General features: G+C 43.5%; 2 protein-coding genes and 1 pseudogene across 16 annotated transcripts; 2 read left to right on the top strand and 1 right to left on the bottom strand.

The window, feature by feature from the left end:
• Positions 1-37,628: 37,628 nt before the first annotated feature.
• Positions 37,629-156,427, top strand: TRIM2 (tripartite motif containing 2). 7 transcript variants are annotated; one of them, XM_047717683.1, is made up of 13 exons: positions 37,642-37,747; positions 101,957-102,141; positions 106,170-106,407; positions 119,478-119,629; positions 120,813-120,993; positions 122,104-122,827; positions 136,429-136,532; positions 136,757-136,924; positions 142,449-142,617; positions 143,707-143,777; positions 148,014-148,154; positions 150,632-150,732; positions 151,916-152,037. In XM_047717683.1, exons 1-12 carry the CDS (start codon positions 37,718-37,720, stop codon positions 150,719-150,721), a joined length of 2,253 nt encoding a protein of 750 aa, XP_047573639.1. In that variant the 5' UTR covers positions 37,642-37,717; the 3' UTR covers positions 150,722-150,732; positions 151,916-152,037. The 7 variants fall into 7 exon arrangements, with proteins under 7 accessions (XP_047573636.1, XP_047573639.1, XP_047573635.1 ...); XM_047717680.1 differs by lacking the exon at positions 150,632-150,732 and having other exon boundaries at positions 37,629-37,747; positions 101,960-102,141; positions 151,916-156,427; XM_047717679.1 differs by lacking the exon at positions 150,632-150,732 and having other exon boundaries at positions 37,644-37,747; positions 151,916-156,427.
• LOC125094586 (uncharacterized) lies at positions 99,469-99,567 on the bottom strand (annotated as a pseudogene).
• A 77,951-nt stretch (positions 156,428-234,378) lies between the features above and the next one.
• On the top strand, positions 234,379-274,456 carry MFAP3L (microfibril associated protein 3 like). Of its 9 annotated transcripts, none has more exons than XM_047717687.1 (3): positions 234,511-234,639; positions 255,783-256,209; positions 268,627-274,456. In XM_047717687.1, exons 2-3 carry the CDS (start codon positions 255,915-255,917, stop codon positions 269,559-269,561), a joined length of 1,230 nt encoding a protein of 409 aa, XP_047573643.1. In that variant the 5' UTR covers positions 234,511-234,639; positions 255,783-255,914; the 3' UTR covers positions 269,562-274,456. The 9 variants fall into 9 exon arrangements, with proteins under 9 accessions (XP_047573651.1, XP_047573643.1, XP_047573644.1 ...); XM_047717688.1 differs by lacking the exon at positions 234,511-234,639 and adding an exon at positions 254,928-255,156 and having other exon boundaries at positions 268,630-274,456; XM_047717686.1 differs by lacking the exon at positions 234,511-234,639 and adding an exon at positions 254,932-255,156.
• The last annotated feature ends 13,902 nt before the right edge of the window (positions 274,457-288,358 follow it).

Below are 288,358 nucleotides of genomic sequence, written 5' to 3' on the forward strand. Positions count from 1 at the left end.
TGACAGCCGATTACTACTATTTACTGCAGACGAACTTTGTGGAACTTTAGTACTCAAAACTTTTATCATATAAGATTACCTAATTTCCATGAGTATATTATTCTTCTCAGTCATGTCTTCACAACTCATTATTTTGAGCTATTTTGAGTAAAAGTTATAACTTTACTGTGCTTTTGGTTTGACAACGAGTAATACGTTTCCACTGTTGTATCTTTATTATACAACTTTCCAGAGCTGTTCAGGGCAATTTTTAGAATATGAGTCAGTTGCAGTCTTCACACTGTGGTTTTGAAACATTTTTTTATGACCCCGCTGACTGCAGTATATCTCTGAAATTGTTCTCTTTGCTCTTCCCCTCCCTCCTTTCCTTAATTCCTTGGGGTTTGTCTTTGTTAAGCATAATCATTGAGCAGAATAAGCTGTGTTATCTGACACTCACTGCCTCATCAAGGTTCTAGGAATAAGCATTTCTCAGTCCAGCAAAAATCACTGATCTCATTAGTTTCCCCAGAGGAACACAAAGTAGTTTTGTAAGTTGGTATTCAGATTTTTAGAAGATGATTGTTTTCCTGGCTTCATTTTGTAAAAAAGTTTGCAGGGGTTGGGAGCTAGCTCTCTGCCTTACAAACAATAACGCTTTGAATTTTCTGGTCTTTCAGTTACCCTGATGTTTCCCCAGGAAGGAGAGGGAGGTATGATCATCTTGCCATGTGAATTAACTCTTCATTGACCACACTTTCCGGACTTCCATTTACCATCCATTCTCTAGGATTCTCTAGTATTCTGAGTAACAAAGATTTTGTTGTACTTTGAACAAAATAAGTCCTTTGTTCTAAAAGTGCGATACAAATTTTTGAAACGGAGACTATAATCCTTCTTTTATTAAAAAAATTTTTTTTTTGCGAGCAATTGTTTATGACCAACCCCTACTGCTCTTAAACACACGGAGGTGGATCAAAGACAAACCCATGCTCTGTGTTAAAAAGTCACCTCTCCTGCTGGTCGCCTGGGTGACTCAGTCAGTTAAGCCTCTGTTCAGGTCAAGATCCCAGGCTCCTGGGATGGAGCCCCACATCCTTAAGCTCCCTGCTCAGTGGGGGGTGTCTGCTTCTCCCCCTCCTCTGCTCCTTCCTGCCACTGGTATTCTCTTTCTAGCTTTCACTCTCTCAAAAAAATGAATAAAATCATTTTAGAAATTTTGAAAAAGTAACCTCTGCTGAAGGAACATATGTACCACAGGGCAGGCATCATTCCTATCACAGTGTGTGCACCACTTCGTTCAGTCCTAACAGGAATCCCATGACAAGGTATTGCTGTCTTCCTTTTAGAGGTGAGAAAACTGAAGCCTGCAGGTTGGATAAACTCTCCAAGGTTCCTGGCTACTAAGAAACATGTGCAGGAGATTGACTCAGACTTGTCTGACTTTAAAGACATTCCTCTTTCCAATATACTCTGCACACCATATGGTGCACAGCAGAATCCCTTGGAATAGCCTGTTGCCCGTGCTGGGTTTTATTTTGAGCTCCCTATCTGGTGAATGGTTCATGCTCAAAGAATTCTCACAGACAAGATCCAGGGTACTTACTAGTTTTCTTAGTATCACCTAGCTCTCACAAGCCAACCACTTCTAAGGGAGGTTGGACAAATGTCCCAGATGACTGAATACTGGGCAGTGTTCCAAGGTGGAAACTATGTCTGAGACCCACACAAAAGCACAAGCAAGGTTACTCCATGGACCACTAGCAAATAAATGCACTGTCCCCTTCTTAGGGGTTGGAAATTTATGGTATTGCACTGGAAACTTTCATCCTTTAGAAAAAAATGGATAATGCAAGACTGGAAAAACCCAAGTGCTTAAGCAAACTTGGTCAAGCTCTCATCATGAATAAGCCCACAAAGAAGCCTAAAGCTCCTAAATGGAATCCATGTGCATGTTGTATCTGTATGGGGCCAACTTTGCCAACTTACTCTTAGGGGAAACTGTTTATTGTTTCTATTATTGCCAAATTCCTAAATCTTCAAGGATAGGGACTATAGTTTTAACTTTTTATCCTGGTACTTAGCTTACTACTTGGCATGTAGTATGTATTAAATAAATACTTGTTTGAATGAATGTATCGGTCAGGGTTCTTCAGAGAAACAGAGCCTACTGGGTGTGTGTTATTATGATTTTTTTAAAGACTACATTTACTTATTTGACAGAGAGAGTGAGAGAGCATAAGCAGGGGTGGGGGCAGGCAGAGGGGGAGTGAGAAGCAGACTCCCTGCTGAGCAGGGAGGGAGCCCGATGTGGGGCTCCATCCCAGGACCGTGGGATCATGACCTGAGCTGAAGGCAGATGCTTAACTGACAGATACCCAGGCATCCCTGCATCATCATCATCATCATCATCATTATTATTATTATTAGGAATTGGCTCACATGATTATGGAGGTTGACAAGTTCAATCTGTAGGGTGGGACATCAGGCTGGAGACCAAGGGAGAGTCGGTTGTCCAGTTCAAAAGCCATTAGGCAGGAAGAGCCAATGTTGTAGATGAAGTCCAAAGGCAGTCTGCTGGTGAATTCTCTCTTAACTCAGCAGAGGGGCCGTCTTTTCATTCTGTTCAGTCCTTCAGCTGATTGGATGACGTCCGTTCACATTATGGAGGGCAATCTGCTTTATTCTACCAATTAAATCATTAATCTCATCCAAAAACAACTTTGCAGAAACATCCAGAATAATATTTGACCAGATATCTGAGCACACTGTGCCTCTGTCAAGTTCACGTATAAAATTAACCATCACAGTAAGTGAATGAGTAAATGAGAACCAGCAGTTGGTGGAGCAAGTGGGATGGCAGGCATTGGTCTCTTATCATTGTAGGCTTCAGTTAAAATGATGTCCTGCTAATAAGAGGACATCCTCTTTCCTATTTGAGTCAGCCCCAACAGACTACAAAGATTGAAACCATGATGCCGTTCTGGGTGGATCTTCTTTTGGTCACTAGTGTCCAAGTGACCAAGTGAATTAAAGAAAGGGGTTGAGACATGTACCATCGTCTCCAGAATCGAGGGATGACAGGGTATCTCTGTAAGGGGTAAGATATTTTTTGGTGGTGGAATCCTAAATACATGAAATTACCTAGTTTTTCCAAGAGCTTATAGTCAAAAGAAACTATGCTACCCAAGTGTATTTAGCCATATTTAAAACTAATTTGTTTCATTCATATAATGCAATTAGGTGGTTCTGGTAAACTTCTGAAACTTGTAGATTATGGACTCTCTAAAATTATAACTCATGTTACATAGTCTGAGATCAGTATTCTAGATTGACACTTTAGAAATGTGCTACAAAATAAAGAAGGCTAGGAAACATGCCCCTGCTTTGTGATTTAAGTTGTATTTTGTTTTTATGTACTTAATACTATACATTTTTAGACAAAAAGTGGGGGGGAAAGTGTTATTACTTCTTTCACCTAACTTAATTTACCTCTCCAATTAAACTTAGCTTCTCCCTGAAGTATTCTCATATTCTGATGTTGCTTTAAACTTTTGTTTATATAAATAAACACATGGACTTAATTTTTAAAATAAAATAGAAATTGTAAAAGCTTACACCTAAATACAGCTCTTACCCCTCTACTCCCCCATCCTCTCGTCCTCCTCCCTGAAGACAACCGCTTTCAACATTTCTTAGCCCTTCTTCTATTTAGCTGTTTCATGTTTCTAAAAATTATCCTCTTTCTGCTATTTCTTTTAATTGTTTTTTAATTAAAAATTGCTAATATATGTACATAGTTCAATATTTGAAAGGAAAAAAGGATAAAAACAAAGAAAAGTCTCCTTCTCACCCTGGTCCCTGGTCTCCCTCCTTCCGTCTCTGGAGACCAATAAACCAGCCTCTCATTTATCTGAGATTGATTGATTGATTGATTGATTGATTTATTATCCTGAGATTTTCTTGCATATACATACACTACTATTTATTGATCAATTTTAGGTGTTAGCTATTGACTCTCAGTCACAGTAGATGATAATTTCTCTTCTCTCCTACACTCTATTTTCTCTTTCCTTCCCCACTACTTATAGTACAAGCTTTGACTAAATCACTACTTAGATTACTATGACTATATAAGTACTGTCACTGCAAAGCCACGTAGGTTACTATAATTATGTTTCCTTCAATATACTGCATTTTGTTTTACCCAGAGCTAATCATCACTTCATTTTTTCGTTAGCTTTTCTTTGGACCTATTGTCAATATTTTTTTCAAATGTTCCAGGAGATAGGTCACATGGTTATTAAACATTTCTTTCATTAAAAAATTTCCAAACATTTTATTGGTTCTACTTTCCTCCCTCTTAGATTTTCCTGTCTTTTGCCTCTGTTCTATCCCAGTTTGGATGGTTTCTTTCTCTCCACTTCCAGTATGCTATTGCTTTGGGACTCGTTTTTATCATTCTTCTGTGTTGGATTCTTTTTTTCTTGGACCCCACTGTTTTTTTTATTTCTCGACTTAATTCTGCTTTTCTAAAATATGTACTCTAGTAGTTTTTCTAAAAGGGCACATGCAAGGTAATTTTTGAGTCCTTGAATATCTGAAAATGTCTTTATTCTACCACACACTTCATAGTTTGTCTGGGTATAGAATGCCCAGATGAAAATCAGTTTTTCTCAGAATGCTGAAGCCTCCTCCACTGCCTTCTAGTCCCTATTATTGCTTCGGCGAAGTCCTTTGCCATTCCCTTTCTGTTTCCTTCAGTCTTTTTTAGACCAACGTATTCTGATATGTCATAGTGATTTGCCATGAATCAAGTGTTTTTTCATTAATTATTTTGGTAACTTAGCCCTTCTTTTAAAAAATTTTTTATTTAAATTCAATTTAGTTAACATATAATGTATTATTAGTTTCAGGGGTAGAATTTGGTGATTAGTGATTCATCAGATGCTTGTAACACCCATAACACCTCATTACATCAAGTGCCCTTCTTAATGCCCATCACCTGTTACCCCATCCCCTACCCAACTCCCCTCCAGCAACCCTCAGTTTGTTTCCTAAAGTTAAGAGTCTCTTATTGTCTTCCTCTCTGATTTCATCTTTTCTTTTTCCTTCCCTTACCATATGCTCATCTGTTTTGTTTCTTAAATTCCACATATGAGTGAAATCATATTACTTAGCCCTTCTTAATATGGAAATTCATGCCTTTCCTTTCTAGGAAAATATATTCTTCTCACTTTGCTAATTTCTTCCCCTTTGTTTATTTCTCTTTTCTGGAACTCTAGTTAGCTAAACATCATACCACTTGAATTGATCTTCTAATTTTCTTGTCCTTTATGCTATTGAGATCTTCTGTTTTCAAACTTATAATTTCTAAGGTGCCATTTCCTTTTTTTTTAAGATTTTATTTATTTATTTGACAGGCAGAGAGAGAGAGATCGGAGGAGGCAGGCTCCCTGCTGAGCAGAGAGCCCCATGTGGGGCTTGATCCCAGGACTCTGGGATCATGACCTGAGCCCAAGGCAGAGACTTAACCCACTGAGGTGCCACCCAGGTGCCCCTCTAAGGTGCCATTTCTGTCTTTTATTTTTCTTAAATATCCTATTGTTTCATAGATGTTATATTTTGGGGGGGGGTTCTGAAGATATTAAATACAGTGGATTTTAAAAAGCATTTCTTCTAGTCCTTGTATTGTTTCTGTGGCCTCTGAGTTTCTTCCTTTCTTTCTTTCTTTCTTTTTTTTGCTTATTTAGACTTTCTCTTTTCTTGAATGTCTGATAATCTTTGACTGCCTACATACTTAATCGTGAAGCTCTAAAATGTTGGATTGCAGTCTCTGTGTGATTGGTGGGTATGGCATTTAGTAGAACTTCTTTGAAGAATGATCTGGCAGTAAGCCAGGTTTTCTTTGGGAGACCCAAAAGGTAGGGTTGGGAGAATTTCTCTTTCTTACCTAACCACAGAGCTCTGTGTGTGTTGTGGAATGAACTATACAGTAATATCAAGAATTTGGACTCTGCAGCCAGAATGCTTGGGTTCAAATCTTGGCTCCACTGGTTACCAGCTGTCTGACCTCTCTCAAGTTCCCTAAACCCTGTAGTTGGTGACATCATACTAAAGGTAAATGGTACAATGCCCAGGGAGGAAAAGAACCCATAATTTGGATTTCATTTTTCTTTAGTCCGGGCTATTTTGTCTTTTTATGTTTTTTGTTTTTGTTTGTTTGTTTGTTTGTTTGAAGTAATCTCTACAACCAACGTGGGACTCGAACTTACAACTCTGAGATCAAGAGTCGCATGCTCCACTGACTGAGCCAGCCAGGCATCCCTGGGCTATTTTGTATTTTTTAAATGCTTTCTTTTATAACACACAAACCAATGAAAGCACAAAGGAATACAATTGCACACATGATTTTTCAGCAAAGATGGCATGGAGTTTTCCACTGAAGTAATTCATTGTTCACAGAATTGGCAATAAGGAGAGGAAAAAGTCTCTAAACAAATATCCCATTGAATACCATACCATTGCATGAGGATGATGCAATGGCAAATGGCAACATGGAAAGAAATCCTGAATGAAAATTTTGTGTTACAAAAGGATCAAAAGCTGTCCAGAAAAATGGCAAAGAAACAATGTTTGTTTTGAAGCCTTATTCAGATTTCATGTTTGACTTTACCCTTGGAGTTTTTAGTGAGTTATTTGTTTTTCCTTCACCACCATTCTTAGAATCAGCATGGCGGATTTCTCAGCTCCTGAATTCCCTCTGCCTCTAGGATAAGAATAAGACTATGGAGTACAGAGAACCCTACACCTCCCATAGTAAGAGCAGGAGAAGGGAAGCAACTGCTGGGAGAAAAGTGCAGGAGAGAAGAGATGTAGACAGACTTCGGTCAAACCTTCACAGATAACACAATTTAGGGAGGACACAGGCCTAGAGCTCTGTCCCCCAGCGAGCCTAGGCTTGCTGAAGTTGTTGAAAGTGGTCCTAAATCCCTTCACCCAGAATTTTTTCTTCTGCAGATTTTCTGGCTCAGAAGCATAGAATATGACATAATATGTAGGTGTTTAAATAATGTGAAATATAAAAATATGTACTTTCTAAGGCTCATTTGCCACTTTCCTTGTCATTTACTTAATTCTTGATTTATCTGTGCTGATTTAAAAAAAAAAGGGAAAATATAGCCAGCTACTTATATGTAAAGAAAACATTTTAAATAGGAAAAATATGCACAAGTGTATATACAAGGATTTTTTTTTTTTTTCATTTGTAACATATTAATTTACCCACAGTAGGGGCCGGGCTAAATAAATTGTGCTACATTCATAAAAATAAAATACCATGCAAACACACCAAGAAATGGGCTTATAGAGCTAAACATTTCCATAAGAAGAGTTATCCACGATATGTTATTGGTAGTAAGATAAGGAAATTTTAAATTACCGTGAGTTATTTTGTTTTAGTAAGCAATTTAGTAAGCACTGTTCTTTTAAGCAGATTTATTTATTTATAGGGATGCCTGGGTGGCACAGTTGGTTAAGCATCTGCCTTCAGCTCAGGTCATGATCCCAGCATCCTGGGATTGAGTCCCACATTGGGCTCCTTGCTCGACAGGGAGCCTGCTTCTTCCTCTGCCTGTGCCTGCCACTCTGTCTGCCTGTGTTCGCTCTCTCTCTGACAAATAAATAAATAAAATCTTTTAAAATAAAAAAAAAAGATTTATATTTATCTTAGAGAGCATGTACAAGGGGAGGGGCAAAAGGAGAGAGAGAATCTCAAGCAGATTCCCCACTGAGCATGGAGTCCTATGCAGCGGGACTTGATCTCACCACCCGGAGATCATGACCTGAGTCAAAATCCAGAGTCAGACTCTTAACTGGCTGAGCCACCCAGGCACCCCTTAGTAAGCACTATTTTAATATGTTTGTTTAGAAAATCACCTGGCATGCTAAACTGTTAAGGAATCATTTCTATATGGTAGGAAAAGAGATATAATTGAATTTTTTCAAAGAACATTTATTGCTTTTGAAACTAGAAAAAAATGTATATAACTATAAAAGTGACAAAGTCAGGCAGCAGGAAGCACAAAGTTAGAAGAAAATGACCTTCATATATTCATGCTGGATGATCATGATTGATTGAGGTTAAAACTATAGACTTTTCTTGAAATAACTCAAAATGTTAATTTTTTGCTTTCTCAAATGAAAACAGTTTAATTGGCTGAAATACATAAAGTAATGTCTTAATTTAGAAAGCATGGTGGTACATATACAGTGGTTGATTTAATTACGCTGTTAGAAGGTCTTTAAAATACATTCTCAAAGTGTTGGTTTTTCCAGCTAGAATCTAGCACTTATTTAAAAGTCTTTAAAAGATTTTCATTTGACATAAATTCTATAGTATTGGAAGCAATTTTTTCCCTTCAAGAAATCAGTCTGTATTGAAGAGCATAGAAGTTGCTATTCATCACAGAGTTGGGACCAAAATTTCAGGCAGATTCTTGAAAGCAATGTATTGTTGTGACTGGAATGCTTCAGAAAATGCAGGCTTTACAGATTAAGGGCTGGTATCCAAGATATACAAAGAACTTCTCAAACTCAGCATCCAAAAAACAAATAATCAAGTCCAAAAAAATGGGCAGAAGACATGAACAGACACTTCTCCAAAGAAGACATACAAATGGCTAACAGACATATGAAAAAATGTTCAACATCATTAGCCATCAGGGAGATTCAAATCAAAACCACATTGAGATACCACCTTACACCAGTTAGAATGGCAAAAATTAACAAGGCAGGAGACAACAAATATTGGAGTGGTTGTGGAGAAAGGGCAACCCTCTTACACTATTGGTGGGAATGCAAGTTGGTACAGCCCCTTTGGAAAACAGTGTGGAGGTTTTTCAAAAAGTTAAAAATAGAGCTACCCTACGACCCAGCAATTGCATTACTAGGTATTTACCCCCCAAATATGAATGTAGTGAAAAGAAGAGGCAGCTGCACCCCAGTGTTCATGGCAGCAATGTCCATACCAGCCAAACTGTGGAAGGAGATGAGATGTCCTTTAACCGATGAATGGATAAAGAAGATGTGGTTCATTTACACAATGGAATATTACTCAGCCATCAGAAAGGATGAATACCCACCATTTGCATCGAAATGGATGGAACTGGAGGGGGTTATACAGAGTGAAATAAGTCAAGCAGAGAAAGTCAATTATCATATGGTTTCACTCATATGTGGAACGTAAGGAATAGCATGGAGGACATTAGGGGAAGGAGGAGAAAAATGAAAGAGGTGGAAATAATAGAGGGAGAAGAACCATGAGAGACTGAGGACTTTGGGAAACAATCTGAGGGTTTCAAGGAAGGGATGGGGGGGGGTGATGGGTTAGCCCAGTGATGGGTATAAAGGAGAACGTGTGTCGTAATGAGCACTGGGGGTTATATGCAAATAATGACTCATGGAGCACTACATCAAAAACTAATGATGTGTTGTCTGGTGGCTAACTTAACATAATGACAAAATTAAATAAACAAATAAATAAATAAAACATAGTCAAAAAAAAAGAAGAAGAAAATGCACTCACACACCATGCTTTACTGTACAGATTGAACATATCTTGTTTGCTTTACTTAATGATCCTCACACTTGTTATCTGGGAGGCAACAGTCTTTGTTTTGTTTGTTATACAAAGGAAAACTGTGTAATATCCCTGCTTTTTGCACTCTGCCTTGATATATGAATTTTGATATAATTCTATGTGACTGAGGTAGTATTTTTTTACCTATCATTTCTCTTGTGTGACTCAAGTTTTATAAACATATACAAATATATATGCATATGTATAGTGCATATACAAGTCTATAAGTATTCGTAGGATGTTTTACTCAGAAAGCTATCCCTAAACCACAGCATTTGTAAAGAACTTTATATTGATGAAGTTTCCCCATCATCCTTCACCATAACATTCAAAAGTGCCAGCTTTGTGAAATGTGTCTCCAGCTTTCCAGACTGTCTGTAATTTGAATGTGTTTGGATTTTTGACTTCTCAATGTCTATGTCTGGCAGCTATCCATGCCTAAATATGGCACATGTAAACCATGTGCATTTCCCTCCACAGCTCAGTCTTTAGTGTGAGTGAGGGGCGTGTCACGCAGTAATGCCATCCACACAGGCAGGCATGTTCTAGACCCATCTGCATGTACAAAACAGTTGTGTGCTTGTGTCACTGCCCGTGGAGGCATTAATGGCTCCTGCAGCTGGGATGTGTGGATGGTACGTTTCAACCCCCTGCATAGCAAAGTACATGCTGAAGTGAATGGCCCAACTGCTGGGTTTAACAGTATTAGCCTTTTAATTAAAGGAGAAGATGGAGGAGAAGAGGGCAGAGGAGGAGGAGGGGAAGAGGAGGAAGGATATAAAAATAAGGAAAGGGAGGCTTAGAAGAGGTGGCATGCCCACGATGTCCTGGTTAGTATGGGTGTAACCAGATTTAGAACAGAGGCTGTCAGACTACAGATCAGCATATCCACTATCTGAGAAGGGACAAGGTTTTTTCCCCATGTTCAAGTGGCCAAATATAAGCCATTATAGATATTTACCCAGTACATATTTGATATTTGATTGTGTCTTGTGTTTTCTGTACCTCTCATAGTTCCTGCCGCAATGCTTTTAACATAGCAGAGTTTCTTTTTTTAAAAGATTTTATTTATTTATTTGAGAGAGAGAGAGAGAGAGGGAGTGAGAGAGAGAGAACACAAGCAGTGGGGAGCTGCAGGCAGAGGGAGAAACAGACTCCCCGATGAGCAGGGAGCCAAATGCGGGGCTTGATTGGGATCATGACCTGAGCCAAGGCAGATGCTTAACCGCCTGAGCCGCCCAGGTGCCCCACATAGCAGAGTTTCAATAAATATGCATTTAATTAACTAACAGAAAAAAGATGGTAATTCCTAGTTCAAGGTTTAGAGATTGTGGATTCAGTGACTTTTAAGATATTTTTTCTTTTGGAAGATGTCAAAATTACACAAAAGTGGGAAGAAGAGTATAATAAGCCTTCACGAATCCAAACCCAGCGTCAACATTTATCAACCTTTTGCCAACCTTGTCCCTCCTTCCCACAACTTTTTGCTGTTTTATTTTTTGCTGATATATTTTAAAATGAATCCCAGATATGCCATTTCACCTAAACTACTTTGGTATGGATAATTTGTCTAATGACTTAATAAATATCAAAATCATAACCACCATTCAATTATCATACCTAACAATGTTAATAGTAATTTTAAAATATCATCTAATATCTCATCCATATTCAAATTGAATGTCTCAAAGCCATCTTTTGATGGTATGTGGAATCAGAATGGAAGTTATGTGCACTTTGCGTTTGGTTTTTAAGTCTCTTGTATTTTTTCCTCTATAGTTCCACTTGCCCCCTTTTTATAGTGACTTTTTCTTTTTCTATCCTTTCTTTTCTTTTTCCCTACCTCCCTCCTTTCTTTCTCTTTCCTTTTCCTTCCTCCCTCTCTTTCTCCCTCCCTCCCTTTTCTCCCTTTCTTTCCTACCATTCCTTCTTCCCTTCTTCCCCTCCCTTCTTCCCTCCTTCCCTTCCTCCCTCCTTCCCTTCTTTCCTCCCTCCCTCCCTCCCTCCCTTCCTTTCTTTCTCTCTCTCCCTTTCTCCTTTCCTTTCCTTTTTCCTTTCTCTTTTCTTTTCTTTTCCTTTCCCCTTTCCTGTCCTGTCCTGTCCTTTCCTTTCCTTTCCTTTCTTGTCCTTTCCTTTCTCCTGTCTTTCTCTTCTTTAGAAGTCAGGGCATTTGCCCATTACAGTGATTTTTAACTGGCTCTTGGGAACACTTCCAGAAGGAGGCTGATGATACCAATTTTCAGATTTTCATTCCCACTGGCCTCTCGAACGGTGTTTGTGCTGATGAGATAGATTCTGGATTCCATCTTAACTTACTTCAGTGCGCAAATTGTACTGAAAGGCCGTGGTATGCCTGCGCTGCGGCGGCGCGGAGATAGGGCGCATCCCAGTGCCGGCTCTGCTGCAGTGATGAGTTGCATAGAAGCAGGTTGAGAGCACAGAGAACCACCAGGCTCAGAAGAGGAAGACTGTGTGTGCCCTTGAGTTGGGGTAGTTTGAGAAGCAATGCTGAGGGGACGTTTGGAGGGTTCAGGAGCAAAGTTGTAGAGTCGAGTGTTTGGGGAAGAAAGGACCTTGGAAAGTGGGTCAGGGCAGGGGAAACAAGCACAATGAGCAAGTGTGGGGAGGGCAGAGGGCTCCTTGGGGCTTCTCCCTGGGGGCTTGGGAGGAGAATGGATTTTAACGTGAGTACAGATGATTCTTGACGTGTTATGAGCCCGGATTAAAGCTGTTTTAAAAATTCCCTGCCTCGTTGAAGGCATGGGGATGTGGCTGGAGTGGAGTGACAGTCTTCAGGTCTGGGTCCAGGGCCTGTAGGGTGGACATGTTCCTTCAGATTAGTGAGATTTAGGGGTTGAGGAGGGAGAGCTAGGTCAAGGAAGACAGAGCACTGATGGCTCCATGTGCAGGTTCAAAGCCTAAGAAAAGAAATGCAGGTGACACATTCTCATGGTGGCCAGAACCAGAGGAGGGACAGAAGCAGGCCTCCCACCAGCTGCCAATTGTGTTCGGACTGATGCTCCCACCTCCTCCTTGCACTCTCCATACCTCTCTATTTTCTGGTCTTCTCTCTATTTTCTGGTCTTCAGAAGCTTGTCTGGAAATCTCTTCCCACTTGGAATCAGTCTGCCACTAGTAACCACAACAAAAAGGTGCCTTAGGTGCTGGGCTGCAGAGGGTGGGACTTTCAAGGATTTTGTGGTTAGGGTGGCCCTGTTCTCCATGGAAATGCCTGTGGTTTTCTTTCTCTTTCTCCTTGCACTTCTGATGATTCTAAGTCAATGGGACTGTCCTTTGAAGACGTGGCAGAAATTACAGAAGACAGTGACCTTCCCTAAAAGTGTAATCAATGCATTTAATTTGACAAAAGAACTTTACCTTCCCACCCGGTCTCTAATTCATCCCAGCAGGCTGTGAGGCCCTGTTAAATGGAGAGTGGAGGGATATAAGTATCTGTCAGGACAGATGGGATTATCCTTAGGCGTGGGGCTTCCCTACCTCCTCGTCAGGCCCACCACAGGTGTCTGAAGGAGGTGGTTCTTGCTAGCCCATGTATCAGGCAGACTTTCCACCCCTCAGCAGCAGACTGATGGCCAGCCCCCAACGCTGTGACTCCTTAGTAACTATTTACTGAGTACAGGCTGATTATTTTGGTAAGAGAGTTCCCTACTCAACTTAATCTCATTAAATAGTTTCTTTTCATTATAAAATGCAGGTAATTGACTAGTGCCTAATGAATAAACTCAGTGAACTTGCAGAGAGTTCTGTTGTATATCAGTAAATAGGCTCTCAGCAAAACTAGTTCTTGCCATAAAGACAGATAAGATGCAAATAAACTCTCAAGAACAAATAAATTGTATCTTCTAAGTCACCTTTATCAAACTCATTGAAAGATACTGATTGCTACTGTATCTGAACAAAACTCAACTACTTAATGGCTGGTTACACTCAGAGGGCCTAAATGATCCGTGTTCCCACCTCTATGTCGAGGGCCTGTGCAATTTTTTCTAGTGTATTGATTCTATCAGGCAGTTATTGGAAATGACGTGCACAGTGGGCTATTTTCCACTCTTCGACTACTGCATAGGTGAGGATTTCTAACACAGCAATAATGATGACCTCACAGTGACTGCAAAGGGCAGAAGTCGTCGAAACAGAATTGGGGAATAATGAGAGAAGAATCTTGTCTCTTAAATCTAGGAAAACACACTGGTGGAAGCCACTGCAATTCAGGGGCCTAGAATTGAGCCTGATAGGAGGAGAATGGCAGGTTCATGAATTATAAAGAGAAAAGAGGTAGAAGAGGCAATAAACTAGAAATGCAAACAATATGATTTCTTTTAAATTTGGATTTCTCCTTTTATTAAGAAAAGAAGAAGAAATACTCCCTTAAAATTTGATATCTGAATCATGACAAAGAAATGTGTGATTCTGATTAAATCCTGGACTGGGAAAGACATTATTGTGATAATTGGTTAAAACTGGATATGAACTATTAAATGAGGTAGTAGTATTGTATCAATGAAGAATTCCTGAATTTGGTAATTATGGTTGTGTGGGACCTTTTGTCCTTGTCCTTGTTCATTTTGAAGTGTTTAAGAGTAAAGGAACATGGGGCACCTGGGTGGTTCCGTGGGTTAAGCCTCTGCCTTTGGCTCAGGTCATGATCTCAGGGTCTTGGGATCGAGCCTCACATTGGGCTCTCTGCTCTGCTACCCTGCTACCCACCCTGTATATCAGTATATCATGTATATCATATAGCCTGTTACACCCCCCTGCCTGCCTCTCTGCCCACTTGTGATCTCTCTCTCTCTCTCTCTCTCTCTCTGTCAAATAAATAAATAAAATCTGTAAAAAAAGAAAAAAGAGTAGGGGCACCTGGGTGGCACAGTGGGTGAAAGCCTCTGCCTTCGGCTCAGGTCTGATCCCAGGGTCTTGGGATCGAGCCCCGCATCAGGCTCTTTGCTCAGCAGGAAACCTGCTTCTCCCTCTCTCTCTGCCTGCCTCTCTGCCTACTTGTAATCTCTGTCTGTCAAATAAATAAATAAAATATTTTAAAAAAATTTTTTTAAAAAAGAGTAAAGGAACGTGATGTATGCAGTTCCCTCTAAAATGGTTAAAATTGTGTGATAAAATTAAAAACAATAAAGCAAATGTGGAAAAATGCTAGTAATTACTAACCCTGGATAAAGGGTATACCAGAGTTCTCTGTACTATTCATGCAACTTTTCTGTAAGTTTAAAATTATTTCCCAATAAGAAAATTGTTGTGCGTTCTCAGTTGTATTGGTTAAGACTTAATTCAGTGGTGACAAGACTCACAATAGCTTGATCAAGAGGGAAATGTATTCCTCTCTCAGGCAGAAGGAATCCAGAGGTGACTAGTCTAATTCATAAAGTTGTCAGTGTCGAGGGCTCCATTGCTTTTGTTATTTGTGTACCCTTGTAACTGGCTTCCACCTCATGGTCGGAGAGGGCTGCTTAAGTTCCAGCCATTGCCCACATTCTAGCCAGCAGGAAGGGGAAAGATTTGAAGAAAATGGCAAGGGGGACCCAAAGGTCCATGTCAGCTGTGATAACACAAGGTTTCCTGTAAGATGTCACTCAGTCTTTCCATATGCATCTCATTGGTCAAAATATAGTCTTATGGCCACAGTTAGCTGCAAGAGAACCCAAGAAATGAAACCTTTATTCTAGTGTTCCTGGCCCACATACATAGCAGGGGTTCCAACGTGTGGAAGAAAGGGAGGATGACAGTGGACCAACCATTAATGGTCTCTATCAAATGAAGTCACCTTAAAGAAGCCAGCTTCTGCCCAAGCAGCCTCCATAAACTTGTGATCCAAGAACCTGCTGGACATTGGGCTGGTCCTACCATGTGAATGCCATCAGTTACCGTAGCAGGCAATGTTTGTAGGCTGTAGTTTGAGTAGTCTGCCACCATTTCGAATAGCCAAACTCTGTGGAGTTGTCATAGACCCATTTGCTAACGACCGACTACTGGACTTGTTGAAGATTAATCCCTCAAATGGCTTTGATCTGAGAGAACAAACTTAAAAAAAAAAAAAAAAAAAGTGCTGGAGAGGATATTGTGAGCCAGAATAAAAGCTGTAGTGGCTTTGGGCTGCTTCCCATGCTTACAGGGAAATAGGAGTAATATTTATTTTGCATTTGATAGAGGATGAAGAGGCCTATTTTGTGGGAGAGTTTGCTATGCTAACAAGCAGTTTTTCTAGTTCCTTGAGATGTTGATTTTGAGGCAAGGGGAAATACGAAATGATTCCTGGTCAAACAAACTTAACAATCATGGATACTGTAATCTCCTCTTGGATATTCACAGCGCATGTTAATATGTTAAGGGCTCTGAGAAGTTCTGCAGTAAGGAAGTCTTTTCATTCAGAATCGTCCAGTCTTTTTTTTTTTTTTTCCTGTTTTTAAGATTGTATTTATTTATTTGAGAGCGAGAATGTGAGCAGGGGGTGGGGAGAAGGAGAAGCAGGCTTCCTGCTGAGCTGGGAGCCCAATGCGGAGCTAGATCCCAGGACACTGGGATCATGACCTGAGCTGAAGGCAGATGCTTAACGATCCGAGCCACCCAGGCGCCCCCAGAATCATCCAACTTAATTACAACTTTGTCTTTTTCCTGGCATCACTTATTTACTTCTCTCCTGAAGAGACTACCTTGGAAAATGCTCTACCAAGGCATCTTTTGAGTCTTGAAGCTCATATTGATCTGCCTTTCGCTTCATTCTGAAACTCATTCCGGACTCTGCTTCTTTGTATTTCACAGAAAAGGGGACTTCAATTCCCATTTAAGCATAGTGATAAGGATTTTTTTCAGACGGCTGAATTTGGAAGCAGTCCTATGGGGATCAGTGGCTTGACACCCAAGAGCTTTTTAAGGGATCTTTAGAAAGTCAACACCTTATCTGTGCAGTATCACAGCAAGACGGGATGGTCCCTGTGCACGTGAGCCTTGGTGCGTCAGCGCCGTCATCCCTCCTCCTTGGCTCCCCTCCCCCCCACCCCTCCCTGCATTCCCAGCAGGGACTTGAGTGCAGACAGGCAGCTGCTCTGTGTTTTGGATGCTAGTTAGGAGGAGGACAACCTTTAACTATAATAGACTTTTGTTGCCAGATCTCTGTGGTTAACTGGACAAGTATCACAGCCCTGGAATTCTCTTCCAAATCATGCCAAATTCTCAGAATACTCAATTGAGTTTTATTTAAGCTGGTGAGATGAGGACAGATATTTTTCCTTGTCATTTGAAACCTGCCGTGAATAAAATGAACTTGTTTTGTCCTCAGAGCGCTAACTGATGAACATAATTTTGCCTCTGTGAACCTAACTAACAAGAGGAATACTTGGCCCTCAGTAAATTAAGAGCCCCATTAACTCAGTGCATTTTTGGTACATTTTAAATAATCTTGCTGTATTGTAACATAAGGTTTTCTTGTGTGAAGTTCATGGCACATTTCACATGCCATCTCATTAATTTTTACCATACCCCTAGGAAGTTTGTATTATTATTCTTACCAGGAAAATGGAGGCTCTAGACAGCCTTAGGTTGTGCAGCTAATTGGAAGATGCCTAGAAGCAGAGGCAAGAGCTCCCTGGTCCCAAGTGTTAGCTGTCTAGCACATGGCCTTTGAAAGGCAAGTTTTCAGTGTTGCAATCTTGCCTAGGGAAAAAAAAAAAAAATCATCCCTTGGGAAAAATACTAATTAACCACTCCTGCTTGCTTCTTGAGGCATTCATGCATTCATTCATTGATTCACTCTGCAAATATATATCAAGTACCCACTTGCATGAGGCCTTGTCCTGACTACTGGATATGCCCTTGTTCTCACAGAGATATGCTTATGTACTTGTCTCAAGTGTCCCATAGAGCCCTCTGGCAGGGGCTGAGGGAGAGGACCTCAGGAGGATGAACAGGTGTAATTGTAATAATAATGATAATAAGAGGGGCACCTGGGTGACTCAGTGGGTTAAAACCTCTGCCTTCAGCTCAGGTCGTGATCCCAGGATCCTGGGATCAAGCCCCACGTCCGGCTCTCTGCTCAGCAGGGAGCCTACTTCCTCTTCTCTCTCTGCCTGTTTTTCTGCTACTTGTGATCTCTGTCTGTCAAATAAAAAAAAAAAATAATAATGATAATAAGAGCTAACTCTTAAATAATGAGCCTTGCGCCGTTCTAAGTACCAACTTACAGGGCACCTAGCTGGCTCAATTGGTAGAGCAAGTGACTCTTGATCTCAGGGTTGTGAGTTCAAGCCTCATGTTTGGTGTAGAGATTACTAAAACAATAAAGAAGCTTAAAAACTGTACTAACTTAGGTATTCTCGTAACAGCTCTTTGAGTTGGCTACCATTACTAATCCATATTACAGATGAGGAAATAGTGGTTCAGCTGCCCAGTTCACCCAGAATAGGTGGGAACTCAGCCAGGCAGTTAGTACTAACCATTAGGCATAGTGCCTCTCTAGAAAACCTCTCAAAGGCAGGGGAAGGAAAAGAAATGGTTCTGGGAGCCCAATGGGCTCTAATGACAAGTGTCAGGCAAAGGCAGTGGCTTGAGCACACAAGGTACCAACTGTGCCATTTGAACAGAACGAGGGGCTCACTGACCCCTTTGCCTTCAGTGGACACATTAGGCAGACTTATCCCAAGCAAAGACCTTACAGAATGTGAGAGGCTCAGGGCCCCATACCCGGGCACCTCCCATTCTGAAGACAGCTATGGCTTTTGACCGTCCCTCATCCGCCAAGGATAACCGTCTGGATTTAGGGCCAGAAGCAGAAGGTGGGGAGTGGCAGTGATGAGTCCCTGGCACACTTATCCTCGTTTGGACTCAGTCCTTCTCAGATAGTGCTTCCCTAACTCAGGGCTGTTCCTTCTCTCTGCCTAGGGTGCTCCCCTCCCCCAATCTCCTCAAGACACCTTTTCTGTTCCCCTGGTAACTTCCATTGCATCACCCTGCTTATTCCTTCAGAGTTATTGTCCCAGCCCATGATCTTACTTATCGTCTGACTTCCCCAGGGAGCTTGTTCCCTGCTCTATCTTCAACACTCAGCATAGCAGCTGGAACATAATAAAGATCTGATGAATGAATGAATGAATGAATGGGTCAATGACAAGGTTGGCTCTTGGTGTGTGGCCCCAAAGCCTGAGCCTCACTGCCTGATGCTGTTACACATGACACTTGCTCCGTAACTTTCCCTGCCCTTGCTGGTGCAGAGCCACCTTGCTCTCCCCTGAACACACACGCACAACCTCTGTGGTCTGTACCATCCCTGGGTAATGTACATGCCGCTTCTCACCCCTCACACTTGCCTTTATGGTTTAGCGATTGCATTATTTCCCATTCCCGTGACAAGGCCCCAGCTGGATGATAACTGTTCCTGGGGAGTGTGTGTTGGGTAAAGTAGAAAAAAGAGACATCTGCTAGGGTGTGTATGGGGGTGGCAGAGAGCTGTAGCAAAGGTGGGAGCAGTGTCTGAGGCCCCAGCTCTGCACGGAGGTTCTGGGAACCTGAGCTACACCCAAGGGGTGGGACAGGATGGTCCAGAGGGCTACAGAGGCAGGGGAAGGAGGCTCTGGCATCAGGGCCAGATTCGTTGAGTTTATGAGAGTGTTAGTGAACTCACTCAAGAGAGAGGCCCTGGAGGAGAAAGATCGAAGGGCAACCCTTCGAAGTAAACCCAACGAAGTAAAAAAGAAAGGTCAGAGATTGGTGATAGCAGGAACATTTAAGCAAAGATTAGGATCCCTTGCTGGTGCATGTCAGACGATCATAAGGAACTTTCAGATCTGTGGCCTGGTTTCATCTCCACCACTTAGATTAGTCTTATTTTGGGCCAGTTTCTTGACTGTTCTGGGTGTCACCTTCCTCATGTGTAAAATGAGGAGAACAGTCACCAAACTTGTGAAGATTAAATGGCAGAGTCGGGGCAGAGCGCAGAGAACTACCCAATGATGTACTATCTGTGGCAAGGGGAAGCCAAGTTGAATGGTAGTGAACTTCCTGAACAGAATGGGTGGACCAAGGGCATTTTTACCTTGGCCACGGATTCCGGCTCATGGAGGGGAGAGAGAGTCTAATTTAGCCTGCTCGAGCTGCCATAACAAAATACCATAGCCTGTGTGGTTTTAACCACAGAAATGTGTTTCCTCACAGCTTTAGAGGCTGGAAGTCTGAGATTAAGGGGCCAGCATGGTCCTGTTGGAGCAGGGCCCCAGCTTTATGACCTCATTTAGCCTTAATTACTTCCTTAGAGGCCCTCACTCCAAATAGAGTCACGCTGGGGTCAGAGTTTCAACATACGAGTTGGGGAGGTGGGGTTGCAGAGGCACAAATATCCAGTGTGTAATGGGAGGATAAGGGAACAAGTGACAAGAAGTCCTCTGGGCATTTCGAGAACAGCCTGTTCTCCCCAGCTGTGGCCAGGGTGGGCTTTTGAGTGCAGGGTAAGGATGGATGAGCCCGGCCTTGCTCAGCTGTGATCGGCCTTGTGGTGACTTCCCACTGTGTGCCCAGCAAAGATCGGCCCTTTGAGAATCGGAACATGACCATCTACATACTGCTTTCCGCCATCCTCAGGAAGTGGAGTGGGGGCTCTCAGATAGGAGAAACCTCATCAGATTCGCAGAGTCGGCTGCCATCCTTCCTGCCTGGTGATGCATCTCCATCCAGAGCTTCCATCGGCCCCTGTCATTTTCACTGTGCTGGGGAAAGCCATTCCTTCTTTTTTGAGTGCTGTAGTGTCCTATTCCACCCCAAAACCATTTCTAGGACAAATTCCCTCGCCAGGAGTTCTTTTTCTTTTTCTTTTTTAATTAATTAAACTTCTCCCCAGTTTTCTTGAGAAATAATTGACATATATCCCAGTGTAAGTTGAAATTATACAACTTGCCGGTTTAATTGACATACATTGTGGGACGATACCACAAGAAGTCAAGCTAATATCCGCTATCTCATACAGATACAATAAAAAGAAAGAATAAAAGGAAAAAACTATTTTCCTTGTGATGAAAACTCTTAGGATCTACTCTCTTCATTTTCCTGTGTGTCATGCAGCAGAGCCAGCAGTAGTCTTCATGTTGTACTTCATGTTGTACATCCCTAGTACTTACTTACTTTAGAACTGGAAGTTTGTACCGTTTGACCACTTTCTTCAAATGGCTCCTCTCCCTACCCAGCCACCCCACCCCCACCTCTGGTAACCACAAATGCAGTTCCTTTTTCCATGAATTTGGTTGTTTGTTTTTTAGATTCCCTATATAAGTGATATCATACAACATTTGTCTTTCTCTCTCTCTCTCTTTTTTTTTTAAAGATTTTATTTATTTATTTGACAGATAGAGACACAAGTAGGCAGAGAGGCAGGCAGAGAGAAAGGAGAAAGCAGGCTCCCTGCTGAGCAGAGAGCCTGATGTGGAGCTCGACCCCAGGACACTGGGATCATGACCCAAGCCTAAGGCAGAGGCTTTAACCCACTGAGCCACCCAGGTGCCCCTTGTCTTTCTCTTTTTGACTTACGTCACTTAGCAGGATGTCCTCTAGTTCCATCCGTGTTGTCACATATGCCGGGATTTCCTTGTCCTTTATGGCTGAATGGTATTCCACTATATATCTGTACCACAATTTCTTTAGCCGTCCAACCACTCATACACGCTTAGGTTGCTTCTGTGTCTTGGCTATTGTCAATGATGCTGCTGTGAACTTGGAGCTGCAGGTATCATTTCGAATTCATGGTTTCCTCCTCTTTGGGTGTATTTCCAGAAGTAGAATGCTGGATCGTATGACAGTTCTATTTTTAAGGATCCTTCATACTGTTTTCCAGAGTGGCTATCCCCTAGCCAGGCATTTTATTTATTAACTTATTATTTATTTATTTATTTGTTTGTGAGGCATTCTTGATGTTCCCTCGGTGGCATTGTTCCATAGTGGTTTGCCTTTGTGCCCATTTTTGATACATACATTCTTCCTATGCATTTATTGCATAAATTACAAAACAAATGAGTGAATGATGGGTCTTTTTATTGAAGTGTAATTGGCATATAACATCATATTGTTTCCAGGTGTACAGTATCATGATTCAATAATGGTATCCACTGTGAAACAATCACCACAGTAAGTCGGCTTATGATCAGAGTCTCTTTCATTTTGACTGTAAGTTACCCGAGAGCAGTTTATTCTCTCTTTCCATAGAAGCGTTTGGGCCAAAAGAGCACCCGACCTGACAGGCTTCTCCTCAAAACAGCTAGTCACTTAAGACATATATGTGGCAACCTCAGGAATATTTTTGTTTTCACTGCATTGGTCTCTTTCACTCCCAAGTTTACCCCATTCCAATCTTGCTTACAGAAAGCAAAAAAAAAAAAAAAAGAAAAGAAAAGAAAAAAAAAAGCGGGGCACCTGGGTGGCTCAGTGGGTTAAGCCTCTGCCTTCAGCTCAGGTCATGATCTCAGGGTTCTGGGTTCAAGCCCCGCATCAGGCTCTTTGCTCAGCGGGGAGCCTGCCCGCCACCGCCCCACCGCCCCGCCTGCCTCTCTGCCTACTTGTGATCTCTCTCTGTCAAATAAATAAATAAAATCTTTTTTAAAGAAAGAAAGAAAGAAAGAAAGCAAAAAAGAACATGAGTCCTAGAGGGTTTAACCTTTCGGGCTCCATAGCACTCGGCCTTCTGGGGGTGACTCTGCCCGTGATCTTGAGCCACAGAGGGGACTGCTGCTCAGTCACTTTCGGGGTACGTTCGCTTTGACGTTTGCACATGGAAACATTGGAGCAGCTGTGCCTTTGTGTCTGCCAAGAGCCAGCCTCACTGAAGAGTTGTTTAGCCTATCGCACTTACTGTGCTTCTGCTTTGTCGATCTGGGATGAATTATGCCAATCAGGGACGACACGCCTCCACTGTCAGGGAGCTCAGAAAGGGGTTGGGAGGCAGGACAGAAACACTGGAAATTACCTAAGGGGAACTGCAAAAGCAGAAAAGGATTTCATGATTCCTGTGGACCTGTTAACCATGAGCACAGCTTCTCTCCCACTGAGGAGGCATTTGATAAGAGATTGGCTTCAATTAGCAGCTGAGAGGGAGAAGCGAAGCAAGCAAGGTGCCCTTTTACAGACAGCTGCTGTAATTAAAAATGACCATCCACTAGCTCACTGCGGTAGGGTGCTGAGGAAATTGGTAGACAAGTGGTTCTCCAGCAGAAGACACCCCCCCCCCCACACACACACACAGGACACACTTGGGCAATGTCTGGAGATATTTTTGGCTGTCACAATGAAGGAGGGCAAAGAGGTCCTTCTGGCACCCAGTGGGTAGAGGCCAGGGATGCTGAGAAACATCCTACAATGCACAGGATGACCCCTCACAACAAAGAATTATCCAGTCCCAAATGTTAATGGTCCTGAGCTCGAGAAACCCAGCGAGAGCCTGAGGAAGAGTCCGGAGTCTGGTCGGAGTGGTGGGAACTGGGTCACTTCACTTCCTTGGGTCATCATTTACTTATCTATGACGTAACAAGCTCTTAAGTTACATGCGGCTCTAACAATTCTGTGATTCAGTGAAGCTAACAAATGGGAGATTAAAGGTGAGATGTGAATATCTTCAGAATTTTGTGCTTTTTGAAGAAGCAAAAGAAATATGGAGAGTTTTAGGAGACTTTCTAGGAAATAGTGCTTAAACCTCAGATGAATCTTTAAAAATTGGAACCATTTTATCCTCAAAAAACCTGTGAAAGAAACTGGAAGAGCCTTGTTCTCCTACTTTGTCGCTATGGGAGGAATTCTTGTTGGGGCTCAAGGGACAGTCCAGAGCAAAATCTTCTAGAATTTCACAGAAATTAAGATGCCAGCCAGGCACACCTGAGGGCTGCTCTTCAAGTATTGTCTCAGCTGCCAAGTTCCTGAAAGGGGAAGCACAGCCTTCCCTGGCCTGGGCCATTCTTCTAAGTCCTCTGACTGAACTAGAGCCATACCCTGTCTGCCACAGGTCTTCTTCGTATCAGTAGACCCCTGTTCTTCTAGAGTGTAAGAATTGACCAGAAGGGCAACTCTGAGAAAACAACATTTGCCTACTCAGGGAAGCTCCCTAAATGTCTTTAGGCCTAAAGAAGCACAAACTGTTAGTGTGGCCCGTAGATTGGTCGTATTACATTTATCAGTACTTTCCAGAAAAAACAATACCTTCTAATAAAATCCCTGTCCACAAAAATAGTAAAGGCTTTTTTTTTCCTACTGTTAAAACTTTTTTCCAACATTAAAAATTCAAATCATGCTTGTAAAACATGCTGTTTATAAAGAAAAAATTCTATATGAAGATAACTCTAGTTAAGGATCTATTACTAGAAATACAAATCAAAGCCACAGTGAGATACCACCTCACACTGGTCAGAATGGATAAAATTAACAACCCAGGAAATAACAGATGTTGGTGACGATGCGGAGAAAGGGGAACCCTCCTGCGCTGTTGGTGGGAATGCAAGCTGGTGCAGTCACTCTGGAAAACAGTATGCAGATTCCTCAGAAAGTTAAAAATAGAACTACCCTATGACCCAGCCATTGTACTACTCAGTAGTTATCCAAAGGACACAACAATAGAGATTGAAGGAACACATGTACCCCAGTGTTCATAGCAGCAATGTCCACAATTGCCAAACTATGGAGAGAGCCCAGATGTCCATCAATGGATGAATGGATAAAGAAGATGTGGTACATATTGCCAGCCAACAAAAAGAATGAAATCTTGCCATTTGTAACGATGTGGATAGAACTAGAGGGTACTATGCTAAGGAAAAATAATTCAGTCAGAGAAAGACAAATACCGTATGATTTCATTCATATGTGGAATTTAAGGAACAAAACAGAGGAACATAGGGGAAAGGAAAGAAAAAGGAAATGAGATAAAAACAGAGAGGAAGGCAAACCGTAGACACTCTTAGCTCTAGAAAATGAACTGAGGGTTGCTGGAGGGGAGGTGGGTGTGGGGATGGGGTAACTGGGTGATGGACATTAAGGAGGGCATGTGATGTAATGATCACTGGGTGTAATATGTAACTGATAAATCACTAAACTCTACCCTGAAACTAATAATATACTGTAAGTTACCTAAGTCGAATTCAAATTAAAAAAGGGATTTTTTACCATGCCATAATATGATAAATTTGAATTTCAGAATGTTTGAGCAACATTTTCATAAAGGATCAGAATTTATTTGTAGGTATTTACCCTCAGAAATCATACATATGTAATTAGAATTCTAAAACAGAATGCTTTTTGTACCAATGTAAACAAGAGGCCCCAGAGGTCAAGAAAAAATGAATAGTAGCCGTCTACACTCAGGAGCCAAAGCAAGGTAAGTCCACTATGAAGGACTTGCTAAGGGGGCAGCCAGGAACTGTTTTGTGATGAGGCTTTCTCAGTATCTTTGGAGAGTTTATCAGTGTGTGAGCCTCCTGTCCCACCCCACCCAGTGGTGGAGGTGAAGGGTGCTTCCTTCCCATCTGAAACCAAGTAATAAAGGGGAATTCAAGAAAAACCAAGAGGCTTAACACTCATCCCAAAGTTTGTGAGAGCATGAGGGCTAGTGTAAGACCTGAGAGAGGAAGACCACATTTCCATCATTGCTCCCCCCTAGTGGTGGGGGCAAGAATGCAGCGTTTTCCACTGTGCCAAGGCCACCTTTCCTGAGGATTCACTGAGGAGTCATTTCAAGAGAGCCTTGTCCCGGAGGGCTGTGTGGAGGAGTGATGGGGCCTCGACAAAGGAATAGTCTGTGTGAGGTACATCCGTGCATGGTAAGGCGCTGAGGCTCAATGTCAGCCATGTCTTGGGAATTTCAGCAAGGGTGCCCAACAGAGCAATCTCCCAGACCACAAAAGCTGTCCAGGAGACTAAGTGCCAGCTTCAGACATCTGCCAAGTCCCAAGTGTACAAATGTCCTGTTATGTCTGTTCCCAAAGGCTGTGACCATCTTTCCCGAATTCTCCATCCTTAGCCCAAATCTGGAAGGTCAGTAACAGAAGATATGGGAGGAAGAAGTAGAGTCTGCAAGAAAGAATGAAATCCAGTCTTCCTTCATAGCACCACTTCAGGTTTCCAGGATGAAAGTGTAGAAGAACTTGTGGAAGGAGAAGCTCTAAATAAAATAAGAGGTTGGAGTTGTTATTATACTGGATGAGGTATTTTTAGAACTACCTTTATTAAGAGGTCCAACTTACATACAATAGGCCACCCATTCTATGGACAGTTCAATGAGTTTGGACACGTGTGTGCCTGTGTAACCACCATACAATATTTCCATCATCTTTGAAAGTTCCCTGTGTCCCTTAATAGCCATTACCATCCTCCTCCAGCCCAGGTGACCACTGATCTACCTTCTGCCTATGTAGACTAATTTTAATTTTATAGAAAAATGAAAATTACAGAATTTCATATAAATGGACTCATGCAGTACTCATTCTGGTATTTGGCTTCTTTTACTCCATATAAAATTTCTGAGATCTATCCATGTTGTGTGTATCAGCAGTTTGTTCCTTTTTATTCCTGAAGAGTACGCTATTAAATGGGTATACTATAGTTTACTTTCCATTCACCTACTGATGGACATTTGTTTTCTTTTTTTTCTGGATTTGAGCTATTATTTATAGCCTATGAATATTCTTTTACAAGTCTCCACACAGACATGTTTTCATTTCTTCTGGGTGATTACCTACAAGTGGAAATTGTTGAACTATATGGTAGATGGGTGTTGACTTTTATAACAAATTGCCACATGTTCATCTTTAATGGTTGTTCATTTGTTTGCTGCTACAAACAGCGTATGGGAATCCCAGTTGTTCCACACCTTTCACAACTTTTGGTCATGTCAGATTTTTAAATTTATCTGTTCTAGTGGTTGTGTGGTGATATCTCATTACAATTTTAATTATCATTTTCCAGATGACTAATGATGTTGAGCATTATGTGCTTATTGGCCATTTGTATATTTCCTTTTGTCAGTGTCTCTTCAATATTTTATCCCGTTTTTAAAAATTGGTTTATTAGTTTTCTATTTTCTATTGAGTTATGTAGCTCAGTAATTAGAGTCTTCGTGTAGTCTGGACACAAATTCTTTGTCAGATACATGTTGCTAATATTTTCTTCCAGTCTGTGATTTGCCTTTTCATTTTCTTAGTGTTGCCTTTTGAAGAACAGATTTTTTAAATTTGAGAAAGCTCTATTTATGCTTTTTTAATGAGACATTCAAATTACTGAAATGAGATTGTTTCTGCTATTGAAAGTGCTCAGAAAACTTTTGATTACCTAAGAATAACTGGAAAATTTCATGGGGACCTGCCTGAGAGTCCATCCAAAGGCAGAGGAGGACCAGTGCCCACCCCCACCCACCAGGAGCCATCCCAGAAAAGGACTGGACAGCTGTTAGGCAGAAAGTCTAGGAAGATGTTAGCTCAATTTCCTGTTTTTTGTAGGTTTTTTTTTTTTTTTTTTTTAAACAACTAATTGCTTCATGAAGATATAGTTTTGGGAACAAGTCAAACTGTCAACAAGGTTAAAAATTACAGGTGGGGGATATTTCTTTCATAGCCCTCTTCCTTTCAATAATTTCAGAGTCTGGGATTCAAACACTCTACACTGTTTAACAAGCCTTTGTATAAGGAAGCTCTGGGTTTTGTTTTTGGTATGTTTTTCACAAACATCTGTAAAGTCATCATGCTGCAAGTTAAGCCTGTTTTCTTTCAGGAAATAGGCGTAGGAAAGGAACATATAAGCATCTCTTCTTCAAACTAAATAATTGCATGCTCAGTTCCTGAAACGTTTCTTCTGGGTTCATTTTCTGATTCTTTTATTATCTTGGTTGCTCTCTGCGAAGGCTCTCAACATTCTCCCAATCCCCTTTTGGATGCTAAGCCCAGAGCTAAGTAGCCAGACTCCTAGCAAAGCCCTTAGGGCAATGAGGGAGGGTGCTCCCTAGGGCCCACTGCTCCCCAAGCATCCCAGCATCATGGTGACTGTCTAAACACAGCAGTGATGAAGCCAACCCATTTCCTTTGGATTCCACCCTAACCAGCATTGTATCTGTATGCTAAAAAGTGTCGAGGCTCTAAATTCACAGCCAAAGTACCCATCTCTGAACATTCTGGGGGAAAAAACATACATCAAGGTCGAGAGAGTCTAACTAAAAGTAGAATGAGTGAAATTAATGAAAGTTCAACATAGTCTGTGTGTCTGCAGTCAACCAATCTACAACAGCTGCTGGACGGCCAGGCTGCAAGGACATTTACACTTGTCTCTACCTCCAAGGATGCTCTTTCCCCTGATGGGCCTATGGCATATTCCCTGAGACCAGTCAGGTCTGCTCTCAGAGGTTGCCTTGTCAGCGACGAGAGCTTTCCAGATCACCCTGACTGCAACTCTCTAACTCAGCTCAGCCCACTCACATCCCCTCCCGGAAATTCCCAATCCTCCTTTTTAGGCTACTTTGTAGGTTCCCATGGCACTTAACAGACATGGTCTATACTTTTAGTTGTCAATTTCTGTACTGTTTGTCTGCCCTAGTAGAATGTAGTTTGTATATGTTATGTTCACTCCTTTTTTTTTTTTTAAGATTTTATTTATTTATTTGACAGAGAGATCACAAGCAGGCAGAGAGGCAGGCAGAGAGAGAGGAGGAAGCAGGCTCCCCGTTGAGCAGAGAGCCCGATGTGGGGCTCGATCCCAGGACTCTGAGATCATGACCTGAGCCGAAGGCAGCGGCCTAACCCACTGAGCCACCCAGGTGCCCCATGTTCACTGCTTTATTCCCTCTTTTTGACTAGAGTTCCCGGTAGAGTGAGTTCTCTGATAAATCATCTTTGACTGAATAAATCTCTGAATATAAGTAGAATTTTTTGTGGTGAGGAAGAGTTCTTGAACGTTTATTTGTATCTGTTTTATGGATTGTGTATATAATGTTTACTTTATCTCATTTAAACTTTATGACAGTCATAGGAGGGAGGACTGTTGTCCTCAATTATGGGTGAAGAAACAGAGGTACATGGCCAAGTCACAGCTGGTACATGGCAGCCTGCTCCAGAGTCTGTGCTCTCAGACACTACCATGCTGCCTCCCTGAATTAAATAACTGGAATATATTTGGCAGAAACCCAGGATCGAACAGATTTGTGCTGGGGCCAACCTACAGTTCTTTCTGGACAAGGTGAATGGAGCACAGACAGTGGAGAAGAGGCAGTGGGTACCATCCAAGCATAGGAGAGTAGAAGGCAGAGACAGGGAAGAGGCAAAAGAATAAGAGGGAGATCAGAAATGTGGAGGGTGGGGGTCACATGGTATGCCTGAAGAGAAGGGCAGGCACTTGGAGAGGCTGACAAGAAGCCTGAAGGAACCAACCAAGACTTCAGCTGGTGTCCCACAGGGATTCATCACTCCAGCTTGGAGTTCAGGAGCAAAGGGTCAACTTTGGGCCAATGGTTTCAGCAACTGAGGGCTGGGGAAAGAAGTATGGGTATGGGGGTGCCTGGGTGGCTCAGTTGGTTAAGCATCTGCCTTTGACTTAGGTCATGACCCAGGGGTCCTGGGATCAAGCCCCACATAGGGCTCCCTGCTCAGCAGGGAGTCTGCTTCTTCCTCTCCCTCTACCTGCCACTCCCCCTGCTTGTGGTCAATCTCTCTCTCTCTGTCAAATAAATAAATAAGATCTTTAAAAAAAAAAAAGGAAGTAGTATGGGTTGGGGCTAAGCATATGAGAGGACTTCGGAGGTGAGGTGGGGAGACCATAAAGGAGGAGAAAAAGAAGAAAACCTCGATTCTGAGAAATTATCATTCATGTTCTCTCACCTTTCCTCTCAGCTTGGAATATCAAATCAATTTATTGATTAAAACTCCTTTAAGAAATGAGTGGGTAGGGGCATCCGGGTGGCACAGTTGGTTGAATGTCCAAATCTTGCTTTTAGCTACAGTCATGGTCTTGGGGTCCTGGGATGGAGCCCTACATACATTGGGCTGTTGCACTGTGCAGAGTTCTGCTTCAGATTCTCTCTCACTCTGCCCTTTTCTCTGCTTGCTTGTGTATACCCTCTCTCTAGAATGAATCAATAAATCTTAAAAAAAAAAAAAAACAGTGAATAGATAAACAAATTGTGGTCTGTTCTTGTAATGGAACACTGCTCAGCCTAAAAAGAATGAACTAGTGATACACCCCAAACATTGGATGACTCTCAAAAAAATGTGGAATAAAAGAAATTGCAATGGTCTGAATGTTTGTGTACCAACCCCCCACCCGCCCCCACCCCCAATACATATGTGCTTTGAATCCTAATTCCTAAGGTGATGGTATTAGGAGGTGGAGCCTTTGGGAGGTGATTAGGTTATGAGGGTAGAGCCCTTGTGAATGAGATTCATGTCCTTATAAAGAGGCCCAAGAGCACTCCCTTGCCCCTTCCATGTGAGGACACTGGGAGAGGTCTACCACCTGGAAAAGGGCCCTTTCCGATGCTGGCACAAGGATCTTGGACTTCCAGAATAGTAGGAAATGAATTTCTGTTGTTTATGTGCTACTCAGTCTTTTGGTATTTTGTTATAACATCATGAACGGGCTAAGACAGAAGCCAAACAAAAAGTTTATTCTGTATGATTTCACCTACATAAAATTCTAGACAAACAAATCAATCCATGTAACAGAAAGCAGATCCATGGTTGCTTGGGGCTAAGAGTATGGCTGCAAAAAGGGCCAGAAGAGAGGGATTATAAAGGAATATAAGGAAGCTTTTGGAGGTGATGGGTATATTCCTGTCTTGATTGTGGTAATGGTTTCTAAGGAATACACTTAGGTCAAAATTCATGAAAATATACACAAAAAATTGGGAAAGATGTTCCCAAGGCTTTTAAGTTGAGAACTTTCATCTTTTCCTAAGATTAATAAATTTTCTTTTCTTTTCCTTTTTTTTTTTCCCTAAGTTGGGGGTGAAGCGTAATAGTTGAAAACACCTTTCTTTGCTCAGCATATCTTCCCTGTACACAGTTGACTATACTTGCTCCTGTCTCCCTTTCCTATATGAGGAAACCTCCCTGGCCCCAGAGGTTTCTTGGGGCTTGCAGTAGGTTCAATTGTGGCCCCCCAAAAATATGTCTACCTAGAACCTCAAAATATGACCTTATTTGGAATAAGGGTCTTCGCAGATGTAATTAAGGTAAGGATCTTAAAATGAGAACATCCTGGATTAGGACCCACCCTAAATCCAATGACAAGTGTCCTTATAAGACAGTAAAAAGAGAAAACACAGACACAGGAACACCTTGTGAAGACAGAGACAGAGATTGGGTTGATGTGGCTGTAAACCAATGAATGCCAAGAATTATTAGCCACCACCAGAAGGTGGGAGGGGTGTGGAACAGATTCCCCAGCAAAACCTCTGGAGGGAACTAACCCTACCAACTCCTTGACTTTGGACTTCCCGCTTCCAGAACTGTGAGAAAAATTTCTGTTTTCTGCTTGTAGTAATAGGTTATGGTAACCCTAGCAAATAAATGCAGCATCCCTAGGTATTTTTACTCCTTACTATCCTCAATTAATTCTACCTCCATATCTTATTTTTGCTGTTTGTTCTTCCTTCTCCAAACTAATCCTGTTAGAATTTTCCCCTCTTGGTATCTGGCCACTTCTCCTTTATGGATGTTCACTAACTGCTCTAAACTTCACTTTTCTCATTTATAAAGTGAATATGCCTATTAGCACCTAGGGTTGGTTGGGAGGATTAAATGGGCTAATACGTGTACATACTCTTAGAACAGTGCCTGGCATGCAGCAGATGCTGGATATATATTATTACCTTTACTATTAAGTTCTTCCCCCAGTTCTGAGGGGGTGGCTCAGCTTGTACGTTTTTCAAAATTATGGGTTCATGGGATTCATGGGATTCATGGGGTTTTATGGGTTCATGGGATCAATTCTGAACTAGGTATTCAGCAAATCCCTTCATGGTCTTCACCAACTAATTGAAAACTTTTGTGGTATTGAAGCCTATCATGGTTTAGCTCAATGGACTGGGTGATGAGCAAATGAGCCCAAGGCCATTGCTTGGTCCAGCGTATAAGTAAGTTTATTGCTCTTTTCCATGTACAGCCTAACTTTAAGCATTATTTTGCAAATGTGGGCCATGGATCATGTAGTGACAGAGCAAAAGACTATAAGAGGCTTGTAAAAATTCATTGGCATGGTCAGAAAAATAAAAGTATGTTTATGTTGGTAGGTGGTTAGCAGAGTCTACTTCATAGCTTAAATTCATGCAACATCTGACTTTAAGCCTTACCTTTCTCAGAGAGGTACAAAGAAATCATATAAAACAAGAAAATGGAACATCCACATAATTAGTTATCAATTTCCTCATCTTAAAAGAATAAATGCATTTGAAGATAACGAAAGTTTAATGGAATGTGTTTAGAACTTTTCATTTCATTTCAGGTTGTGGGCTGACCTAAGAGTAAGTGATTTTTATCCATAGTTTACAATGCATCGAGCAACAGCTAAGCAGAACAAAATCAAAACCCTTGCCAAAGTGAAGAAAGATTGTAGCTTTCATTCCTTCTATCTGCAAAGTCCTTCAATGTCATTGATAGTTAAGTCTGCAGCTTCTCCTCCTTATTAAGCCACGTTGCTAGGCATCCCTTTCATTTCCTTAAAAAAGAAAGTAAAAGATTTTAAAAATATATAATTTAGGTCTTGAAGTTAGTAATTTCTAGATTCATCCAAGAAGCCTCAGGGGTCTGACCATTCATCCATATATTATCCAAACAGCTTCTGATGTGATTTCACCCCGTTCTATTAACTGTATTATTACATGATCTCTTAAGATGAGAATCTAGTATTATGTGTGTATCACTTCTTAAAAAATATCAGCAGACAATTAGATATTTTCCCTTCAGTACAGTGTTTTGTATGCTGGCAAATCAGGGGCTTGATAATGAATGCACTGTGGGATGTTGAACTAAGTCAGTTAATTGGGGCTTCAGCTCTTTCGAAGGGTTGGGTGAAGATCATTGAGTTAGGTGAAGATTATCTTATGGGTAATTGAAGCTTCAGGTTGCCAAGTGGTGGGTGACTAAGAGGTGACTGTTGCAGATCAAGGGCAACATTTTAATTGGATGATGGGCATTCTCAAAGGGCATATAGCAATTTTCTGAATTGCATAATCTAGTATTTGAAATGTAGAAAGTAGTGATGTCATCTCCCCAAGTTTTAAGAGGACATGCATCTCCCTCTGTAATTATTTTGTTTATTATTTTTAATAACAGCAGTAGACCAACACCAAGGGATAGATGATGGTCAGGGATGTGTGCAACAGCTTTGCCAGAGTTTCAGTCCTATGTAGTTGCCTTTTCCTGATGAATTCCTGGTCAAGTCTTCTACGTTTTCAAATCCTCCTGTCCTCCTTTTTCTCAGTTCATTTCCTATTCCAACTTTCCAAAAGATTTACCTCTGTCTAAATGAACTGATAAATATTGTCCTGTCCAAGTCGCAATTTGTGAATCTCTCTCTTCCTTATTAGTTTTTAACAAAAGATGTAATGAAAGAAATAGTAAACTCACTGAGAATGTTGAACATATTCTGCAGGTCATTACATTCAAGAGTTTATGGAGAATAGGAATTTTGTCTACTGATTCTATGGAGAGGTAGGGAATTAGAGATCTGCTCAGTAGAAGATTAATCTGGGATCAATTTCTAAAGTTTTGTGTATGGCATAGTAGAAAGAATCCTGGCCCAGGATCTAAGACACTGGAGTCCTGGCTCTGGTTCTGTAACGATCTTGCCGGGTAACTCCGGGCATGTCATTTAATTGTGCAGGGCATTGGATTTTCCATCTGAAAAATGAGGGTGTCTGGTCAGATTATGTAGAAAATCTCTGAAGTTCCATGGTTGTTTTCTGAAAATGAAACTTTCTGAGGAAAAGTTTGACAAATTGGTTGTTTTTTTTGTTTTGTTTTATTTTTACCCTGGTTTGTGTGTTTATCCCACTAGAAAGAGAGTCACACTGCTCTTTTTGATACCTAAAATGCTTCTTAACAAGTTGTTTTCATTCAGTCACATTGGGAACCATCATTTTCCCCACAGATTCAGTTCCTCACACACCTCTGCTCAGGGAGCAGCATGGTGGAAGAGAAAGGACTTGGCTTCATTGCCTATAGGCTGGGTGACTTTGGGAAGTTAATTAAACTCTCTGATTCTCAGTTTCTGTAACAATAAAATAGGAATAACAATTCCTACCACCACTCCTCCAACTGGTTGGACCAGTCAGTGGAATCAAACATGAGATGAGCTCACATGCAGTAGCCATTTGCCAGCCACGGATTTGCTCTTGCCACCCAGCTTGCCACTGTCCTTCCCCATCAGATGCTCCTGCTCTTTCTCACTTTTGGTAGAGAGGGTGCAAGGGTGTCTCCTGGCCCCCAGCTGCCCTATAGTATCTGGCGCTTAATAGATGCTGAATAATGCATAAATACTAAATAAATTAATGAATGGATGTATGAATCTTAAAAAAAACTACCTTCAGTAAACTTGTTGAATGCCCTCACAAAGAAGGATCCTGTTGAACCCAGAAGATACTGAGGCTTAAAAAACAAACAAACAAACAAACAAAATAACATAAAATTAACCGTTTTAAAGTGAACAATTCAGGGGCACCTGGGTGGCTCAGCCATTGGGCATCTGCCTTCGGCTCAGGTCATGATCCCAGGGTCCTGGATCAAGCCCCACATCGGGCTCCCTGCTCAGGGGGAGGCCTGCTTCTCCCTCTGCCACTCCCCCTGCTTGTGTTTTCCCTCTCGCTGTGTCTTTCTCAGTCAAACAAAGAAATAAAATCTTTTAAAAAAGTAAAGTGAACAATGCTGCCATACATGGTATATTCACAATGTTACACAAACACTCCCTCTATTTAGTTCCAAAATAAAGCCTGCACCCACTGAGCAGTTTCTCCCTATTCCCACCCCCATCCCCAATCCCTGGCAACCACCAATCTGCTTTTGTCCCTATGGATTACCTATTCTGGATATTTCATACAAATGGGGTCGTATAATGTGTGACCTTTTACATCTGGCTTTGTCACTTAGCACAAAGTTCTTGAGGTTCGTCTATGCTGTGGTATGAATCAGTGTGTTCCTTTCCATGGCTGAATACTATTCCACTGCCTGTATGTATCACAATTTGTTTATCCATTGATCTGTGGATGGACATTTAGGTTGTTTCCACCTTTTTATCTTGGATAATGCTGCTATAAATGTGAGTATACAGATAATGGCTTGAGTATTTTCAGTCCTATGCAGTCCTTTTTTTCAATCCTATTTTCAATCCTTTTGGTATATACAGAAGAGTAGACTTGCCGGGTCACATGGTAGTTTTCTGTTTGACCTTTTGAAGAATTGTGGTGTTTCCCACATCAGCTGCTGCATTTTACATCCCCGCTCGCAGAGTTGCAGTTTTGCCTCATCCTTTTTAAAAAAATTATATTTATTTATTTGACAGAGAGAGAGTCAGCGAGAAAGGAAACATAAGCAGGGGGAGTGGGAGAGAGAGAAGCAGGCTTGCCACTGAGCAGGGAGCCCAATGTGGACATGGGACTCGAACCCACGACCCTGGGATCATGACCTGAGCCAAAGGCAGACACCTAACGACTGAGCCACCCAGGCACCCTTGCCTCATCCTTTTTAACACTTTTTCTTTCCTTCTTTCCTTTTTTTTTTTAAATAGCTATCCTTAATGGTTGTAAAGTGGTACCTTATTGTGTTTTGATTTGCATTTCCCTGATGAATAATGATACTGAGTATCTGTCTTTTCATGGGCTTTTGGCCTTCTGTAAATTTTTTTTTAAAGATTTTATTTATTATTTGACAGAGAGAGAGAGAGAGCACGAGTAGGCAGAGAGGCAGGCAGAGGGAGAGGGAGAAGCAGGCTCCCCGCTGAGCAGAGAGCCTGATGTGGGGCTCGATCCCAGGACCCTGGGATCATGACCTGAGCCGAAGACAGACACTCAACTGACTGAGCCACCCAGGCACCCCTTTTGTAGATCATTTTTAGAGAAATGTCTATTCCAGACTTCTGTCCATATTTTAACTGGGTTGTTGTTTCTCTTTTTGTTGTGGAGTCCTAAGAATTCTTTATATATTCTGGATATTAGCCCCCTATCGGATATATGATTTGCAAACATTTACTCCTACTCTGTAGGTTACCTTTTCATTTTCTTGATAATGTCCTTCGATGTATAAAATGTCTTAATTTTGATGAAGTCCAATTTATATATTTTTCCTTCTGGTGTCCTGAAGCTTTTTTTTTTTTTTTTTTTTTTTTTTAATGGCAGGATCATAAGGCTTTAGAGGAAAACTAGACCTTTTCCAAAAGTTAACCTGTTCTTTAAAGTCAAGAGCTATGAGCATCCAAATACAACAGCTCCTTTCGAATCATTAGGAGAAGAGAAGAATCCAGGGCAGCTTCATACCCTATTTGCAAGGGCCATCAGAGGAATCTTACTTTAATACGAATTAAATATCAGTGGCAGAATCATAAATATTTTTAAACTGACAGAGATTATAAAGGACAGTGCCTTTTGATTATTATTTTTATGATCAAAATCAGAAGGGCTTCATACAGAATTTGTGGAAAATGAGTATATTTCAACATTTTTCTGTTTCTTTGCTAGTTAATTTTGACAGGGGCTATGCTTCCCTATGTAAACAATGAGATGGTTCCAAATTGTAATGACTGTACTTTTCTGAAACTTTGTATGGCTGTAATTTATGCAATGCCACAAATCAACCAAATAGCTCTTAACTTTATTTTTACCTCAGTATATTATTTAGAAGTCATACACAGAAAAAAAAAAGGCACAGTTTATTTTCTTGTTCTTGGTTATTATCATAGGGTATTGAAAGGTTAAGTTGGCATAGTAGCTTTAAAAGCAAAATTTAGTTAAGATCAAAAGAGTTAAAAAAAAGCCATGGCTATCCTGTCTTCTTCCAAATGTACTAAGCGAACTTCTGCTTTGTTTGCATATGTATGATTGGATAAAGTAGGTAATTAAGAAATGAATGTGGGAGCTCCTGGGTGGCTCAGATCATGATCCTAGGGTCCTAGGATCAAGCTCCCCCACCCCCACCATGGGGCTCCCTGTTCCGTGGGGAGTCTGCTTCTCTCTCTCTCCGACTTGCCCTGCTTGTGTTCCCTCTCTTGCTGTCTCTCTCTCTGGCTCAGTGGGTTGAGCCTCTGCCTTCAGCTCGGGTCATGAGCTCAGGATCCTGGGATTGAGCCCCGCATCGGGCTCTCTGCTCAGAGGAGAGCCTGCTTCCCCCTCTCTCTCTCTCCCTGCCTCTCTGCCTACTTGTGATCTCTGTCTGTCAAATAAATAAATAAAATCTTTAAAAAAAAAAGTAAATAAAAAAAAACTTTAAAAAAATGAATGTGAACCATTTATATTTGGGGACAAAGATAAGCCTATTTCTCTGGGTTCTGAAGACATACCCATAAAATCAAACATTTTCTCTGTGGAGGTAGTGAAGGCTTCTCATCAGACACTTTATTCCACAGAATAAGTATGTCATAAAGGCTTCCTTGGATTTTGTTCTTTGATTGGAAAGTTCCTACCGGCCGCAATAAATAGACCATTCATTGGCCCCAGAAGAATGAAGATGGCTAATGCAACACCAATGTTTGTGACTTTTAAAATATATATTATTATGTGGGAAACATACAAACTTTTCCTTGAAATTGATCTGCAGGCAGTGATTAAACTTTTCAACTTGGACTCCTTTCATGCTGCTGGCTATAAAGACGAGGACTTGGCTGTTCCTCTTTGGCTCCCTCTCCAGCTCTCTGGTCTCCCCAACTTCAGAATGAAACCTAATATCTTAAGCTAACAGAGCCCGAAGAGGTTGGTCATTGGCTCTCATTGTCCCCTGATACTGCAGCCCTGCCCCTTTGGCTTGTGCTGACGAGCTGTTTATATTTTTGTAAGGGCCACCCTTTAACTCAGCAGCCTGATGACTATAATGGGCCCAATTGTCTGTGGGCTGCAGAGAGCTGAGTCCCCACATCGGAGGAGGCTGGGGCCAGTCTCTGATGTCCAGGAGCGGCCGTTATGGAACACGGGTAAGGAAGGCTCGGAGTGTGTGATGATGCTTTTTATGGGCTAACCGGTTAATCCTGGGCACGGTTTAAGAGAAGCAAGTTGCTATTGAATTGCTAGCTTTTTCTTGGTTTTCATTTGTTGCCTGCTAACCACGGAAGGAGAAAATCATTTCTCTGGGGTTTGCTGACAAGGCTTATAATGATCCTGGTCAACCCAGGCAAGAAATGCGCAGGGAAGGAAAAAAAGCGAGAGGAGAGACACAGGTGGGTTTGACAGCAAAGCAACAGGGGAGAGGCAAAGCTCACGGCTGCGTGGGTAATGTTGTGAGGCTCAGAGGCTGTTTTGTTTCCTAACTTAAGTGTTTCACAGTCAGGAGCTGGGCTCTGCCACTGTGGGGTTTCTGTAAGCCCGCTGTTAGCGGGTAGAACTCAGCTGACCCTGTTGTGAAGGGGTCTCCTATCTGCTGGTATTTTCAAAGCGCAAACCGTAGTTGTCTTGTATGTCATTAATAGTTCTATTCAGAAATGTGGGAACTGTTTGAAATTGGCATGCTATAAAGTTTTATTGCCCATAAAAGTGCTCAAAGGGTACTCTGGCCTGCTGCAGTGGGGCTCAGGAATGGAGGAACAGCCCCAGGCGATTAGAGCATTTGTCCTTGACTACCCAAGAGAGAAGGCGGTGGAGCCCGAGGACACCATGTGAGAGGGGATGAAACGTGAATGGGCATAGCCAGCCCACCTGGGTGTTCTTTCTGGTTTTGTGCTTGTAAATAAATGAGGGAGGGAGGAAAACTGCTCGGATCCAGCCTTTGCTGACTGATGTTATCGTCCTGGCTGTTCCATTTGGTGCTAAGACGCCCTTCATGGTGCAGAGGGGCACGGGGTCAAGGGAGGGGGGTGTACTGTGTCTCAGATCACAAGGGGGAGGACACAGCTAGAGCCCTGGGAATTGCTTTGGGAATAATTGCCTCCTGCTAAATGGAAAATCACCTATGGCAGCTTTGATCAGAGAATTTTGTTCTGTCCTTTCTGAGGAGCCTCAGGGTGTGGGGTCCGTGAACTCACAGTCAGTGTTTGATATGGACACGAGCCGGAAAAACTGAAAAGGTGAAGTTTAACTTTTAGTGAAACTAAAGGTGACTCATGGGACTTGAATACATCTGGTGCTTTCTAAATCTTCCCACTTCTTCTAAGCCCCAGAGTTTATATTTGTTATCTGGATACACCACCTTTAAAGCCAACATATTTGGGTGCTCCTGGGGGAATTAATTCAGATGCAGAGGTGGTTTTTAAATGAATTTGACCCAAAGCAACCTGAACGTTTCAGGTCAGTGTATGAAAATACCAGGAGGTCTCTGAGTGAAGCCAGGGTTTCCTGAAGTGGTCTGAGAGCCCAGGAGAAGGAGGATGAGTTGCCCCATGGGTGGTCTTGGAAAGGGACGGGCAGGCGGGGCAGAGACTCATCCTGCCCTCACCTCCTTCAGACAGACCAGTGCACTCTCCATTCCCACTGGGCAAGCACCCCCAGAGGGCAAGACAGCAGAATGAGGAAGGACAAAGAGGAGGACCAGTGAGAGAGAAGATGAGGAAAATTCCAGGAGACCCCACAAGGCACAAAGACAGCTTTTATCCAGCATCTTTTATGAGAATGGTGGACATGCCAGTTTCTTGGCATTTCAGAGGCAGAATTTACATAAGTTAATGCTCACATAAGAGATTTACAATAACAATATTCTATAGCTCTTACATACCAAGGGCTGTTCTCATGGGTCCACAAAATCAAACAAGAAAGCATGTGTGGATGAAATACTGTGACAATGGCACGTATCAACAGTAATAACAATGATGATTTATTGAGCACTTACTATGTGCCAGGCCTTTATCTCACTGGGTCCTCACCAACTCCTTAAAGTCAGAATGGTTCCTTTCCTTACTTTATAGAGAAGGGATCTGAAGCAGAGAGGTTAAGTAACTTGGACAAAGTCACACAGCCAGTAAGCCACCTGAAGTGTGAGTTACCACGAAGGTGTCCAGGACATAGCCTTATGTTATGGACTGAGGAGTTCCTGTGGAATAGAGCTGGCATTTATATTCATAGCTTTTCAAGAATTCATCTAGTGACTGGTACCAAAATGTGGCCTCCTGTAGAAGCTAATTGGCAATCGGGAAGGAAAGCCAAGAACACCTTCCTTTAAACAACTTCCTTTAAAGAGCTGAAGCCTAATAGTCTTGCCCCACTGAGCTAAAGAGCAGGAAGGGCCAGTTGTGGGGAGGTGTTTGGGGCACCTGGCTGGCTTGGTCCATAGAGCATGTGACTTTTGATCTCAGGGTTGTAAGTTTGAGCTCCATGTTGGATATAGAGATGACTTAAAAATAAAATCTTAAAAAAAAAATAAAATTAAGACTTCCAGTGTTGCAACTGGGAATGCCTTGGGGAGCTATATGATTTGAAGCTATCTTGGAAAAGAACATGGCACTCTTTAGGGTAAATAGTTCTGAAGTCAGGTTACAGCTTCAAAGTTCAATTTCAACACTGTGTTTTACCCTTCCGGGAAGAGCAGAGAGGTTGGTGGAAAGAAAGTTTCCATGCTGTGAGCACTCCATCCTTGGAGGGTCCTCAGTCATTCGGATCTCGGGATATACGTATTTAGCTCTTTAACACTTCAAAAAACACACAGAAACTGCCAGTCCTGAGTTTATTTATGCTGAGCTCACAGATCTAAATGTTTTCCTCCTACACACCCCTTAAGAGATAAATAGCATTTTCCAAGAGAGTTCCAGAGATTGGTGTCCAGGAGCATATCTGCTGTTTGTCAAGTCAGAGGTGGGCCCTTTGGCCCAAATGTTTGAGTAATTTTGCTCAAGTTCTATTTGCAGTTCTCAGCTGCAAAATGTGAAGTGTGCCTGTCAGCTTGTCAGGTACGGTACTAGAAAGCGCAGGCTGAGAGTGGGCAAACACACCTGGTCGTTAAAGACCTACCAGGAGCCGTTCTCCCTGAAGAGCTGATCAGGACTGCAGGTGTGATACAGGTATGATCGGGGTTGAGCTATGTCTCAAGGGCTCCCAGGGGTTCCCTAGAGCATACAGTCCCAGATTTGCCTCCCATCTTTTTTGATGGGTCCATTTAACATCCTGGATAACAAAATAGCCTACCTACTAAGTATGTGTGATGGTGTCGGTGTGTCTTGTTTGAGAATTTATGTGAACAGAAAATACGGGGAATGCAAAGGATTATGAATGCAATCAGTGTTCCATCGCTGCACTTAGGGAGCTCAGCAGGCTCTCTGTTCCTCAGCCATCATCTGCAGGGGCTAACCCCTCAGAACTTACACACGTGAGTCTGTGGTGTGGCTATGTTCCTCACTCCACACCACTGCCCCAGGTCTGCTCCCAGCTCCAGGCTTTGCCTTGCAGGCTAATACTTCTGAAACTTATGGAATATTTAAATGTTCTCTGCTTGGCACCCCTCAGAACATCATCCAAACATCTCAATCAGAATGAATGAGATGATCCCTCTGTGATAGAAAAGGGATAACTTCATGACAAATACTGTGGAGGGCCTTCTCCATGTTCTATCTTTTCAGTCCTCATAAAAGCCCAAGAAGGTAGGCATGATTATTATCCCATGTTCACGTGAGGAAAATGAGAACTGGAGAGGTTAGGTAACTTCCCAGAGTCCTCAGTAGTCACTAGAAACCAGCAGACCTGTGATTCAAGTTCAGATCTGTTTGAGCTATGTTCTGGTCTTGGTGCATTTTGGGGATATTCTACTTTTCCATAAAACTTACTATGAGTATTTGTAATAAACACAGAAGTAGACCTAATGGTACAATGGATCCCTAAACAGTCAGCACTCAAGACCTTGGCCACATTTGCTTCATCCTCGTAAGACAATTTTCTTTGGCTACATTTCCTGTCAGTTCCATCTCATCCAGGATCGCTCACTCACTTACATGCTGGGTGTCAACCTGACCAAACAACTGGTTGTTCCCTGAATATTGTCTTCTGCCTCTGGACCTTTGCACTGGCTAATCCCCTTGACTCAGTGGCTTCCACCCCTGATACACTGTTGTCCACAAGACCCACCACTGACCAACCGAATCAGAAACTTCAGGCACTAATCACCCCCCTCTCCATCTCCATTTGACACACTCCTCCTCAATCTTCCATACTCCCTCACTTCTAGCATCATCTGTTCCTCCACAAAGCCTTCACCAATGTCCCAAGTCTGGCTAAGGGTGCTCCCTCCCATAGCATCTTGCACATACGTCTGTCATAACACCGCCCCATGGAATTCTTCAATAGAATGTGGATTCTTCTAGGGCCAACACCATGGTTTTGAGCTCTATATTCCCAGAGACTAGCACATAGTGACTAGTGATCAGTGAACACTTGAGTGAGGAAGGGAGGAAGAGGAAGAGAGTAACAGGAGAGAAAGGAATGGACGTGACACCACCTGAGTTCCTAACCCTGCAGGTCTCTGAATATGAGGAGCCCCTCACATCTCTTCCGGGAACATTTGGCATAACAAGACCTGTCGCCATTGTACAGATGGGTTTTACACCAGCCAGAAGGTGAGCAAAGAGAAGCAGCAAGAAAATATGAGACTAGCACCTGTGAACACACATAGGATCCCCCACTACTTAGAGCTTTTTGCCTCCAGAAAACCATGTCTGTTTAACTCATTTCCCAATGATCTTCAAACATCCGAAGGATCATCTAAAAAATGGGTGCCTTCCTGTTATATAAAGTAACCAACTTGAATGTGTTACCTCCTGAGAAAATAAGAAACACATTTTTCAGAGGATGCTCTCAAATGAGCAGATTCCAGGAGACTATTTCAGGCCCATCTATTAATTCTCAGATGAGAATTAATCTTTCCATATGGAAAATCCAGGCACCCCTGGATGACTTAATTTTAAATACAAGAACTTGAAGCAAAATGTTGCTGAGGAGCTTCTGTTTTTTATACAAGTCCTGTGAAATCTGCAAGGCTGGCTCCTTCTGGGGCCCGCAAGTGCCTCCCCAGCAACTGGCAATAATTGCATTTTTAGGAACACCCAGGAGAGCCCAATCTATTTGACATACGGGTTCTTCCACTGGGACCCGAGCAACAAGAACTAGGGCTCTCAGGACACGATTCTTGATCTGTACTCCTCACTGGGTCATTTTGTTTCCTTCAGAGCATTTTTTTTTTTAAAGATTTTATTTATTTATTTGTCAGGGACAGAGGGAGAGAGAGCGAGTGAGCACAGGCAGACAGAGAGGCAGGCAGAGGCAGAGGGAGAAGCAGGTTCCCTGCCGAGCAAGGAGCCCGATGTGGGACTCGATCCCAGGACACTGGGATCATGACCTGAGCCGAAGGCAGCCGCTTAACCAACTGAGCCACCCAGGCGTCCCAGAGCATTTTTTTTTTAAAGATTTATTTTATTTATTTGAGAGAGAGAGAGAGGGAGAGAGAGAATGAGAGGGCAGGGCAGAGAGAGAGAGAGAGAGTCTGAAGTAGACTCCTTCACTGAGCACAGAGCCCAACCCAGGGTTTGATCTTACAGCCCTGACATCAGGACCTGAGCCATAACCAAGAGTCAGTTGCTCAGCCAACTGTGCCATCCATGTGCCCCTCCTTAAGAGCATTTTTAACAACAACCACCACCACAACAAAAACATAGCAATGATCAGTGATTTCTTAGAAACATGGCCCTTTTAACCATCTCCTCCTTGAGGATAGCTATTGGGTCTTCCGGATGCTATCTGTGGTCTGGGCACACTGGGGACACAGACTAAATATTAATTAATGCCAGTCTATTAAGAAAGTAGAATGGAGGGCGCCTGGGTGGCTCAGTGGGTTAAACCACTGCCTTCGGCTCAGGTCATGATCTTAGGGTCCTGGGATCGAGTCCCACATCGGGCTCTCTGCTCAGCAAGAAGCCTGCTTCTCTCTCTCTCTCTCTCTCTGCCTGCCTCTCCGTCTACTTGTGATCTCTCTCTGTCAAATAAATTAAAAAAAAAAAAAAGAAAGAAAAAAGAAAAGAAAGTAGAATGGAAAGACCCTATAAGGTAGCAGTGACCCTACAAGCCCCAGAAGCCTGGTTGGAACGGTGGCGAGGAAAGATAGTGACAAGGCCTGAACAAAGCCGCTCTCTTCCCACACTCAGTGCCTGCAGTGAACCAAGCGGTGCCATTGTCCGAACTGTCACTGGAGGGCTGGGAGGGGGCCCTGGCAGCCGCCCAGCCTTCCCCATTGCTGTCCAGGGGTATTCAGGGAATACGGGCTTCCAACGCAAAGCTTCCTTTATCTCACAGGCCATGGTGCTCAGGGCACTACGGCTACCCTCTGCACACACAGCTGGTGGTATCATGGTTTCTGGTGTCCCTTTGGAGGAACAAGGTTCTTGGGGGATGGGAGCTGCTGATAGTGAAGGGAGTAGGACTTGGGGACTGCTCTGGCCTTTGTCCTATTCAGAAATTGGGGTTACTGGGTCAGAGCAATGTCACCATACCTTGTGACTTTCCAAGGCTGCCTAGAAACCTGCTCCTTTAGAACAAAAGCATGTCTGGCTTGTGTCTACATTCACACCAAAGGTTTTAAAAGTGGGACAGGGGTCACCTCAGCTCAGCCCCCCAGATGTTTCTGTGGGAGCTGTTGTATGCATACCTCCTCCCCCAAGTGGATGGAAATCTCCACTCCCAGTCTTGCAGTCTCTGGGAAGCCCACAGCAACAAGGGGAGAAGAGAGGGGGGCAGGGAGAAGAAAAGAGCGGGTGAGGGGTGCTGGAGATTAGGGAAACCAGCCCAGCTTTTTTCTCTGCCCAAGACTTGTTTGTTGCCGTGGCATGGTGGGAGTTTTTGTTTGGGGGATTTTTTTTTTTACCCTTTTAGCCGAAGCAGTGCATTCTGGTGCTGCCAGCAGAACAACTCTTTCCAGTTCCTTCACACGGAAATCGTGCACGTAGCATCCAGGCCCAGGCCTGTGTCTGTAATTCCCTCTATTAATTCTGAAAAGGATTTAGGTTTTGTTCCATTTGTCTTCTCCTCGCAGAGCACGTAGTTTCTCAGCCACCGACCGGAAAGCTTTGTGCGTTTGGTGGATCACCAGGCCATCAATTTAACGATGGAGAGCACCAACACTGCTTAAGCGCTAACTATATATCAGGGACTGTTTTAAGTGTTTTATGTTTATGAGCTAGTGAACACTCCAAGATAGGTCTCTTGATCTCTATTTTCTTTCTTTCTTTTTTTCTTTTTTAAGATTTTATTTATTTATTTGACAGACAGAGATCACAAGTAGGCAGAGAGGCAGGCAGAGAGAGAGGAGGAAGCGGGCTCCCCGCTGTGCAGAGAGCCTGATGTGGGGCTCAATCTCAGGACCCTGGGATCATGACCTGAGCCAAAGGCAGAGACTTTAACCCACTGAGCCACCCAGGCACCCCTCTTTTTTTTTTTCTTTTTAAATATTTATTTATTTATTTATTTATTTATTTATTTGAGAGAGAGAGAGAGAGAGCAATCAAGGGGAGGGGCAGAGGGAGAGAAACTCAAGCAGACTCTGAGCTGAGCGCAGAGCCAGCCACAGAGCTTGACCTCACGACCCTAAAGATCATGACCTGAGCCAAAACCAAGAGTCAGATGTGTAAATGACTGAGCTACCCAGGCACCCCTTTAGTCTCTATTTTCAAATGAGGAAACTGATGCTCAGAGAGTTAAGAAATTTGTCCAAGGTCATACAGCTGGTCAGGGCCAGACTGGCTTTTGGGTTCCAGAGTCTCCATTTTTAACCCCTATGCCATCCCCCAAGGGAGACATTTTGTATGGATGCACAAAAGCGTATGCATTCATTGCCCTATTTCTGGTCACTTAACATCTTTCAAAAATTCTTTTTGTTATGAATAATGTTGTGATGAATGGTTTTGTGATAGTAACTAAGTTCTTAACAAATGTTAAACCACTGTGACAGGCACTCTTTTAAGTTCTTTATGCAACTCTTTGAAACAACCTACTATTATTACCATTTAACAGATGAGGAAACCAAGGCACAGAGCGGTTGGTGAGATATTTTGTCCCAAATTGCACAGTTAGGAAGTGACAGAGCTATCCCAGGGCTACTGTCCTTATGATGCGGTTTGGACAAATATCCATCAGCACACCTCTGATACTGCTTGGAGAAAAATTTTTTAGCTGGAATCACTAGGGCATAACATACGCATATTTTTAAGAATCTGGATACATATCCGTAAACTACTTTCCAGTAACACTGGGTGGTTATGCTAATTTGTGTTCCCAGGAGCCGTGCAATTGACTAAGGAATCTAAGTTAGAATAGGCCCTGGTAAGTGGAGATGTCCCTCTAGCCCTTGGGCAATGTATTCATAAACTTTTTTAGCTTTTGTGGACTGATCTAGGCACTTACTATCATTAATAATATTTTTATGAAAAAATATATCTAGCTTAAAACTATACTTGGAAAGGAACGTCTGTGTTGCTGGTAATGTTTCTTGTTTCTTGATCTGGCTGGCGCTTACCCTGTTGTGGTTCCTTTTTGATAATTCATTGAGCTATTGCTTTAGAACTTGGGTACTTTCCTGTTTGTAATTTATACTTATTAAAAGTTTATTTTATTTTATTTTAAGATTTTATTTATTTATTTGACTGAGAGAGATCAAGAGGGATAGAGCAAGAGCCAGGGGGAGAGGCAGCAGCAGACTCCTCGCTGAGCGGGGAGCCCAATGTGGGGCTCGATCCAGGAACCCTGTGATCATGACCTGAGCAAAAGGCAGATGCTTAACTGACTGAGCCACCCACGCGCCCCTAGAAGTGTATTCGGGGACAACTGGATGGCTCAGTCAGTTAAACCTCTGCCTTTGGCTCAGGTCGTGACCCCAGGGGCCTGGGATCGAGCCCTATGTCGGGCTGCTTGCTCAATGGGAAGCCTGCTTCTCCCTCTGCCTGCTGCTCTCCCTGCTTGTGCTTTCTCTCTCTCTCTGACAAATAAATAAAATCTTTAAAAAAAGTTAAAAAAAAAAAGAATCTATGTATCAGATATACATATTTTGGAGGTTAGGCACAGAATACATTGAAATCTATCATAAAGGATAAGAAAATGACTCAATTGTCCTCATATTTTCTCCTCATGTTGGATAAAAGGAAATTTTGAAAGAAACATTTTCATAGTTTCTTTTGTTTTTAATTGCTAATGCAAGAATTGAAAAGACGTTGAATTATAAGAGTTCCAAGAAGTAGGGTCCTCAAAAAGCTCTTTGCCTGTCTTTACTGTTTTTGTTTCATACGAGTAAGATATTTTTTTGTTTGAAACTTCAAAAGCATGACACGTATTTAACATACGCAGTTTATGGTGAGTGAGTTTTTGGCAGGGACCTGAGAACAAATATTAAGATCCCAGAGAGAATTGTTCTCTTTCTCTCTTGGCTTTCTAATGTGTTCTTACTTAATACTTGGTTTTATTTTTTTTTAATTTTATTTATTTATTTATTTATTTATTTATTTGACAGAGAGAGATCACAAGTAGACGGAGAGGCAGGCAGAGAGAGAGAGGGAAGCAGGCTTCTTGCTGAGCAGAGAGCCCGATGTGGGACTCGATCCCAGGACCCTGAGATCATGACCTGAGCCGAAGGCAGCGGCTTAACCCACTGAGCCACCCAGGCGCCCCAATACTTGGTTTTAAAGTCATGTGTGGTTCTGTGATTTGGCCTGATGCCCAGATCGAGTAATGTCCCTGGAGACTCAGGAACATCTTTCCGTGGTTAATGCATCAGCTCAAGAAAATCAATATATCATCAAGAAAACATTATAAGAGAGTAGGCTCTTACTCTCATGGAAGCCAGTGGCAATTTCCTTGTCAGATTTCCAGTTGTTTTGAAATATTATTTGAGTGCTTATTTCCCTCTCCTGACTTTGTATTTGATCTAAAATTAATCGCTTAGCCCCATTCAGTTTCTCAGTCCCTGGAATCCAGTTGTAATTTCTATCAGTTTTTATTGCTTCGCCACAGGGGATTTAAAAGGATGCCGAATAAGAGAGTATCTTGTGGGGGCACCTGGGTGGCTCAGTGGGTTAAAGCCTCTGACTTCGGCTCAGGTCATGATCCCAGGGTCCCGGGATCGAGCCCCGCATCGGGCTCTCTGCTCAGCGAGGAGCCTGCTTCCCTTCCTCTCTCTCTGCCTGCCTCTCTGCCTACTTGTGATCTCTGTCTGTCAAATAAATAAATAAAATCTCAAAAAAAAAAAAAAGAGTATCTTGTGCCCTTATGACAAGACAAAAGGAAGCATGTTTCCCAGCTCTTCCTTTATTTACCACCACCAAGTGGTCTCATCATGAGATCCTGTGAGTTCTTTGATTAGGTTACTAATATTCCTTTTTTAGACTGACTTTCTCCCATTTCCACCTAACATCTTACCATGACCTCCATATTAGCTCAGGCTGCCATAACAAAACGCCACAGCCTGGTGGTTTAAACAACAGAAACTTATTTTCTTAGAGTTCTGAAGGCTGGAAGTCTCAGAACCAGCCACCTGCATGATCAGGTTCTGATAAGGAATCCAATTCAGATTTGAAGATAGCGGTTGTGTCTTCACGTGGCCTTTTTACTGTGCACACAAATGAAGAGAGAGAAAGAGAGCTCTGTGTCCCTTCCTCTTCTTATAAAGATACTAATCCTACTGGGTTAGGGTTCCATCCTTCTGACTTCATTTAACTTTTATTATTTCCCCAAGGGCCTTATCTCTAAATATTGTCACATGGGACTTAGGGATTCAATTATGAATTTGGCTAGTTGCTCCCCGCCCCCGCCAGGGTGGGGTAAGGGTACACGATTCAGTCTGTAATATTACCACACCCAATACAATTAAAATTAAAGTTTGGTTTCCCTTTCAAAGTAGCTCTCTTTCCCCTAGTGTTTCTGTTAAATGACATTTAATCTTTTAGTTCATAAAACATTTTTTGATTTCTGCTAACTGCATCATGAGAATCCAGACATAAAGAAGACATAGACCCTACACAAGCAGACTCTTCAGAGGTTGATAAAGTAATGATGTAGAAGAATGGCATGCACAAATAATCAGAACATTTGGGATGCTAGAAAACACTGTCGCGAACTACGATGTGCTATAGGATTCAGAGGAAGAGATTACCCTCAGCCAAGGGCCACTCTTAGAGCTTCATAATCAGCAACAGGCAGGATTCAGCCTAGGGAGACTGTAGGAAGGTCCACGCCAGGCTCAGCAGGAACAGACATGATGAAGGCAGGAGGATAAAGTCAGTTGAAACTTGGGAAATCAAGAGAGGAATGCTGTGGAGTTTAATTTGATGTCATAGGGGGAGGTTAGGTTCTAAGATCAGTGTTTAAAAAGAGAGGCTCAATGACTCAATGGCCCTTGACAATCTGAACTTATTGTCCCAAAAGCACCAGTTTCTCCTCCAGTGCTGCAACAGAGCACGGTTTCTTTGAGCACTGGGCGAAGTAGTTGGCTATGTTTAAGGGCTGTCTTGGGGGTGGCTGGGGAAGAAGGAGAGTTGTGGGAGAGGGAGGGAGAGAGAGGAACATGAATGAATGAGATCCCACCGTGGCAAATGCTCACACAGTGATAACCATGGAAGAGCCCAGACTGACTGAGAATTGCAGATTCTCTCCAACTTCCTCTCCCACAAAGAGACGAAGAACATGAACTGGAAACTTAAAGGAAATATGGATGGAAATGATCATATTTAAAATGTCCCACATCACTAGTGATCGAATCAATACAAATTTTTAAAAAGTTCATTTTTAATTGAAGTATAGATGACAATACTATACTAACAAATAAATACAAAATTAAAAAAAACAATGATTTACTACTCTCTCGTCAGATTAGCAAATATTTTAAAGGAACACTGTTGATGAAGGTGCATATCTCAATCTCATACATTGCTAGCGGGAATGTAAATTGGTATAACCTTTCAAGAAAGTAATTGTGCAATGTCTTACTCTCTTGAGAGCCCTAGAAATGTTAAGACACCCAGACCTGATAATTCCACTACCTTGAAAATATAGAGATGTCGACAAAGATTTGTGTTTACCACTTTCATTGAAGTTTTATTTATAATGATTGGACGTTTAGAAAAAATCTAAATGTGAACACTCTGGAAACTGTTCTAGAAATGATATATCAATTAATTATTGATATTTATTTAAACAGTATTTTCTTAGTTATTTAAAAAAAGTATTTTCTAATAATTTTACTATATAAAGTGAATATTATAGGATTTAAAAAATTTTTTTAAGATTTTATTTTTAAGTACTCTTCACACCCAACATGGGGCTCAAACCTACAATCCCAAAGTCAAGACACATGCTCTACTGACTGAGCCAGCTGGGTCCCCTTACAGGATATGTTTTTTAAAAACAGGTTCCATGGGCGCCTGGGTGGCTCTGTGGGTTAAAACCTCTGCCTTCGGCTCAGGTCATGATCCCAGGGTCCTGGGATCGAGCCCGCATGGGGCTCTCTGCTTGGCAGGGAGCCTGCGTCCCTTCCTCTCTCTCTGCCTGCCTCTCTGCCTACTTGTGATCTCTGTCTGTCAAATAAATAAATAAAATCTTTTAATAAATAAATAAATAAATAAATAAAAATAAAAACAGGTTCCAGGGGCTCCTGGGTGGCTCAGTGGGTTGGGTATCTGCCTTCGGCTCTGGTTGGGATCCTGGGGTGCTGGGATCAAGCCCCACATAGGCTTCTTGCTCTGCGGGGAGTCTGCTTCTCCTTTTCCCTCTGTCTGCCTCTCCCCTACTTGTGCTTTCTCTCTCTCTGTCAAATAAATAAATAAAATCTTTTTTAAAAAGTTTCCAAATTATATAGTAAAAATATGCATAAGAAAAAAAGACAGTAAATGGTAATGTCATTTACTAATTCTATTCATATTCAAATATGTACTAAGCATATGTCTTGCAATATATTTATCTGTAGGTAGTAGGTCTATAGATAGATTTCTGCCTTATTCTTTTTTTTTAAAGATTTTAGTTATTTATTTGACAGAGACAGCGCGTGAGAGAGAGCATGAGCAGCGGGAAGGGGCAGAGGGAGAGGGAGAAGCAGACTCTCCCCTGAGCAGGGAGCCTATCAGGGGGCTCGATCCCAGGACCGTGAGATCATGACCTAAGCCGAAGGTAGACACTTAACCAACTGAGCCACCAAGGGACCTCTGTTTTATTATTTATACTTTTCTGGGTTTTCCAAATTATCTAGAGCATCTAATTGGTTTTTATCTGAAATATGCATTTTAATATATCCATTTCCTCTCTTAGGGCCCAAGTCCACCCTGCCATAAAGTTCTGGTTACTGTAGTAGGAAATGATCTCTCACTTTTCGCTGACTTTCAAATCCCTTTTATCACATATGGGCTTGAATTGCAGCTGCTAGTACATGTGATTTTCTTCCCAACTAGTATGGGAGCTCCTGGGGAAGAGGGACCAGGCTCAGAGGTCCTAAGTTTATAAGCAAAGCCTAGCTCTCCTTCCCCACCTTTTCCATAAAGCCTCTCCTCCTACTTGAAAAAGTGGGTGAGTTCTTTCCATGAGTCCTCAAAACAGGTTTTTATGCCTCTTTAATTCAGCTTTGGGTTATGGTTAATGTATTTGTCTTGCCCTCCTATTCATCATCCAACTCCTTATTACAGGAAACGAACCTTGTTCCCTTTTGTGCCCAGAGGGGTGCCTTGCATTAAAGTGTGTTCTCCATAAACATCAGCTGGATTTATGACTGAATGAACCGGGGCCCCTTCCAGCTATTCCAAACAGGTGTCTTTCAGTTAGCCTTGAATCTGAAGTGTTTAAGGCTGCTGTACAGGCGTGGGGACAAGGGGTGGGAGAAGAGAGTTTACAAAAACTAAGCAGACTCAAAGCGCTGAGCAGTGGCAGTTGTGAAGCCTAATCCACCAGAAAAATCTGCCAGGAAATGCATTCACCTCGACTCATGATGCCCCAGAAAATAGTCTTTGCTCCTCTCTGGGTCCTGAGAACTTTTTCTGGAAGCTTTACCTTTTTTCACCGTTTCACAAACTCCTAGAGATTAATTCCCAAAAGAATTCCATTCTTCCAGTCATAAATTGAGCACCATAGATCTGTTCTGCACCCCAGGTTAGGCTCTAGTCCTGCAAATGTGACCATTAAGAGAAGAGTTTAAGGGGCGCCTGGGTGGCTCAGTGGGTTAAGCCTCTGCCTTCGGTTCAGGGCATGATCCCAGGGTCCTGGGATGGAGCCCTGCATCCGGCTCTCTGCTCAGCGGGGAGCCTGCTTCCTCCTCTCTCTCTCTCTGCCTGCCTCTCTGCCTGCTTGTGATCTTTGTCTGTCAAATAAATAAATAAAAGTCTTAAAAAAAAAAGAGAAGATTTAAAATCAGATTTTATAAATGTTTTAGAATATAAAAATGAGGACATAAGTTGCAAGATTCAGTTTAATCTGACACGTTGTGTTCCAGGTTTCTGCAGAGCCTTGTCCTGGGCACTGTGGATGGTGTGACACCGAGCTCATTCATAACATCCCACCTGCTGACGGCAGTGTAACCGGGGGAAGGGAGGGGAGGAGGGAGAGGGGTCTGGGGAGAAGAAGAACACAGCACAGGACTTCCAAGGTTCTGGGTCAGGGCTGGATAGAGGTGGGAATAGTTGGGAGGGCTGCTGGTAGCTATAACTGTGTTGGGGGTGGTCATGGATTCTTTGGGTCTTTTGCCCCGGAAATGTAAGATGTGGGTGGGTGCGATTCAGATAGAATTTAAAAAGCTTAAAAAAAAAAAAGCTCTGGGATGTCTGGGTGGTACGGTCGTTTGAGCATCCAATTCTTGGTTTCAGCTCAGGTGGTGATCTCAAGGTCAAGAGATCGAGCACCACGACATGCTCAGCTCTCAGTGTGAAGTCTGAGTGAGAGTCTCTCTCCCTCTCCCCCTGCCCCTCTGCCCCTCCCCCAAATAACTAAATACATCTTAAAAAAAAAAAAATAGAACGAGAAAAGCTCTAGGGGGGGGGAAAACAAAATTCTAAGACAATATTGGATAGAAGATGTGAAATGAGACAGGTTATCATAGAAAACAAAATAGTAAAGGATTGTCTTTAGTAGAACTCAGTGCATCTGTCAACATTCTTAACTGCTGACAACAGAAACTACTCTAGTTAGTTTGACCATAAAATGAATTTATTAAAAAAATACAAGGACACCACCAAGAAAGTGAAAGGACAACTTACAGAATAAGGGAAAATATTTTCAGATCATATATGTGATAAGGGACTTGTATCCAGAATATAAAAACTCAATAGTAAAAGATAAATTGTAAAAGACAACTAAAAATGGGGGAAGAGGGCCACGTTGGTGGCTCAGTCAGTTAATTGTCTGCCTTGTGCTCAGGTCATGATCCCAGCATTCTGGGTTTGAACCCCACATTGGGCTCCTTGCTGAATGGGAAGTCTGCTTCTCCCTCTCCCTCTGCCTGCCGCTCTGCCTACTTGTGTTCTCTCTCTCTCTCTCTGTCAAATAAATAAAAAAATGTTTTTTTTTTAAATGGGGAAAGAATGATGGTTGCACAACATTGTGAATGTACTTCATGTCACTGAACTGCACACATAAAACTGGTTAAAGTGGTAAATTCTAGGCTATGTACATTTAACTATAATTTTAAAAAATTATTTTTGTAAAATGTGCAAAAGATTTCTGGGGTACCTAGGGGATTCAGTCAGTTGACCATCTGACTTCTGATTTCAACTCAGGTCATGACCTTGGGGCTCTGGAATGGAGCTCCAGTGTCAGGGTCCTGGGATGGAACTCTGGTGTCAGACTCCATGCTCAATAAGGAGTCTGTTCTCTCTCCTGCTCTCTCTCCATCCACCTCCGCCCCTCCCCACTCATGCACACGCTCCCAGGTGCATGTGCCTTCTCTAAAATAAATAAATCTTTAAAATAAAATAGAATGTGCAAAAGATTTCAAAGGACATTTCATCACAAAGAAGATACACAAAAGGCCAATGAGCACATGAAAAGATACTCAATATTATTAGTATTAGATATTAGTATTAGATATTAGATATTAGATACTCAACATCATTAGGGAAATACAAATCCAAACCATAATGAATACCACTTCACCCCCACTAGGAAATCGGAACCCTCATAATGTAAAATGATGTAACTGATTTGGAAAATAGTCTGGCAGTTCCTCAAAATTATAAACACAGGATTATCCTATGACCCAGCAACACTACTCTTAGATAGACCCAAGAGAAATGAAAATACATGTCCAAACAAAAAATTGTATTCACATGTTCATAGCAACTTTATTCATACTAGCCAAAGAGTGGAAGCAATGCACATGTCCATCAACTGATGAACGGATAAACCAAATGTGGTTTATTCATGCAATGGAATATTATTTGCCAATAAAAAATAATGAAATACTGGAACGTGTTGCAGTAGGGATAGTCCTTGGAAAAAATTGGCTAAGCAAAAGAAGGGAAGCATGAAAGGCCACAAATTATATGATTCCATGTATATAAAATGTCCAGAATAAGCAAATCCTTAGAGATAGAAAGTGGATTAGTGATCCCTAGGGGCTGAGAGGACAGGGGAATGGGGAGTGACAACTAGTGTGTATGAGATTTCTTTCTGGGGTGATGAAAATGTTCTGGAATTAGATAGTGATGATAGTTCACAGCTTTGTGAATATACTAAAAACCACTGAACTATATACTTAAATAGATGAATTTCATAGTATATGAATTTTATCTAAATAAAACTATTCAATAAGAAGAATATTGGGGTACCTGGGTGGCTTAGTTGGTCAATCATCTGCCTTTGGCTCAGGTCATGATCCCAGGGTCCTCAGATGGAGCCCCACGTGTCTCCCCCTCAGCAGGGAGCCTGCTTCTCCCTCTCCCTTTGCTCATGCTATCTCTTATCTCTCTTTCTCTCACAAATAAATAAAAACAAATCTTTAAAAAAAAACGAAAAAGAAGAATATTAAGTGGCTCAGAGAATCTCTAAGAAATCTAGAGAATCAGGCTCAGAGGCTACTCAACTGAGAGTAATACCTAAATTATACCACAGATGGTTCCAGAATGAGCCCTAATTCTGTTCCTCTGAACACAGCCACCACAGACACTCTGTTGGACCTTTGGCCCTTTAGGGTCCATATCTCTGCCAAGTTCTGCCACAAGACAGAAAATGGCTTCTCTGCGATCCATCTTCTCCTATTGCCTTCATTCAACGGAAGTCTAATGTTTATCCATCCGACTGCCAGAGTCCACATCACAGTTTCAAGCCCCACCAGCAAGGGAGGCTGAGAAAGTGGGCGGAGGTCTGGGAGGTGAGACTCAAACAAATGTTCACTATCCCACACTTCTCTCAATGGGTTTGGCTGGACAACAGTTTTAAAGTCATAAAATGTTGGAGTTAAGTGGGCCCTTTGAAGTTCAGCTACTAGGCTGGCCATTTGGTCCCATGACTGCAACAATCTAAAGACAATGGGCAATTTCTAGCTTTATCTTTCCTTGCTTGTTAAGCATTTGGCAACGTTAATCACTCTTTTTTCTTTTAATTTCATTTTATTTATTTATTTTTCTTATGTTCAGTTAGCCAACATACAGTGCATCATTAGTTTTTTTTTTTTTTAAAGATTTTTTTATTTATTTATTTGACAGAGAGAGAAATCACAAGTAGGCAGAGAGGCAGGCAGAGAGAGAGGAGGAAGCAGGCTCCCTGCTGAGCAGAAAGCCCGATGTGGGGCTTGAACCCAGGACCTGGGATCATGACCTGAGCCGAAGGCAGCGGCTTAACCCACTGAGCCACCCAGGCGCCCCTTGCATCATTAGTTTTTGATGTAGTGTTCCATGATTCATTATTAACCACTTTTTATTTTATTTATTTATTAATACTTTATTTATTCGTTTGAAGAGAGATCACACGTAGACAGAGAGGCAGGCAATGAGGAGGAAGCAGGTTTCCCGCTGAGCAGAGACCTCAATGCAGGGCTTGTTCCCAGGACCCTGAGATCATGACCTGAGCTGAAGGCAGAGGCTCAGCCCACCGAGCCACCCAGGCGCCCCTAATCACTCTTCTTAAAAACATTTCTCTTCCCTGTGTGTGGGTCCGCCCTCATGTACCTTTCTAATCAGTTTTTTCTCAGTTTCCTTCTGGAGCTGCTCTCTTTGCCCCTTAAAGCTGATGTTTCTCCTCACTGACATGTTCAGTCCTGCTCCGAGTAACTCAATCCAAATTGTGTGGATGTCATGGGTTCAGTTGTGTCCCCCTGAAATTCATAGGTTGACGTCCTAACTGGCACTACTTCAGAGCATTACCTTATATGGAAATAAGGTAATCTCCAGATAAGAAATAAAGATAAGGACAGTTGTACTTAGTTAAAAATGAGATCACACTGGAGTGGGGGGGGCAGCCTAATCCAATACGACCGGTGTCCTGACAGAAGGGGAAATGTGGACACCCTCATGCAGGGAGAGTACCACGTGAAGCCTGCACTTATGATACCACAAGCCAAGGAACTACCGGAAGTGAGGAGAGAGTCCTGGAACAGATCCTTGCCTGGCACTGTCGGAGGGAGCGTGGTCCTCCTGACACAAGTCTTGTCTATCTGGCCTCCAGAAGCGTGAGACCATACATTTCTGTTGTTGAAGCCTCTGTTTGTGGTACTTTGTTATGGCAGCCTAGCAAAGGAAGTGAATTGTTCTCTACTCCTGTATTTTCCTTCTACTTAAAGGTGGATAACTCTCTAATTTGCATTGCTAGTCCACAAGGCCCAAACTGCCTTACAGATCCATGGGACTGTCTTGCCTGCTGGGGTATTTGCATTTGGATATCCTACAAAAGTCATAAACTCAACTTGTCTAAACTTCAACTCACCCTTTCTCTGGTCCCGCTAGCTCCCCCTTCATTTCTCTGTCTTGGCAGATGGTATTCTCCATCCACCCTGGTGCGCATGCATGTCAGGGTGATAGCCTCCAGCTCCGCTCCCCTCCTTGTTCCCAGGCATGTCCTTAAAGGTGTTGTCTGTCTCACATCTTTGGAGACTTTCCCATCCATCCCCACCCACCTACACCCCGTCCTAGGCTATCTTCCTTCCATATGCCTTCCTCAGTAATCTGTGTGAAGCACAAGGGTCCCCACAGCTTCCAAAGGTCCAACCCCAGAGCTTAGCAGATGAGACAGGCATCATCTGACTCCATAACCACGTCTCTCACCTCTGTTCCTCTCACCTGTTTTCTGCAGCCATACAGAAGTTCAGATCTTCCCCTGCCCCTCTCTCTCTCCATCCTGCCTAATGCCTGCTCTGTCTTCAAAACACAAATGCATCCTCCTGTGGGAAGCCTTCCCTAATTTCTAGCATGATCGAAAGCCTGCTTCTATGTTCCCTTAACCCTCTGGCCGTACACTCTATCATAGGAATTTCTCCATGGGCTGAAATTGTTGGCCTCCTCCTCTCAGCCCCCACCTCCCCTTGGCTCCTCAATAGTAAGGGGCTTTAGAGTAGAGACTGAAGGCTTTTTGCAGCTTTCTATTCTCAGCCTAGTGCCTGGCACATGGGAGGCACTCATAAATGTTTCTAGAAGAAGGGCACCTTGGTGGGTCAATGGGTTAAGCCTCTGCCTTCAGCTCAGGTCATGATCTCAGGATCCTGGGATTGAGCCCCACACCTCCTTCCCCCTCTTTTTCTCCCAGCCTCTCTGCCTACTTGTGATCTCGTTTCTCTCTCTTTCTCGTTCTGTGTGTGTCAAGTAAATAAACAAAATCTTTTAAAAAAAAAAAAGTTTCTAGAAAGAAGCAAGGAATTCGGGGATGATGAGTTGGGGGAGACTTCCTACCCAAACCTATTTTACAGAATAAACAATAAGTCCCCAAGAGGCAGTCATTTCTTATCATTTTCAGAGATGATGGTGTCGCAGTTGACTCATTGTCAGAATTTACTAAAGTAAACGCAAGAGATTTTTTTCCTGTCTCCCATTCAGGAGTCGTGATTGCTTTCAGTAGCGTAAAACGGTCCCAGAATGGACGCTGGCCCTTTTGGGTTGTCTCAGCCTCATCCAACTAAAGTCGTTTCCCCCGGAGGGCCAGAGTTTGCATTTGTGTTTACAAGACTGGCAGGGAGGACGCGCTTGCCGGACTAGACCTGCGAACCCAGCCAACACCCCCTTCCCTGCCCCCCCCCCCCTGGGCTGCGATTGGCCCTTCCCCGGAGGCTGGGCACAAGAGCCTTTAGTCATCGCACTGGGAAATCTTTCTGGAACTGGGCACCAACTTGCGTGTTGTTTTCCTGCTCTTTGTGCGGGGATTAGCTGCCCTGCGGGGTCTGGGAATGCTGCGGGGGCTGGGCAACCCGTAATCCAGGATTTGCCCCTGCCTCGCGGCTTATGGAAAACAGATGTCTCGCCGCTCTGCGCCTCGGCACCGAATGGAAATGACCAACCAGAGAGCCTTTTGGAACCGGGGACACCGAGCCCAGGGCCTCCAGAAGCCAGCTGGGAGGCAGCTTTGCTCCCGCTCTCCTGTTTGTGCCCCTTCGGCCCCGCTCTCGGACCCCACGAGGCGGTGAAGCGGCTCCACTTCAGATACGGCTTCGGGAGGAGCGCGCCAGCCGAGGTCGCTGGCCGCCGCCGCAGGGGCCGCGCGCGAGTAAACCCCGGCCCTGGAGGGGGCCGCCGCCCCATCGGAGGCGGAGCCGCGGCCCGCCGCCTCCCGCCAGCGCGCCGGTTCTCCGCCGAGCGAGGCGCCCACGGGCAGTAAGTCAGCGCCGGGGCTGGGGCGGCGCGGCCGGGTCCACCCGGAGCCTTCCGCTCCGGCCCGGGTCCCCGCGGACTGCGGCGAGGGCAGCGGCCGCCGGTCCGCTTCCGGATCCTGCCGGCGGTGCGGCGATGCCAGGCTGGAGCGGGCGCCGGTGGGGACGCGCGGCGGCCGGCGCTGTCGGGCCGCGGAGGGTGCTGAGCCTTGACTCGGCGTCCACTCAGGCCCGGGCCGGCCGAGGTCCCCCGGGGGTACCGGGCCCCTCTGTCCTGCCTGCAGTATCTGTGCACAGCTTCGGAAGTAAAACTGTTAACGTCATTGTGCACCGAGGTGGGGGGAAAATGGATATTCTGCAATCTTAAAAGGGCTTGCTTTAATGATTTTTTTTTTTTTTAAACGACGGCTTTCCTCGCCCTGTTTCTCTTAAATTTTGGTCGTTTTGCAAAACCACTCAAATAGGTTTCCTTCCTATTAGCTTCCATGCAACTCGAGGGCATGCTACAGTTCTAGCTTATTAGAGGAGGGACATGTTGATTTTTGAGGGTTTGCAGGGCTCTTTTTGGTGGATATGTTTTATTTCGAACACGCATGCCCCATGTTGAAAACCGTATGTTGCGACAAATCGGGGTGAGGAGAAACGATTGTCGTATGAAACGTCTGTCAGATCCAAAGCATTCTTGAAACCCCAAATTTGTTCCCACCTTTGATCCAACCCCATAGAGCAACTGGTAGCATTTTTACTCCTCCACTCTCTCAGGAAATCACCAGCCTTAAATTATGAAACAGTGGGGCGCCTGGGTGGCTCAGTGGGTTAAGCCGCTGCCTTCGGCTCAGGTCATGATCTCAGGGTCCTGGGATCGAGTCCCGCATCGGGCTCTCTGCTCAGCAAGAAGCCTGCTTCCCCCTCTCTCTCTGCCTGCCTCTCTGTCTACTTGTTATCTCTCTCTGTCAAATAAATAAATAAAATCTTAAAAAAAAAATTATGAAACAGAGACAGCTTTAGATTCGGTGCTTTTTTATCTAGTTAATTTTAAAGTCCTTAGAGTTCCAGACATCCAAAGATTAGGTTAGCCCCTAGGGAAAGAGGCATGGCTGTTCTTGTGCCCTACGCACCCCAGTGCTTTTTTCACTAGACAATTTTTGGCGTGTAAAAATGGAGATTAATTTTTTCATCAAATTTTTAGAATGCGGTTGTGGGATTGACACCCGATAACTTGTATTTCCAGGTTCCTTTACCAGGGGATGGGAGGACGGACTGTGCCCAGGTCACTACTTCCTGGCCCTACTTGACCTCTAGTTTCAGATTTCCACTTGATTTCATCCTTGGCAGATGTAGTACCTGTCCTTCAACTGAGACAAAAGAGCAGGAATGATTCCGAACACTTTATCACAACCTCCACCAAAGAGGCAAAGAATTTGATTGAATTCTTTATGGCGCATGTTATGTTTCCCTCCTCTGCAAATTTAGGTACAGTTAGCAATCAAGGATCAATTTAAAATAACAAAAAAACCTCTGCCTTCCTCCTCCCTTAAGGTAAGTAGGAATTTGGCTGAGTTGGGCGAGGCCACATACATTAATGAAAAGTCTTCATTCTGTGATAACTCAGTCTCATTCTGGACTAGGTAGAGGGTTAATACCACACCCACCCCCTCACTCGCCTTCATATATGCACTTTTTTTTTCCCCTGTGCACTTGCTTTTCTTTCTACCCTTTTCTACACTAATCCTTTTATACATACATGACTCTATTTTGGATCATGGACTCTAGGATATCATTACCTTTCAGCGTCAAGGTTTGTTTAGATGACAGGGTTCCTTATCAGTATTCTCAAGTTTCCCCATATCTTATCTTTATTTTCCTGGAAAATTCTATGTCTGTTAAATCCTCCATTGAAATTCCACTGTATCTTTCGAAAGCGACATGGCGTCTATATCTTGAATTGTTTTTCTTGCATTATCATTTTGATGTTGTCTTCCCTGTTTTCCTAATTGCCTGGTCAGCTTGTTATTTCTGCTTCGTATTAGAACACAAGTGGAAGGAACTTCTCATAGGACATGGAATATAAATGGGGTAGGGAGTCTTCCTGAGCATTAACAGCATAGACTCTGACCTTTTCTTTGGTCTGCCCTTGGACTGAATTCTGTCCTTTGAATTTCTGTCCACTGACTACACTAGAAAGAGCTACATATTTACCTTGGGGCTCAGGAGTGATCTGTTTATTTGACCTTTTCAGAGTAGCTGTAATTCACTACTCTCCTAGAGCTGCTTGGTGAGAATTTGCCTGTTGAGTGGAAATAAACCAATTGGGTAATACAGTAATGCCCAAGGAACCTTTGAAAATGCTATCCTGAGTGGCGCCTGGGTCGCTCAGGTCGTGGTCCCAGAGTCCTGGGATCAAGCCCCGCATCGGGCTCCCTGCTCAATGGAAAGCCCGCTTCTCCCTCTCCCACTCCCCCTGCTTGTGTTCCTTCTCTCGCTGTGTCTCTCTCTGTCAAATAAATAAATAAAATCAGAAAGAAAGGAAGGAAGGAAGGATGGAAGGAAGGAAAGAAAGAAAGAAAGAAAGAAGGAAGAAAGAAAATGCTATCCTGAAATTCTGGTGAGATAACATTATCAGAACTTTCTCCTCTCATCACTCCACTGCTCACTTCACCCCAAATCTATCTTGGGTTACAAATTCCCTAAAGACAATTTTTAGCTTGATTTATTCAGGCCCTAAAAGTTTATGCTGGCAGGTACAGGCAAGACTCTTTTGATGCTTCTGCTGATGATGTGGGTAGGAACAATGACTGTTTTCTTTTGGGTTTCATGAGAAGATATATTCCTAGACCTCTGTTTGAGAAGCCTCTCTGAGACTGAGATCTTAAAAGACTTGAGGTAGGGGGTGGCGTGGGGAGGGGTGCTCAGTCGGATTCTTGGTTTCAAGTCAGGCCTAGATCTCAGGGTCCTAAAATTGAGTACGTAGAGTCTGCATGAAATTCTCTCTCTCCCTCTGCCTTCACTTACGCTCTCTCTCAGAATAAATAAATAAAATCTTAAAAATAAAAAGCCTGAGTCAAGGCTGACGTATAATCATACTCCCTTATCAACATTATTTTTTTGTGCCCGTATATATATTAGACCTTGAGACTGACCTGCTAATTGGAAAGTCGGAAAAAGCTCCTGCAAGTCTGTTGAGTTTAGTTCATTATTTTCTCTGGAAGAGATTAGTAGGTCTTTGATATGGATAGAATTTGGTCTTGGCTTTAGAAGAATTGACAAGTGCGACCTGTGAGATAAGCAAGTGGAGGGGAAATGAAGGAGAGGAAATCTAGTGATATGGAACCATGGATACTAGCCACTCAGCTTTTATGTGGTTTTTTTTTTTTTTTTTTTTTAGAATTTAGTGGAAATTGAACCTCAGAAACTGAGCTTTCATGGGCAAATATTTTGTCATACAAATGCTGGTTTTTTCTTGTGTAAAACTCTCATTTTTGCATATCCTGCCTGTGAATCTCATCTTAATCCCTGAACAGAAATATCCCCATCTAGAATTTTCACTACATTCTTTTCTTTCTGAACATATTGGATGTCTGGATGCAATTTATGGAGGCAGAAGGGCTGGCCAGGAATATTAGGATGTGTCCTTGAGGCAAACAAAAACACTGTGTCTGTCAGCATCTTTATTAACTTAGGACAGTTTAGAAGTGTTCAAAAAAAAAAAAGAAGTGTTCAAATAGAAGCTGTGGGTACAAGTTTCCTTCTGCTTTAACTGCAGGAAAATGAAGGAACCTAAGAAGTGCAGACTTCAGGAACCAGAGCAGTTTGTAGAATTATGCTGGAGGCAGTTGGAATTCTGGAAGGAGAATAGCCTTTTAAATTGCTGTCTCCTTATTGTAAATGATTTCCAAGTTTCAGAATGTCTGCTGTTTGAGGGACGTCTTGTTTAGTTTAAATCTAGTCACTGATTCCGACCAAAATATTCAGAGAGGCATTAAAGTCTTGCTGACTGACTTATCTCCTGTTAAGGAAAGGACTAGCACTTTAGACTCTCAATACAGACCTTCAGGGATGATGATTTTGAAGACCAGGAAGTAAACCAACTGGAAAAATCTTTCTGATTAAGACTCCTGAAAAGAGAGATCTGACATGAAACCAAAAATGTGCAAGACTAGACCCATTTATGTTTCCGACTATTCTGTCCAATCAGGTAGAAGAAAGGAAAGGTGTTTTTAAGCCCAGTCTGTCAGCGAACAGGTATTGTTTAACACATACTGTGTTTCAAGCCCCCTGGTTTATGATCTGTAACATACAATCGAGTAAAAGGTGAGCATCTGCCATGGAAGCAATTTCAAGCCTCAGTGGTAACTTTAAACATTAGTGTGCATTCTCCCACCTGTGCACTGAGTTCCTCGCCTGGGAAAGCAGGTGCAGGCCTGTGGGAAGAACCCCGCCTGTAGTTCAGCTACATACAACCACATCCTGAAGGAATCACCATGGTGATTCACATGAGATTTGCTTCCGTTGGCAGAGTAAGTTGTGTTCTTGCCTCTTTCAACACAACCTGGGTGAAGTGACACTTGCTTCATAATTCCAAGACCCCTATTCGATGCGTGCCTCTGTTCCTAGAATGTTTCTTCTCTAGTCACCAAGCAGTTCAGCAGGGACCCGACTAGCACCCAGATGACTCACAATGCGGATATTCCTGGAGGGTAAATGATAGAGATCCTTGAACCTCGCCTAAGAACATGCAACCAGGTCTCTTTCATCATGAAAATAACCTCTCAGACTAAACAAAGACAGAACTGTCTCTTTTGCTAACCACCTGTGGTTTATTTAAATTAGTGTTACATGTTCAGCAGTGGTGTCAGAGCCAGATTATAAAACTGCCTAAAAGAATGAGTGTTCTGGGCCTTTGCATAGGGATAGAACAAGACATTGGCCACATTGAATGGGATTTGCATCTTGTTAGCTTGCCTGCGTGTCCTCGACTACTGAACACAATGGGAGTGTGCACGTCCAGCTTTGTAGCTGGGCAGCCTGTCGTACTTAATGATTCTGCTGGGAATTAAAATAGTGAACTAGAAGCATGAGGAGTGGGGTGGCGGGGGAGGAAAGAGATAGGAACTTTTAGGAGACTCAAAAGAACGGGAACTTGGGGGTCAGTCTAATACCACCCCCTTTTTTTCTTTGCTGTACTTTTTATCTCCGTGACTTAATTATTTTAGAACTGGAAGTGCTTTTGTAATTCAAAACCAATGGCACAGTTGGCCTTAGCAACAGCACAGGCCACCTCGGTGCACAGCAGTCTCCGCACTGGTGTTGGCTAGTGAATCATCTCGGTGCACCATTGGACCACTTGGCCCCCCTTTATCCTTCAGCCTGTGTTCGGGGTTTCCTTTGCTTACTCGTGCATTGGATTCTGTTAGGAAAGGCAAAATAATGGCCACTGTAGTCAAAGAAGGAGATGAAAAAAGTGAACCTTTCATGAAATGTTAGTGTTTCTTAGATACCCCCGTATTTAGCGTGGTCAGTCAGAGGTCCCCCCAAGGAAAGTGGATAAAAGGGTACTCGAATGGGCTGGATGTTTGTGCCTTGATTGCTGCAGAAAACGGATGGCAAAAAATAGGCGCCTTTCGCTTCTAAATCTCAGCCAATAATGAAGCCGCTGATGAAAACCAAATTTAGTAGTTCCAGAACGTGGTCTCCAGATTTCCAGTACCATTAAAATCTTTACAAAGTTCTTTGCATTTTAGAGAAGCAATGAATGCTTCCTGGGTCTGATGGGCCATACACTCTACCACAAATGAGCCTTAAATAGGAAATCCTGTGTTTTGCCCGAGGTCACACAGAAGCCACACAATCACGTTGCTTGATAAGGTTCTGTGATGGGTGCCATTTGCTTAGAGGAAGGATGAGCGGAGGCTAATTGCGCCCCTGTTGCTATTTTTCCCTATTTTGGGCTATTAAGGAGCAATTACCCTTGGAGTGTCCTTCATCCCTTTCCTCCACAAACCTCTCAATCCAGAAACCTAAAGTACAAAGTAATGGAAGCCTGAAGTCTAAAGCCCACAAAAGCTGCTCGAACCACCCACCAAAACAACATGAAAAAATTGAGAAGCCTGGGAAGGGAAGAGGTGGGAGTGAAGGGTGTGGGGGTTCTGACATTTACTCTAATATCTCCACCTCAGCTACAGATCCCACAGAAGAACGTATGTTCTTCATTTTTAACATAACTTCACTGAGAGAAAAAAACCCAGATTTCTCAGGGATTTCCTTGACAAGGATTTTACTTGGGGTCCACGTACATTGTTTTGCTTAAACAAAGATTCTGAATTTTTAATAAGCATCTATCACAGACCAAATTCAGCCGACTTTCTAAAAAGCCTTTACACATCAAGAGTGGGAAATCTGTAAGAATTTGTTTGGAATAGTTAAACCAGTTTCCGTCCTGGGAGGCAGGCAGATTTATTGGGTTATGAAATTCTTTATTCCATCTGGATGGGAGCTGGTTTTCATTTGTAATGCAGTACAAAATATTCTTGGCATGTTTGGGACTTATTTCGTAGAGGATGCTCCCCGCTAGGACTAAATCTAGATAGAACTACATTTCTTTTCCTAGATTTTTTTTCCCCCTAAGCCATTTTCCCTTCACCAAGTCCCTTGGATAAATCCACTCACCAAAGTATTGCCAGATCTGTCTATAACTAGGCTGATCTTCAGTCTTCATTATTCAGCCATTCTGCTAGAATCTGTTGATGGGTAGTCTGGGGGGCACAGGAGTTCACCAGCAGACCAAGAGGGAGGGAGTCATTCCAGGTGGAGACACTCAGACCTCCAGCTCTTGTCCTAGATCTATTTTCTTTCTTTCTCTTTCTCTTCCTTTCTTATTTATTTATTTGAGAGAGAGACACACAGTGAGAGAGGGAACACAAGCAGGGGGAGTGGGAAAGGAAGAAGCAGGCTTCTCGCTGAGCAGGAAGCCCAATGTGGGGTTCGATCCCAGGACCCTGGGATCATGACCTGAGCCAAGGGCAGACGCTTAACTGGCTGAACCACCCAGGCACTCCATAGATCTATTTTCTTTCCTTTTTTAAAACATACTTTATTTATTTATTTGAGAGAGAGTGAGCACATGAGCAGAGGGAGAGGCAGAGGGCAGAAGTTGAAGTAGACTTCCCCCTGAGCAGGGATATGGACACAGGACTTGATCCCAGGACCCTGGGATCATGACCTGAGCCAAAGGCAGATACCCAACTGACTGAGTCACCCAGGTGCCCCCCCAGAGACCCAGGGCTCAGCTTTTTGGATTTTACAAATAATCTCTGCTGTAATACTTATATGTTTTTACCACACGTACTGTATTTGGTGTCTGCAATTTAAGAATGACCACTTGATTCACCTGAAATCATTGGCCAGTGTATACAGTTCATGGGACAAATACAAAAGATGAAGTAAAAGAGAAAGTTACTGGAATCCCTTTAAAATAAAAACATTTAAATTTAAAAACAACAACAACAAGAAGTCTAAATTCATATGGCTGGTTTTGAAGGGCAGGTTTGGGGGGTTTAGCATGTGAATACTAACCAAACACTTGGGAGTCTGTATACTACTAAATCTCATCCTCATTGGAAATTGGAATAACGGTTTGGCTCTTCCCTGTTTCAATATGCTCATGGGATGAGCCATAGTGGAATAATTCTAAATTGACAGAGATTGACTTGCTTTTTGTATTGCAGGCAGATATAGCAATTCTTGGTTATCTTTCAGTCTTAAAACCAGTAGAATACAATTACCAAAGCAAAAAACAAAACAAAACAAAACAACCCATTAAACTCTTGAATTAGGCATAATATATTATCTTGTGAATTTAATGCACCAGAGTTGTTGATGACAGGGCTTGTCTGTTATTTCTGCCAAAATCCTGGGATCCTGCATGCCTTAAGTAGATTGAGGGCACTGTACGCTATCTATCTTTTATTTAAGAAGACAACCCTGCTGATGAACCAGGATGTACTTTGCAGCTTTCTCCATCCCTCTGCTCACTCTGTATTAGTAATGAAAATTATTGGTCCCTGTGAACCAGCTCACTTGGCTCACATGCATGATTTCATCAGCACGGCAGCTAACTAGCTGAGCTAAATTGGCACTGAGATGATAATAATGATTTAATCTCATGTTTGAGCCCATCTTTACCTTTTAACAATCACTTTCACATAAATTATTCCATCCTACCTTTACAATGGCTCTGAGAGATAACATTTTAGAGACGAGGAAACCAAGACTCTAAGACATCCAGTGACTTTTCCAGGAAAGGAAGAGTTGGGACTCACACCTACAATGTTGATCCCACCGAACCAAAATGTGCAGTAGAACTTGATTGGATGACATATGATAAAATAATACAAAAATTGTGAGAATGTCTAGATGAAAGGATGTTTTCTCAAGGAAGCAATTCTAGGAAGGTGTCTGGAAAAGTGGTTTCCAGTAGAGAATAGTCACTTAAAATTTAATCCCAGATCTGAGAATACCACACAAAAAAGCCAGGAGGGAGCTATGTAAACAAGACATAATCAAGAGTCAACTTAAATGATACAGATGAGAAGTCCAATGGTGATTTAGAGAAGAGAGAGGAAAACATAGGCCAAGAAAGCTGTGACAGTATAATTGAGGAAGAGGGATGAAAGTTTGAGCTTAAAGAATGTCAAGATTTAGATGGAAGAGAGAGGTGGGTAGGGCATGATAGGTTGGGAACATCCCAAGCAAGGGTAGAGAGCTATAGCCCAGGTGGAGAGTAGCAGGGAGACACCTTTGACTGGAGGAGGACTGACCAGTAGGTCTAGGTAGGGAAGTCTTGAGAACTAAGGTTGAAGAAAGAGGACAGGGCCACACCAAAGAGGATCTGTTGTGCCAGACAGAGAAATGTGAACTGGTACTTGGGTGCTGTAGTGTGTGGGCATGGTTGGTTCCTTCTAAGGGCTGTGAGGGAAAATCTCTTGTGCCTCTCTCCTGACTTCTGGTGGCCTTAGGCATTCCTCAGCTTGGAGGGGGTGTTCTCCTTGTGTCTTCACACTGTCTTCCTTGGATGTCTCTGTGTCCAGTGCCCCTCTTTTATAAGGACATCAGTCATACCTCATTAGGACCTACCCAAGTGACCTCATTTTAACTTGATTACCTTTGTGAAGACCTATTTCCAAATAAGACCACATTCTCAGATATTGGGGGCTTCAACATATCTTTTTCAGGGGGACAAATTCAGCCTGTAACTGGAGCCTTTAAAGAGTATTGAGTTGCAGAGTAAGAGGGAAAAGGTTGTTTCATAAAGATGCACTATTGACAGAATGTGGAACACGTTTTGGGGAAGGAAGGGAGCCATGGGCTGGGAGTGGTTGGAGAAAAAATGGGTAAAATTGGCAGACTTTTTTTTTTTTTTTAAATATTGTATTTATTTATTTGACAGAGAGACACAGCGAGAGAGGGAACACAAGCAGGGGGAGTGAGAAAGGGAGAAGCAGGCCTCCCACCAAGCCAGGAGCCTGATGCAGGGCTCGATCCCAGAACCCTGGGATCATGACCCGAGCCAAAGGCAGACGCTCAACGACTGAGCCACCCAGGTGCCCCTTGGCAGACATTTTAAAGGAAGAGTTTAAAAGATTTAAATAGTTGCAATGCTAATACATTATAAGTCAAGAACAGGACAGTTTACAGAGCACTCTACCTCCTTTGGTCTTGATGATACAAAAGGCTGAGTGGAGTCTCTGGGGTTTCAGGTCTTGGGGAAGGACCCTTGGGGAGGTCATTGGCATTGTTAAGGGCAGCTGGCAAAGGGAGCATGTGAGGTGGAGAGAGAGCTGAGTGCAGATGTCCACAGCAGTCACTGGTGATCTGAACCATGTGTCTCTTCTCAGAGTTGTTGATCTGGGGAGTCAAATGTGTTCAAGTGGTCCTTGGGCCTTGGGAGTGGGGTGATCTCTGCAGGATACAATTTAGAGAAAGCGGTGGTCTTGGTATTTGGGCACATTCCCAGAGTTAGAGGATTACTAGTGAGTCAAAGCAGCATTTAAAGAGGCAGAGGGGGCATGCCTGTGTCGCTCAGTTTGTTAAGCAGCTGCCTTCGGCTCAGGTCATGATCCCAGCATCCTGCGATTGGAGTCCCACATCGGGCTCCTTGCTCCATGGGGAGCCTGCTTCTCCCTCTGCCTCTGCCTGCCACTATGCCTGCCTGTACTGACAAATAAATAAATAAAATCTTTAAAAAATAATAATAAAGAGGCAGAGGAGAAACTGGCAAGTTCTCTACCTCCAAAGATGAAGAGGAAGACGGTTTCGTGCGGAAGTTTCAGTGCTGGGAGCCACAGGAAGGTGGGAAGAGAACAGGAAGAGAACTGGCTGGGGACCAGCTGTGGGGAAGACTTGGGGGTTTATCTACTATGGGCATTGGAAGGAGAAAGTCAGGGAGAGGAAGGGAGGGAGAAGACGGCCTTCACGGGGTGGCAGGATTAAGAAAAAGGGTCAGGAGGCTTTCATTTTGCAGTTGCGTTTCTGAGATACAGTGTATGGAGAGTAAGTAACATCACCCCTCCTGGTGTTTAATTCTGGGAGCTTCGACACTGCCCGTGGCTGGGGAACCAGCGCTGCTCTCAAGACAGAGAACAGTACGTCGCCCCCATCATGCCTTCGTGCCGAGGGGCTTTTCTAGAGGGTACTCATGTGTGTTTGAAGCCAGAGGGGAGGGGAGCCCTGCCAAAGGAGAAAGTGATGGTGCTAAAGAGGGAAGAAAGGCTTAACCAGGGGAGTGAGGCTCTGTAGGTGTCGAGGAGGTAGATAGGTCACTCAGAAGGCGTTAATTCTAGTGAAAAGGAACATTTCCCCCCTTCCTCTGAAGTGGAAGGAAAGACACATGTGTACATTCAGGATCTATGATACATTTGGGGGGGTGAATTCCTTGAGTCCTGCCAACAAAGCTGTTTCCTGCTGAGCGAGATGGTAAATGTCATATTCCATAACTTCCGCCGTGGCGGTATTATTTCCTATTGCAATTACTGTCCACAGGAATTACATCAAAGCGGAGGGCAGACCCACGGCTGCTTTTCTCTGGGCTGTGTGCCCAAATCCTGCCGCCGTGTAGTACTGGAGCAATTGTAGGACCAACATTTCAACATTCCCCAGAGTTAAGGGCATCTGCATCTTTTCCTGTTCCTCACAGTGGAAAACCCTGGCAGCAGAAATGGCTTCAGTCCCCATAAATGCGTGTGACAGCCGTAAATGACTCAGTGCTAAAGAGTGAGCTTTCACAGACGTGTTCTCCGGGCGTGATTTGGTGGAAGAGATTTGCTTCTCATCTTGTTCTGCTTTTAACTTAAAAATCACCCTGAAGTCAGTTTCCCGCCCAATATCTGTGATGTCATCTCAGCTGTCCCACTGCCATCACCGGAGCCAGGGGTGGGAGTCTCCCAAATGTGGGTTTCAGGAGTGCCGGGGAATCAAACCGTGGGCTGTAACCAGCCTCCTTCAAAAGTGAAACAGAGGGCACCTGGGTGGCTCAGTGGGTTAAGCCGCTGTCTTCAGCTCAGGTCATGATCTCAGGGTCCTGGGATCGAGTCCCGCATCGGGCTCTCTGCTCAGCAGGGAGCCTGCTTCCTTTCCTCTCTCTCTGCCTGCCTCTCTGTCTACTTGTGATCTCTCTGTCAAATAAATAAATAAAATCTTAAAAAAAAAAAGTGAAACAGAATAAGAAACAGCAGAAGACTCAGTGTGATTACATGCAACTTAGGTTTCAGGGAAGAATATATTTGTACTGAATGACACATCAGAGATGTCTCTACGTGGATCACAGGCACAAACATTTGGCAAGTTAAGGCGTAGAAGCATATGGATCCTCCAAGAATAGTGTGGCCCTAGGCAGGTTACTGAACGTCCTTGTGGCTTAGTTAGGTCCATAGTCTGTAAAATGGGGATAACAACTGTATCTAATATGGTGGTTGAAAGGATTAAAGAGAAAATACATGAAAAGCATTATGAGGGGTTCCGGGGTGGCTCAGTTGGTTAAACGTCTGTCTTTGGCTCAGGTCATGATCCCAGGGTCCTGAGATCAAGCTCCCCATCGGGCTCCCTGCTCAGTGAGGAGTCTACTTGTCCCTCTCTTTCTGTACCTGCCCTCTGCTCATGCTGTCTCTCATTCTCTGTCACTTTCTTTCAAATAAATAAATAAAATATTTTTTAAAAAAGCTTTATGAACTGCATCTGGTTAGTGGTCAGTGCTAATTATTACTATCTCTTTTCCTGCCCAAATTTCCAATTCAAATCTTTGTTTCCTACCTAGACCTTTCTTCTGAGCCTAGAACTGTGAACCTAGCAGCCTGTTTGACATCTGCATGTAGTGGTCCCACAGTCATTTCCATCTCTATATCCAAACTTGAACTTAACTCGACTCCACCTTCTCTCTCCAGTCCTCACCAGCCCCTTCCCTGTCCTGCCTCCAAGCATGCAGACTCCTCTGCTGCTCCTCCTGAATTCACTTTTCTGTGTGTGTGTGTGGCGGGAGGGGGGGGTCGCCATTCATCCCCAACCTAGGTTGCCTGAGCATCATCTTCCTAATGCTTCTCATCAGAGAATTCTAAGCCTGGGTCACCATCATCGCTCACTAGACTTCTGAAATTCTGCCCCCAGCCTTGCCCCATTCACCACACCTCTACTGGAGTGTGTCTGTCCCTTCTAATCTGTCATGTTTCTAAGTCTTCAGGGGCTCTCATAGCTTTCAGGTCAAAGTTCATACTTTCAACCTACAAAGCAAGACCCATTGTGGCCTGGCCTCTGCCAGCCCCTCCACCCTCATCTCCTGCCCCCAGCCTTGTACTGCACACGCTCGTGATCCCCAACAGCCTGTTGTCAATCTTCCCCTGCTGACACACATACCTTCAGACTTCCTCTGCCTGGAATGCTTGTTCCACCTTTCCTTGTATGGCTAACTCTTACTTGGCCTTCACGGCTCAAGACTGATGTTCAAGTCAGAGACACTTAGGTCTGAATCCCCCCAATCAATAGTTAATAGCCATGTGATTCTGAGAAGTGAATTTCTGAAGCAGCTGAAGTCAGTGGTAGATCTGTAAAATGGGAATCACAATGCCTGGCTCAGAGAGTTGTGAGACTTAAATGAACGATCATGTATAGAGACCAGTGTTGGGCATATGCTTAATAAGTACTTAATAAATAAATGGTTGACTGTTATTTTCTTTATAGTAATTATTTTTAATTAAAAAAAAAAGTCTCAGCTCACTTCCTTCTGGGCCAGAGCTTCTGATAGACCTGAATGTGTCAGGTTGTTCAAGAGTGAGTTGTCTCTCCCGATTGACTCTCCTTCCCTCTCTTCTTCCCTTGACCAACCCTTGCCTGTCTCTCAAGATTTAACCCAAGGCTTACCTCCTTGGGGATTCTTCGCAACCCCCTGGGCTCTCAGGGTTGTCTTACCTCCATCAGAGTTCTTGGCTGCCTGAACAGTGATATACTCTTTCCCCCCAGATTCCAAGCCTCCTGAGGGCTCCATGCCTGGTTCCTCGCTTCCTCAGTGCACGCACGTGCCTGCCCTATAGTACTTGATAAGTAAATTTTTCTTTGATGAATGAATGAGCAAACTCTTGTAATTACTTCCTTACTGGTGCCCCTGCTTTCTCTCTTTGAAGAAACTCATCCTGTTCCTTGCGACCAAATTTGTTCTCTTAAGTTAGAGTTCTGTCACTCACCTGTACTTCTCAAATTTTGCTCTGTCAGTGCACTCTACTAACATTGGCGGTTAGGGCCCTCTACAAGATGGCTTCCATCTAGTGTTCCAGCCTTTTCTTCTATTTTCCCCATATCTTGTATCTTATACAAAACTCGGCTGTTTTCACTCCCTTTGTGCCTATCCGTGTTGGCTCGTTCTTTGGTGGAAACACTGATGTCCTAATGGCCTACTGTTCAGCTCGCTCATCTTCACCTGTCCCAGCCCCACAGCCTTGGAAACCCCCTCAAATGCTACCACACACAATTCCAGAACCTTTTTTGATCCTTTCTCTCTTTTTGAAAGATTTAATTTTTAAGTAATCACACCCAAAATGGGGCTCAAACTTATAACCCCAAGATCAAGAGTCGCGTGTTCCACCAACTGAGCCAGCCAGCCCTTGATCCATTTTTGAAACAAACGAAAGTAGGTTCCTCAATCCTCCTTTGCACCCTATACAATCTGCCATGGAATTCTATCCTAAAGAAAGATCGCCTTATCTACCAACTTATTTACATACTTGTTTTTGACGGCAAGTTCTTTGACTCTGAGGATTGTGTCTTAAATGTCTTTGTAAGCCTAATGGCATCTAAAATACTACGTTACTTATTGCTTTTCATAAGTGAGGAAATGAGCAGACCTGGAAATCAGTTAAATTGGTTCTCCTTTTGCTCGCCGATTTAACTTTCAGGGACTAAGGTAGGGAGGAATTAGGGTTTAACTCTTGCTTTTTGACTTAAAAAAAAAAAGATTTTATTTACTTATTTGCCAGAGAGGAAACAGCAAGGGAAGTGGGAGAGGAGAAGCAGACTCCCCACCGAGCAGGAGCCTGACATGCGTTCGATTCCAGGACCCTGGGATCATGATCAGATGCTTAATGACTGAGCTGCTGAGGTGCCCCTTGCTTTTTGACTCTTAAATATATTTAACTTTACATTGGGATGATGTTATAACTGCATTGGACTATGCATTCAATAAGCATGTTTAAAAGATTGCAGATTAATTAGTAGGTTTTTTTTTTTTAAAGATTTTATTCATTTATTTGAGAGAGAGCACAAGAGAGGGCATGAGGTGGGGGAGTGACAGAGGGAGAGAGAGAAGCAGACTTCCTGCTGAGTGCAGAGCCTGACTTGGGACTCCATCCCAGGTCCCTGGGATCATGACCCGAGCCAAAGGCAGATGCTCAATGGACTGAGCCACCCAGGTGCCCCAGTAGAATTTGTTTTCTTTTGGAATTAATATGCCTTCAAGTCTGGTGTTTGTAGTTCTTACTTAGTGTGCATACTACTAAAACAAGATGAGTTAAGAGTCAAAGTATATGAGGTATGAAAATGTAAATACACAAACGCATCACTGGGTGGAGGGTGTGTGTGTGTATACAATTATACATATATACATATACACATATATATATATTCTTACATTATAAAGCAAAAAACCTGGAGGATGAGGACAGTCTATGTTTGGTCTCATAAATATTGAAACTTCATTTTATCTCTTTTTCAAAGAATAGAAGGCCCATTGGTAGTCTGCTCTCCAGCTCTGTTTCTTTGTGACCCACAAGTTCCCCAGCTATGCAAAGCTTGTGGTGTGTGGCAGGTGATCTGCCATGGTGGCAAGTGGCAGTGGGAATGACCTTGAGAGCTGGTCCTGTGTCCAGGTGGACCAAAGCTCAGTTTCTTTTGTCCACATGAAATTGATCCACCTTCCTGCAAGCAAAAGGACCCAGAGTGGGTCATTCTTATGTTTTTGTCCTTCCACTCTTCTCCCCATGTAACCCTGAGTAAAGGCGAGCCTTCAGGCAGTGGCAGTCATAGCTTTTATGTGTCTGAGTCCCCTCTCCAAGCAACTCTTGGAAACAAGTCAACAAACCAAATGAACACACACTTTTTAAGGAAAAACTGCCAATTTTCAGTTGTTTACAAGCTTTGATGGGGATTAACTTTCAAAATTAATAAAGTATGACGTGTGGCATACACATTTCACAATCCATACCCAAGCAGATTTCATGGAGGTAAAGGTAATGAATTGGCCCTTTTGAAATGTCATGTCTGCCTTTACTGGAGGCAGGAATGATACGTGGAATGTATGGGTGGCAACCAAAAAATAATTTCATCTCTTTTGCCCTTGATCCTGAGAAACCACAAAATCAGAATAATAAAAGATCATTTATTTGGGCATCTAAACACCAGAAGCATCCAGGGGCGCCTGGGTGTCTCAGTCAGTTAAGCTTCCAACTCAGTTTCAGCTCAGGTCATGGATTGAGCCCCATGTAGGGCTCCCACTCAGCAGGGAGTCTCTTTGTCTCCTTCTCTCTCTGCCCCTCTCCCCTCAAATAAATAAATATTTAAAATATATATATATATATACACCAGAAGCATTCAAATAGTGGAATTGTTTTTGAAGGATTTTTCACCCAATTTTTAAAAATCATGCCAGTGTAATAATGGCAGAGCATTTACTCTAAGAAACAGTATGAGTGGTAACGCTGCGGTCTACAGCTGCAAGTGACTGGAAACAACGGCAGGATCCATTGGATATACGGTAAACCGGATCTCAGACGACTGCGCCACCAGCATCATGGGAGGCTCACTGTTAATGCTGAGTTGGATTGTTCTTGGTCACTTACACATTTTGGTAGGTCTAAGCTATGCTAAGACATTGAGTTTCTATTACACATAGAACATGTCACTTGCTAAGCACAATTTTCAATCACTGTACTGGTTTGTTGTTTTTTTAAAAGATTTTATTTATTTATTTGAGAGAGAGAGAGAGAGAGATAGTAAGAGAGAGCACAAGCAGGGAGGAAAGGGAGAAGCAGGCTCCCAGCTGAGCAGGATCCCAGGACCCTGAGATTGTGACCTGAGCTGAGGCAAAGGCCTAACTGACCTAAGCCACCCAGGCACCCCCAGCTGTGCTGTTTAGAGTTAGACAACTAAGCTCCAGGGACACCTGGGTGGTCAGTTGTTAAGCGTCTGCCTTCAGCTCAGGTCATGGTCTCAGGGTCCTGGGATTGAGCCCTGCATTGAGCTCCCTGCTCACGGGAAACCTGCTTCTCCTCTCCACTCCCCCTGCTTGTGTTCCCTCTCTCGCTGTCTCTCTCTGTCAAATAAATAACAAAAATATTTAAAATAAATAAATAAATAAAAGACAACGAAGCTCCAGAAACGTTATTAACCCAAAATAGATTTTTGAATAAATACCCTTCTCTTGTTTCTAATAAGGCTGTTCTTCAATCTCTGGTTTATTCAACCAGTAACTCCTATCTTGCAAAATGTCTTGAAAACAAAATGGGCTATTGAACGACGGAACCTGCTTTATGGTAGGTACGAATAAATGTGAGTTCCTTTCCTCTTTCTATACTTTGAACCAGAATGTGTATAGGGAAAAAAGTACTGTTCAAGACTAAATGGGTGATATTTACTGAGCACTACTTACACGTAGGCCCCGCTATTTCCAGAGATAAAAAGTCAGGTAAGGGTAGGCCAAGAGCTCCTTCTGTCATAGGAGAGGCAGACATTTAAACTAGTAATTTACTGCGGCGAGAGTGGTAGTACAATAGAAGTCTGTATGAGCATGACGAGAACTCAAAGGAGGGGTGAATACCTTGCCTGAGTTAAAGGATATCAGGAGAGTTTTTAAAATAGTGGTGAGGTATCAAATGAATCTCTAGCAAGAGGAGAAAGGTTTGGCTTCCAGGCAGAGGGATAACATGCATAAAGGCACAAGGGGAAGGAGAGTAACTCAGGACTCTCTGGAGGCCTAGAATGAGTGCATTTCAAGTTCTTAAGGAAGACTTGTTGAGGGACAAGCCTGGGTCCAGCAAGTGTAGCAGTTCTAGCTGCAACTGGATGTGCTGAGCTGCTGGGCTTAATGTCCATGTTCCCATGGTTTTGGTCGTGGAGTCTCAGTGTACCAGGACCAAAAGTGGTTTGGATGCTCTCGTCATAGCATGAGGCCCAGAAGATGGGCCCACAGAGGCAGAAAAGGGCCAGACCCTCTTGCACAAAATCTTAAAGGCTCCTTGTAACGGAATGAATGTTTGATCCCCCTCCCTAATTCCTATGTTGAAACCCTAAGCCCAATGTGATGATACTTAGGGATGAGGCTTTGGGGGAGAAAATTAGGGTTTGATGAAGCCATGAAGGGTGGGGTCTCCTGATGGGTTTAGTGCTCAGTCTCTAGTTAGACAATAACTTTGGCTTTGATAGAATGGTTTTAGAGATTTTATCATAAAGATAGCTCTCTTTTTCTTTTTGCTTTTCTGTTACTCTCTTTCTGTTCCTTTCTGATGAAGGGAAAAAAGTTATCTCCTTATTTGTAATTATCAAAGAATGCAATTGCTGTAAAACCTCTTTGAATTCCCTTGAGTGCAAAACCACTTTGGGCCAAGTGCGCATTCCCATTATTGTTGCATGAAAGTGGAAGGAAGGGATGTCATAAAAAAGTGGCCTGCACCTCATCTTTTCTCTTTACCTTCCTCTCTTCTCTTCAAAAAACATGACTCTTATCAGGGAATATCTCCCTTGTCCATCTTGGGCTTAACGGGAAGCAAAATTTTAGAACAACATAAAATGTCTCTGCACAGCAGCATCTGAACTTCCCACAGTGGTAGGGAGAATCACTAAAAGCTGAATATCATGGCCCTAATTCCTTATTTGGCTTCTGTGCAAAAGATTATTACTGCCCAACTGCACATTAGGATTGCTAGACTACTTTGGAAAATGTTTTCCTTTAATCCTACTGCAAATACTTCAGGCCAAACAATAAAAACAATGGGATCCCACATCTTACTTGATAGTGTTTTCTTTCCTGTATGTTTTTAGACTCCCCATTTGAAGGAAGAGGTTTTACATTGTAGTTTGAACTACTCCTTCAAAACTAGACATTGTATAAGCAGTAAGTCTGTTTCTTTTACGTTAAAAAAAAAAAAGAAGAAGAATATCAAATGTTGAAAATCTTTTCCTGTAGAGTATCAAACTCTCAGGCAGGGTATGTGATCCCGATAATCTTGCTTGCCTGGCAGCCTAGATAAAGAGGTAAACCAAGGCAAGCTCAAACGGCCAGAAATTGAGTTAATTTGGGAATAGCCAAAGAATTGCAATTCGGGAAACACAGGCTGTAGCGAGCTACAGGCCACCTGTTGAGGGTCTGGGGTGGGCTGTGTTTCTGGGCAAGGCATCAAAGGCGGGGAAGTCCAGCCAGAGCCCAAGCAGTAGGTTCATTGGCCTGAGGATGGGGAGAGACTCTTGGCGGATGCGTGTTGGTCAGGAGATGAGACTTGGTCCTTGGCAAGGCAGGCCTTAACCAGAAATCAGTTCCTCAGTTCTTTAGTTCTGTTCTTCTGAGGGCATGTGGGTGAGATTCTCCATCTCATACCCTCCAGTTCCATTTTATTTTAATTTTTAAAGATTTTATTTATTTATTTGACACAGAGAGATCACAAGCAGGCAGAGAGGTAGGCAGAGAGAGAGGGGGAAACAGACTCCCTGCTGAGCAGAGAGCCAGATGCAGGGCTCGATCCCAGGACCCTGAGATCATGACCTGAGCCGAAGGCAGAGGCTTTAACCCACTGAGCCACCCAGGTCCCCCCTCCGGTTCCATTTTAGGTTGAAATCTTCTCTCACACCATTTTCGTAGTAGAGTCCCTCTACACGTATAGCTCACAGGTAACCTTTCACTGAGGTTCAGTCATAACAAGTAGTGTGGAAGGTGTGTCGCCCAAGGACCTGGCCAGCGAGAGTGTGTTCTCCAGAGGAGCCTTGATCGCACAGCCCGGGGTCGTGTCCGGGCAGGTTTGACACTCAGTCATTCTTCAGCACGCATTCTCGGAAGGCACATGCACAGGAACTGCATTAGCCCTGGGCTGTGACCCTGTCCTGTGGAGTTTGCAGGTTGGTGGGGAAGCAGCTCTAACCGAGCAAGCCAATAGATCCGTCATTACAAGCTGTGATAATTGTCATGAAGTATTCAAATACGGTGGAGTGCTAAGTAATAAAGGGGGGCACTTAGGATGGGAGGGGCAGGGAAGGCCTCAGAGAGGAGGCAGCCTTTGGGCAGTGAGCTGAGGGCACAGGAGCAGCTTCGCAGCAGGACCTCCAGGCTGGGGTTGGGGGAGGAGGTGGTGTGGAGCACAAGGTACCCCTGAAAGCTGGTGCCTTTCTCATGAAGACTCAGTAATTTTGCCGTTTACCAACAAGAGGCAGCCTCCCTTTCTGGGTGTAAGATCTCAGGATTTTGCACTTAAGGTAATAATAGGTTGACCTATTCTTGAAAAGCCAGAAATAGTGGAGAGAGAATGATGGGGGAAAGAGCAGGATCCAGAGGCCACAGGAAGTTTGGATAAAGGTCCCAGAATGCTGTTAGAAAAGCCCATCAGAACAAATAGAAGACCAGAAATAAAATCTTGTTTTTATCACAAATAAGTTTCTGGGCAAGTCTAAATTAAGGCTGGGTTCTTCCACTTCCATTTCTGGGGACAAACAAACATGTGTTAATAGCTTTTCAAAAATAGAATGGAAATTCTTCCGAGGCCCAGCAGGGAACAGGAAAGAGAAAGGCCCGAAGGCACTGGCCATCTGATGCCAACAAGGCAGGTCTTTGAGTAACTCCTTGTGCTTTCCTTACTGTACCCTACTCTCAAATTGGACTAGACTGAGGGGTTTCACACACAGTCTGTACAACTGGTTAATGACTTCTGGTCCTCTGTGTTAATTTGGGGTTGGATTTGTATTGTCAAGGTCATTCTGAAGATCTGCATTTCTCAACTAGGCAAAGTTGGTAAATAGTCTGGGTCTATTATGTCTTATACCTTTTTTTTTTTTCTTTTCTTTTTATTCCCTAGAGTCTGCCTTCTCTGTGACTCCCCCTCTAACAGGATGTTGTGGTTTATTTTTTCCCTGCCCTTTGCCATCTGGACGGCCAGAGTCTTAACCTTTGAGTCCTCTCAGGCTTTGTGATGGGTTCCTGTTTCTCTGCTATCTTGGGAACTCCTGCCATTTCACTGTGGCGCTTGCGTGTCCATCCCCTTGAAACCATTAACTCTTAAAGCAGACCAGCTGGGCTGTGAGGGCTCTTTGTTATTCAATTCAGTTTTCTATTTTCATCTAGTGGGACCTGTGCTTGTGTTTCTTTTTTTTTTTTAAGATTTTATTTATTTATTTGACAGAGAGAGATCACAAGTAGATGGAGAGGCAGGCAGAGAGAGAGAGAGGGAAGCAGGATCTCCGCCGAGCAGAGAATCCGATGCGGGACTCGATCCCAGGACCCTGAGATCATGACCTGAGCCGAAGGCAGCGGCTTAACCCACTGAGCCACCCAGGAGCCCTGTGCTTGTGTTTCTATCATTTCTGTTGAACCATCCTACAGAACTAACGTAGTGGGGCACCTGGGTGGCTCAGTGGGTTAAAGCCTCTGCCTTCTGCTCAGGCCATGATCCCAGGGTCCTGGGATCAAGCCCCGTATCGGGTTCTCTGCTCAGTAGGCAGCCTGCTTCCCTTCCTCTCTCTCTGCCTGCCTCTCTGCCTACTTGTGATCTCTGTCAAATCAATAAATAAAATCTTAAAAAAAAAAAAGAACTAATGTAGTCATGGTGAACCTCACAATAGCCTGCAGAGATCGCCAGGTCCCCAGGCCTGCCTGTGAGAAGAGGCATGCACTCAGAGTCAGGCCTGAGTCTATGTCAGCCTTTGCCACCTGCTAGTTGTATGGCACTGGGGGGAGTCACGTCATCTCCCCAGACTTGTTTCTTTGTCTACAAGATGGTGATCAGACAGGATAGGACCACAGAGGTCCAGGTGTTCTGAAGAGATTTATGGTGCGGGGTGGAGGCGGGGAAGACGGCAAAATGAGAGGTGAGGGTGTTGGTAGGGCCCAATTGGTAGGCCCCCTGGTAGGCCCCAGGCCCAGGCCCAATTCTCTGGAATTCTTGGAATGAGATTGTATCATCTCTTTGGTTCTTTGCAACTTTAAATACCTCAGATTGTATGAAAGGATGACAGTCCTGTGCCTTGCTGCTTCCAGTTGCTGCTCGAGAGGCTGTGCCTGAGCAAGAAGGGAGGTTACTTCGGAGCCAGTCAGGGAAGCTGGGGTAGTGAACTGAGTCTCCCATGGGATTAGAAAATGATGGAGTTTGTGCTCTTGAATCCAGTTGTTGGTCTGAGACTAAAGAGCCATATGACAGCTGGTGGCTCATATTCCTTTGGAGAGTACAAATGTCATGCCACGTGGTTGGGTCAAGATGAAAGACAGTACCAGGTTCTTCGAATTTAAGCTTGTGTTTCTTGATGGGTAGGGAAGGAACATTGGGTGCTGTTGCGTATATCCTGGCCAAGGTCCCTTGACAGATCGCAGCTCCTCACTTTTTCCTTTCTCAAAAAGTCCTGCTTTCTTTCCACATCAGATAGCACTTAAAACAAAGAGGCGATTCTGTAGGGAGCCGGCAGATTATCTCTATGACTCGAGCTATATATACACCTGTGTCTGGGCTGTGTTCTTTCCAGAAGGAGAATTCCCACCAAATTAGAGGGCATTATAAGGACATCTGATTTTGTGGCCTGCTCAACATTTCAATGAGGTTGGATTAGCAGGTTCATTATCTGGCAATGAAAGCAAGACATGGATAGTTTTTTTAAAGAGGTACAAGAGTAGAATTGATTCTTGGAGTAGTTTTATAAGATAGCCATTGCACTTCCTTTAAGTCAAGGGAAGTAAGTTTAATTATTCATTGCAATGTGTCTGGAATATGGCCTTTTTATAGCATTAGAGAAAGGATTTCTAGCCTGTGAGGAATTTGATATGAACTAGAGAGTAAAAATCTTCCTGATTTGCCATGGGAAGTAAAGCAAAATGTCCCTATTTCCGTTCATAGATAGTTAGAATGCAGGAGTAGAGACGAGGAGAGAAGGAATTAGGAATTATATGGCATTACTTGTTATGGAAGTGACTGTCTTCCAACCCAGTCACTTGCTTTCTGATTTCCACAGCAGTGGGACTTGGCCTCTTTTCTGGTAGTTTCTTCCTGCCCTCCTAAAATTTCCCCGGTCTTTGCCCACTATACCTTGTGTCTTCTCTCATCCTCCAAGTATAAAACTTAGGGGCTCTTCCGTGATGTTTTTTACACCTGAATTTCTCGGTGCACAGCACTGAGAAGTGAGGTAGACAGTCCTTACACCTGTGGGGAAGAGCTCGCCTCCATCCACGGAACATAAGGGGGTGGTGCATCTGAGGAAATGATCATCTTTTCCATTTCCTGTGCACAAATAAATCACAGATATTTTGGTATTGGTTACCTAATTGTCTTTGTTTATGCACAAATAAATTACAGTTATTATTTTTCTTTTATGAGATTTTTGCTGTCCTTGGGTTAGTTTGTAAGCTTGTCGAAGTTTGTCAGGCTGTGTCAGACTCTGGATTAGGGTATTATGGACCCATTCCCTTAAAGCAAAATCCATAAAAAAGCAGTGCCAGCCACTTCATTAGGTTTGATCAGGGTGGGCAAACTATGCCTTGTGTCTCAAATCTGCCCAACTGACTTTTTTTTTCTTTTTAATTTTTTTAAAGATTTTTTTTTTTTAATTTATTTTACAGAGATCACAAGTAGGCAGAGAGGCAGGCAGAGAGAGAGGAAGGGAAGCAGGCTGCCTACAGAGCAGAGAGCCTGATGTGGGGCTTGATCCCAGGACCCTGGGATCATGACCTGAGTTAAAGGCAGAGGCTTTAACCCACTGAGCCACCCAGCACCCCTTGTCTTTTTTTTCTATAGCCTGTTAGTTAAGAACACTTTCTATGTCTGAATTTTATTTATCTATCTATCTATCTATCTATCTATCTATTTTTAAGTAGGCTGCAGGTCCAGCATGGGTGGAGCCCAATACGGGGCTAGAACACATGAACCTGAGATCAAGACCTGAGCTGAAATCAGGAGTCAGATGCTTAACTGATTGAGCCACCCAGGTGCCCCAGTTTCTACATTTTTAAATGTTTGGTGAAAAAGTGAAAGGGAAATGATATTCTATTACATGTGAAATTTATAAAAAATTTATATGTTTCTGTGAACGCAGTTTTATTGGAACACAGCTACATTCCTTTCTATACTGTTTACGGCTGCCTTCACACAACGGCATTGTTGAACGTTTGTCACAGAGGCTGTTTGGCCCACAAAACCTGAAACGGAAATGGGGGCCATATACGGAGAAAGTTTGCTGGCCAATGGGTTTGAGTATTTAGAACAACAGTAGTTGACTTTTTTGAGCAAGGCACTGTGCTAAGAAGCTTCGAGGCATTGTCCTATGTAATCCTCAGAGTGACCTTAGGATGTGTACTCTCACTGTCATTTTACAGATGAGGACAAGGAGAGTCAAGAGGTTGTGTCGTTTTCCCCAAATCACACTGTTGGTCAGTGTCAGAGCTGGGATTTTTTTTTACCCACATTTGTCTGATTCCAGAGTCCAAATATCCCCACCACAGAAAACCATCCCATTGGGGAGCAACACCCATGAGGCAGTTCTGAGGTGGTGGCCGCAGATGAAAATTGTTTATTTAAGATCAAACTTATTTTTTGTCAATTTATTATTTGAGATTTATGTTTATGTCTCTCTCACGAGTGTGCATACGTTCATTAATGATAGTGACCTAATGCCAGTGCAGTGCCCAGCTCATAGTAGACGCTAAATTAAAAGCTTGCTGAGCAGAGTAAGTGGGCAGGGAGTAGAGAGAGGGCAGGAGAAATGGAAAAGAAGAGAGAGAAAGGGGGAAAATATTATCAAGGAAGAGTTGGGGTGCCCCCATCATTGGCCCCCCCGTCCATGGATGGCTACACTTGGCTCACCACATACCAGGGCCCACAGGTGTCAGTAGGATACCCTGGGCCTGGTAGGCCCAACTTGACCCATGTGCATACCTCCCCTGCCCTCTGCCCCGGCCTACCTCTACTATTCCGCTCCTGCTCCCCTTGCCTCCAGTGGTCCCATAGCTTCCTGGCATCTAGCCTAGACACACTGCCAAGCCTCCGGATAGAGAGCTAGGCAAGTTAGTATCTGTATTAGAACATGTCCATTCAGAGGAGGACAAGAAAGCAAGGCCTCCCATTCTCACGTCCAGAGACGATGACTGTCATCAGAGGGGAAAACTTTGACTCTGGAAAGGTACCATAAGGAATCGATTCTTGTCCTATCTTTCCAAGGAGGCCGCCCACTCTAAAGGCAAGAAGCTGGCTGCTGAGGGCTCACCTCCGCGGGCAGAGGCGGGGCGCAAAGTAGCAGAGCTTGTTTCTCATAAGAACAAGCGGCAGAGGCACCTGGGTGGCTCAGTTGGCTGGGTGGTTACCTTCGGCTCAGGTCACGATTCTGGGGTCTTGGGATCAAGCCCTGCTTTGGGCTCTCTGCTCAGCGGGGAGCCTGCTTCTTTCTCTGCTCTGCCTGCCTCTCTGCCTACTTGTGATCTCTTTCTTTCTCTCGGTCAAATAAATAAATGAAATCTTTGGGGGAAAAAAAGAACAAGCAGCAGGTCCTGGGGCTGGCCTGGATTCCGAGTTAGGGTAAGGACTCACCAAGAGCAACAAAGTAGCGCTCCAGCCTCTCACTCAACTGTGTCAAGCCAGCACTAAGTGGGTAAGAAGGCCAAGGGAGGCTGTGTCCAGTCGAGGGTGATAACCTAGTGTATAGATATATTTTTTCTGGTTTTGCATGACTCTGCCCACTCTCATTGATTGATTTATTTTATTGGGCAGAAGAAAAGAATTAATGGGGAGTAGTGTATTAACTAGCCCATTCATTCATCTAAAAATTAATTAATTAATTAATGCTTATTGAACCCCTACATGAACCGGCTTCTAGAAATACAAAAGTAAATTGTTAGGCATTTCTAAAAGAACTCAGAAATCTCGTAGTGGCAAGACTCCTAGGGCTGCTACTATAGTAAGATGTGTATTGACTGCTTACTATATATCAGGCACTATGGTAGGTCCTCTCCATAGATGAAACCATTTATTTCTCACAATGAGACTGTGAAGTAGGTTATTGTTCCCACTATATGGATGAGGAAATTGAGGCCCAGTGAGGTTAATTTACTTATTCAAAGTCATAAGTGGCAGAGCCAGGATTCAAACCCAGCTGATCACTGGGGCCCACACCACATAGCTTCCAATTACAGCACCTGAGACTGCTGTGTGTTAAGCACAGTGCTAAGACCCTCGGATACTATTTAACCATCAGGACAACCTCATGAGATCATATTTTATAAACGAGCTTACAGAGGCAATGAGCTATCTACAGCTAGAGCAGATACAGATGTGTCTCCAGAGTCTGTGCCTGAATTACAGTATGACCGTAGTTTGATTCTAATCCTAGTCTCGCCTGATTCCACCATGTATGGGGGAGGCAGCCTTTGGCCGGTGATGTCAGGTTCCTCTATCCTCATATTACCTTTCTTCGCTGAGGTGCCCAGACTCCTACTTTAGTATCCGGGTTAAAGCACTGAGCTCTAGAAGTCCTCTTTTTTTTTTTTTTTTTTTTAACAGATTTTATTTATTTATTTGACAGACAGAGATCACAAGTAGGCAGAGAGGCGGGCAGAGAGAGAGGAGGAAGCAGGCTCCCTGCTGAGCAGAGAGCCCAATGTGGGACTCGATCCCAAGACCCTGAGATCATGACCCGAGCCGAAGGCAAAGGCTGAGCCTGCGCCACCCAGGCGCCCCTAGAAGTCCTCTTAAATGTTGGCATGCAAGTGTGTTGACAGGAGAAAGTTCCATGTGAACTCTGTAGCACCAAGGTCATGTTAGCGCAGGGGGGCTGGAAGGCAGGAGAGCCGCAGTCCCAGAAAATGGGAAAGGGCCACAGCTGGGGCACCCACATGCAGGGGGTGGCCAGGCCAGGGCGATCCCCCAGCTCACAGCTTTTATTGCTGTCACCCCCGGGTTGACTCCCTCCCTTCCCCGGGCTTTCCTATTGCCAGCACTTGAACCAGTTACAGAGTGGTCCTCTTCCCCAGTGAGAAATAAGGTTACAAAAGAAAACCTGCAGGGTGCCTGGGTGGCTCAGTCCTTGGGTGTCTGCCTTTGGCTCAGGTCATGATCCCAGGGTCCTGGGGATGGAGCCCCTATCGGGCTCCCCGCTGGACAGGAAGCCTGCCTCTCCCTCTCCCGCTTCCCGGGCTTGTGTTCCCTCTTTCGCTATCCCTCTCTGTGTCAAATAAATAAATAAATCTTTAAAAAAAGGGCGGGGGCGGGGTAGGAAACCTACAGAGAAAGGGGGAAAAGAGAGATTCATAATACAAGCAGAGCTTTGGACGCCAGAGTGGGGAAGGCCAGACACCGTTCTTCGGCGGGGGCGGGGTTCGGCTCCCTGGGGGAGGAGCCTGTTACCGTGGAAACCACCGCAGGCGGCGCCCCGCCCTGCGTTGAATGCTCTCGGGGCTCTGCGGGGCCTGGGAAGCCCAGCTGGCCGGGTGAGACTGTCCCGTGTCTGTGACAATTACCTTGGAATAGGGTGCTACCTATCCAGTCGACACCATCCAGTCGACAGATACGAACATTTCCCAGATTCCCTCTGAACTACCTGCTGGTTTGCATATAGTCCGTTTTATGGGGGTAGAGAAGAAACCATGTGGGGAAAGGGGAGGCAGCGCCTAGCGAGGCATGCGTAGCGGCGCGCCCACGTCCACCAGCGGGCTCCCCGCGCGCGGTCCTCGGGGCTCGGTCCCGCCTGGCTCAGGTCTGGGCCTGGCCTCAGCCAGCGAGGGACATCTGCGGTCTAGAATCCCCGACTCTAGCTCAATCCCAACCTGCTAGTCTGAGCCCCTGCACTGATTAATTAAACACGGTAAACCACCCAAGCCCGCAGGAACTTGGCACCGCCTTGAATTTAATTGTCAGAATGAAAAGTGTGATCATGAAAGTCCGCTGAAGGGAAAAACAGCACTTGATACTGATATGCCCATCAGTGTGGACATTAATGTAATGTCCAGTGGAGACTGGGAGATTATCTTCCAGACAAACTCAGGGCAGACAGAGTCAACTTTGAATTATCCAGGCCAGACAATGGCAGAAAAAGAGTACTTTGTTTGCTTCTTTTGCTTTTTATTTTTGCTATTGTCAGAGCAAGACAAAGAATAAGAAGGGGGTGTGGCGCTGGGTAGTCTGATATATCCATGGATGGCAGAGCCTTGCATTTTTTGTCAGGCTGCTCTGTAAGGGACATCTTCAGGCTGAGAAGGGGCTTGGGAAGATCAATGGAAAGGAACTCAGACTGGGTTGACCAGCAGGCAGCTGTGGTTGTGGGTTCCAGCTGCCAATCAGACTCAAAGGCGCAGTTTTAATATAATTTTTATGGTTAGGAAACATTGGCATCAAATACAGACCAGGACACATGGCATGTTTATCCCACTGGAGACGAAGCAGCTTCCTTTGCCCCCTTACCCACTTAGGGTACGTACCAGGGATGAGAGCCAATGTGTATGGGGGTCATACCCCCTTCCCCCACCAGTCTTTTATATCATTCGAGTTATGTAGCCACTTCACAGTCTTACTGGCGCACCCCACAAAGGAAGCACACATAACATTCCCCATTTATCTTAACTCTACTGCTCTCAAAGGAACACTGCTGTGGGAAAACCAGATTATTCTCGGGCAGGCCTGCATCAGCCCAGGCCTCATGTTAACCTTTCACCCATGGTAGGTGTTGTGAGTTGAATTACGTCCCTCAGAAAGGTAGGCTGAAGTCCCGAACACTGTCTCTGTAAATGTGACCTTACTTGGAAATAAAGTCTTTGCAGATGCAACCAAGTTACGATGAGGTCATACTTAATGTGAGTGGGTCCTAATCCCATAAGACAGGGGTCCTTTAAGAAGAAAAGAGAGAGACAAGGGAGGGAAGCACCATGTGAAGACACAGAGACACACAAGGAGAAGGCAGACATGTAACAACGGTGGTAGAGACTGGAGTGATGCCCCTACAAGCTATTCCACCGTGGCCTGGTCATGTAACCTTTCTTTCTTTTCATTTCTTTTTTCTTTTTTTCTGAGAGTGGGTCGGCACTGTGTTGGCTGGGAGGGGCACAGGGAGAGAGAGAATCTTAAGCAGGCTCCACAACCAGCATGGATCCCCATCTTACCACCCTGAGACCATGACCTGAGCCAAAATCAAGAGTAGGTTGCTTAACCAGTGGAGTCAACCAGGTGCCCCATGTAACCTTTCTGAATCTCAGTTTCCCCTATAGTAATGATAATGCCTCCTGTTTCTAGAGTAGCTTTGCAGATCAAAGAGGAAAGGTATTATGAAGGCGATTTCGGAATTATAAACTATCAATCAGGGACTCCTGGGTGGCTTAGTCAGTTGAGCACCGAACTTTGATTTCAGCTCAGGTCATGATCTCCTGGTCCTGGGATCAGATCCTGCATCAGGCTCCACGCCTAGTAGGTATCTGCTTAGGGATTCTTTCTCTGTCTTCCTCTCCCTCTGCCCCTCCCCCTGCTCGTACTCTTTGTCTCTCTCTAAAATAAATAAATAAATATTTTTTTAAATGAATTATAAACCACCAGTCAGATATGAAGAACTGCTTCTCCCTAATGCTCCAACTATTTTCCAGTTCGGAGATGAATTTTACCTTTGTAACATATTATGTTACTCATTTGTTTCTAGGACTTTTTTTTTTTTTAAGATTTTATTTATTTATTTGTCAGAGAGAGAGAGGGAGAGAGAGCAAGCACAGGCAGACAGAATTGCAGGCAGAGGGAGAGGGAGAAGCAGGCTCCCTGATGAGCAAGGAGCCCGATGTGGGACTCGATCCCAGGACTCTGGGATCATGACCTGAGCCGAAAGCAGCTGCTTAACCAACTGAGCCACCCAGGCGTCCCTGTTTCTAGGACTTTTATCGTTCTATATCTATTTACTGGGCACGTACTGTGTGACGGGCACTACACTAGGGGCTGGGGAGTTAGAGGTGAAATATGAAGCCATCAATAGTGTTTAGCAGAGAATGCTGTGGAGCAGGTAAGACTGTCAATTGCTGGCCATTGTCATCCCAATCTAGACTGGGGGTGGGAGGATTTGGAATTGGAGAAGGAGTCAGGGAATTTTTTCTTAAAGTGAAAGGTGTCTTTGCTGAGTTCTGAAGAATTCAGTGGCATTAAACAGGGAAAGGAGTCAGGAAAGGATAAGAGCATTCCCAGTACTAGCGTTTCTTTTTTAAGATTTTATTTATTTATTTGACAGAGAGAGACGCAGCGAGAGAGGGAACCCAAGCAGGGGGAGTGGGAGAGGGAGAAGCAGGCCTCCAACCCAGTAGGGAGTCGATCCGAGGACCCTGGGATCATGACCTGAGCCAAAGGCAGACGCCCAATGACTGAGCCACCTAGGCGCCCAAAGAGATTAGCATTTCTTAAAGGGAGGGCTATTGGTAATTGGAGGGCACAAATGTACTTGTATGAGGCTCTCCCATGTATTGGAAGATGTTTGGCATCCCTGCCCCAGTTACTAAATGTTGGGAGTACCAGCCCACTCCCTGAGCCCACAATCAATATGACAACGCAGAATGCCCTTTCACATTTCCAAATGCGTACCCTACCATCTCGTGAAAGGGAGGTATCATTTTCTGGCTGAGAGCCACTACTAAAGAAAGCGTGGTGGCATGCATGTCTGGGAGCTGGAGTATGACTGGGGAGGGCAGATTCCAGATCCTAAATGACCTTGTATGCCATCCTAAGGAGTTTACTTTCTAGAAAAAAGTTCCTTGATCAGGGGTAGGTAGGCTGTATATAAAGGGCTTTGGGTGGAACCTGGCCCAAAATACATGGTCAGTACATTTTGGATCTCTGTCTCCCAGAATCTTGCCAAGCCCAATTTAGTTGACACATGTTCTGTTCGTTTCATATTCACTCTCTGTGTACTTCCTGAGTGTACATCACGGTCAAAGTGGCTGATGACAGTTAACTCACTAATATCTGTTCAATGGGAGGGAAACAGTGGGGAGGGGCGAGACAGCTCCAAGAAGTCAGGGAGGTGTGTGGCAGCTTCCATCCCAAGGATCTGGGATGCTTCTCTGCCCTTGCAGCCTTCCAGTCTAGCTGTGTGAGGCCTCAGTTAAGCAAGCTCCATCTCAGAAAGAACCTGAGAGCCGTGGTATCCCAACAGCCATGACCACCAACATCCACCTGTTGCCAGGGAGTGCCAAGGAGAAGATGCTGTGGACTGCTGACACAGCCCGTGGTAACCCAAGGCCCAGTTTATAAATAGTTACAGTCCTTTGCCAAGACATGCACTAAAAACGAGGCTGCATCTTCCTATAGCAAACAATGTTATATTTGTTAGGTTGCAGACTGAGCCCTCCAAACCCATTTACCCATACAGTAGTGAAGCCATAGTGCTGAAGGTATTTGGAACCCAACTGTCCTAGATAACACTGTTTCCGAGAAAGAGATATTCCCAGTTCCGGGTAAAAGATCAGAAACACATTTGACCACCATTTATTCTACCTTCACCTAAGGCTCTAGCCACACTGAACTATTGCTGTCAAGTCCTGCAAGCCATCTCTTGCCTCCAAGTGTTTGCCTGTCTGTGCTCTATGCCTGAAATGTACCCCACACCTCCCTGCCCCAGGGTATCCCTCCTGTGGGCTTCCAGAGCCTCCACTTCTTCCTGTCAAAGCGCTCACCATTCCGTGTAGCAATTGCCTGCTTGCTGATCAGCCTTCCGCACCAGATATCCACCTTCTTGAGGGCAGAAATGCTCAATGACTGCTCAGCGCCTGGCGCACACTGGACGTTTAATAAATATTCATTGGAATGAATGACCACATGAGTAAGTGAACCTTTTGTGAATACAAGCCCAGCCACAAGACCAAGGATCTCTTCCGCTTTCCCGCTATCTTCTCAGAAGAGAGACGCTCTCTAGGTGTCTGCCCCAGAGTTTGGGTTGAGTGGAAAGAGAGGAGGAGAGAGGCCAAGAGGATGTTCTGGGGGAGAGGTCAGCATTCAATGAGTTTGGCTTCAGAAAGGGCCAGCGGCAGCACAAGTGGAAAGAAGAGGGACGTTCCCATCATGCAGGTCAGGCTCCTTTGTGCTGGACTGTCTTAGGACAAGGATGGTAAAATGGAGCAGGGGTAGCCTGCTTGGAGTTTTAGGAGTCAGTGCTACTTAAATTGTAAACTTTTACAACAGAACATATGTCCACCCGACACCTGTACAGGAATATTTATAGCAGCATTATACACAATAACCAAAAAGCGGAAACAACCCAAGTGACCATCAGCTGATAGATGGATAAACAAAACAGGCTAAATCCGTACAATGGAATATTTTTCAACCATAAAAAGGAACGAAATCCTGATAGCTACAATATGGATGAACATTGAAAACATTATGCTAAGTGAAAAAGGCCAGACACCCAAGACCACTATAGGATTCTAAATTCAGGGACGCCTGGGTGGCTCAGTTGGTTGGACGACTGCCTTCGGCTCAGGTCATGATCCTGGAGTCCCGGGATCGAGTCCCGCATCGGGCTCCCGGCTCCGCGGGGAGTCTGCTTCTCTCTCTGACCTTCTACTCGCTCATGCTCTCTCTCACTGTCTCTCTCTCAAATAAATAAATAAAATCTTTAAAAAAAAATTAAAAAAAAAAAAAGGATTCTAAATTCATGTCCAGAATCTATAGAGGGGACTTAGAGACAGAGAGAAGATTCATGGTTGCTTAAGACTGTGGGACGGTGGGAAGGTAGAGGTGATAGCTAAAGGGCATAGAGTTCCTTTGAGATGTTAAAAATGTTCTAAAACTGGCTGTGGTGATGGTTGCTTGCGTCTGTCAATATATTAAAAGCTATTGACTTGTACAATTTAAATGGTTAATTGTATGTATATGAATTATATCCCAGTAAAGTTATCAAAAAAACAAAACAAAACTTCCTTTTTTTAAAGATTTATTTATTTGAGAGAAAGCTCACGCATCAGTGAGGGGAAGGGCAGAGGGAAAGAATCTCAAGCCGACTCCCCACTCAGAGGGGAGCCCTGATATGGGGCTCGGACCCACAACCCTGAGATCATGACCTGAGCGGAAATCAAGAGTCACTCTTAACTGATGAGCCCACCCAGGCGTCCCACAGAACATAACTTAAAACAGGGTGTTAACCCAGGCTTTTGAGAACTGGGTCCATCTGAAATAGCATGGCAAAATTGGCATATCCTGGGTCTGTCGATTTCACTGGATTCTCTATGACCTGCTCCCCAGAGGGAAACTGTAACTGCTCTGCAGAGCTGACTGCCCCATCACAGGGCTCAATGCAGTGCCCGACTGCATGGAAAGAATGTGATGAATATTAATGTAATCAAATATGAGAATTAACAATTTTATTATTATTATTTTTTAAAGATTTTATTTACTTGAGAGAGAGAGCACAAACAGGGGGAGGGCCAGAGGGAGAGGAAGAAGCAGACTCTCCGCTGAGCAGGGAGCCCTACACCAGGCGCGATCCTAGAACCCTGGGATCATGACCTGAGCCAAAGGCAGCTGTTTAATAAACTGAGCCACCTAGGTGCCCCAGTGATTTTATTATTAGATAAAATGTTGAGTGTCCACTTTTAAGCTAGTAACTAAACAACGTATAGAATACAATATGGTTCCCTGCCTCCATTGCTCTAGAAAAGGGAACTATTGTTAAGTTCCATTCCGATATGTAAGCTTTTTAAATTCTAAAGTATTATTTGTAATATGAGGATCTAATTGTTTTTACATGGCTACTTTATCATTTTTATTTTAGTAAAACCTTTTAAAAAATAAGTTCAGTCACCTGCTAGGAAAGCAAGTTATGTATGTATGTAAGGTTTGTCAAGTTTCTGAACGCTTAACTGAAAAACCTTCCCATCAACAGCAAAACAACTGGTTCTGTTTACCCCCTGAAGCAAATGAATGTACCGCTTGATTTTTGTCAAATAATTAGAACCACAAAAAGCAGAAGAATGTCATTTGCATTATTCCATGTTGGGGAACTGTATTTTATAGACCCATTTCTGGGTACATACCAAGAGGGGAAAAGATAGTAGATGCTTGTTGAACTGGGCTGTTTTGCATTTCTATCCATTTCCATTTGTGTTTCAAGCTACTTAAAGCCGGAGGAAACAGATGATGCGTTTCTCCTAACTCAGGGAAGTAAGTGTGTGTTCGCACACACTCACAAAACACACCTCTAAATTGGAACTGAGGTTCTCGGTTACCTGGTTTTCCTTCTAGAATGCGTTCTCGCTGCATCCCCCTTTTTGCTCATCGGCACCCCCTCTTTGATTTGCAACTCGGGTGCCTGTCCTTGCTGCGTGGCGCCGGCAAACGTGCGGGGGTGCCTCTCCCGGGGTTAGTCGTGCAGCCCCCATGCTCGGCGATGGACCTGGGCGGTCCGGCGCGAGAGCGTGGAAACAGCTGACTGCTGACTCAGAGGGGAAAGCAAGCCACCCGCGAATCTCACTGCAGCTCGCTGCTGCATCCCTATCCCACAATCCCTTGCTTGGTTTGCTGCAGTCTTTTCAACAGACGCTGAGTGAGAAAAAGATGTCCTGTAAGATAAAGATTGATTGGTTTCAAGACCGAAAGGGGTCTCCTACTTGTTAATGACCCAGAAACATTCCTGCCGACTTCCCTGAGCCTTCTCTCTTTTCCTCCATTTTTCTTCTCCTCTGTTCTGTTCATCAGCTGGCACATCACTCCATAGAGCAGAAGATATGCCGGGCTTCTGATGATGGCTGCACTGCATGGTAGGGAATTTTAACCAGTCTCTTTGCATGGTGCTTCCAAACTTGGGAGGTTAGCAGAATGTGCATTGTTCTTGTGGATGGCCGCGGAGCTGCCTTTGCGACAGGCTTTGGGAGGATTTAATTCTTTGCCTCGTTGATTAGTCTGTCTGCAGAAATGGGTAGGTCCTAAATGTTCCGATTGTTGAGTATATTGCCAGGTGGATAACTGATTTCTCCTGCTCTCTCTATCCTGTGTTTTTTTTTTTTTTTTCTCCCCATCCTTTTCTTTTTCTTTCCCTTCTTTCTTTTTTTTTTTTTTCTCTGCCCTTCTCTCTCGGCGATGCTGCATGCTCTGTAACTATCAGACAGAGGGAGACCACTCTTTGCTTAAACAAAGGCACCAAATTGAGAACAGGGAGAAAGTCGTGCAAGATTTTCTTCTCGAGTTCCTAGTGTGATCTGACTAGATTTTTATTTTTACTTGTCTTCCATTTTAATGTGTATTCAGCTTATTTTAAATAGAAGATTACCCCCAACCCCTAGCATTTCTCCGTTGAGTGGGAAGATGGGGATGAAATATTTTAGTTACAGGATTCCTTCCTCCATACCCCAGGGTGGAGGAAAATGTGCGATTCGACCCTTCCCCCACCCGGTCCTCTGTCGGAGAACCCTGGGGTTGAGGGCTTCGGTTCCCAGTTACCATTGGAAACCCATTCATTCATAATGCATGACTCTGACCCTCTGAATTCTGAATGCCATTGATGTTCAGCAAATATGCAGAAGATGATTTGTTTTTGTTTGGTTTTTTTGTTTTTTTGTTTTTTTTGGGTTTTTTTGACATTTTTTCCCTGCTGCTAAAGTAGGCTCAAATCTGGGTGGAGTTCAATGGTAGCTTTACACAGGAGGAAAAAAAAATCCTCGGGTTGGACCTTAGGTTTGCTTCCTGAAACACTGGATATGATTTTTCTGACAGCTTTCTGTACCAGTGTGCCCCGCCCTGTCATTATTCCTTATTTTGGGAGGATAGGAAAGCAAGTAGAAAGGCTATTTATTTTAAGCTAAATACTGAATGTTAATAAGCGGATTTCTGAACCAAAAGGTAAAATGATGTTTCTGTCTTAAGATAGATTCGATGTCACTGCTTTAAGGAGCAGACCTAGATTCAGAATGAAGCATTTTAAAAATTATTAGTTTGTTTCTTTGGCTTCAATCGGATTACTGTGGTTTTATTCCTTGTGAGTAAATTGTTAACGGTTTTGTTTATTTATTTATTTTTAGACTAGAATACGTCGTAAGGAGAGGCATTGTTTGTCCAGATTCTTAAAATGATTTCTTAAGTACTAGGATTCAGTTCTGCTTAGTGTGAACCTATTTTCTGGTGCCTTTCATTATTTTCAGGCACATGCTTTAGCAGCATAGGTCCTAACCCGCTGTAATGTTAAATAATGCACGCCCCTCCCGAGCAAGCACACAATGAGAAGTTTCATGTGTGCTGTGAAAGCAGCTTTTTGTTACAGAGACGTGAGAAGTGGCCTTTCCTAAACCTCTAAGTATTTCTTTCCAGTTTTCTCCTAGAAAGACCCAAGTGATTTGCATTGGAAAGGTTAAAATAGGACTGAATCTACAAACGTTCTCTGATAGAATGTGCCTATTTCAAGAAGTAGGAATGCATGATATATGTTCCACATATTTTAATAATGGAGAGTAAATCATACATATTTTTCACCATAGTTAATATTATAATCCTGAGAGGACTTTTTTTTTTTAACTTATATGATAAAGCTCGTGGATTTTGTTGCTTGTGAAATAAGTAAAAATATTCATTCTTTGTCTTACTAAGAATTGAAAATGTCCTTCATTTGGATATTGGAGAACATTAATTTCTCCAGACTTATGACTTCTTCTATCTTTAAGTCAAAAAATTGCTGTCTATGTAGCAATTTTAAAAAATTTAACCTAGGTTTAATCTTTAAGACTCCCTTGTGCTTCTCTTCCTATCTCTCGATTAAAACTAAGACTTTAACAAAATATTTGTATGTATTTTTGAAGAGAAATACTTTCAAACTTTAAAAAAATTGCTGCCAAATTATTTACTCTCATAGTTCTTTTGTTTAAAAAATGTGACTGAATTACTTCTAATTGTGGCATATTATAATTTGCACACACCTGTGATCGCTTTTTTTTTTAAATGTCTGATGCCATCTGTGCCCTTTATTACTTATGTAAGGGTTTTAGTGTCAGAACAGAATTTGTTCTATATTGGGGTTGGCTATTGGAGTTCTCTGAATATTATTATTGTGAGGATTATCTGAAATGATCCGATCAGGTTTCTTCCTCGAAGGTGGAGGTTTAGATTAAACCAAGACTGAGGTAAAAAATGAGCCAGTGTAATTATTCAAAGTGCACCGTGGAGGATAGCTTTATTACTGCTATCTGCATGCTAGTCTTTCTACTCTCTTTACTTTACCCTCGCCTGCCTTCATGTTTGCAGTCGCCTCCATTTCTCCACTAAGTGCTTTTTATTCTTCTTCTTGAAAACGTATTAAGGTAAACATTTATTCTAATCAGCAATAGAATTAAATAATGTACTTCCTATCCACCAGGGGGAAAAGGGGGTTTGCTGTTGTGTGGGACTATGCCTTGTGAGGTTCTGATGTGGAATACATTTCTCTTCCCCTTCTTGCTAACCTCACCCAAATCCCAGAGTTTAGGGCCTTGGTTGTCCTCTGCCTCTTTTGTGGTCCAAGAATATGCAGCCTCCTTGTAGTCCCAAAGGCGAGCAAGGGAGGAGGCGTGGCAAGGAGAGAGGAGATCCCACGGTCTTGACTGTCCCAGGGCACTGTAAAATGAATGTCAATTAGCTCGACCACTTAACACTCCATCACACAGATCCTGCCTTCTGCAACTTAGAAAACCCAAAGCAGATCTTAAGAACTGACTTCATGATGTTGTAAAAGGTGAGGACTTCTATGAAGAAGGCAATGGGAAACAGTTATCTATACTAAGAGGTGGAGGAAATAGGTATAAATCTCCTAAAGACAGGTTGGGGGCTTGGCAAAATTCAGCTTCCCTATGGTAAGACCCAGCAACCTGAGGAAGCTGTCATACATCTGATCCTGGAAACAAGAGGAACCCTTGGAAAGCTCGGGCACCGCCTTGCCTGGAGACAGAAGTTAAAGCGGAAGGCCTCCTGAATATACAGCCACTTATCCCCAGACACACATGTTATGCACATACTATCAGAAAAGATATTGCATCTGGCCTTCTAACTTACGAAGTGGCCCATTGGGATAGATGCTTGATTTAACTAGAAATAGGTCACCCTGTTTCAATTTCACTGAAGATTGTCCTCCTTTCTTTCTTCTAGTCAAGTCCTCTGTAACAATGCAAATTCAGTTGCAGGTGAATAATAATATGTTCATAAATTTTGAAATCTAAGAATACTTGTTTCTCTAATCATGTTTCACCGTGCTTGAGTTCTAGGTACTGCCTGTCCTGGCAGGTAAAAGATAGAACATTGTGAGTTACAGATAATCCTAATAGTTTGAGATTTTCTTTCTACAAATCCACCGTCAGATTTTTAACTTCTTGGGAAGCTGATTTTAGTGTGTCTGCACCATTGTCATTGGTCCAAGAATAGCAAAAATGTAACATTGCTAATAGATAAAGCCGGCTAAGTGGCGACAAAGAGAAGCAGTCACCCACAAATGCCATAAAATTAAATAGAAATGGAATCCAGTGCCTTTACGATGGTATATAATCAAATATGCTGCCTCCTACCCGCAAATCACATGTTCAAACTTTATTTTCTAAAGGAATCTTGACCTGTTTCCCAACCATGTTTCCTAGCCCAGCCAACAAGTTGTCACCAACTCTCTCCCCTTCTCAAGACGAGGGCTTTCAGGTTGTCATTTGTCTTCCACCCTCCCTTCTTGCTCTTCCTCACTTTGGTGTCAGCAAGAAAACATTGGGATCATTTTCTGATCTAAATGGTATAATCTGGGGTGGGAATTGTGGTCTCAACCCTAGAATTATGGACACAGGCATTTTCCTTGTTTCCTCCCCTCCTCTCAAGTTCTGCTTTTCCACTTGGTTGTAGTTTCCATCAAGTTCTAGGAGATTTGAGAACCTGTGCCAGGAAAAAAACCAGAGATGACATGAGGCAAGAAATGCTGGGATAGGGTTTTTCTATGCCCCAGGATTCTGTTACACGCTCATTGCATTGCCGTTACCCTCAAAAGCTGTTGAGTTGGCACACCCCACTAATGAGGAATTTATGTGTCAACCTTCTTAGACTTTGTATTTCCACGCAGAGGTGTCCTCAGTGGTTCTCAGTTTTTTTTCTGCATTTGTGAGTGTGTTAAAGTATATCCCTAAATATTTACCCTCTGGCTGATGGCTTATCTTGCTAGAGATTAGATGATCACCCTGGAAGGCAGGTAATGTCTGATGTCAAATGAAAACATTCACGTGACTGGTGACAACCATGCTCTTTGTTGTGTAAGTCAGCTCATGCCACTCTTTTATGATACTGGGACTGAGTCCATTCCCATGGGACACTTGACTTGTTCAGTTCCTTCAAAGAAAGGAGTGTCTATCACATTCCAGGAAGAGTTCTAGGTGCTGAGACTCCTGCAGTGAGCAGTCAGACAAAAATCCCTGCCTTCGTGAATCTTACATCCTGGAGACGTGGGGGAGGAGCCAGTGGTGCCAGATAAACATATTACGTAATATAGCGGAAAGTGACCATGCTACAGAGAGACATAGAGCAAGGACAGGAGGTAGCAAGTTCCAGGGGATGCGGGGGTGAGGGGGGCAAGTTTCAATTTTAAACAGAATGGTCTGATTGAGAAGGTGCTATTGAGAGGAGGCCCGAACACCTCTGTAAGCAGTATTGCTGTTGGTTTTCCCCTGAGAAGGAAACTCAGCCAGTCTCCCCACTCAGGGAGAGCTCTCATGGCTGGTTAATATCAACAGCACACTATGTGGGCTGTTTATATAGTTTAAAAATGGCTCTGCTTGCCTCCCCTCCTCTGCCACTTCTTTTCTATTGGCCTTTTGTCAGTATGTGTGGTGCTAGTTCCTACATCCGAAAGGACTCAGGTTCCTTCAGAGACAGAAGTCCACCTGCGGCATATTTGGGGTGTGCCCCTCCAGAAACTGATTTTGTGGGCCTCCAAGAGAAGAGTTGTTCAGTGTTCTGATCTCTCTAGCACGTGCTTATTTCTGCTGGCCTTGTGAGTAAGAAGGATCTCTGACACTTCAGAAACCAACATGGGGGAAAGGAGAACAGCCGAGAATCTAGACGACTATTTATTGCTTTTCTAATCAAAACGACCAGAAACTGGTAGGGCCCAAACTCTGTGATTAAAGGCTGTCATACATTTTATGTGTATTCCTTGCGGCATATTCAGACTGGTGGAGAGCTTCCCACGGTGCTTATTGGCATATTCTGTGCCTCCATTTTCCTCAGCACATTATTCCTTTAGGAGCAGTCAAAGTGGCTTTCTGTTGTGGGTATCCAGTTATACTCAGGGAATGATCATTACCCTGGCAAAGTCTCAGTTTGGGGAGTCTTTCAGGGTTGGAAAGCTTTTGTGTTGATTCTGAGAATCCTGCAAATCCAGATGTCTTCAACAAGTCACTTGTGACAGATCAGTAATATTGTCATGATTTTATTTTTTTTTTTAAAGATTTTATTTATTTATTTGACAGAGAGAGATCACAAGTAGACAGAGAGGCAGGCAGAGAGAGAGAGAGAGAGAGAGGGAAGCAGGCTCCCTGCTGAGCAGAGAGCCCGATGCGGGCCTCGATCCCAGGACCCTGAGATCATGACCTGAGCCGAAGGCAGCGGCTTAACCCACTGAGCCACCCAGGCGCCCCTATTGTCATGATTTTAAATCAGTGTTTGGACTAAACTTAATTTACCATATAAATTAACAATACTAACAAAGACTTACTCTCACCCACTACAATAATGATCATAAAATTAGGATAAAAATTAGGGACGTCTGGCTGGCTCAGTTGGTTAAGCGGCTGCCTTCGGCTCAGGTCATGATCCCAGCATCCTGGGATCCAGTCTCCCATCGGGCTCCTTGCTCGGCAGGGAGCCTCCTTCTCCCTCTGCCTCTGCCTGCCACTCTCTCTGCCTGTGCTCGCTCTCTTGCTCTCTCTCTCTCTCTCTGACAAATAAATAAAATCTTTAAAAAAAAATTAGGATAAAAATTAGAATGAAATGTTTTTATTTCAGTGTTGAGGATAGAAATGTCACCTCAGGAAATTTCATTTAGCCGATGTATATCATGTGATTAAAACAAATGTTTTTTTTTCTTTTTCTTGCCCAAACCCTAAAATTCTAAGATTAAAAAAAGACTAAAACCAATATGATGTTTTCTTTCTTTTTTCAATACTCAGCATGACTGATTATTTCAAAGGGCGATATGAAACTCAAAGGGCGATATGAAACTTTTCAAAAGCTATTAAAATTAAAATTATTTTTAATTGATTTTAACTGAAAAGTTCATATGCTTTTTTTTTTTTTTTTTAATGTGAAATACTTCACAAATTTGGGCATCATCCTTGCTCAGGGGCCAAGTCAATCTTCTGTATCATTCCAATTTTAGTGCTACTGCAGTGAGCACCCCATAATTTTTATCTCTCTCTCTTTCTCTCTCTTTCTCTCTCTCTCTCTCTCTCTCACACACACACACACACACACACACACACACACACACCATACTGGAAAGTGTTAAACTTGTTTAAGATTAGGTATCAGATAAGGCATAAGACTTGAAATCTGAGCTTCTGGATTCACTGATTTTACTGGATGACCTTGGGTTAGTCATTTAAACCCTCAGCATGGGTTTCCTTATCTTAAAGACAGATAAATCCATTCCTTCCCTTTCCTATTTTTTTTTTTAAGATTTTTATTTACTTATTTGACAGAGACACAGCAAGAGAGAGAGGGAACACAAGCAGGGGGAGTGGGAAAGGGTGGAGTAGGCTTCCCTCTGAGCAGGGAGCCCGATGTGGGGCTCTATCTCAGGATCCCAGGATCATGACCTGAGCAAAAGGCAGACGCTTAATGCCCGAGTCACCCAGGCGCCCTCCCTTCCCTATTCTGATGTCATAGGGATGTGGTTAAAGAAAAGCAGATGATGTGTCAACATTTTGAGCTCCTGAGAGATGAGCCACATTTAATCCAATCAATGAATAATCATTCTCTATACTAGTTCTTTGGGGAGACAGTTTATGAAAGAGCTAGCAGATAATGCGGGCTAATTAGATATGTCACACGCTTTTAACAAATGCAGAGAGTTCTACTTGAACGTGACACTCTTGTATAGCAGGTGCTTTCACAAGGTTCTATCTGTTTATTAATCATGCTCTTTAATGAGCTTATCTAGAAACATAGAGTTGGAAAATGGATGTGTCACATATGTAATTATACTCAAATACATACAAATAGAATTTTCTTAATAAAAGTTGACATGCTTTTAAAAAATTTGGTGATTTGGTGGGGAGAAAGAACTATCATTCACATTTGAAAAGAGTTTCCATTAAAAAGTGTAGAATTGTTGATTCTGTAAATGTGATTGATGGATTGCCCAGCTTTAAACACAGGGTCAAGACCACACTTAAATTCTATCACTGAAGCCTGTGAATTAAACTGACAAAAAGACTATCAGGAGAGAAAGGTGTACACATTTTATTGGTAGTTCATTTTTCCAAAATAGTATATATATTGTATTCTATGGATGTTTATTAATTTAATATTTTTAATGTTACATGCATGTGGGCTTCACAGAAAGGAAGTGAAAACCCAAAGAGGCAGTTCGACCTGGGAGCTTATGTACTATTTTAACAAAGGATGACAAATTGTGGAGAAGTGGCCAGACAAAGGGAAGGGGGGTTTAGGAGCAGTACATTGTGGGATAGCGACCAGGAAATGTATGGTACATAAGGGTGGTTTAGTAAGGTTTGTTTCGCAGACTCCCCTCCCGTGCTCTCTCTTGGGATGATTAAGTCTCCTCGTTTTCGTTTGCGAGAGTGGGGCTTCTTTACAAATGGGAAGTCTATGCTCTGTTTTTAGGAAGATGGGAGAGGCAGAGTACCCACACCCCCTTTCCCCCTCCCGCCAACCCCTCTGGCCACCCCATCATGTCCCCACCATGTCTCCTGATTTCCAGTCGCTCTCAGCTCAAAATAATCCTTATGTCAAGATGGCGTGTTCTGGAGTGACATTTTGATCCTCTCCAAGCACAATAGTCGGGAAAACATTTTATCTTAATGAGACTAATACTATTTAATATAGACCATATATTTTTTTAACATTTTATTTATTTATTTATCTGGGAGAGTGGGAGAGTGAGCAAGCACAAGCAAGGGGAACGGCAGGCAGAGGGAGAGGGAGAAGCAGGCTCCCTGCTTAGCAGGGAGCCTGATGTGGGAATCCAAGTGGGGCTGGATCCCAAGATATGACCTTATTTATTTATTTGACACACACACACACACACACACACACAGAGGGAGAGAGCAAGCACAAGCAGGGAGGTGGCAGGCAGGGGAGAACCCAGGCTCCCCACTGAGCAAAGAGATTGACGTTGGGCTCCATCCCAGGAGCCCGGGACCATGACCTGAGCCGAAGGCAGCCGCTTAATCAATAGAGCCACCCAGGTGCCTCAAAGACTATATTTTAATAAGACTATAGGCATATAGTCAAATATAGTCATGAATGAAGACATGAACCGTCAGAGCTATATAAGTATTTATCCCCTCAACTGTGTCTGCTTTGAAAACCAGCAAACATGCCTCTTTAGACAACACACTTCTTCTAATTTGTTTCATTTGCATGGTGAGCATGTCACCATTTTACTGATTTACAAAATCAACAGGCATTGAGGGTTGGTTATGGTCATTTTGAGGTCACCGGCATGGACTTCTCCTGTATTCATAACACAACGCCTGTAGGGAATGGACCAGTGATTGATGTGTACTTACAAGTTATTATATATCTTTCCTGTCTGACAGCAGCAGCGTGCAGGGTCAAAGACAGCCGGCCTCCCATGTCAGTGGTCTAGGATGGCCAGTGAAGCCACCAACATCCCAAGTCCTGTGGTGCGCCAGATTGACAAGCAGTTTCTGATCTGCAGTATATGCCTGGAACGGTACAAGAATCCCAAGGTTCTCCCCTGTCTGCACACTTTCTGCGAGAGGTAAGCCTCCTTTGTCCCCAGAGAAGAGAGGTTCACAGATCGATCTCTTATAACCCACTAAAGGGTTCTTTCCAGAATTCTCCTTTTACCTGGGGGCACAGTAAGTCTTTTGTGCTTATGATAGACATCTAGAAACATAATCATGAATTGCCAATAATTTATTCTATTTTAAATCATTATAAGTGAGAGAAAGCAATCCAGTAGCTATAGATTCATCTCCCCAGGACTTGGAGCATTAAATATTTTAAAATTTAAAAATTTAAGAGTTTTCCTTTGTTCTTTGTCAAACAATTTTTGCTGACCACAGTTCCCTCACAGAGGATCTCTGGTGAGGGTCAGTTAAAAATCTGTTATTTCCTTCCAAAGAACACATCAGTAAGATACCTATGTATTGAGGAGTTAGTTAAAAGGGAGTGCTTCCTCTCAAAGATACTTCAGAAGATGTATACTAAGGAACATAGGATGTTTCAGATGAAGAAAAGACTGTGTGTATGAAATAATTGTAAATTACCTGAATATGCAATTTGCTATGTATGAAAACACATTTCTTTATCCTTCTTGAATAGTTTTTTCCATTGAGTTAATCAGTTATCAAAATACATCTTTACCTTCTTATTTAACTTAGCATGTAAGCAATTAAGCATATAAAGTTTGTAGGTAATAAGGTTATATTTTTTTTCCTTAAAAACAAATATGGTAATTAGGTTTATAGCATCTTGTTAAATACATTTTCTATTATTATTAAACAGACATAATTAAAATGTGTTAATTCTTATTATAGAAGAGGAAATTGGTATTTCCAATGGCTTTAAATCACTGCTAATTACATTTGCCATCAATTTCATATACATTTGTTAAAGGTGATTTACTTTGGAAGATGTCAGTTGCAACAGAATAACCATACCTTCCAGGCCATGGATAGAGGGAGAAGGTGGATTTGTTACTGGTCATTGTGGGTTTTTGACTGTTTGCTTTTTAGAGGGTTATTTTGGGGTGTGTGTATGTCTGTGTGTGTGTGTGTGTGTGTGTGTAGAGTTTTGTTTGTTTAAGTGGTGTTATTTAGGGCACTAGCACCTTTTACTTTATTCATTTTATACTTTGATGTATGTATGTTGTAATTATATTCCAAAATGACTAAATGGAGAGTGATTTTTCTCCTCCCCACTTAATGGGTGTATCTAAAACATGAACACCAGCTAAATGTCCCTCTGCCCCTGGGCTTACATGGTACGATCATTATTTGATGTGCAGTAGTCGGCCTCTTTCTATACAGCACTGAGGGCCACTCAGTCTGAGCTTGGCTGAGCTGCCCTTGCTCAGTGCCCAGCCAGGCAGTTGTTTGACTCCCATTTACTTGCTCTGAGAGGTAAGAAGCAACACTTCTGGAACGCCTGGGTGGCTCAGTCGGTTAAGCCGCTGCCTTTGTCTCAGGTCATGATCCCAGGGTCCTGGGATTGAGTCCCGCATTGGGCTCCCTGCTTTGCAGGGAGCCTGCTTCTCTCTCGGCCTCTGCCTGCTTGTGTGTGTTCGCTCTCTCTCTCTCTCTCTGACAAATAAATAAATAAAATCTTAAAAAAAAAAAAAAAGAAAGAAAAGAAAAAAGAAGCAACACTTCTGGGCTGTCCTGGGTCTGCTCCCAGCCCTCTTGGTTGGGTCTAGCCCCATTCACTTCGGTTCCTCCATCTGATGGCCGGTGGTGGAGATTTTCACGTGGAATGAGTTTTGAGAAGGTCACTCTGGTTGCGATATGGAGAAAGGTTAGAGGATTTGAAGGTGGGTGATAGTATACAGAGCTATTCCAAAAACCCAGGAAAGGATGGTGTAAATCAGATAACAAGAACTGGAAACATTGGAAGGTATTTAGGCATTTCCAGCCTTCAGTGGTGGGTTGGATGTGGAAAATGGACACTAAGGAAATGACTGTTTTCAGCACGGCTCCCAGTACCTGCTTTGCCTAGATGAATGGATGGAGGTACTGCTCATTGAGAGAGAAGAGGACCTGGTTTGGGGGTAGAACATAGCTCTGGGTTTGGACATAACAAGTTTTAGGACCTGTGAGACATCTAAGGGGAAATGCCAAGAAAGCTATTGGTGTGGAGATCAGGGGCTCAGAGGAGACATCTGTGGAAGAATTAGAAATATGGGAGTGTTGTACGTATGGCCATGCATGTGGATATGATGTCCCCGGGAGACACACACAGACTGTGTGGCTCAGCAGAAAAGACAGAGCACATCAGAGAACCAAGTACGTGAATTATCACAAACAAGGGAAGATAAAGTTTCAAAAGAGAACAGCTCGGAGGCAGTGGTCAAGTTTGATGAGTGCTACTGAGAAAGGAGCAAAAAATGTCTGTTGTCTGGATGTAGATGCTCTCAGTGACCTTAGCAAAAGCTGTTTTGTTTCTAGTATTGATTCAGAGATAGCTACTTCTGGGACACAGGAAAGTCAATTAACCTCCTTGATGTCAGTTTCCTTATGTACATAGTAAGAGGAATGAGACTAGATCAGAGGTTTTCAAATTCCACTTGGTGGAGCAACAGGGAAACAAACGCTGTGCACAGTAGTTATGGAGACCGTAGGTTCTAACGCCCAGTTGCCTGGATTTGCACTGGGTTTGCCCAGTGCCCTTTTCCACCGGAGTTCTGAGAGTGACTTTTCTTCCCTCTGCCTGTGTTCCTTCATGTGTCTAAAGTACCTACTTCATGGGGTTATTACAAGTACTTTGAATCTAGCGAGCAACACATATGTAAGTCATTATTAACAATGCATTTTGCTAATTATATGATTGAGTTAATCAATTGCCTGTTGAGTAGAGGCGAGAAAAGATCATGTTGATGTGTCTCTGGGTGTCCTATCCCTGCTTCAAACACAGTCTTTTCCCCAGGATATGGTTTTCTTTTCTTTTCTTTTCTTTCTTTTCTTTTCTTTCTTTCTTTCTTTCTTCTTTTTCTTTCTTTCTTTCTTTCTTTCTTCCTTCCTTCCTTCCTTGTTTTCCCTTTCTTTCTTTTCTTTCTTTTCTCTTCTTTTTCTTTCTTTCTCTTTCTTTTCTTTTTTCCCCTTTCTTTTCTTTGTTTTTCTTTTCTTTCTTTCTTCTTTCTTTTTCCTTTCTTCTTTTTTCTTTTTCTTTCTTTTTCTTTCTTCTTCTTTCTTTCTTTTTTCTCTTTTCCTTTCTTTCTTTTTCTTCTTTCTTTTCTTCTTTTCTTTTTTCTTCTTCTTCTTTCTTCTTTCTTCTTCTTTCTTTCCTTTCTTCTTCTCTTTCTTTTTCTTTCTTTTTTCTTTTCTTTTCTTTCTTTTTAAGATTATTTATTTATTTATTTATTTGAGAGAGTGAGAAAGAGCATGAGAGGGGAGAGGTCAGAAGGAGAAGCAGACTCCCTGCTGAGCAGGGAGCCTGATGCAGGACGCGATCCTGGGACTCCAAGATCATGACCTGAGCAGAAGGCAGTCACTTAACCAACTGAGCCACCCAGGCACCCCTCGGGATATGTTTTTAACATCTGAGATCTGCTTATGCATTTGTACGTAAAAAAAAAAAACATTTCAACACCAATGGAAAACTTTGACCCATTTCTCCCCATTGTAAAAGTCCACAAGTCTGTGAACACGACACTGGATATTCTTGAACAGTGCTTCCCAACCTTTCATTGTGCATAAAGCCCCCCGGGGAGCTGATTCAAGCAGGCCCGGAGTAGCACCTGAGATTCTGCACTTCTTTCAAACTCCCTGGAGAGGCCAGTGCTGCTTGAGCATGGCGAGGCTCCATGGAACACCACCAGAGTCAATGATATTATCCTTCTCCTTGAGCTTCATCATTAATCCCATCAGCTGACAGTGCTCATGTGAGTACACCTTACCTCTTGGTTCCGGAAATCTTATTTTCCTAGAAAAGGAGACTCGAGTGGGAGTTTCTACAAAGGAGCCCATACAGGTGCAGAGGACATGCATGCCACCTGTGAAAGGAGCTGGTCCCGTTATAGCCCGTGAGCCCCTTGCGCTGACAGTCCCCCTGCTTCTGCCCCCATGACAGGTGCCTGCAGAACTACATTCCCGCCCACAGCCTCACCCTCTCCTGCCCTGTGTGCCGCCAGACCTCCATCCTGCCCGAGAAGGGGGTGGCCGCGCTCCAGAACAACTTCTTCATCACGAACCTGATGGACGTGCTGCAGCGAACGCCGGGCAGCGACGCTGAGGAGTCCTCCATCCTGGAGACGGTCACCGCGGTGGCTGCGGGAAAGCCTCTCTCTTGCCCAAACCACGATGGGAATGTAAGTGAGTGCAGCGGGGGCATGGCCTGGCTTCCAGCTGGGTGGGCTTCAGGCAGTCAGAGGTTAGGCACTCAGAACTCCATCCTGGAAATGGGCAGTTAAAAGGTATTCTTCGCAATGCTCAGACTGTTTTGCCTGCTAACGTGCTCTGATCAAATGCATGTAAATAATAAAATCAGTCTTTGTTGGGTCTAATAGCACCCAGGAGACAGACCCATATTTGCAAAGTGGGTATTCTTAGACCCACATAAACATCTGTAGAGTAAATTATGGATAAAGACTCAATAATAGATAAATTCTCCAAATTGAGAATGATGATTAAAATGTTAATTAATTAGAGTTCTTTGTTTTTCTTATGAGGGAAATGTTTCCCATGCTCCATGAAGCCCTAATCCTTCATAATATATAGAATCTGAAGACGTGTGAATCCTTGATAATAGGTTGTAGATGATGAATTTCAAACGTATTTCCTGCTAGTAGCAAGCATAACTATTAGAAACCTAGGAGGACCCATGTGTACCATCAAATCACTGATTCACAATAGCTCAGCCCCTTGAAGAGACTGCATTGCCTAAGCACTGGCTTTGGATTCTGATTGCCTGGTTCAAATCCCGCTCTTCAACTTCCTGGTGTCAGCTCTGCCGGGTTTATTAAATTCTGTGTCTCACGTCCTCATCTGCAAAAAAGAAGTAGTAATAGTATTTACTGCATGGGATTACTTCAAGAATCAGATGTTTAAGGCGCAGAAAGCGTCATAGTAAGCTCTTGATAAATGTTAGCTATTGAAATTATTTCTTATCAATGATTTTATTCCTTTTTTTCTTTATAATGGCCGCTTCAAAAGTATAAGAAACTGCTTATAATAGAAGGCCTAGAGATAATAAAATCACCATCAAGCAAGCTATCAATTATTATTGTTAGAGCAGAGCAATAATTATTAGACATAACTATTACTTATTTACTTCGTTTCATACCACTCTGTCTGCCCACTACACCCCAGCCTCACTGGCCTAGAACTTGCCATGTAGTTTCCCACCTTGGGGCTTGACTGTTCTCTAAGCCTTCTGCCTACAGTGCTCCATGTTCCCTCTCTATGTGGCTAGCTCACTCTCATCCTTCATATTTCAGCTCCGATTTCTTCCACACAGAGCAGTCTTCTCTAACTGCCTGTCTGAGGCAGACCACCTCTGACACCCAGTTCCTGGGCCTTATATCACTTTCTTGATTTCCTTCATGCCATTCACTGGGCTCTGCTTGCCTATATCTGTATATTTGCTGGCCAGTTGATCCACTGGTGTTACTTTTAGAAAGTGAACTCCAGGGGCGCCTGGGTGGCTCAGTCGGTTAGGTGCCTGCTTTCGGCTCAGGTCTTGATGTCAGGGTCCTGGGATCGAGTCCCGCATTAGGCTCCCTGCTCAGTGGGGAGCCTGCTTCTCCCTCTCTTCTCCACCTACACTGTCTCTCTCTTTCTCTCAAATAAATAATTAAAATCTTGAAAAAAAGCTCTCTGTCAAATAAATAATTAAAATCTTAAAAAAAGAAAGTGAACTCCAGAAGGGCAGGGACCATGTTCACCATTATATTCCTAGCACTAAGTGCAGTGTCTTATACATGGAAATATAGAAATAAACAGAGGCCATGTACTCTGAACTTGCTATAGCAAAGAGTCAGCCACCACTGCTTATGTTTTGGCAGAGACTCAAAGGCAGGCAGAGGAATGGAAAAGCTCTACAGTAGACAAAAGGGAAGGCTTTAGGGTTGCTCTGACTGGACTCTGTTGGCATGGGGAAGCTGGAGGCAGGCTAATTAGAAGTGGGGCATTGCATGTGACTGGTTTAGGAGTATATATTTGGTTTTCTCTGGTTGATATTAAGTGGAAGTGGGGATAAATTTACAGAAGCTCTCCATAATCCATTCCTAGCCATTTGGGGCCAACTGCCATAGATGTTATTGTTTAGCTTTTTGGATTGTTAGTAGAGATAGTATTCTGTAGGAAGTACAGGCTGGCTTCCCGGCTTGTTTATTGAAGGTAAAGGGATTGCTTTCCCGGACAGGACGTGGGTTAGGGTTCTATTTTTATATATGATCTGGCCTTTGTCCATTTGTGAATTCAGTCTCTTAGAAGTCAGTCGGTATATATTTGTTGAATGAATGCACCATATACCATGCTTGACTTTGTGCACACCACTCTGCAAAGTAGGTATTAGATACCTTCATTTTATTTATTTATTTATCTGGTTGTCTTGTCTGTTATTTCTTTTTAGTTACCTCCATTTTATAGACCAAGAAACTGAAGTTTGAACAGTTTTAAGTCCCAAAGCTGATTGACACATCATAAAAGCTAGACCAGGAAGCAATAAAATCCTGAGCTTTTAGGTAGCCAAAATAAGAGAGACATTGCGGATTCCATATCTTTCATTATTTAATTGAAAGCACATCAGGCTGTCAGTAACCGTGGTTTTCTATGCAATGTTCTCCAAGGGAGAATTACCATGTAAGTTTTGTAAAAGGAACTTTAAAAGGTACCTTCAATTAGTTTATTTTTTTTAAAGATTTTATTTATTTATTTATTTGACAGAGAGAGAGAGAGAGAAGGAACACAAGCAGGGGGAGTGGGAGAGGGAGAAGCAGGCTTCCCTTGGAGCAGGGAGCCCAATGCAGGGCTCAATCCCAGGAGTCCGGGATCATGACCTGAGTTAAAGGCAGACGCTTAACGACTGAGCCACCCAGGTGCCCCTGTTTAAGTTTTCTTCTTATGAGTGTCTCTCACAATGGCTCCTGCTGAAGCCGTCTCCTCCTAGAGCTCACATTCTAAATACTAGACTGTGAGGGCATTTCGACCAGGTACAAGAGTTGTCTTGAAGTTAGTCCAGGCATGGAGCTCTCTGGAAATTTGCTTTGATAGAGGAGTGAAGTTTTAGGAATATTAGGAGATCTACTCTAGACACTGGTATAAATTTGGGATGAAGAGAGCAATTGTATAGAATGAGCAATATTGACAACTGTAAAGATTACATCAATAAATGAAGGTAGGGGCGCCTGGGTGGCTCAGTGGGTTAAGTCTCTGCCTTCGGCTCAGGTCATGATCTCAGGGTCTTGGGATCAAGCCCCGCATCGGGCTCTGCTCAGCAGGGAGCTTGCTTCCCCCACCCCCTCTGCCTGCCTCTCTGCCTACTTGCGCTCGCTCTCTGTCAAATAAATAAAAAAATAATAATAAAAATAAGTGAAAGTAAGAGGGTCATGAATTCAGGCAACAGCCTGTAGCTCCTTGCAGTGAGAGCATGGAGATGGGCACTGGCGGTGGGAGCACAGGTGAGTTGAAGGATACTGGGAGGATCCTAGAAAGACAACTGGGGAGAGATTGTGAAAGCTATGAATATCATGGAGAAAATGTTTGACCTAAGTTTCATATGCAATAGGGAAACATGAAAACCTTTTAAGTAGGAGATGGATATTTTCCTGGGAGTAGAAGAGATGCAAGGCTGCAACATCAATTTTGAGTTTATTGAGTGATCCAGGTAAGAGATGCTAAGGAGTGGGAGAATGACATCAATGGACCTGGAGAAGAGAGGATGAATTTCAGGGAAGAGAGTACTCTTTCACTTGAGACTCTGCCTCCCACAAATAAAACGTCATATGCTAAAATCTGTTCAACTAAGCTGTTAAGACTATGGGAATTAGAGCCATTAAAATTGGTCATAAACTAGGTCACCAAAATCCATCAGTATTTTTTCCCTTGTGTAGACCAAGTTCATATACCACAATGCACTGAAGTTGCATTAGTAACATACATTATAGAAAAACCCCAGACCTTTATTAAAAGCTCATAATTATTTAATCAAAAAACCCTGCAAAATTAGATGATTTACAACATAGTGAAAGTGAAAACTTTATCTATTAAATGTATAGGGTAAAGTCCAATCTGTACTCAGGAAATTTTATAGGTTTATTTTCCTTTATTTAAAAAGTTCAATTCAAAGAGTTAGGGAAAACAAAGTAAGTATATGGAACCCAAGAGCAGGAAAATAATAAAGATAAACTTAGTTTGAAGATAATAAAACAATTGAGTTAATAAATCTATGAGCTGATTTTTTTTAATTAATGAAATAATTTGACACCTGATAAACCAACAAAAGGGAAATGTGCCTATATCAAATTAGGACTTATAAAGAGATATCAGTACAGCTAAAAGGATTTTTTAAAAAGAGTTATTTATTTATTTGAGAGAGAGAGAGCTAGTACATGAGAAGAAGGAAGGGCAGAGGGAGAGGGACAAGCAGACTCCCTGCTAAGTGGGAAGCCGGACTTGGGGCTTGACCCAGCACCCTGAGATCATGACCTGAGCCTCCCAGGCACCCCAACAGTAACTGTAAAATTCTTAATTAAAATGCCCCAGCAAATTTGTATTATGTAAGCATTAATAATTAAAGAAAATTATGAATATCATGAGAGAAAATGGGCAAAGAACTCAGAAAATTCACAGATGATATAAAATGGCTAATTATCACATGAGAAAAAATGTCAAACTTCACAAATAATCACATCTTTTCAAATTAGGTACAGGTTTTTAAAGATAATAGGTAGTGCTGATGAGGATAGGGGAGACATTTTCCTATGCCGTGGGCAGGAGCGTGAATTGCTCTACAGAAAGTTTGTGTCAATTTGTCAAACTGCAAAGAGCGTTTTATGCAACTTCCTATCCTTTCATTCAGTAATTCCACGAAAAGAAATATTTCTGAGGAAACTGCTGGAGAAGAGAATGAAGATAGAAAAATGGCAATTGAAAATTTTATGTGATAGCAAAATTGGAAATAATCTGAACGTGCAATATTAGGGAAATGGTTACGCTATGGTTAAGTCCCTATAACTGATTATTGGGTAGCCACTGAAATTGATGTTGGGTAACAAGTGACATTTTTCCAATATGTGAGTATGCTTCTGTGTTTATATAGACCTTTGTTTTTAATTAGTAAGAGCACCCTGTATATGCAGTATATAAGGGAGAAGGATATTCTGTGCCGCCTGAGGTACAAACAGAATTTCTAAAGATGTATTTCCTGAGCACAGCTCAGCAAATGAGACCCTTGGATCCCACAAGCTGCTAAGCAGAATCACTTTTAGAGATGGTGATTCCAGCAAAGTTAAAGAATCCTTTAGGTTAAAACTTTGTCTTGTCCCTCTACAAAAAACGCATCACATCAAATCCACTAAAAATTAAATCTATCTAGAGTTTGAACCTCCTTGAGGTAGACGATGCTATTTAAAGCATGCTTTGGGCAGCGCCTGGGTGGCTTAGCTGGTTAAGCGTCTGCCTTTAGCTTTTGGCTCAGGTCAAGATCCCAGGGTCCCAAGATCAAGTCCCATCAGACTCCCAACTCCACAGGGAGTCTGATTCTCCCTCTGACCCTCTCCCCTCTCATGTGCTCTCTCATTCTCTCTCTCTCAAATAAATAAATAAAATCCTTTTTAAAAAGTTTAAAAAATAAATAAAGCATTGTTTGGGTGCTTTCTCTGTGCTGGAATCATATAATTTATAAACCAGCAAGAGGCCTTGGAAATTAACAGCATGTGTCTTGAATCATTCTATTGTTTCATCAAAGATTGTAGGATTTCACTGCTACTGCTTTGAAACAGGGGTCCTTGTTGCATATTCAAGTCAAATACATGCAGTATTGCAGATAAATTGCTGCAGTTATTGCCATGGGTAAATCTTTAAAAACAATTCAAGCATCTGAAGGTTAATAAAATCAGGTAATTAACAATAAAGCAGGATGTTGTCCTCATAATTGCCTGGTGCTGATTAGCGCACGTGGATGAAAGCCTGTCATTTGCTTTAAGTGCTGTGATACTATCTGTCTTCTAATTATACTGTCATGGCTGTATTGTCCAATACAAAGAAGAATGGGAATAGTGGTCAGGGGTTTAAGAGGTTCTTTGCACATAAAGCAGACATTTGTGCTCATGCTCGTGGTCCGTGGAACACAAATGATCATTAAACCCTGTTATGACTTGCTTAGGCACCTTACTAACGAGGATGTTAAGAGGTGCAAAGGAGAGAGCCTTATTAAGAATGCCCTACCACTGGGGTGCCTGAGTGGCTCAGTGGGTTAAGCCTCTGCCTTTGGCTCCGGTCATGATCTCGGGGTCCTGGGATCGAGCCCCACGTTGGGCTCTCTACTCAGCAGGGAGCCTGCTTCCTCCTCTCTCTCTCTCTGCCTGCCTCTCTGCCTGCTTGTGATCTCTATCTCTCTGTCAAATAAATAAATTAAATTTAAAAAAAAAATGCCCTACCACTAACAAGTCCCCACTTCCACAAGCCCCAGCGTGGCCACAAGGCCCTGACCACCCTTCCCACTATATTAGTAATGCATACTTCTTGCCTTGTCATTTTCACAAATGGGAACTACCTGTCAACAAAAATAAGCTAGTCCTAGCCTCTGGCCCATCCACCCTGGGAACACCAGCATCAAGTCACTCACAATGGATGAGCTCCACTGAGTCTCACACTTCGAACAGTGACCTCTCAGTCAAAGAGGTCAGAACCTGAGCACAAGCATTTGAGAATGACTGGTTGTTCACATTTCAGAATGATTCTAGGGCCTTTGTTTCCAAGAAACACTTAGGAGACCAAACCCAGGTACCCTGCTATCTCTTAGAAGATGCGTTTCTTTTTTAATTAAGGGAAAATTCACATAGCATAAAATTAAACAGCCATTTCAAGTTATACAACTCAGGCAGGCTCTTGATTTTGGCTCAGGTCATGATCTCAGGGTCCCGAGATCGAGCCCCACCCATGTCAGGATCTTCAGTGGACATGGAGCCTGCTTAAGATTCTCTCTCTCCCTCTGCCTCTTCTCCCTGCCCCCCTCCTGCCTGCTTACTCTCCCTCTATAAAAAAATAATAATTAAAAAAATTAAAATATACAGTTCAGTGGTTTTTGTATATTCAACAGGTTGTGCAAATATCACCACTAATTCCAAAACTTTTTCATCATGTCACTCCCCATTCTCTCTTTCCCCTAACGCCTGGCAACCACCAGTGTGTGTTCTATCTCTATAGATGTGTCCGTTATAGACATTTGATATAAATCAGTCATAAATTAGGGGCCGTTTTGAATCTGGATTCTGTCACTTAGCGTAATGTTTCCAAAGTTCATCTACATTGTAGTATGTAGAACGTTGTGCCTTTTTTATGGATAAATAATATTTCATCATCTGGATATACCACAATTCATTTGTCCATTCATCAGTTGTTGGAGATTAGGGTTGTTCCCACTTTGGGGCTATTGTGACTAACACTATGGACATTTTGTGTACAAGTTTTCATGTGGATGTATGTTTTCAGTTTTCTTGGGTATATACCTAGAAGTAGAATTCCTGGGTCACATAATCGTTCTGTTCTTAGCTTTTGAGGAGGCACCAAATTGTTTTCACAGTGACTTCTCCATTTTACATTCCTGCCAGCAAAGTAGGAGAGTTCTGATTTTTCCACATTTTCACCAACACTTGTTATTATCTGACTTTTTGAGTCTAGCCATCCTAGTCGGTGTGGAGTATCTCTTCGTGGTTTTGATTTGGATTTCCATAGTGATTAATAATGTTGAGCATATTTTTTGTGCATATTGGCCATTTGTATATTTTCTTTGGAGAAATGTCTCTCCAAATCCTTTGCCAATTTTTGAATTGGGTTCTTGAGTTGTAGGGATTCTTTATGTGTTCTGGGTACTTCATCCTATCAGATATATGGCAAGCAAATATTTTTTCCTATTCTTTTCACTCTCTCTCTTTTTTAAAGCTTTTATTTTTAAGCAATCTCTGTACCCAATGTGGCACTCAAACTCACAAGTTCGAGATGGAGAGTCACATCCTCTCTTGACTGAGCCAGCCAGGTGCCCCTCTTTTTACTTTTTTGATCATATCTTGATTGTGCCCTTGATGCACCAGATTTTTTTTTATTAACATATAATGTATTATTAGTCCCTGGGGTACAGATCTGTGAATCATCAGATCATCAGGCTTACACATTTCACAGCACTCACCATAGCACATCCCTCCCCAATGTGATACACAGAAATTTTTGATGAGGTACAACTTATCAGTTTTTTGTTGTTGTTACTTATGCTGTTGGTGTCATATCTAGGAAACCACTGTGAAATCATCAGTCATAAAGATTTACTCCTATTTTTTTTCTAGGAGTTTTATAGTTTTAGCTTATATGTTTAGGCCATTAATCTATTTTGAGGTAATTTTTGTAGATAGAGCAAAGTAAAAGTTCCACTTCATTCTTTTACATGTGGATATCCAGTGGTCTTGGCATCATTTGCGGAAAAGGCTATTTTTTTCTCCATCGTGTGGTCTTGGCACCCTTGTCAAGAATCAGTTGACCACAAACATATGGTTTTATTTCTGGACTCACAGTTCTACTCCATTGTTCAATATGTCTAGCCTTATGTCAGTAACATAGTATTTTGATTATTCTAGGTTGGTACTAAGTTTTGAAATTGGGAAGTCTGAATATTCTAATTTTTTTTTCCCCAAGATTGTTTTGGCTGTTCAGGGTCCCATGTAATTCCATCTGAATTTTAGGAATAGCTTGTTCACTTCTGTGAAGAGGGATGCTTGAATTTTGATAGATATTTCACTAAATCAATAGATCAATTTTGGGCATGTTGCCCTCTTAACAATTTTAAGTCTTCAAGTTCATGAGCATGAATTATTTTTACATTAATTTCCATTATTTAGGTATTCTTTCATTCTCTCAACAATGTTTTATAGTTTTCAGTGTACAAGTCTTAAACCTTCTTGGTTAAATTTATTCTTAAGTATTTTCTATTCCTTTGATGCTAGTATAAATGGAATTATTTTCTTTCTTTTTTTTTTTTATTTATTTATTTGACAGAGAGAGAGAGATCACAAGTAGGCAGAGAGGCAGGCAGAGAGAGGGGGAAGCAGGCTCCCAGCTGAGCGGAGAGCCTGATGCGGGGCTTGATCCCAGGACCCTGGGATCATGACCTGAGCCGAAGGCAGAGGCTTTAACCCACTGAGCCACCCAGGCACCCCTAAATGGAATTCTTTTCTTGATTTCATTTTTGGATTGTTCATTGCAAAGTATTTAGAAATACAACTGATTTTTGTTTGTTGATCTTGTATCCTACAGCTTTGCTGAATTCATGTGTTAGTCCTAATAGTTTTGTTGGGGAGGGAGACCTGGGTGGAGGGTGTATTCTTTAGGGCTTTCTATATAGAAGATCATATCATCTCAGAATAGAGAAATTCTTACTTCTTTCTTTCCAAAGTGTATGCATTTTATTGCTTTTTCTTGCCTAAATGCCCTGGCTCGAACTTTCAGTACATTGCTGAGTAGAAATGGCAAGAGTGGTCATCCTTGTCTTGTTCCTTATCTTAGGGGATCACCATAAGGTATGATGTTAGTTGTAGGATTTTTGTAGAAACCTCTTATCAAGTTGAGGAAGTATTCTTCTATTTCTAGTTTGATAAGTGTTTTTATCATGAAATGGTATTAGATACTGTCAAATTTTTTTTTTCTGCATTAATTGAGATGACCATGTGGGTTCCCCCGACTTTATTCTATTAGTGTGGTGTATTACATATACTAATTTTTGTATGTGAACCACTTTTACAGTCCTGGCTTAAACTCCACTGGTTCATACTATATAATCCTTTTAATATACAGCTAGATTCAGTTTACTGGTATTTTGTTAAGGATTTTTGCCTCTATATTCATAAGGGATATGAACTTTTCTTGTGATGTCTTTCGCTTTGGTGTTGGGGTTGTTGGCCTAATAGAATAAGTTAGGGTATGTTCTCTCATCTTCTATTTTTTGAAGAGTTTGGAAGGATTGGTATTAATTCTTCTTTAAATGTTTGGTAGAATTCATCAGTGAAGCCATCTGGTCCTGGACTTTTCTTTGTTGGAAGTTTTCTGAATACTGATTCAATATTCGATTATAGGTCTGTTCAGGTTTTCTATTTCTTCTTTGGGTCAGTTTTGGTAGTTTGTGTGTTTCTAAGAATTTATCTATTTTATCGATATTATTCAATTCGTTGGCATACAACTGTCCCTAGTATCCTGTTTGTCAATGTTGTTGATCCTCACAAATAACCAGCTTTTGGTTTCATTGATTCTCTCTATTGTATTTCCATTTTCTGTTTTGTTTATCTCCACTTTCATCTTTATTATTTTCTTTCTTCTTCTTGCTTTGGTTTTTTGCTTTTTTTTTTTTTTTAAGATTTTATTTATTTATTTGACAGACAGAGATCACAAGTAGGCAGAGAGGCAGGCAGAGAGAGAGGAGGAAGCAGGCTCTCTGCAGAGCAGAGAGCCCAACGTGGGGCTGGATCCCAGGACCCTGGGATCATGACCTGAGCCGAAGGCAGGGGCTTTAACCCACTGAGCCACCCAGGCGCCCCTTCTTGCTTTGGTTTTAATTTGTTCTTCTTTTCTAGTTCTTTAAGGTTGGAATTTAGATTATTGATTTGAGATCTTTCTTTTTTTTAAAGTAGGCATTTATAACTAACATTTTGCTCTGAGTGCTGTCTCATAAGTTTCAGTGTATTGGGTTTTCATTTTTACTCATCTCAAAGTATATTCTAATTTCCCTTGTGATTTCTTCTCTGACTCATTGTTCAAGAGTAATTTATTTAATCTTCCAGGTTTCCTTCTGTTACAGATTTCTAATTTAATTCCATGGCCAGAGAAGATACCTGTGTGATTTTAATCTTTTTAAATTTATCAAGACTTTTGTGACCTAATATATGGTCTATTCTGGAGAACTTTCCATGTGTACTTGACAAAAATGTGTATTCTATTATTGAATAGAGTGTTCTATAGATGGCTGTTAGGCCTAGTTGCTTTATTGATCTTCTGTCTATGTGTTAGATCATTAATGAAAGTGGGGTATTGAAATCTCCAGCTATTTTCGGCCTGTTCATTTCTCCCTTCAGTTCTGTCCGTTTTTACTTCATATATTTTGGGGCTCTGTTGTTGGGTACACATTTGCTTGTAATTGTCATATCTTCTTGATAAATTTATCATCTAATCATAATATAATGTCCTTCTTTATCTATTGTAACAGCTTTTGTCTTAAAGTTTATTTTGTCTGATATTAGAATAGCCACTCCAGTTCCCTCTCTCTTTCTCTCTGTTTCTTTTTGGGGGAGGGGGAAGCAGGGAGAGGCAGAAGGAGAGGAAGAGATTGAGAATCCTCAGCAGCCTCCACACCTAGGGTGGAGCTCGCCGACTCAGGACTCCATCTCACAACCCTGAGTTCTTGACCTGAGCTGAAATCAAGCATCCCGCGCTTAACTGAACCACCCAGGCACCCCACTCCTGCTCTCCTCTGATTACTCTTTGCATGGAATATTTTTTCACCCTTTTAATTTCAATCTATTTGTGTCTTTGACTCTAAAACGAGACTCTTATAGACAGCATACAGTTCATTCAAAGAGCAATTTTTTTTAAAGATTTTATTTTATTTATTTGAGAGAGAGACAGTGAGAGAGAGCATGAGCGAGGAGAAGGTCAGAGAGAGAAGCGGACTCCCCGCGGAGCCGGGAGCCCGATGCGGGACTCGATCCCGGGACTCCAGGATCATGACCTGAGCCGAAGGCAGTCGTCCAACCAACTGAGCCACCCAGGCGTCCCCAAAGAGCAATTTTTGAATACTTACTTTGTGCAAGCAATTACTTAGGCTCTGGGTAAGAGACTTCCTGTGTTCAGGAACTTAATGTCTTATAAATAGTTCATAAAATGGGGTATAAATAAAGTTGCTTTGGTGGGAACTTTCACTTTGTGAAAATCCACCAATCTTTAGGAAGGCTTTTGCCCTTTTCTATATGTGTCTTATACTTTAAGAAAAAGTCCCCTCCAAGAAGCACTTCGGAAATTCACAATTGGAAGAAGTTATTTTCAGCTGAGAGAATAGGGGAATGCCTTCACCTGGAAACTGACTTTTGAAAGGCTTTATGTTATATTGTTACTGAGAGTTTGTCATAATCAGGATAAGTGGCTTTATTTTCATGGAAGCGGATGATGCCATCATCTCCATCATCATCATCATCATATCGTCATTTGCTGCTGCTTCATCATGCAGTACCAAGCATCATCTACTTCTTCGTGCATATTAACCTACTGAATTCTCAAAGGAGCCCTAGGAAGTAGGTTACTATTATTGTCTTTATTTGACAGAGGAAAACTTGAGACACAGTGAAGTTACCTAAGTGGTAGAGCCAGAGTGCAAATTGCTCCATACAGCTTATCTCTTATAGAAAGAGTATCAGTTCTCAAAGTATGGTTCAGGAACCCTTTGGGACCCAAGATCCTTTGTGGGGAGGGCAAGTCCACAGATCAAAATTATATTTATAATAATACTAAGGCATTATATGCCTTTTTCACTCTCATTCTCTCAGGAGTGTACAGTGCAATTTTCCAGAGACAATATGATCTGTGCTGTCACAACAGATTGAATGCAGAAGCAGATATGAGAATCCAGTTGTCTTCTATTAAGCCAGACACTGAAGGAAATTTTGCAAGTGGGAAACAATACCACTCTTCTCACATTTTTTTGTTTTGCCAAATAGAGTTATCTTTCATGAATTGTATTGTTCATGTTAACATTTAGTGGGCTTATTATTGCTTTTAATAAATTAATAAATATTTAAAATTTTTGTTTCCGTTCTTCAGATAAATATCTATAGATACAATTCACATACATAAAAGCACTTTGGAGTCCTCAGGCATTTATAGAGAGTGGGAAAGTGTCCTAAGATCACAGAGTTTGAGCATCACAGTCCCATGCTGTTCAGCTCTTAGGTAATAGCCACGGAAGAGCTGGTTTTGTGAGGACAGCAGCAGCTTTGGAGTCTGGTCCACCTCTGTTTGAGACCTGCACAATCAGTTTACCCTTCCTTTACTTCTGTGACATCGGACATACTTCCTACATCCTGGGAAAGCCATGAGCATTCCACGAGAAGGCCGGCTAAAGGCCTAGCGTATAGTAAGCACCCAATTAGTGGTATTGAACCAGACCTTGTTTTTGCGCTACCCACAGGTGATGGACTTTTACTGCCAGTCTTGCGAGACCGCCATGTGTCGGGAGTGCACTGAGGGGGAGCATGCGGAACACCCCACAGTCCCCCTCAAGGATGTGGTGGAGCAGCACAAGGCCTCGCTCCAGGTCCAGCTGGACGCCGTCAACAAAAGGTGCACACGCCTCCCCCAGACTCCCGACTGGCTGAGCATGAGGCTTGCCCTCTGGATCTCCGGCCTCAGTGGGATAATAGGTTCACGCTACCTAAATAAATTCTCCTTTGATGGTGGATCTGTAGTCATAAACTAGTGAGTGATAAGGGTCATCCTCTGCCCCTTGGTAAAATTCCAACCTCCTTATGTTATGAGTGGTGGCATTTTTGTTTTAGTACCTTTTAATGACTAAATGAATAAAATACTTTCAGGGAAAATGCTCCCGGGAGATCCCTGAAATCCGTGCCTGAAACCAGGCTCTCTGAGTTTTTCTCAGTTGCTCTTTCTGACATATACTGGTATACTGGACCATTGTGTTGACTGTCACTAGCTTGTCTCTGTTTGAGCCCAGCAAAATAGTACCAACCAGTGATTGTTCAATTTTCCTTATGTTTTCCTGCTTCTAGCCTTACTCTTTGGCATGGAAATGAGGGGACAGGGTAGTTGTGCGATACATGAGAAAGACCAGAGAAAGGAAGTAAACAACCAGCTGAAAATCCTCATCACCAACAGTTGTAGTGAGAAAAGTATGGTTATTCTAATATTAAAGGAACTTGGAAACTTGCAAATGTTCCTTCTCTGAGGGAACTCAGAGTCTGGATAAGTTTTTCATATGATTAGGTGAAAAGATACAGCTATATATTTAGAACAATGTTCTCGATTGTGGGCAGTTATACCCTTGGAGGCATTTGGCAATGACCTGGAGACAGTTTGGTGTCACAACTGCGTGTGGGGGTGCTGTTGGCATCTGGCAGAAGACAGGATGCTGTTAAACATCTTATAACACACAGGATAGTCCCCTGCAACAAAGAAGCATGTGGCCTACAATGTTATAGTGTCAAGTTGGAGAAGTCTTGCTTCAGAATGAGGAGAAGCCATGGTGTTTAGAGAGCCTCAAGACTTTGTACCATCAAGTATTAAAATTAGATGATTGATTAGATGAAGTAGACGTGGACCCTCAAAGTCTATTCTCTCAAAAGCAGTTAATTATGTCACGTCTTATTTATTCTGTTCTCCCACTATTACTTTTTTGAAGATGATGAAAGGCAAAGAAAATGTTTTTTGACAAAACATAGTGTTTAGATAGATGTTTCTCTGTTTCTGGGTTGATGTTAAATAATGATCTTTAATGACTGTCCTCCAGGCTCCCAGAAATAGATTCTGCCCTTCAGTTCATCTCAGAAATCATTCATCAGTTAACCAACCAAAAGACCAGCATTGTGGATGACATCCATTCTACCTTTGACGAGCTCCAGAAGACTCTGAACGTGCGCAAAAGTGTGCTGCTTATGGAACTGGAAGTCAACTATGGCCTCAAACATAAAGTACGATTCCAGCCATTCTCATAGATACACAGTAAGAGACATGGTATCCTGGGCACCTCTCTGCACTAGCTTACTGTGTTCTAATAATAGCAAAGGGGACTCAGATGGGTCCTTAATGTCACTGTTGCATAGTAAACAGTAGTTTTCTTTTTTAAACAATTTACTTACTTATTTTAGAGAGCGAGAGAACGAGTAGAGCAGGGGAGGGACAGAGAGAGAAGGAGAGAAGGAGAAGCAGGCTCTGTGTTGAGCAGGGAGCCTGATGCCAGCTTGGTCCTGGGATCCCAGGATCATGACCCCCGCTGAAGGCAGATACTTAAACAACTGAGCCACCCGGGTGCTCCAACAGTAGTTTTCATTTAATGGCACATCCAGCTATTTTTTCCTTCCTCTTTTCAGCAAAGTTCTATGATTCTGTAACCATAAGGTCCAATTTATAATTTGACACAAGACAAGATTGAATATAAAGTCATATTTTCAGGATTTAGGTTTAAGCTGGATTATTTTCCTTCCTTGATTATAACGTCTAATAGTCTCTTAATTGCTCTCTCATCCACACCAACCTGTTAGTCAACTTCCAAGAGAACCCTGACTGCGGCCTTTAACATGTCCAATCACAAAGCCAGGGATCAAAAGCTTCTGCTATTAGGGTGTGGAGGGTTTTCATTAGTCTGGTTTCTGTTCCTTTAGGTGGCAACAGGGGATTTGGGGACTTTACGGAGAGATACTGAATAATGAATATTTCGGATGCCGGGCATAGCAATTTGTTTTCCGGGCTCCTAGTGGTGACGTTTCCGCTCACCCCATCAAAAACACATGACCCAAGAAATATGTGTGTGGGAGAGTCTGGGCGAGGAGGAAGGGAAAGAGGTGGTACCGGGAACGCAATTCAGAATCAGGCTTTTGAAGCGGGTTCGCTGGGCCGGATTAAGTACCCCCCCCCCCCGCCCCCGAAGAGCCAGCGGCGTGGGCAGGTGCAGGACCCGGCGGCGGCCCGCGGAGGGCAGTGCCCCCGCGCGCCGGCGCGCAGCGTTCGATGGGCTGAGCTCGTGCACCGAGGCGAGCGCTCACCCGACCTCGCTTCCCCCCCACCCCCCCCCACCCCCGCAGGTCCTTCAGTCGCAGCTGGATACTCTGCTCGAGGGGCAGGAAAGTATAAAGAGCTGCAGCAACTTCACGGCGCAGGCCCTCAACCATGGCACGGAGACGGAGGTGCTGCTCGTGAAGAAGCAGATGAGCGAGAAGCTGAACGAACTGGCCGACCAGGACTTCCCGCTGCACCCGCGTGAAAACGATCAGCTGGATTTTATCGTGGAGACCGAGGGACTCAAGAAGTCCATCCACAACCTCGGGACGATTTTAACCACCAACGCCGTCGCCTCCGAGACGGTGGCCACGGGCGAGGGGCTGCGGCAGACCATCATCGGGCAGCCCATGTCCGTTACCATAACGACGAAGGACAAAGACGGCGAGCTGTGCAAGACGGGCAACGCCTACATCACCGCCGAGCTGAGCACGCCCGACGGCAGCGTGGCGGACGGGGAGATCCTCGACAACAAGAACGGCACTTACGAGTTTTTGTACACTGTCCAGAAGGAAGGGGACTTCACCCTGTCGCTGCGGCTCTATGACCAGCACATCCGAGGCAGCCCGTTCAAGCTGAAAGTGATCCGGTCGGCCGACGTGTCTCCCACCACCGAGGGCGTGAAGAGGCGCGTGAAATCCCCGGGGAGCGGCCATGTAAAGCAGAAAGCGGTGAAGAGACCCGCCAGCATGTACAGCACTGGGAAGCGAAAAGAGAATCCCATCGAAGACGATCTGATCTTTCGAGTGGGTAAGGAGAAGGCGCCGCCGCGCCCCATTGTCTCAGCGCTGCTCTGGTTAAGGGGCGCCGGGGAAAGGGTTGTGGCAAATGGGAACCTTGAGGGTCGGGACTTGGACCTGTAGGCGCTGCGGGACACTGGGATATTTTATTAGGTGAGTTTAGGCAGTCTTCTCCGGAGATTTTAGGATTAATTTCCCCCCTTCCCTCCCTCCTCCCTCTTTCCTCTCTCCCTCCTCATCCTTCTTCCTTCCCCTGTTACCTCCCTTCATCTTCGCCCGTCAGCCTCTCTCCCCTCTGTCCTCCTCCTTACCCCCAAGTCCTCTCCACCCTCCGCCCCCATCTCTCCAATTTCCCCCTCTCTGGTTCCCATCCCTGCCTCCCTCTGTTCCCTTCTTTCTCCCCCTTCCCTCCCCCCCTTTCTCCTTGTGCTCTCCTCTCTCCCCTTCCTCGCTGCTCCTTCCCCACCACCTCCTTTGTAACGCTAGTGCTGCATATTCATTGTAGAAAATTAGAAACGGAAAATAAGCAAAAAGAGAAAATAGAAAAAAATCACAGCACTCAACCCGAAATTTTGAAGGACATGTTGACCAACTCACGGCCCCCTGACCCCCCACTCCCGCCAAAGGAATGTCTTTAGCAGTAGCTAAAGGCAGAGCGATTGTTACTTGAGATCACTCAATTGTTTCTCTGAATCCCAGCTCCAGCTGCACTGTGGGCGGAGGGCCTAATGCCTCCCTGTCACTGCTTCTGTACCATAGGGCTGGGGATGGGGGACATGGAGCAGTCCAAGTCGTGGTCAATTCCAGGTGTGTGTAGCTGGAGAGCAGCCCCAAAGTGGGGAGGGTGGGTGGAAAATATGGAGAATGGAATGGGGCTGAGGCGGAAACCAGGCGATGAGCCAATAGATTGGAGAATGCAAATCTCAAATTCCCTTGTCTGCTTTATTGCCTCTGATTTTAACTGTTTATTCTCTCAGTAGAAAGCAAACTAAAGGTAAATATCACTGGACTTTGTCATTCTTCAGGAAAAAGCCTGCATTTTGGTTAATGTTTCCAAAAGTACCTTTATCTTTATCCTGCTTATCTTTCTGCCTCTTAAGTCCTGTGTTGCAGAATCTCTGAAAGGGCACTGTGTGAAGCCTGGGGTTCAAATAGATTGGGGAGACCTTAGCTTCAGTTAAGGAAAGTTGTTGTTGTTGTTTTAACCCCGGAACCTTTAAAATCTGCCAGTGTGCCCTGTAAGTCTCCAAGACAGGAGATAACAGGCAGCACTTCCACAAAGCTTTCCTAAGCAGAGAACTTTTTCCATGGCACATCCTGGGAAACAAAGGCTCCTTGGACCCTCCTTGGTCAGCCGCTGCTCTTGTGTTAATACTGCATCTTGTAAAGGCCACGATGGGACATGTAACTTGTCCACTCACAGCCCGGAGGCCCTTCTCCCTTCACTGGCCATATGTGCCACATGAGTGCATTAGTTGTAGACCTGCCTGCTGAAGAGGGATGGAGGAACTGGGCAAGGACCTGGGCAGGTGCAGGAGTGGGAGCCTCCCAGGTCTGCTGCTCCGGTTCTGCCACTTAACTTGAACTTTAGGCAGGTCTCTCAGCTTCTCTGAGCTCCAGTTTCCATGTCCATAAAATGAGAATAGAAGAAATACCTGTCTCACGGAGCTGATGAAGTTCTAGAACATAGGTGAGGTCCGGTGGGGTGAGGTCTGGAGCCGATGACCAAGAAAGAATTCTTGAGACATCTTTGGTGCAAAATGGTGGTTTATTAAAGCACGGGGGCAAGACTCGTGGGCAGGAAGAGCTGCTGCCCCGGGGTTGTGAGGGGAGGCAGGTTTTGTACCATGGGGGTGGGGGAAGGAAAAGGGAGGTTTCAGTAGAACTTTCATATGCTAAAGAGGACCTACAAGATACCAGATACCGGAGGCCTTGCCTTTGCCAAGGTCATTTTGCTCTTTTTAGCAAGCTCTTTAGTTGGGAGATTCCTAAAGAATGTCACATGTCCTACCCAGGAGTGGGGGTGGGGGAAGGTTGCAGGGTGTCAGCCTTTTGCTTTGTCCTCAGCCAGCCTTCTGTTCTCGCAGAGCCGGCATGAGTTTCAAGCTTAACGCCTGGTATGCTGTAGGAGTTAAATAAATGAGAACTATTGGTTTGCTGAGGCAATGAAGGTCCTTAGATTTTCCCTACTTCCTTTTCTTCTAATTTTTTTTTTTTTACCCTTCCTGCTCCCCACTGATCTCCTGCATTGAGAACAAGCTCAGTGGGTCTCCTGCTCAATCCTTTCCTCCACCTCCTCCCCTGACCTCCTCCCCCAGCCAAGTGATCCCAGCCTGTTTGTCCAGGCAGTATGCCAAGTGGAAAAGGACAAAGATCTGGGTCTGAATTCTAATTCTCCTTAACAGCTGGGCAAGTAGCTTACCTTTTCTGAATCCAGTGCTCAGTTACTGGTAGCTGTTATTTTCCTATTGCTGTTCATTTTAATCTCCATCATCACCACCGGTGATTCTCACCTGACGTACCTCTTCGGGTGTTTCCCTCCACCATATTGATTTTGAATCCCCAGCTCCCACCAGAGAAGGGGGTGTACGCTTTTCCCTCCTGTCCCTTGCGAATTCACCGGTGACTCACTGGCACGGGTGGAAAGGTGTTTAAATGTTTAAACATCCGTCAAGACCTTAGAAGAGTGGCTGGCATACGGTACTGCGTCCGAGCTTATTCATGAAGTAAAGATGCTGTCTTAATTTGCTAGGGCTGTCGTAACAAAACTCCATAGACTAGGTGACTTAAACAAAGGAAATTTATTTTCTCACAATTCTGGAGACTGGAAGTCCAAGATCAAGGTGGTGCCAGAGTTGGTTTCCTATGAGGCGTTTCTCCTGGTCTTCTAGGTGGCGGTCTTTTTGCTGCTTTGTCCTTACAGGGTTGTCCCTCTGTGTATGCAGAACTCCTGGTGTTTTTTTCTCTTCTGGTGAGAGATTAGGGCCTCACTGTAATGGCCTTATTTTAACTTAATCACATCTTTTAAGACCTTCTTTCCAAATGCAGTTACATTCTGAGGTACTGGAGGTTGGGACATGAGTTTTGGGGGTTTGGCCCAGATCTAAGGGCAGAAAGGAAAGCAGGTCTTTCAGGCCTGTTTCTCCTTAACTTTATGTTTTAATCCAGAGCTAGCCAAAAGACACCACTCACGGTGCAATAAATTGGCTCAAAAAGCGTTTCTAGAGCACCTGGTGCCCTCTGCGCACTATGCCAGGTGATGAGAATCTAGAGATGGAAGAAACGAGATCTCACTCAAGGAGTTTACAGTCTGGGTGATAGATGCATGACTGCTTGACTAAATGTGGTGTCGCTCCAGTCTCTCCATCAGATGAGCAGGAGGTGAGAGAATTCACCTGAGGCAGAACAAGGGAGATAGAAGTTTTTGGAGTAGTGGGCAGAACAGCAGAGGAGAGACTGAGGCAGTGGGTGGGATTCGTTTTTAAAGAGGAAAGCTGAGGAGGTACAGGGATGTATGAATTCTTCCTTTTTGGGGGAGCCAGGCCGAGTTGTAAGTAGCCCATTGGTCAATTAGGGCCTCCAGGTGTTTTGAGGCTATTTTGAAGTGGGTCGTCTGAGGGGCGTGTCTGTATTCAACAGGTGCTCACTGGGGCCCTTTCTGCCTTCCACCGCTCAAGCCTGTTGCCTAAAGGCAGCCTCTACCCTTAATACCATGGGCTAGGGGGTGGAAAGCTAGGAAAAGGAGAAAGAATTTAAAGAAGGACACAAGCAAAGAGGAGGAGTTATCCGGGTTGACAGATGAAAGTAGCACTCCAAGTCGAAGGACCAGAGCAAGGAGGAAAGGCTTGGTGAAGAGGAGTGAACTTGAGCGAGGTTTCTGAGCAACACATCCTGTGAGAAGATGCAGGGGCGCAAAGGCGCCATGGAACGTGGGGAAGGCACTGACTGGAGATGAGGCTGGACAAGTCGGTGTCGGTGCCCACTGCTCCCTGAACACCCTCTGGGCTTCCATACCAGGCACCTGATCTCTGAATTCTTTCCCCAATTTTATCTTTTCCCCAAGTTCCACCCTCTTGTTTGGAGTCTGCTGTGATGATTACTCTTCATGCATGGGCCTCATTTCCCAATAAGATTACAAATTGCTTGAGGTCAAAGATGATGTCCAACAATACCCCAAAGAATTCTTGGCATAAGTACTCTATTTGTTTGAATAGGATCCAGTTGTGACCTTCCACGTGATTTAACTTCCCTCTCACCACTGTCAGGCCTCAGTGTTGTCCAAGAACACACAGACCAGACAACCTGGCGCTAAGCCCAAGGCTAGTCATTCACATGTATCCCCATGTCTGGAACTGTGCTACGCAATGTCAGGCAAACAGTGCTGGCCTTCTAAGAACTTGTCTTCTTGACGTCTGTACTGTAGGCTACTGCAGGTAGAGTTTATATTAATAATTAGAAGACTTTCAACTTTTTTTTTTTTTTTTACAATTGTAACTATTATTTTTTTAAAAAGATTTTATTCATTTATTTGCCGGAGAGAGAGTATGCACAAGCAAGGGGAGCGGCTGGCAGAGAGAAACAGAGTCCTCATTGAGCAAGGATCGTGACCTGACCCAAAGGCAGACACTTAACTGACTGAGCCTCCCAGGCATCCCTATAATTTTGTTTTCGAACTTTAAGTTTCTCTGTACAATTCAGCTTTTAGGTGCATAACAATAGAACATGCACAGTTTGGGGGACGCCTGGGTTGGCCTGGTCGGTTAAGCATACAGCCTAGGACTCTTTGGCTAGGTTAAGATCTCTGGGTCAAGGGATGGAGCCCTGCTTTGGGTTCCACACTCAGCTGGGAGTCTGCCTCTCTCCCTCTGCTCTTCCCCCCAGTTACGGTCTCTCTCTTTCTCAAAGAAATAAATCTTCAAAAAAAAAAAAAAAAGATAAAATACACCTTTAAAATGTTATTTAAAAAACAAAAACAAAAAAACACACACAGTTTGACCAGTCCCTCTGTGCTGTGTTGAAGCCTGCCACATGTAACCCAAAATTCACTGAAATTCAGCTCTACACCTGCAGGGTAACCACGGTTCTACTGTTCCCTCAATTGGTCTCACACATACTCAAGGCACTCAATTTGTGCTTCAGGATGTATAGTCTTCATAATACACGTATGAGGGTTCATTCAACAACCATAAATAATGTGCTGATTCTGTGTACTCAGAGTGAATCCTCACTTTCTGGGTGATGGAAGGGATTTTTCAGGGCTGAATCTGACTCCCATTTTCACCCTCCTCACCAATTATCCAGCCCCCAAGTTAGATGGAATTCTGCTGTTGAGCACTTACTATTGCCAGATACTTGGCTGGGTCACGGTACAAAGAGGGATGAGATTCTGACTGTGACTTAGAGGAGGCGACCGTCCAAAGGAGACAGTTGTGTACAGAAATGTACCTTCAGCTTCAATCAAGACACAGATGCTGGAGTGGCAAGGAGTCCCGGGAGGTCCCCAGAGATAGCCTCTAAGCCTAAGCTGGCTCTGAAAGGGAGTGTCAGATGTAAGGGAAGAAAGGGTGCTTCAGATGAAGGGAGAGAGGGTGCAAAGGCAGGAAGGTGAGAAACTGAGCGGTTCAAGGACCATAAACGATGCCATCCTCTTGGAGCCTCAAATGAAATAGAAGCAGAGAGAAGGTTGTGTTTTCCTTGATAAGGAGCTTGAACTTTGGTCTCAGTCTCTGGGGAGGGCCAGGGAGATGGTTTCTGTAAGCCGCAGTGATGCTTATGCTCACTGGAGTTTGAGACCCATAGCTGGGTCTCTGGGGAGGCCCTGAACTGGGTGATGTAGTGTGGTGGCTTACTTAAGTTGTTTATTTCCAGAGAGCCTGGAGGCATTCTAGGTCATGTAAAGTCTCCCCCAGGAAGCAGTAGTCTGCTTGAGCTAATACAAGTGCCAGGGTTCAGAGTGTTTTAGTGCAGTGGAGAGGAAATGGCCAATTTATAAAGGCTCAGGAAGGAGCGCCTGGGGGCTCAGATCCTTCCTTAAGTGACTGCCTTCAGCTCTTGTCATGATCCTGGGTCATGATCCTGGAGTGTCAGGATGGAGTCCTGCAGCAGACTCCCTGCTCAGCAGGGAGTCTGGTTCTCCCTCTGACCTTTTCCCCCACCCACTGTGCTCTCTCTCATTGTCTCTCTCTCAAGTAAACAAAATCTTAAAAATAAATAAATAAGCCAACAAATAAATACACGCATGCTCAGGACAGAGAGGGCAAGGCTCCGGGACCAGACTGAATTCTTGGTGTGTGACTTGTGTGCTGTAGGGACGTGAGCGGGTAGAGTGAGTGGCAGTTAAGGCTGTGCACTCTGAAGCCGGCTGTCCTGGGTCCCAGCCCCAGCACTGCCACTTCCTCATCTGTGCGGTCCTGGCTAAGTTTCTTCTCTCAGTGCCTCAGTGTCCTCCATAAAATGGGTAGGAGAAGAACCACCCGCCTCCTAGGGGCTTCGCATAACGACTGGTACTGAATGACCCGCAGTCCACTTTAGAGAGGCAAAGGGAGGTAATACTAATTGACATTTTATTTGTAGCTGTTGTATAGAAGTAAGAGTTAACCTAAGTCTTGAAGAGCAGTCAAGAACTGAAAAGACTGACTCCCTCATTTAAATCCCAGCCTGCTATTTATTAGCTATATGATTTAGGGGAAATTATGTAACCTTCTGTGCCTTAGTTCCTTTATCTATAAAATAGGGATGGTATTAAGGTGTACTTGATCTGGAAAGGATTAAAATAACATATGTAAAATGTATTCAAAGAGTACAGGTGCATAGTAAGGACTCAGTAAATGTTGGCTTTTGTTGTTACTATTATCCTCATCAACCCAGGTAAGGATAGTCAGGAAAGGGGCGGATTTCAGTTTTGATCAACCAGGCTGAAGTGTACCCTAGGCACTTTAGAGCGTAGGTTTGGAGCTCAGCAAAGAAACCAGGGCTAGAGATCCATTTGGGAGTGAAACGTATAAGGAAGTTACTTTAAATCATGAGCTTCAGTGTGGTTCAGGAGGGATGGATGGGGAGCGGAAGAGAAGGAAGGACTAAGCATTCTCTGAGCCAGGCTTTGTGCAGTCCATTTCTGTGTGGTGTCTTACTAAAAATCTTACTTTAAATCTTTGGTAGGGAAGACACCCTTCCAGCTCCTAATGCCCCCACAGCAGAGAATACCTACCACAACATAAGAGGCACATGCTTCTGTGCACACCACCTCCTAACTCTGAGCTCCGTGATTTCATGTTAGCAAGCCGGACATTAACCTTGAGGGGAGCATTTACACTACAGAAGTGGGCGAGAGCTACAAGTCAGAGCTCTCTTCCCATGGTTCCCGCCCCTCAAGAGCCAGATTACCACAACATATAATTATCCCTCCTCCTGAAGAAATGGGGGCTCCAAAAGCTTTAGGGCAGGACCCAAGACACCTGGGCCTCTGATGCCCCTGCCTTTCTTTCTTTCTTTCTTTCTTTCTTTCTTTCTTTCTTTCTTTATAAGATTTTATTTGACAGAGAGAGAGAGATCACAAGTAGGCAGAAAGGCAGTCAGAGAGAGTGGGGGAAGCAGTCTCCCTGCTCAGCAGGGAGCCCGATGAGGGGCTCCATCCCAGGACCCTGAGATCATGACCTGTGCTGAAGGCAGAGGCTTAACCCACTGAGCCACCCAGGTGCCCCAATCCCTGCCTTTTTAATCGTATGACGATTCCTCTTCATCTTTTTTTTTTTTTTTAAAGATTTTATTTATTTTTTTGACAGAGAGAGATCACAAGTAGAGAGAGAGGCAGGCGGAGAGAGAGGAGGGAGCAGGCTCCCCGCAGAGAGCCCGATGCGGGACTCGAGCCCAGGACCCCGAGATCATGACCTGAGCCGAAGGCAGCGGCTTAACCCACTGAGCCACCCAGGCGCCCCAGATTCCTCTTCATCTTAAATGTCTTTTAACTACCATGGTTTTCCAAAGTTGAGAGATTTGATACCTCCCACACCTGAAAACTGAATTATATGCCCACTGTGAATGAGTTACTGTGCTAACTCTGATACTGTGCTGGAAAACAATCCTGAATGAGTTTAGGGAGGTAGCTTAGAGCATCTGTTGATGAGACACCGGGATTATTTTCCCCTGCACTGTTAGAGTTTGCTGACTAGAAGCGGTGAGCTGGTTTTGTCAGCTACTAAAGAAAATCATTAAACAGAAGGGAAGCCAGAAGATGTGGGAGGGAGTGGAAGAATCACAGCTGAATTGTTTCAAATTATGTAATTCATACACCATACCTTAATGTGTCAGTGAGAAGAATGGAATGAAACACTCCTTTGTACTCTTTGTATTCTAGTGGGCTTTCTTATAATGTAAGAGGGATGTCCTGAGTGCTAGGCGCTGTGCTGGGGTATGGGATGCAGCAGCAAACAGGACAGATGTTGCCCCTGCCCTCGGAGAACTAACGTTTAGAGAGAGACAGTTAAACAGTTAAAATGCCATGTGCTAGGGGATGGAGTTCCTAAGGGTCTTAGAGCGAAAGCATGAGCCATATGAGCCCAGAGGTAATCAGGAACCTGGTATTCTAAAGTCTAATTAGAACCTGGTATGCTAAAGTCTACTTAGAAAAAAGCAGGGGCGCTAGGGCACCTGGGGTGCTCAGTCCATTGAGCAGCTGATGCTTGGCTTTAGCTCAGATTGTGATCTCAGGGTCCTGAGATCAAGCCCTGCATAGGAGTTCTTGCTCAGCAGGGAGTCTCCTTAAGTTTGTTTGTCCCTTTCCCTCTGCCCCTTCCCCCCCACCTGGCTCTTTCTGTCTCTCTGTCACTCTCTCTAAAATAATAAGTCTTTAAAAAGGCAAACGGGGGAGAGTCCTGACTGGCCCAGTCAGTAAAACATACAAGTCTTGATCTTGATCTTGGGGTCATGAGTTCAAGCCCCATGTTGGGTGTAGAGATCAATTAAAAAAAAAAAAAAAAAAGAAAAGAAAAGATGTGTATAAGAGCGGGAGACCTGAGTTTTATTCTTTTCTCTGTCTTTACTACCTTTGTGATGTGTCTAGCTTCATTTTCTCATCTATAAAATGGAACAGTAATTTTTGTCCTGCTAACTCTTGGGGTTGTTCCAGGAAGTGCATTAGAGAATATACTATGAAAATGCTGTAAATATTACTAAACATTTTGTTTTTCCATGATGTAACGTGGGGTGTAATTTACTCCGTTGCTAATAATTCGTCCGTGCACTCACTCATTCGACAAATATTTGCTAAGCACCTACTTGTTTGAAGAACCTGTGTTAGACCCTGTTTTTTGCTTGAGTTCATCCTCTTGCATTATCCCATTCAGAGTATCTAGATTTGTTTAGTGTTAATTCTCCTATTAAGTTGGAGTCGGGGTGGGAGGAAATTCGCAGTTCTTGATCCTTATTTCAGTCCAGGGGCTTTCCTTGAGTGATTTTCCAGGGGGCATGGGTGGAGGTGGCCTGGAGGAGCACAGATGAGAAGCCGTTGGCTTAAATATTCATTTCATGCTTCATGGGCTAGTTTAACATCTGGGAAAAACCAGTTTAATTATCTTACAGAATTGTTGCCAAATTGTTTATAATTACTTTTAAGACTGGTGTTACTCATTTTACTAGCCAAAACATAACCACCAAATGAAATCTTGTACATCAACGTAGTCAGGAAAAGAGTTTATAAATACTATGTGTGTTTATGTTACATTTATATTCATTACAAAAGAACTAGTTTTCGTTATGTAGAATAGTTTGGAGGGGGGATTTTCTGAACAGAATATACTAAAAATCTTGAAGAGTAAAGCATGATCCCAAATTATTTCTAACTTCTGGAATTTATTTTATTTTGGTCCCAACATACTTTATAAACAGCTGGATTGTGGGCATTTCAGCATGATAATATGCTGTATTTCCACATTATTACACACCCTCAATATTTTTGAAGCTTAATCAACTGCTAGTGAAGATAGCATTAGCTATCCCTCAAGAATATGCTCGTAGTTTTGTTTGATCTTCAGGAATAACACTGTGATGCTGCTATGCTTAAAAACTTAAGTAGATTTTTTAGAAAAATGATCAATACTTTCTGACAAGATGAAAGATACCCTTAAGAATCAGAAGGTATTATCAGTCATGCCAGCCCCAGCTGTTTGAATACTAAGTCACGTGGCTTAAAAAGATTTTTATTTTTATTATTTTTTTTAAAAGGATAAGAGCCTCTTTTTTTTTTTTTAAAGATTTTATTTATTTATTTGACAGAGAGAGATCACAAGTAGACAGAGAGGCAGGCAGAGAGAGAGAGAGAGGGAAGCAGGCTCCCTGCTGAGCAGAGAGCCCGATACGGGACTCGATCCCAGGACTCTGAGATCATGACCTGAGCCGAAGGCAGCGGCTTAACCCACTGAGCCACCCAGGCGCCCTTAAAAAGATTTTTAAAAATAAATATAAAATTGAAATGGCAGTGTCTGCTCTATCTAGCTTTTTCAAAAATATATAGTCAAGGGGTGTTTAGGTGGCTCAGTTGGGTGAGTGTCTGCTATTGGCTCAGGTCATGATCTTAGGGTCCTGGGATGGAGCCCCAGGTTGGGCTCCCTGCTTCTCCCTCTCCCTCTCCCCCTCCCCTCTGCTTGCGCCATCTCCCCCTCTCTCTCAAATAATTAGATAAAATCTTTAAAAATACACACACACACACACCTGGACTAATAGATGTTCTTCCGACCCTGTGATTTTATTTACTTGTGGGGCAGCAGACTCAAGCTCTAGTTAACTTGAGACCGAGAATAAGAGCTGGGCCAGCACGTGGGCCTGGAGCTTCGTAGAGGCTGTAGAGTCTTTCCAGCAGCGTGGTCTTTGGCAACAAGTTTCCGTTGCTCTCACGACCCGGTATTGGTAGGCACTGAGCATCTCCGTTCATTTCACACTGGGCAGAGCCTTCCTTCTCCTTGTTCCAGACGGTATTGACGAGGAGCCCAAAGAAATGTCTTCCCAAGTTTCGCCTGCACTCAGAAATGTATGTTCATTTCTGCAAAGATGAAAGTGTTAGTATTTTTTGCCCATGTACATTCTCTCCTTCAGCATTTGCAGAAGGAAAATGAAATCTTTTTGACTAAGGCACCCCTTAGCTTCTGCTAAAGCTCTAGTCTCCCATGGTTTTTCCCTTCCTTTCAAACATGAACCTGCTGCCTGCAGAACCTTCTCTGAGTAGAATAGGCTTGGTCCTGAGCAGGTCAGACAAACGGTTAGATAAAAGAGGGCAACAGGCAGGTTTCTGTCCCTGCCTGGGCCAAAAGGACAGCACCAGAGTCCATCTACCCTGTTCAGGTGTTTCTTATTCCCCTCCCCATTTTCAGTATTTCTTTCCTCTCCCAGTGTGTCCTCCAAGCCATGGGTGCCCTTCCCATTTTACATAAGGAAGGACCTAGAACAGCCTGGGGTTTCTTTATGGAGGCACTTCTTTTGTTTATGTTCCAATCTGAGCTGTAGGACCTTGCTTTTTTATTGTGTTTCTTTACTTGGTCCTTAGTTCTTCCTCTTGCTCATAACCTCTTGCTCATAAAAACATTTGTTTTTTATCAAATATTCCTGACAAATTAAGTCTCATTCTTGAGAAACTCTTGACCTTGCCCCCAATACCTTTTAAAAAGTATGTATATGGGGCATCTGGGTGGCTTAGTCGTTAGGTGTCCGTCTTCTGGCGCTCAGGTCATGATCCCAGGGTCATGGGATTGAGTCCCAGGGCAAGGAGCCTGCTTCTCCTGCCTGCCACTCCCCCTGCTTGTGCACGCCCGCTCTCTCTCTCTCTCTGTCTCTCTGAAAAATAAATAAAATCTTTAAATATATATAAACTGAATTCAGACATCAGCAGGAATGCCCAGGAGCTAATAAATGCCATGTTGGCACATGCCTCCCTTAAGAGTTAAACACCCCCTCCCCTGCCACCAACAGACAGCAACATGTCATTTTAAGAGAGCGTTAGCTGTTATCATAAACGTGCTTACTGTAGGGATTCTCCGAAGGTCAAGTATAAAAGATCATCTCTTCTGATACGTTTGATATCAAATAGAACTCATTCTTCCACAACGTGGAAGATGTTCTTTTGAGAATCTGGATCTCAAACTTTTCTTTTGTGTTAGTAAGAGTGGATGAGACATAGAGGTGGTGAGTAAACTTGGCAGACTCCTGGATTTCGGTAAAACAGCAAACTGCCCTGTGGATCGGGTTGAAGCCAGTAACCAAAGCATTCACCGGACTGATCCAAGCTGCAGACTAAGAAGTGTAGCTGCAGCTTTTCCCCAGACCTCCTTTGTTTGCCTTTAAATTTCCTTGCCTCTCCTCCTTCAGGGAGGCAGATTGGAGGCTTGTCCTCCCCGTCCCCTCCAATGCTGCCTCTAGAGTAAGCCCTTTCCTTGTGGCTTACCCCATGTCTTGGAGTCTGTCTTTGCTGTACATCAGGCAGATGAACTTGGGTTCCGTTACATGGTGAGGACCAGGTGATCCAGTAAGATGTTTCTGCCCTGCAGTTCTGCTGTCAGGTTTATCCCGAGCTGAATTCCACTGGCAGTGTCACTTCCTAAGCCCACAGATCTGTTTCAGAAGAGTCTAACCATTTCTGAGCAGTGCGTAAGCCCGTGTCTGACGCCAGCCACCATCTGCGTGCCTACGGCACCGCGTTCATGCCTAGAGCCAAAAGATCACATTGCTCTTTGGAGTAGGATAAAAAATGAAATGATAGGGTGAAATGAAATGATAAAAAGTGCCCGCCCGAAAAGCTGAGATGTAGCTTTGTCTAATTGTGAAAATCGAAACCTCCTTCCTGGTCCTTTCTGAGCAAAGTTCAGTCTGTTTCTGTCCCTTAATAGTTACACGGTCCTATTGAAATAAGTTACAAATACTTGTTTTGAAACAAAAAGAGACATCTGTTAACCCACAGACGCCCTCGCTTTTTCTTCCTCCTGCCTCATCTCTCATTGAAAAGCCTAGTATGGATGAGCGTATTATTGGATTAATTAACTTTCCTTCCCCTTTTGTATTTATTTAATCCAGAAAGCGCTATGAGATACTGAGTCTTTGAAAATAATGCGTAAGTTAATCATTACATGACCATCAGCCTGCTAGTTTTGTAACATCTGAGGCCCTGTGGTTTGTTAAATGTACTGAAAGCTGCTTCTTAGAAGCTTCTTCAAGTCAGGTTTCTTCCAGAAGCTGCTGAGTGAGAGGGTGGGGTTTCAGCAAAACTCTAAAATAAGACCCTCTACTGTTGCGTATCATCGATTGTAGTTTTAGGTTTTTTATTGTTTGTGAAATCTTACATATATTTTAATATGATTATTAATATAATATTAAAATACTATGTAGTTACAGCTTAAGACAAGATTGCATTTGCCTAAAAAAAGTGATTTTTACAAAAACTTCATTGGTCTGGAAGAGATGTTTAGGAGCCTATGCATTAGGTCATGGTGGGAGAGGTGCTTTTTTTTTCAAGTATAATTTTAAAAAATACATTCTCAGGTTCCCTATGGAAGCCTGGCTAATTCTCTTGAAGAAATGGGAAGATCTAATTCTCTGTTGCTTAATCTCTGTGGTTTTATAATTTGTTTCTAGGTACCAAAGGAAGAAATAAAGGAGAATTTACAAATCTCCAAGGGGTGGCTGCGTCTACAAGTGGAAAGATACTAATTGCAGATAGCAACAACCAATGTGTACAGGTATGGCCCCTCATTATATACCTTTCTGTGCATATTCCTTCTTAAGACTTCAGATCTACAGTACAAAGAAAGAAAGAGAAGCCTACAATTGTGGAGAGGCTTTTCTTCAAATGGGATTTGCTTGTCCTGGCCTGTAGTACATATGACGGGCGTGTTCTTGACTGTTCCTCCCTCACTCATTTCTGTGCAAGTTCACATTCCAAGGAATGTCATCTGTTTTGCAGATATTTTCCAATGATGGCCAGTTCAAAAGTCGGTTTGGCATACGAGGGCGCTCTCCTGGGCAGCTGCAGCGGCCCACAGGAGTGGCTGTGCATCCCAGCGGGGACATAATCATCGCAGACTATGATAATAAGTGGGTTAGCATTTTCTCTTCTGACGGCAAGTTTAAGGTAAGATTAAGCTGCCAGGTGGCTGCTAAACAGTAGAGAGAAGAAATAGGAACTATAAAGATGAACTTCGACAAGTTCTCATATACAAAGACCTGTTCACATTGTTCCATCTAACCTTTATGGAGAGGAATAGTGATATTGTCATAAATCTTATATATAGGAAATAGCGGCTTCATTTTGTCAAGCTGTTAGGTTGCTCAGTCACTTTCTTTTTACGTATGATCATATTTACCTAAATGCAATGAAGAATAGCTGTTAGAAAAGGGTATCGTAGGGGCCACTGATACCTCCCCACTTAACCCACAGATTGGCATGTATGAAGTTGCCTTCTACTGTCTCAGGCCTGTGATAGAGGATGATATGGGAGAACCAGAATTGTAAGACCTGGTTTATATCTTTGAAAAACCTACAAGCCTCTTGAGGAAAAACGACACCAGAATGACACAAAACAATTTGTGTCAGCCTCGAATCACTCATACATTGTTTGGTGCAATCTGAAAACCTACTGGTGAAATGTGTAAATAGGAATTGGGAGGAAAAGCAAATGGCGGCTGGCAGCACAGAGAAAAGGGGAGTTTAGTTGTACTTTGGGGGGGGGTCCCATCACTTGACATATTTGCTATTGTCCCCAGCATCATCTCTTTCTTCAGCAAGTCACTGAAGAGTAGAGAGCCTGCTAGGGGTACCAGGAATCTCTCTTGTAAGGTGTCCTCAAAGAATATTATCATACAGCCTGTTCTCTGTTGTTCTCATGAAGATTCAGACACTTTGTCAAACATGTTTTCGAAGTCTGTCAGCACTGTGCCTCCTGTATTGCCCTGTCCAGCCTGCTAGAGGCTTCTCATGTACTTTCACTCAGACAAATCAACCCTTGGGAATCCCAGGTCTGCAACTTATGAACTACTGATATAAGTTCCCTGAGCCTCGATAGTCTCCTATGTCAAAGTTGGATTAAAAAAATATATATTTTATGGGATTTGGGTAAGGATTACAGATTTATTTTTGGATTTTATATTGCCTTGTATGAAAAAGGCATCTGCGTCCAGTAACCCTTTCCAAGAAATGACGTCTGTTTGATCAGCTGTGATTTGGACTCCAGGACTTGCCAGCACTTGGTCAGAACTTCCTTTTCCATCTGTTGAGAGATTGATGCTCTTCATAATCTATTTTGGAATCCTGAAGATTACACGAAGTTCACTCAGTAGTTTCTTTTTGGAGGAATTTATATTTCCCTTGTTAAAGTTGTTGGATCACTACAGTCACCCCCTCATTTTTATTAAAACAAGTTACTTCCATTATTACTAACCCTCAGATGGGAGCCTCTGTTTTATGTGGGGCAGCATCTTTTTAATCTAGGAGACTCAAAAACTGTAGTTTCTAATTCCGCCACATTCTTCAATTCAAATGCCACACAATTCTTCAACTGCCCTTGAGGTTTTTTTTTCTTGTTCCACCACAAATTTGATGACTCCATATGATGGCCACATACACAGAAAGGTCTCCTGCCTTTCTAGATCTCTACCTTCCTCCCCTTCTTTTTATGTTTTTGTAATTGTATTTGTAGTAAGACATACTCAAATACAACAGCTTTAACATGAACAGAAGGAAGACTGTTCAGCGACATCCATCTAATTTGGAGACAACCCATTTCCTTGTGTTACATACTCTAGCAAAATCATGACCTGTCTCTAACTTCATAAACGAATGCTAAAACAAGTATAAAGGCAGCAGTTTTATGTCTAATATACTGAAATATTTTATATCTACTATATTAAGACATTTTGAAACTGAAGTCTTATATTTAGGAGAGAAGGCCTTCCTGAATTACGCATTTTTCATTCAATTTTTCGATAGTCTGTATGTAATAGACACTAACCTGGGAGATCCAGATCCTCACAGCTGGAATACTGTTGTAGTAATTGGAATAAACAATAACACTTGTGCCCTCTAGAGGACAGATAAGGTAGAGTTTCAGCATACCCTTTTATTTTCAGTAGGCGTTGATTGGGAGTGAAAGGATAGCAAGTAAAAATGCTTTAATATTGTAATGGGAGCTCATCCGACTTACCATTTGCTCGACCATTTACTGAAAGATACTTATTTTCTTTTCATGGTGTTCAGTAAAATTAAACACGTGCTCAGAAAGACAAACCCTCAACACAAAGGTGAATTCTTTGTGTTTGTTCCTAGTTAGTTCTAGAGACATAACCGCTTATCCCCTTTTCTTTCTTCTACTCACCAAATTCTTAGCCCTAATTTTCATTCCTCTCTGCTTCTGATTTTTTTCCTTGCCATCTTTTCTGTCGATTTACATCTTTCAGCCCATCCCAGAAGGCTTTTGTAACCCTAGAACAGACACAGAGGCCCCAGCATATCCTAAAATATCTCGTCTCTTCCTTCTTCAATCTAAGGATCTACTTGTTGAGTTAAATACTTCTATTTACCTGTTTCAAAGTCAGGGTCTAAAATACCTCTGCTCACTATTGGGTTTAAGACAGGGGACACGTCAGGCCAAGTGCAGTGATTCTTAGTTTCACATTAACATGTGAATGTTACTTTCACATTCACACTAACATGGTAAAATCTGGTGAAGCTATGATGGGAGTGATGAAAGTAGAAGAAAAAGAGGTTTGCACTCAACATCTCAGGTTTTCTGCCCTTTTTTTTTTTTTTAAGACCTGCTGTAGCTCTTACTGCATGATGGAATGGCAATAGTCCTTTATTTTCTGTCTTTCTTCTATGTAATTGCCATCTATTTGGTATTATATGACTGAGGCATTCTAAAGTACAGCTAGTGTTCATAGTGTTAGGTGGTAATAATATTCTTGCTGTAATAATCAGAGGGTCCTCACTTCCTTTTGATCTCTACTGACATATCTTCCGTTACAACATGAAAGAATACAGTATCTTTATAGATCGTTATGGTACAGCCTCTTTGATCTCTGAGCTAATTTACAAAGTCAGAATCAAATTTATATAACAGATTCCCTTGGAAGAATCCCATTGTTTCCTTCCTAAGTAAATGTGTCTGTTCGTATTCAAGACAACAAATTTGAATCTCCTCTATAAGCTTATAAGAATGAAAAATCCCACACTGTCTGAACTCCCACTATGAAGAAGTCCCTATCCCTCTCTCCATACCCTCTTTCTGCACATACTTGCATGTCTCTGTTAACACTTGAGTGGCAGGTATGACAGCAATGGAATGGGTGGAGAGAAGGAGATTTTGTGCCATCTGCTGTGCTTGGCGCACTGTCCTTCAGAATCTGCATGACCCAGGAGGTAAATGCAATAGCTACCATTTTACAGGTGAGAAAACTGAGGTTCCAAACTGGTAAAGAGTAAATTTGGCTCTGAAATTTTGATCCTGAGTTTGGATGAACTGTGGTATCATAAAAGAAACTAGGAAATCAGGAGGTGCAAATTTTTTTTTTTTAAGTGCTGGAAAGGAGATAAATTTGGCTTAATACTGGTTGAGTTTAGGGTAATAACTTGTAAAATAGGTCAGGGACTAAAGATACGGATTTGAGACTCTTACACACAGAGGTGAAGGTTGATGCCATTGCATAAATGAGGTCTTAGAAGAAGCGTAGAGAGTTTCGCTGTCCAGTTTGGTAGCCACTAGCCACAGTGGATGCTGAGTTCTTGAAATGGGACTGGTCTGAACTGAGCTGTGCTATGCGTGTGAAATACACACTGGATTTTAAAGACTTAGTAAAAAAAAAAATGTAAAATATATCATCGTTAATTTTAATATTGATTACCTTCTGTAATAACTGTTTATCATATGTTAGGTCAAATACAAGATATGATTTACATACTTTTCCCTTTTTTTTCTTAGTTTTTCCGATGTTGGTTACTAGAAAAATCTTAATTACAGATATGGCTTATGTTATATTTCTACCAGGCAGAGAGAGAAAATAAGAGGACTAAAACAGAACCTATGGAAATGTAAATTTGGGGGGATTAACAATTTTAATTTAAAAAGTAATACATGCAGATAGGTTTTTAAAATAACCCTACAGATGAGCATCAAATGAAAAGTTAGAGTTTCTTCTGCCAGCAGTAATACAGCTGGCTTCTTACCTTCTCTTCCAGGAATACATATACAGACATAAACCCATTTAAATCAGGTGGGCTCAGACTATACCCATTGTTCAGGACCTTGGTTTGTTTAATAATATGTTTGAGGAAGCATTTATAAAAACACACAGAGATCTACTCTACCCTCTAAGCCTCGGTGCCTAGGGGAGCGGTGGCTCTTGCCTCCTCCGTCACTGGGCACTCGGCCTGGCTGCTCCCTCCCCTTGGGTGCTCCCTCTCCTTCCTTTCTGTAGTGACTCATCCTATTAAGTTTTTAATAGGATAATAAGTTTTTGTTCTCTTTGGCTTCTGACATCGCCTGTTTGAATTCTCCCAAATCTCCCAGTCTCCCAAATCAAACACTCAATACCAGGCACTTTAAAAAGGACCCAGTGACCGTATTTTTCTCTGTAATGTGATGGAGACATCTCCAGGGTAGGGGCTGGTCTTGGCATTGCCTACTCAGTGCCTGCAACCCTCAGCCACAGAGTTGGTGCTCCATTTACTTATGCTATAAAGCATAAGTAAATAAATGGGAGCATGAGTAAAGTATTTCTTTATAATGTTGCTATAAAAGTATATAAACAGGCATTTATATAGTCTACTCAGAAAAATGAATAAGATTTAAAATGAATATGGTATGTGTTTGAGAGAAATCAAATGCTTTTCTCCCATCTTAAAATACTGAAAACCGGAACTATTCAATCATCATGGTTACCCTAAATAATACTAGGCTCTTGAAGTCAATATATTCAGCAAATATTTGTTGAGTCCCTGTTGGGCACCAGGAAGTACACTAGGCTCTAAGTACATGGTAGTGGATAAAACGGACATGATTCCTGCCTTCATGGAACTTAACACTGGTGAAGTCCAATGCCAGAGGCTTGGTGATTTTGATATTAATTATGATCCCAATAATGACAATGATAGCTTCCCTTTAATGACTGCCTAATACGGGCTATATTATACACTAAATACCTTTTGACATTGTTTTACTTGTACAAATTCCAAAAATGCCACTGGTAGTTACTGAAGTCTTTTTTTTTTTAAATACACTTTTTAATGTATAAGGAGTCCAAAGCTTGAGGAAATCAAATGTACTTGTGCTATTCTAGGTGTGTCTAAAGCAAGCGACAGGTGTAGAATGTCTCCCTCCTCCTGATCCTGTGATCTTTTGCTAGACCACACTGCATCTCTACAAGGGAACGGTGACCTCAGCCAGGGGGATTCAAGAACATTTTTGGTGGTGATCCCCTTAAAAAGTAAGGATTTTGCATAAATCTTAGTAGCAGTTAATGGACGTGACAAAAATAGAAGCCCATGATCTCTGAGTAGTTGTCCACCCCCGTTTGAATATTCAGGTACGTTTGCACTAAAACAGATGTCTGCCTTCATGTTCCGTAGTGTTTTAAACCTCCTTCTCTGTACTTGTTTCTAACAGACAAAAATTGGATCCGGAAAGTTGATGGGGCCCAAGGGAGTCTCTGTGGACCGCAACGGGCACATCATCGTGGTGGACAACAAGGCGTGCTGCGTGTTTATCTTCCAGCCAAATGGGAAGATAGTCACCAGGTTTGGTAGCCGAGGAAATGGGGACAGGCAGTTTGCAGGTACACTTGATGGTAATATGTAAACCCCCTTTTTTATGCTTCTTCTGCTCACATTTGCATGATGTTGGAGCATGTGGAAGTTGCCTCAATCCCCAGTGTTTGCCGGCTTTGGAAAAGACACTGGGGATGAAATCTAAGGGAAAGCATGGTGGGATGCTTCTCAGTGACTCTACCGGCAGTAAGTTGGGCTGCAGGCCATGTGTGATTTCTGTTGGCAGCCGCGTGCAACTCAGAAGTCTGATCTTTGAATATTAGTATTAAGTAAAACATAAATTTTAAGATAAATATTTTAAAAATAAAGATGTTTGACGAATAGTAGTGTTCCTCCTAATTCTCTCTAGCTGTAGCTTTGTCTAAAGAGCTTCTGGATGAGAATTTTTTTCACCTTCCTAGGTGATGATAGGAGAGCAGGACTTTAGAATGTTCAGGAAGGGCAGTTCTGTTACCTCTCTTTTTGGCGTAGCCCTTTTGCAAGCACAAGCTGCTTAGTTTTTCAAATCTGCAAGAAGAGGCTGAAAGCAGTTTATTATGTTTTCTTTTTGAGAGGATGCTTTTGGCATTTGACAACAATTTGCATCATCTTTTTTTTGTGTGTGTGTGCTTTGTCTCCAGTGCTGCCAGGTTCTGAATGTCACCCCAAATTACCGAGTATGGATTTCTGCTCTACTTTTTAAAAAATATTAAATATTGGAGTCTTTTTCCCAGGACCGAGAATCACCACATCTTTCCTCAGGGGGACCTGAGGGCCCTGAAAGGATTAAAGTGTCCTCAGGGAAGCTGGCAGATGTGACTTTCAGATGGTGGCTTGGAGGATGAATTCTGATGCTTACTGCTCATTCCACTTCATTAGGGCTGCTGGTGCTCTCAGCTTGCTCTAAAAGAAGCCAGAGTGGATAGTCCCAAGTGTAGAAGGGTAGAGGACCCAGGGGATCTGGAGCCAGAGTTCTGGCTGAATGATCTTTGAAGAACAGAGACTGTGATTCTTTGTTCTTTCTTAAGTATCAAATAGGTTAAATTGTGTCACTGCTGTGTTGCTATAATCATTTTTATCATTATAGTCGTCACTTACTTTTTTCATCTTTATTGCAGGTCCCCATTTTGCAGCTGTAAATAGCAATAATGAGATTATTGTTACGGATTTCCATAATCATTCTGTCAAGGTACTATCAGCACATCAATTATTGTTATCTTTTAACTGCTTTTATTGGGAAATCAATCAGAGAAGATAATATAATAATGATATATATGCACAGGAACTAAAGGAGTTAACCTCAAAGAGTAGATTTTGCTTCTCCCTGAGGTGCAGGTTTTAATTTGGACATACAGACTTTGGAGAGTCAGAAAATTGAACAAAATAGGGTGGTTGGTGAGTTTCTTAATCTGAAACGGGCGTAAATGGTGATGACTACAGAATGAAATTTGAAAAAACAGTCGCTTAAACTTAGGCAGAACTTTCTGAAGCTTCATATTTTGTGGCTATTCGATAAATTAAAACTAGATCATTTTTTTATTATCTGCACCATAATGCCTTTCAAACAAAATTAGATATTAGAATTCTGCTACAACCAGAGTTGAGGAGGGAGATAGCCCTAGTATACATTCCTACAGCTATTTCATACTTAGAATGCCCTCACACAGTGTGGGTGTCCCCAGAATACAGTGCCCGTTCAGCTCCCTGGAACAGTGTGGTACATCTTCCTTACTAGGTATGGAGGGGGGAGGAAAAATTTGATGTTTGTTATGATCCAGTCAGGACGTATAAAAATGAATCAGAACAGATTTGTCATTTTACTGAAAAGAGGAAATGTTTTGTCACATTCTAGACCACAATTCTCAAGGTGTGGTGCATGTTCCCCTGAAGGGACGCCAGTGGGCACGGACCAAGTACTGGCAGGCATTTTTATTTGGAGAGTTATATGTTTATTTTTAGGGTTACCTTCTATTTACATCAAGTGGTAATGCTTTACTCTTATAGAAATGATAGAAAGTTTTCCTTGTAAGTAAATTCATTTACATTTTTTTTAAGTGAGGCTTTTTTTTTTTTTTTTTTAAGCTTTTATTTATTTATTTGTCTGGGGGAGAGAGAGCACGCACGCAAGCATAAGCAGGGGGAGGGACAGATTGAGGGAGAAACAGGCTCCCCGCTGAGCAAGGAGCCCATTGTGGGACTCGATCCCAGGACTCTGGGATCATGCCCTGAGCTGAAGGCAAACGCTTAAGCCACCTAGCTACCCAGGCACCCCTAAAGTGAGGCATTTTTAAAGGAAGGATAATAAGGAAACAGCAGAGGTGATACGGGCCAGTGACTGAAGTTTGCATTTAGAGACAACCATTGGGCAACCAAAGCAAAAAATAGTTTGTTCTTGTTGATAACTGGAATAGCGTAGGGATAATAATGTAGGGATGAGATTTCAACACCCATCTTCTGAGTCCTTCACTGCTCCATTTCCCCAGTTTGCCCTGAAGGCATCTTTAACCTGAGTAAGATGGAAAGGTTTTGAGCTTTTTTTGGTGGGTACCAAGTCCCTGTGTAAAGACTAGAGCAGGGTGGGCTGTGGTGATGGGGCTGGAGGAGGAGAAGGGACCCCCACCATTGCTCATTTCTCAGGCTGCCTCCTGTGTGTTGTCTCTCCCGAGTTGCTGCCACAGTGGTAGACCTCTGTCCACACTCGCCTCACCGCCCTCAGTCTCTCTCTCTATAGCACCTGTCTCCGTGAAAGCAAGAGGACTGTGAGAAAAGTAGTGGTGGGGAGGAGGGAGACCTCAAAGGGGCCATAGGGACTGGGCTCTAGGCTGGCCTCCCAGAGGGCTGTAACAGTCCTGTGTGAGAAGAGTAACGAGAGGAGTCACAGTCTGGTAGCACGCTTCCAGCCTTCCCTCTCTTTGTAGAGGAATCATTAACTAGAGGGCATTTAAGCCGAAGGTAACCGGTGTAGATGAGCAAAGGCCAGCAAACGCCTGGCATAGATGCTGCCCACCACCCCCGAAGACAGTCCTATTAATCAAGTTGCTCTTTTCTACTAAGCGCAACTGTGGCCTCAGAGCCTTTCCGTCCCAGTGCTCCAGGCAGCCTCTATGAACCAACTGGCATTGGTATGTGGGAGGACTCCTATTTACCAGCCCTGGCTGACAATGTAGAAGGAAATAAAACAGATGTAAGTAATCAACATGCAAGGCAGGTAGCACTAAGCGATTTCTTTAAAAGAGGTACATATAAAGGTCTCTAAGTATCCAGAAGAAAACAAAGAGCAGATTTCTGTAACTAAGACTTACCAGGGAAGACTTCCAAGTGGAGGTGGTATTTAAGGTGAGTGGGATTTTGAAATCAGGAAAGGATTATGAAAGTTATCAAAAAACTTGGCCATTATATCACCGCTGTGAAAACTATTTCAGCTCACCACATCTGCCTCTTAATATGTTTTCATCTGAATAATTTATAAGCAATTAAATGATGTCTTAGGTGGGAAAAATAAACTATGAGAAATTTATAATTCCTAAGATTCTGATAATACGTCAGGTTTTCAGTACAGTAGAGGTAGACTATTTTAGTAATTTAAATTCAGTTTTCCTCGTATTTAAGAAAACCAGTCTATTTTGTTTTTTCTCTTCTCTTTGATAGCTGTTGCCATGTAGCTTTTATGGAGTAGTTGGGCTTTAGTTTCCCATGTAACACGTGGCAGTTAGAAGTGGTTCTGGATTCCAGGCACTTCTCTGGTGGTCAGTATGAAAACTGTGCCTGTAGGTCAGGGCTGACAAATGGTCTAGTTCTTTAGCTACCTTCAGCATGCATTCTTTTTTCATTGCAAAACAAATAAGACTAAATTTGGCATTCTCTGTCATTTCAAAATAGAGCAGAAGTGTTTGAGCCATTTGGATCATGCCAACGAAAACATACTTACTCAGAGAGATCAGTACAAACAAACAAAAAGATTATTGGTAGAAGATTATTGTAAAGATGAGAGAATAATAGATTGTGTCCTTGCCAGCAAACACTCTCATTGGTCTTTAAAACAAGAATGTTTTGTGTGAAATGAGATAAAAATAGGAAAGATTTTTAAGATATAACATCTTAGTAAAAGCTGGTTCTTGTTTTATTCTTTGCAAAGAACCAAAGAGGCAGCTTGCTTACTTGGCAAGGTAGGCAATTCAAGAAGTAATCATGCTTCTTTTTCATCTTAAATGAAGTTTAGCCTTTAGAGATGGAAGTGTCTCACTTCACTTTCCCAGTACGTATAACTAAAAGGAAGAGTCGTTTTCATCTTTCATGATCACAGAGGTGGCAACAGGAGAATCTGTAAAAGACCCTGAGATCATTTTCCAATTAGATCTGCACTCAGGTGTAGTGAAATCCCTCAGTTCCACATTTTAGGAACCATTACTCTCCATGGTGCTTTGCATGTAATATTTTTTCATTTGTTAATGAGTATTTTTACGCACGTAGACTAGATGACAATGGAAGCTTAAAATAATGTCCTAGAGATATTTCACAACCATTAACTATCGTCTGAATCATCAAGATAAAAATTGTGCTTGTTCTCTCTTATATTTAAACACATACTAAAAATTTAATTCTCTCCAAATCAATAATCTGTATTTGATACATCTACAGTAACCCTCCATTAATAGGAATATTTAATTAACCACAACCCATTGCTTTTCCATATCAGATATTAGAGAATTTGCCAAAGAATTCTGGGTTTTGCCCACTTCTGTCAACCCGCCTCCCCTCGGTATACTCCATCCAGCAAAGCCTTATGGTCATATAAACTCTTTATTTTAGCTAAGTATATATTTTGAAAAAATATATTAAAAGCCTTTCTTTTGATTCCTCACCTTTGCCATTAAGCACAGACACACAAGTGCACGTGCACACCTGTACATTTCCCCTGCTGTAGGTGTGAAGTCCGGCCTACTCTTTTCTCACATTGACTTTGCAAAATGGTAATAAAATCTGAGCATCTGGCCTAATGAAAACTCCTAGGTCCTGATCCAGTGTTGATCACCCATCCTTTAGAAACATGATGCCTGTCCTTGAGACTATTTACTTAAAGGCAGAAAGAATTATATGGTTGAAAATTACAGCTCCACTTTCTCATCCTACCCTATACTTGTATATATTTTATAATTTATAACGAAAGCATTTTTCATATAAGTATTCAAAAACCAGATGTTAAGTTAGAAATAAGTGATTTAATAAATAATAAATCAAATTTATATAGCAAATTGGGGAAGCATAAATGATGTGGGGGTCTACTTTGTAGATTTTTTTTTTAAGAATGTCTTAAATCATAGGGCTTGTTATAAAAAACCTGCTCTATACATATTTTTTATAACTCATAATGTTGGTTCAGCTGTTACTGTATTAAAATAAAACCATTTAAAAATATCTCATACAGGTGTTTAATCAGGAGGGAGAATTCATGTTGAAGTTCGGCTCAAATGGAGAAGGAAATGGGCAGTTTAATGCTCCAACAGGTGTAGCAGTGGATTCAAATGGAAACATCATTGTGGCGGACTGGGGAAACAGCAGGATCCAGGTAACTGGAAATGCTAATGTATCTGTGGAGAGGGATTGTTATTTGTTGAAGGTGAAGAATTGCCTGTCTCCCAACCGGAATGTGTTCCATTCTTCATGGGTTAGATTCTCCATAGACCACTTGATCTCACCAGAAGTGCTAAACTAAGGAAGGTAGAGTAGGAAAAACATCAACAGGTTACCAGAGTGAATCCTAAAGTGTGTAGTGGATAGAACTCGAGATCCATTGAACCAAAATATTATATTACTAGTTCTACTAGCTTCTAACTAAAAACTATCATTTTCTTTAACAATGAATATAGGCAACAGTCACAGGAGTTTTAGTAATACCTATAACTTTGTAATACCTATAACTTTTGGCATTCCACGAGGAATCACAGAAATTTCCATATTACAGTTGCAAGATCTCAAATTACCATTTGTGCTCATCACTCTTTGAAAATAGTCAATATTAGACATATCACTATTTCTTGTTACCTTATTGTGTTAAGAAAGTACACATATTACTATCTTGCCATTTTGTAAAATTTTGATAACTATATTTTAATATAATGGTTTTCCTTTATAACCCCATGTGTTTTGTTTTAATCATTTAAAAACATTATTCTGCTGAATAACCTGAATCAAAGGGGAAGCCTCAAGGAAAACTTAAAAATACATCGAACTGAAGGAAAACACAGATAACAGCATATTGAAGTTTGTGGAGTGCAGCTAAGACAATCCTGAGAGGGAGATTTTTTCCCCCGGCTTTATTGAGATATAATTCACATACAACACTGTGTAAGTTAAAGGTGTACAACATGTTGATTTGATAAATACCGCAAAACGATTACCACTATCACTTTAGTTAACACCTCCATCACCATCCCATTGTTAGCGTTTCTTTTTTGTGGTGACAACATAAAGATCTCCTCTCAGCAACTTTCAAGTACCTAAGACAGTTTTATTAACTATAATTCCCCCACTGTGCGTTAGATCCCCAGAACTTAATCATCTTCTAACTGGAAGTTTATACCCTTTGATCAATTTCTCCCCATTTCCCTCACTCCTCAGCTCTGGTAACCACCATTCTACATGTGAGGGAGATTAACAGCACTAAATGCTTACATTAGAAAGTCAGAAATCAATATTCTGAGCTCCTACCTCAAGAAGCTGGAAAGCAAGGAGCAAAACAAGCTAAAAGCAAGCCGAGGGAAGGAAATGGTGAAGATAGGAATAGAAATCAATGAAATGTAAGGCAAACAATATGGAAAATCAATGAAACAGAAAGTTGGTTCACTGAAAAGAGCAATAAAATTGAAAACCTCTGGCAAGATTGGTAAAGGAAAGACACAGAACACTAATACCATTACAGACTCTGCAGTCATACAGAAATTCTGTGAACTCTACAGGCATAAATTTGACAATTTAAATTCCTCAAAAAGTACAAATCCCACAACTCACCCAATATAAAATACTTTGAATACCCCAAAAACTACTAAGGAAATTTTATTTCATAATTTTAAAACTCCCCAAGAAGAAATCTCCAGACTCAGATGGTTTTACTGGAGTGTTCTACTAAACCAGATGAAAGGTACACAGGATTTCTCTGTACTATCAGTGCAGATTCCTATAATTTTTTCAAAATTAAAAGTTAACAAAAACGGGGCACCTGTGTGGCTCAGGTCATGATCCTGGAGCATCAAGTCCCAAGTCAGGCTCCCTTTTCAGTGAGGAGTCTCCTCCCTTGCTGCTGCCCTCTCCCCTATTATTTCCTTCTCTCTCTCTCTCTCCCAAATAAATAAAATCTTAAAAAAATAAAAAGTTAACAAAAATAAACTTTAAAAATAATAATGAATTTAAATACGTTGTCATGGTTGAGCAATAATGGTGTCGTAAATGGCATTTGGCATTTTATTTGGGTATAAAAGAATAATAAAAGTGGTTACATTCTAGAAAAAAATATTGAAACACTATTTTCAGACGGGGTCTGTAGTCTTTGCTAGACAAAAAAAATGTATGATTTTTTTAAAAATTAAGAACAAAGATTTTGAATCCTCAGACTAAAGAAAGATTATTCTTTCCCCCCATTTCTCTGTGTAAACACCTCCATGAATCCAAACATACGTCTGCAGACGGGCCTATTTATCCTTGCTACTGTGGCCCTGTGCAGAGCTCCTGGGACCTCAGAATGCACTGGTTAAATCTAGTAGCATCCAGTTGTCTTTGTGAAGACAGCAGTAGTCAGCAGTTTGAATCTGGTATAGGTATTTACCTCCCAGAAAAAGGATTGAGGGGCACCTGGCTGACTCAGCCACTAGAGCATGCAACTCTTGATCTTGGGGTTGTGAGTTCCAGCCCCGCATTAGGTGTAGAGTTTACTTTAAAAAAAAATAAAATAAAATATTAAAAAAGAAGGAAGAAGAAAGATTGAGGCTATAAATGAAACTCTAAATGTTTTTATTTCTCTATTATATTTACCTTGCTTAATTATGCCAGCTGACATCTATATTTGAAAGAGGCATTCTGTATGTGATGGAAAGCCAGAATCCAGACAGGGAACTACGTTCACAAAGCAGTTCAGTATAAGACCACAGATGGTAAGCTGTTTGGATTGTGGCCCTCATAAGCACCTGCCTTATCACACTGCCTTTTAAAACACCTATGGGCCTAACAGAATGGTCAAAAGAAACCAGCCTGGGCTTTACGAAAGAGAAGGGTTCCTTTTATTTCATCATGGCAGAAGCTTACAGACCAAAAGAAGACTACTTCATGTCCAGATATACATGGGGCGCCTGAGTGGCTCGGTCGGTTAAGCTTATGACGCTTGATTTCGGCTCCACTCATTATCTCAGGGTTGTGAAATCGAGCCCCATATGGACCTCCGCACTGGGCATGAAGCCTGCTTAAGATTCTCTCTCTCCCGCTCCTTCTGCCTCTCTCCCCCTAAAACTAAACAAAGCAAAACAAATGTACATGTTGTGGGATGTCCCGCTGGCTGTTGTTAGAGCATGTGACTCTTGATCTTGGGGTTGTGAGTCCGACCTCTATGTTGCGTGTAGAGATTACTTAAAAATAAAATCTTAAAAAAAAAAAAAAAACAACAACCCCACAAATGTACATAGTAAACCATTGACTTCTTAAAACTCCTCTTTTCTGAAAAGGAAAATAAATGATCTTCTCATAGTATACTATGGCAACCATACCTCTTGCTGTTTTTTCTGTTCTGATTGGGAATAAAAAAGGGATGTGAGGCTGGAAGGAGGGAAAGTGAAAACTGAGAGAAAGAAACAAGGGTCATTCATTTTCAGGTACCAATGAAGGCTATTCCCCTCAAACTGACCACTGTAAGAATGTAAGTGAAATCTGTTGGCCAGTGGCATCCAACTTGTCAGTGACTCTGGGGCATAGAGAATTAGAGGAGAAAAAGCAAGGTTAAGTAGAGGGAAAGAGTGGATATGTGATAGTGACCTAAACAAACCTGTGGGCTTACATGCATAGTTTTCCTAAAGATTTATTTTTATTTATTTTGGAGAGTGAGGGAGGGGCAGAGGGAGAGAGAGTCTTAAGCAGCTGTGCTGTGTGCGGAGCTCCACGCGGGGCTGGATCTCACGACCCTGAGATCACCACCTGAGCCGAAACCAAGATTTGGATGCCTAACTGACATGCCCCTTACACACATGCTTTTATACTGAAAAGATTAGCATCAAGGGTTTTCTAACTCCTCTATTTCATCATATTACTATAACTTCTATAGCACTCTGGCTTTTTATTTTTTTATAGGTTTTTGATGGAAGCGGATCATTTTTGTCCTATATTAACACATCTGCTGACCCACTCTACGGCCCCCAAGGCCTGGCCCTAACTTCAGATGGCCATGTCGTGGTTGCAGACTCTGGAAACCACTGTTTCAAGGTATACCGGTACTTACAGTAATGACGGGCAGCCGGACAGCCCCTTAAAAAGGTCTTGCACTATAAACTGGAATGGATTTCTCAACGCGGGACCAGATTACACTAGACTTTCCTTGCTAGAAGGAATCATTGGTGAACTTTTCAAGGTTATTTCTGAATGTAACTATTTCCTTAAAAACTGCATATCTGATTTCTGTATTTACCTTTTAGGGTTTAAAGAAAAAAATCCCTTCTACTGAATCTATGGAAATGGCAAAGTTTTACACCTGTGAACTATGGCTTATTGGACAGGGATTTATGTAGTTGAACTGATTTTGCAAATTGAACAGACACTAAAACACAAAACAAAACAAAAAAAACCTGGACTATTCAAAGGTATTCATTAATCCTGTGAATGGTAGCTTTTGTGCAGAGCTTCCAAAAACAAAACAAAATCTGTTGTAGTTACATGCTTTATTTAACTTCGGTTACAAGACCCGGGGGATCTTCTAACTTCCCTTTTACAGTAGGTATTACTCCTGTGACATTTTTTGGGGTATCGATAATTACACATACATTAGGAGAAAAACAAGACTGTCTTGCAGAATCCTCCCAGCTGTGATTAGGCAGTCCTCTTGAGTTTAGCACTTAAAAACCACTGCAAATTTCCCATCCTTTTTGGGTTAGATCCAAGATCCTTTTTGTGTGTTCTTTTCACCTTTTTCTCCCACTCATTTTGTATCAAAAAACAAAGTCCATTTTCAGGGAAACCTGAAATTCCCAATGCTTTGAAAAGCATATTACAACAGCCCCCTCAACTCCAGACTAATGCACTAGAATGTAATCAAGAAAAAATTAGCCACATTTTATGTGCCAATGTTCTCACGTGTCTCTCCTCTTCCACTTCCTGAAAGCGAAAGCTTTACCTCCTGCAAAATGTCAGCACATGTAGTAGGACACCAGTATCCTAGGACAGAGAGCCATAAGTAGCCCTTTGGAGGACTGATGGTGTCGACCAAAGGCATGTGAATGATTAATGGTTTCCCCTTAGAAAGCAAGTGTTACCAAAGTTGTGTTATCCCAAGAGCATTACAGGTAAGGGCATGTTATGGTTATTTATCATTGTCTAATGAATAGTAGAGGCATTAAAGGACTATGTATACATGATTAGGGTAAGGTAGAATGTGTCATATATACACACACACACACACACACACACACACATATATATATATATATATACACATACATACATACACACACACATATATATATATGGCTGAATCTTTGGTGTATTGAAATAGGCAGCACTCTGAAAGACAGAAGCATTGTCCAGCACATTCCTTTACCACGCAATTTAAAGCCGTCCTCATAGAGTAAGCCTGAAAACAGGTTTAATTTTCACCATTTTCCAGTAATGATGATACCGGCTAACTTTTATAGCCAGAAAACAGCCTTCTGTGCTTTCAAAAACAAAACAAAAACAGGTCAAAAGAAAAAGAAACGATGAATTGAGTTACATTTAAGTATACATGCATTTGGAGAGATGTGAAGAATTTAGTCAGTTGTTAATCTGTCACTGATACTGTAACATAAGATGTGGTCTGTTTCCACTGTTTAATTTTCTACTCAGTTCTACCAAATAGGATGTCATGTTTGGCATTTTCGAAATGACTTTGGGATCTTTTTCACTGAAAGCACCTTAGAACTGTACTATAAGAAAACATTTCCCATATGTATAATGACGTGATGTTTATTGCTTATTAATTTATAATTCAGTCTTTCTCTTATATAGGACTTTTTTAAAGTTAGAAGGGAAAACTAGCTACTTCCAGTTGTCTATCAAATTTATTATGCCCAAATCAACCTCTGAAAGAAAATTTTTCAGGAAGATTTACATTTAGGTTTACTTTTTTTTTTTTTCTTTTTTTAGTTAGAGCTTTCAAAATATTTGAGACTATGACAAAATTATAAAATTCAATAACATTTTTAGAATATTAAGCTAAGATACTGTTTCCTAAAATCAGTAAACTAAGTCTTTGAATTGAAACAAAGCATTTTGTATTTACTGAGTGCTTCCTAGGTGCTGGGCACCCTTCTGGGCACTGGGGAAACAGAGATGGATGAAACCAACAGAAATCCCTGCCCATTTGGAGCTTTCACTCTAGGGAGGAATTTCCTTTTGCCACTTACTAACATTCTGCATTCAAGATAAGCTAGACTCTTGATAGCTCCTAGACTGTTTAAAACTTTTTATATTGGTTCAATTAATTTTGGTTTATTTTCACAAGTAAAAATGGCTTCTTATTTAGATTCTGTCACAGGTTGTTGGTCTTAAGACTAGTTTACTTTAAAAAAGATGTTTGTTTGTTTGTTTTCACAGCATTGAAATTGTATTTGTGAATTTAGAAATTAACCAGCCATCATGCCAGAACAGGTTGGCTATCTCAATAATAGATTGAATACAAGACTAATTGTTTTTTTTTAATCTGTCAATATTGACACAAACTGGAATGGAAGACTAGATACTTTGATTCAGACCTTTTCCACCATCTGTTGCTAAAACATTTGTGATGAACACTCCAAGAAACACTGATTTTTTCCCCCCAAAAAATAAGTAATTGTGTATGTTAAAGTATAGATAACATTTCACATTTGGATACATAGGAGCATTTACTGTATTCCTTAGTAAGCATATTGGGTGGAGGGAAGTGCTGCTGATAAGATACGAATAGACAAGATTTAAATGAAATTTTGTCAACATTCTATGGAAAAGGGTTTCTGGTAAACTGAGAAGGATTTTAAAATAAGTGACTTTTTTCCCTGAGCTATCATTATTGTTTGCTTTCTCTTTGTCAAGTGTACAGAATCTGTCATACATTCATGATAAGTAGCACTGAAAAATTACCCATTCAAATGTCCCCTGGGCACTTAACGGCAAAAGATTGCCAGTTCGAATGTAAAGGTCAGTGACAACGCATTCCTGCCCGATACAGACCTCTCCTGAGGGGCTCTGGGGATATAGTCACTTGACCATCCAGAAAACACATGAATAAAAAGCCTTTATGACTGTTCACCATCGATTTAATGGTACTTAGTATTTTGATCAAACTTTTGTCTCCAGTAACAAAACAAGTCCCCGAGTTTCCTTATTTTCATTTACTCTTTGACTAGATTCGAGACAAAGAAATACTACAGGTCATGCAACTAGAAGGCACTTGCTTCTACTACCAAATATACAGGGTATGTCCTTACTTGGAGTTAACTGGAATAGTAGTACAGAAGCAAGTGTCTCTGGATCCTTCCCAGGGAAGGATTCCCGTAAATGCTTTGGTAATACCTACTGAGGAATTGGGAGGAAATAGTAAACAAACATTAGGTACTGTGCAGATTACTTCAAACGGGAAATACCTTTTTGTACATTAGGACTCTATAGTATCCTCCCTATTCACCAGCTTCTGAAGAGGGGGGAGTATTTTTAGTTTAATAACCTAAAAAGAGGACCTTTCCAGGTAGGATAAAATTGAAGCTCTTTGCTGCAAATATCTAATTTGCTTAAAGTCGAACGTCGTAATACTGTTGCATTCTGTCAATGTTGCAGGGTTTTAAACTTTACAATTATTTTAATATTTTTGATAACTAGGAATCTAGTATTGCCATAAAGAAAACTAAGTGCCCATTAAAGATTTGTTTGATATAAATAAATTTTTTTTGTTTTGTTTTAAATGACAGTAAGCTACAAATCATGATGTTAATCTTAAAACGTTCTGAAGATGAACTGTGTGGCAGTGATTGTGTGGTCTGTTTGTGGAGAATGTATGAAAGCTATTCATATTCTAAAATAGATTAATAAATCAGCTATGTTGTCCCAATGAATGTACAGCACGTCCATTAACTTTTGAAAGCAACACAGCCTTAAACTCAATGCTTTTGCTTTATGACATGGGAATGTTCTGTCATCAACAGAGTGTATTCTTGTAATAGAATTCTTTATATCATTCTCAATTCTATTGCCTTTCAGTCCTATGTATGAGTATTAAGGGTTTTTGCTTCCTTTTTTTTTTTTTTTTAATTTTGTACATTCCATCTTTCTTGGTCTGTTGCATACGTTTTGTGTATAGAACACTAAGTCTTGCACTCTCTGGCATTGATACTGATATAATCTCATTTGTTCTTTTATGAATCGAAATGCTGACTGCCTATTTAAAGAAAAGAATGAACGCTGTGCATCAAAGTGTTTGTATGTTCGTAGCTGCATACGTACCACAGTATTTTGGATGCTTTAGTCTACAATAAAACTTTAAATTAATTCTGTCTTAAAACCTAGGAGAAACAAGATTCGTGTGTATATCTTTACCATGCACAAAATCTCAAATCATTATAATAAAGCTTGTTTTCTCCATTTCCAGGGTGAATGTTTATTTATTCTACATATTGTTTGCTTTTGTAGTAACGGGGAATGAAGAAATGTTCTAGAATATGTGGGCAGGTATCAGTACCTCAACTAAACTGTTAAATTTGTAAAATTTTTGTCGTTTATGATACCAATAATTTGGTTACCATTTAGGATACATCTTAGGAATTTGGAAGACCATGACAGGTATGCCTAGCACATGTTTAGAAAGTCAAATAGACCAAAATCACTATGCTTAAAGAATCACAAGCGGGACCTTCAGAAAATCATGGCAGTCACATGGAGCATGTTCTTGCAAGGTGTGGGCGTGACTGCGCAGGACCATAAGCCCAGGCCCAGGTGGCTACGAGAGCCAGGGCCAAGGGAAGCAAGTTCACCAGGGGTTTCCAGCCAATTCTCACGAGCATTCTGTACAAATCAATAGGCAGAAATCTCGTGAGAACTGGTGCGCCCGCAAACTAGATAGGGACAGCAGCCAAACTACTGTCTTTAGTAGTAGTGCGCGTGCGCAGTCGGAATCGCCTCAGAACACCGGCCAATTCTCACGATATCCTTTTGGGCTTAAGGCTCGTGAAAATAGGCCGGACACCCTGGCAAACTCTTTTCCAATGGCGGGGACCCTCAGGGGAGCCGCCTGAGCCCCACCAGTGGTCCCTTGTGCTCGTGGCCTGAACCTCGCGACAAAGCGCTCCAAACCTGTGGCCCAAATTGCTATAGGACGACCACCAGTTCTCACAACTTTCTGCCCAAATACATATCGATTTGGATAGAAAGCCTCAGAGAATTGGCCCGTGTTTTCTGGCAATTCAGGCCTTGTGGAGTTTGGAACGAGTTCCCCCGAGGTTTGGGCTGAGACATGGCGTGATTATGGCCGGAGCCTGCACGATTCCGCTGAGTGACCCCGCCATTGGAAGTGAGTTTGTCAGAGGTTTCCAGCCAATTGTCACGAGGCTTCTGTCAATTTGGGTAGAAAGCTGGTGAGAATTGGTTCGGTGAGAATTGGTTCACGTTCGGCAATTTGGGCCTTATGTGCTCAGCGTTTGGAATGAGTTCTCTCAAGGTTTGGGGCAAGACCTGGTGGAATTATGGACCAAGCCTGTGCTATTCCCCTGAAGGCTCCCCACTCCCCCAACCCCTTCTGAAGTGAGTTTGCTGGAGGATTCCAGCCAATTCTCACCAGCTTTCTACCCAAATCAATGGGTAGAAAGCTGGTGAGAATTGGCCTACATTGTCTGGTGATTCGGGCCTCATGCACTCGGGGTTTGGAAGGAGGTCTTCTGAGATTTGGGCCAAGAACTCACTGGGTTCCCTTGTATCCTAGTTTTCGAAACCGAGAGACCACCAAGGAGCCAACACCGATGCAATCACACCAGGGTTTATTTAGCAAGCTTAAGCTTGGGCCTAAGTATAACCCGACACAGCAGAGTAGGGACTTGGACCCCGAGCTTAGTTAAGGCAGGGGTATTTATGGGTTCCTGTTACTAAAGCAGGGTGGGGCTTCCTGTTACTAAAGCAGGGTGGGGGTCTCTGGAACCAAAGCAGGGTGTGGCTTCCTGTTACAAAGTAGGGTGGAGGTCTTTAAAACTAAAGTAGGGGAAAGTTCAGCCCTTGGGCACAGGCTGAGATGGCTGCTGAAGCTAAGTTGGCTATACTTATGCTAAGGTTAAACCTGAGGTGGGATGGCCTTAACTTTTCTCGGCCTCCACACCCTGAGCCACACCACAGGACTCTGATGGCCCCCCAGAAGGAAACCACGCCATTTGGAGCTGCACGAAACCCGAAACCCGTAGAGTGGGAGAAATCTGCATACCCCACCGAGGCCATCCTGACATTTCATCCCAACGTTTGGTGGCCCCCTGGAAACAAACCCACAGCCTGATACTCAGCCTGTCCCGTGCCCTCTACTCAGACCCCCGGGAGCTCGCCTCAGTGCCAGCAGATTGGGCCTGCCATGCCCTTAGGCCCTAACGCTAATCCTAGTTGGGTTTTCAGACTTCCATCCCCAGAGGCCTGATCCCCAAGCCCTCCAGATTGGGGACCCCTGAGCCACACCACAAGAATCCATCTACCCCCCCCCCCCCCCCCCCCCGCAAAGGAAACTGTGCCATTCAGACCAGTGCAAAACCCTCAGGGTAGGGGAAACCTACATGCTCCCCTGAGGCCACCCCCACTGGACACAAACTCACAGCCTGACTCTCAGCCAGATGCCTGCCCTCAACTCTGTACCCTGGAGAGCTTGCCTCAGTGCTGGCAGATCGGGCCTCTCATGACCCTAGGCACTACCCTCACCCTAGGTTGAGTTTTTAGGCTTCTGTCCCCAGAGGCCCGGTCCCCCAAGCCCTCCAGATTGGAGACCCCTGCGACATACCACAGGACTCCAATTACCACCAAGAAGGAAACAGTGCTATTTGGAACTGCGCAAAACCCTCAGAGCAGGAGAAACTTGTGTGCCACCCTTAGGCCACCCCCACCATTGATGGCCTCCCTGGACATAAACCTGCAGCCTGATACTCAGCCTGACTGCCGCACTCAACTCAGCCCCCCAGGGAGCTTGCCTCAGTACCAGCAGATCAGGCCTATCTTGCTCCTAGGCCTTAACTGTAATCCTAGGTTGGATTTTCATGTTTCCATTCCCAGAGGCTTGGCCCCTGTGCCCTCCAGATTGGGGACACCCAAGCCACACCACAGGACACTGCCTGCTCCTCAGAAGAAACTGCAATTTGGAACTGCACAAAAACGTCAGAGCGGGAGAAACCTGCATTCCCCCACAGAAGCCACCCCCATATTCAGCGGCCCCCTGGGCACAAACCCACAGCCTGTCACTCAGCCTGACCCACGCCCTCAACCCACCCCACCCAACCCCCGCCCTGCTCCAGAGAGCTCGCTTCTGGGCCAGTAGATTGGGCCTGCCATGCCCCTTGGCCCTAACCCTGACCCTAGGTCGGGTTTTCAGGCTTCCATCCCCCGAGACCTGGCCCCCAAGCCCTCCAAATTGGGTACCCCTGAGCCACAGCACAAGACTCTGCCTGCTCCCCAGAAGAAACTGCCATTTGCAGCTGCGGAAAAACCCTCAGAGCAGGAGAAACATGCATGTCCCCCTGAGGCCACCCCATCGAGACCTCATAGGATTGCCGGCCTGGCCAGCGCGATTCCCCTGAGGGCCCCTGCTGTCAGAAGTGAGTTCACCAAAGGTTTCTGGTCAATTCTCACAAGACTTTACACCCAAACGATATCTATTTGGGTAGAAAAGCTCGTGAGAACTGGCCCGTGTTGTCCCTCCAATCCGGTGCTGCCCTCTCGGCGTTTGGAAAGAGCTCTTATGAGGAACAGGCCAAGACCTCACGGGATTATGGGCCAAGTCTGCGTGATTCCCCTGACAGTCCCTTGCCCTAATATATATTTTTAAGATTTTATTAGAGAGGGGCGCCTGGGTGGCTCAGTGGGTTAAGCCGCTGCCTTCGGCTCAGGTCATGATCCCAGGTCCTGGGTTCGAGCCCCACATCGGGCTTTCTGCTCAGCAGGGAGCCTGCTTCCTCCTCTCTCTCTGCCTGCCTCTCTGCTTACTTGTGATTTCTCTCTGTCAAATAAATAAATAAAATCTTTAAAAAAAAAAAAAAGATTTTATTAGAGAGAGCAGGAGCAGGGGGAAAGGGAGAAGCAGACTCCCCATTGAGCAGGAAGCCTGATTAGATCCCCAGACCCTGGGATCATGACCTGAGTCAAAGGCAGATGCTTAACCAACTGAGCCACTAAGGCGCCCTGCTTTCCCTAATTTTGTGTGTGTGTGTGTGAACTTTGTGCTTTTTATTTTTTAATTAACATATAGTGTATTATTTGTCCCAGGGGTACAGGTCTGTGAATCATCAGGCTTACACATTTCAAAGCACTCACCATAGCACATATCCTCCCCAATGTCCATAACCCTGACACCCTATCCCAACCCCCAACGCCCCAGCAACCCTCATTTTGTTTCATGAGATTAAGAATCTCTTAGGGTTTGTCTCCCTCCCGATCCCATCTTGTTTCATTTTCCCCCCTCCCCCCCACTACTCCCCACCCTGCCTCTCAAATTCCTCATATCAGAGAGATCCTATGATAATTGACTTTCTCTAATAATTGACTTATTTCGCTTAGCATAATACCCTCTAGTTCCATCAACATCATTGCAAATCCACTTGCCCTAATTCTTAATAAGGCCCCCTTTCACTCAAAAGTGCCTCAGTTTGGAAGGTACGTTATATGGTCGACTGTTAGAACACAACCCAGATCCTACCCAATGTGACTGGGGTCCTGTTGAATCCTGTGAGAAAACTCCAGGAGATGGAGGCTAAGAGTCTTCCTGGGCCAATGCCCCGATTAAACATGGGAGGATCCCTAGAGTGTGTTCCTGTCCTCCTTTAGATGGATCTGATAAGTGTGGAGAATTCTTAACTTGTTCTTGTCATTTAAAGCTAAAAGATATTGTCATTTAAAGCTAAGAGATAATCGTTGTTGTTCACTTGTCTCACTTGATTGCCTGCATGTAAATCACATCTCACATGTAGCCCACGCCCTGCACATAAATCTACATCGTTTGTAATCAGATCTTGTGCAAGGTATAAAAGAAGTGATTGTAAGAAATAAAGTCATCTACTGATCATCAGTCGGTTGTCCCCCCATCATTTCAGCCCTGATCACCAGGATCCCCCAACTTGCAAAGGTGACAGTCGCCCTAGTCAGAACCAGATGTGCCTTGGGTTGGATTGGGTTGGTGTAGACAAAACCGGTGAGCTTGGAGGAGTAACAGACGGAAGGTACTTGGGCCACTGAATCACAGCATCAAGGAACACCCCCTGTGGCTCCAGACCCCTGTTCAGGACTCTGCATGAATGAGACATAAACTGCCAAAGGTGTCACTGGGGGCCAAAGGTGCCAAAGGGCCCTGACACAGTGTGTTAACAGCAGCTAGCATTACCCTGAAATTAGTTATGAGCAGACATTAAAAATCTCCATCCTGGTTTACAAAACTGAGAATAAGGTATCAGTGTCGGGAATCTGAGCCCATTTGCTTTCTACCTACAGACCCCTAAATCATGTGAATCCATGGTCAGTGTCATGCAATTTCTATGAACAAATCTTGTTTGTTTTTTTTTTAAACCACATATCCTGCATGTGGACAATGTTTCTGCCAGCTTTCTTCCCAGTTCTTGCTTTAAAAGATCAAATGTGCTTGTGACAGTGGATTCTTATATTTTAAAGGAAAAAAAAAAAAACCTCATCATGTATTCAAGACTGTGGACTTTGGGAATCAGATGGGCTTAGTCTGAATTCTGATGGAGATATTCCCTAGCTGTGTGTGCTGCCCAGGGAAACATCACCAAACCTTTCTGTGTCCCAGGTTCCTTACCTGTAAAATAGCAGTAACCACACTGATTTTCCTCTTCTTTTTCTTCTTCCTCCTCCTTCTCTGTCCACTTGATAAAATTTTGACAAGTGAATCCATGCACGTGTGAAACACGAGGTCCCAAAGTGCATACATTAATGGTAAGTGTGTGGGGGTAACTTTCAGTCTTCACCTTGAAGCTGGCCTCACTCATATGCAGAAAAGCAGTGCTGTGGAGAGGTGATGGGTTCAGGACCAATATCCTGGTGTCTGACCCCCCCCCCCCCCCCCCCCCCCCCCCCCCGCTTTCATCCACGTCTGATATCATCTATCGCCTGAGGGGTAGCTCATGAAGCACAGAGTGAGTGGTTAACCCAGCCAAGCGGGAGGAGGGCTGGCCAGGCATGACTCCATCACTACCCAAATCTCAGGATCTGAAGTCAAAGGAGAGACGCAAGTACTCGACAGGCCTGGAATCTGACCAGTACACCCGGCACCTCCCTCCTAGAAGTGCTGGGGTACGTTAGGGAAGTTTGGTGAGCTAGTCTTGCTGTAGAATCCTTTAGGAAAAGCCAGGTGAGATCATGTTTGTGAAACTGTTTTATGAATAGTTCAGCGTAATGTACAGGACAGATATCCTTTTAAAAGAGATGGAGAGGGCGCCTGGGTGGCTTGGTGGGTTGGGCCGCTGCCTTCGGCTCAGGTCATGATCTCGGGGTCCTGGGATGGAGTCCCGCATCGGGTTCTCTGCTCAGCAGGGAGCCTGCTTCCCTCTCTCTCTCTCTGCCTGCCTCTCTGCCTCCTTGTGATCTCTGCCTTTCAAATAAATAAATAAATAAATAAAATCTTTAAAAAAGAGAGAGAGAGATGGAGAGAACTCTAGTTATAACTCCAGGGAAGTTTCATGAATCAGAACTCTCTTTCCTGGAAGATGATCGCTCAGAGTGTGGAGGGTGCTAATTATGTGATATGGGGAAAACTTTCTTTCACATCTAGAATCAGCTGGGAGGTATTTTTCCACTCAGTTTTTCCTGTGGACCAGGCAGATGGAATCATCTCTCTGTAAGCTCCCCCGTTAGGTTGTCGGAGCCCACTGGATGCCTGGAGAGGTAGGCCTGCTGGTGGCCAGGGAGTTCACCTCCTATGCTGCCCAGCAACCCACAGGAGACAGAAGCCCCCAAGAATTTACAAGACAGCTGGCTGTAGCTATAAACTGTGTTTACAGCAAGCTGGGGGCTGAGGGAATCACAGAGGAAGGGAGGTTGCCAAAGGAACCAGAGTTATACCTTCCTTCCATTTTTTTTTTCCCACTTAACCTGAAAATAAAAGACCACCATTGACCCATGAATCATAATGTGGCACTGAGCATGAGACCTGTGGTGCGAAGGTGCTGGAAGATGAATCAGTGCAGCCTATTGGCACTGAGGACAGTGGTGAGCATTGTGCCCCGTGTCCCCGGGTTTGGTGGTAATGGGCTGTCGGGATGGTGCAGGAGGGACCTGAACAAAACTTGATGGAACAAAAACTGGGGAGAATATATGAATATATCCTTGCCAAAGATGGCATACAGGTGGCCAACAGACACAGAAAAAGTTGTTCAACATCACTAACTGTCGTCAGGGAAACAGAAGTCAAAACCACCATCAGCTATCACCTCACAATGGTTGGAACGCCAATTGTCTCAGATACAGACACCAGGTGTGGTCAAGGGTGTGTAGACAAGGGGACACAGTGCACTGTTGGTGGGAATGGAAATCGGTGCAGCCACTGTGACAAACACTATGCAGGTTCCAGAAAATATGAATACAACTATCACATGACACAGTCACTGTTCTACTGAGTATTTCTTTGGAGAACACAGAAATACAAAAGAGAGATGCACTCCCACGTTCATGGTGGCATTATTCACAATAACCAGACGTGGAATCATCGACCTTGGGAGCCTTATGCTGAGCCACTCAGACACAGAAAGACAAACACCAGAGGTTTTCATGGACATTCCATATGGAATCTACAAAGTACTGAGTGCATACATACTGACAACAGATTGGAGGTTGCCAGATTCAGGGAAGGGGGCAAAGATGTGAAGGTGGTCGAAGGTGCCATGTTTGAGTGATAAAATCCATGCAAGTCATGGAATGTTCTGTGCAGCATGGAGATGAAAACAAACCCTGCAGGATGGGGTACAGCCTTGCCTGCTATTTGAAAGTACAGTGTTCCTAGGAAACCTTTCACAGCAGAAATGGTGTAAACTGAAAAGGGAATGACCATTCATTTCTACAGAAAAATGAGTGGGCATACTCAGACACCAAAAGTTCCTTCTCTTTGGCCCTCCTTAGGCCTCAGGACACACATTCTAATGGATGCCCAGAATACACGGAGATAAAGCACAGCAGATGCTCACAGACACGATTCAAAGTGCTGGTGGCTGGATGCGAAGAGCAGGGCCCAGGAAGGAGCTGACTGGGGTGCACGCCGCCTCTGTAGTGGTTCCCCACAAAACAGATGTTGACTGCGATGTCCACATTTTGACTTTATCCCAAGAGGGAAATCCTCTTCAGGTCTCTTCCTGCTACTGGAGCTGGGTAATAATGTAGATCTTTCAAAAAAGCCAAGTGTCTTACCATGAACCTTGAGAAAAGTGGGGGAGACAAGTACTTGAAAGCTGCTGAGGGGGTAGAAGTTCAAAGATCTCCCAGACACAAACATCAGCAGGGCCACAGTGAAAAGCACCTTCCTCAGCAGGTGGAACACGGAACGCCTCCTACCCCCAGAAACCTCCTCCTTCACCTCCCTCGGGACAACCCACAAGAATTGGGAGTTACCTCAATTCTCCTTTCTCCCATTCCCAATATCGAACCCATTGGCAAATCCTGTGAGCTCCATCTTCACTAGGAACCCAGAACAGCACTAAACCCTCCTTCCAAGGCCACCTGTCTGGTCCACCCTGGAGCCCATCTCTTGCCTGAGTCTCTGGAAAAGCTTCATCATTGACCTCCCTCACCCACCCTGTTCTCTGTGTCATCTGTTCTCAGCACTTGTGGCCAGGATGGCCCAGTGAAACGGGGTCCCGTGGAGTCACAGCCCTGCAATGGCTTTCTGTCACCCTACTGTCACCTCCCTGACGTCATGTCCTAAGCAGTCTCCTGTGGCCACAGGGCCTTCTTGCTGCTCCTGGACATACCCGGTATGCTCCTGCCCCAGGGACTTTGCATATGCTTTCCCTTCTGTTTGGAAGGCTCTTGGTGAGACATCACTCACCTTCTTTAGAACTTGACTCAAGCATCGCCTTCCTAGTGAAATCCCACCTGGCCCCTAGGTGAAGAGCAAACACCACTGCCACCTCCCCCTCAGCACCCCAGCACTGTCTCCTACTTTCTATTTCCAGAGCAGTTATCCCAGTCACCAGGCAATTTCGATAAGAGGGAAACAGAGGCCTACTCGGATGGCTTCACCACAGACTCCCTCCAGTTTCCCAGACAAGAGCCCTGGGGGAAGAGGTGACTAGAACACTTGCACAGCCAGGATGCCTGGGACAATGGGTCCACCCACGACACCCTGAAGACCATCAGGAAAACGACCCCTAAGAGGAGTCCACTCGATATGAAACCTGAAACCAGACACCTTCCTCGATTCCAGGTGAGCACACACACTTCCTCCCCTTGCCTGATGTGCTCATCTGGGAAAGCGGAACAGAGAAGGACCCCAGAGGGTCCAAATCTCCCTCTGGCCAACAGAGCGATGCCTGGGAAACAGACATCCCTCCTCCCTGCACCAGCCACCTGGGACTGGCGTCTGGCATCCTCCTGGGGTGTGTTAGAATGGAGCACCTGTCCCTCTTTCTGGGACATTCTCACAAACCAGGCTTTGCTGCACACTCTTCAGGAAGGAACCTGCAGCAGCCACAGCTGCAGGCCGCCCACGTTCGGTCTCAGTCTCGCTCGTCAGGCCCCCTGTGGAACAAGAGCTTCAAGGAGACTGCTGTGCTGTGTGGTCTTGGCACCTAACAGCAGGAGCTGAGCTTTCAGTTCCAAATGAAAAATGGCCTCTTTCACACAGCACAGGAAAGGGAGGATTTCTCAGGGGTGTGGCTCTGGAAGAAGAGCTTCTGCTGGCTGAATTCACAGGCACAGGGCAGAGGACACCTGTGGTGCCTCATCTGAGGAAGCAAGGGGCACACTGGGCAAGAATCCATAATGTTGCCTGTGGGCTGCTTCCCACCAAGCCCCCTGCTGGGGCGAGGTCTAGAGAACCCAACAGGAAGCAAGTTTCATATCACATCTGCAGCAGGAGGGTTGGCTGGGGAGCAGAGCCCTGTCCCTGGAGCAAGCTGGCCTGCCCATCAAGAGCCATGGCCCACTGCCACGGCCTCACAATCTCCCAGCTCTCTGATCCGACTTCCCTGCCAGGCTCACACCTGCCGACACGGTGACTCCTTAAGACCCAGAGACTGCTTTCCACCCCAGCTCAATGCTGCTCACAGAGATGCCAACTCCAGCCTCAGAAACATGTTCATCATTAGCTCTGGAATTCCCTGGGTTGTCTACACTGGCTCACCCAGGTGTCTCTTCCAGATCATTCCTCCAGTGTCCTAGGGTTTTAAGCCACTTTCAAGCTGCCCTTCAAAAGGCAGGAACGAGTCCGTTTAGGCAGACCAGCCAAGGGACTCTGTGTGCGGTAAACTCGGACAACATCCTCCCTGAACACCAACACTTCCAAGTCCAAGCTTCAAACCTTCACTCACTGGGCACTGAGCACCACATCAGCATGAACACTGCTCTCTCAAATCTCTCGTCTCCCACTCCTTAAAATCAGAAACCGAGCTCCAGTCACCGCTCTATTTTCCCCTCAGAGAAGTAAGGAAAAGGATAGAATAAAACAGTACATGTGAACAGCACTCTTCTATCCAAATAGAATTCCTTGTTCTTTCTCATATGGTCAGCCTGACATCGCCCATACTAATGAAAGGAACCACAAGTTCAGTCCTCATATATATACTTGACCTTATGTTTTACCTTTTGGTATTTGGGCCTCGAAGTCAATGTCCGAACTGTTTTTTTTTTTTTAAGTTTTTTTTTTTTTTTTAATTATTTATTTGACAGACAGATCACAAGTAGGCAGAGAGGCAGGCAGAGAGAGAGAGGAGGAGGAGGCAGGTTCCCTGCTGAGCAGAGAGCCCAATGTGAGGCTCGATCCCAGGAACCTGGGATCATGACCCGAGCCGAAGGCAGAGGCCTTAACCACTGAGCCACCCAGGTGCCTCTCTGAACTGGTTTCTTAAAATAACAATAATAATAATGACGTGGTTATATAAAGGTCTGGGTCTCTATAATGAGACAACATGGCTCTGGTTCAGATAAGGATGAAGACACAACCTCTTCCCAGGAAGCAATGCTCACACCCTCAGGGATCCTGACACACTTCACAGGTGATGAGTTCCTGTGCTCCATGGAGTTGTCCAAGTGCAAAGGATACAGGCACCCTCCAGGGTTCATTTTGTTTTCTTCATAAATTCCCCAGTCCAAGTCGTAAGTGATTCACCAGTCAGGTTTCAGAGCCCAGGATGGGCCACCAGGTGAGCAGCACCCCCCTCCCCCCACCCTCGCTCCCAAGGAAAGCTAACAGAGGCTTCTGTTCCATTGGGAGCACAGTGAGCCACTCCCCAGGCTCCTAAACAACCTACACTCCTCCTCAATTCTCCCCCTCACAAAGAGCACGACACCCTATTACAGCTCTGAAGCTGTTATTTACTTTAAAAAATAATTTTTTTTAAAAAGATTTTGTTTATATTTGACAGAGAAAGACACAGCAAGAGAGGGTATACAAGCAGGGGAAGTGGGAGAGGGAGAAGCAGGCTTCTCGCTGAGCAGGGACCCCAATGCATGGCTCAATCCTAGGACCCTGGGATCATGACCTGAGCTGAAGGCAGATGTTGAACGACTAAGCCACCCAGGCGCACCTCAAAAATAATTTCAAATATCAGAAAGTGGTTCATGGAAGAGAAAAACATGAACCCCCACAAAGGATTCTTTGACTATTTCAGAAGACTGTTTCCCCATTGTTTCCCCATTGTTTAATGAGAACAGGAAAGAAAAACACACAGGTTACCCCTTCCACTAGCAGGTCTGATCCATTTCACTGATTGGAAGAAGAGCAGGAAATAAAAGAGGAACAAATGTTCTGATGACCTGTAATTTCCACCATCTAACTTTTGAAACTTCACCCATACTCAAAGAACGATGAACAAAGCAACGTCTTGACCTGGCAATGCGGAGAAGTCTGAATTGGAGGGACAGGGACAGACGATGAGGTTGTGTGTGTTGGGTAAGGCTGGTAGCACAGAAAAAGGTGCTCTGCCAGCTTTCCATCTGTGCTCACCTGCCCTTAGCCAGGGACCTGTTCACCGTCCTGATCTGTCACCACTGTCACACAGGGACACACAGCCAGCCTTGGAGCCAGCCCTGCCTACAACATCTTGCAGAATGCACTCCACTCTCCTCTGGGACCCCTGTCAGCTCTACCCAGACTTGGAACTCCCCAGTCTGCTGCAAAGCTCCTGGATCCTCCTCGACTCCTTCTTCCAAAATTACACTGGCCCAAGGCTTTCATGAGAAAGGGAGAGGACTACCTCATGAGTGGTTAACACCTACTTTCCTCTTCTGTCGTATTTCTCTCCACTTACCTTTCTACCTGGGCAAACTGTAAGTAACAGAGCCATGGAACTTGAACATGCTCTGAGATCTGAATCTTTCATTGCAGCTTTCCTAGGACTCCTTATGCAATCAGAAACTAGCGTATCCTACCACAGTGTGTTTGATAGCTATCATCTACAGAATAAGAGAGCGAAAATCACTCCATTTTTACCTCACTCTTCATGAAGCAGAACATCTTTTTCTTTTCTTCATTGACTTAAATTCCAGTTAGTTTCCATGCAGTGTTAATTCCTTTGCTTTGGGGATAGGATTTCGTGATTCCTCACCTGCACACAACAGCTGGTGCTCATCACAAGTGCCCTCCCTAATAGCCACCACCCATTTACCCCTTCCCCCCAATGTACCTACACTCCAGCACCCCTCGGTTTGGGCTCTGAGGTGGAGTCTGTTTCCCCTTTTGCATAGCTTCCTCCCGCCACTCTGTTCACCCATGTTCTTTCTGAAATGCCAGAGGAGTGAAGTCAGTGGGTATTTGTCTTTCCTTATAGATTTTGCTTAGCTTAATCCACTCTGGATGCATCCGCATCCTTGCAGATGGTAAGAATTCATTCTTTGTGAAGCTGGGTCCTATTCCATTGTATATATATCTCCCAGATCTCCTTTCTCCATTCATCAGTGAACAGACACCAGGACTCTCTCCACAGTTTCGCTATTGTTGATAATGCTGCTACAAACATCACGGTGTTTGTACCCCATTGAATGTGCATTTTTGTGTCCTTTGGGTAAATACCCAGGAGGGCAATTGCTGGATCCTAATGTTGTTCAATTCTTAGCTTTTGGAGGAACCACCACACTCTGTTCCAGAGTGGCTGCAGCAGCCCACATACCCACCCACAGAGCAGGAGGGTTCTGCTTTAAGCACAACATTGCCTGCCAGCAATTTTCTAAGAAGGAAATGGAAAACCTGGGACTCGTCCAGCGTCAGGCAAGAAGGTACAGAAATCCACGCAGGGCTCCTGATGCCAAGCCCCTTGAAGTCACCAGCATGCCTCTATCCAGGAGAATTCCCAAAGACTCTCCTTCTGACTTTACCACCAATGAAACTATAGAGAAAATGTGGCAATGTCCAACTATCTAGATGATCCATTTAGTGAAACGAGAAAGTCAAGCTTCACTTTTAAATCGTCAAAGGCTCCTTGGAATCATTTTGCATTTTCCCTCTGCCCTCATTGTAACTCTTTGGATGAAAAGACTAATCAATTAGGAAACATGACCTTTGACAAATGGCAAGACATCATCCAAGTCTCTATCTGACCACAGTCACATAACTCTAGATGCTGGCCACTCCACCACAAGCTAGACCCAATGGGATAAACACGGTTAGATGAAGGAACATGTTCTATGTTAAAAACACACACTGAGAGGCGCCTGGGTGGCTCAGTGGTTAAAGCCTCTGCCTTCGGCTCAGGTCATGATCTCAGGGTCCTGGGATCGAGTCCCGCATCGGGCTCTCTGCTCAGCAGGGAGCCTGCCTCCTCCTGTCTCTCTCTGCCTGCCTCTCTGCCTACTTGTGATCTGTCTGTCAAATAAATTAAAAAAAAAAAATCTTAAAAAAACACACACACACACACACTGAGGGGCGCCTGGGTGGCTCAGTGGGTTAAGCCTCTGCCTTGGGCTCAGGTCATGATCTCGGGGTCCTGGGATCGAGCCCCGCATCAGGCTCTCTGCTCAGCAGGGAGCCTGCTCCCCCCTCTCTGCCTGCCTCTCTGCCTACTTGTGATCTCTCTCTCTGTCAAAAACAAAACAAAACAAAACAAAAAAAAACCCACACATACCAAGTCAATCTCATCTTCCCTTTCAAATCCAAATGATTGCCTAGGTGTTCCATATAACTTCATAAGGCAGAAATGAACAGAGAAAATGGGATCTGCTGCCAGGTGCTCCCTGCAGGGAAACTCAGGAACTCCAGCACCCACTCTAGACTGCTGACAGCTGCTTCAGTGTGACTTTGTGGCTCCACTGGAGACAAGAGAAAAGCCCAGGAGGTGTGGGGTGAAAGAGAAGTTTTACCTCCCATCCTGACATGGATGTGACATTGCGTCCAATATACCTGCTGATTTCTCTGAATGTTGATGTCCTGTGACAAGATGCATGACTGACTCAGACGCTGATGTTCAAGGCTTCGGGTCTCATGGAGCCAGAGTGGAGAAGCATTGTCAGGTGGGGATAAGCAGACATCTCTGACCTAAGGCCTGCACACCTGCTCCAGTTCCCAGGGAGAAGGGGAGACACATACTTGTTTCTTAAGTAGTAATTACCTTCATTCTAAAGTTGACCAATGCCATTGTCCTTTCTGGAGAAGCGAAGATACTTTTCAAAAAAATACAACTTATCGGTTCCAAGTGCAACACGAGTCGAGTCTGGTTCCCCCCTGACTCCAGACCCTCACCTGGAGGCCCTCCTACCCCAACCTGCCAGCACATTACCACCAAACCTGGGAACACGGAGCGCAATGCTTAGTTGGTGGATGGCTCTAGGGATTGTTACCATCGCTCCTGAGCCTGGGGAAACAGAGGCTATAAAGCTCACCACTGCGTCCTGAAGAAACAAGCTGCAACGCGTCGCCTTTCAGGCCTCTCACCCAGCACCTCACCACTGCCCTCAGTGCGACAAGCTGCACGGACTCATCGTCTAGCGTCTTTCACACTGCAGCTCGCCACTGCCTCCAGTGGTGGCAAGCAGCATTGCCATGCCTTCCAGTGATTCTCCCTCTGCAGCTCACCACTCCCTCCAGTGACACAAACCTGCACTGCCGGGTCTTCCAGTCTTGCGATGCCACTTGCAACTGCCACCACTGGTTTAAGCCACACTGGTCTTCTGCTGTCACTCAGACTGCAACTCAGCACTGCCTGAAGTGGTGGAAATCTGCACTGCCTCTCCTTCCCACGCCTTGCACTGTACCTCCCCACTGCATCCATTGTCAGGAAGCACCAGTGGCATGTCTTAAAGTTTCTCACTCACTGCAGCTCAGCACTGCTGCCCTTGGCGGCAAGCTACACTGCCCCTCTTTCAGCATCTGTTGCACTAGAGCTCAGCACTGCCTCCAACAGTAGAAACGTGAATTATTGAGGGGGGTGCTGCTCACCTGCTGGCCTATCCTGGGCTCTGAAACCTGACTGGTGAATCACTTATGACTTGGACTGGGGAATTTATGAAGAAAACAGAATGAACCCTGGAGGGTGCCTGTATCCTTTGCACTCGGACAACTCCATGGAGCACAGGAACTCATCACTGGTGAAGTGTGTCAGGATTCCTTAGGGTGCTGGCTTTGGGTCATGGGAAGAGGTTGTGTCTTCATGCTTTTCTGAACCAGTGCCATGTTGTCTGGTTATGGAGATCAAGGACCTTTATGTGACCATGTCATTATTATTCTTGTTATTTTAAGAAACCAGTTCAGACATTGACTTCGAGGCCCAAATACCAAAAGGTAAAACATAAGGTCAAGTATATATATGAGGACTGAACTTGTGGTTCCTTTCATTAGTATGGGCGATGTCAGGCTGACCATATGAGAAAGAACAAGGAATTCTATTTGGATAGAAGAGTGCTGTTCACATGTACTGTTTTATTCTATCCTTTTCCTTACTTCTCTGAGGGGAAAATAGAGCGGTGACTGGAGCTCGGTTTCTGATTTTAAGGAGTGGGAGACGAGAGATTTGAGAGAGCAGTGTTCATGCTGATGTGGTGCTCAGTGCCCAGTGAGTGAAGGTTTGAAGCTTGGACTTGGAAGTGTTGGTGTTCAGGGAGGATGTTGTCCGAGTTTACCGCACACAGAGTCCCTTGGCTGGTCTGCCTAAACGGACTCGTTCCTGCCTTTTGAAGGGCAGCTTGAAAGTGGCTTAAAACCCTAGGACACTGGAGGAATGATCTGGAAGAGACACCTGGGTGAGCCAGTGTAGACAACCCAGGGAATTCCAGAGCTAATGATGAACATGTTTCTGAGGCTGGAGTTGGCATCTCTGTGAGCAGCATTGAGCTGGGGTGGAAAGCAGTCTCTGGGTCTTAAGGAGTCACCGTGTCGGCAGGTGTGAGCCTGGCAGGGAAGTCGGATCAGAGAGCTGGGAGATTGTGAGGCCGTGGCAGTGGGCCATGGCTCTTGATGGGCAGGCCAGCTTGCTCCAGGGACAGGGCTCTGCTCCCCAGCCAACCCTCCTGCTGCAGATGTGATATGAAACTTGCTTCCTGTTGGGTTCTCTAGACCTCGCCCCAGCAGGGGGCTTGGTGGGAAGCAGCCCACAGGCAACATTATGGATTCTTGCCCAGTGTGCCCCTTGCTTCCTCAGATGAGGCACCACAGGTGTCCTCTGCCCTGTGCCTGTGAATTCAGCCAGCAGAAGCTCTTCTTCCAGAGCCACACCCCTGAGAAATCCTCCCTTTCCTGTGCTGTGTGAAAGAGGCCATTTTTCATTTGGAACTGAAAGCTCAGCTCCTGCTGTTAGGTGCCAAGACCACACAGCACAGCAGTCTCCTTGAAGCTCTTGTTCCACAGGGGGCCTGACGAGCGAGACTGAGACCGAACGTGGGCGGCCTGCAGCTGTGGCTGCTGCAGGTTCCTTCCTGAAGAGTGTGCAGCAAAGCCTGGTTTGTGAGAATGTCCCAGAAAGAGGGACAGGTGCTCCATTCTAACACACCCCAGGAGGATGCCAGACGCCAGTCCCAGGTGGCTGGTGCAGGGAGGAGGGATGTCTGTTTCCCAGGCATCGCTCTGTTGGCCAGAGGGAGATTTGGACCCTCTGGGGTCCTTCTCTGTTCCGCTTTCCCAGATGAGCACATCAGGCAAGGGGAGGAAGTGTGTGTGCTCACCTGGAATCGAGGAAGGTGTCTGGTTTCAGGTTTCATATCGAGTGGACTCCTCTTAGGGGTCGTTTTCCTGATGGTCTTCAGGGTGTCGTGGGTGGACCCATTGTCCCAGGCATCCTGGCTGTGCAAGTGTTCTAGTCACCTCTTCCCCCAGGGCTCTTGTCTGGGAAACTGGAGGGAGTCTGTGGTGAAGCCATCCGAGTAGGCCTCTGTTTCCCTCTTATCGAAATTGCCTGGTGACTGGGATAACTGCTCTGGAAATAGAAAGTAGGAGACAGTGCTGGGGTGCTGAGGGGGAGGTGGCAGTGGTGTTTGCTCTTCACCTAGGGGCCAGGTGGGATTTCACTAGGAAGGCGATGCTTGAGTCAAGTTCTAAAGAAGGTGAGTGATGTCTCACCAAGAGCCTTCCAAACAGAAGGGAAAGCATATGCAAAGTCCCTGGGGCAGGAGCATACCGGGTATGTCCAGGAGCAGCAAGAAGGCCCTGTGGCCACAGGAGACTGCTTAGGACATGACGTCAGGGAGGTGACAGTAGGGTGACAGAAAGCCATTGCAGGGCTGTGACTCCACGGGACCCCGTTTCACTGGGCCATCCTGGCCACAAGTGCTGAGAACAGATGACACAGAGAACAGGGTGGGTGAGGGAGGTCAATGATGAAGCTTTTCCAGAGACTCAGGCAAGAGATGGGCTCCAGGGTGGACCAGACAGGTGGCCTTGGAAGGAGGGTTTAGTGCTGTTCTGGGTTCCTAGTGAAGATGGAGCTCACAGGATTTGCCAATGGGTTCGATATTGGGAATGGGAGAAAGGAGAATTGAGGTAACTCCCAATTCTTGTGGGTTGTCCCGAGGGAGGTGAAGGAGGAGGTTTCTGGGGGTAGGAGGCGTTCCGTGTTCCACCTGCTGAGGAAGGTGCTTTTCACTGTGGCCCTGCTGATGTTTGTGTCTGGGAGATCTTTGAACTTCTACCCCCTCAGCAGCTTTCAAGTACTTGTCTCCCCCACTTTTCTCAAGGTTCATGGTAAGACACTTGGCTTTTTTGAAAGATCTACATTATTACCCAGCTCCAGTAGCAGGAAGAGACCTGAAGAGGATTTCCCTCTTGGGATAAAGTCAAAATGTGGACATCGCAGTCAACATCTGTTTTGTGGGGAACCACTACAGAGGCGGCGTGCACCCCAGTCAGCTCCTTCCTGGGCCCTGCTCTTCGCATCCAGCCACCAGCACTTTGAATCGTGTCTGTGAGCATCTGCTGTGCTTTATCTCCGTGTATTCTGGGCATCCATTAGAATGTGTGTCCTGAGGCCTAAGGAGGGCCAAAGAGAAGGAACTTTTGGTGTCTGAGTATGCCCACTCATTTTTCTGTAGAAATGAATGGTCATTCCCTTTTCAGTTTACACCATTTCTGCTGTGAAAGGTTTCCTAGGAACACTGTACTTTCAAATAGCAGGCAAGGCTGTACCCCATCCTGCAGGGTTTGTTTTCATCTCCATGCTGCACAGAACATTCCATGACTTGCATGGATTTTATCACTCAAACATGGCACCTTCGACCACCTTCACATCTTTGCCCCCTTCCCTGAATCTGGCAACCTCCAATCTGTTGTCAGTATGTATGCACTCAGTACTTTGTAGATTCCATATGGAATGTCCATGAAAACCTCTGGTGTTTGTCTTTCTGTGTCTGAGTGGCTCAGCATAAGGCTCCCAAGGTCGATGATTCCACGTCTGGTTATTGTGAATAATGCCACCATGAACGTGGGAGTGCATCTCTCTTTTGTATTTCTGTGTTCTCCAAAGAAATACTCAGTAGAACAGTGACTGTGTCATGTGATAGTTGTATTCATATTTTCTGGAACCTGCATAGTGTTTGTCACAGTGGCTGCACCGATTTCCATTCCCACCAACAGTGCACTGTGTCCCCTTGTCTACACACCCTTGACCACACCTGGTGTCTGTATCTGAGACAATTGGCGTTCCAACCATTGTGAGGTGATAGCTGATGGTGGTTTTGACTTCTGTTTCCCTGACGACAGTTAGTGATGTTGAACAACTTTTTCTGTGTCTGTTGGCCACCTGTATGCCATCTTTGGCAAGGATATATTCATATATTCTCCCCAGTTTTTATTTGGATTTGAAGAAGTGTTTGTGTATTTTGAATATTAGCTTCTTCTCACACATATGATGTGCAGATATTTTTTCTCATTGGGGAGGTTGGCTTTTAAGGGTTTGATGGTTTTTTTTGTCATGCAGAAATTTCAGTTTGGTGGCCTTCCTTTTGTTTATTTTTGTTTCTGTTGGTGTCTGATGTAAAATACCCTTCACCAAAACCAATATCGAGAAACTCACTACCTGTGTTTTCTTCTTGGAGGTTTATGGATTCAGTTCTTATGTTCAAATCATTCATCCATTCATAATTTGTATGTGTGGTGTAAGAAAGTGATCCAGTCACAGTCTTCTGCATTTAGTGTCCAGTTTTCCCAGTAGTGTTCAATGAAGAGATAAACCTCTCCCCATTGTATATTTTCTGCTGCTGTGTCATAAGTTAAGACCGTACATATGTGGAGTAGTTTCTGAGGTTTCTTTCTTTCCTCCTTCCTTCCTTCCTTCCTCCTTTTCTTTCTTTCTTTCTTTCTTTCTTTCTTCCTTTCTTTCTTTCTTTCTTTCTTTCTTTCTTTCTTTCTTTCTTTCTTTCTTTTTCTTTCTTTTGTCTTACTGTTTATTTGTGGGGAAAATATTTTTCCTGTCAGAATATATGCAGTGTGGACTTTATTGATGATGTCTCCATACTCTTTGTTAGGACTTTTCTCTGTCATCTGTGTTTTTGTAAAGGAGTAGCTGGATCTATAGCTTTCAACAGGTTGAACATTTGGGCAGAACTACGTAAGTGGCATTCTATTCTTCCATCAGACACCAGATTGTGGCCGATGGTCTTCTTTTGTGATGTTCTCAGTTGTGATGATGGATATCTATGTTTCCTTTTCCGTGGTAGGTTTATTAAAGTGCATTTACTTTTTCTTAAAGGTGTGGGTTGTAAATAATCCTTCTTTTATAATATGTATTTATCTAAAACAGCATGTTTAAAGAAATGCATTTATTGGAAGCAACTATTGGAACAGGACATCAACATTATTAATTTACATTCAGAGCTAATAATTCTATCAGAGCTAAGTTTAAATATACCTTTAATAGATGAATGAATAAACTTTGCCAAGAGTACTATGATTATCCGTTTCCGAGCTTTCCATTGTATTCCATTGACCTGTGAGTCTGTTTTTATGGAAGTACCATGCTGTTTTGATGACAGCAGCTTTGTAATCTAGCTTGAAATTGGAGTGTGGTGACTCCAGGTCTCTTAATTGCTTGTTTGCTTGCTTGCTTGCTTGCTTTCTTATCACTGAGATTATTTATTTATTTATGTTACTTAGTTTACATTTGCATTCTAAATGTTTTTCCTTCACTTCTTTTTTATTATGATCACTTAATGTGTTATTTGTTCCAGGGGTACATTTGTGATTCTTCTGTTTTACACAACACACAGTGCTCACCACAGTACATACCCGCCCCATGCCCATCACCCAACCACTCCATTCCCTAACCCCTCTCCCCTTCAGAAATCCTCAGTTTGTTTCCTGGGTTTAAGTGTCTCTTAAGTTTTGTCTCCCTCTCTGGTTTCATCTTGTTTCCTTTTTTCCTCTCTTCCCCTATGATCCTCTGTCTTGTTTCTTAAATTCCACATATCATCCATTTAAATAAGCTGACAGAGAAGGACAATTATCCTTCTCTGACATGTCCTTCTCTGATTGACTTATTTTGCTTAGCATAATACCCTCTCGTTCCATCCATGTCATGGCAAATGTCAAGATTTCATTTTTTGATGGCTGTGCCATATTCAATTCATTGTCCTAGCCATTCATCTGTCAATGGACTTCTGGGCTCTTTGCATACTTTGGCTCTTGTGGGCATTGCTACTATAGATATTGGGGCGCAGGTGCCCCTTCAGATCACTCCATTTGTATCCTTGGGGTAAATACCTAGTAGTGCAATGGCAGGGTTGTAGGGTAGCTCTATTTTCAACTTCTTGAGGAACCTCCTGTTTTCCAGGATGGCTTCACCAGCTTGCATTCCCACCAACAGTTTAAAAGGGTTTCCCTTTCTCCACATCCTCGCCAGTACCTGTTATTTCCTGACGTGTTCATTTTAGCCATTCTGACTGGTGTAAGGTGCTATCTCATTATGGTTTTGATTTGTATTTCCCTAATGTTGAGGGATATTGAGCACTTTTTTATGTGTCTGTTGGCCATTTGGATGCCTTCTGTGGAGAAATGTCTGTTCATGTCTTTGGCCTATCTCTTGGACTATTTGTTCTGTGGGTGTTGAGTTCTTTCTAGATTTTGGATACTAGCCCTTTATCTGATATGTCACTTGAAAATATCTTCTCTCATTCTATTCATTGTCTTTCCGTTTTGTTAACTGTCTCCTTTGCTGTGTAAAAGCTTTCTATCTTGATAAAATCCCAGCACTTCATTTTTGCTTTTGTTTCCCTCACCTTTGACATGTCTAGCAAGAAGTTGCTCTGGCTGAGGTCAAGAGGTTGCTGCTTCTGTTCTCCTCAAGGATTTGGATAAATTCCTCTCTCCCATTGAAGTCTTTCATCCATGTAGAGTCTATTTTTTTGTGTATGGTATAAGGAAATGGTCCAGTTTTATTTTTCTGCATGTGGCTGTCCTGTGTTTCCAGCACCATTTGTCAAAGAGAACTCCCCCCCCCCCCCATTGGATATTCTTTCCTGCTTTGAGGAAGATTAGTTGACCCTGGAGTTAGGGTCCATTTCTGTTTTTTCTATTCTGTTCCATTGATCTATGTGTCTGCTTTTGTGAAAGTACCATACTGTCTTGATGATTACAGCTTGTAATAGAGCTTGTGGCTACTAGTTTTGGGTTTTTTGGGTTTTTTTTTCAACTTATCTTTGGTTATTTGGGGTCTTTTCTGTTCCCATACAAATTTGGGGATTATTTATTCCAGTTCTGTCAAAAATGTGGATAGTATTTTGATAGGGATTGCATTGAATCTGTGGATTGTTCTAGGTAACATAGACATTTCCACAAAATTTGTTCTTCCAATCCGTGAGCATGGAACATTTTTCCATTTCCTTGTGTCTTCCTCTATTTCTTTCATGGCTACTCTATAGTTTTCTGAGGACAGATCCTTTGCCTCTTTGGTTAGATGAGATTCTAAGTAACTTTTGGTTTTGGGTGCAATTATACATGGGATGGACTCCTTAATTTCTCTCTCTTCTGTCACATTGTTGCTGCAAACAAATGCAACTGATTTCTTTGTGTTGATTTTATATCCTGCCACTTTACAGAATTCCTGGATGAGTTCTAGCAGTTTTGGGGTGGAGTCTTTTGGATTTTCCACTGAAAGTATTCTATAGTCTGCAAAGGGTGAGAGTTTGACTTCTTCTTTGCCGATTCGGATGCCTTTAATTTCTTTTTGTTGTCTAATGGTTGAGGCTAGGAATTCTAGTACTATGTTGAACAATAGTGATGAGAATGGGCATTCCTGTCGTGTTCTTGACCTGAAGGGAAAAGTTCTCAGTTTTTCTCCATTGGGAATGATATTCTCTGTGGGTTTCCCACAGATGGCCTTTATGATGTGGAGGTACCCTCTATCCCTCCACAGTGAAGAATTTTGACCAAGAAAGGATGCCTTCATTTGTCAAATGCTTTTTCCGCATTTATTCAGATGATCTTATGGTTCTTGTTCTTTCTTCTATTAAGGTAGTGTATTCCATGGATTGATTTGTGGTTGTTGAACCACCCTTGCAGCCCAGGAATAAATTTGATTTGGTCATGGTGAATCATCCTTTTAGTGGACTGTTGGGTCCTATTGGCTATATGTTGGTGAGAATTTTTTCATCCATATTCATTAGGGATAATGGTCTGTAATTCTCCTTTTGGATGGGATCAAGGTTATGTTGGCCTCATCCAAAGGGTTTGGAACTTTTCCTTCCAGTTCTACTTTTTGGAATTGTTTCAGAAGAAGAGGGCTTGGGTGCCAGGCCTCAGGCACAGAAGCCAGGAAACCCAAACTAGGGTTACAGGGTAGGTCTTAGGGACATTGGGACCTGATCTGCTGCCACTGAGGTGAGCTTCTGAGGGGGCAGAGTTGACGGTATGGGTCAGGCTGAGGGTCCAGGTTTGTGTCCAGGGGGCCACTGAGTGTGGGGGTGGCCACAGGTGGACATTCAGATGTCTCCTGCTCTTAATCCTTTGTAGAGTTCCAAATGGGATGGTTTCCATCTGGGTGGAAGACAGAGTCCTGGGGGATGGCTCATGTGTCCTCAAACTGAAGGGCTTGGGGGTCACCTCTCAGGGGACTGAACCCAGAAAAACAAACATAGGGTTAGGGTTAAGGATTGCGGGCATGGCAGGCCCATTTTGCAGCTGCTGATGGGAGCACAAAGAGGGCTGAGTTAAGGACGTGGGTCAGGCAGAATTTCAGGCTCTGGGATTATGTCCAGGGGACCTCAGGAAGTGGGGGTGGCCTCAGGAGGCATGCACATTACTCCAGATCTGAATCCCTTGTGGAGTTCCAAATGCCACGGTTTCCTCCTGGGCAGCAAGCAAAAGCCTGTGCTGTGTCTCAGGGGTCCCTATTCCAGAGCTTTGGGATGCCAGACCTCTAGGGATGGAAGCATGAACACACAAGCTGGGGTTAGGTTTAGGGCCTAGTGGCATGGAAGGTCCGAACTGCTAGTGCTGAGGCAAGCTCCCTGGGGGCTGAGTTGAGGGCAGGGGTCAAGCTGAGTGTCACGCTGCTGATTTGTGTTCAGGGGGCCACTGAAGAAGGGGGTGGCCTCAGAGGGGAATGCAGGTTTCTCCCACTCAGAGGGTTCTGCCCAGCTCCAAACACCATGGCCTTCTCCAGCTTCAGGCCGAGAGCACCCCAAACATTTGGGGTTTGGGGTACTTTCTAACTAGGATCATGTTGCGACTGCCCAGAACCATGGGCCAGGCAAAAGAGGAAATCCCTGGAGAAAGGATTTCTGGCAACAGGGTGCCTCAGGAGAGCCACCCAGGCCTGGCCTGTTGTCACGAGTGGTCACAGCCTGAATCCTGTGAGAAAGCGCTCTGAACGCCAGGCACATGCATGGCCTGAATCACCTCAGAATGACAGCCGCTGCTTCCCTCTACTCAGCCCCCTGGGGAGCCCACCCCAGGGCTGCAGATTGGGCCTGCCAGGCCAATAGGCCCTAACTCTAACCCTAGGTTGGATTTTCAGGATTCTGTCCCCAGAGAACTTGCCCCCAAGCCCTCCAGATTGGGGACCACTGAGCCATACCCTAAAACTCCGCCTGCCACCCAGGAGGAAACCATGCATTTTGGAGCTGCAGAAAATCATCAAAGCAGGAGAAACTTGTGTGACACCCTGAGGCTACCCCCACGGGTGGTGCCCCCCTCCCCCAGGCCCGGACACAAACCCAGAGCCTGACACTCAGCCTGACCCCCACCCTCAACTCTACTCCCAGGAGCTCGCCTCATGGAGGGGCCATCAGGGGAGCCATGTGGGCCCGGCCCATGATCCCAGACAGTCACAGTAGGAACCTAACGAGATAGCACTCCAAACCCTGGGTGGGCACACAGCCCCAAACCCTGCAAAATGCCAGCCAATTCCTTTTTTTTAATTAATTAATTAATTACAGCGAATTCTCACGAGCTTTCTCCCCAAATCGATATCAATTTCTTGTGAGAATTGGCTGGAAACCCCTGGAGAACTCGCTTCCGGTAGCACGGGCCTTCAGGGGAGTTGCCTGGGCTTGGCCCAAGGTCTTGAGAGGTCGAGGCCCAAACCCTGCAAGAAAGCAAACTCAACGTCAGGTGCACGCGTGACCACTTCCCTCCCTCTACACAGCCCCATGGGGTGCCCATGTCAGTACTGGCAAATCAGGCAGGCCATGACCCTAGGACCCAACCATAACCCTAGGTAGGGTTTTCAGGCTTCCATCCGCAGGAGTTTGTCCTCCAAGCCCTCCAGATTGGGGACACCGGAGACACACCACTGGAGTCTGTTTGCCACCCAGGAGGAAACCGTGTCATTTGGAACTGCACAAAACCCTCAGAACAGGAGAAACCTGCGTGCCTTCCTGAGGCCACCTCCACTTTCAGCGGCCCCCTGGCCACAACGCCAGAGTATGATGCACCACCCGACCCCCACGCACAACTCAACCCCCCAGGGATCCTGCATCAATGCTGGAAGATCAGGCCTGCCATGCCCCTAAGCCCTAACCCTAACCTTAAATTGGGTTATCAGGCTTCTGTCCCTAGATGCCTAGCCTCTATGCCTTCCAGATTGGGGAATCCTGAGCTACAACCCAGTACTCCAGAAGGAAACCATCTAGTTTGGAGCTGCGCAGAACCCTAAGAGCGGGAGAAAAAAACATGCCACCCTGAGGGCACCAACACATTTGGAGGGCCTGTGTCTGTCAACACAGAGTCTTTCAGGCTCCCTGATCCACTCCCTGAACTCAGCCCCCAGTGGAGCCCACCTCTGAGAGAACAGATTGGGCCTGCCATGCCCATAGGACCTAACTCAAACCCTAGGTTGGGTTTTTAGGCCTCTATTCCCAGGGTCCTGGCCTCGAAGACCTCCAGATTGGGGAACCCTAATACACACTCCAGGACTCTGCCTGCCACAAAAAAAGAAACCATGCCATTTGGAGTTCTGCAAAACCCTCAGAGTGAGAGAAATCTGCATGCCCCCTTGAGACCATTCCCAAATTCAGTGGACCCCTGGCAAAAACTGGGAGTCTGACACGTCACCAGACCACTGCCCTCACTCAGCCCCCTTGGAGCCCACCTCAGCATGCACAGATTGGGACTGCCATGCCCCTAGGCCCTAACCTGAACCCTAGGTTGGGTTATCAGGCTTCGATCCTCAGAGGCCTGGACCTCAAGCCCTCCAGATTGAGATGCCTGAGACACACACCTGGAGTCTGCCTGCCACCCAGGATGAAACCATGCTGTTTGGAGCTGCACAGACCCTCAGAGCAGAAGAAACCTATATGCCTCCCAGAGGACACCTCCACCTTTGGAGGGCCCAGGGTTCACAAACCCAGAGTCTCACAGGCCCCTAGACCTGTGCCCTCAACTCAGCCCCCAGTGGAACCTGGCTTTGCACTGGCAGATCAGGCCTGCCATGTTCATGGGCCTAGGGGCATGGCAGGCCTGATCCGCCAGGGCTGAGGTGGACTCCTCATGGGTCTGAGTTGAGGCTGGGCTTCAGGAAGCATGTCAGACTCTGGGTTTGTGGCCAGGGGGGCCACCAAACCTGGGGGTGGCCTCAGGCAGCAAGCCGATTTTTCCAGCTCTGAGGGTTCTGTGCAGCTCCAAACAGCATGGTTTCCTCCTGTGTGGCAGATGGAGTCCTGGGGTGTGTTTCAGGGGTCCCCAATCTAGAGGGCTTTTGTGCCAGGCCTCTGAGGATGGAAGCCTAAATAACCAACCTAGGGTTAGGGTTAGGACCGAGAGACATGGCAGGCCCGAACTGATGGCACAGAGGCAGGCACCACTGGGGGATGAGTTGACAGCGTGCTTTAGGGGGCCCGTCACACTCCGGGTTTGTAGCCAGGGGGGCTGCCAAAGGTGGGGGTGGACTCAGGAGGGCCTGCAATTTTCTCACACTCGGAGGGTTCTGCACAGCTCCAAACAGCACAGTTTCCTCCTGGGAGGCAGGCAGAGTCCTGGGGTATGTCTCAGGGGCCCCCAAACTGCTGAGCCTGGGTTCAAAGCCTCTGGATCAGAAGACTGAAAACCCAACGTAGGGTTAGTGTTAGGGCATAGGGCCATTGTAGGCTCGATCTGCTGGTGATGAGGCGTGCTCCCTGGGGTGCTGTGTTGAGGACAGGTGTTGGGGACCCACCAGACTCAGGGTTTATGGCCACGGGGGTTGCCGAAGGCGGTGGTGGCCTCAGGGGCCCATAAAGGTATCTCCTGTTCTGAGGGTTCCCTGCAGCTCCAAACTGCATAATTTCTACCGGCATGGCAGGTGGAGTCCTGAGGGATGTCTCAGGGTTCCTCATTCTGGAGGGCTTGAGGGCCAGGCCTATGGAGATGGAAGCCTGGAATCCCAGGCTAAGTTTAGGGTTGGGAGTAGAGGCATGGCAGGCCCAATCTGCCAGCCCTGAGGTGGTCTCCTAGGGGACTGAGTTGAGGAAAGGTGTCAGGAGGTACGTCAGATCAGGGATTTTGGCTATGTGGGCCGTGGAATGTAGGGATGGCATGAGGCAGGAAAGCAGGTTTCTCCCCCTCTCAGGGTTCTGTGCAGCTCCAAACTGCATGGTTGTCACCTGTGTGGCAGGCAGACTCCTGGGGTGTATCTCTGGGGACCTCAATCTGGAGGGCTTGGGGGCTAAACTTATGGGGATGGAAGCCTTAAAACCCAACCTAGGGTTTGGGTTAGGGCCTAGGGGCATGGCAGGCCTGATCTGTAGGCACTGAGGCAGGCTCCCTGGGGAGCTGAGTTGAGGGTGGAGGTCAGGCAGTGCATCAGACTTCAGGTTTGTGGCCAGGGGTATGCCAAACATAACGGTGGGCTATGGGGGGTATGCATGTTTCTCCCGTTCTGATGGTTCTGCACAGCTCCAAACTGCATGGTTTCCTCATGTGTGGCAGGCAAACTCCTGGTGTGTGTCTCTGGGGTCCCAAAACTGGAGGGCTTGGTGGACAGGCTTCTGGGGTCAGAAGCTTGATAACCAAACCTAGGGTTAGGATTAGGGTTAGGGCCTAGGGGCATGGGCGGCAACATCTGTGCCTGCTCAGGTGGGCTCCCAGGGGGCTGATTTGACAGCGTGGGTCAGGGGGCCCATCAGACTCCAGGTTGTTAGATGGGGGTCTGCTGAATTTGGGGGTAGTCTCAGGGCGACATGCAGGTTTCTCCTGCTCTGAGGGTTTTGCGCAGCTCCAAATGGCATGGTTTCTTTCTGGGTGGCAGGCAGACTCCTGGGGTGTGCCTTAGGCATCCCCAATCTGGAGGGCTTGGGGGCCAGGCCTCTGACGACAGAAGCCTGATAACCAACCTAGGGTTAAGGTTAGGGCCTAGGGACATGGGCGGCTCAATCTGTGCCTGCTCAGGCAGGCTCCCCCAGGGAGGGCAGGGGGCTGAATTGAGGGCATGGGTCAGGGGGCCCATCAGACTCCGGGTTTTTGGACGAAGGAGCTGCTGAATTAGGGGGTGGTCTCAGGGCAACATGCAGGTTTCTTCCGCTCTGAGGGTGTTGTGCAGCTCCAAACTGCATGGTTTCCTCTTGGGTGACAGGCGGACTCCTGGAGTGTGTCTCAGGGGTCCCCTATCTGGACGGCCTTGGGGCCAGGACTCTGAGGATGGAAGCCTGAAAACTCAACCTAGGGTTTGGGTTAGGTCCCACAGGCATGGCAGGCCTGATCTGCTGGCACAAAGCTGGGCTCCACAGGGGGCTGAGCTGAGGGTGTGGGTCTAAGGGCCTGTCACACTCCAGGTTTTGGACAGGGAGGCTGCTGAGTTTGGGGGTGGTCTCAGGGCGACATGCAGGTTTCTCCCACTCTGAGGGGTTTCCATAGCTCCAAATGACATGACTTCTTCGTAGGTGGTAGGCCAACTCCTGGGGTGTGTCTTAGGTGTCCCCAGTCTCAAGGGCTTGGGGGCCAAGACTCTGGGGATGGAAGCCTGAAAACCTAACCTAGGGTTTGGGTTAGGTTCTATGGGCATGGCTGGCCTGATCTGCCAATGCAAAGCCAGGTTCCACTGGGGACTGAGTTGAGGGCGCGGGTCTGAGGCCACATCTGACTCTGGGATTATGGCCACAGAGACCTCCGAAGTTGTGTGTGGCCTCAGCGGGGCATATAGGTTTCTCTTGCTCTGAGTATCAGCGCGCGTAGATCAGACCTGCCATGCCCCTACTCCCTAACCCTAACCCTAGTTTGGGTTATCAGGCTTCTGTTGTCAGAGGCCTGACCCCCAAGTCCCCCAGATTGGGGATGCCTAAGACAAATCCAGGAGTCGACCTGCCACCCACAAAGTAACCATGCATTTGGAGCTGTGCAAAACCATGGATTTTCTACTGAAAAACTGGTGGATCCTGCCTTTGTGCCGTGAGATTGGGCCTGCCACGATTCTAGGTCCTAACCCTAACCCTAGGTTTGGTATTCAGGCTTCCATCCTCAGAGGCCTGGCCCCAAGGCCATCTAGATTGGGGATGCCTAAAACACACTCCAGGACTCCACTTGCCACCCAGGAGGAGAACTTGCCATTTAGAGCTGTGCAGAACCCTCAGATTGGGTGAAATCTGAATGCTCCCTAAGGCCACCCCCAGTTTCAGTGGCCACCCTTGCCACAAACCCATAGTCTCACGTGCTACCTGTTCCCCACTCTCAGATCAGGCCTGCCATGGCCCTAAGTACTAACCCTAACACTCAGTTGGGTTATCAGGCGTCTGACCCAGAGGCCTGGTCCCCAGGTCTCCTAGATTGGGGAACCTTGAGCCATAAACCAGAACCTTGCCTGCCATCCTGCCATGACGTTTGGAATGGCACAGAACCATCAGAGTAGGAGAAAACTGCATGCCCCCTGATGCCATCCCCCAATTCTGTGGCCCTCCTGGCCTAAAACCCAGAGTTTGCCGAGCCACCTGAACCCAACCTCAACTCAGCCCCCAGAGGATCCACCGAAGTGCCGCCAGATTGGGCCTGACATGCCCCTAGGCCCTAATCCTTACTCTAGGTTGTATTATCAGGCTTCCATCCCCAGAGTCCTGGCCCCAAGGCTGTCCAGATTGGGGACCCATGAGACACACCGCATGTCCCCACCTGCCACCCAGAGGAAACTGTGTAGTTTGGAACTGCATAGAACCCTCAGAATGGGAGAAGCCTGCATGCCTCCCTGAGGCCATGCTGAGTATCGGCGGCTGCCCTGGCCAAAAATCCAGAGTTTGACATGCTGCCTGATCCCCACCCTCAACTCTGCGCAAACCCAGGACCTGACAGCCTGACGGACGCCCTCAACTCAGCTCCCTGGTTGCTGGCCTCAGCACCGGTAGTTTGCGCCTGCCATATCCCTAGGCCCTAACCCTACCCCTAGGTTGGGTTTTCAGGCTTCTGTCCCCAGAGGCCAGGCCCCCAGAACTTACAGCTCATGGACACCAGAGCTATACCAGAGGACTTCATCTGCAACCCTGAAGGAAGCCATGCCTTTTGGAGCTGTACAAAACAGAGAAGGAGAAATCTGCCACGCCCACCTGCATTGAACCCCACCTGAGACAGCGGCCATGGACACAAACGCAGAAATGACACAGCCTGACCCATGCCATCAACTCAGCCCCCCACGGTGCTCATCTAAGAGATGGCAGATCATGCCTTCCATGCCCCTAGGCCCTAACTCTAACCCTAGGTTGGGTTTTCATGTTCTGTCCCCAGAGGCCTGGCCCCAGGCCCTGGTTGTTGGGGATACTAGAGACATATCAGAGGAGTCCAACTGCCATGCAGAAGGATACCGTGCTATTCTCAGCTCTGCAAAACACTCAGTGCAGGAGAAGTCTGCCATGCCAACCTGAGGCCACCCACACCTGATGTTGCCCCCCCGCCCCCGGACACAAACCCAGAGCCTGACTCTCAACCTGATCTATGCCCTCAGCTCAGCCCCCAGGGCACTCATCTCAGTGCTGGCAGAACAGGCCTGCCATGCTTCTAAGCCCTCATCCTAACCCTAGGTTGGGTTTTCAGGCTTCTCTCCCCAGAATCATGGCCCCATGCCCCAGTGGTCATGGAAATTGGAGCCAGACCAGAGGACACCTCCTGCCACCCAGAAGAAACTGGGAGCTCCACAAAACATTCAGGACAGGAGAAATCTGCCATGCCCACCTGAGGCCACCCCCACAAGAGATAGCCACCACGAACATACATGCTAAGCCTGATAGTCATGCTGACTCACACCCTCAACTCAGTTTCCCAGGGCTCTCCCCTCAGCACTGGCAGTATCACCCAGCATACACCTAGGCCCTAGCTTTGGGAGACAACTGAGCCATACCAAAGGACTCCGCCTGCCACCTAGAAGGAACCTGTGCCATTTGGAGCTCTGACAAAACACTCAGAGCAGGAGACATCTGCCATGCCCACCTGAGGCCACACACACAATGCCCCCCACCCCCCGCCGCCCCAGACACAAACGCGGAGGCTTATACTCAGCCTAACCCATGCCCTCAACTCAGCTCCTTGGGGTGCTCCCCTCAGCGCTGGCATATTGGGCCTGCCATGACCCTATCCCTGACCCTAATCAAAGGTTTTGTTTTCAGGCTTCTGTCCCCAGAGGCCTGTCCCCTAGGCCCTAATGAACACCAAAGCCATACCAGAGGACTCCACTTGCTACACAGAAGGAAACCATGCCATTTGGAGCTCCGTAAAACATTCAGATCAGCAGAAATTTGCCATGCCCACCTGAGAACAACCACAACTGAAGCAGCCCCCTGGACACAAACCCGGAACCTCACAGTCAGCCTGACCCATGCCATCAAATCAGCCCCCCCAGGGCGCTCATCTCAGCACTGGTCGATCAGACCTGCCATATCCCTAGGCCCTAATGCTCCCCCTAGGTTGGGTTTTGGTCCCCAAGCCCTAGCGGTTGGGGACACTGGAGCCATATGAGAGGAGTCCACCTGCCACCCAGAAGGAAATTGTGCCATTTAGAGCTCCACAAAACTATCAGAGCATGAGAAATCTGCCATGCCCCCCTGAGGCCACCACCACCTGAAGTGCCACCTTTGGACACAAACCCAGACCCTGACACGCAGCCTGACCCATGCCCTCAACACAGCCACCTGGGGAGCTCACCTCAGTGCCAGCAGATTGGGTCTGTCTTGCCCCTAAGCCCTAACCCTAACCCTAGGTTAGGTTTTCAGGCTTCTGTCTCTAGAGGCCTGGCTCGCAGGTCCTACCAGAGACACCAGACCCATACCAGAGGACCCCCCACCTGCCACCCAGAAAGAAACTGTGCCATTTGGAGTTTCACAAAACACTCAGTGCAGAAGAAACCTGCCATGCTCACCTGAGGCCGCCACCACAAGAGGCAGCCCCACTGGACACAAACCTTGACCCTGACACTCAGCCTGACCCATGCCCTCAACTCAGCACCCCCCCACACACACACCAGGGAACTCGCATCAGTGGAGGCAGATTGAACCTGCCATGCCCCTATGCCCTAACACTCACCTAGTGTGGGTTTTCTGGCTTCCATCCGGCTGGCACCCAAGGCCTCCACATTGGGAACCTGAGCCATACTGCAGGACTGCATCTGCCACCCAGAAGGAAGCTATGCTTTTTGGAACTCTGCAAAGGTTTCAGAGCAGGAGAAATCTGCATGCCCACCTGAGGCCACCATCACATTCAGCAGCCTCCTGGACACAAACCCAGAGCCTGACACTCAGCCTGACACACGCCCTCAACTCAGCGCCACCCCCCACCCCCAGGAAGTTTGCCTCAGTGCCAGTGGATTCGTCCTGCCATGTCCCTACACCCTAACCCTTATCCTACTTTGGATTTTCAGGCTTCTGTTCCTACAGGCCTGGCACCCACAGTCTCCAGAGTAGGAACACGTGAGCCATACTGGAGGACTTAGCCTGCCATCCAGGACTAAACCGTGACATTTGGAACTCCAGAAAGGATTCAGAGTAGAATTCTGATTGAAATAATCAGCAAATCCCTTTTTAGGTATGTGTTTGTTACCATACTGAACACAAACTCTGAGCCTAATACTATCCCTATCTGTAGCCCTCAAATCTGTCATCTGTGACATTCTCCTCACATCAGCAGATCACACCTTCTATGCTTCTGGCCCTTAAGCCTAACTCTAGCTCAAGACATGGGTGAAAACCTGGACAAGTATTCCCTGTAGACCATATAGAAGTGACTAACAGACACATGAAGGAGTGCTCAACATCATTAGCCATCCAGGAAATACAAATCAAAACCACGAGATACCAGTTAGAATGGCTAAAATTAACAACTCATGGAATAACAAATGTTTTTGAGGATGCATGGAAAGGGGAACCCTCTTCCACTGCTGGTGAGAATGCAAGCTCATATAGCCAGTCTGTAAAATGGTATCGAGTTTCTTCAAGAAGGTAAAAATAGAGCTATCCTACAGCCTAGCAACTGCACGACTGGGTTTTTACCCCAAAGATACAGATTGAGTGAAAAGTAGTGGTACCAGTGTTCACTGCAGCAATATTCACTATAACCAAACTATGGAAAGAGCCCAGGTGTGCATGGACAGATGCATGCATAAATACAATGGAATATTACTCAGCCATCTGAAAGCATGTATACTTACCATTACATCAACCTGGATGGAACTGGATATTATGCTGAGCAAAATGAGTCTATCAGAAAGAAAATTGTCATAGGGTTTTACTCCTATGTGAAACCGAAGAAATAGCACAGAGGATCATAGGGGAAGGGAAGGAAAACTGAATGGGAATCTGTATGTGGCTGTGTCCTAATTTCTTCTTCATATAAGGACATCTGTCACACCAGTCATATTGGATCAGAATCTATCTTATGACCTTGTTTTAACATGATTCCCTCTAACTCCAAATACAGTCTTATTCTGAGGTACAGGGGTTGGGACATTAACACATGAATTTTAGCAGATCACAATTCAGCCCATAATAATAGGTAAGTGGTAGAAGATAAAAAGTCAGAGAGGGGGTCCCTGGGTGGCTCATTTGGTTGGGTGGCCAACTCTTGGTTTTGGCTCAGGGCATGATCTCAGGGTCCTGGGATTGAGCCCTCCATCAGACTCCATGCTCAGTGGGGAGTCTTCTTGGGATTCTCTCTCCTTTCCCCTTTGCCCCCACCACCCCCCGCTTTCTCTCTCTCTCTCAAATAAATAAAGCTCTAAAAAAGTCAGAGAGATGGGAGAGTGAGGGGAGCAGACTAGGTAGAGTCTTGAGTTTCAATAATTCTGATGGAAATGAGAAGCCACTGGGGGGTTTAATCAGAAGAACAGCTGTCCTTGGTTTTCAAAAGGTCACTCTGAACCCAGCATGGAAAATGAATGCGAATGGAGCAATGGTAGAAGCTTGGAGATCACTTAGTAGTCTGGACACAAGACCTTCTCTTATGATTAAGACAGTCAAGAAAGAACTCCCCAACAACACAGCACTGAAGCGGAGTACATGAATAAAGTAAGGGGAAATTCATGGAGATACCTGAGGAAAGAGAGAAGCAAAATAATTTCACAATAGAAAATGAATGTAAAGAGGATACTTAATGAATTTTTTAAATACTTATTTATTTATATGACAGACAGAGATCACAAATAGATAGAGAGGCAGGCAGAGAGAGAGAGGAGGAAGCAGACTCCCCGTTGAGCAGAGAGCCTGAAGCAGGGTTTGACCCCAGGACCCTGGGATCATGACCTGAGCCGAAGGCAGAAGCTTTAACCCACTGAGCCACCCAGACTCCCTGGAGTCTACTTAATGAATTTAAGGTGAAATAAGTATTAGAGGATTGCTAACCTCACATGATTTGAATATGTAACTCATTTATTAATCTTATTAGCCTGACTTGTCTAATTTGCTTTTCTTTCCTATTCGTGCTTTCAGATTTTTTTATTCCCATTTTATTTCACTAATTTTGCAAACTGTTTTGTGTCTTCTTTTATTTGGAATATATAACTGAAATTGAAAATTTAATTACTAACTTGAAATATGGTCTTAATTTCAGTAACACTTACTATTGAAATAGCTACATTATCCAGATACTACAACCAAGTTGTAGTCATTGAAAAGGCAATCAAAATTAGAACTTAATGAAGCTGTTAATAATTTTATGTGTAAGGGAGAAACTACATAAAGAGAAAATAAAAACCTTTCTTGATACACTTCAGACATATTGGAAACTACTTTGAATGTTTAGATCATTTGAGACTCTCCAGGCTTGTGACATTTCAACCATCTGCTATCCTCAGCTCACAGACTTGCCACAGGGTCATGTTTTCCAAGACTCTGTGAGCCCCATTGGAACACCATCTTGGAAGGAAGTACCAAAATAACAGGGGTCCTGGAATTCCCTAGACACCTAAACTTCCACCCTTCCAGCAAAATAATATATGGAAAATTTTAAGAGAAAAAGAAAGAAGGAGGGATGGGAAGAAGACAGGGCAAAACTGCATACATTCTGACCTAGCAATTTTAGATCTAAGAATTTACCATAAGGAAGTATTTTAAAGATCTTCATCACCGCATCTGTTCATGAAAGAATGAAACAGCCTAGCAGTCTGGTCATAACAACTTTCCTTCTAGTGCCCCACTTGGCCCTACTTCCTTTAATTGCCTGATTCCTATTCATCCTATAGGCTCAGCTTAAATTATATTTTGTGAGAGAACACTGCCCTGACTCCCAAGATAAGCTTAGGGCATTCTGCTAGTGACTCATAGAACACCCTACCTCATTGCCTTTGTAGCACTCACCACAATAGTAAGTAATATTTGTGCAGTGCTTAGTTAATGTTTGAATGTCCTCTTCTCTTCCCACACCATAATCTCTGTGAGGACAGAAGTTATGCCCATTTTCTCCATGGCTATATCCTCAGAGTGTATCACTGTAGGGCAGATAGCATGCTCTCAATAAATATGTGTTGGCACTGGATCCATTTTAAATGGATAAATTTTATGGTATGTGAATTACATCTCAATTAAGCTTTTTAAAAAAGATGTTACCATGGGGCTGCCTGGGTGGCTCAGTGGGTTAAGCCTCTGCCTTCGGCTCAGGTCATGATCTCAGGGTCCTGGGATTGAGTCCTGCATCGGGCTCTCTGCCAGGCAGGGACCCTGCTTCCTCCTCCCTCTCTCTCTGCCTCTCTCTGCTTGCCTCTCTGCCTACTTGTGATATCTCTCTGTCAAATAAATAAAATCTTAAAAAAAATAAATAAAAAGATGTTACCATTAACACATTAATTAAGGGGTGCCTGGGTGTCTCAGTCAGTTAAGCATCCAACTCTTGATTTCGGCTCAGGTCATGATTTCAGGGTCATGAGATCAACTCTGGTGTGGGTCTCAAGCTCTGTGCTCAGCAGGGGGTCTGCTGGAGATTCTCTCTCTCCCTCTCCCTCTGCTCCTCCTCCCTGCATGCTTCCTCTCTCTAAAATAAATAAATATGTTTTAAAAAGCATAAATTATGGGAGAGGAAGCAAGATGGCAGAGGAGTAGGAAACTGAATTGGCATTAGGTCCCAGGAATTCAGCTAGATAGTTATCAAACCATTCTGAACACCTACAAACTCAACAGGCAATACAAGTAAAGAAGAGCAGCAATTCTTGGAACAGAAAATCAACCACTTTTGGGAGAGTAGGATGTGTGGAAAAGTGAATCCAAAGCGACGGGAAGAGAGACCATGGGGTGAAGGGCTGGCTCACAGCAAACAGTGGAGCAGCAGAGCATGTAAACAAAACAAGTCTGCTCCACTGAGGGACGTCGCTCCAGAGGCTAAGCAGAGGTGGAGCCCTCATGGGAACAGTGTGGTCTCAGGACCCATGGGGTCACAGAAAGACCGGGGATGTCTGAGTGTGGCAGAGCTGCCAGGTATTGGATCAGAGAAGCTGGCTAGAGAGACAGAGCCAAGGTGGGGGCTCTCAGCTCAGGGTTACATTAAACCGTGATCTGAGGCAAGGTTGGGCCACTGCTCTTCAATCAGGGGCCCCACAAGTGGCAGATCTGGAAAGACCCCCTCCTTCCTCCTCCAGGAGTAGCAGTGCAGGAGCACACGGCAGGAATCAGCTGGGTTTGGAGAATCCAAATGGGGCCATGCACCAGATATAGGAATGCTCAATCACGGGCTGGGTGAGCTTGGAATGTGGCTGGAGACCAGGGAGCCGTGAGGGATTGACTGCTTTTCTCTGAGGGCACACTGAGGAGTGGGGCCCCAAGCTCTCAGCTCCTCTGGGCCAAACATTGGTAGGCTGCCATTCTCATTCCCATCCGCCAGAGCTCTGTGGAAAGTATTCAGGGAACAAAAGCTACAGAGAGTGAACCCAAGCAGATTGATTATTTAGTCTGGCCCCTGGCAAGAGAGGTGCAATTCCACCTCGGGCAAATACTTTTGAGAATCACTGCAACAGGACCCCCACAAAAGATCAGCAAAACATCCAGCCAAGACCACGTTCACCAATCAATGAGAACTACAGAACTCCAGAGCTAGGGGAAAGCAACACATAGAATTCATGGCCTTTTCCCCATGATCATTTAGTCTTGCAAAGTTAAATATTTTTAATTTTATTTTATTCTTATTCTATTTTTTTAACTTTTCCTCTTTCCTCCTTTAATGTTCTTTAAACTATTTTGTCTTATCAATACATCTTTTTAAATTTTCATTGTTATAGTCAGATTTTATCCCTTCATTGTATTTAACCTTATTTTTTGTATACATATAGATTTTTTTTCTTTAAAATTTTGGGATAATTTTTTCTGATAGATCAAAATAGACCCTAAATCTAGCTCCAGCATGATCACATTCTCTCCTCTTTTTTTCTTTTTCCAACCAACATATCAATTTCTTTTTTAGAATCTTTTTAAATTTTCATCTTTACAGTCATATTCCATCCTTTCATCATGTTTACCCTTATTGCTGTATATATATAAGCTTTTCTTTCTTTAAAATTTTGGGAGGTAGTTTCTTCTAAGAGACCAGAATACACCCAAAATCAAGTGGGTGACTCTGTTCTATTCACCAGTCTAATATAAATTTTTATTTTTTATTTTTTATTTTTTTATTTCCCCCCCCCTTTCCTCTTCTGCCAGTTTCAGATCTCCTCTGATTTGGTTAGCATATATTTTTCTGGGGTCTTCGCCACCCTTTTAGTATTTTACTCTCTCATTCATATATTTTTATCTCAATAAAATGACAAAGTGGAAAAACTCACCATACCAAAAAAAAAAAAAAAAAAAAAAAAAAAAGAATTGGAGGCAGTACTGATGACTAGAGATCTAATCAATACAGACATTGGTAATATGTCAGAACTAGAGTTCAGAATGATGATTATCAAGGTGCTAGCTGGGCTTGAAAAAGGCATGGAAGATATTAGAGAATTCCTTTTGGGAGAATAAAATCTCTTTCTGGAGAAATAAAAGAACTGAAATCTATCCAAGTTGAAATCAGAAAAGCTATTAATGAGGTGCAATAAAAAATGGAGGCTCTTACTGCTAGGATAAATGAGGCAGAAGAGAGAATTAGTGACCAAATGATGGAGAATAAAGAAGCTGAGCAAAAGAGAAACAAACAACTATTGGACCATGTGAGGGGAGAATTTGAGAGATAAGTGATACCGTAAGATGAAACAATATTAGAATAATTGGGTCCAGAAGAAGAAGAAAGAGAGGGGCAGAAGGTATATTGGAGCAAATTATAATAGAGAATTTCCCTAATTTGGTGAAGATAACAAGCATCAAAATCCAGGAGGCACAGAGAATTCCCCTCAAAATCAATAAAAATAGGTCCATACCCCGTCATCTAATAGTAAAACTTACAAGCCTTAGTGACAAAGAGAAAATCCTGAAAGCAGCTCAGGACAAGGGGTCTGTAACATACAATGGTAGAAATAATAGAATGACAGCAGATTTATCCATAGAGACATGGCAGGCCAGAAAGGACTGGCATTATATATTCAGAGCACTAAACGAGACAAATATGCAGCCAAGAATACTATATCCAGCTAGGCTGTCATTGAAGATAGAAGGAGAGATAAGAAGCTTTCAGGACAAACAAAAACTAAAAGAATTTGCAAGCACCAAACCAGCCCTACAGGAAATATTGAAAGGGGTCCTCTAAGCAAAGAGAGAGCCTAAAAGTAGTAGACCAGAAAGGAACAGAGACAATATACAGTAACAATCACCTTACAGGCAATACAATGGCACTAAATTAATATCTTTCAATAGTTACCCTGAATGTTAATGGGCTAAATGCCCCAATCAAAAGACACAGGGTATCAGAATGGATCAAGAAAAACAAGACCCATAGGTATGCTGTCCGAAAGAAACTCATTTAAGGCCCAAAGACACCTCCAGATTTAAAGTGAGGGGGTGGAAAACAATTTACCATGCTAATGGACACCAAAAGAAAGCTGGGGTGGCAATCCTTTTATCAGATAAATTAGATTTTTAAGCCAAAGACTATAATAAGAGATGAGGAAGGACACTATATCATACTTAAAGGGTCTGTCCAACAAGAAGATCTAACAATTTTAAATATCTATGCCCCTAACATGGGAGCAGCCAACTATATAAACCAATTAATAACAAAATCAAAGAAACACATTGATGATAATACAATAATAGCAGGGGACTTTACAACCCCCTCACTGAAATGGACAGATCATCTAAGCAAAAGATCAACAAGGAAATAAAGGCTTTAAATGACATACCGGACCAGATGGACATCACAGATATATTCAGAACATTCTATCCCAAAGCAACAGAATACACATTCTTCTCTAGCGCACATGGAACATCCTCCAGAATAGATCACATTCTGGGTCACAAATCAGGTCTCAACTGGAATCTAAAGATTGGAACTATTCCCTGCATATTTTCAGACCACAATGCTTTGAAACTAGAACTCAACCACAAGAGGAAAGTTGGAAAGAACTCAAATACATGGAGGCTAAAGAACACCCTACTAGAGAATGAATGGGTCAACCAGGAAATTAAAGAAGAATTTTAAAAATTCATGGAAACAAATGAAAATGAAAACACAACTGTTCAAAATCTTTCGGTCACAGCAAAGGTGGTCCTGAGAAGAAAGTATATAGTGTTACAAGCCTTTCTCAAGAAACAAGAAAGGTCTCAAGTACACAACCTAACCCTACACCTAAAGGAGCTGGAGAAAGAACAGCAAAGAAAGTCTAAACCCAGAAGGAGAAGAGAAATAATGAAGATCAGAGCATAAAACAATGAAATAGAAACCAAAAGAACAGTAGAACACATCAACGAAACTAGGAGTTGGTTCTTTGAAGAATTAATAAGATTGATAAACCCCTGGCCAGACTTATCAAAAAGAAAAGAGAAAGGACCCAAATTAATAAAATCATCAATGAAAGAGGAGAGATCACAACCAGCACCAAAGAAATACAAACAATTATAAGAACATATTATGAGCAACTATACAACAGCAAATTTGACAATCTGGAAGAAATGGATGCATTCCTAGAGACATATAAACTACCACAACTGAACCAGGAAGAAACAGATAACCTGATCTGACCCACCAGTAAGGAGATTGAAACAGTCATCAAAAATCTCCCAAGAAACAAGAGCCCAGGGCCAGACAGCTTCCAGACAGGGGAATTCTACCAAATATTTAAAGAAAAATTAATACCTATTCTCCTGAAACTGTTCCAAAAAATAGAAATGGAAGGAAAACTTCCAAACTCATTTTATGAGGTCAGCATTACCTTGATCCCAAAACCAGACAAGAGAATTACAGACCAATACCCTTGATGAACACAGATGCAAAAATTCTCACCAAAATACTAGCCAATAGGATCCAACAGTACATTAAAAGAATTATTCACCACGACCAAGTGGGATTTATTCCTGGGCTGCAAGGTTGGCACAACATCCACAAATCAATCAGTGTGATACAGTACATTAATAAAAGAAAGAACAAGAATCATATGATACTCTCAATAGATTCTGAAAAAGCATTTGGCAAAGTACAGCATCCATTCTTGATGAAAAGTCTTCGCAGTGTAGGGATAGAGGCTACATACCTCAATATCATCAAAGCCATCTATGAAAAACCCACAGCGAATATCATTCTCAATGGGGAAAAACTGAGAGTTTTCCCCCTAAGGTGAGGAATATGACAGGGATGTCCACTATCACACTGCTATTTAACATAGTACTAGAAGTCCTAGCCTCAGCAATCCGAGAGAAAGAAATAAAAGGCATCCAAATCAGCATAGAAGAAGTCAAACTCTTACTCTTTGCAGATGATATGATACTTTATGTGGAAAACCCAAAAGGTTCCACTCCAAAACTCCTAGAACTCATACACCAATTCAGTAATGTGTTAGCATATAAAATCAATGCACAGAAATCAGTTGCATTTGTATACACCAACAGCAAGACAGAAGAAAGAGAAATTAAGGAGTTGATCCCATTTACAATTGTATCCAAAACCATATGATACCTAAGAATAAACCTAACTGAAGAAGCAAAGAATCTGTACTCAGAAACCTATAAAGTACTCATGAAAGAAACTGAGGAAGACACAAAGAAATGGAAAAATGTTCCATACTCATGGACTGGAAGAACAAATATTGTGAAAATGTCTATGCTACCCAAAGCAATCTACACATTTAATGCAATCCCTATTAAAAATACCATCAATCTTTTTTCAAACAAATGGAAAAAATAATCCTGAAATTTATATGAAACAGGAAAAGACCCTGAATAGCCAGAGGAATGTTGAAAAAGAAAGCCAAAGTTGATAGCATCACAATTTCAGACTTCAAGCTCTATTACAAAGCTGTCTTCATCAAGACAGCACAAAAACAGACACATAGATCAATGGAACAGAATAGAGAGCCCAGAAATGGATCTTCCACTCTATGGTCAACTAATCTTCCACAAAGCAGGAAAGAATGTCCAATGGAAAAAAGACAGTCTCTTCAACAAACAGTGTTGGGGAAATTGGACAGCCACATGACGAAGAATGAAACTGGACCATATCCTTATACCACACACAAAAAAGAGACTCAAAATGGATGAAAGACCTCAATGTGAGATAGGAATCCATCCAAATCCTTGAGGAGAACACAGGTGGCAACCTCTTCAACCTTAGCCACAGCAACTTCTTCCTAGAAGCATTGCCAAAGGAAAGGGAAGCAAGGGCAAAAAATGAACTATTGGGACTTCATCAAGATCAAAAGCTTTTGCACAGCAAAGGAAACACTCAACAAAATCAGAAGTCAACTGAAAGAATGGCAGACAAAATTTGCAAATGACATATCAGATAAAGGGCGAGTATCCAAAATCTATAAAGAACTTACCAAACTCAACACCCAAAGAACAAATAATCTAATCAAGAAATGGGCAGAAGACATGAACAGACATTTCTGTAAAGAAGACATCCAAATGGCCATCAGATACACAAAAAAGTGCTCCACATCACTCAGCATCAGGGAAATACAAATCAAAACCACAGTGAGATACCACCTCATACCAGTCAGAATGGCTAAAATTAATAAGTCAGGAAATCACAGATGTTGACAAGGGTGTGGAGAAAGGGGTATCCTCCTACACTGTTGGTGGGAATGCGAGCTGGTTGAAGCCACCCTGGAAAACAGTATGGAGGTTCCTCAAAAAGTTGAAAATAGAGCTACCCTACGACCCAATAATTGCATTACTGGGTATTTACCCTAAAGATACAAATGTAATGATCTGAAGGGGCATGTGCACCCGAATGTTTACAGCAGCAACGTCCACAATAGCCAAACTATGGAAAGAACCTGGATGTCCATCAATAGATGAATGGATAAAGAAGATGTGGTGTATATATAGACAATAGAATACTATGCAGCCATCAAAAATTGAAATCTTGCCATTTGCAATGATGTGGTTGGAATTAGAGGATATTATGCTAAGCAAAATAAGGCAATCAGAAAAAGCTAATTATCATATGATCTCTCTGATATGAGGAATTTGAGAAACAGGCAGGGGGTCATGGGACGTAGGGAGGGAAAAAATGAAACAAGATGGGATTAGGAGGGAGAAAAACCATAAGAGACTCTTAATCTCAGGAAACAAACTGAAGGTTGCTGGGGGGTGGGGGGTAGGGATAGGGTGGCTGGGTTATGGACATTGGGGAGGGTATGTGCTATGGTGAATCCCGTGAAAAGGATAAGCCTGATGATTCACAAGCCTGTACCCCTGGAGCAAATAATACATTATATGTTAATTTTTTAAAAAAGATCAATGTGATTGCCAAGTGCTTAGTTTACACTGTGAGCACTGTTTATGCAGGACAGCCAAAGACCCATCTAGAAGATACAAATGTCAATTCTATTGAGGAGAGAAGGGAAATGTGAGAAATTTCAGGCACCTGAAGCCTGTAAGACCTAAAAAGGTTAAAAAAAAAATCCTTGGGAAATCCAAATGTGGACTAGAATTAAAAGGCCAAGAGATTTTTGTGAACTTCTTCTGAATGGAGGCTCTTTTCCTGATCTTCTGTACCCTGTACCTCTCCTAGTAGTGCCTATGGTTAGCACTTAATTAACATTTATTGAACTACTTACCTTACTTGCTCTTTTTTACTGAAGTAGTCATAATGATTTTCCCCTCCTTCTAGCAAACACAAAGTTAGATTTAATGAGTGGAGACTAATCAACATACAAGTAAAGCTAGAGAATCTTGAAATGTTTGGAGGACCCATGGGGGCATTTCTCTCCAGCCTCCAGATGATTTCTGTCATGGTAACAGTGATGTGCTCAATTTCTGGTCCCTGAGGTTGCCAAGTCCATCTGCCAATGAAGGGGGTCTTCAAAGTACAAAAGGGAAGAAAACAAGGATAAAAAAATGGATATGACAATATAGCTGAGGTGAAAAGTCATAGTGTTAAATCTTGGTGAGTCTCCTAACTACTGATAATAGACATACAGTAAAATCTTATCAGGTTAATGAATAATAATAATGAAGCTAAGTGCTCTTCATGCATTATCCAATTGAATGCTCAAAACAACCGGAAACAGAATTATTCGCCCTATCTTACAAACGAGAAAACTGAGTTTCTGGATGACCTGAGTAATGAATGACCCCAAGGCTAGGCTCAGGGCCAGCCAGATGAATGCGGGCAGCTGCAGGATGGGGTCCCACAAGGAGACACAGAAGCATTACGAGTATATTTGTGCAAAAGTGATCAGAAAAAGAAGGGGCAGAGGAGTGCAGTTCTGCAGGAGGTTTATCAACATTTAGGGACCTCTCACCTACAGATAGATCTTTGGCACACAATGGGTCAAGAGAAAGAAGCCAGAATAGAACTTAGGCTATATCAAAGACTCAGAAATACACCGCTGTAGCTTTATCAGTAGTCATCAAGAGGGAAAAATCAACATGAAAGCCTTTTGGGGGTGACAACTGTCAGAATATACAGGCTTCAATAGCTTGATAACCTACAAAATCTCAAGTCAGTGTGTAGAATTGCTTCATATTGTATTACATTCCTATGCTGTAATGAAAAATGCCAAATTTATTTGAAATGTAAAATGAAGTGATAAATCTTGACCAGTAGGTGGCAGGCTTACCTCACGATGATTTCTTAAAAACCTTGCAGAAGGATTACAGTAAACTTTTGAATCTAAGGAATATCATTACAAAAATTCAAATCTACCTCATATGTAGCAGGACTTAGGAATACAAATACTTAATCATACTATGTCCTGTAACTTCATGGCTAAGGTTGACTAAATTTGTTCATTCAATTAACTGCAAGAACACAAGGTAATACATATAGGTATTAAGTGAATTCATCTTCAAGACATTTCTGTACACTAGACACAAAGTACAATGTCTAGACCATTCTAAATTATAGTGAGGGGAAATGATATACGTACACATTGATTTCCCATTAAGATATTTAATATATTCTGTCTTCCTATGTGGATCTGTATAATTTTATATTGCATACTCCTGTTTCACTTAATTTTTAAAAAAATGTTTAAGGTTTTCATTCATTCTACATTTAAAAGTATATTTCACATACTATTCAAAATTAATATGGCAAATCCCATCAGATAACCATGGCAAATATATGTTTACTCTTAAAAAATATATTGAGTCTAGCAGAGTAAGATAACACATTCTGCTTTATTGAAAAGAATGTTTCTTTCTTTACCTTATTTACATTACGGCAACTTCTGGCTTCACTAAATAATGTAATAAGTTAATAAGCATGCCTTCAGCCAGAAAGTTTGTTGGGTACTAAGATGGAAAAGAGAAGGTTCTTCAAGGAGCTTATAACCATATTACAGAGACAAGACCAATAGAATCTTATACTTCTGGGAACCTTCTGAAATTCCCGAGTGTATGATTGCATGTACATTCCATTCAAAAGGTCTTCATTATTAAAGTACAGCAGGGCAGCTAGCTTAACTTTTGAGTAAGGAATGGTCAGCTAGGCACTCCCTAACTCAGTTACTCATTACCACCTCACATCACAGCCAGGACCACACACATTCACAACGCTGCACTTCAAAATTCAGGTGATTACAATTTGTTTCTCAGAAAAGCTCCATGGGCCTAGGTATCTGAGTTCCTTCTACGTACAGAACCAGAAAATGTTCAATCTACAAATGCCAGGCACACAAAATGCATGGAATGATAAAAACATAAGACAGTATATACATTTCAAATGCCAGCTAAGAGGGGCACCTGGGTGTCTCAGTCATTAAGCATCTGACTTCAGCTTGGGTCATGACCCCAGGGTCCTGGGATGGAACCTCCCTGCTTGGTGGGAAGCCTGCTTCTTCCTCTCTCACTCCCCCTCCTTGTGTCCCCTCTCTCCCTGTGTCTCTCTCTGTCAAATAAATAAATAAAATCTTAAAAAAAATAAAATAAAAAAGGTCAGCTAAGAAAAGTCAGGAGACAGAATGGACCAAGTCAGGGAAGGCTGAAGGTGCAGGTGACAAGGCAGAGTTGGCAGTGTGCCAGTGGGAACAGCTAAGGAAGACTTCCTGACAGTGATAAAGGTGAACTGGTACTGGGATGATGGCAGAGATTCAGAGAAAGAAGGGCCTTTTGGGTTGGGAGAGAAATATGAGAAAACATAAAAGAGCTTTTATTATTATACAACATTGGGAAGATACTTCATCTAACTTAACTTTTCAAAATCATGTGCTCTTTACTGGCCACTAATCTCCTAAGAGGGTTGTAGCTAATAGTTAATCTTCTAGGATCCTACTGGTGCTAACCCTCCATAAGCTGATTTTCTTCATGCCAGCTGCACTGTTATGGGCCGAACTGTGTCCCCCCCCCCCCCAAATTCATATGTTGAAGTCCTAAATTCAGTGACCTCAGAATGTGACCTTATTTGGAAACTGGGTGGTTGCAGATGTAATTACTTAAGACGAGGTCACAATGGAGCAGCATGGCCACAATATGTCCGGTGTCCTTATAAAAAGGAGACATTTGGACACAGAACCACACCCAGGGAGAACACCACATGAAGACTGGAGTGAGGCTGCCATAAGCCAGTGAGCTCCCAGAAGCCAGGAGAGGGGGCTGGAAAGGATCCCTCCCTAAGACCTTCAGAGGGAGCATGGCTTGCCAACACCTTGATGTCGGACTTCTCGCCTACAGAACTATGACACTAGTTTCTGTTTAAGCACTAGATTTGCGGTCCTTTGTTACAGCAACCCTAGAGCAAACTAACCACACACACCAACCAGAATTCATGACCTTGACTCAGTTTTGTACATGTACAAATAGATATAGTGAAATCCAGTAGGAGTGTCCAGATGTAGCAGTCTACGGGAATTGCAGATCGGGGGCAAACTGTCTTTGCAGAGGCTGTATACATCCAAAGACTCTGGGTAAATCTTCTTTTGCCGACTTGAAGTGTGGCTACTGGTGGAGGTCCATGAAACAGCAAGAGGCCAAAGGAGACTCCTCTCTGGGGTCCCGTCATGGGGAGGGCGGGCTGTGCCCCTGCTCTAGCAACCATCCCCTCATTTGCAACATCGGCCCCATGCAATGTGCTCACACTGTGCTCCTCAAGTTACTCTTCTTGTTCTTGCTCTAATGGCATATCTGTTGGCAGACAGATGGCCTTGCATAGCAGAACTGGGCTCTCAGCTCCGAGGGCCAACCTGGAAAATGACCCAGAATGCTCCTGACCCTGATCCACATATCTATGACTCTCCAGCTTTGGTGGCAGCACTGTGCTGGTTCTGAAAAACAAAACAAAACAACAAAAAACTGTTCATATCTCTCTGCTTATTTGGTGACTTATTCATTAATTGACATCCCCATTTGTGAAAAAGACTTGAGGTGATTTAAAACAAGAACATCTGGGGGCGCCTGGGTGGCTCAGTGGGTTGAGAATCTGCCTTCGGCTCAGGTCATGATCTCAGGGTCCTGGAATCGAGCCCTACATCAGGCTCTCTGCTCAGCGGGGAGCCTGCTTCCTGCCCCCCCCCCCCCCCCCCGCCTACTTGTCATCTCTCTCTCTCTCTTTCAGTTAAATAAATAAAATCTTAAAGAAAAAAAAAAAGTCTGGCCAGCAGGTATATTATAAACTCTATGATCTGAAATAGACAGGGTAGCTACCCATTCCATAAAGTCTATTTTTGTGAAATTGTCGGGTCTTCCCAGACACCCAGTGGAAACATATGCCCATCTGTCCTACGAGAATGACGTGTGCTTTCCAACTCCAAAATACGTTTTATTAGCTATCATGTTACCTCTTACACGCAGGAAATAAACAAAGGTAAATTGATCACTGGAAGTGACAGAGAGAAGGGGGGGGAAATGTCCCCATTTCTCATTCTTATTATCTGCTGATTATATTTCCCTCTAACAGGCTCGGTAACACAATAAGCTCCTCATACAGGAAAATTCACTTTGTGGAAAATGTTTTCTGTGTGTTACTAACCTGTGCTTGTATATACTCAAAAGGTGATAGAACTTCTAAAGGAGACAGAAAAAACCATAAGAGCCAAATATGTAATAGAACAACAAGGAGTACAAAAAAGTAGGAGAACTAAAAATGAATTGAGTGAAACTTTTTTTTTTTTCCTAGCAAAATAAGCATTCAAGCACTACAACTCCTTGTAAATTTTTTACACAGAGAACTGCAATTCCAGAAAAGAGGCAGGGATGAAGAGTGACTGACAACTTTTAAAACTGGAAACAAACTGATTTTTTTAGAAAATTTTAAAGAAAAAAGCAGAATCTAAGAATTTCACTGAGAGCAAATGATCATAGACCTTTCCTGAAAGAGATGCTTTGAGTTATCTTTAAGAGTCTCAAAACAGGGGCGCCTGGGTGGCTCAGTTGTTAAGCAACTGCCTTCGGCTCAGGTCATGATCCCAGCGTCCTGGGATTGAGCCCCGCATTGGGCTCCTTACTCAGCAGGGAGCCTGCCTTTCCCTCTCCCTCTGCCTACTACTCCACCTGCTTGTGTTCTCTCTCAATCTCTCTCTCTGTCAAAAAAAAAAAAAAAAAGAGTCTCAAAACAAACAAACAAAACCAGAACCATTTCTTCAAAAAAGGTACATACAGTACAAATTGCATTCCAAACCCAACCCCATGCATACCATGTTCAGACTGCATGGCAACACAGCAACTCTCTCCCAAAGAGGCATTTAACTGCCTCCTTACAAAAAAGAAAACTTCTCAGGCCCTCATGCTAGCATCACATTGCATTAACTAAAGGGACACTAATGTTGGCCCCCTCTGAAACTGTCACTCATTTGTCCTACTGAAAGCTGATTCTTCCATATAAGGAGACATGAGTCAGCGAAAGACTATTACCCTGAAGGATAACAGTATGTTCTAGACAAACGTTTTCTGGAAACACACAGTCTTAGCTCTGGCTACTATAACAAAATATGATAGGCTAGGCAATTTAAACAACAGATATTTATTGCTCACAGTCTGACAGCTAGAAATCTAAGATCAGAGTGCTAGCATGGTCAGGATCTGGTAAGAGTTTCTTCCTGGCTGCAGAAGGCTGACTTCTGGCTGTGTCCTCCCATTGCCGGGAGAACAATCTTCTTGTGTCTCTTGTGAAAAAAGCACTAATCCCAGCAGGACCCTACCCTTAAGAACTAACTTCTTTCTAACCCACTCATAATGCCATCACGTTGGGGATTAGGGTTTCAACATACGAATCTGGGGAGGACAGAACTCAGTCCTTAGCGCAAACACAGGATCTATCCAATTTTGCTCCCCTTTTAAGGTCCTCCCTCACGTAACTGACTCATCTGCCCATGGCAAACCCAGCAGCACTCAAACCAGTCGGTTTTGAGCTTGTGCTTCAGGCTAAGACAGTAGGGCTCCTGCCACCTCAGTAACGATGCGATGCTGTGTACAGAGCTGCTCGGCAACAGGCAAGCACCATATACAGTCAGCAGAATCACACACCAGATCGCAAAGCACTTGAAGGAAGGATCCGTACACAGTTTGTAAATGAAGCGGAACTTGCAAGGTAGGCTACACAGTGGAGAGGAAAGTAGCTTTCATGGCAGGCTGGCCAGAGGATGCTGGCAGGAGAGGCAGCACATAGAAGACTCTGACCCCCGAGTCGCTCAGTCTGTGGAGGTCCAGCTACTTTGCCCCCATCGAATACCAGGCCTGTTGGAAAGGGCTCCATTAACTTTCTGCTCTGGGATGGAAATACTAAGTGTAATTAAATGAGAAGAGCACAAAGATTCATGGAGCTCATGAACCCCATGTTCTCCATCATTCCATTTTGATCAACAATATGGCTAGTTATCAGTGCTCTTGGGACCATCTGAAAACACTGGACAGACTCCTCCAAAAACCAGAACAAGGTGAAATCAAATTCCAAACATAAATGATGTCTTGGTTTTCCTGGCATGCTGTAGCTATTGTGATCTGAGACCAGTAATCAACCAAACAGGCCTTCATCGAACAGTCCAGACTGGATCCAAACCTCTCCTGGTTCAGACTGGATCCCAACCCCTCCCCAACGTGGCCACAGCATGGAGTCACAGCAACTCTCAAGTAATTTGACTGAATCAAAGAACTGCCACAGACGCCCAGTGTCACTCCATATCACAAAACCCCTATTTATAGAACAAAAAGCATTGGAGCCTCTGATTTCTGTATCCGATCCCTACGAGATACAGAATATATGACTACTTGTTACATTTAATCATCATAGTATCATGCATTTCTTAGGCATTACAGTTATAGAGATTTAATATTAAGCCAGAATGGAGCCAACCCTGTGGGCAAGCAGGAACCTCTGCACGTCCACTTGTAGGCTCCATTTACCTGGGAATTTGATAGGTATCTTCAAAACAGATGGATCTGATGCCCAGATATTTACATAGAGAATTTCCTTTCATCTCTCGCTTTGGAAATAGTTATATACTCAAACAGGTGTGTTAAATTTTATTAATGGAAGGGGTTTTTTCTTATTTAAATTCAATTAGCCAGCATAGAGTACATCATTAGTTTCAGATGTAGTGTTCAATAATTTATTAGTTGCATATAATACCCAGGGCTCATCACATCACATGCTGGAAGGGATTTTCTAGATTAAGTTTTACTATATACTAATTTTAGAACCCAACTTGACATGAGAAACCACCTCCCCAAATACCAACTTGCTTCTAACCAAATAATCATTCTTTTCTTTTTTTAAGGTAAGCAACTATTCAGTTAAGTCATTGCCTATTTTCCATATACCTCCTTTCCCAATATAGACTAGTTTACTTGAAAACAGCATAAATCACCATTTAGGTCATATTTTATTCAACAGACATTGAGCAAACACCTACTATGTGTAGGATAATAGCCTGGAAGGCAGAGTGTGCAAGAACATGAGCCATGGCCTCTATCCTCAGGCCATGGTTTGGGTGGGCAAGCAGTGCCTGTTAAATGTAACTTGCACAATAAAACAGTTTTAATGTTGTACCAGATACAAATAAAATCACTTCATTTGACGCTTAAGAAAATTCTGTAGACTGATTAAAAATGTAAAATTCATTATATTTTTTATTGTTGCTGATATTTTTTCTTGCTGTAGACCTGTCACTGAAAGTTCATTCATCATGCTTAATGGTTTTATTAATCTTCTGCTATAAATAACTCATGGGATAAGAGTCACTCTCCAATTTGTTTTATAGCTGACACAAAAAAAGGCACTCTAGCTCTTTTGTAAATGAACTGTCACTATAAATTATGCAGTGTTCCCGAATTGCAGACAAATCTGGCATATTTATTTTCTTATAAATTGAAATGTATGCATTAGATCTGATTTTCCCTCTTATTGCAATATTAGTTTCACTGATCCAAAATATTACATCTAGTTCATTCTAAAACTCATGAATTATATGGCTAATTTATTGTGATTACATTAAGAGCCAATCATACTGAAACTCATAAAACATTACTCAATTTACCACACCCTCACAGGTGTGCTGGTGGGCCACGTCACCTTAATGTTTAGGATGATCCAACTTGACAGTTAATGCAACAAACCAAAAAACAATCTCTCACTCTGAAACTATCAATACGCATTTACAGATATTAAAGATAACCATTGCATTAAAAAAGTTGCATTCCATTGACAAAGAGTTTGAAGTGAAGATGTACATACCCCCTACTTAAATTCCCGTTTCCTCTCACTCCAGGGCCCCACCTCTAGGCCTAATGAACTCACAGCTCCAACCATGACTCCAGATGGAGCTGTAGCTCTGAGAGTCCTGGTGGCATTTGAGGAGCTCTGAAGAGATCTGCGGGGTGATCTGCAGGTTGCCAGATACCTTCACTAGGACTGGGTCGGGCGTAGCACTGCCTCAGCACTAAAAACTCGCAAGTCATCTGCCTATATGGCTGGTGAAGCAGCGATGATAAGAGCACAGGGGGAGAGTCATTTCAGCCCCAACACCGGCTTCCAGCTGGTGCCACCACAAGGCACTGGGAGATGGGGGTGGGGTAGTGAACGGCAGTGGCAAAAGATTCCTAACTACATTCTTTCATCACCCTCTACCCCAATGACAAAAGACAGGGGCCAAGGAAGAGCTGGAGCGTGAAGCAGAGCACAACACTCTTGATCCAGGGTACCCCGAGTTCCCAGGAGAGCCCTAGAACGCTGTGTTTGATCGCCTGACGAGAGGGCCACTGAGACGGTGACCTTCTCCTACAGCAAGTGAGACCCTGGTGGAGACATGGGCAGGTGGGGCTTTGGGGGAAGCTGGGGAGGTTAAGCAAGGGAACCCCAAGAAGGGATCTGGTAACACAGCAGCCTCCCTGATGCTGCCAATACTACTCTCGGTGTGGTTTCCTAACAATTTAAATGCATTTGGTTTTTTGTTTTTGTTTTTGTTTTTTAAGATTTTATTTATTTATTTGACAGACAGAGATCACAAGCAGGCTGAGAGGCAGGCAGAGAGAGAGAGAGAGAGGAGGAAGCAGGCTCCCTGCTGAGCAGAGAGTGCGACGACGCAGGGCTCGATCCCAGCATCCTGGGATCATGACCCGAGCCAAAGGCAGAGGCTTTAACCCACTAAGCCACCCAGGCACCCCAATTTAAATGCATTTGTAAGCAGATCTCACAAACTGAAAAAGGTGCGTTTTTGTACTAAATGCTGGCATCAAAGAGCCAGTGATCCTTGAATTGTGTTACTTCTATGTTCCTGATTTGCCTGTCATATCACATTTTTAATATTGTAGTTTAGACAATAACTACTATTTAAAGGAAACCTATGCCGGAGCCCAAATCGTGTAAGAAATCAATCGATCTAATCATTTAAGCACGTGTTCTTTGGGAAGTGTCCGGGACATCAGGCGACAAGAATGGGATCTGGAGGGCTGCAGCCTGGCTGGCATCTGAGAAGTCTCTCAGATTCTTCCCATAATGGCTGCGGTTCCTCATTTCCCCATTAGTTTTCTCATGAGTCTTCCCATAATATTACGAAAGGTGGCAAATAACACTCTCAAGAAAAATAGTGTAAGGGTAAATACGAGCAAAGAGAAAAGAGACAGAAATCCAGATTAAGACCTTTTATTTTTTTTTAAAGATTTTACTTATTTATTTGACAGAGAGAGACAGTGAGAGAGAGAACACAAGCAGGGGTGGGAGGGTGGAAGAGGGGGAAGCAGGCTCCCCTCTGAGCAGGGAGCCTGATACAGGGCTCGATCCCAAGACCCAGAAATCATGACCTGAGCTGAAGGTAGACACAACGGCTGAGCCACCCAGGCACCCCAGATTAAGACCTTTATAAGAAAAGCATCCTCGTTCCAAAAAGAGTACATAGTGACTTCAAAATACTGAACTTCAAGCTATAAAAAGCACAAGATGGGGGGAAGGAGTATGATTTTCCTATGGATGCCTATTTTGGGGGCTCTTTTGTAATGCTACCATCTTTCAGAAATCTCTTTGGTTCTCCTGCTCTTCAGGTACCCTTAGCAATGGGGACCCAGTGCCAGATGAATTATAGGCTATAAAGGGCTAAGGGATGACAGGTCGTTCTGCTCTGAGTGAACTCATTACCTACTGTGTCTCTTATGAGCAATAAGCAATAGTGGACTTTTAACATAATTAAATGTAATATTCATGGAACAGTAGAAGATTCCTGAAGATGGGCTGGGTACTCCCCTTTCCAGCTTAGTCTATTTTCAATAATTAGTCCTACAGGCCAAAGCACACATACAGAATTATAAATCACTGAAATCAATCACATCAAGACAGACATGCAGAATCCTTTTATACTCCACTCTGTTTCTCCCTGTCACTGCAGGCCAATGCCATTATGCTTATTAATGATTCTTAGCTGTACTTCTGAGCCATCTCACCCTTCATTCTTTACTTGTGAGCACTGAATCATAATTTCTGCTCAGTTTAAGGAAAAGCCCATTTAATTCATAAATATAATCACAGAATTCCTCAAGTTTTATGGATGGTTCATTTCAAAATTAAGCCATCTTTAAAAATTCCAACAAAAGCAAAAAGGAAGACTTGTTGAAATTAATAGCAGAAATGCTATTACATGCAATAATAGCTGAAATTACAAGAGAGAACCCATAAACTATGATGCTGGAAAAAAATAGCCACTATTTCTTAGGAACCTTCCTTAAAATGTTTCGTGCTTTCGGCCCTACACTGATCCACAACAATTTAGCAGCTTTGCCTTTGTGCCGGCTGATCCCAATAAGGGAGCAACATGCAGGTAACATTTCTGGAACACTTCATCAGAAAGAAACACAGAATCAATCTCACACAGACTAAGGCCAATGTCTGAATGGCATTTCAAACCAGCTAAGCGACTGACAGCATTTGTATTTTAAAATGCCTGCCTCCAAGATACCCCAAAGTGTAGTTCTAACACTAATATCCAGCATGTAATTGAACAAAATTTATTGGCATCTCTTATATGCTAGAAACTATAGTAGAGTAGGTTGAAAAGACTACTGAAGAGAAGCTGTGAAGCTTATACGTGCCTGAAAAGCAGGTGTAGTACACATGGGGAAATCCTATTCCCTTAGCCAGATAATCACAGTCACATCATAACCCCCACACCGTCCCTAAGTGAAAACAACTGTCTGTAAGTGCACTCATCTGTGGTGGAGAATGAACCAAACACCATGGCTCCCGTAATTACACGTATAAACTATTTATCGTTTGGGAGAGGGAGGGCGGGGATCACACTGAGGGATAGCACACAGAACTGTGTCTTTTTTTTTTTTTTAGATTTTTTATTTATTTATTTGACAGAGAGAGATCACAAGTAGACAGAGAGGCAGGCAGAGAGAGAGAGGAGGAAGCAGGCTCCCCGCTGAGCAGAGAGCCTGATGCGGGACTCGATCCCAGGACTCTGAGATCATGACCTGAGCCGAAGGCAGCGGCTTAACCCACTGAGCTACCCAGGCGCCCCAGAACTGTGTCTTTTGCAAAGAACAGAGTTTCAATCTGTTAGAACACTTCATTCCTAGGATTGGCTCCAACCACCATTGTAACGTCATCAAAAGTAAATTTCAGTACCCTCTCAGCCCTCACCCGTGGTGACAATTCACTTGTAGATGTCCAGAGTGCTCATGCTCCCCACTAGGAAGCCTCTTAGGGGAGAGCCTGGGCTTTGGACCCCAGCTTTATGGAAACCTGGCCTAGCAGAGGGGAAGGCCTCAAGAAAGGAAACCAGATCTCCATATAATGAGGGGCTTCTCAGCCTTCCAGTGTCCTTCAAATCCTACCAGATGAAAACCAGTGATTTCTACCTACTATTGGGCCAGCATCTCATTCTCCCCATTCTTGCCTCTATAAATCCCCTAAGCCCCCAAAAGAGCTTGTGCTCCTCCGTCATCCCCCCCCCACATCCTCTGCCTTCCCTGCCCCAGCCTCACAGTGGGGCTCCTTCCCAGCCTCTGCCCTCACAGAAGCCTGTGCCCACACAGTTTCCTTCTGGTGACCAGACAGCAAGCTGACAGGGTCCTTGCAGTCTTAGGGCCAGTGGAGAGAGCAGCCCTACCCACCACGGTTCAGCCCTAAAGCACTGCCATAACCACAGCTTGCAGAAGCGCATAAACCACACAGCAGGTTAGCCCTGAAGCTAGTTGATCTGAGGCCAAGTAGTGTAATAGCCCTGAATGAGAAAACTGTTACTTACCTACCGGTAGATTGTTCCATTGAATTATCTATGCAACGATCAAAGGAACTCCCACGTGAGCGTATTGTACTCGAATCATATAAAACTGCTGTAAACAAATAAACGTCTTAGCGTTGGCTGTGACCCTCCTGGTCCCATTTTTTGTGTTTCTTTCTTTTTTATTCTCACCCCTGAACTCTGGTTTCTCCATTCAGTCAAGACTGGTCCTTGGCAGGTGGTGCCGAAACAGGGACCTGAGCACTCAGGATTGGCATATGCCACAGCAGGTGAGGAACTCCTCTGGGGTAGGGAGGTCTCAGCATTTGGAATTAGTACATGAAGAAGCACTTGTGCATTGGAAGTAAGAAATTATGGGACAGCTAAATTCTAAGAATTGGGTACTTTTTGTACAAGTTCTTAAATCTACGTTAAAGGCCCATGGGACAAAAGTTAGTGATGCTCAAACAGAAAGATTTCTTAAATTTGTCCAAGAAGTTTGCCCCTGGTTTCCTGAGGAGGGCACAGTTAATCTTCCTACCTGGGAAAAGATAGGAGAACGGCTTAAAGATGATGACTCTGTACATGGTCTTACCAAGGCTCTTGTTGATAACTTTTTCTTTGTGGAACTGTGTATGTGGTTGCCTTGATCTGGTCCATGAATTGGAAAAGGTCATGGGCTTTTTACAACCCCTTTCTGGAACTGGGTTAAGGAAAAAGGCTTCTACTAAAAATATTTTAAAGAAATGCCTTTCCGAGCCCATCTTATCATCCAGTCAGTGCACTGCTCTGATTCAGATGGCTATAACTGGAGCCAACTGTTGTTCATCTTCCTCAGGATTGAGACTTTAAGGAATATTCCCAAGCAGCTGCTGAAACTCCCTTTGTTTCAGGGAGTCTTCTCTGGCCCAACGTGGACTGCCTAACCCCTCCCCCGTGTTGGGGGGAAAACATGGCGCCTACTCCTCTGTTGGAGCTGATGAGCTCTGAAACCAGGAACCCTTTCTCTGCCTTCTGGTAGCACGTTCTCTTCTGTTCCCCCTTCTGTTTCTGCACCAACTAGGGTGCAGCCTGCATAACTGGCCTCTACACCATCCTTGGTGCCTCCTGCACCATGGCTCCTCCCCTCTTCACTGTCAAGGAGCAAGAAGAGCACCCCCTGGACTTAGCACCACCCACTCCAGATTTCCCCACCCGTGTCTCAGGTAAAAATTGAAAATGGAGTGGACCCAGGTGGAACTGTTGTGGAAGTTCTGAGGCAACTGAGAAACTCAAGCGGCTCGCGGAGAGCTGGGAGAATGCAGCTTTATTAACACCTGCAGGCTCAGCAGGGTCCTTCCCAAAGTCTGAGCACATGGCCTTTGTTGGGACAGGTATTTATAGGCAAACTAGGGATTTTTCGCCATTTCTCACAGCTGATTGGCCCGGGGGTCTCGAGGTAGCTCTTAAAGCTACGCGGAAGTGACTTGGTGGAGAAGTGCCAAGTCATCTTTGGTGGCTCCTCATCTCAGTGAGGTGCCCATTTTGGGCTTTCTGCCTCATGTCCCCCCTCCTGATGATCGATAGGGATTCCCTGAAGATCATCATTTATATCTGGGGGCGATATCCTCAAAGGGCGAGGTTGCAGGCGTTTGTGTACCTGAAGAGTTTCCCTGATAAAGCAAACAAGGCCAGTGAGGATGCAGAGGCCTAGGGTTATTAAGAGGAATAGGGTTAGGAGGGGGCCCGTGAGGGGAAGTAACCACGATGTCCCTGCCTGGGGGTTAAATCCCCAGGTGGTGGGTTCTTCTCTGTGCCGTTGAATGCAGTCACGAAGCTCTTGAACCTTGGACACAACAATTCCAGACTTGTTGACATAGTAGCAGTATTCTTCTTGCAGGAAAAGGCATGTCCCCCCTTTCTAGGCAGTGAGGAGATCTAGAGCTCGTTGGTTCTGTAGGGCAACCGCGGGTAAGGTGTTGAGTTGCATCTGTAAAGATGTCAAGGAGTCCGCGATTCCTTCCATGTCATCATTGAGTTCCTGTGAAAGCTTATAATAAAAGTTAATAGAAGTTCCAAGACCTGAGGCACCAGTGGCTACGCCAGCAAAGATACCAACACCCAGGAGGATAGGTAAGGCAACTGCTCGTCGGTTCTGGTGGTGGGAAGAGACCCGGAACTGGAGTTGGGGGTCAGAGTACAGCGAGGCTGAGGGGGACAAAAATACAAGTATGCATCCAGAGCTGGTGTCATCTTTGTCATGGCACCTAAAGAGAAGGTTGTCCTCGCAGGAGAGAAAGATGCTGGGGGGGTGGGGGGAACATGGTAGGGAAGAGGGGCTGTAAAGTTAAGGCAATGGTCATCTGAGGGTTGAGAAAGGCCTGGGGGGAGGAAGCAAATAAGATTGGGTGCCGGAGCCAGGGGAATAGGATTGCTTAGAGGTCCAATGGTTACGGACTTCTTGGTAGTGGCCAGCTGGGCAGAACGGGAATCCTGAACACAGCCAACTGGGTGAGGGGGAGACAGACCCAACAGACTTTATTGCTGGGATCCTGAGAAAAATTTAACCATATTTGATAGCTGATGCTGATGAGTTGTCTCGTGAGTCCCTGGGTGTCTGGAAGTCGAGTGAGTTGTTGAAGTGAGGTTAGGTTGATTCCTCGGTAATGAGGCTGGGGTACTGGAGGTTGGCTGTCTAGATCCTTTAGTTGAGTCATACCCTGCCCTCGGAGGGCAAGAGCTTGGATGCCACCCCCATCCGAAGAACCAGCCTGGGCTAGATAGTTCCAACATACTGGACCCGATTTTGGATATTTTGTACAGGGGGACCTAGAGGTCTGTGTCAAGGTTGCCATCCAGGAAGTCTGGCCGGGAACATGGGAGGAGTTGCAAGTAGTCGGAGTTTTTCCCTGGTAACAGGCCAGAGGCATTGGGTAAAGGATTGAAAGTATCAAGACCTTCCAGAGCCTTTCATGTAGTTACATTTGGTGGAGGTCCTCAGCAGGAAAAGGCAGGAGAAACTTAATAGCCCTAGTATGAGGCCCCAGCTGGGTGGAGGAAGAAGAAGATGTATTTTAGAGTTTAGGGGCCCTTCTTTAACGTGACCTTCAGAGGGTTTGATGGTGATGGATGTGGGGTGCAGGTAGCTTGGCCCAGGTTTGTCTTTTTCAATCATGAGTTGTGGATCCATGGTATGATGTCAGAGACCTTGAGAGCGGTAGGGGTTATAAGGATTACTGTTTGTGGACCAGTCCAGGTTGGGTGCAGGGGTTACTGTTTGTGGACCAGCCCAGGTTGGGCACAGGGATTCATGTTTCCAATCTTTTACCCAGACTTCATCCCCAGGGCGGAAGGAATGAACGGGAGTTCCTAGAGATATGGGGGCTCTAACAGGTGGGCATGTAGCTTTGTGAGGACTTGTCCTAGGGATTTTAGTTGACTCTGGAGGTGTACATCTCCTAGGACACTGAGATTGCCTGGGGTGGGAATTAATAAGGGAGGTGGTCTGCCATAAAGCACTTCAAATGAAGAAAACCCATGTTTTTGTAGAGTACAGCAGGAACGGAGGAGTGCTAAGGGGAGTAACTGTCCACCCCAGAGAGGTTTCAGCATGTAATTTGGAGAGGGTTTCCTTTAGGGTATGGTTCATGCACTCTACTTTCCCTGAACTCTGCCTGAGATCGATAGGCCATATGGAGTTTCCAGGAGATGTTAAGGGCCGAAGTTAGTCCTCGTAAAACTTCAGAGATGAAAGCAGGGCCATTGTCACTGTGAATGGTGAGCAGGATCCCATATCAGGGAACAATTTCCTGGAGCAGCACCCTGGTGACCTCTTTGGCTCGCTCAGTTCGGATGGAAAATGCTTCAGCCTATCGTGAGAAGGTGCAGACCAAGACCAAAAGGTATTTGATACCTTGGTGAGGGGTCATCTCCATAAAATCTATCTCTAAATCTTCAAATGGTGTTGCCCCTATGTATTGTACCCCGGGGGGTAGGGAGGGTCCAGTTTTTGGGTTATGTTTAGCACAAGTGACACAAGGGTCTGTGACCAACTTACACAGAGGTGCAAGTCTGGCGATGTAGAAGTGTTTTGCCAGAAGTTTTGCGAGTCCTGTTTTTCCCAGGTGTGAGGTTGAATGTTGTTCTGCAACTGCATGAGGGGCGAGGGCTGCCGGAAGAAACAATCGCTCCACGGGAAGGATCCACCATCCTTGCGGGTGTCGGACTGCTCCTTCGGTCTTGGCCCCGCTATCCTTGGCAGCTGTGTATGTGGGATTCTGTAGGGAGGGAGTGACGGGGGCTATGATGGCAGGTTGCCCGCTCTGTGAAGCTTCTCTGGCCGCCTGATCAGCTAGGTGGTTCCTGGTGGCAGGTTCGTTATCCCCTTTCTGGTGTCCCCGACAATGAATGATACCTAGACTCCAGGGCACCCATACCACCTCTAATAACTGAAGGATTTCCTTTTTATTTTTGGTGGTCTTCCCTTCTGATGTCAGGAACCCCCTTTCTTTGTAAATTGCCCCATGTACATGTAAGGCGGTGAAGGCGTATCTTGAGTTGGTGTGTATGTTGACTTGTTTGTCCCTCGATAACGTAAGCACCTGTATTAAGGCCCAGAGTTCAGCCCTTTGAGCAGACCATCCTGTAGGAAGGGCTTTAGCTTCCAGGACCCCTGGGGCCGTGTTGACGGCATAACCTGCTTTCCTTGAACCATTACTCATGAAAGTGTTGCCATCAGTGTATAGGGTGAGGTCAACGTTTGTTAAAGGGGAGTCCTTGAGGTCCGGACGGGTGGCATACACTTCAGTAATGACTTCCAGGCAGTTATGTTCTGGTTCTCCTTCTGCCATCGGAAAGTATGTGGCTGGGTTGAGAGCCTGTACAGTCTGCAAGGTAATGCGGGAATTTTCCTGGAGTAGTCCTTGATACTGAGTGAGCCTGGTATTTGATATCCATTTTTGACCTTGGCTATTCATTAGAATTACTACTGAGTGGGGAACCTTTATGGTTAGTTGCTGTCCAAGAGTGAGCTGGTCAGCTTCTTTGATAAGGAGTATGGTGGCTGCCAGGGCTCACAGGCAAGGGGGCCATCCAGAAGCGATAGGATCTAATTTCTTGGACAGGTATGCAATTGGCTTTCCCCAGGGGCCTAAGGGCTGAGTGAGAAGCCTTAAGGCTGTTTTATCCTTTTCATGGACATCTAGGCAGAAAGGTTTTCCAGTGCAGGTAGGCCCAGGGCTGGAGCCTTTCCAAGTGGGTCCTTAAGTTCCCTAAAGACTTTTTCTTGTATGTCTTTCCACTGTAAAGGTTGTGTCTTGGGTCCCACTAGTAGATTGTATAGGGACCTGGCTATGACTGAGAACCTTGGTATCCAGATCCAGCAGAATTCTGCAGCTCCCAGGAATTCATGTAGGGCCCATCTAGTAGTGGACCATGGAAGGCTAGCCTTCTGTTCTATGCTGAGGGCTCACTTTCCTTGAGTTATTATGAACCCCAAATACATGACTTCTTTTCTGCATAGTTGAGCTTTCTTCCAAGAAACTCGATATCCTTTTTTTGATAAGTGTTGTAGGAGGTCAAGTGTTTCTCAGTGGCAGATCTCTGCAGTTGAGCTGGCAATGAGGAGGTCATCGACGTACTGGAGGACCATGCATCCAGTCTGGTCCTAGGGAAAGTCAGCTAGGTCAGAGGCTAGGGCTTCACTGAACATTGTTGGTGAGTTTTTAAATCCTTGTGGGAGCCAGGTCCAAATGAGTTGCGTTTGGTGCCCTGAGTCGGTGTCTGTCCATTCAAAAGCAAAAAGGGGTTGATTTACTGGGGTCAAGTAGATGCAGAAAAAGGTGTCCTTTAAGTTGAGGCAGGTGAACCAGGCAGCATCTGGTGGGATCTGGCTTAAAAGGGGGTAGGGGTTGGGCACTACTGGGTGTAGGGTTTGAGTAACTTGATTCAGAGCACTCAAGTCCTGGACGGGTCAGTAGTCACCATTAGGTTTTTTGACTGGGGGCAGCGGGGTGTTCCAGGGGGATTGGCACTCAATTAGGAAGTCTGCCTCTTTCAGTCGCTCCAGATGAGCCTGTATGCCCAATTGAGCTTCCCGCAGAGATTGGATATTGTCTCTGCCAGTGAGGTTGAGTTCCAATTTTTAGTTCTATAATAACTGGGGCTTACCAAATGGCGAGCCTGGGTGGGTTATCTTCTGCCCGTACATCAGGGACTGCGGTCCGGAAGGCTTCAGGGTTGGCTTCAGGATGGTCTTGTTCAAATAGTCTCCATTCCTCATCTCGGGGTGTGTTTAAGGACATGATTATCCCAGGCTCGGTGGGGCTTAGCTTCATGGTGGCCTGTCTTGATGGGTCGAAAGAAAACTATGCCCCTAATTTTGAAAGTAAGTCTCTTCCCAATAGCAGTAGTGGGCTGTCTGGGACATACAGGAATTCATGGGAGACTACATGTCCTCCCAGTTTATAGGTCCGAGATTGACAGAAGGGTTAACCTGTGGCCCAATCCCCCATGGCCTCCATGACGGTTATGGTTCTTCCTTTTAGGGCTGCCACTGGTAGTAGTCACTACTGAGTGCTCTGCTCCGGTGTCGAGCATGAAAGTGATCTTTTGGCCCCCAACGCTCATATCAATCTTGGGCTCCCGGGGGGCTAGCATCATTGAGCCTAGTCTCTGTCAGTCTGAATCTATATTTGCTAGCACAATGAAGTCAGGATCTTGGTTTGCCCGAGTCTCAGGTTGGGTGGAGGGCTTGACTGACCTGGGCTTCCGATTCGGGCATTCATTTTTCCAGTGTCCCATTTCCTTGCAATATGCTCATTGATCCTTTTTGAGGGCTCTGCATTGCTGAGGTCGTGCCTCTGATTGTCCTGTTGTTCCATGTAGTTGGAGCCTTGTTGGAGGGCTGCAGCTAGCAGAATGACTTTATTTCATTTTCTTTTCAGCCTTTCATTTGGCTATGGTGTCTAGGTTGCAGTAGACCTTGTTTGCTATTTCTAGTAGTTGAGTGATGTTCATCCAGGCAAAACCCTCAAGTTTTTGGAGTTTGCGGTGGATGTCAGGGGCTGACTGAGCCACAAACGCTGCATTTACCATTTGTTGGTTCTCTGGTGCCTCTGGATCAAGTGGAGTGTATATGCAGAAAGCCTATCAGAGCCGCTCATAATAATTACCGAGTGTCTCTTCTCTGTCCTGAGTCACATCAGCCATTTTTGACATGTTAGTAGACCTTTTGGCTCCTTGGCAGAGGCCCCGCAGGATAGTGTCTTGGTAGTGCTTGATGGCATTCCGGCCTTCCTCTATGTTGAAGTCCCAGCCAGGTTGGTTGTCCAGGGCAGACTCTTCGGCCCCTCCCTCTGGGTTTAAGGTGCCAACTCGTGCCATGTTTTTGAGCCATTTATGCGCCTCCTGGAGAATTCTTCCTCTTTCCTCTGTGTTGAACAAGGTGCGAAGGAGCTGTTGGCAGTCTTCCCAGGTTGGTCGGTAGGTCTGGAAGATGGATTCCATAAGGTCGATCATTGCCTGTGATTTTTCCAAATAGGTGGGAGTGTGATACTTCCAATTCAGGAGGTCTGTGGTTGTGAAGGGCTGGTAGTAGATAATGGGTCTGCCTGGTTGGGTGCCATCTACTCCAATTATGTCAGGATCTCGAGTTTCTCGGAGGGGCATCTGGTAAGGAAGGATTTCTCACATTCGGAGGTGATGTGTGATGTTCCATGGCTCGTGTTCTGGGGAGGGGTCCCCATCAGGGACAGTCAGCAAGGAGTCTGGGGAGAGGTCTCCATTAGGAACAGCTGGCAAGGAGGCTGGTGCTGGTTCTGGGGTTACTGGCATCTTGGGGAGTCAGAGACAGTGGGGAAATTGTTGCTATTGATGAAACCAGAGGCATCAGTGGGAAGACTGATGGTGTAGGAGTGGGTGAAGGCAGAGAGGGTATGTCTGATGGTGAAATGGAAGGTGGTGGTGTGTTGGGTCCCACTTTGAGTGCAGTTGGGAGGGCTGAGGCAGTTGAGAGGGCCGGAGGCCCATAGGACGGTGGGAATTCATCATCTGGGTCCCCTTGATGTATAGCCTTATTTCGGATGCCTTTGGTTGGTTGTGCGATGAGAATCCTGCACTGTCCCTTGCCATTGACACAGAACCATACCCATGGGGGGAGGGTCCTGGGTATCTCTAACCAGGAATTGATGTATGGGAACTGATCTGGATGTCCTGGGTCTCCCGTGACTACACAATAAATTCGTTGGATGGTAGGGAGGTCTAAGTTTCCTCCTGAGGGCCAGCCATCATCAAAAGTGGGCCACTCCAGCTCACATAGGGTTCTCAGTTTTCCTGGGGTCATATGTACCCTGTAGTCAGCACTAAAGCCTTTCCTGAAGTTTTTTCTTTTCTTTAAAGATTTTATTTATTTATTTGACAGACAAAGATCACAAGTAAGCAGAGAGGCAGGCAGAGAGAGAGGAGGAAGCAGGATCCCCGCCAAGCAGAGCGCCTGATGCAGGGCTCAATCCCAGGACCCTGGGACCATGACCTGAGCTGAAGGCAGAGGCTTTAACCCACTGAACCACCCAGATGCCCCTTTCCTGAAGTTTTTTTTTTTTTTTTTAAAGATTTTATTTTATTTATTTGACAGAGAGAAATCACAAGTAGGCAGAGAGGCAGGCAGAGAGAGAGGAGGAAGCAGGCTCCCCGCTGAGCAGAAAGCCCGATGCGGGGCTTGAACCCAGGACCTGGGATCATGACCTGAGCCGAAGGCAGCGGCTTAACCCACTGAGCCACCCAGGCGCCCCTTTCCTGAAGTTTTTAAACTTACAATCTAAGACAGTGGGTTGGTTGGGTTTCCCACCCATTGTGAACGGTGTCGCAAACAAACGGTGGGGTACAGCACTCAGGTGCTGTCCTGCTCGCATCCCTTGTGGGAACTTAGGAGTGTCTTAGCTAAGGTCTATCCATATAAGCCCTGGACCAGGGTACTCCGTAGAGTAGATGACCATTATGCCATATGACGCTCCACAAGACTCAGGGTGCAGCCCACTCAGACTCCATAGCCGAAGAAGTGGAGCCATACAGACACACTCATACATTCAAGCGTTCCTCAGATTCAAGCAGGTTGGACACCCTCCTCTGGGTATCCCTGGCTAATGGGAGGTGATCACTCTCCCCTTCCATCCTGATATTCCATCCTTCCATCCTGACTTGGACAGTGGCGCTGGGCCTTACCTGGTTTGACAGGTAGATCCAGTCAGTTCTCCCCAGTCTCCTATTGTTGGTCCAGCAGGACAGAAGTGAGCTGTGGCTGTCCAGGAGAACCCAGCCTTGGGTCCACTGAAATCAGCGGGGCACACCTAAACCCTAGGGTAGGTACTCCATTGCCCTCCGCGGCCCATCTCCAGACCCACACTGGTGGCATAATGGGCCAGTGTGGTTGGGTTTCCTGGTCAGGGAACCAAATGTTGTGGAAGTTCTGAGGTGACCGGGAAACTCAAACGGCATGTGGAGAGCTGGGAGAACGCAGCTTTATTAATGCCAACGGGCTCAGCGGGATCCTTCCCAAAGTCTGAGCAACCGACCTTTTTTGGGACAGGTATTTATAGGCAAACTAGGGATTTTTCTCCATTTCTCACAGGTGATTGGCTCAGGGGTCTCGTGGTAGTTCTTAAAGCTATGTGGAAGTGACTTGGTGGAGAAGTGCCAAGTCATCCTTGGTGGCTCCTCATCTCAGTAAGGTGGCCATTTTGGGCTTTCCACCTCAGAACAAATCAGTTTTTGAATTAAGTTAAGTTTGTTGGTTTAATTAAGATAGACATGTCTTTAAAATTAATCAGCACTAAATGTAAAACTTACTCTATCGAGGTTTGCTGAAGGTCAAATAAGCTCATATTATCTCTGTTGTAATTTGTTAGCAAAAAGATGACTAAACTGACAGTTAATTGTCTCTGAAATTTTGATGGCTAATTGTTAAAATAGCTTTCAAAGTCTTTGGTAATCTGAAACTTTAAAGTTTTGCTTGGATGATAAATGGAATTAAATTTGTTGGACATCTAGGTCTTTCCCAATGGGATAAAGTGCTAAATCACTGTTAACTGGACATAAGTTTGTGCTTTTACTTCTTACTGCAAAGAAACTATGGATATTTAAATCTGTTGGTAAACATGTTTTGTGCTTAACTGATTCACAAGTTTGCCATCTGAAGAATTCTGGCATAACAGTTCATAATTGGTTAATACTTAGTCATCACTGGAGACTAAGGAGTTTCTAAGAGTGCAAATTTCTGCTAACTGTAACTAAGACCAATGGAAATAAGGGAAACAACTCTGTATGTGGAAAAGTAGGAGATATGTAAAAAAGATGTGAGAAATGGGAATACATCTTTACTGAAGGTATAAGAAGATAATTTGTCCTAAATGAGAGGGTTGTCGGTAAAGAAATGACTTGGGACAAAATCAGAATGCCCAGGAAACTTGTAGAAGGTTTTTGATGGGAAATCTTTGGAAAGGAATTTTAGGTGTGGTCAGGATGGACTAAGATAGAAATGAACGGATTATAAAGGTACACTTTATAGGTACACTATATAAAGGTACATATATACATATGTATATATGTATATATATATATATAGGTACACTGTATATATATAAAGGTACACTATAAAGGTACACTTTCAAAAATTCTCTTTTCGAAAGATAAGTTTTCTTGAATTGTTAATCTGCTCTGGATAAGAAAATGGTGAGCAAAGGTTTTCTTTTTTTTTTTTTTCCTCTTTGTCTGCTCAGAAAACCAGTTTCTATGTTTTGTCTTTTATCCTGTCTTCATACTTGGTTAAACCTCAATATTAAGGGAGCTACATTTTGCTAACAACTATAGAACCCTATGTATTTGCCTTTCAAATTTTTGTCACCTTGGTTAAAAAAAATAAATTTTTGTAATCATCTATAATGCTATGCAGGCATGTGTAATAACTTTCTAAGGTTTTAACAAACTCCCCAAGATTTAAATTATAAATGAATTCTCTTTAACTCATTAGGCCTTTTTCTTTGGTATGCTAAGTTATTCCTGAAGTATTGTTTAACAAATAATAAGCCTTAGATTACATTTGGGTAAATGCTATAACTATTGTAAAGATAATATCCGATTCCTAAAGTTTTAGTGTGTTAATACAAGGTCATCATTACTGGATCTTTTGGCTGTTGAAGTGTTATGTGTCACAGGAATAACCTGATTTCCTTGCCAGCTCTGTTGTAAACTCTCATCAGATCTGGAGCCATGTCCATCCTGAGTTTTATTTATTTATTTATTTATTTATTTATTTATTTAAGATTTTTTATTTATTTGACAGACAGAGATTACAAGTAGGCAGAGAGGCAAGCAGAGAGAGAGGAAGGGAAGCAGGCTCCCCGCTGAGCAGAGAGCCGGATGCGGGGCTCGATCCCAGGACCCTGAGATCATGACCTGCGCTGAAGGCAGAGGCTTTAACCCACTGAGCCACCCAGGCACCCCCATCCTGAGTTTTCATCACTTATAATTGTTCTAATTCTCTTGTAAAACGAGTTTTATCTTTTTTTTTTTTTAAATGAGTTTTATCTTAGGGAGATTCATATAAGGGACTTTCAGGACAACACCAGTATTCAATATCTTTAAGATAAAAACTGAAATGGGTAAGAATTTCCAGAACTAACTAAAGCTGCATTCAAACTGAACAAGAACTAGTAGCATGGGATTAAATAAATTAAAAAGATGAATTATAGTGTTATGACCCTTGTTTGAAACATTGCTGGTTCTCTGTTTGCTCTTTCATACTAAGGAAATTTTTCTTAATCTGTGATTTACAGAAATGTAAAAATATTCATTTGTGAACAAATCAAAGCATTCAACTTCTTTATCTGAACCCTCTGAAACACAAAGTGTCTCCGTAAGTATTCCTTCTTCCATGGAAATCCTAGTCATTTGCATAAGTCCAATAAGAATCTGTTCTCCTTGTAACAGGACACCATAGGAAACATTGGTTATTTTACCAAGGTTTTGACTGGAATGTCATATTTGAGAAACATGCTTAGACTCAGATATGACCAGATAGCTTAAAGGAACTAAGGTTGACTTTATGAAACCTGGAGTCATAAAGCCCCTTGGAACCGTTGGCCTGATACCTTACTTACAGATTTCCCAGCAGCCTCACCAAGTGAGTAAAGGATGTCACTTACTGGCAGGTGCAAGAGCCTCAGGATACTTTGGGGACCTCAGGAGGAGGAGTTTGCCCAAGTCTGCAGGTATCACAGACAAGTCTGATGGCAAACACTGGACTTGGCTTCTGGCTGCAGAGGATACTAAAAGTTCAACCTAGAGATTCCTCATAAAGTTCCATCAAAGCAGATTAAGAGAAAGATCTGTATGATAATGCACTGTTCTTGCTGAGTTTATGTAAATAATTAGACCAAGTCTGTTAAAACTGAACTTGTTTTTCAAATAAATTAGTCCTGATTTGGCTATCTCTGGAAGTGAGGGTTATTTTAGAGGGAAAAATTGTATTTCAGTAACACATCTTTGTGGATGTTAAATTCCAGATCTGATTGTCTTTAAATGTTGTTTACCTAAGCTAGACAACCTGGCGTAAACTTCAGAGAAATTATGACAGTAACTCATATATAGCCAATCTTCTTGCTTATTATTCTGTAGGGATAACAGAACCCTATAGGCACATAATTATTTAAATAGCTGGAAAATGGGATTAATTCCCCAACAATTGTATAACTCAGCTAGCACCTTGGCCAATTCTGTGTGGTTGGGATGATGAAACCGTTCCTAAAAGCCAGAGCATGCCCCACTCCCCAGGGTTAACTATGGACTTATGGAAATAATGGATGGCCCTACATCCTTTAGGATTGGATTGGATGATGCACTTGGGGGATGCCCGTATCTCCTGAGAGAAGTTTTCTCCCACTTGTCAGTGATCTTTGTAATTAGGATATTAATGCTCTGCCTCAAACAAAGAGGTCTTCTTGATATTATTCCTTGGTCATATTTATCCTAGAAGCTACCTCTATTAAGATACAATTACAAGTAAAGGCTTTAGCTAAGCATAAAAGAGCCCTCCTGGTAAAAGGAGTCTCAAAGCTCACTATGGAATGGTCCCTGATTGTCATGACTTCACATCAGGTCCAGAACATCTTAGAAACCAAAGGCCACCAATGGATGATGGAGGCTGACTTATTAAATATCAGGCTATGCTTATAGATATGCCTAAAGTAATTCTTGAAAACTGTCAGATTTTAAACCCATCTACCCTTATTCTAAACCTGACCATTGTACTTCTTTATAAAGCATAACTGTTCAGAGGTTATTGACCTCGCTTCTTTAGTTGACCAGATTTAAGATGCCCCTATTGAAAATACAAATGACAGTTGGCTTAAACATATTCCCAAATAATAGTACCCTGGGCTACTGACTGGTTTGCTACTGATTGGGTCGGGTGACCTGGCCTCAGATGGCCAGCTCCAAAACGAACCCACTGGATATATGGAACTAGCTACAGTCCTGGCATCTTCTGGGGTGGATAGGTCACTGAACCTTAGGGTTTGCCTAAATGCACAGATGCATTATTAAAGCCATTACACCAATACAGCTGGCCCTTCAAATTTAATTAAAACCAGGGTGGACACGTTTTGTATTACATTGGTATTGTTGGGTCCCCCCAAAATTGGGTACCCCAATAATGGGTCCGTGATTAAAGGAGCGAGACTGATACAAAGTGAAGGTCAAGCTAAGCTTTATTTCGCTCCAAGCATCAGGAATCAGACCGACCGTCAAACAGACTGATCGGGGCCGCCCCTACAGAGAGGACAACCCCTCCCTGCTTTCCAGACTAACTTTTATAGGGCAAAGGCCATGTGGTTGGGCCTGGCCACACACAGGTGGCCAATGAGATTGTAACACACACACAGGAAACTCCACAGTCATGCTAGGCTACAAACTGAATTACAATTTACCCTAGTAGACATTTGAACCAGCCTATCACACCTTGGTTAGGATTGGCGCCAAAAGGCTCCCAAAGGGTGGGGGCCCATACTCCTTGGCAGCTAGGAGACAGTATGGCCCCCACTGATTGAATACCTCCACCTGGCCTGACCCACCCTTGTACTTGTACTTTGTTACCTGGGACTGGTTTCCCAGACTTGCTTTTAAATAAGTTCCCCTGGTGGGGGGCAAGGTCAATTTAAGTTTTACAACAAAATGGCAGTTCAACTGGGGTGGGGCTGCTCTGGCTGAATAGGCCCTTACAGTATAATCACCTAGCCTCCATCTTTGTTCCCTCCTTAAAAGGACTGGAGAATGTTGTTTGGTACACGGAAGCTCTTACTACGTACATAGTCAGCCCTAACTGACCCTTGAAACAGCATTTCTCTATTAAAAGCTATGGTAATACAAATGTGTAAAGCAGCTTTACAAAATAGAGTGGCATTAGATGTTTTAACTGGTACACAAGCTGGAAGTTGTGCTATCACAAAAACAAAATACTATGCATATGTTCCAGATTATCACAAAATTTCTGGGTTTCTAACTGACATGTGTAAGGACCTATTTAGCAAGAGGCTTCCATTCAGGTTAAACAATTGCTTTGTTGTTTAACCCTTAAACTGTCCCTGCTCCTCTTCCCCCAGGGGACTTACTTAAAAACAAGTCCCAGAAACCAGCCCCAGGTAACAAAGCTCAAATACAAGGGTGGGTCAGGCCAGGTGGAGACATCTGATCAGTGGGGGGGATGCATACTGTCTCCCTATTTACCAAGGAGTATGGGCTCCACCCTTTGGGCACCTTTCGGGTGCCAATTCTGACCAAGGTGATAGGCTGGTTCAAATGTCTACTAGGGTAAATTGTAATTCAGTTGGTCACCTAGCATGACTGTGCAGCTTTCTCTGTGTGTTACAGTTTCAGTGGCCACCTGTGCATGGCCAGGCCCAACCCCATGGCCTTTGCCCTTAAAAGCTAGTCTGTGTAACAGAGAAGGGTCGCCCTCTCTCTAAGAGGCGCGACCCTGGCCGGTCAGTCTGATTCTTGATGCCTGGTGCGAAATAAAGCTTTGCTTGACCTTTGCTTTGTATCAGTCTCGCTCCTTTAATCACGGACCCATTATTGGGGGACCCAACAACACGAATACTTAAAATGGCATTTTAAATGTTAATCTCTTTCCTTCAGTGATCACTTTAAACTCCCGGACTGGAGAAAAATGATCAAAGGTTAACTATCAAAGGTCTTTTACTCAAACATCTCTTTCTTTGGTTACAGTATTAACCTTGTCTTGTCATTTCCGGTGTCTCCTTGCCTGGTGCCGAGACTCCTTCACTGCCAAGACTTCCAGCTAACAGATGATCCTTTCTGCTCAGGGAGAAGTTCATGTGTTTATAGCGTTGGATTCAGCTGCCTCCATCTTTCCTAACCCCCCTACACATTCCCCAGCTGATCAATGTTGACCTCGGTAGGTAGGGACAACTCCGAGCCCCCATTCAGCAGTAAGAAGTTACAGAAGATGAGACCTTCCACCTTCATCAACCTTAAAGATTTAAGGGTCAAAACTGTTTAGAGGGGTATGAGGAAACAAAAGGCAAACTGAGGACAGTGGGGAAGCTGACGAGCAGCAACCTCCCAGCACTGCCCATGCCTGGGTGGGACCTGTGTGACATTCTTGCAGGAATCACCCATCTTTGTTAACACCTTGCTAGAGGGGAAAAACAACCTTAACCTGACAATGGCAAGGCGGCAAGGCCTCAAGGCCTCTGGTATCTGGTAGGTCTAATTTAGCATATGAAAGTTCTTTGAAACCTCCTCACATTCATGTCTTAATCAAGCTTTATATACTTTAAACTTTTTAAATCTCTCTGCTGATGGTTCCTCTGCAGCTGACTGTGGTCTGCAACTGGAAAATATTATGCCAAAGTGCAGTGGAAGGACCCTTTAAAAAAATCAGTGATCTGGTCCTGGTCCTGTTTTAATTTGTGTGTATTTTTCCTAGGAACGCTGACGGACCATCTGACTCCCTGAGCACCTGGTACAGACCTGCAATGGCTCACACTCCAGAGGAACTTCTAGATTCATCCCAAACGCCTCATCCCACCATTCTGGAGGCTGAGGATTACAGCCCTAAAGCCTGTTCCTCCACAACAGCCAACTCATGCGAGAGCAACCTGCCAAGCAATGATCCCAACTTGGGGGCAACTGAAGACCCTCATAGTGCAGGCATGGGAATTGCTGGAGGGTCAGAAAGTTTAGAGTGAACCCAAAACACTTTTTCTAGCCATGATAGCACTTGTTGCCTTGCCAGGTATCCACCGCACATGCTGATACAACTTACTGGGCCATTGCTCAAGCCATCCGAACTTGCCAAACAAGCGTTTGATAATATACAAAATTCATTGCACTCAAATGGCCTTACTTCCTTTATTCGATTGCTGTCACCCTAGCTTTTGTCCTGTTTGTGCGTCTTTTGCCAGTCTGCATTCCAGTGGGGTTCCCATCCCTTCGGCAGCTCCAATCTGGCCTCCATGAGCTTCATATAAAAAATAAAGAAGGTGTGGGGGATGGGGGGCATGGTGACCAGACATCAAGCTGACAGGGTCCTTGCAGTCTTAGGGCCAGTGGAGAGAGCAGCCCTACCCACCACGGTTCAGCCCTAAAGCACTGCCATAACCACAGCTTGCAGAAGCCATAAACCACACAGCAGGTTAGCCCTGAAGCTAGTTGATCTGAGGCCAGGTAGTGTAATAGCCCTGAATGAGAAAACTGTTACTTACCTACCGGTAGATTGTTCCATTGAATTATCTATGCAACGATCAAAGTAACTCCCATGTGAGCGTATTGTACTTGAATCATAAAACTGCTGTAAACAAATAAGCACCTTAGCCTTGGCTGTGACCCTCCCGTCCCATTTTTTGTGTTTCTTTCTCATCCCCACCCCCACCTCCGGTTTCTCCCTTCAGTCAAGGCTGGTCCTTGGCATTTTCTGGTGTTACATTTAACTATAAGCTAAAAAGAAAGAATGTAGACTTCCCTTCCCTCCCTTCCAATTCTAGTATACTTACTAAAGAGAGGCATGAAAATCAACGGCACTGAAATGGACAATTCACCTTTCCTAGTTTATTTTGGGTTTCTCGGTGCGCGGGCTTACTAGGCTATTCTGGCTGAGGTCACAGCAATGCGGCAGATGCTCACCTGGGCTGGAGAGCGCCTCGGGCCTGAGCAGCATTCTGACATTGGAACCGTGACCTCCTTGTCAAATGTCAGGGACAAAGGAATGCCCTTGTGAGACTCCGGGAGAATATGTTGGCTTCCTTCGGATGTTCGCTTTCCCACTTGTTGAACAGTGATTTATTTGATTACTTGGGTCCCTCTACAGTGTCCTCTGCCACCCTATGGTGGGAAAGTGGATGTCTGGCCTTCTCTCCTTCCCAAGGAAATTATAAACTAAAAACTTCCAGCTATGTGCAAAATATAACTTTTCCAGAATCCAAGAGAGAAGCCCCTGTGAAGTCAAGTTTTTACAGAGGGCTCCCTGCAGAACTCACCCCATCTCCCCAGCCAGCCTTTCCAGGGCCCTTTTCACACCTCGCTTAAGGGATCCCCTCTTCTAACCTTCCTGTGCAAATACCGTTCACCATTCAGAAAGCCCCTACACACGGGAAAAGATTCCTGGATTCATCCCGATGTGACTCATTGTGTGCACGGAAGTCCTGACGTTGGGAGGCTTGGCTGCAATGACCATTAATGTTCCAGGCTAGCAAAGTGTCCAGGACGGTAGGGCTTTGGTGCCGTCCCCCAGGGAGGGCCAGGAAGGGCGTGGCCCTTTGAGCGGGAGCTTCTGCTCTCCTGATGTTGCTGCTGCTAACTGGTTAGACCACACACACGTGTGCACACACACCTCCAAAGGACCAACACAAATGTTCAGTCTAAACCTATAATGAGGAAGGGAATATTTTTCTAATAGTGATTCATACTTCTCAAGATGCTTCACTCTCCTTGGCCAGCAAATCACAAGATTGTGGAGAGAACTATTTGTTTTCTTTCATTCCTCCCCCATGCCCTGTCCTAATTGTGTCTTTTCAGACTCCCAGGAACAAGGAAAAAGACAAATGTAGGGTCATAGACCTCTTATTGTCCTCTTGCAGGAAGGGGGTAAGATCAGAACTTCCACTGTCCCACCCACCCTTTGTCAAAGGAGGCTGAATTGAAGACAGGTGCTGGTGAATAACATGGGGTCTACATGGTTACGGAATAAAAATCCCCGTGTTTCAACACAGAGAAAGAAGCTTCCTTACTATGGGCTCTTCCATATTCTCCAGATTCTAAAATAAGTCAAGGCTATTTAATAAGCACAAACATGGATGACACTTTTTGAAATGGACCGATGATACCCTTTCCCCTCACATATATCTCTCTGCCAATGAAAAAGAATTACTGGGGCTACTTGAAGTTCTAGACTAACAGTTACTATTTTCCCTTTTATCTATATGATGTAGAGCTATGTTTCTCAGATACAGTGTGTGAAATCCTCTTGAGGGTTTGTTAAAATCGCTGCCCCCGAGACCATTCTATCTAGGAGGTCTGGAAGACATTCCCAACCCTGGGGGTGGGGAGGTGTAGCTTCCAAAGCAGGTGGTTAATTAAGTTCCTTCCACAGTTAACTCTAGGTGCTCTGAGCAGACAAGGGGAGCTGGAAGAACTCTAAAGAGTATGTTCATTCCTAAAGGGTTAATCTGCTTTCCAAAGGTGCCATACCTTTAACACAAAAAAATAAAATCTATTCTAAGGACTAACTATATAATTAGAGGATAATAACAACCCCATGGGGGAAAAAAACACAGTGATAAAGAACAATGGAATTTGTGGATTCATTAGCAATACAATGCTGAGCTTTGTGGGGTTAGAGACTGATAATACAAGGACATCCGACTGGCTCACAACACACTTCCTGGACTTCTGAAACTGAAGAAAATTTACTGGGTTTAAGGTCAAGTCCGAGATCTTGCTTATATTACTCAAAAAAGCTGGGGCGCCTGGGTGGCTCAGTGGGTTGAAGCCTCTGCCTTCGGCTTGAGTCATGATCCGGGGGTCCTGGGATCGAGCCCCGCATCAGGCTCTCTGCTCAGCGGGGAGTCTGCTTCCTCCTCTCTCTACCCACTCGTGATCTCTCTCTCTGTCAAATGAATAAATAAAATCTTAAAAAAAAAAGCATAACCATTCAGCAGGTTGTATGTGATATGACTTTGTTCTGGTATTTTTTCTTTGCATTCTATTTACAATACTCAAGAGGAATTTTAAAAATGAATGAACTTTAAATATTGTAGGGTGCAAATGTCGATCATTCATTTATTAAGTAAAATGTTACTGAAAACTGAAAAGCAAAGACACAAAGATGACTGAGGCAAGCCCTTGTTGTCACATGGCCTACAATGTAATGGAGGAGTTGAAAAAAAATAAACCAAGGTTAGGTGTCAAAATGAAGACAAAGTATATGGTATATAGGTGAAGTATTCACAAGGAAGTCATCTTGAAGAGGTCGCAGGGGACCAAGCCTGAACTGGACATTGAAGGCTTAACAGTTGCCAAGGGGTGAACAAGCGGAAAGAAGAAACAAAAGAACTAAAGGAACATGGAGGCATGAATTTGCATAGCAAGTAGTTTGGGCTGGCTAGGATATGGGCCATTAGGGGGACACTGGCTGGAGATTAATCTGGAGAGGGAGACAGGGGCCAGTTCATGCTTCAAACTTGGACTTTATCCTGAAGGCACTATGAATCCATACACTAAGGGCTTAGCAAATATACTAAAATATAATTTGCTCAGAAAGAAAAGTCTGAGGAGGCATGGAGACTGGATTGGAGGAAACATGGGGGGAGAGAGGACTCATTTGGAAGGGATAATGGGCCTGAGAGGGCAGTGCAGACGGAGGGTCCATAAGCAGAGAGGTCTAAATGTAGGGTGGGCAGTACCCAGTGGCTAGCTGGATGACAGAGGAAAGACAGATGGATGAATCGAGGATAACATCTTTACTTGTGGTGTGCAGAGTTGAGAAAATGCGGGTACCAGGAACCAAGTTAGGACACATAAGCAGGAGAGTGACTATAGCTCTTGAGTTGTGTTTGGGAATACAGAGCTCAAGTTTCCTGAGGGTCACAGCAATTAAGATACTGGTAGACCACATATAAGAGTCCAAACCCAGGGAGATCTGGACAGAATATAACGTTTGGGGCAAAGATACCCAAAATATTAATAACCAGTAGAGACCAATGGTCAGGCATAGACACTGACCAAAGAGAATAGGTACCTGATTGGCCAGAAAGAACTGTGGCATTAACAGCTAGCATGACCTTATGTGTACTGAACAACTGAACAACACCTTGGTACTGTCAGTCATTGAATTAGAAGAGCAGAAGGGAAAGCAGAAGGGAAGAGGCCACAGGACCGAACACTTAAATTAAGATGGGGTGGTGAAAAGGAAAAGAACCTGGAGGAACCATCAGAAAGATAGGAAAACTAAGAAAGGTTTATGTCACGGAAGACTGGGGACCAGGAAGCTTCAGTGGGGAAGGAATGGCAGTATGAATTATTAGAGAGACACCTTACCCACTTCTTCCCCAGCCAGACTCTTTGTGGTGTAGATGCCAACACGGAACAAGAGCACTGCTCAGGAACTTGGGGCGTCTTAAAGCTGAGGGATGAAGGTGACCCAGCACAAATTAGAGTCTAGGGGGAAACACTTAAGCTCTTCCCGGGAGTGACCGTCCACTAACAACGGTGTCTCCAATCATGCTGAAGCTGAAACAGGGAGGGATGAGAGAGAGAGGTTGAAATGAAGCCAACCCTTACTGAGGGTGTCTCCCACTGTCACACCAAACCTCACTGATCAGCTGGCCCACCTGCCCATTTTCCTCCTCAGATAGAAAACAGACACCTATCCCACTAACCTGCCTGGGCTCACTGCAAGACTCTCTCTGGGCTTTTGAGTTTATTCACCTCAAACCTGTAAAATCTCTTCCCTGTAATCTTTCTCCACTTCAGTCTTCTCTTCTGTGACAGAGCATTAAAAGCAAGTTTCCCACACCCTCCTCAAGCCTATTTAAGCCAGCAGGAGAGTATTCTGCTCATTCTCTGAAAATTTGAAAAAAGGTGGACAAAAGTCGCAGTGAACACAGAATTGTTGGAAGCGAAAAAAAAAGTAGTATGATACTGTGGTATTATTTGAAAGTGACGACATTTAATCTTTGATAAGAGAAAATTTAGGGTTCTAGTGCAAATGTGAATAAGTGAAAATTCAGGGTTTTGTGCGAATGTAAAGAATACCTTAAAAAAGATGTCGGTTTCTTTAAAGAAAGAGGGGCTGAAAAGTTCGTAATTATTGAAGATGCCATAAAGCCAATGTTAAACTAGTATTCCTAATTTTAATCTTTGTGGGAAAAATCAGGCTTTGAATCACCTACAAGCCAGATCCCACGCACCCAGCCCCCCAACGCGGGCCTGGCTAGGGGTGACCTGTCCACGTGTTGAAGCTATAGCACACCTCCAGGGCCCTGCTTCCACCGGCCTCCTGACCTTCGATGTCGTGACGAGCGAGCGCAGCTCTATCAACCTTGGGCAGAATGCCGCGTGCGGCATTCTGGCACTGTCCGGAGCATGCTCAGTCGAATCCTGACCCACTTTGCAGGTCCGAGCTCGGGGCAGGAGGTCGGAGGTGCTACTTAGTTCAGTTTGCCAAGGACGGAGAGAAGGAGGAGAGAGACTGGGAGTTGCTTAAAGACGCCTCTCTCTCCTTGTCAGCGGTCCCTGACCCGGCGGCGGAACATGCCCAGTCTGGCACAGGAACCACCGGGAACGTCAGTGTCGAAAGTCCACCCTTCCGCGTTTTCTCAGCAACCAAGAGAAGGGGGCGGTACTGGAGCGAAAGGGTCAGATTGGGGGCGTGGCCAAGGGGCGGCCCGAAAAGAGCCGGGGAGGAGGAGTCTGGTCCCAGCCCCAGAAATTGTCTCCCTCAAGTCTAAAAAAAAGGGGAGTGGTGGTGTGCTTACAGCGCAGAATGGTGCTGCCGGTTCTGCGGGCGTTTTTAAAAAATAATTTTAGAATAACATATCTTACTTAAAAAGCACTGGACTGTCCGTTACACAATACTTAGAAACTGTAAATAATCAAAAAAGAAGAAAATTAAAAATCCCGTGGAACCCCACCACTCTGAAGCCACTGGGGAACATCCTGCTGTACTTTCTCAGAGCCGCTTCTGTGTGGTCTTTGGAAGTGACAGCACAGTCACCCGGAAAAGCCTGCGAAGCTTTTGATGGCCAGGTGGCCTCCCAGGTGGCCTTGGAGTAGGCAAGTCCGGAGGCTGGACGCTCGGCTCTCTCCCGTGTCCCAGGAGGGTAACCCAGAACGACACTGCGACGCGACGCTCAGGAGAGTAGCGCTGGAAGCCCGGGGAGCGCCGTGCTCCCCGACAATTATCAGTCACGCTGCCCAAGCACCGCAGCGTCGGAAACGAGCCCTCAGCCCCAGGACCACCCTAGGCGTGCTGGAACAGAGACCGGGAGACCCAAGCCCGCCCCAGAGCCAGCGCCGGCGGAAAGAGGGACTCCGGGGCACGCTCATCCCGCCCCCCCCCCCCCTCTGCGGGCGGACCCCGCGGCTCTCCCAGGTCCGCCCGGCGCCGCCCGCTCCTCCCCACGCCGGTGGCTGCTGCGAAAACCCGGCGGCGACACCCCGCGCGGCCACGCGCCTCCGCGCCGCCCTGCGAGTCGCACTGGGCATGCTCGGCACCGGCCGGCTCCGGCTGCTGTAGGTGGGGAGCTCCGCACTCCCGGCTGCCAGCGGCGCAGCCCGCATCGCTGCCCGGCGCGGGCGGACACAGCTTGCCCGCAGTAGGCTCTCCCGGGCATCGGGCGCGGGGCGTGGAGCGGCGACAGCTCGCAGACTGGCCATGGCGAGGGGCGCAAGGCGGCCACCTGAGTGGCGCGGCGGCGTCAGGTTAGCAGGGGCGCCCGGACAGCAGGGGCGGGGGGGCGAGGGTGGCGGGGAGCCCGGCACGGGGTGGGCGGCCAGGTCGCTGTGGCCGCTGGGGCCGAGGAACTTTCGGGCGCTTAGGCTGGCGGAGCCCAGGGAGGAGGCGTCGTGCAGGAGGCGCCGCGAGGTCCCAGTAGCGAGCTCCTAGCGAGCGGGTAGCAGGATGCCTCGAGATACGTGCGGGGTGGGACCCGGGGGGCGGTGGGCTGGGGACAGCCACCTCTCAGGCTAGTGCCATAATCTTCCTACGGCGAAGAGCGCGGTGTCTACTGTGTGCTGCCGAGGAGCCTCCCAAATCTCCGGGGGGCAAGGGAAGCCAAGCAGCGGCGGGGGCCTTCGCCGGACTCCAGATCGCTCGGGTCACCGTGCCTCAGTTTCCCCGGGACGGGGGTAGGGTATACTGTCCCGTGGCCCGGAGGCCCCGAGTTCGGGTTCTGCGCCCAGCCTGGAGAGTGCTGCGTCCTGATGCTGCAGGAGTGCGGGAAGCTGTGGGTGCAGCAAGCCGCCGCCTCGCGACTGGAGCTCTCGGAGTTTGTCGCATTTGACTCCATAGCAAGTTAACATCGCATTGCTTCATGGCGTGGAATGGGGAAACGTGCTTCATCGGCTTAAAAAAAGAAAAAAAAAGTAATTGCAAAACCGATTTATTTTAAGCTCGACTATTAACTTGTCTTTGCCTCCAAAAAAACCCTTGAGCTTGCAAGTTGCAAGATTTATGAACCAAGCTAGCAAAAATCAAAAAGAAGAAGAAGTATGTAGGTTCATTATCTGCTTACTGTAGAAAATAATCTATTATGGTTGAATTGTCATTGTTTTTAAGGATACTTGTTAGCAGAAAAGTTTGGTTACTGTAGCAGTCTTTATTTGTGTTAGCTTAGCTTATATTAAGAACTTGGAAATCTAGCTTTGGAGAAGCTCAGTGTTTTTTGTAAAGGTTTCTCACTTTTGCTTCTAGATGAAACACTTTTTTTTTTTTTTCAGTTGCTACTATGGTGAACATAGTAAAATTGTTCAGGATGAAATGTAAGATGGCAGAAGATTTATATTGAGACGGGAGAATGTTGGAATGGTGTGGTTTTACTGGCATTTCACTTTTACAGAAAAATGAAGTTTGTAGATCCCACTGGGATTTCTACTGTTGGTTCATCCTGAAACATTTAGTACCAATACCACTCTTTGGATTATTGGATTTAATACGAGCAAGGTAAACAATCCTTGTTCTAGTGGGAACCTGTTCTACCTCTCAGGCTATATCCTTTAGTCTGTTCCCGTAAGTACCACTTAGTAGGTTCAGTTGTTTTATTTATTAAGCTTATTACAAAACTTGTTTGCATTCTTGACAGACCTTAATAGACTTTGGAGGTGCGTTGATATTTCGTTAGTTTGTGAATAGCCTTTAATGTTTGTTCTGGTCTGAGATGGCTCCAGCTCTAATTCCAGATACTCTGTGTGATTTCCCCAGTGAGCTTTATGCTTAGCCTGTACATAACCAAGATTTAAGAACAGGAAAGGCTTGAAATGTCCGGACAACAGCAATTAGCAACAACATGATTTATTTCTACAAATTAGGCCTGAAGTCCTCCATGTTAGCCCAGTTGCTTGGTTGGTGGTGTTCATGGCCCCTAAATGTACTTCTAAATACAGTCACGGAACAGTTTAGAAGTTAGGAAAAAACACCAACACCAGCACTGAGAAATTGCACTTCCCTTCTCTGTAAAAATGCACCAAGTTGAAAGTCGGCCTTGACACACGGCATCCATGCACAGCTGATCCATAGAGCAAGTCTTGCATTCTCAGGCTGTGTTCCCAGGCAGCAGGCAGTGATGTCTCCCCCTTAGCCTCTGCTTATTCCTGACCTAGAGGAAGCAGCAAGTCTTCAGCGTCCCTCTTTGTCAATGTGAGCTTTAATACGGATCAGTAGGCCCCCTTTTGGATCTAAAATATCTCATTTTTTTTTTCAAGATTAGGAAAAGCAGTGAAATTGAACAAAAGGCATGTTTAAACGTCAATTATTGCTTCAGAAATTCCACAAAAGAATGGAGTTTCCTAAACTAAAATGACCCAAACTGACAGGATTTAGATCGAAGAGGGCTTTTACTCTTGCTGATGAAGAAAAAATAGCAAAGTAGACTTTGTATTCAGATTAGGAAATAGGTGATCATTTCTTCTTTTTTGGTGCCTGTTGGGTTCTTTCAACTCAACTGCTAGGCACATAATTTTTCATCTTATTTCTGTATCTTCAGATTTCTGTACTGTATGGTGGTATCAGAGACATGAGATATTCACAGCAAACTATTGGCCTTTAAAAATCTTCCAGCATTCACATGGCCATAATTTATTCAACCTCTCATTTGACTTGTAATTTGAATAGTTGAGTAGCTAAGGCTATTTAAATTTTGTTTAATTTTGAACTTTTTGTTCTATTTTTTTAAATGAAAAACTTCTAGATACTGAAATACCAAATAAATATTCTGGCAAGGTGGCTTTTAACCTCCAATGTAGTACAGTCAGATGTGTTAGAAGGGCATCATCTTTGGGAATTCAGAAATCATTCAGAGAGTATCACTTCCCTCAGCTAACCAAGCACTTGGGGTGCTGCTTGCCCTTTTCCAGCCACGTCCAGTAGGACACTTAAAACTGACATGTTTTGATCCATGGTAACTTACATTAAAGTTAGAAATGTTCTAAAGAAAAGAAAAGAAAAAGAAAATATCCTTAGATGTGAATGGTTTAAGTTTGCTAGAATGCCTCCCTGGAATGGTTAAAGAATTCAGGAGTTTGACTGATAATGTGTTAAGACCCAGTTAAGAGCTGTTGGAACTAGTTTCTAAGCTATACGCAAAACAGAAGCCCTGTGAATTTACTATCTTGCCTCTGCCTCTACCTGAGGTCTTCATTTATTAAAATAATCACCTTCATTTTTCTTCCCCACAGTGTTTAATAGTTAGGCCCCAGGGGCTGCAGAAATGAATAAGACTTAGTGACTCAGAATCTAGTCAGACAGACATACTTGAGGACAAGTAGACTACAGTGCAAGGTATGTGCTCCAGGAGAGGTATTTGTACATGGGACTAAGGAGACAAGAGAAATGAGCCCCTTGGGTTGGAGGAAGAGGGGGGCCCCGTGAAAACAGTGGTATTTCCATAGGATCTTAAGGATTGCCTAAGGAATTTGGGTAGAAGTCTTCTAACTGTCCAGGCAGAAGGAACACTGCTATGGTAGTTAGAATAATGGCCCCCCAAAGATGTCCACTCTGCGACCTTGCAGATGTGATTAAGTTGAAGATTTGGAAATGGAGAGATTATCTGGATCATTCCATGGGCCCAGTGTAATCACGAGAGTCTGTGTAGGTGAAAGAGGTAATCCGAAGTCAGTGTCGGAGTGAGGCCGTGTGAAATAGATTTTGACTGGCCATTGCTGACTTTGAAGATGGAAGGGGGCCACGACTCAAGAATGCAGGCAGCCTCTAGAAGCTGGCAAAGGCAGGGAAACAGATGCTGTTCTGGAGCATCCAGAAGGAACACAGCACTGCCAGTTCTCCGATTAGCCTGGTAAGATCCCCTTTGAACTTTTAACCCACATAACTGAAAGATGATACATTCGTATGTTGAAGTCACTAAGTTTATGACTTAGTGTCATAGAAAGGAGCAATAGAAAGCTAATACCGTTATGCAAAGAAAGACTTGGTGTGATGGAATATTGAGCAGAGGCAGGAGAAGGGGAATGAAATGGTCCTTTCATTGTGATGATGCCATGCAAAGGAGTTTGGATTTTATCTTATCACATATAGAGAAGCAGTGGGAAACCAGCTAAGCATTTTTAAACAGGAGCATGGGAGGAACAGACTGTTGCCAGACTTATCTTCCTAAAAAAGCAATATATGGCTAAACCCCAAGTTTCATACAGCTGTTTGACAAAGGGTGTCCAGCCAGAAGTGGTCAGTGACAGAAATCTAGAACCCCCATGATTTATAATTCAGTTCTCCGAATTGATCTGAAATGGCATTTATATACATCTGTGAACTTAATAGCTTAAGAGACTTCTTTTTCACAATTTGTAATAGAAGAAGGTCATAGAAAATAAAGCAGAAGGGCCAATTCACATTTTGATTCCTTTGTTTCTACCCATTGTCCTCTTAGCAGACAGCTGCTCTGCTGACTGTGTACCGTGCCAACATAACCAGGGAGCCATGAAAGCTCAAATCTAGTGAGCTTTCTCTAGTGCAGTTCACTTGAGATGATATAATGTCACCTGGGCCAGCTCTGACCGGTTGCTGTAGCTTGTGGGGTGTTTGTGGGCTTGTACAGGCTCAGCTGGGAAATGGCCAAAATCAATTAGCGATCTTTACTATAGGCTCCATATTTGCCAGGGTATGGATAAAAGCTATGATTCTAGATGACCTAACTTCTGTAAGAAATTCAGTCATTCTTTCCAAACATATTTGTTGACTCTTCAATATAAGGGCTTAATTTCTGTCCTAGAAAAACTTTTAGTTGGTTGAGTTGCCATCTCTGTGTCTAGAAAACCTCACCTGAAGAAATCTACCTTAGTGTTACAAGAGTGGCTCTGAACTGAAGCTAAACTATATGTTAGAAAAAATTGGTAAGAGAAAAAACACTTTTCTGACAGCATGGTAAAGGAAGACTTGGGTTGGCAAAATCTGAAACTGGAAACAGACTTGACTGAGAATCATCTTAATAAAAACAAAACTGTGTATCTATATTGTCTAGCTCCAATCTGTAAACTTTATAAGATTTTTACCTAAATGTCCTTATAAAAGGATGTAATAATTATTGTTCAGCACTAAAGGACTAGCTCAGTGCACACCATTTCTCTTTCTTGAATCTCCTCTGCCTTGGTCTACTGGGATATGTGCCCCCTAGTTCTCTCCATGCTTATTTTATTTTATTTTTTTATTGCTCTTTCTCAAAGAGAGGGTTTGTCTCTCTTTTCTCTGAGTTCTAACCTTGGTCTTCTCATCCTGTGGTCTACTGTGTTCTTTCTGGGCAATTTCTTTTTCCTCATGACTGTATTACTAGCCCATACACCAGTGTCTCCAAAGCTGTATCTTCAGATAAGTTTCTCTTATCCATTCATTAATTAACTCGTTGATCCAGTCAACAAATACTGATGATCTCAGAGAGTCATGGTGGGGCAGATGTGCACAAAAATAATGGCAGGAGGAAAAATGAAGGTATGGATAAAGAACGGCGAGAGGAGGAGAGTCCAGGGCTCCCTGGGGGAATCCTCGAGGGCTTTTGAACCAAGACTTAAAAGCCAAGTAGGGGTTTGCCAGATGTATAAGGTTATGAAGGGCAGCATGGCCAGCCGGAGACATGCGAGGAAGTCAAGAAAGAAGAGAGGCAGGGGAAGCTCCAGAGATGAGGTTAAAGAGATCAGTAGGAGTCAGAGCATGAAGGATCAGGTATGTCCTGCCAAGGACTTTAGCTTTATACTACTGACAAAGATGTGGAATATGTTCTAAGTCAGATCTTTCGGAGTCTGCTGACTTTGGCAACAGCGTGGTCTGTGGATTGGAGACAGGCAAGACTAGGGGCAGGGCAGTGAGGAAGGAGTCTAGTAGAGGGGTGCCCATCAGAGATGATGAGCACATAAAGCTGGGCCCTACAAGGGACGTGTGGCCGTGTGGGCAAGGAAGGAAAGGAGGAGACTTTGGAAGTGACTCACATGTAATCGGATTTTGTGTGTCAGGTCCTGCAGAGTGTGGAAGGTGCCCTCTCTAGGATTCTGCAGAGCACAAAACTTTGCAGGACCAGACACACAGACTTCCACTGCAGATGCTTAACCAGAAGGACCTAAAGCAGCAGGGGACCAGGAAGCCCAAACTCACAGCTGTGTGTGGAGGAGGAAATCAGAATTTCCTTGCCGGGCACATAGTTTGTAAGGGAAACGTGGAAGAAAGAAAGAAGGAATTGATTCTCAGATGGTTCATCAGCTTCTGGGCAGAAGTATTTGGGGATGCTAGTGAGGCTGAAATGATATTGATATGGGGTAGACTTCCTAATTCTGCATTGGAAGATAACTGTCTTAGAGGCTGGGCTGAAGTTGACTCTTTGTAATCCATGGAAAAGAGGAAGTTTGCTGAGCAGGTATTTAAATATAATTCAAAATCTTGCCTTCCATTGAGGATTTGAGTTGGCTCATGGTGCCAGGAAGGCTGTACTCCTTAAGGAAATAAATGGGTTGGAATAAAGTGCTCCAGAATTACTCATTGACAGGTCCCACCCAGTTTAGCCCTGGAGAACCCTGGCTGGGGCTAATTCACTTCATTTTCATTGGTTTATTAAAGCGGTACCTCTCCTAGACAAGAGGGGATACATCTGTTTTGGGGTCTGTATCTTTCTGTAGTATTTTGGAAATAGCAAGAACTCTGTATTTGTGAAAGTGGGAACTATTCCAAGTTGACCAGTTAATTCCTTTCTTCCCAGTGGCCAAGCTCCTCTGTAAAGAAATAAGTAGATGTATGTGTAGTAGGCATTATGTTTTCTTAAATATACAAAACCCACTTTCCTTGGTCTTCAGCAGGGGGAGGTTTTTGAGTAAAGACTGCATTAGTATTTGGCTCCAGGCTTCACCCAGGACTTTCTTCTGGGCCTTTACACCCCAGGATAGCCACAGGATGGTTTGAACATCTAGTAACCCTTGAGATATCTTGCTTCTCAGCTGCTAGTGCGAACTTCACTTTGTAAATTTCTGCTTTGTTACCAAAGACAGGTGCTGGGCTGCATTGCCTTAGTAATCACACCTGGGCTTCTGCTCTTGCCTTCTCCCCACCCACCTTTATGCCATTCCTGTTGTCAGTCCCAAGCTGGAGGGAAGGTTTTATTGCTTCAAGATTTCAACAACGCTGGATTATCTGGCGTCTGAGTGAGTCTTGCTCATTAGGCTTCCCAAAGGTAACTTGGTTTTTTCTATCTTAAAACACTTTTGAGGAACTGGAAATAATTTCTAGAAAATAGTTGCATATCACCAGTACTTTGCTTCACCGAGGGCAGAGCATTTATTCCTGTGCAGCTGGACCCAGGACATAGAGTGGACTTTTGCTTCCCTCCTGCCTTCCTAGCGCATCTCATCTCTACCTCTGTGCTATGGCTGTCTCCCCTTCTTTGACTGGTGTGTTAGTTTTACATTCTAAGTGATGGATCATCCGTCCCAGAATCCTCTTTATCATTTCTCCTAAGTAACCCTTAAGGCCCCCTTATTAATTAGAATTTCTGGAGGAATACTCTGATATCCCAGAGTTCTTGAGATGAGGATGCACATCAGACCCATTGCACGAGCCTCACAAAAACCTACTCTAACATTAGGTTAGATTTTTAGATTCGATTTTTATTTTTAAGTGGCATGCTGTGTTTATTTCTATTCCTCCTTGTCTAAACTAAGCCATTATTCCTGCTGAGAAAATTATCCTGTTTCCTTTATTCATCCTTCAGGGTTTGACCAACCCCAGGGAACATTCTATGACCTTTCCAGCTGGCCCTCCTCTGAATTTCTGTGGTATTTGCCCAGTTTAGTGCTTAATTATATATTGCTTGGTATGTGGTTATCACCAAGATTCCAGACATCATTAGGGTAAAGAGCTGATCTCACAATTTTTTTTTTTTTTCCAGGTCACAACAGTTGGTACTAAACATAATAGTGGCCTCATAAGTACTTTGAGTTCAGCTTAACTGATATAACTGGCTCCTGGATTTTTTTTTTTTTTTTTTAAATATCCTTTATAGAGAGAGAACTCAGGTCGAGTTGAGAAGGTTGAATACTACCCCCCAAGTCCACTGATGGCTTAATTTCATAAACTCTTTTTTCTATTGAATTTGTTTTTTTTATTTTCTGGCTCCTGGATTTTTATCACTTAGCTGAATTTGACTGCACAGGTGAGACATCATTAAGAACATCTGGCAAGTGTGCTCAGGGCCTGTTCCCATCAACGCTGAGAGAATAGCAAAGCTTCCTTTAAAATTCTGTGTGGCAATCACTGAATCCATGTTTTCAACTTTCTTCTGTTTTTTTGTTTAGTTAAGGCAATTTTCCATATTGTCGCACTGAAAAAACACTTAATTTGGGGGAAAGGTTGATCTTAGGATATGCACTACAGTCAAGCTAGAAGATTATGATTAAGATTTGCTTTCAACCAAATTTTGAAAGATAATTGATTTTATGTCCAAAATTTTAAAATAATTTTTAAAATAATAACAATATTTCAAAATAAACAATTTTAAATAACCATTCTGACAGCTTTGGGTGCTCATGACGTTCAGAGAGTTTGGCCGAGCTCTGGTATTCACTTAGTGATCACTGTGCATGAGTTAGCCCGGGAGTGAGAGTAGATGAGATTATGTGAGGGGCTTCTCCTCTTGGGCTGGCGGCTTGGCCTCTGCTGCTTTCACCATCAGTGTGGATAGAAAGAACCACAAGGGCCTGCCTGTGTCCTAGGATAGTGTGAGACTCAAACGGGGTACCATCCATGGGAGTGTTTTATAAACCGTAAATGCTAGGTAAGCATAAGGGCCATTGTTATTGAGCTCTTAATAACAAGTCAGATAGGGTTTGAGTTACAGGATCTCTTCTGATCTGCTTTCCACTAAGATCCAGGTCCTAGTGTCTATGAAAAACACTCGGCATATGATTTTCAGAGAAATATTCATTATGTAATTCCACTTTGTGATAATAAGCTGGTAAAGAAAGAAGAAGGAAAGGCTTTTCTAACTACCCTCTTCAGTTATTGAGCATATTTTTACAAATAGATGAAACTTTACTCTGCTGAAAGAAGAAACCCTGGGTAATCCAATTCCTACCGTGAATTTGAATGGCCTTAATCAAACAAGCAGAAAGATAGGGAGTTTAAGGGATGGTTTCAACATTTGATGTATAAATTAAGTAGGTGGTTGCTTTTCATCTCAACAATAAAAGGAATGTGTATTTCAGGCATAGAAAATAGTCCCCAGATACATTCCTCATGCCAGACAGCTGCCCCAAGTGCTCTGACAGACCGGCTCCCTCAGCCTCCGCTCCCAGGCCCTGTTGGGAGCCCTTAGCCTCTCAGGGCTCTCTGTAAGGAAGGATGTGTTTCTGAAGACTGACTTTTAAAGAAATCTTGGTTTATATTTTAAGGTTAGTTTCATGGTAAGGACTAGACCCAGTTACTTAGAATTTCTAAGAAATGGGTAGAATTTGCAGAAAATGTAGGGCAAATGTCAATGCCTTGTGAGTTAGTAAGATGTCCAACTGAGAGGAGATAGAACCAGTATAAATTCACTCAGCAGATATCCAAGCCCTTGCAATAGCAGAGCGAGTTTCTAGACACGGGGATACGACAGTGAACAATGGCAGCAGCAGAAGTCCGTCCGTCCAGGAGCTCACATCTTAGTAGGGACAGGGTAGTTCACAGTATGAAGGAAAAGGCAGGTAAAGGGGACAAGGCCTGTTGGGGGTTGGAGCACACAATTTTTTGTAAGATGACCAGGGAGGGCCTTGCTGATGAGGTGACATATGAGAAAGGAAATGTAGGAGGTGAGCCTGCAGGCATCCTGGGGACTGACTTCAGACGGAAGGAATAGTAAGTGCGAGGGTTCCAGTGTATCTGGCACATTCCAGGATTAGCAGGGCCCCGTGTGGCTGGCGGGGAGCGAGGGAAGGGTAGAGAGGTCAGAAATGAAGATTGCGAGACTGCTGGGGGCCAAATATCGTAGGGCCGTGGGCAGGCCTTCTCTGGCCTTTACACTTGAAAGAAGAACCCCTGGAAATGTACATTGTAATAATTTAAAGTGTTTTTGTTTTATTTTCATTTTCTTTGAAGCTTTCCCATGCATAGATTGTTACTAGTCATTAAAAAAGGAAAAAAAGGGGTGCCTGGGTGGCTCAGTGGGTTAAAGCCTCTGCCTCCAGCTCAGGTCATGATCCCAGGGTCCTGGGATCGAGCCCCACATCGGGCTCTCTGCTCCACAGGGAGCCTGCTTCCTCCTCTCTCTCTCCTGCCTGCCTCTCTGCCTACTTGTGATCTCTGTCTGTCAAATAAATAAATAAATAAATAAAAATAAAATAAATAAATAAATAAAAGGGAAAAAAAAGTAATGAATGCCTGGTTCCTAGGACAGTCAGTAAATACTTCAACACCAACCATATTTTGTCAGTGGAATTTCGTGATAAAGATTATACCCCCAAATGGCCAGAGCAGACCCAAGACCTCTCTGTAGTGAATTATCCAGTGAAATGACGATTTTAAGGCCCGGGCGGGGACTATGGTTCGCCTCGACCAGCCCCTCAGTGGTACAGCCTTGCAGGAATCTGAGCTCATCCACCTCAGCAGTGTGGTGAGAGTGTCTGGAGGGTGTGGATGGAGGGTTCAAAGGCCTTGGGAGCTTGAGTAGGTTTTCTTTTTCATTATAATGCTTAGGATGTGAGTAACACTCAAGAGGTTTCCTTCCCTACAGAGAACAAGTTACCATGTGCTGTGTGATGATGCACAAGCTGGTTCCTGGGTCATCACCAAGTCACGAATGGCTTGGCAACCACAGTTCTTTGCCCTAATTGAATTTCTGGCAGTAGGATCTTCATCGTACACAAAGAACTCCCTCCTCTTTCCCTCTTCTTATTTAGACTCACCATTCCATCCCTTGGCCAGCCCCAGCCACACTCCTGGTGGTCATGGTCACAGAATGGTAGATCAGAAGGGGCCCAAGAGATGGGTCTGCAGCTCAGAGGGATCAGCTGATTCCCAGAGGTCATCTACTAACTAGTAAATGGCAAAACTGAGGAAAGGAGTTTGTAAGTTTTAATCCTAAAATGCTAAACTGGTACCCTTTTTCCAGCTCACCCCAAAATTTCTGTCCTTGACTTTAACCTCAGGGCCCATCCCATTTCTTATCCTAGGAACCTAATTCCAACCTTTTGCTGTATTACGATCTCAGTTCTCTGGCTGTAGGGAGTCCTGTACCAAGTTCCTTTTCACACTGGCTATCCCTTGGAACACTGGATGTAGTCCTCTTAGACAGTACTCTATGTCTTGTTTGGGTTCTATTACTACTGTCCTTCATACTCATGATCAATGAAATACCTTTATCACGGGCTGTCCTGGGGAGCCTGGGCGGCTCAGTGGGTTAAAGCCTCTGCCTTCGGCTCAGGTCACGATCCCAGGGTCCTGGGATCGAGCCCCATATTGGGCTCTCTGCTCAGCAGGGAGCCTGCTTCCCCCTGCCCTCTCTGCCTGCCTCTCTGCCTGCTTGTCATCTCTGTCAAATAAATAAATAAAATCTTTAAAAAAAAAATTTATCACGGGCTGTCCTAGCACTAAACAGTCAACCCCCCTCATAATATCACGTCGATGGAAAACTGTCCACAAGTGCATTACATCTGGCGGGTTGGGAAGCTGTCTGTGTCCAGTCAAATAGGGAAACTGAGGAAGGCACTTTTACTATGAAGGCCTGAGAAGTTTACAAAGTATACCAGAATCCATAAGAAAATGTAATTGTTGGCAATTGCCTCAGGCTATATATTCTATTTAGGAAAGCAAGTTAACAATACGGCTTCTGATTTATAGAGCAGTTTCCTGTGCTGCACGGCGGACATGTGTCTTCCTCCTCTGTCTGGACAGAGAGCTGGCCAGCCTGGATCTGCAGGCAGGCAGCTAGGGGTCAGCACCTCAATAAAACATCTCCCTGATACCGTGGGATCTTCTGGCCATTTTTCTAGGCTGGAGAAGAGTTCTTGCTCATTGATGTGTTCGGCCTTCCAGATGCCCATCAGCCCCTGCCTGACTTCACTCTGGATACAGGGGCTTTTATACAGAGCACATCAAGAACTTCTGAGGAAACGGGCTTGAGCTGAAATGAAAAAAAGAACTGAAAGTTGGCAGAAGTAGTGTGATAGATTAGCAGGTGACATAAATAATGGTGCTAGAAAGAAAAATGTGAATCTCCCTATGCACACACTCCGCGTGAGTAGGGAAAATATTTTGAAAGGACACAACTATATTTAAAGGGAGAAGACACCAGAAAAAATATCTTGTAATAGGGACAGGAAGAGAAAGACACAAACAGAGGTGCTTCTGGACAGGCTTTAGGTTTTATAGGTGTAGAGAATCTGATACATGATGGTGTCAGAGATTCAAGAAGAACGCCAAGACAGCATCGTAACCCTTTTAAACTACACTGTAATGTGTTTTGGGTGTTGAGCTGGGACCATCCACCAGTGCATCTATCCCATTTGTATTCATTTCCCGGGTTTGGTTTATTCCCTGGACCATCAGATTCCGGAGGAAGCATCCCTCTGATCTGTTAAGGATTTGCATTAATGGGGCCCGGAACTATTTTAGCCTCTTCATTTAGAATGAAAATTCGAAGACGCTGAATACACATGGAAACATCAGTAAACTCTTCCTCGGGTAGACCCAAGATTAGAACAGCTGTCAACGCATGTTTCAGCTGCTGGGACAACTCAGAAATGGCCTTTGTGGAACCAAGAGATTGTAATGTAATTCAGGCCCAGTCTGGGTGTGAGGTTTTTATCCTGCTTCTAAGCCACTAAACTGTGTGATGCTGGGAAACTGCTCATCTTCTGTGGGCCTCCCTTTCTTATCTTGCATAAAGGAAAACCTTTATGAAAACACATGTGAGTTTTTCCAGATCGAATATTCTAGTTAGGTGAACAGATAATGTATGATAGACCTGTTTTTATCTTGCCTAATGATAATTGTACCTGCAGAGGAAAACCTTTACTATAATCCTTTTAATCTTCCTCCTTTTTAGAAGATTACATTTCTGGGAGCTTTATTTTATATCAGCCTTACTTTTAATCAGAAAAACATACCGTGTGGGAATATTGTGGTGGAGATCCAAGAATGATTTCTTAATATGATGTACCACCAAAAATAAAGCATTACAAAGATGGCATCTCTGGACCTAGAGTTCCTTTTCAGGTTTGAAAAACAGTGATTTAAAAACAGATCTGTTTTTGAAGAGTCTGTGCCTTTTGTGTATTGAAAAAAAAAAAAAAAACAAAGCCTAGAATTCTGTAGAGGTCTGAACATTAGTGTATTTGGTAAAGTAGAATTGAAACCTTTTGTTGTAGCTCCTTCTAAATTGTTGGATGAGCTTAGAATTGCTCATCTGGTGGCCATCAACAGCAGTCCTGCAAATCGGGGTATATATTTTGTTTTACCCATTAAGTAGCTATGAATTATGCCAATACCATGCAGTTAATAGACAGAGGGGCTGCCCAGAATGCCACGAGGCGTCGTAGGGTCTGACTACTTTCTTAAGACAGTCCTACTTCTTCCCATAATATGCTGCCATATAGCTCCCAGTTTGTGACAGTTCATAAATATAAGTGTCGCTGAGGCCGCTTATCCTCACAGACCTTCATCAGCCGGGACTTGTAGAGCAAGGAGAGCGTGAAGCCAGGGGGAGAGGTTGGTGGAACGGCAGGAGCCACCATGGGCTCTGCTCAGCCACACGGCTGGCATTCGGGCCTTCATCCAAGTGTAGCAGCAACTGGGCAGTGCAGCCCCAGGGAGTTGTCAGTGGAAATTCCTAACTCACGTGTTCATGTGTGTTCCGCCCACCGTGCCAGGCATGGGTTCTTAGCGAATGAAACACTCCTTTTCTCAGACAGCTGTTGGTATGACCATGGGCACTGCTGCTCCAGAAGTCCGGAGTTCATGTCACCTGCTGTGTAGTCAGGTAGTCATTAAGGCCTGCACATTCTAATTCCTCTACCTCTTTTGGATCTGCCCACGTCTTGGCTTCCCCACTGCTTTTAGTCCATGCCCCCGTACTTTGTTTCCTTCCTGCACCTCGTAGTAAGTCTCTGGCCACCTCTGTGTCATCAGCCACACTCTGAGCAAGGTGATCTTTCTAAACACGAAAATGGCCATGTCACCTCCCCCTTCCAGAACCTGTGAGTGCTCCCCATCCTTGGTATTACACACCAGTCCCTCCGTTATGTGGACCGGCCTACCTCAGCCTTCCTCCTCCTCCTCTCTTCTTCTTACTGCAAAGTGGTGCCTAATTCCGTGCAGCTCCCTAAATGTGCACAGTTCCCTCTAATCAGCATTTCCTTGAATATGCTCCTCCTCCTTTGGGGTCAGCTTCACTCCCTTGGTCTATTTGGTGAACTCCTTTATAACTAAACTAAAGGGCCACTTCTTATAGAATGTTCTCCCTGGTCCTTCCAGACCACTTGGGTCTCCTCTCCGTACCCTCAGTGGATCTTTGACCTCTTTCTGATGGAACAGTTTTCACATTGTTTTTAGTTGTTGCCTTGCTTTTCTCTCTCCATCTACTAGATTTGCAGATGAATGAGGGTAAGGACTGTGTCTTACCTTTATACTCCTCACCCCTGGCAGTATGCCAGGCACAGAAAAATTCCTCTGTTAATGTGTAGTGATTCGGATTGAACTGACCTATCTGGGTACTTCGAAAAGTAACCTAAAAACAATGTTCTTCCATTCTTTCATGTAATGATCCCATTTGCCATCTAAGTGAGCAGTTACCTTTGTGTTATTAGAGGCATTAAGAACTCTACACATATAGATTCTAGAACATCTGTAGGAAAGAAACAAAGACAGTCTGAATCTTTCTGCAATGTAAGTGGACAGTCAGATGAAACTTATTATACTTAGCACTTACATAATTTGATTCTGGACTGTAGTAATTGCTACAGGAATATTCTTGTTCTGCAAGGTTTTTGGACTTTGGATTCTCATTGTTCATATTCAGACACCACCTTAGCTACCTAAAAACTCTGTATATGTTGATCTTAAAAGAAATTAGGGGAGTCCACATCGGGGGCCCTAACAAAAATGGCCTCAGTTGCCTGCCAGTTTTAAAAAGTTAGTTTTTATGATTAGAGTATTTCAGTGTCTCTCTTCATTTCCCATGAATTTAAGATGTCTTCTCCTTGCTGCATGAGGAGAAACCTCTCAAGAATGTGTTCTAAACTAAAAGGCAGCCTTTGTGTCTATGGCATCATTTATGCACAAATGAAAATAGTGGTCACTCTCAGAAGATGTTGTGACAAAATCTAGTTATGTAACTAGAAAATTACTCATCATAGTTGATGGGAAAATGGCAGCATGAACTGTGCCAAGAAAAAAACAACAATGTATATTCATTTAGTCCAAACACCCTTAAACAAGGGGCCCTTTCCTCCCAACTCCAGAAATACATGGCCAACAGTCATGTTTTATTATAGGTGAAGGAACAAAAATAAGATCCAACAAAGCATTTTATTACATGTTCTTAAGATAAAATACAATCATTGGGAAATAGGGAAGCGGCTGAGTAAAGAAAGGACATTTGATGTCTGCTAAATATTTTCTCTTTTGTTTTATTTATAGAAAATATTCTATGAAAGTTTTCCAAAGGCCATGAACAAACACATGAAACTTAACAATTTGTCCATTGTAGCTTTTGTTAAACCCTGGTTTTGGAATCTGTGGCCTTTGTTCTTGTATTTTGAAGGACTGCATTTTAAAACTGCTGGATTATAGTGCTCATGGTTTAGTCGTTGGTAGCTAAAATGTCTTTCACAATGTTAGAGTGTTATTAACCGAACTTTTCACCATGCTGTCTGTAACATCTGATGGGTTGCACAAAGTACATTTGTAGAATATTTCCCCAGTGCCCAAAGTGACATGATGTCTGTATGCTTTTCTGGCAATATATTGTGAATTTATCCCAGTTGCCATTGGATCCCACATAAGTGTGGCTTCATACAGCAAGTGTGTAAGCAAGTGTGTGTGTACTGGGTGCCCAGTACTCAGAAAATTCTACAGAGCTATCTGCCCAGCGTTTCTGCCATCAAGGGGCTCTGCTTGTAATTGTGAAAAGAAGTTTCCTCAGCACAAAGCTAAGAAAAATGCAAGATCATATGCCAGGGAGGAGTGTTGCAAGTTCGGTACAAGCTGCAGGCTCATTGGAAGATTAGAAGGACTGGGATGGTTGTGAACAATGGGGCCCTGGGAAGGAGAAGGTGACACTGGGATTGGGTGCTGGGTAGGCAGTCAACAAACATCTCCAAGCATCACCCAGACCAGCCAGTGCTCCTCCTGCATACCCAATGCTAAGCTCATTGCACCTGGAGAATGTACTGGAATTAGCTGTATCTCTCTCCCTAGTAGATGATAAGTGGACTAGCCTATGGCTTAGTGAGCCTTGTAGCACTCCCACACCCAACTGCCTGCCCCAGACCCTAGCAGTGTGGCCAGCACATAAACCATACTTAAAACAAACTAAACAGACAAACCTAAAAGGGCATGGTATGAAATCGGTCGAATTCCTACTGACAACTTTTAATTCATTAGTGTTAACCAGTTAAATGCTTTATTTTAGAAAATAAATGTTCACAGAGTTTTTGAGCAAAAATGCATTGACACAGGGGCACCTGGGTGGCTCAGTGGGTTAAGCCTCTGCCTTTGGCTCTGGTCATGATCCCATCGGGCTCTCTGCTCAGCGGGGAACCTGTTTCCGCCTCTCTCCCTCTCTCTCTCTTTCTCTCTCTCTCTCTCGCTGCCTGCCTCTCTGCCTACTTGTGATCTCTGTGTGTCAAATTAATAAATTTTAAAAAATGCATTGACACAAACAACTTACAAATTACACATTGTGATTTCTGTACTTTGGTAACTTTTCAAAATGGGAAAGGATGGGAGTGAGATGGCAGAGGGAAGAATGAGTGTGCTAACTGAAATCCCTGCATTAAGATCACAGTCTCTGCCTCTGTACCTGTGAAGGTCTCTAAGGGAGCTAGTTACAGTTTTGGAATAGTTGCTGTGTTTCTAGCCCAAAGTTCCTACTGGCATTATTAAAATATAATGGAACAGCAGTGTCCCATTCTCTTTGTTCTTGCTAGCACAAGGTGTTTGAATTAGAAAACCAAAGTGGCCAGACTTTGCTTGAAAACAGTTTTAGAGTTCTGCATTTTAAAACCAGTTTGATCTTCCATTTGTTGCATTCTCCCTCATTGTGAAAAAAGAAATGGTATAGTATATTTACTACACACACTTCCTGGAACCTACCTCGTACTTTGTCTTGTCTCTCATTCTCCCCCAAGCTATTTAGTTAGGCATTGGGTCTGGTATAGACATCAGGGAGTCAGAGAGCAGTGACCCCAGATACTGTCCGCAGGGTATTCATTGCAGTGTCTGTCCAGAGGGGCAGCTAGTGTATTTTCAGACTCGAGGCCCTGCAAAAGGACCCAGTGCAGAAAATCCCTTGTAATTATTTCCAGGTGGTGGGAGGGCAGTCAATAAAGTCTTAAAACCAAAAACAAGGTAGGTCTTCTAAATGCTATAATAAAAATCAACTTGAGAAGCGTAATTTCAGCAAAGCATGCTTTATACATTATGCTGACAATTCTTGTCTATCAAGCCGAGGGTTATGTAAGTACGGTATGTACATTTGGTCATGAATCCTTATAATTGTCCTATACTTGGTGAGTTCTTGGCCAAAAACACACAGCCAGTGAGGGTGGTTAGATCCAGGATCCTGGCCCAGTCTATCTACAACCGGAGGCCATGCTCTTAACTACCATCCTGTACTGAATAGTTCAGCTTTACAACTTCCCTGTTCAAAGGAAACCACGAGTTAGCCAAGTAAAGAAAACATTTACAAAGTCATAACAGGGTATGTGTCATGCTGCAGCAGCCTGTGCTATCTCCCATAAACCACGATTCCTGCTGGTGGAGAAATGCGTTGGCTTTCCTGGGGCAGGAAGGCACTCGAGTGCATGGGGGAGTGTGGAAGTCCGCAGCACTAAGAAAACTCTTTGTCTTTCCCCTGAAGAAATGTATGGTCTGAAGCTAATTTATCACCCCTGATTTATTTATCTCCTCAGTTTCATTGTCTACAGAATCGGCATAATTATTTCTGCCTTTGGAGAGAGATTCATTTATTCAGTAACTTGTTGTCCGGGATGACTTGAGACATGGCAGATGCCAAGATGAATGAGGCAGACAGAGCAGTTCGTGTGGTACACGCCCAAGGATAGACGTAAACATTAGTGGAACAGAATAGAGTTTAGAAGTGGGCTCACTGTTTTTGAGAAGAAGACAAGATAATCCATTGAAAAAAGGATAGTCTTTTTTAGAAATGGTGCTGAACCAACCGGATATCCATATGGGGGAAAACTGAACCTCAGTCCTTATCTCATGCCATACAGATACACACAGCAAATACTGGAATGGATCAGTGTAAACATGAGGCACAAGGGAACTTTTGGAGATGGTGGAAACATTCCATATTTTGCTTATTGTGGTAGTTACATAGTTATACACATTTGTCAATACCCACTGCAATGTTCACCTAAAACGGGCACATTTCATTATTTGTCAATTATACCATAGTAAAGTTGATTTTAAAAAAGGAATCATATCCTGTCACTCGTTTGCTTAAAATTTTCCAGTGAATGTTAGGTAAATCCAAAATCCTTACTGTGTCCTACAAAATCCTAGGTGATCTGGACCTTTCTACTCCTCTGACCATCCTATAGTGCTCCATTTGCTTTTGTTCTTCCTGGAATGCTCTTCTCCCAGATCTAGGTGTGGCTGATTCCTGAAGCGGTTGTAGCCCAAGGGCTACCTCCTCAGGGAAGTTCTCCCTGATTGCCTAACTTAGCATTTGAGTACCTCGTGGTGTGTTTTCCGAAACAGGCATCATTAGCTGAAATTTTTATTTACCTGATATTTATTTATTGTCTGTTTTTCCCCATGAGAATATAATATCCACAGAATAGGAGAGATATGTCTTATCTACTCTTCTATCTCCAAGGACCTATAATAATGTCTGCCTAAAAAGTTCATGTGCAGTAACTATTTAAAAAAATAATAGAATACAGTAATAAAAAGGGTAAGGCATTCAGATTCTATAACGTAGACAATGCAGAAATACTGAAGGTTGCTAAGTAAAGAAATGGCACCATAGATTTTGTGTCGCAGAATGGTTATAGGGATCGGATTGGGAACTGGGGTAAGACCAAAGGCAGGCAGATTATCTAGAAGGCAGCCACATCATTTCTGGTAAGGAGAAGAGAGGGAGGCTAACCTGAGGCTCACACAGAGGACACAAGGGATGGAACAAGCCAAGCAACATTTAAGAGATGGAATCAGCAACCTGTAGCTACATTCTGAGAGACCCAGGGTCACAGTGGAATTGAGGATTCTGTCCATGCATACCTGAGCTAATGATGTGCCCTGAATTGATAGAAGGGATGTGGGAAATGTAGCATAGTTAGCAGATGAGTTTGGCTTGGGAGTGTTAATTTTGAGTTACCTGCAAAACATCCTCCTAAACTGCTCCGTGCACAGTCGGTGACATCTGTCAGAAATTCAGGGAGGAGTCAGGACTGAGGACAGGGATTTGAGACTTACTAAATAAAGGTATGAAAATGGAACTTGGGTAATAGCTGAGGGTAAAAAGAGAAGAGGACCAATGATGAAACTCTGGGGGTTAACTGCCTCGTAAGGACTGGAAGGAAGAAGAGGAACCAGTAAAGAATAATGAGAGCGGTTAAGAGGAGTGGAGTGTGGAAGCCAGGGAAGGAACTTTGTTCACAAGAGTGGCAATTGCCACAGAGATCTGGCAAGAGAAAGACTGAGAACTTGGCAACGTGCAGTGACTGGTGACTTGAGCAAGAAGTACAGAGCAGGCAAAATGCGGAATGTAGTTCTTTGAGGAGTGAGTGGCGGGGGCGGGGGGGTAGTTAGGATAAGATGCAGAGGATTCTTTCCAAAAGGAGGCACAGTAGGAATTCGTGCTTGCACAACCTAGTAGCAGAAAGTGGTCTTTTGAGAAAGGTAAGGATACCACTGGGCTAAGCTGCTTGATTCAAAAGCTTAAGGAGTCTATGGGCATCTTGGGAAAAGGATACCGAATGGACTCAGCACTGATACAGAGATTACCAGATATCACTGAGGGCCTGGCGGGGGTTGAGGTGGTTCTTTTAGTTTGGTAGTAATGAGGTGGTGGTGTGATTCTTTCCAGGAGGTGCTCCAGCCTCCTGGGTACAGGCGCCGGGATGACAAGTGATCAGCTTGATCACAGTTGTATCCTGGCACAGTAGTTGTGGCAGAAGGATGGGGTGAGGATATTGGGGACTGTGGTCCACGTGATTGGGTCTAGACTGAGACAGAAGTGGAGCATGCAGGTCGGGATGGGGAGTGGAGATAGAGACTGAGGAAAATGGAAGGGCTAGCAAGTTCAGTGAGGGGAGTAAGAGATCTGGAAGAATGGGCGGGTGCAGCTAAAGATGGTAGAACTTCAGAACTACTTGGCACTTTGGAACTTAGAGCGTGGAGAGATGAAAGGTCCAGGGTGTGGCTACATGATTCGTGGATGAAATGGAAGATAGAGATGTAGGTGAAGGTTAGACCTTTGGACATAAGAAGTGTAGCCACCACAATGTCACCCCACTTCTACTGATTATCCCCTGCCTCCGGGAGACAGATGAAGACTGAAACCAGGGAATTCAGTGAGTGATCACGGGGTGGTGATGGCAGTTAACATGGAACAGAGGGAGCTAGATGGTATGCAGCTCAAAGGAGCATGAGCAGTTGCCTGAAAGGGGGGAAGGCATATGTAGAAGCCGTAATGGGGAGTGAGGAAAATGCCAGACTGATTCCAGTAGTGCCCTTGCAAATGCTGGCAGCACCCAAGCCGGGACCACTGAAATCAGCTAGAAGGAAAGAGAAGAGGGGAAGAAGGACCCAGGTGAACAGTCAGGTCATCCGCAGTAGCAACAGGTGACAGGGCAGAAGGAGACCTTAGCATGCTAAATGAAGGAAGCCTGAATTGGTTTTGGAATTCTCCGAAGTCATGTGATATAAATTTAACATATAAAGCATATATTTGTTCCTACGAAGAGCCATATGTTTCAATAGCAGACATAACAAAATCATACTGTTACGATTTCTGTGGAAAAAAATACCTTAACATTTGGAACATCTTCTAGTTTGTGTGTTTAAAAATTATAGAAGTGTGTATTTTACCTGGGTTTCTAACATTTTATAAATAAAGTTGTTAAAGTTTGAATGCTAGTATTTATGTGTGTGGGGTTTTTGTTTTTTTGTTTTTGTTTTTTTTTTTGTTTTTAAACAGGTTCTTAATCAGGAACCAACTCTATGGATCCAGGACAGGTTTGTCCCACGGCCTGCTCTGAACAGCGTGTTGTCCTATAGAAGATTCCCATTGGCAAACCATCTCTGTTGCCTTATAGAGCAAGCAAAGAAGATGGATCGATTGAAGAACCATCTGCCTGTGTGCTTTCTACCTACTGTGCCCTTTTTAATCCTAGTATCCACTCTAGCGACTGCTAAGAGTGTGACTAATAGCACTTTAAATGGCACTGACGTGGTCTCGGGCTCTGTGCCTGTAATCATTGCCAGAACTGACCATATCATAGTCAAGGAAGGGAACAGTGCCTTGATTAATTGTAGTGTTTATGGCATCCCTGATCCACAATTCAAGTGGTATAATTCCGTTGGCAAGCTGCTACAAGACGACGAGGAGAAGGAGCGAGGAGGAGGTAGGCTTTCAAGTTGTGTCAAATGTCATAAAATATAAACAGACTCTGGAAGCCACACTGAGAATGTTAGTTGCTCTTATTCAAGTCATTTAAAGATCTCATTCTGTCTTCTTTGCTAAGGCAAGAGAGAGAAATATATATCCTTAAGGATTCAAAGCAGTAATTAATTCATAGTCTTCACTCTGCCACTCAGAAGACAAAGGGCAAACATAAAAGTCTCTTAAAAGGCTTCTTGGAATTTTGTAGTATAATGCATACAGAATGTTATAGGGACGAATGTAAAGTGGATTTCCCATTAGTATACGTTCCATTTATAAGGGAGTTTTATTTCATTTCATGGGGCTGACTCTAGTATTCAGTATAGCAGTTTATGGTTAAGCGTCAGTTTAATTCATTGACTGTGGATTTAAGGACCACACTTCTTAAAAGAAGTCTCTGTGCAAAGTTGTCAGCCGCTGACTAGAGATGGCTCTGTGCTCCCAAAGACCTGGCTGAAGTTTCTAGATTGTCTCTTGCAGCTGAGGCCAAGACAGAGGGAGGATTCAAGAGCAAGAAATAACATGTGGCAATAGGGGAGTGTTTGGTTTTTAATGAGTGCCTTTCTGGCCAAAAAATGTGAATCACTTACCTAAGCACCAAGCTTGCTTCAGGAAAGTCTCCAGCTAGAGAGAGGATTGGTTGGGTCATTGTGAATTTGTACATTTCTTTTTTTTTTTTTTTTAAGATTTTATTTATTTATTTGACAGAGATCACAAGAAGGCAGAGAGGCAGGCAGAGAGAGAGAGAGAGGGAAGCAGGCTCCCCGCTGAGCAGAGAGCCCAATGCGGGGCTCGATCCCAGGACCCTGGGATCATGACCTGAGCCAAAGGCAGAGGCTTTAACCCACTGAGCCACCCAGGCGCCCCTGAATTTGTACATTTCTTGATTGAGATGGGAGAGGTACTTGTCTGAAAACCCAAGCCTGCTTTAATTGATCTGAAGGAATTAATGTGCTTTCTGAAGCATTTACTGTGTGAAGTAGGGGGCTGAGGGTGGGGGAGTAAAACGACCCTTGTTCCTGAAGTAGCAGCTTACTAGTTTCTGTCACCTTTCATTCATATTGTACTTCCCATTCCACACCCTTTGACCAATGAGTAATCCCCATAGGGTTTCTGCTGCAAGAAAACCTACACTCTTAATCTCTTTCCCTCATTTCATCTTCTGTACTCTGAAAAATAGTAGAGGCTAATGTCTTTTGTCTTCTTGGGAGCTGAGTGAATGGAGTTTTCTTACAACTACATGTGGTTGAGGCCACTAGCAGTCCAGCTCCCTGGGATGTGGGGTTTCCTTATAGTGCTCTCATTACATTGCTTTTGGTTAGCCATCCAAGGATGTGTAGTATGACAAAGCTTCTTCTCTTAATGTTATATATCACATGTGTATCTATTGGTTTAACCTAGGAGAGCAGAACTCTTTGCCCACCAAGTAAAATTATGGGTTAAAAATTTGGATTATACTTGGAGACAGTGTAATCCAAATCCCTCTTTTATCTACATTTCCCAAGGTCCTACTGTTATTAAGTGGCTGTGACTAGAACCTTCACTACTGGTGATGAGAAGATGAGACACCACCACCCCTCAGCCCACAGGTGGTTTCCATTCATCCCGTTCCTTCCTCCCAGACTCCCAAGTCAAAAGGAAGTGATATCACACTTGTGAGGGGGCAGTAACCGTGGTAACATACACACTCTCTAGTCCCTGTACTTCATCAGATCTCTCCACAAGCTGGGCCACTGTGAGGAATAACAAGGTAACTGAAGTGAGGGGAACAAGGACTCCAGACCTGCATCTACCTTTCACACGGACGTGGAAGCACAGGTTATGCCGGGTACCCAGGAGCTGGGGCTGGGGCCCTGAACCCCTGAGTCCTAGAGGGGAAGACAACTGTGGGAACCTTAGAGCGCTGGGCCTGAATTTCAGGCGCAATATTTTGAGGGCATTCCTGAAGTAGTACCTTTCTCCTTCAAAGAGATCCCCCGTTGCCTCCATTGAAAAGGTCCTTATAGCTATTGACTCAGTCTGGCAAGCACACGTTGTACCTTGCCTTCTCTACCTGTGTCCTGGGAAGCTGGCCTAGAAGGAAGCCCCACATGGCTTAATTGCCCTTTGTTCTGTGGGTGCTCAGGCGACCCTATGGTAACAGCCTGTCCCAGACCCCAGAAGCAGGGGTAGCCACCAAAAGCCTTTGGCGCAGACACCTGCTCCATCAGAACCAGTGCTCGCATCACAGTGCAGTCGGCAGTATTGCTGATAAGCCAGTTATAGCTGTTTTTGAATCTCTTAAGGAAGATGCACTGCTGATTTTTAAAAAAGAACTCATTATACTAGTACTTGATGTTCCAACTCAGCTTTTGTGTTACGACGCATAGTGATAGTAACCTCGGGACATCAGTAACACAGGGTAATACACAAATCACTACACCTAACCAAGCCAGATATAAGAAAGCAGAAATGAGTCCTCATCATGAAGTATTCTAATTTTAGTGCTCAGATGGCCTATTAGAGGACCCATAAGTCTTTTTAACTCTTCATTTCTGATGGGGAAAATGCCCATATTATGACTATGGACAAAAATTTCAGTTTTCAGGCTTAGTCTTTAAGTTTAAATAGAGCAGTGTTTCCCTTATAACTCAACAAAGAGGTAATTGAATGTAGTATGAAAAATGATGCTAATATCCCAGAACATTACCTAGATACAATGGACTACTGTTAAACCAAACTAACAAAATTAATGCAGTTTTCATTAATAATCCCTACCATTGAATAAGCCCCCGTACCAAGTTTCAGATACTATTTCTAATCCTTACAACACATGTGATGGGTAGATGTTATTAATCTTTATGCATACAGATGAGGAACCAGGTAAACAGGATATTACACAACCAGCGTATGGCCAAGCTAGTGTGTATTGTCCTCTGCCCAGCCAGCATCTGCTCACCCTTTAGGTCTTGGTAGGCAAAAACCATTGAAGAGCATCGAACCTAGATGGGGTGAGTGCGAGAAGTCTTCCTGGATGGAAAATGCACGGTGATCACCCCCATCACAGTCACAGATGTGTTAGGATGCATGCTACCTCGTGTACACACGACCTCTGCATGCACACACATGTTGTCAGAATCCAGGAACACACCACCATTAGCATGGAAAGGAGGAATGTCATTTCTTGGTTATGCTGAAAAAGTGAGATCGCTATTATTCATGCCAGCACTGCCAGTCCTAGAAAGAATGGGGCTATTTCCTGTAGGAGCAGCAGCTGCTTTGCCTTACTTCCCTGGTGCTTGTGACTTAAAGTCTGCAGGATCAGGAGAGGCTAATGTGTAATCTATTTCTGGAGGAGGACTTTTTTTTCTTCTTCCTTTGGTAGTTCACCTAAGGACATGTTGGGGGTGGTCCACCAACCACATTACAGAAATAACTCAGAATTCGAGTAACATGCATAACCACAAATGGCCACAAACTGCACTGTTTTCAAATTTCCTTCTGCTAGAGGTGAGTAGAAATAGTTGTCAGAAAGTATTATGAGAAAAGACCTAGTTATTTCAGGTACGAATTAGCCAGTGTATTTTTGCCGTGCTTTCTTGCTCTGATTTTAAGCCATGTAAATGCACATTAGCATCTTTATCAGATGATAAATAACAAGCATTTCAATAAAGTCAGCTGGCATGGGCCTTGGTAAACATGTCTGGCTTGTTAGTGATTACGTTGGAAATTCTTCCTTTAAGTTAGGTTTGAGACTTTCCTTGGGTTTGTCTCCGTAGCCTTGCTGCATTCTTTCACCAAAAATAATGAAGAACGATAGAACAATCTTTGAAAGTAAACATGCACAGAGTAAACTGAGCTGAACTGCTTAGAGTTCACAGTTGTCACAACTGGAATTCATGGTTATAAGTTTTGCATTTCTTGTCACTCCATTGTTTTTTATCTCCACTTCTCAAGTTTTTTGAATAGACTATGAAATGCTTATTAACTACTTCTGCAAGGGACAGCAAGCTGTGCCAGGCCAGTTTGCAGACCATAGCTTCTGACCTCCCTACTTACTACATGTAGAAGGAGGTCCATTTCCACCTGGAAGGTAAATTATCCTTTGCCTCTAAGATCGTCATGAAGTAGCTAGCTCATTAAATCCTGAAAATATGATGCTGAATTCTTCTTTTAGTAGATTCAATATTTAAGATGAAAAATCAACTTATCAAAGGCTTAAAACAAGATTGATGTAATTATGAATATATTGTGGGGAATTCAGAAGAATCACAGAAGGGTCTTTGAGCAAGTGCCTTAACTTCCCCTGAGCATCAGTTTTTGTATCTGTAAAATAGAGACAATCCTTTTTTATTATCAGGTGGGGCTGAGAGTCTTGAATAAACTATTGTATATGAAATGTTTTGGATAGTTACCTGGAGCACACCAAGCTGTCCATGGCAGCCGCTGTCACTGTTATTGGTAATACTGTCCTGGGTTGTCACAGTAATAGATTCCAAGGGCTTAAATCTCTGTTTCATAGTCCAGTGTGTTTTTGAAAAGACAGGAAATAATTTTCTGGGTGATTTCTTATTCTCTAGCTCAGTTTCTCAACCTTAAAAGCATTTAATTGATATAAAAATTTTTATGTCCCTTAAAAGTTATTGGAAATTTCAAAACAAGGTTGTGACTGCAAGGTTAGCATGTCTGGAACCCTCTTCTCCCTCAGAGGCTTCCCCTTGCCCCAACATCACTCTTGGGTACAAAGGACCCATTGATATCCAGTAATGCTTTTATCTCTGAGAAGGCCGTATATGTGCAGATTACTAAGCATATCATGCACAAGATAAACTTCACATTTGCCAAAACCAGTGGTTCTCAGCAGGGGCCTGTTTTCCAACCAGCAGCCGTTTGGCAAAGTCTGGAGATACTCTTCGTTTGTCATAACTTGGGGGAGGAGAAAAAGGAAGAGGGAGATGATGCTGCTGGCATCTGGTGGGCAGCAGGGAGGAACGCTGCTAAGCATCCTATAATGCAAAGGATAGAGTTACTGGGCACAAAACGTCAGTGGCATCAAAGCTGAGAAACCCTGATCTAACCCAAAGAAGCAAGCACTTCTCAGCTAACTAAAGAATCATTCCAAAGTAGATCTTCAGTTCAGTCGTTTGAACCCATTATGTATTTTCCCACAAAAGTGGTTTAATTTAAAGTTATTTTGGTTCACTGAGTCATTTCAAGGGCCAGCCTGATAACCACCATCAGTAGTTTTTCTTTAATGAGGTGTGCTCTCTTTGGGATATGAATTCAGAGTGCTCTACTCTCAGCTGTGAAAAGACCCTCCCAGACCTATCTCAGATAAGGATGACAGCTGAGATTCCCCAAATGGAAGTTATTTATGTGAACCCAGTGTAGGGTGCTCTTGTCTTGGAAAACCACCTGTAGCTCTTCTCAGAAAAGACTGTTGTTTGTCTCCATGGAATTACATGCTTGGCACTTTTTTAAAAAATTAAGATCACCAGATCAAATTAGCTAGAGGGTCAGTTGTTTCCTTAGCCAGGAAATGCAAAGACAGTAGGTCCTCTTCAGGTATTATTTATACCTTTAAGCAGAGCATAACTGCGGGCTCTGAACAGCATGGCTTTCCCCCCACACCCTCCGGCGCTGAAAACTGAGTGAAGCCGGTATTATCCCAGGCCACCTTTGCTCCACGTGATATAGGAAATAGCTTGTTAGGGCTGCCCTAGTACACTTTGAAGAGGTCTCTTGGGAGGACTGGGGAGTGGGAGCGGGGGCAGGGGGAGGGACAAGAGCTCTCGCAGCCTGCAGTGTTTATAACCAGAGTCTTTGCAGTGGCTTCAAGGAGCTGTCATCTCCTGCAGAAGCCTTGTAATAGGTGCAACCATGCAGTGCGAAATTTGTTTTCAGTTATGTTTTTAAAAAATTATTTTTATTAACATATAATGTATTATTAGCCTCAGGGGTACAGGTCTGTGAATCATTGGGCTTACACATTTCACAGCACTCACCATAGCACATACTCCCCCAATGTCCATAACCCAGCCACCCTCAATTATGTTTTGTAAAAAGATGTGGGTCCTTTCTCATCAGCAGTCTCTATTTCACATATTGGACAAGAAGTGCCACATTTATAGGCACTATCCACACGTGCATTTTAGTCTTATTTGAAGAGTGTTGATTCAACATGTTACTCATTTGAGTGAACCTTGTACTCCCATTTATGTCAGCATAAACATTTCTTGGAACTCTTACCACATAAAAATGTTTAAAGCTGGTTTCAAGAAAGTAACCTACTTATTTTGGCCAATTGAACCCCCTCTAAAAAGCATGGGCATGTAAGGCTCCAGAGCCTCCATCCAAATGGGATTGTGAATAGAGCTTTAATCTTTTCAAACCACTTAACAGACAAACTATACATCAGCTTGTTTCCACATTCCCAGAAAGATATCACCAAAGAAGAAGAAATCCTTTTCTAATGAGTAATCTGCGGGAGATTCTAAGAGCTTAGTATTTGGGCATAATTGTTGATGTCTGATGCTCCGTGGTCCTCGGGAAAAGCTGGAGAAGTGTTGGATTGCAGTGGACATGGTGTTCGAAGGAAGCTATAATTACAGTATCTTTGTAGGTTGTGCTCTCACTTTCTTTGTGGTTCTTTAGTTCCAGAAGGTATACGGACGCTGCTCATTTCTCTACAGCACGAATTTGGTCAGAAGTTGCATGAACCATAGCTCTGATCTGGGGCCATACAGTGGCTGGACACCGAGGCACAGTCACTGTGACAGGTTTGACATATGATGCCATATTTGACAATATGCCATATGATGCCATATTGCCTTGCTTCTCATTACTAGACGGTCTACCTGACGCTGTCCTAGTGACATGACATTGTACTTTCTGGAGCTGCCTTCCCCCTGCATGTGTGTATACCTCACAGTGAGCATAGTGGTACCAGGTCAGCCACCTTCCTGGTTTGGGACCGAGGTTATGGCTTATCCCAGGGGATGTTGGCAGGGGAAGAAAGTTCTGGAGCTATGTCCCTGGGAGAAAAACTATCTTGAAAAGGAGATTTTTTTTTTTTCGTTACCTCAGTTTTCTTATATTCATTAATATTTTTCCAGTCAAGTTAAGGCTTGTCTGATTTGAAGAATTTCGAGAAATCTAAAAGTGGGTCACAGATTATATTCATTCTGAATTTCAACAGATGCCTCCATATCAACCTTCCAAAAGTTTTGCCAACTCCTGCCTGCAGTGTATGTGAGCGTCCCTTTCCCCATTCTCTCAACATCATGTCTAATCAGTGCCTCCCCACTTTTCCTGGCACTCTGAAAGCTTAAAATGTTACCTTTTAAAAAATTACTTTGATCTCTTTCAGTTTCTCTGTAATGTAATCATTAGTGATTTTTATATTTAGACACTATTTTTTCTGTGACCTATCCATATGTTTTCCCCATTTTTTTCTTTTGGGTTATTTATCTTGATTTATAGGAGTTCTTTATGTTTTATACTGATTAAGCATTGTCAAATATTCTAGCGTTTTTCTCCCTGTCATTTGCATTTAGTTTTATTTAGTATGACATATTCTGTAGTGTAAAAACTTTTAATTGTGGAGAAATCTGGTGCATCAGTATTTTCCTTTAGTATTTCTGGGATTCTCGTGATGCTTTAAAAGGCCCTCCTATCCCCAGTTTGTAAAAATGTTCTTATATGCTCTATTAATTTTATCCTTTCAATTTACATTTAGATCTTCAGAATACTTGGAACTTTATTTTTATGTATCACACAAAATAGGAGTATAACTTTATTTTCTTTTAAATGAATAGTCAGTTGTCCTGAAATCCTTTTCCCTGCTGATTTAAAATATCTTCCTTATTTTTTAAAATTGCCATGCTTATCAGCATCTGCTTCTGGACTTTCTGATTTTCTTTACTGGTTTAATCAGAAGTCAGAGAAGGCTTTCTCAGGGAGTGCAATGAGAGGTGAGGTGGTATATAAACTGGACTAAGAATGTGTGAGGTAAGGGCTTAGAGTGAGGAGGGAAGAGAGCTTTCCAGGCAGAGAGAAAAGCATGTGGGAAGGTCCTGTGGCAGCTCGAAGAAATGAAATAAGGCTGGCTTGTCAGGGAGAAGTCCTGCAGGGCAAGGGGTTCCTGTTCTCCCACAGGATAAATAGGAAGCTCTTAAACACTGGGATAATTGACTCTGCATTCCTCTTATCCCTGTCTCCACCCTACCCCTTCTCTTGGTGTTTGTTGGTCAGCTGCAGGAGCAGTGTCTGGCTTCCCTCTTTTGCTCATACACTCGTGGCATCCCCTTCCTGTCTGCATCCCCCAGCCTGCCCTCACCCCATACCTTTCTAAGAAGCTGGTGCTCCGCCCCACTCCCCTGGGCCAGTGTTTCTACCAGGTGATCCACAGTTGTTTGTAGCTGTCTGTGTCCCTTCTTGGGCTGGATGATTTTCTTGTCAGGGATCTTACTCATCTTTGTATTTGCACAGTCTAGCATAGAACCCAGTGCAATTGCAATTTACTCAATAATATTTGTTGACTAAATGCATGAACAAGATTAAAAAAAGATCACTGCCCTTCTAAAAATGTCAGCTTTTTCTTTTTTTTTCTTTTTGTGCCACATAATACACACTGCAGTTACAGCTAAGAAATAATATCTGGGGTGCCTGGGTGTCTCAGTGGGTTAAGCTGCCTCCTTCGGCTCAGGTCATGATCTCAGGGTTCTGGGATCGAGTCCCGTATTGGGCTCTCTGCTCAGCGGGGAGCCTGTTTCCCTCTCTCTGTCTGCCTCTCTGCCTACTTGTGATCTCTCTCTGTCAAATAAATTAAATCTTTAAAAAAAAAAAAGAAAGAATATCTGTTAGCTTTTCTCTTTGCAAAGGAGGGATTGTCCCCACACTACTTCTGTTCGCACGTGGGAGATTTTCACGTGTGGTTTTGGTGTCTGGAGTTTCTTGGGGAGACTGTGACAGATTCCTAGGCAAACTCTGGTCTCCAGTAGAGGCGACTCCGGCATCCCCCTCCTACTGTGTGTGGCAGTATTTTATCATGAAGCCTTCGGGTGAGGGTCCCCTTACAGGACCACAGCTGGTGGAGAGGAGGTGGGGGAAGAGCTTTCTGAAAGAGGAGCCACCATCTGAGCGAGGCACAGGACGTGAATAAGTGAACCACTGTCAAGGGCATTAGAGAAACATTTTGCACATCATCTTTGGTAATATATTCAGAAAGTCATGGTTAAACAACCGCCTCTTTCTTTCCTCTAAAGTCATTGCGTGTAGAACTTACTTGGTGTTGGCTGCTGACATTTTAGGTTTTTATTTGTGAAGTGGTGCAGCTTAATGAAAATTCAACACGTAAGTTTGACATTCCCACTCAATTACCATCTGAAAAACATGAGAACAGCACTGTATCTCCACTCCATGTATAGTCCTGATGGTTTCCTGAGATAGTCACTGTGGGTTATTTTTGTTTCTTTCAAGTTAAAGCCAAAGTCAGGACCCTTCCAGAACGAGTCTCAGGGCAAGGTATTTGTAGACAGAGGTGAATGGCAGCGTGCAGCAGAGAAAATGCTCTCAAGATGATCCTAGCTGCTGTGTTCCATATGGAGATTCTTTGTGTGCCTGGGCCTGAAGATGTGGGAGATACCCTTAATGTGCAGTTTATGCCATCTTCTATTTTTCAGGGCTCCACATGGTAGTAGAACATGCAGAAAGCTTTATTTTCTACTAATCAAAAGTCAGGCTTAGACTGAGAGGAAATCTGTAGTCTTGGGGTTAGCCTTTAAAAAAAAAAAAAGATACAGATATACGTCACCTTTGAGGTTGGTATCTTAGCTTTTCTGACACTGTAGTCTTTGGAAGTGTGTGTGTGTGTGTGTGTGTGTGTGTGTGTGTGTTGGCTACCAAAGACCTGCTTTGTGACCTTTAACAATTAGAATACAGTTATCACTGAACTAGTTATTATGTAGGTATGAGAATAAAGCTGTTTATAGTGCCATCGGATGCCTGCCTACCTTCTCAGTTTAGTGTTCTTGTTTGCTTTTCTTCTCCTACAGCCCAGGTTCCAATTATTTTGGAGGTAATTCCTCCATAAAAGGAGTGGCCATGGGTGGTTAGGAGGTAACAATTTGGCCCTCACCATTCCCCATACAAATCACCTCACCTTGCCCTCTTCCATGCTTTCTCTATTTTCCAACAAAAGAAGGAAGGTAAATTTGAGAAACTACTATTGAGTATAGTCTGTAAATCTCTGGAACCAAATACCTTGCATATCCCTAATAAGCTTTCAGTCATCTAGAGCTTTTTTCCTATGCCTGCTGTCGTCCACTTCTGTGAAACATGTAAATTTTAAGAAAGTCAGTGGATAATTTCCCTTGCCTTGGATCATTTCCATATTTGGATAGATCTGCAGCTGAACTATCAAAATCCAAGTTCAGGGAACAAAGAGGGTAGAAGGCTTGCCCCAGCCCAATCTAAATGAGAGGTTTCATAGACTGGGTGCTTAGGTTTGTCTGTTAAGACACAGTCACAAGAAACTGAAAATTCACTAGATTTTCCAAACCAGTGTTTTCTATTCTTGGGGGAAATACACTGGCTGAATTGTTAGAAAAGGGTTACTCAGGGACACCAGGAACCACTCTCCACAGATGTTCTTTCAGAAAGCAAAGTAATGGGACAGGATAAACAAGAGGCATCCTGCCAGATCCAGCATGGCTAGCAAGGAGGAGGAACTGTAGGCCCTCAGAAGGCACCTTGCTGCTCTGCCTAGCTTTCTTAAGAATGTTCCTTGGACCAGAAGATGCTGGAAAAAAGAAGGCCCTCTGTTGCCTCCTTCCATAGTCCCTTGAGACCATAGTCACTTAGGTGCTCACAAATTTAAAGAAGGGTGGGGAAGGAAACATGAACATGTTGCTTGTTGCTTTTGGGAAATACCAGACTTTTTAAAAAATGAAAAGTCACTGCCAGAAGGGGAAGAAACAAGAAAACAATACAGGTCAATAATAGATGCTTAAAAGGGAAACTAATGTTAACTTACCTCATCTCTTAGGAGAGGTTCCTCCAGTTGGCTTAGGGAACTGGAGTGCTTTTATGGAGAGCTACCTGCCTGCCTGCTCCTCAGAACTCCCAGGGACTTGATCTGGACTGACCTTTCTCTATAGGACAGTATAGGGAGCTAGCAGGATTTCAGAAAGCCTCAGACCCAAGACCTGGAAGCCAAACATTGTATCATGTTTCCCCGGGGGGTCTTCTGACATGTGGGTGCACAGGCAAACTACGAGTCAGTCCCAACTAAAGAGTTTCTCCTGATTCAGAACTTCATTGCCAGGGCAACACTAGATCCTTTCCAGGCCATAGAAGGAGATAAGAATTGCACTTACCAACGTGCATTCTCCATTATGTGAGGCTTCTTTTCAACTTGATGGGTCTATAATTTGCAAGGCTAAAACAAATTGATAGTAATTCATACCCAGCCTCTGAATGTTCACATCGTTAGCTTGTAGCTTTTTTTTTTTTTAAAGATTATTTATTTATTTATTTGACAGACAGATCACAAGTAGGCAGAGAGGCAGGCAGAGAGAGAGAAAGGGAAGCAGGCTCCCCGCTGAGCAGAGAGCCCGACACGGGGCTCGATCCCAGGATCCTGAGATTATGACCTGAGCCGAAGGCAGCGGCTTAACCCACTGAGCCACCCAGGCACCCTGTTAGCTTGTAGCTTTTAAGTACTATAAACAAGTCATTGTAAATTCTCAAAATTAATGATATGTTAAATTTTAGTTAACTGAGGTCATACAAGGATAACTCCAACCTCAAATACAAGAAACCCAGGTAAACAATTATAATTTAATTAACTTACTGCAGATTTTATGTTGATCCTAAAATACCTTATATTCTGAGATGCACTAAATTCCCCAGTGAACTTATATCCAGCAGAGCCATGCTCACAGGCAGGTTAGAAAACCAGATGCTACATTTACAGCATTCTTTAACAGCACAAGATTTTCCAGATGGTTTATTTTTTCTATTTTTCACAAAGCCGTGGAATTACATAGTATAGTTTTGGGATTAAGGATAGAGCCTTTTGAACTTGAGTTCATCAGCTAGCTCTACTCCTTCCAAACTGGTGACCTGGGGAAGGTGGTTTAATCTAACACTGCCTTAGTTTTTTCATCCTGAGAAGGGGAGCCAGGATTAGTGCCTGCCTCATTGGAGTTGTGAAGATGAAATGAGTTAGTATGTGTCACTGTCTGGTGCACGGTAAAGGTCCATCGTCATTATCCTTTGTAGTAGTAGAAGCAGCAGCAGTGGTCGTAGCAAGAGTTGTTTTTAGTAACGTGAGAGTTCATAGACGCTTTGGTGGGACCTGTCTGTCCTTGGTTGAATTCTCCACTCTTCCTTCCAGCAGGAAAATGGCAGATGCACGACAGCGGCCTCCTGAACATCACCAAGGTGTCTTTTTCAGACCGAGGTAAATACACATGTGTTGCTTCTAACGTCCATGGCACTGTGAACAACACGGTGACCTTGAGAGTCATCTTTACCTCTGGAGACATGGGCGTCTACTACATGGTTGTCTGCCTCGTGGCCTTCACTGTCGTCATGATCCTCAACATCACCCGCCTCTGCATGATGAGCAGCCACCTGAAGAAGACCGAGAAAGCTATCAACGAGTTCTTTAGGACAGAAGGCGCCGAGAAGCTGCAGAAGGCATTTGAGATTGCCAAGCGGATCCCCATCATCACCTCAGCCAAAACTCTAGAGCTTGCCAAAGTCACCCAGTTCAAAACCATGGAGTTTGCCCGCTACATTGAAGAGCTTGCCAGGAGTGTGCCTCTGCCTCCCCTCATTATGAACTGTAGGACTATCATGGAGGAAATCATGGAAGTGGTTGGGCTGGAGGAGCAGGGGCAGAATTTTGTGCGGCATACTCCAGAAGGCCAGGAGGCCTCCGACAGAGATGAGGTTTACACGATCCCCAACTCCCTGAAGAGAAGTGACTCGCCCACCGCAGACTCGGATGCCTCGTCGCTGCATGAGCAGCCCCAGCAAATTGCCATCAAGGTGTCTGTGCACCCGCAGTCTAAAAAAGATCCCGTGGGTGACCCAGACGGTGTACAGTTTGAAGTCAAAGATGAAGAGGAGACAGAACCGTCTGCTGAACATTCCCCAGAAACTGCAGAGCCTTCTACGGATATAACATCCACGGAGCTAACATCTGAAGAACCAACGCCTGTTGAGGTATTAGATCGAGTCCTGCCACCAGCTCACCTGGAAACTGCAGAGCCAGCGGTGGCACATGACAAAAACACCTGCATTATTTATGAAAGCCATGTCTAATATCAACTACGAAAAGCTATGCATATCAAGAAAATCAGGGGCTGCTCCTTGTAGTGCAGATGTAGTACGCACTTGCCGCTAAGCCTTACCAGGAGACTCTCATCCCTTAGGTAGGAGTGATGCCATTTTCAAAGGGGAAACTCCTGAGTGCAGGTATTATGTGACTGGATTTTCCCCAATAGAAAAGGATGCGAGAAACATCAGGGTGCAGAATCGATAATACTGGACGGAAGGCGTCTATCCATGTGATACGAATTTTAGAGGCTCTTCTCTGCCAAATACCTTAATGGATGATTCCCTTTTGGCAAAGAGAATATTACTATAAGATATTCTGAGCTCAAGAGCCCTGTCCAATGCACACTGCATTGCTTTTCCTTTAAAAAAAAAATTATAGGTCTGCTACAATAGCAAATGCACGTACATGGGTTTGTTGCACTTTCTTCTCAGTTTTTATTCCTATCATTGTTCCTTTATAATGGAGTAGTCGTTATAGAAATACTAATTGCTCTTTCCGGTTTAGTCCTCTTGGCCACTTTGTCCTTATTTTCCCCTCGAACATGTACCTCACAGACTTTGGTATCAGTCACTCTAGTAGCAGGGCTGATACCTATAAGTCAAGTTGTAATGTTCCATAGTTACTAGGCTCATTATTTTTGTCACTTCCCAAGCCCGCTTTCATACATCACTTTTTTTTGGTTTCCAATGAAGCTGCTATTGTGAAACTGAGAAAACCTTTGTCCAGGAATAGCACTTTAATAGCCAAATAAAAACATGTTTACCTGTCCAGTTCTGAGAGCCTTTTGGTGAGCTCAACTGAAGTATGGAGGGAGATGGTAAAAGGTTGAATATACCCATATTACCCATGAAAACTGCACTTTTTGTGGTTACATAACATCATACTACAAACAAAAACTGATTCTTTATTTGGAAAATGTATTGCTTCCAAGGATAGAGGCATTTGATGAATCCCTGCAGGTTGCAGAGTTTTGGCTTCCCCGGAGGGCTTGCAGGGACATATGCCTTTGGGTGACTCAAACACTGGATCTGGGGCAGCAAAAGAAAGATCTGTGAGGCCGTGTAACCAGGTCCACTTTTGTGAACCACAGAGCTAACTCATTAGTCTTGAAGGGGAGAGTGAAAGGTTAGAAAAATGGTGTAGCTGTGTCATCAAATTTCATGCCAGATTGTGGAATTATTTTTTAGTCTCACAAGAAAGCAGTTATACGTGAGACTGAATGATGATGGAAAGAAGAAAAAGTCGGTTTATGTAGAGGCCAACACCTTACCTGAGCGTGCCAATAATCAACTGCCTGACTTTGGGCAGGTCTGGGTCTCAGTTTCCTTTTGTCAGAAGAGAGAGACTAGATGTACTCTGAGCACCATCTAAATGGTCTCACTCTCTCACAGAACCAAATCAATATCATCATGCTTTTCTCTTTCCAGGTACTTAACAGATTTTTACTTTCTACTCTGGGGTTCAGCTCACATTGTTTATGCTGCATGACTTACTCAAAGAGGATCAATTTCAAATAATCATAGCATTTTAAGCAAGTTGTGGCTGTTCTCTCCCAAACCATCATTAGGATCACTTCCATAGTTGAAGTTTAATTGTGGTGAGAATGAGTGGTATTTCATTTTCACTTAGAACCTTAAAGTTGTAAGGGTCATGGCCACATCAAGTGATGGGGTCATGACACTGGAGGTTACACAGGCCACGCTGGTACTGAGAGCAGACCCAGATGTTTAGTCCTCACTCTGTCACTATCTGGATGAGTGACCTTGGACAATTCCCTTCCCCTCTCTAGGGTTTACTCTTTCTCTTCTGCAGAATATGGGGGTTGTGCTTGATGAGTCACAAGATCCCTTCTAGCTCAGACATTTACTGCTTTCTAGAAAGTTTGTAATATGCCAAGATGGAATGGCCCCCACTGCAAGAGACAAACAACATTGGGAGCAAAACACAGAGACAGGAGATTGGTTGCTTTTGTGGTCCTGATTTTACAACAAATGTGTCTGGCTCTGGAGCCAGAGGACGGTGGGTTTGGCTTTAGGGATGGCTTCTTCTTCATAGATAACTCGTGTGGAAGGCAATCTGACAAGACCTGGAGTTTGGTCAGACATCACTTGGCCAGGAAAGAACTGCTGGCGTCCAGTTAGAAGTGTCTTGGGTGATCATGGAAAGCAACTAGTAGTCCAGCAGTCAGGAGAAACCATGACTCCCAATGGGCTCCCTGGGCTAGGGTTTTATGTATTCATGTTGCAAAACAGCTTTATCTCCAACTCTCAGAATATAAACATTATCCACTTGTCATGGATGTCAGCAGATTCTTAGCATGGATCTAGGTGTCCAAAACAAGAACAGAGATTTAAGCTCACTTTGTGATATTATGTGAACTTTTCCCCATTCTGTTCAGTTCTCATTCCATTTAAACCCATGTGCAGATTTCCACATGGAAATTACAGGAGAAGGCATCAGTACTATCTAGACATTGATTAGGAATTAAAAATGTAAAATCAGCAGATTTTTTTATGAAGTAGGAGCAGAAATGTGTGACCAAAGAATGTTCCAGATTGGTTTTAGCTTCTAAAGACTGGGGAGATGATTATACAGATTTTCCAAACTTTTCCCTTCTGAGGCATCAAGAAGCTCTTGACACAATAATGGCCAACCTAAAAGGAGGTTGGTTTACAATGGAGATTTCTTCTTCCTGAAATTCTGCACTCTTCCTATCCATCTTACAGCTTCTTTATGAAATGAGAAAGGCTCTCTTCTAGAATATAAAATGCAGAAAGACCTCGTGACTTTCAGCTGATTTTTCAAAGATAAACTGTTCAGCTTCATAGAAATGCATAGAAGTATGGCTATAGGTGTGTGTGCTTGTGTGCACGCATGCGCATCAGGCTCATTTGGGCAGTTTTAAAACCTTAACACTAAATCCCAAGCCATGTCCTTTGGGTCTTATGTAGTCATTCTCAATATCACACAGTTTCTGGTTTCTAAGTCATAACTCTTTTAACAACTTTTTTCTTGAAATTCTGAAAATGATTCAGATACATGTGCATATTTAATTCACTTAGATGACCTGTAAACTTGGACGGTATTTATTCTAAATGGAAAAAAAAAACCAATTTTATACTGAAAAATCTATGTAATTTATAATGGTTTTGTTTTATATATTATATTTTCATATATTTAGGGCACATCTACTGTTCTCATCTTTTTGTATATCATACTCGGCAAAAAGAATTACTAATACTTGACTAAAATCTCTAGGAACCAAATGTGACATATAATGTATAGAAATTGCTCTAAAAATATCTGAATGTTCTCACTCATCCCAACCATTATTGTGCCATTACATCCGGAATGATTTGTCTCAGATGCTTGTGAACATTCCTTTTTTTTTTTTTTTCAAAAGTAAGGTTAAAAGGCCTGACATCCCACAAGGGATTCTGGAATCTCCGTCCTTCCCTTACCTTTTGTATTGTTTGCTTCATTTTTAACTGTAGAAGTCTGTGTTGTTTACGTTTCCCTTTGAAGGGCAAAGGTGAGATAAGAAAGCAATTTGACAAAAAAACTGAATTGAACTACGGCTATGTAAATTATTTAACGGACTGATGACATGTTTGAAGTCTAATGCTTAGATTGTTATTTGTCGGTGATCTAGGATCTGCTCAGCTCTTTAGCACATGAAGAAAATGTAAGGCACAAAGAGTATTTGCATGTTGTGAACAGGCACCCTCTCAGTGTAGTGCAGCCAACACAAATCAGCCTAACTATAGAAACACCCATCCCAGCCACTGAAGACACGCTTTTAGAAAGGCAAATCGACACCTTTTATTCGCAGATTGAAATACAGTGTTGTATCTGTGCTAAAACTCTTTAATGGCGGCCCCTATGGTTCTGTTCACAGGGGATTTCCTCTCAGTGTTTCATTTGGGAAGAAAATGGGACATTTAACTTATCTTTCAGATACTCTATTTTATAATCAGCTCAGTCACTCAGTGACTATTCTGCACCTATCTTCACAGATCCTTTTGGCATTCCCTTAAGATTGTAACCCCTGTTTCTAGTCTTCCTTTTTAAACTAATTTACTGGTACTCTTTCAGTCTACCAAATTTCATTGTATGTTCGCACACATATTTTGAGCACCTGATACCTTCAAGAAACTAGACATTTTGACATTCACCTATTCAGTTAAAAATCCCTCAGTAGAAAACAAAGTTCATTTTCCTAATGACTTCTTTTTAGGGTTTCTACAGTGATTAGCCAGGTTTGGATTCAATAAATCAGTGGTGGGGGAAAAAATCAAAAGAAAATTGCTTAGTATGTTTTCCAAAGGACTGAGTGTGTGTCTGTTACACAAGAATCATCTGAGGGGGATAATGATCTTTGAGATTTTTTAGACATACCAATTTTAAGGGGGCTAATACTTAGACTACCACAATCAAAACCGAAGCTGTTAGGGAATGTAAAAATAGAAAACAAATAGCTCTAAGAATATTCTGGCATAAATTGATTTTATTTAACCAGTAATGAAAACCTTCAGATGTATCTGTCAGACACCATAGAGCTGCTTACAATGAGTTAGGGTCAAAGAAGATGCTTGCTTGCATTTAGGTTTTGGCTTGCTATAGCTCTAGTTCTGGATGTCCTTTGTTAAAATTGGAAAATAAGATGAAAAACTTTATCTGGGAAAAATGTCAAACTGTTGATTTCGTGAACTATGAATGTTCACTTTTAAAAAATAATTTAAAGATATAAACAAATGACTTTTAAGTTGATGTTATAGTAGCAAAACAAAAACCATGTGTTCCATCCTGTATTTTGATTGTTGCTTTAATAAAGGATTTGCGCAGGTGTATGGATTATGTGTCATGTCCCACCTGAAGGGCATTTGATTGTGGCCTGATTTACTCTTTCAAGTGGTAGGACATCTGTCACCAATTCTTTTCCCAACCTTTTGCGTCCATGACATATCTGGAGAGAAAAAAAGGAAAAATGAAATAATTTATATGTAAAACTGCAAAATTTATCCAAATTCAGAGACTTCAACTCCATCTTAACAAACTTAGTAGCAGTGCCCTTTTATCTTTATCAAGAAATCATTTTTAACATGTAACATCAAGCATTCTGTAGAGAATTCAGAAAGGCCAGGAAACTCATATACTCACCATTCCACAGAAGGTATGAGTAATAGATCTGCCTAGACACCACCTAGACAACAACCAAATCCAGGTCAAATCCAAGAACATGCTAAGTAGGTTCCTTTTGACAATCCCTAAGCTTCAAAAGTGGAGTCCCTCTCAGATAAGATGAGATATAATATATAAAGAAAACAAGAAAGGGCACTACCAAATGGGAAAGCAAGACAAAAAGGGCAGAAAGTAATTTACAGCAGACTGAAGAGGCAAACAAAATAACTGAGTTATTCAATAAACTATGCATATAACTAACCATCCCGAGGTTCTCCTAAGCAAAAAAACAAAAATAAAAACAGTCTAAGAGAATTATGCTGGCATTAAGGGAAGAATTAACAATTGTGTCATTACAGACCCAGAGCAAAGAGTTGCTCAATTTTTTTCAGGTTTTGGAGTGCTATGGACCTTAAAGGAGCTAGGTAAAGATTAATATGAATTGGAGTGATTTTCAAATAAGCATATAGTCACTGAGTGGGAAAATAAATGTGAAGTTATCTGATTATCTTTTTTACAATGTGCCTACAGGTAGTCATTCAGCGTGGCTTGAAAATCTCTGATAAATGGGGAGCTCATTTCCTCCTGCAGTAGTAGTATATTCCACTGTGGCTGGGTTTTAAGTGAGGAGTCAAATTAAAGTGGTACCACACTGGTCCTTGAGCTACCTGGAGCTGAAAGTGTGAGTTAGCCTTGCCACAATAAAATTGCCTTTTTACTGTCAACACAAAACTAAAATTGTAAATGTATTCATGTAAAAGGATTACAAAAATGTGGGGCGCCCTGAAGCTACTACATTAACGTACCATGTGGCAAACACCCTTTTGAGTGAATGGCTTCTGCCAGTGGGTAGTAGAGGCCGAAGTCCCGTGAATAAGGTGCTCCCCCTCCCAGCCTGAGATGTCCTAAGGCGACAGCTCACTAAAGGATGGTTGGCAGCCAGAAGGAAGAAGTGTACCAAGCAGCAGATTAATTGCCTCAGTCTATTAGTATACTTTTGAAAGACTATTAGAACTGACTACTGAGAGAAGTATATATATGTGTTAGGTAGCATATTGAGGTATTTTAAAACCAATTGAATTAGAGCTGTCCCCAATTGCATTTACACTATTAGGTAAAATGAAGATACCCAGGGTAAAATAACAATTTTGCTAAGATATTAAATAATGAGTAAGGTAAAAATATGAAGATTGATAAAGCCATTTGAATTTTTCAAAAAAATTTCTCACTACCAGTGGAGTGGGTTTCCTTACAATTATTCATGTTTTAAAGTTCATTATGGATTAGGTGTCCCAGTGAATTATGCAGAAAAATCACCTGCACCTAGAACTCTAACAGCATTAGTGGACATTTTATTCATTGCAAATGCTGTGCAGCACCTATTTTCTGAAATTTTTCATGATTCATAGGAAGCTGATGTGTACTGGAGACCCCTGAGGTGTTCGGTGCCTCTGGTTTGAAGTCTGATTGCCTCTCGTGTCTGCTGGGGCTGCACACTTCTTCCAACTAGGCAAATGGTGAGGTGAATAAAATTGTCCCAAAGCTGTAAGAAGCTTCCTAATTCAAATCATCAAGGAAAGAAATGACAAGTGTGTGTGAAGAAAGAGGTACAACTCTCTGTCCTCGCTGTCTAGAACGCCCCCACTGTCGGTGATGTTTCCCCCTCTCATCCCCTCTAGCAATACCTCAGCTGTTCTGCCAAGAGAACCAGGTTACTGTGCGTGAAGTATAATGCTTGATTACAGAAGAGAGTCTATGAAAAAAATTCATCTACCACATAGTAGACATCTTATCAGTTTAACCTAAAAGAAATAAAATTATTTTTAAAGATTTTATTTATTTGATGGACAGAGATCACAAGTAGGCAGAGAGGCAGGCAGAGAGAGAGGAGGAAGCAGGCCCCCGGCCGAGCAGAAAGCCCGATTTGGGGCTCATTCCCAGGACCCTGGGATCATGACCTGAGCTGAAGACAAAGGCTTCAGCCCACTGAGCCACCCAGGCACCCCTAAAAGAAGTAAATTTTAATGCTGGTTATGTTTGAAATTATTTTAAAACAAACATTACAAAAATTATGAGTTGGCATCTTTGTAGAAATGTCTTCAACTAAAGAAGAAATTTGAAAGTGTTAAGACCTTAGAAATTGCAGATGATTTAAATACATTCTATTTGTAGGGGGGGAATGACAGCCAATGTAGACCATTTGCGATCATTAAATTTTTTAATGTGCAGAATGTAACGTTCCTAATTTTTTGGTTATCACAGTAATTACTGTAATTAATTTCTGAAACCCTGCCAGATAGTGAAAAAAATTTAATCCCCCAATTCTAAATATATATGTACTATTCTTGTATCATGTTAACTATTTTGTTACCTTTCATTCCACAATGAGTTTATGTGATTGGGTTAAATATATTGTACATTCTGTGAGTCCTTTGAAATTGGAAATTGCTGTGTTTCAAACAAGCTCACTAATTCTCAGTAATCAAATATCTTACTCCCAATATTTTGAGTCAAGAAACCTTTACTGTATGATTAAAAAAGCAGAACAGCTAGATGATCTATAAATGCTTTATCTGAAGCTAAAAATGGAAGGCTTTCTGCTGTAACACAAGAATAAGACATTATTATGCTATGCTTACATACAGACCAAACGTTCTTGTCCACCTAAAATTCTATGGTGAAATCCTAATCCCCAATGTGATGTTATTTGGAGGTAGGGCCTTTGGTAGGGGATTAGGTCATGAAAGATGAAGCCCTCATCAATGGGATTAGTGCCCTTATTTAAAAAGACCCCACACAACTCCCTCACCTCTTCTGCCATATGAGGACACAGCAAGAGGTCAATGTCTATGAACCAGGAAGCAGGCTCCCACCAGACACTGAATCTTCCACTGCCTTGATCTTGGACTTTCAGCTTCCAGGACATAAAAAACAAAACAAAACAAAAACCCTTGTTGTTTATGCCACCCAGTCTAAGGTATTTTTGTCTAGTAGCCTGATGGACCAAGACAGCATGAACAGTATAAAACAATACAATGTAGGAAAATACAACGCATGTAGCTTATTTCCTCCAAGTCCTTACGTATGGGTTTGGATTGCCTTTTTAAACATTATCCTTACAATTTTTTTAACACAGCAATATAAAAATCAATACAAATATAGAATTATGAACTTTCAATTATTTTTCTTCTTTATTAAACGTACATTCACCAGGATAGGAAAATTATAAGATAGTCATGATTGTCTTCTTTGTATGAGATCTAAAGAAGATAGCTATGCCTTATGACACCAAATTTAGATTCAATCCTTTTCCTAAACACAAAATTGTCTCCCAACTGGTAGCAAAAATGTGTATGTACCTACAATGGCAGGATGAACCTTGCTACTGTTTGTGAACATGTGTGTTTGCTTCTGTGTTACACGTATGAATTTTATCTTCCCAAATACTCTTGACGCTAGAACAGCAAACACATTTTAATTAGACTTCGTTTTGAGATAATTGTAGATTCACTTGCAGTTGTAAGAATCAATATGGAGAGATCGCATGTACCCTTTACCAGGGCCCCACAATGGTAACATTTCACAAAACTACAGTACACTATCACGATCAGGATATCAACTGACACAATTACCAGTCTTAATCAGATTTTCCCAGGTTTACATGCACACATCTATTTTGTGTATCTACCACCATAATCAAGATATGGAACCATTCCATTACCACAAGGATCCCCTGTGTGGCTCTCTTACAACTACATCTACCCCCATCCCACCCCAGAACACATTTACTGTAAATCAGTAAACTCAATTAGATAACTAAAATGTGCCTGGAGAACCAACTGTAATAAGTGTGTTTTTCCATAGAAATATATTTAAATTTATCAGTCTTTTGATATCTGGTTTCCTGTCCCTTTTGAAGGATTCACACGGTGAAGACAGAGAGTTGGTTTCTGAAACACAAAGGAGGGACAGCCACATATATTGAAATTCTAGAAAACTCTTGAGAAGTAGGGGTCTGAGTAGCAACAGGTCACAGTGTGTTGGTGGGGGAACTCTTGGACATCCTATTCATACCCTAAGCTATTCCTGTAGCCAAAAGATCACAAACATAGAACAAAGGCATGATTTTTACATGTCTTTGCAAGTCTCAAGGGAAGAAAAAGTAGTCACTCTAGTATCTAAAACGTCTAGTACTCCAGAAATTCTAAAACTAAGGGTGATAGAAAATCATGAGTGAAGATTCAAACCACCTCTGTGATACTGGTGGTCTTGATAGCCTTGTATTCGTCTCTCTTAGGTAAGACAGGACATAGAATTTCAAAGCCCAGCACCTAGGCCGTAATGAGATATGGCTTCTGATGTTACCATAAGCATCAAGGGCCTTGGTAAAACCCTAGTAATGACAGTTACCATTCAAGTATTGAAATCAAGACAACTGGCCACACTGTTGAGGAAAAAGATCCTCTACCTACCCAGCCTGAGGGAATGTGCAGGAGGCAGATTCCTAAGCAGGGTCACTTGAGTCTTAAAAGATCCTCATTCAAAACCACTGAAATGGCATCGTGAAAAATTCATTCAGAGTAACATTTTCTCTTATTACACAAATAGCCTAGGCATGTAATCACTTTTAGCCTCTGTCAGGCATCATGAATACAGAGAAGGAACTGGTTTAATCCTATGACTCTACCTAACAACCAGCTGAGATTTCAGCACCTGGGGGTGAGAAGTGTTTAAAGGATAGAGGAGAAGAATGTTGACTCCAAGGAGACTTTCAGAAGGACAGACCTAGACAGAGGTCCAGAGCAGCCAAAAAGCTGAATGCTGACCTCACAGAAATATGAGAGGAGTTGCCTAAGGGAAGTACAAGAAAACTAAAAATAAAAAAATAAGTATGAGAAATATAAAAATTTTATACTATTCCCCAGGACAAGCCATGCCCAGATAATCAGTGAATTTTTAAAATATGGCAAACAGTATATGCACTAGCTTAATACAAATCAGTCATTGAAATCATGGAAAATTATACTCATCTAATATCTAGTCCAAAAAAAATCTCTTCAGTTTTTAAAAAAAATTTTATTTTTTTAAATTTCTTTTCAGTGTTCCAGAATTCATTTTTTATGCACCACACCCAGTGCTCCATGCAATACATGTCCTCCTTAATACCCACCACCAGGCTCACCCAACCTCCCACTCCCCTCCCCTATAAAAACCTCAGTTTGTTTCTCGGAGTCCACAGTCTCTCATGGTTCGTCGCCCTCTCCAATTTCCCCCAATTCACTTCTCCTCTCCATTTCCCCATGTCCTCCGCGTTATTCCTTACGCTCCACAAATAAGCAAAACCATATAATTGACTCTCTCTGCTTGACTTATTTCACTCAGCATAATCTCTTCCTGTCCTGTCCATGTTGATACAAAAATTGGGTATTCATCCTTTCTGATGGAGGCATAATACTCCATTGTATATATGGACCATATCTTCTTTATCCATTCGTCCACTGAATGGCATCTTGGTTCTTTCCACAGTTTGGCGACTGTGGCCATTGCTGCTATAAACACTGGGGTACAGATGGCCCTTCTTTTCACATCTGTATCTTTGGGGTAAATACCCAGTAATGCAATTGCAGGGTCATAGGGTAGCTCTCTGTTTAATTTCTTAAGGAATCTCCATACTGTTTTCTAAAGTGGCTACACAAAACTTGCCTTCCCACCAATAGAGTAAGATGGTTCCCCTTCCTCCTCATCCTCTCCAACACATGTTGTTTACTGTCTTGTTAATTTTGGCCATTCTAACTGATAATCATATCAAAAAATGGGCAGAAGACATGAACAGACACTTCTCCAAAGAAGACATACAAATGGCTAACAGACACATGAAAAAATGTTCATCATCCCTAGCCATCAGGGAGATTCAGATCAAAACCACATTAAGATAACACCCTAAACCAGTAGGAATGGCCAAAATCTCTTCAGTTTTAATCCTTCTTCCCTCCTCAATGACACGAACCTCAGTGCTTAAAGCATTTTGTTCTAAGGCTGATCAGCAGTGTCCTGTTATAAAAAATCGAGTTATTGGGGCGCCTGGGTGGCTCAGTGGGTTGAGCCGCTGCCTTCGGCTCGGGTCATGATCTCGGAGTCCTGGGATCGAGTCCCGCATCGGGCTCTCTGCTCAGCAGGGAGCCTGCTTCCTCCTGTCTCTCTGCTTGCCTCTCCGCCTGCTTGTGATCTCTCTCTGTCAAATAAATAAATAAAATCTTAAAAAAAAAATCGAGTTATTAAATCATTTCTAAGAAATTATTACCAGTGAAAGTGGTAGACTTTCAGCTGAGTAGCAACACTGAAGCATCTTTGAAATACTTGTTTGTTTTGAATGTGATATATTAATTAGAATGTTTTATTTCAATCATGTTAAAAAATGTTCTTTACAATTGCCAGATCAGTAACACTACTATTCTGTATTTTCCACTCAAACCCCAAGATTAAACACAGAATTTGCACACCACACTCTAACTATAATGCTCAATTTTATCCTGTTCTACCTAAGTTTTGCTCTGTTTTCTCTGCATATGCTGGATTTCACAGTCTTACAGAGTTGTTTCTAGTCATTTATCAACAGTGGGATGTTGTAACATTTCCTGTCTTTTTTTTTTTTTTTTTTTTTTTTTTTTTTTTTTTTTTTTTTTTTTGGTCAGAGTAGTTAGATAAAGCAGGGTAAAAACGCTTACGATTTTTCTTTGGTCCTCCCTCCATAATACCCTTCCTTGATCTTACAGGCAAATTAGCTTAATAGATGATCCTGCATTCTAAAAAAACAAAAAAGTAATTTTCCCAAGACCATACTAAAGTCTTCAGCCTGTGAGCTCTCTCCAAACGGGAATCACACCCAAATTGCCATATTGTCACAGTGCTTCCTGCAGAACCTTAAGGATTACTGGCCTTTAGTAAGTGTTAATTAAATAAAAACTCCTATGTCTTCTAGCTAATTAAGATTTATTAGGATTGGATTAAATGTCCTCATTTACAGGGGCCAATGAAGGGTAAAAAGTACATTTTGAAGAATCTCTTTGAACCTAAAACCATACTTGTACAGACTCCCATGATCTCAGGATGGTTTTTCTGGGTAGATTTCTTTTTTTGTGAACAGCATATAGCTTAAAGCTGTAAATTTCTTCCCGTGTTCTCTTCTTTCACACTTTAACCTACTATTTAAAAGGGCTGCTTAAAAGTCTTTGGTCCTCTCCAGTGGTGTCACGGTAAGACGATTTTCTCCAATTAAAAATCTGCATTAAATCTAAGAGAAATGAATTGTGACATTGAAATTACTTCTATGTCATCACATGTCATGTTCTCTGCAAGAACTTTATAGTCACTGGAAGATGGAGCAGAATCAAACCCTGGCCTTTCTGCAGTGCAGAGATTGGCCAGGATGGTCCATGCATCCCAAAAGGTTAATACATTGCCTGTACAGATTGCCCTCCTTTTGTTCTAGGTTTCTTTTCCCTCAAAAACAAACAAATAAACAAAACCCAAAACGAAACAAAAGAAAATTCTAGAGAATCCAGTTCCTGGAGCTTGTGCTACCTCCTCCTTAAATCTTTACCTAGGCATGGGACGCCTGGGTGGCTCAGTTGGTTAACCTGCTACCTCCGCTCAGGTCATGATCCTGGGGTCCTAGGATCAAGTCCCGAATCGGGCTCCTTGCTCAGCAGGGAGCCTGCTTCCTCCTCTCTGCCTGCCTCTCTGCCTGCTTGTGTGTACTCTCTCTCTCTGACAAATAAATAAAAATCTTTAAAAAAAAAAAAAAAAGATCTCTACCCAGGCAGACTAGCTCTGACAGAAAAATAATCCCCAAACAGCTGACAAGTTTAAATTTTCCTTTCCTAAATGGTAAGGTGTTTGTCTTCCCCGATTTGCTCTCAAGGCACAAACAGGGCAGCGCTGCGCATGGACCTCATTGCAGGAGCAAAAATAATTGGGTACATTAGGTGAGGGGATTATTTCAAGATCAAGAAGACAGCAGAGAGAGACACAACCGGCATAATATACCAACTGATACATATATTGACTCTGAAATCGGGAGCCTGAACATCCTGGTGTTGCCCGCATGCATTTCGCTTACACGAAAGCCAGTGTCTACGTGAAGAGCCACTGTTGACCACTCGTTGGGAGACAGAGGCCTTCTGCAGCTTGCTGCTGCTTCATTTTCTCGAGGACTCACCACTGTTTCCCTCCCTCCCTCCTCTTTTCCCAAAGAAACCCAGTTTCCCCTTATCTTTTTATGCCCCTGCTTCTTGGTCTTTTTATATGCCAGGTTGGACCAGTTACCCAGCCTGACCTCAGCCCCTATGGGTAATGAACACTTTTGTTTTCCTCCTGTCTTGAAATTAGCCCGTTGCTTCTCAGTAACCTGGTGCTCAAATTTACACAGGCAACTTCTGAATACACTCCAAGACATACTGGCATTTACTCATATTTCCACCTTAATTATCTCTGGCACCTCCACTCATTCTTGGTCACCAAATGTCTTCACTGAGACACAAAAATGTCCAAACATGAATTACCTTCAGGGGGTTAACTTTTCCTCCATATTTTACAAAGGCCTTTGAAAGATAAGCTGCATATTTCCTTAATTCCACCTCTTTCCGAACTTCATAACTGATTAGGCTCAATTTATCTCCGCTCGCCTGACTCTGCCTTACTGTTCTGATCCCCGGACCTCACAAACTCATTCTCATTCTCCCCTTCCTAAGCCTACCTTCCACTGACCCACACCCTGAACAAGTTACCGCCTTCAGAATATTATCATCATTGTTCATCCTTGTTCTCTGGGACACTGAGCAAACTTGTCTTAGAGGCCTTGGGCTATTAAGCCCTGAATTGCTTCCTTAAGTGATAAACTGCTTATGTACCAATGTGCCCCACTTCCCCCATCACCCCTGCGCATGTGTTCACGTGCCTACACACGTGTACATACAACCCAGCACCAGCATCCTACTGGCCACCAGAGGCAAGCAAGAAAGAAAAAGAAGTGTCAACAATGATGTGAGCCATTCTGGTCATTCTCAGAAACAGTAAATACAGATCATCAAAAGGATAGGTCTTAGAATGGCAGAACCACATCACAGTTCAGTACACATGTGATCTTGCAACAGAAGGACTGATAGCTGCAACCATGAAAATCTACCTATCCCCTCTCCTATCCTCTCTGATGCCCCACCCAGACAGAAACACACTCATAACCAAATAAGCCAGTTCTTTGTCCTGCTTCTAATACTACCCTCCATCCTGAAGTTTAATAACATTCTAGAGGCAGTGGCAAAGGCGGAATTCGGAGCCAGATTCCAAACTTGTCTCTGCTAGAGTCCATTTGCGGCCACTCTTCATGCTCCCCTGAATGGCCTACTTCCATAATCGCTGTTGCATGAATGTGAGAAAGTTCTGGGATCCCGGAGTGCTCCACTGACCTGGCATCTGGCAGGGTGGCTCCACTGCTGCCTTCTTATGTAATCTTGCTCTGCCCAATCTCACTGTAAATCCTCTTTTCTGGCATTTGCAGAGTCATGAGAGGCTGGACCCTAGGTATTATTTAACGGCAGAGTAAAAATCCTTTTGAACCCTCTTTGTAAGTCACTTCTCTCTCCTTATTTGCTGTGTTTCTCTGAGCTCCATTTGACCTCTTTATCACCACTTGGTGAAGGAACTGTCAGATCCAGCTATGGATTGAAGGTGGGCCCGGGTGTTTACTTTTATAAGACTATTGTACTATTGTACTATTCTTTAAGGTTTTATTTATTTGACAGAGAGAGATCACAAGTGGGCAGAGAGGCAGGCAGAGAGAGAGAGAGGAGGAAGCAGGCTCCCTGCAGAGCAGAGAGCCCGATGCGGGACTCGATCCCAGGACCCTGAGATCATGACCTGAGCTGAAGGCAGAGGCTTAACCACTGAGCCACCCAGGCACCCTACAAATAAAATCTTAATTGTTCTTGCTAAGTACTAAGGAATTCAATTTTACCAATTATCAAGATGTTACTTTGTAATCTGTCCTTAAACTAACTGAGTCAGAACAAATTCTACTGTGGAACTGGGTTACATTATCTTCTTAGCCAATAAGCAATATTGGAAATGAATGGGGTGCATTTACCATACAGTTTCTCTGATCTAATAACATCTAGGTCTACTTCTGTTTTACACTGTGTATTAAATTTAAGCTAAACAGCAAGAAAAAATTAAGGGTGAGAAAATGTGGAGAGTAATCCTAAATATTTCTCAGAATTCCCCCACGCATGGGTATGTATTGCATTGTTTTTCTGCAGGCCAGCAGATTAGAGATTCCAGAAGTTCAATAGAATCTCCCTTTGTGTTAATTTTTAACGAGGTAATTATGCATCTCATCACGGTACTTACAAGTGAAATGCAGTACACTAAACTTGATAAGCAGGAAAGTCTGCCTCGGGAAGAACTAGGCATTTTTTTTTTTTTTTTAATAAAAGTATCCTTCATCTTGATATTGATGCATAGGACTCTTGACTCATTGAAAAGTGGTGTAATCCAGTAAAACAAAACAACCATCTTTTTGTAAAATTCAAATAATAATCTTCAGATGAAAGATCAAAAACTATTACAAATTTGGAGAATAATGCTGAAGCATATTTGTTATTCAAACTCTCTTCCAGATTAGGAATATTTCTGAAATGGAAAACTAAGTTATCTATCCTCTTTGTAGTTAATATAATTCTGAATTCATTGCTCTTAAAGAATTCTCCCTCATGTGGTCCATTACTGACCATCTGAACCAAATAATTTCCCTTTTTTCCAAAATTTTATTACATTTTCATTGATCAGATGGTGATAAGAAAAGGATTGAACAAAAAGCTGGTCACTCTTTAGCAATTCAACTCTATTTATTGGGTATTTGTTACAATCAAGGAAATACCAATCTCCAAGATTAACACAAAAATGAACAAGATCTGGTTCCTGTCCTCAAGAACTTCATCTTTCTTAAAAAGGACATAAGTAGTAAATAATTATAATAGATGGTTAAAAAGTAATAAATTCCTTCATTAATAGAGAGATAAAATCCCAGTGAAGTCCAAGGGATGAAGAGCACAATAGTTTTGACTGGGAGAAATCAAGAGATCTTTGTAAAGAAAATGGTAATTTCAGATAACCTGTGACTGGCAGTTAGGATTTGAACAAATGAAGATAAACTCAATGTGAGATGAGGGGTCAAGTCAATAAAGGACCTTGTCTTGGACTAGAACATAGAATGTGAAGAGGACAATGGTGACAAGGAATGTTGAGAGGTCAGTCAGATGGAGCCGCTATCTGGACCTTGTATGCCAGCATGTAGAGATCAGGCTTTATCCTTGAGCAATGTGGACACACTAAGGAGAAAGTAAGCATGACAGATCTCTGCTTTCAAAAGAAGAAGGGAGGGACACCTGGGTGGCCCAGTCGGTTGAGCCTCTGGCTTTGGATTTTGGCTCAGGTCATGATCTCAGGGTGGTGGGATTGAGCCCCACATCAGTCTCTGCATTGAGTGTGGAGTCTTCTGGAGATTCTCTCTCTCCTTCTCTCTCTACCCTTCCCCCTGTTCGCCCACTTTCTCTCTAAATAAATAAATAAAATTTAAGAAAAAAGAAAGAAGACTGGAGAGAACATGGAAACTCTCTGCAAAGCAGTTCAGAAGACTCTTGATGAACTAAGTTAGTGGCAGTGAGAGTAGAGCAAATGGAAGGGATGTAAGAGTATTTCTAAAATGACATTATTGAGGGCTTGACAACAGATTGTTTCTGGAGTAAGAGAGTAGGAGGAGCCAAAAATAAATTGGAGATTTTAAGCCTGGATGACTAAGAGAATTATAGTGCCATTAGCAGAAATAGCGGGGAGAATATAAAGAAAATGGAACATTTGAAACCATTGTAATTATTAATGTGATTTTTTAAAGTCCTTTTAGTAACTCAAAATTCACATAGATGAGTATATCAACATGCAATATGACAGAAATGTTTTCTCTCAGTACATTTGGTATTATTAAATATCTTCTTGTCCTTGGACTGATAGAGCATGCAGTTAGTTAGACATGAGCTTGGGCAAAAGCATTGATAAGCAAGTGACATATTAGAAGCCCCGAGGCACAATATCCTGACTTTGTGGCTTCCAAGACCCTGGAGGCTAAGAGACCAAGAGGCACAGGTACAGAGCATATCCTCTCCTCTTCTGCCTCCTCTACCTCTGCCCCCAGGGTAACCCCTAGACTCATTATAATGCATTTGTATTGTTATTTGAACTCCCACTCCCCTGGGGAAAGGCTGCCATGACAGTTCCAGTACAAAACTTGCAGGGTCCGTCCTTTGGGAAGAGTCTTCCAAATGATTAGAAGCAGCCTCCATTAGAGACCACCCCTGTCCATGACCCAAGATTTGGCTCACATAAAAAGAAAAGACCTCTGTAACCTCAGGGCAGTTGCCGCCCCTGGGCCTGCCTGCTTCTCCTCCTGAGAGTGTACTGTCCTTAATAAACTGTTTTGTGTTTGCTACCTTCCTTCTGGCTGCTTTATTTGAGCATAAATCTTTTCTGGGGCATTCAAGAACCAATCTCCATTCACATAATGCAATCTCTCCCACCAGTAAGAAAGACTCCCTCACACAGCAGAACTTTAAGAGCCTGCTATGATATGAGAATATGCAAGGCATTCTTGTATATTGAAAATAAAATACAAATAACACTGATTTTTCTAACACTTAAAAATAGAATCAAGGGGCTCCTGGGTGGCTCAGTGAGTTAAAGCCTCTGCCTTCAGCTCAGTTCATGATCCCTGGGTCCCGGGATCGAGCCCTGCATCGGGCTCTCTGCTCAGCGGGGAGCCTGCTTCCCCTTCCCTCTCTGCCTACTTGTGATCTCTATCTGATAAATAAATTAAAAAATCTTAAAAAAAAAATAGAATCAATACTTTGTCTTCTGTTGAAAATAGAAACCCATCACATTTAGTATCTTAACTAATTAACTCCTAGGAAGTCTTATTGTTGTTCAAAAGGCCCCAAACCAACGAAGAGAGGATAATTCTAAAGACATGTTGAGCAAACAACCAGAAATGAAATGGCTCCATTAGGATGCTTTTGGCTGCCCTAGGAGAAAACCCAACTCCAAATGATTTAAACGTTAGGATTTTTTTTTTTTTTTTAAATCTCATATAACAAGAACGCTGGAGAGTTTCCCAGATTGACTAAATCATCAGCATAATTGAGTACTAAGATTTCTCCAGGCTTCAACAGTCCCATTTTCTCCTCAGTCTTTCAACTAGGTTCCCTCATGATTATCCAAGTAGCAAAAGCAACTGCAGGTATGGTCTGTTCGTACTTGCCATTTGGAAACAGAAAATTAAACAGCCTACTTCTTCTTATTCCTGTTAGTTTGCTTTGTTTTAAGGAAGGAAAATCTATCTCATCAGTGCACCCAGCAGACTTCCCATCACATCTCATTTCTGGCACGGAGTGAAATGCCCATCCTTAAATCAGTCACCGGCTTATAGCAACCAAAACACATACCCTGTTGATAGGGCCAACCTCCCCCTGAAATCCTCAACTATTAAGAGGGTTGA

This window comes from Lutra lutra, chromosome 2 (genome assembly GCF_902655055.1).
Source record: "Lutra lutra chromosome 2, mLutLut1.2, whole genome shotgun sequence".
NCBI classification, from domain to species: Eukaryota; Metazoa; Chordata; class Mammalia; order Carnivora; family Mustelidae; genus Lutra; species Lutra lutra.

Excerpts from the sequence above, each read along its gene's own strand:
- MFAP3L (XM_047717687.1), top strand. The coding sequence starts at position 255,915 with ATGGATCGATTGAAGAACCATCTGCCTGTGTGCTTTCTACCTACTGTG. Across the intron at positions 256,210-268,626 it reads GGAGAAGGAGCGAGGAGGAG|CAGGAAAATGGCAGATGCAC; the intron begins GTAGGCTTTCAA and ends TCTTCCTTCCAG.
- TRIM2 (XM_047717679.1), top strand. The coding sequence starts at position 37,718 with ATGTCCAGGAGCGGCCGTTATGGAACACGG. Across the intron at positions 122,828-136,428 it reads CGATCTGATCTTTCGAGTGG|GTACCAAAGGAAGAAATAAA; the intron begins GTAAGGAGAAGG and ends ATTTGTTTCTAG. Across the intron at positions 142,618-143,706 it reads TGGGGACAGGCAGTTTGCAG|GTCCCCATTTTGCAGCTGTA; the intron begins GTACACTTGATG and ends TCTTTATTGCAG.